The following is a 247726-nucleotide window of genomic DNA, read 5'->3' on the forward strand; positions in this document are numbered from 1 at the left end:
AAGTTATGCATTTTGGTAGAAATAATATAAACGCGAACTATCTACTGAATGGGAGTGTGTTGGGGGGATCCTTAATGGAGAAGGATCTAGGGGTTTTTGTAGATCACAAGTTGTCTAATTCCAGGCAGTGTCATTCTGTGGCTACTAAAGCAAATAAAGTGCTGTCTTGTATAAACAGGGCATTGACTCAAGGGATGAAAACATATTCTTGCCTCTTTATAGGGCCCTGGTAAGGCCTCACCCTGAGTATGCAGTGCAGTTTTGGGCTCCAGTCCGTAAGAAGGATATTAATGAGCTGGAGAGAGTGCAGAGACTGCAACTAAACTGGTTAAGGGGATGGAAGGGTTAAACTATGAGGTGAGACTGACAGGGTTGGGGTTGTTTTCTCTGGAAAAGAGGCGCTTGCGAGGGGACATGATTACTCTGTACAAGTACATTAGGGGGGATTATAGGCAGTTGGGGGATGTTCTTTTTTTCCATAAAAAACAATCAACGCACCAGAGGTCACCCCTTTAGATTAGAGGAACGGAGCTTCCATTTGAAGCAGCGTAGGTGGTTTTTCACGGTGAGGGCAGTGAGGGGGTTGGGGAATGCCCTGCCGGGGGATGTTGGGTAGGGGGTTCCTCACGGTGAGGGCAGTGAGGTTGGGGAATGCCCTGCCGGGGGATGTTGGGTAGGGGGTTCCTCACGGTGAGGGCAGTGAGGGGGTTGGGGAATGCCCTGCCGGGGGATGTTGGGTAGGGGGTTCCTCACGGTGAGGGCAGTGAGGGGGTTGGGGAATGCCCTGCCGGGGGATGTTGGGTAGGGGGTTCCTCACGGTGAGGGCAGTGAGGGGGTTGGGGAATGCCCTGCCGGGGGATGTTGGGTAGGGGGTTCCTCACGGTGAGGGCAGTGAGGGGGTTGGGGAATGCCCTGCCGGGGGATGTTGGGTAGGGGGTTCCTCACGGTGAGGGCAGTGAGGGGGTTGGGGAATGCCCTGCCGGGGGATGTTGGGTAGGGGGTTCCTCACGGTGAGGGCAGTGAGGGGGTTGGGGAATGCCCTGCCGGGGGATGTTGGGTAGGGGGTTCCTCACGGTGAGGGCAGTGAGGGGGTTGGGGAATGCCCTGCCGGGGGATGTTGGGTAGGGGGTTCCTCACGGTGAGGGCAGTGAGGGGGTTGGGGAATGCCCTGCCGGGGGATGTTGGGTAGGGGGTTCCTCATGGTGAGGGCAGTGAGGGGGTTGGGGAATTCCCTGCCGGGGGATGTTGGGTAGGGGTTTCCTCACGGTGAGGGCAGTGAGGGGGTTGGGGAATGCCCTGCCGGGGGATGTTGGGTAGGGGGTTCCTCACGGTGAGGGCAGTGAGGGGGTTGGGGAATTCCCTGCCGGGGGATGTTGGGTAGGGGTTTCCTCACGGTGAGGGCAGTGAGGGGGTTGGGGAATGCCCTGCCGGGGGATGTTGGGTAGGGGGTTCCTCACGGTGAGGGCAGTGAGGTTGGGGAATGCCCTTCCTAGTGATGGGGTAATGGCAGACTCTGTTAATGCCTTTAAGAGGGGCCTGGATGAGTTTTTGAACAAGCAGAATATCCAAGGCTATTGTGATACTAATACCTACAGTTAATATTACTGGTTGTATATATAGTTTATGTATGTGAGTGTATAGATTGGTAAGTATAGGTTGTGTGTGCTGGGTTTACTCGGATGGGTTGAACTTGTTGGACAATGGTCTTTTTTCAACTCTATGTAACTATGTAACTATATGTGTCGCTCCCCAAGTCTTTTTACATTTGGCTGTTGTTCACGAGTAAGAAATGTTGGGGGGCCCTGCCCTACAGCATATCACTGCAAAACAGCTCAGAATTTAAGATTCAAACACCATATCATCCTCACTTGATGCTGCCAACTCCTTAGTCCAAGTCTGATGCATGCAAACATTCTATAATCTATATCATGGTCCTTTGCACTTTTTACTCCTTGTTTTTCCAGTTGTGCCACAAATTGGATAGATTTTTTAGGATCACTATATACAGGAGTTCCATTAGGCAACCAAATCCTTCAGTTTAGCCGGATACATCAGTGAAAAGTTAATATTTATAGAAATTAATGACTCAATGTGTGTGACTGATATAATAAAAACTTGATTTTTTTTTCTTTTTTACTTCAGTCCTTTTTCCAAATTTTTATATATGCTTGAAAAATTAGATAATTTTTCCGTATTATTAAGAAATGTCACAGTGACAACTCTAGGCTTGGCTTTATGCATGTCTTTAATTGCAGCAGTCCTGTTCAGTCTTTTCAACAACAATCCATAGAGATACTATTAGGTTCAGGGAGAGACCCAGCCTGAGTCTGGCAGTGAGAGAAGCGCTAATATTGATGGGCCTGTAACTGGCAGAGCTGGCACTTTGGCTCCCTAGGGAGTGTGTGTGTGCTGTGCCTGCTGGGAAATACTCAGTTAACTCTGTAATCACTCCCCATTCATTTCCAGAGGGATTTCATTAATGGGGATTAAAGAATGGGAAGTTAAAGGAACAGTAACACTAAAAAATAAAAACGTTTTAAAATAATTAAAATATAATGTACTATTGCCCTGCACTGGTAAAAGTTGTGTGCTTGCTTCAGAAAGACTACTATAGTTAATAGAAATAGCTGCTGTGTAGCCATGGGGGCAGCCATTTAAATTGAAAAAAGTAGAAAAGGCACAGGTTACATAAGAAGATAACAGATAAACTGTGTAGAGTATAATGGGAATCTGCTACTTATCTGTTATCTGCTTAGTAACCTGTGCCTTTTCTCCTTTTTTCAATTTAAATGGCTGCCCCTGTGGCTACACAGCAGCTATTTCTATTAACTATAGTAGTCTTTCTGAAGCAAACACACAACTTTTACCAGTGCAGGGCAATAGTACATTATATATTAATTATTTTTATACACTTTAATTTTTTGGTGTTACTGTTCCTTTAAAGAGTTAACAGGAAGGTACTGTCTAAATAATGAGCTTGCCCTGTCCAGTCTGATACAGGGAGATAAAACAAGTTCCACTGGTTATAAAGTTTCATTCCTGATTTCAGCGATGGCGGCTGCTGATCTGAGAGACGAGCTGAGCTGCTCCATCTGCCTGAGCATTTATACTGATCCGGTATCCCTGCCCTGTGGCCATAACTTCTGCCGGGGCTGCATTGGGGGGGTGCTGGGTACCCAGGAGGGGTCTGGGCGTTATTCCTGCCCTGAATGCAGAGCTGAGTATCAGTAGTGCCCTGCTGCTAAATCCTGTCTATTACCTCAGTGCAGCAACATCACATCCCACTAACATATTTCTCTCTTATCAGTTATGGGGACCTATTGGTTACAGGAGCAAAATGATCATTATCAGTTATTATAGTGCCAGTGGCACAGCTCTTGCATTAGTTTGTAATAAACAGGGGTCCTACAACTGATATAAAGAGATCAAGGAATATAAATGACCCCCTGTACCCCCATCCTGATGATTTAAGATTGTTCCCCCATAATAAGTGGTAATGCTGATAGGTCATCTAAATGGGCAGAGCTGCCACTATTGCCATCTATAGAGTACATAGGAATTTACGAGTTAACAGGAAGTCAAAGTCCAAACAACAAACTTGCCCCACTCTGTCTGAGAGGAGATAAAACAAGTCCAACTGGTTATAGAGAGAGAGGAACGTTCAGTTTCATTTCTTGTTCCTGATTCCAGCGATGGCGGCTGCTGATCTGAGAGACGAGCTGAGCTGCTCCATCTGCCTGAGCATTTATACTGATCCGGTATCCCTGCCCTGTGGCCATAACTTCTGCCGGGGCTGCATTGGGGGGGTGCTGGGTACCCAGGAGGGGTCTGGGCGTTATTCCTGCCCTGAATGCAGAGCTGAGTATCAGGAGCGCCCTGCCCTGCCCAGGAACAGAGCTCTGGGGAACATAGCAGAGAGGTTCCGTCCGACTGAGACAGAGCCGGGGGAGACTGGGATCTTCTGCACTTACTGTCTCCTCTCTCCTGTACCTGCTGCTAAATCCTGTCTCCTGTGTGAGGCTTCTCTGTGTGATACCCACCTGAGGGGGCACTGCCAGTCAGCAGAACATGTACTCACTGAGCCCACCGCCTCCTTTATGGGGAGAAAATGTTCTGTACATCACAAGGTTCTGGAGTATCACTGCTGTGAGGACTCTGCCTGTATCTGTGTGTATTGCTGGGTGGACGAGAAGCACCGGGGCCACAGGGTGGAACCACTGAGTGAGGCCTCTGAGAAGAAGAAAGAGAAACTGAGGAAAGTTCTGGAGAAACTGAGCCCAGAGAGAGAGGAGACTGAGAGAGGAGCCCAGAGGCTGCAGGAGCGCAGGAGAGAAGGGGCAGAAGTGGCAGCCGGTGAGACAGAGAGAGTCACTGCCCTGTTTAGGGGCATCAGGAAAGAACTGAAAGCCCTAGAGAAGCGACTCCTGAGTGACATCTCCAGGCAGAAAGAGGAGCTCTCACTCACACTCACTGAGCTGATCCAACAGCTGGAAATAAAGAAGGACGAGCTGTCCAGGGAGATCCGGCACATTGAGGAGCTGTGCAACATGGCAGATCCACTCACTGTCCTACAGGAACTATGTGAATCCCATGGAGCTGCCTTTTGTGGGGCTGAGGGGGCAGATACTGAGGGCAGAGAGAGAGGGGGTATAAAGGTCCCGGCTGTAGGGGATCTGGATGTGGGTCGGATCTCAGAGACATTACTCACAGGCTTAGCTGGGATTGTGACTGGGGTAAAGGGAAGGATCTATGGGCAGGAGGCTACAGAGCTGGTACTGGATATAAACACGGCTGGGAATGATGTATCTGTATCAGGGGATGGGAAATCTGCTTCCTACTCACGCAAAGACCAGCGTCGCCCACAAACCCCAGAGAGATTTCAGGTTTCTCAGGCTTTAAGCACCAGGAGTTTCCCCTCAGGGCGACATTACTGGGAAGTGGAGGGCAGTGAATCAGGGCACTGGAGGGTAGGGGTGGCCTATCCCAGTATAGAGAGGGGAGGGTTTCAGGCCTACATTGGTTATAATAACAAGTCCTGGTGTTTGTGGAGATGGAATAATAACTATACAGTGGTACATGACAGGAAAGACACACGGTTACCCCACGCCCCTTCCTGCAGGAGAATCAGGATCTCATTGGACTATGAGGCCGGACGCCTGTCCTTTTATGAGCTGAGTGAGCCAATCAGGCACTTACACGCCTTCACTGCCTCCTTCACTGAGCCCCTTCATGCTGCATTCTGGGTATGGGGGGTTGGTGACTGGGTGAGAATCATTAGTTAGGGCCCTGCCCACTGCCCAGCAGGAACCCCATTCCCAGAGCTGCCCTTAGCCCTGTGATGCCAGGAAAGGAAGGACATTGGCCATTGTATTTATGGAACTTAAATTCCATCCAGCTAAATTTTTGGAAAATACATAAATGGACATACCCGACACTGCCTGCATATCCCACTCAGCACTATTCCTGAGACACTTACAGTATATGGAGCACATGTGGGTCACAGTTTGACCTAATGAAATAGGAAACACTATGGACACTTATTTTTTGGACTGATTCTGGGATTGGTATATGGACATTCCCAATTGACTTTGTGTTGTATATGTCACCATGTGGATACTTGTCTCACCATGAGAATATATGTTGTGATTACATCACGTAGAAAGGGGTGTGTCTTATGGCCCCTCCCCTCACTTATCCTTTTTATACCACTCTCTGTGTAACACTAGGCTTGATAAAGGGCCCAGGTAGGGCCGAAATGTTGCCCTTTGTACCTGTGTATGGGCTAAATAAACAGCCCTCTGTCACTTTGCTACTTGTTGGTTTGCTACTGGATTTTCTACTATATTACTGACCGCTCTGCAGGAGAGGGATCTACTGGATCAACACCCAACACTTCCACAGGCGCATTACACTGAGAGGGTTGCACTCTCCCCCATATGATAATAATCTTCAGAGATTTTCCAAAAACAATTACATTCAACCCCCATGGAAATGCAATTAATCTGTTTGTAATACAATTACTTTTTCTTGAAAAATTTTGAAACAATTTTAAAAAACTTTGAATGTTTGTTTGTATTTGACTAAATTGCCATTGTAATATTTGATTATTGCTGTTAAAATGTAACCAATGGACAGTAAATGGCTGAATTTCTATTTTTGTCATGTTTATTGATGTAGTATTCATCATACAGAACCCTGTTAATGTTGTTTCAAAAAGTCATGAAAAACCCTGTAAATGAATTTGTAAAAACTTTTTGATGTGTAGTGAGTGGTGTCTCTCTTTATGTGATAATGATTGTAATGATGGGTGGGGTTACTTTGTGCTTAAATATGTGCTTTAGAACCCATGGGATCATAACTGCCTATGATTAAGTACTGGTAGAGTTTATGAAACACGTAAGGGGTTTGTAGGCTTTTAATAATGATTTTTGAATAAAATGTGATTTTTGTTTTTTTGAATTTTTGTGTGATGTTTGGGATACTTTTGGACCTTGCTGTTTGGCTTGCCTTTTAAATCTGGGGGTTGTGTCCCATTCGCTTCGACTCATTTTGACTGGCCATTAAGGATCCCTCTTTTTGATGTAGTATAAACTCTGAGTATCACTCACGTATTATAAGGGATAATGTACCCCCAACTGTAAATGATAAGGATATTAGCAGTCACTGAGGGGTTCTGTGCCCCCCATATAAAGGCACAAGGCTGCAGGCTGAGTTATACAGGGAACTCTGAGTATCACTCATGTATTATAAGGGATAATGTACCCCCTACTGTAAATGATAAGGATATTAGCAGTCACTGAGGGGTTCTGTGCCCCCCATATAAAGGCACAAGGCTGCAGGCTGAGTTATACAGGGAACTCTGAGTATCACTCATGTATTATAAGGGATAATGTACCCCCTACTGTAAATGATAAGGATATTAGCAGTCACTGAGGGGTTCTGTGCCCATATAAAGGCACAAGGCTGCAGGCTGAGTTATACAGGGAACTCTGAGTATCACTCATGTATTATAAGGGATAATGTACCCCCTACTGTAAATGATAAGGATATTAGCAGTCACTGAGGGGTTCTGTGCCCATATAAAGGCACAAGGCTGCAGGCTGAGTTATACAGGGAACTCTGAGTATCACTCATGTTGTATTATAAGGGATAATGTACCCCCTACTGTAAATGATAAGGATATTAGAAATCCATATGTCCTTATTCTCTAATATAATTTGTGACTAAAATGACTAATTTTAAATTAATTTTGTGTTTGCATATTTTTATGTCTTTTAGAGAAATAGAATATATAAGCAGCTAGATGCTGATCTGGAAATAGAAACTACTCTTTAAACAGTAGAATGTTTGTAAAATCCAATTACTGAACCCAAAATGTTGCATGGGAAGTTAATGAATTACTATTAAGACAAACATGAGTGACCCTGAAATGACTGGACCCTGGGGCAGATACCCCCTCACCATGCAGTTCTGCCAGTTCCCTGCTCTGTAAGATCCTGTCTGTGGGGAGAAGTTCTGCTCCTGTTTTGCTGGAGACTTAAGGCTCATAAACAGCGGAATAACCACAATACAAGGGAACCCGGGTCAAGGAGCCCATAGAGCCAATATACTGTCCAGGAGTGCAACATATAAGTGTAGGGATCCATAGGGTTAACTAGTCCCTATGGCTTTAAACCCTGCAGCTTACTGGTTTGTGCTGTTACTGGGCAAAGACCCCTGTATCAGTTTTGAGTTCATATGTGTGATTATTGGTTAATAGGGAGACCCCTCCCCTGGGGCACAGATATAGTGTTTAGCAGGGGGGGTGGGTCTGTCTCTTTGGCTGCCTGTGTCCTGAGAGAGAGGAGCATTGAGCCTGGAGGCAGAAGACTAGGCCCCAGTAAAGCCATGTGCCCCAGAGTGTGTCAGCCACTCTGGTGAAGTCGGGGACGGGGACCCTGTGAATGAGGAGCAGTTAGATAGCAAGTTTTGAGGAGCACTTTGTAGGAAAGTGAGATAGTGAGGGAAGAGAGCGCGAGCAGTTTGGCTCAGAGGAAAGTAGCTGTGGGAGTCCCTTCCAGACAGGCACTGTGCCTTAGTGTAGGGCCACGGTTTAGACCTAGGAGGCAGGTAGTCTGAACCCTGATCCAAAGTTGCCGTGGGGCCTGAGGAGTGTGGTATCCAGCTAGCTGTTCCACAGAGTGAGCAACTGACCCGGTGGCACTGACCCTGCCCAGGCTCAAGGGGAGTTGGGGGGAGCGGGGGTGCCCCCTCTCTGTGCTGTCCCCAGAGACTGCTATGCTAACTGATGTGTGAGTATATTGCATAACCCTGCAAGTTGCTTGTTGCTGAAAATAAACCAGTTCTACTGTTAAACTGCAAGAACCTTCTGGCGCCCATTTGTTATTCTGCATTGCACACAGCTACAGTGGGTTGTAGTTGCACTACACCATAGCTCCGTTTGGTTACTTTCACATAGCGAAGGCCCATCCTGAAGGATTGAGTCGTGTGTACCCCATGCTCTAGGCCTATCTATCCGTGCTGTTGGCTTAGTTACAGCCAAGAAAGGGTTACATAAGTATATGTTTTACTGTTTATTAGCTTCTAATTAAGGTATAAATAGTTTCTGACAGACCAGCTAACTTCTGTGTAAGAATCACAGCCAAACACTGAGCAGAATCTTTGCCAGACTATAGTCCTTAATGGACTTTCCCAACCCCCCCTGTATGTTCTGCCATTTGGTCTGGCCCCCTCAGTGTATCAGCCCCACAGAAGAGCTAAGATGGCTGCCACTGCTCTAATCCCCTCACAAGTTTTATAGTTGATTATAAAGGTTATTTCTTTCCTGCAGCAGCCTGTTTGCCTTTAGCTATAGCAATGTCAGGCTTTTAGCAGTTCTTGCAGTGTGTGTAGCATATTCCCAAGCGTTTGTATTGAAGGCAGGCAGAGCCCTTGTATCCAAAATGGCTGCTGTGGGAAATCCTGTAGGATTTAATCCTCACACTGTCACCTGATTGCTGTGAGCTGCCTGTTGTACTGAGCTGGGATTGTTATATGGGAATGTGCCGTGTATTCCAGCTGTGCTGCATTCCCTCCCAGTTGTATAAACCCTGTAATATGTTACTGGGGATCTGCTGAATGAACTGCCTGTTGTAATGTCGCTGGGCCGGGGCCTTGTGATTTACCTGAAAGTGTCAGAGTTCTCCCTACTGTTCTACAGGCCCCAGACAGGGGCACATCAATACAATGGTATAAAGTTACAGTATCTCTGCCTGATGTGTTCAAGCCCCCCTGCCTGCTGCTGTGACTGCCCCTAGGCTGGGTGTGGGGACCAGATTATCACGTGGGTCGGTCTGACAGAAAGGTTCAGCATCAGAGTCAAATAGTGGAAATATGTACTCAGTACAATGGGCCATGTTAGAGACGCATAAATGCAGGTTACTCAGTTAGCAAGAATCATGAATGTGATGCAAGATGTGGATCCTCATCATCAGTAGTAAATTATTAACCCCCCACCCATACAAAGAAGGATTTGGTTTTAGAATTATTTAAAAAGAAATAAACCTGCCAGCTCTGCCCCACAATGCTGTCTCAACCCTAGTGCCCAGGATACTCACTGACTTGCTGTAGAGGGCGCCCTCTAATGTCAGCAGCTCTGCATAGCAACAAACATCTACAAAACATAAACATTTCCTAACAGGGCTACCAGCATTGATCTTAAATGTTAGCAGTTTGATTTTGAATTGTGGAGAGTGATTCAAATGGATCTTCAGATAAAACTGTGAAAAGATTTAAATCCCAGGGAAGGCACACATCCCAAATCATTGGTTTAAGGCTGCTTGCTGCTTTGATGAATTGCTTGACAAGGAGATTCTCCCCCTATCGTAACCCTTCCATTGCTCCCAGGGCTGCCGCCTGTAACCTGAGTGTAGCTTTTCTTAGACCTAAATGAAACCCATGAAGAAGAAACTGCAAAATCTGTAGAATAGAAACCCAAAAAGGGTCTATTGAGCAATATACACACCAGGCACAGAACCTTTTCCAGGTACTGGGTAGATTCTAGTAGTACCTTCTTACTCTCAACCATAACTGATATAACCTTAGCCAACAGACCATGCTGAATTAGTGACTGCCATTCAGGATCCATGCTGACAGGGCTAACCTGCTAGGATTCGGATAATACACAGGAAGCAGAGTCATACTTGAAACCAGGCCCTTCTGGCCAGTAAGGGACCAACACAATAACCCTGGCCATGTCTGACCTCATCTTCAGCAGCATTCTGGTCACTTTAGGAAGATGAGAAAAGGCATATCCCAGATTGCCACACCAACACTAAAGTATGGAGTCTATTGCTGATGACTTCTCCAGCTAGACTCCCTCTCCACAGGATAGGCCTTTGCTAAGTGGAAGAGTTTGTATATGGATGGTGTTGTTGAACTATACCTCCCACTGCCAAATGTAGCAAAGTAATGGAAAAGAAGGGTGGCTGGAGTTCTTTTGCAGCAAACTGGAACTAACAACTTTTATTGTCCACAACAATTGCAATACAATACAGGGTTAATGCTCACACATGCTGGTGCAATGGCAGGTATTGCAGATGGGCAAGAATGCAGCAAAAATCAGAATGGTGCACCACTGCGGGGAGTAATTGGTCAGTAAATCTTTATCCTTTGGGTTTTCACCTGAAATGGCCTGGATCTCAAACAGCAAACGTGGTTTCATGGGAAAGACTATACCTGATACCCCTGTCAGTACTGCAGTCCCATCACTAAGGCAGCAGAGCCTGTAAAGGAGAATACTCCCAGCTATCTCTCCTGGTTGGAGCCAGAAAGCTGCTCTTTTAAACTAAAGCTGTGACTGCCTCACTTTCCTAGAAAGTCCTATTATAGATACAATCTGCTCTTACTATTCCTTGTTCATGGGGTCCCTGTTCCCCAACTTCACTAGAGGTACAGGTCCCTGAATACTTCTTGGAGCACATTCACACAGATCAAATGCTGAAGGACAATAAGAAAGATCCACCACTTACCAAACCACCCCCTTTAAGCCATTGGGGCATATTAACCCTATAGGTCCCTACACATCTCATACATTTAGTCGCCTTTTATGAGGAGGTGAGCAGGAACCTCGATGCTGGAATGGCAGTTGATGTCATCCTCACCTCACAGAAGGTTACATAGTTACATAGTTACATAGGGTTGAAAAAAGACCAGTGTCCATCAAGTTCAACCCATCCAAGTAAACCCAGCACACCTAACCCACACCTACCAATCTATACACTCGCATACATAAACTATAAATACAACCACTAGTACTAACTGTAGGTATTAGTATCACAATAGCCTTGGATATTCTGATTGATCAAGAACTCATCCAGGCCCCTCTTAAAGGCATTAACAGAATCTGCCATTACCACATCACCAGGAAGGGCATTCCACAACCTCACTGCCCTCACCGTGAGGAACCCCCTACGCTGCTTCAAATGGAAACTCCTTTCCTCTAATCTAAAGGGGTGACCTCTGGTGCGTTGATTGTTTTTATGGGAAAAAAGAACATCCCACAACTGCCTATAATCCCCTCTAATGTACTTGTACAGAGTAATCATGTCCCCTCGCAAGCGCCTCTTTTCCAGAGAAAACAACCTCAACCTCGACAGTCTCACATCATAGTTTAAATCTTCCATCCCCTTAACCAGTTTAGTTGCAGTCTCTGCACTTTCTCCAGCTCATTAATATCCCTCTTAAGGACTGGAGCCCAAAACTGCACTGCATACTCAAGGTGAGGCCTTACCAGGGACCTATAAAGGGGCAAAATTATGTTCTCATCCCTAGAGTCAATGCCCTTTTTTATACAAGACAGCACTTTATTTGCTTTAGTAGCCACAGAATGACACTGCCTGGAATTAGACAACTTGTTATCAACAAAAAACCCCAGATCCTTCTCCATTAAGGATACCCCCAACACACTACCATTCAGTAGATAGTTTGTGTTTATATTATTCCTACCAAAGTGCATAACTTTGCACTTATCAACATTGAACCTCATTTTCCATTTTGCTGCCCAGTTATCTAATTTTGTCAAATCACTCTGCAAAGCGGCAGCATCCTCCATGGAACTTATAGTTTTGCACAATTTTGTATCATCAGCAAAAATAGAAACATTACTCTCTATGCCCCCCTCCAGGTCATTAATAAACAAGTTAAAAAGCAAAGGCCCAAGGACTGACCCCTGCGGTACTCTACTAACCACACTGGCCCAATTAGAAAATGTTCCATTTACAACCACTCTTTGTAATCTATCCCTCAGCCAGTTCTCTATCCAATTACAAATATTATGTTCTAGGCCAATATTCCTTAATTTGATCATTAACCTTCTGTGAGGTACTGTATCAAACGCTTTAGCAAAGTCCAAGTAGATGACATCAACTGCCATTCCCGCATCAAGGTTCCTACTCACCTCCTCATAAAAGGCGACTAAATTAGTCTGGCAAGATCTGTTACGCATAAAACCATGCTGGCACAAACTTATAGTATTGTGAACTGCAATGTATTCAAGTACCCTATCCCTTATTACCCCTTCCAAAAGTTTTCCTACTACTGATGTCAGACTAACAGGCCTATAGTTTTCAGGCTGAGAACGGGATCCCTTTTTAAATAACGGCACCACATTAGCAATCCGCCAGTCTCTTGGCACCATGCCAAACCTCAATGAATCCTGAAAAATTAAGTGAAGAGGTTTGGCAATCACAGCACTCAGCTCATTTAATACCCTGGGATGAATCCCATCCGGCCCTGGACCTTTGTTTACCTTTACATGTTCAAGTCTCTTTTCAATTTCTTCCTGAGTGACCCACGCGTCAGTAGCTAAATTACTAGAACTGGGCATATTACAAGGGAAGCCTTCATTATCTGGCTCCTCAGATGTATAGACAGATGAAAAATAAGAGTTCAAAATTTCAGCTTTTTCCCCGTTCTCATCAACCAACGTACCCCCCCGTGATAATAAGGTTCCCACCCCTTCTTGCTTCATTTTTTTACTATTCACATAATTAAAAAATAATTTAGGATTCTTTTTACTTCTAGCTGCAATATCCCTTTCCATTTCTATTTTAGCTTGCTTGATAGCTTTTTTGCTGCTTTATTTGCCCCCCTGTACCTGATGAAAGTCCCTGCTGTCCCAGCTAACTTGAATGCCCTAAAAGCACGTTTTTTCTTACCAACCTCAACAATAACACTTTTATTCAGCCATAAAGGTTTTGCTTTGCGATGCCTCTCCTTGCTTACAAGGGGGATATACTGTTGTGTATACCTACAAAGCAATGTTTTAAAGATGTTCCATTTTCCTTCTGTGCCTAACCCCATGAGAAGCCTTTCCCAGTTGACACATTGCAGAGATGCCCTTATGCTGGCAAAGTCTGCACGTCTAACATTGAGCGTTTTAGTTACTCCCTTATAGAGCTGTCTCTGCAGCATTATCTCAAAGGAGACCATGTTGGGATCACTGTTCCCCAAATGCCCCCCCCACACAAATGTTAGAAATTAGTTCATTATTATTAGAAATCACCAGGTCCAAAATAGAGTCATTCCTAGTGGGTTCTTGAACCGCCTGAAATAAAAAGTTGTCATTTAGCATATTTACAAACCTACTAGCTTTTTCTGACTTAGCCACCCCATGATCAAATTGAGGAATATTGGCCTAGAACATAATATTTGTAATTGGATAGAGAACTGGCTGAAGGATAGATTACACAGAGTGGTGGTAAATGGAACATTTTCTAATTGGACCAGTGTGGTTAGTGGGTACCACAGGGGTCAGTCCTTGGCCCTTTGCTTTTTAACTTGTTTATTAATGACCTGGAGGTGGGCATAGACAGTATTGTTTCTATTTTTGCTGATGACACAAAATTGTGCAAAACTATAAGTTCCATGCAGGATGCTGCCGCTTTGCAGAGCGATTTGACAAAATTGGAAAACTGGGCAGCAAACTGGGAAATGAGGTTCAATGTTGACAAGTGCAAAGTTATGCCCTTTGGTAAAAATAATATAAACGCGATCTATCTACTGAATGGGAGTGTGTTGGGGGATCCTTAATGGAGAAGGATCTGGGGGTTTTTTGTAGATCACAAGTTGTCTAATTCCAGGCAGTGTCATTCTGTGGCTAAAGCAAAAAAAGTGCTGTCTTGTATAAAAAAGGGCATTGACTCAAGGGATGAAACATATTTTTGCCGCTTTATAGGTCCCTGGTAAGGCCTCACCTTGAGTATGCGGTGCAGTTTTGGGCTCCAGTCCTTAAGAAGGATATTAATGAGCTGGAGAGAGTGCAGAGACTGCAACTAAACTGGTAAAGGGGATGGAAGGGTTAAACTATGAGGTGAGACTGTCAGGGTTGGGGTTGTTTTCTCTGGAAAAGAGGCGCTTGCGAGGGGACATGATTACTCTGTACAAGTACATTAGAGGGGATTATAGGCAGATGGGGGATGTTCTTTTTTCCCATAAAAACAATCAGCGCACCAGAGGCCCCCCCTATAGATTAGAGGAACGGAGCTTTTATTTGAAGCAGCGTAGGTGGTTTTTCATGGTGAGGGCAGTGAGGGGGTTGGGGAATGCCCCTAGAGATGGGGTAATGGCAGACTCTGTTAGTGCCTATAAGAGGGGCCTGGATGAGTTTTTGAACAAGCAGAATACCCAAGGCTATTGTGATACTAATATCTACAGTTAGTATTACTGGTTGTATATATAGTTTATGTATGTGAGTGTATAGATTGGTAAGTTTAGGTTGTGTGCTGGGTTTACTCGGATGGGTTGAACTTGATGGACAATGGTCTTTTTTCAACCCTATGTAACTATGTAACTATATGTGTTGCTCCCCAAGTCTTTTTACATTTGGCTGTTGTTCACGAGTAAGAAATGTTGGGGGGCCCTGCCCTACAGCATCACTGCAAAACAGCTCAGAATTTAAGATTCAAACACCATATCATCCTCACTTGATGCTGCCAACTCCTTAGTCCAAGTCTGATGCATGCAAACATTCTATAATCTATATCATGGTCCTTTGCACTTTTTACTCCTTGTTTTTCCAGTTGTGCCACAAATTGGATAGATTTTTTAGTATCACTATATACAGGAGTTCCATTAGGCAACCAAATCCTTTAGTTTAGCCGGATACATCAGTGAAAAGTTAATATTTATAGAAATTAATGACTCAATGTGTGTGACTGATATAATAAAGACTTGATTTTTTTTCTTTTTTACTTCAGTCCTTTTTCCAAATTTTTATATATGCTTGAAAAATTAGATAATTTTTCCGTATTATTAAGAAATGTCACAGTGACAACTCTAGGCTTGGCTTTATGCATGTCTTTAATTGCAGCAGTCCTGTTCAGTCTTTTCAACAACAATCCATAGAGATACTATTAGGTTCAGGGAGAGACCCAGCCTGAGTCTGGCAGTGAGAGAAGCGATAATATTGATGGGCCTGTAACTGGCAGAGCTGGCACTTTGGCTCCCTAGGGAGTGTGTGAGTGCTGTGCCTGCTGGGAAATACTCAGTTAACTCTGTAATCACCCCCCCCATTCATTTTCAGAGGGATTTCATTAATGGGGATTAAAGAATGGGAAGTTAAAGAGTTAACAGGAAGGTACTGTCTAAATAATGAGCTTGCCCTGTCCTGTCTGATAGGGGAAGATAAAACAAGTTCCACTGGTTATAAAGTTTTATTCCTGATTTCCTGATGACGAGCTGAGCTGCTCCATCTGCCTGAGCATTTATACTGATCCGGTATCCCTGCCCTATGGCCATAACTTCTGCCGGGGCTGCATTGGGGGGGTGCTGGGTACCCAGGAGGAGTCTGGGGCTTATTCCTGCCCTGAATGCAGAGCTGAGTATCAGTAGTGCCCTGCTGCTAAATCCTGTCTATTAACTCAGTGCAGCAACATCACATCCCACTAACATATTTCTCTCTTATCAGTTATAGGGACCTATTGGTTACAGGAGCAAAATGATCATTATCAGTTATTATAGTGCCAGTGGCACAGCTCTTGCATTAGTTTGTAATAAACAGGGGTCCTACAACTGATATAAAGAGATCAAGGAATATAAATGACCCCCTGTACCCCCATCCTGATGATTTAAGATTGTTCCCCCATAATAAGTGGTAATGCTGATAGGTCATCTAAATGGGCAGAGCTGCCACTATTGCCATCTATAGAGTACATAGGAATTTACGAGTTAACAGGAAGTCAAAGTCCAAACAATCTGGATGTGGGTCGGATCTCAGAGACATTACTCACAGGCTTAGCTGGGATTTTGACTGGGGTAGAGGGAAGGATCCCTGGGCAGGAGGCTACAGAGCTGGTACTGGATATAAACACGGCTGGGAATCATGTATCTGTATCAGGGGATGGGAAATCTGCTTCCTACTCACGTACAGACCAGCGTCGCCCACAAACCCCAGAGAGATTTCAGGTTTCTCAGGCTTTAAGCAGCAGGAGTTTCCCCTCAGGGCGACATTACTGGGAAGTGGAGGGCAGTGAATCAGGGGACTGGAGGGTAGGGGTGGCCTATCCCAGTATAGAGAGGGGAGGGGTTCAGTCCTGCATTGGGAATAATAACAAGTCCTGGTGTTTGTACAGAGGGAATAATAACTATACAGTGACACATGACTGGGAAGTCACACAGTTACCCCACGTCCCTTCCTGCAGGAGAATCAGGATCTCATTGGACTATGAAGCCGGACGTCTGTCCTTTTATGGGCTGAGTGAGCCAATCAGGCACTTACACACCTTCACTGCCTCCTTCACTGAGCCCCTTCATGCTGCATTCTGGGTAAGGAGGGATGGTGCCTGGGTGAGAATCATTAGTTAGGGCCCCACCCACTGCCCAGCAGGAACCCCATTCCCAGAGCTGCCCATAGCCCTGTGATGCCAGGAAAGGAAGTGCAGGAGCCATTTATGTTGAGCAGTGCCCCCTGGCATTGACTGGGCAGCCTTTTAAACTAAGAGACCACCAGAATTAAATGTATTTCTTATAACATTTTAAAATATTTTCCACATATACGTGTGTGTATATGTGATTACTGTAGAAATGGTAATGTTTAATCTACACCAGTCAGGAGCAGGGATCCCTCAATAAATAATGAAATAACTGGTTACCTTTCCAGCCATATATATCACTATGTGGCATCCAATCAAACTCTGCACACTTTTACCTGGATTAATTATCCGTTTGAACACATTTGTTTGGATCCCTTCTGCATTAACCCTAAAGGTTCTTTACTGAGCTGCTGACTGGACTGTTTGTAAGTTAATCATTTTGTTAGTCGGAGAGATGGAGGCAGAAAACGTTTTATATAAATATGGGATGTTTAGTCAGGGGCTATGAGCAAACTCACTGGAAATGTCAGCGCAACAGACTGGCCTAGGGGGAAATGACTGTTAGGTCTGGCTCTTATTGTCAGCTCACAGTACCTGGATATTTATTTCCCAGTAAGAGAAAAAAATCCAGTCCCAAAATCTCATCCGTGCTCTGTTCATTTCAGTCATGTTAGAGCCAGATGAACTTCCTATACGTAATCACTTCAAATTTCTGTCCCATTTCTGAAATAATCATGTTACTCTTCAGTATCCACCTCAGCAATCTGTTTGTCTACAGGCCACTTTCTGTCAGTTGCTGACAGTTAGCTCTAATACATGGGGGATACAGAGGAGCAACTTGACTGTTCCAAAAATGGGATAGAATTTTTAATTGATTATATATAGGAAATTAGGTCCAACATGGGGGTTGCTAAGTCAGGATAATACTGGGGATTTATCTGCACCTCACTGGCATCCAAATAGAGCAAAATATTTCAACAACAGCAGATTTCTTTAAATCCTTCACTTTCAGCCAATTCATACACTTCTCTCATAGATTAAATTGCTAGAAAATGTGGTAAAAATAAATCTTTTTAACTGCTGAAACAAGCAAATGTTGGTTTTGGGTGCAAAGAAAAAGAATCCTGGTGAAAGTTTATTCAAATGCCTCCAGATGGGGTCACTTCAGTTTGTGCAGCACCTTTGTTACTGCTGAAGAAGTCCCCCCCTCCCAACTCTGTGTAATCTGAGCTCCCAGCAGCCAGAGCTGCAGCAGGAAGCTACCTCGACCGAGCTAAAATGGCAGCTGCTATCTTAAACAAACAGAGGGAGCTTCTAGGGTTGTTACTCAGGCAGGTAAAGCTTTCTGCAGAATAAATATAGGGTTCTAGGTGGCACTAATGTGGCAAATCTATTGGCAGTAAAATGCCAAAATGCCTTTCCTTCTTTTTAGATTAGCACTTTCCAAAATCACTGTGTAACAATTGAAAATTTGAGAATAAATCTTAAACTAAATAAATGTAACAATTATATAGCAACAACTAGCTGTGTCTTTTACTTTTCTTATAATAGTACTGAACTGCATTCATACATACACATGTAGGGACCCCAAAGAATTGGGCCCCTTCAGGATTGGTTCCCCTTTAGACAGGCACCATGAGGGTGGCCTTATGTGATTTGGACACCTAAAGGTGGTCCTAGCTGTTTATGTGTGAAAAGGGAGTTTCCCTGTTATGCAGCAGCAACCACTAGGTGGCAGTGTGCTGCAATATAAAAAGGGCTGACACCCATTTTGTGAAGGTCTTAGTCCTGGGACTGCTTCTTGTAAAGAAGCGTATAACAGGCTTGTGTTCTAGTACAGGAGGTACTGTAACAGGTCACTCTATGAGTGACAGGCAGGCTAGAGAGAACGGGCAGTGATCGCCCCAACAGGAGAGAGAGGGGTTAAGACCCCCCAGCACTCATGGCTGGAGTTAAGGACCTGTAGTGTGCAGTAAGAGGAGCCAAGTCAGCACCTGGGAGTGTTCCCAGTGAAGGGGCCCTACGCGTGGACCGGGGTGAGTTCCTAGGTGGGATCATCCGACGGAAGTACCGGGGGGAGCCCAAAGAGAGAGCCGTCTGTGTGACATCCTCTGAAGTGTTCTGCCTGCATCAATAAACAAGTTCATCTGGTTCATCATCATAACCAGTGTCTGTTATAACTATCCTTTCTCTAATATATTTGTGTAAGTACTATGGTCAACAACCACTCACCAAGGTGATATTTTAAGTATATTTAATGTGTGGAAAAGAGTTACAGAAGTTACATACAAATTACCAATGGTTTAGCCAGTCACAAACAATATTGACAGCTTCCCAATACAATACAAAGTATGTATGTATTCATTTAAAGTGGTAAAAATGTATGAATGCATGTGTGTTAGAGTAAATGTGTGTAAGTGAGAGCGTGTGTGAGTGTGTAAGGGTGTGTGTCTGTATAACTGTGAGACCAGCCTTTTGTTGCTGATATATATCCCTGTTGGAAACCCCCCCATTGTATTACCCCTAAGACCATATGTTTCCGATCAATCACATTCTAGACTTAGGGAATGATGGTATATGTGAGGGATAGTGTGAATTGGAAAGTCAGTGTGCACATTAGAACCATGTTAACCCATTCAGGCCTGGGATACAACTTATTTTGCAATACCCAATATTTAACATTTCCCCCTTTGCACACTGACTTGACAAGAACATAATATTTGTATGCAAACTAGAAAATAAGAGAGAGAGTCCTTGAAAACCCAGTCTACAAATTTCCAGGAATTCTTTGCAATGTGCCAAATGTTCATTGTACAAATGACAACTGATGTAATATCATGTAATGAGATGGTAAACAGTGATAAATTAAAACATTTAAAATAATCTATTATCTATAGGCGGTTCCATCCACTGGTCATCCATTCACAGCCTCTTGGGTTGAGTTTAAAAATCTTTCATTACAGTCTTTGGTCATAGCCCTGTGTTTAACTGCAATTGAAACTGTAACTGCAACTGTACTTTCTTACCTCACCTTTCATGGTGTTGCATTAAAGTCTGTCAGCAAACATCAAAAGTGACAAATAAAAATATGGTACTCAATTATGGGAGTCAGTTTTACCAAGTTACAGTCTCTGGCATTCCTTGTTACATTCTGTTACTCCATATTCATCAAACATTTCCCCTGTGAATGAGTCCAGATGGGCTCCCTGTAGCTTGGGTAAATCCCCGGCACCCTGCACCCCTTTGTCCTGTAGGGCCCAACGGATTTAAGCTTTGACTCTTATAGTAGATCCGCCACTAAGCACCTGTATAGAATCAGGGAGTTGTACCCGTACCGGCATCACCAATGCCCCTCTGGGGTTCTTGGCATTTTTGCAGCCATAACGTAGGCCGTACCCAATGAGAGGAAGGTGTGACTTGAATATACAGTAATAACACAGATCATAGAAACAACAGTCTGTTAGAGACTGAACCCGACACAGACAGAATCAGGAGGGATGAGACAGTCACTTTGTGAACAGTTCATAATCAAATTATTTCTCAGGTAACCCATATGAATGTTATCTTTCAAGTATAATTTCCCCCTGAGTCACAGTCTGTGTTGCAAATCACTTTACACCATAAGCTGCACTTCCCTTCATAGGATGTTGTTCCTCTTCAGTTGTTTTGCAGAGTCTTGTCCAGCGCGGCCTATAGCTACTGCTAAACTGCACATTTATACTAATCTAATAAAATTCTATCACTGTATTACCATGCCATTCTCATTCATATGATGCTATGCATTTCATGATTAATAATGTCCTTCATATTGAAAATCATAAATATCTTATGTAAATGTATGAAAAAACATAAATAGGAAAATAATTATAAAGAAAAATGAAAACATGTAAAAATGATGCCTTCTTCCCAGTACTTAAAACATGTTTAAGGCATAGACATAAAAATAATTATTGTCCATTCATTTCTTTAACCTGTTAAAATGTTGTAAGTAATAACTATTTCCCTGGTCCCAACATAATTGCATATTAAGGAAACATTCTTAAACTGTATAATCTGTTATCTATCGCAGGATGTTTTTATCCATGTGATACTTTTCCACATGATCAACACATTTAATATTTCCTATAAAATATAAAAGTAATATTTCAGCAGTTGATGTTATTCAGATGTTTCTTCTCATCCAGATCAATGTCTAAGGTGTATTACCTGTACAATGAAATGTTAAATCCCCAAATAATGATACCACATATACATGTTGTTAAAACAAGAATGAGTCCTTTGTTCTTTGCTGGGAAATGTATTTGTCACTGGTGTCTTATGGTCTTTTGTTTTTCATTAGTGTTAATATAACTATTGAGAAACACATACACTTTATACCCTGTATTAACTATATCATATATATGTAGCCCACTTTAGAGAATTTGCTGCTACCTGCTGAGATCTTGTGGCGCTTACAGGGATCCTGAGCCCCGCTTACTATGGGGAACAGATGTTGCTGTACTATTTGGCGTGCCTCCACCCAGGATAGGGATAGAACTATAACTCCCCTCCTGAGAACTTGATATTGTACTTCTGCTTTGGGGACTCCCAGCACTCCTGGCACCTTGCCCCCTCCCTGGGGTAGTTGCTTACCCGGCAGTGTGGATCCTCCAGATAGTAAGACAATGCACTCTGGTATTATGCCGAACCAAGTGATTTCTTTATTTGCAGAATGAATGACAGATAGGCTTTGCAGGAGTTACAGAACACGTCAGGGAACACTCTTTTCCTTAGGGGACCCTCTCTCCTGGGATACCGTCAATACTCCAGCCAGATGACCCTCTTTTGGGATTCCCTCCGGTACTTCACGCCAGAAGCCCCTCTCTAGGGCACTTCCCGGTACTCCCGCCAAGCGGACACCCCCTTGAGACCTCACCCCGGAATATCACCCGGCTATCCCCCGGATTAGGCAAATCACCTATTACTACCACTTGGTTCCCTGACTCCAGCAATCAGTGCTGGGAGATCTTAATATCATTAAATCTCCTGTAGGGGCCAAGCTGCCCAGCTAAATGGCCTATCTACCACTCCTAGAGCGGTCTATAACCTTTAGCTTACTAACTACTCCTGGCCTGTAGCTGGCCTCTTGCCAGAGGGGTCCCAGGCAGGAAGACCTGGCTGCACAAGGCTGCACAGCCTTATATACTGTGTGCACCACCCTGTGGCCATAACCCTGAACTGCAGGGATACTCCCTTTCTTAACACAAAATCAACTAGGACCACCCTTAGGTGTCCAATTCCCTAAGGCCACCCTCTAGTGCCTGTCAAAGGAGAACCCATCCTAGGGGCCCAATTTTGGAGATCCCTACATATACATCAGTAGTATTTGTGTATAGTATGGAACCACATGTGTCCTTGTGTAATAGGATAGCAAAGCCCATCTGTTTGAAAGACCCTTAAAAATCAAGGTTCTCAACCAATTTAACCAGACTCCAGGTTAAAACAAATAACCTTACATAGTCAAAAGGGCCACTATTTCTGTTATTTAAGACCTTAAAAAACATAATCCTATCCATCCCAGCAGTTGCCTCATACCTTAATAATTCCTGCCTGCATTAAAGTTGGGCATCATTCCTGCATCATATCTTAATATGCAGTTCAAAAATAACACTTCTATAATGACATCTTTCTTAGATTTAGACACAGTATCTAGATAACATTTCATGTTTATATTAATGTTAGTTAACTTCTTGCAACAATGCACCTCTCTACTGGAAACCAGTTCAATATTTGGCTAATATCATACAGGTTAAACTAATTAAACCTGTGTAATTTAAATTTTGATGGACATTATATTTTACATTACACGTATAAAAAAAATTAACACTGAGTATGACTTTATACCTCCAAACAAAACTAAAACATATGTATATACAGTTGATGATCTTGCAAGAAAAAAAATATCGGATCCATAATCATAACTTCCATAGTTATTAAACATATACATCTTATAATCATCTTTGATAGATTTAAACATTTTATCACATAACTGGCCGGGTCATATGATAACCCAAACCATCAAAGGTCCATAAGATGTATATAGAGTACTCTTCATATTCATAATATCAATGGATTAAAACGTATGTTATCAAAAATAATTTATATAGAAAAAACAATTTATTAACCTGCACAGGGCGTCAGTATGGGCACCTTTAAATTTCAAATTTAAACACATAAAAATTACTTAGATCAAGTACAGTGTAGGTAACAGAGAGCAGATTAATCAATGTTAATTAGGATTTCCCTGTATTGTAACCATGCAATCATGCTCCTGTTACTCACTACAAACAAACATATAACAAACTTATGAGACAAAGGTTTGACAGACAATCCTTATAAAGTTTCTTAAACAATCATCACATAAATCTACACGGCATGCACTGTCTGTCCATGGGTTACAAGGAGACACCACATTTCCTTTATTATCCTTGGTCTGTTCATTAGAGGAAGAAACCCATCTGAAAAAGCACAAAAACTTGGCAAATTTCACAATTAGTAAACAATATATAACTTAGTATGCTTTCATTTTACTAATTTTACAAGGTCCCAACATTCTTTACACCTTCAGTAATTTCATCTGTTTAACTTTTACTCTCCTTAAGTTTCACTCAGGGCCTAAGCCTACTTTTTACTCAAAGCTTTATTCAAGCTTTCTAGCTCACACATCAAATTTCCCATCTTTCCCTGTTACCCTTTATCTAAATACAAACTAAAAATTGGGTGGTATTAATGCAATTATAGATTAGAATGCAATTTACTCTCTTGTTATTCGGTAAAGGTTAGTAAAATAATTCCCTTATTGGTAAATATTCCAAAATTTCCTATAATAATAATTTCCCTCAGCTTATTAAACAATTTACATGGAAATACAATGCAATCTTCAATTAATAAGCTTTGTTTAACTGTCCCAACTTTTATACAGTAGAAGTATGCCCATTATATGAACACAATACCTATGACTGAGCAATTCTACAACTGACTCTCTGGTGTAACCTGAATGTTACCAGTGTGCCCCTTGGAACCAAAGTCTGCTATAATAAGGCCCCTGTATGAATGGGAATGACCGTATGGCATTTTGGAGAACCAGATGAAACAACACAATGAAGACAGAGGATGTACACACAAAAGGGTTCCCAGGACCTGAGTTAGGGGTCCCAACAGCTGAAAAAACAAAGGGAAATTAGATTAAGTCTTAGCAATGTATGGGCCCCCACATCCGTCAAAGATCATGCTCCATTCCTACCTTCCACCTCTGAATCCACAATGTGCCTGCCATATACCTTGTATTATATGTTTGGGTATATGTTTCTTCGAATCACTTCATATTTTGCTTGAGACAATATCTTTCTAACATATTGGTCAGTGGAAACACAACATTCTCCTGGTTCTAGTAAAACAGACTAGAAACATGACACTGGGATGGCAAGATTTTTGTACAATGCTCCTGGGAGCCTTGTTTAAACAGGAAAACAGTGCTGATACCTTTTAACTACACTGAATCTTAAAAATCCTCCAAAATAATTTTCAACCCAGTCATTTACCCAGCCTTAGAAATCTGAACCAATCAACACCCAAACCTCCTTTATTTGATCATCCCAAGCAAACTTTGAATAATAGATTAATAAATTCTGCTCCACAACTTTTGGGTGAGGTCATTCTATTCCCTTTAATATTCCCTGTCTCCCTTATACCCATTATAATATCTGGGCTGCATAATCTCAAGAATAATTTCCTGACATTCAGGCTACAGACAGTATATGGCTTCAGAACCCATAATGCATACAGAGACAATTTATGCTATAAATAAAACAATACAATTCTGATGTTTATGATTCCACTGCCAAAATAGCTTTTCAACAAATCTAACTTGGCATTTGTCTAAATAGGGGTTATCATTTGCAGCAATTCTACAGTATAAAACTTTTAACACACATTAAAGTTTCCTGCTTCTGCAGGTTCAATAAAAAACATTACAATCACAATAACACTGCTACATGTAAAAGTTTTTCTCAATAGCCATACCCAATTATATTCATTTACACAATGTTTACAAACCTTTAAGTACTAACATTTCTTTAGCACTAACCCTATAATGTGATTATTCCTTTTCTCAGTAACAATGAGTAACTTCTTTTCTCTTCAGTCCTGGGTCTTTTATACCGACAGACTGGTCTGTTCATGGGACCCTGGGAGCGGCCATTCTGTGCATCAGGTTCCCTTGCCTGTGTAACAGCACAGACCTGAGCTCATGCACCATTTCAGAATCTTTATCAACTTTCATTTGCTTTTTGATTAAATTACATCTCTTAAAACATCTCTTAAAGAAGTGACCTGGCTTTCTGCAAAAATGGCAGATTGCATGGGTATATGCCTTTATCTTTGCTTTATTTGATTGGCATATTTCCCTTATCACGTGACTGTTTGAGGGGCATGAGTTCTGCAGTATAAGCTGTCTCCTGTACTTATCTATATGTGAGGCTGCTTTCTGAAGAGTATCCAGACTGCAAGCAGAAATATTAGCTACAGGATCTAGATATTTAAACTTGTTTACAAAAGCTTTTATCATTTGCTGTGTAACTTGATCTTCTCCAATGCCCATAACCAGTCTGTAAGCTGCTCAAACAAAACCAGAAATGTAAAGGGGTCATCATCTATAGAGGTCTCGAGATTTTTAAGCACCTCTATATCAAGCACATTCTCACCATTAATTATATAATTAAGCATTAATAGCCTGTCCCTTCTTGTGCCGTGTATTAGATTCCCATCTGTATCAGTGCCGGGAGCACTCACAGGGATTAATAACCTCTGAGAAATACGTGCCGGCACCCACAGTTTGAACACTTTATTCTTCTGTTCTTCACTTAACTCATATCTCTCTATATGAGACTCGAACAGATCACAATTCGTTAAAACACTCTTATTTGCATTAAAATGTGGAATATTTTTCACAATTTTTAAAAGTTGTTTATTAACTTTTAACTGCAGTTTTGCCCTATCATATTCTAATTCTGGATCACTGAGATCCGGAATAAATGTAGATCTCTGTCCTTTTGTAATAACCGAAACCTGGTTATTCCTTTGCAAAACTGATTCTACTTCTGCCAATCTCAGTTCATGCTGAGCAATCCCCTTAGCCAGACAGTCAGTACTAACTGTGTCACTTTCCACTTTTCCCTTATCAGAATGAGAATTAATCTTTCCTACATCATTTCCCTTCCTACCTGAGCACATCAACATATTAAATGTTTTTACCATTAACATAACATTGTTAATATTGTGCTTCATCTTAGAAAATGACATTCCTTCTTCTAACTTTACATTTGCCCCCACACACTGACTATACAGATCTGACCATATCTCTGCATCAGACATAATTCTCTGAGGGATTTTAAACTCGAATTTGCTTTTCCTAGCCAAATTATCAAGAAAATCCATACTCACCGGAAAGCAGAATATTCCTCCTGCGCCGCTATTAATACTTACACAAGTGACTTCTAGGTTCTTTAACTCATATAGACATGTGGGAGCTTCAGTTCAGCTACACCCTTCTGTCCCCCTTTAAAGCTGACAGTGTGTATATGTGTAGTGTCCAGGTCTATAGTTTGGTTGGACTCACCATCTGTTATAATTATCCTTTCTCTAATATATCTGTGTAAGTACTATGGTCAACAAACACCACACACCAAGGTGATATTTTATGTATATTTAATGTGTGGAAAAGAGTTACAGAAGTTACATACTGTGAAGGAGTGAATTAAGCGAAAAAATTTTTGTTTGTTTGTCTGTCTTTAAATGTTAATTTTACTGGCCAGTAATTCATTAATTCAGTAATTTATTATTTGTGTAAATAGCTATGTGTATAATCTGTATATATATGTGGTATATATGTGTGAAAAGTACAAACTGTGCAACAGCATTAGCTTTGGGTAACAAACTGAGGCCTACTTTGTTTGGAACATATGCCTCAGCTGTGCTGAAAGTATGTTTTAAATGGTGCTGAAACTACTGCTTATAGAAAGCTAGGTTTACCATAAGTTTATATAAAATGAGTGAATAAAACTACTTGTTTCTATACATAACATTGCAATTGCATGTATAAAGTAAAGTTGAATAAAGCACTTACCTGGAGCTCTCAGAGAAGCCACTTCCTAAAGGGGTGGGCAGCCTCTCTGAATGAATATTTATAGAGTAGATACTGACCACCGGGGGCAGCATAGAGCAGTTTGGAGGCTATAAAAGCTGCAGACTGGTTTCTTTTGGGAGTCTGTGTTAAGCCTTTGTAAGAGGTAGTTATAGAGCTCCAGGAGTGTGCTTGACCCCCCCCCCCCTGCTGGTACAAGTTGGTATTGCACCATTGAAAAAACTGGGTTTTTTTCTGCATGTGCTAAAAAATAAAGCACAATTTCCACTCAAGATCTGTCTGGCTACTGAACCTGCACGCGCCCAGTGACACATACAAATTACCAATAATTAAGCCAGTCACAAACAATATTGACAGCTTCCCAATACAATACAAAGTATGTATTCATTTAAAATAGTAACAATGTATGCATGTGTGTTAGAGTGAATGTGGGTAAGTGAGAGCGTGTGTGAGTGTGTAAGGGTGTGTGTGTCTGTATATCTGTGAGACCAGACTTTTGTTGCTGATATATATCCCTGTTGGAAACCCCTCCCCCACTGTATTACTCCTAAGACCATATGTTTCCGATCAATTACATTCCAGACTTAGGGAACGATGGTATATGTGAGGGATATTGTGAATTGTTGAGTCAGTGTGCACATTGGAACCATGTTAACCCATTCAGGCCTGGGATACAACTTATTTTGCAATACCCAATATTTAACACTGCCCCTGCTGGATGGATGTTACGCAAGTTTTCGCATCAGTTACATAAACTGCATTTTAGGGGCCCCAATGATCTTGCTGTGGGGCCCAATAACAAGTCTGTAGTAGTTCATAAGAATAGTAAAAATAATCAATGTGCTAATAAGTCAGTATTTTAAATGGGGGGTGAGTGCAGTTTGTACGCAAGTTACCTAACTTTCTAGGCAAGTTACGTCAGTTTCTAGGCAACTTTTGCAAAAATTATGTAAATTGCATACGTTTTAATGTAACCTTATTGGTAACTTACACAATGAGCCCGGGCCCCCTTCCAAAGAAGATTTTCACTTGGCCCTGCATAACAGTACCCCCTTTCCCCCCCTGATGGCGGCCCTGGGTATGACAGAAAGGCAGGTTACACAAAGCAATCAGATAATTTTTAAATCTTTATATCCATTTTATCCAACTGTGTCCAGCAGGTGCAAAAATGTAGGTTACTCGCTGTTAGCAAGAACCAGACAATGAATGTGATGCAAAATGTTGATCCTGATCACCAGTAGTGAATTATTACTCCCCCTACACAGAAGGATTTAGTTTTAGAATTATCTAAAAAGATAATCTCAACCCTAGTGCCCAGGATACTCACTGGCTTGCTGTAGAGCAGGGATCCCCAACCTTTCTTACTCGGGAGCTACAGTCAAATGTAAAAAGGACTTGAAGAGCAACACAAGTGTAGGGGTTTGCTAAAATGGGCCCCACAGGATGTATACCCCTAGGATAGGCCCCGGGAGGGTAATGGTTAAGGTACAATGGGTATAGCCTGGTATATCTATAGTTAATGGGGAGTATCCCCGCAGTTCGGGTTATGGCCACAGGGTGGTGCATAGGCCCATATAAGGGAAACAGCCATGTGCTGGGAGCCATCTTAGTTTGGGAGCCTCTAGAGAGAGGAGCTCCCCTGTGAGTAGTTAGTAGTTTCCATGTGTCAGATCACTCTAGGAGTGAGATGTAGTTAGGGCACAGGTAGAATGGGCAGAAATAGCCCCTCCAGGAGTGGTAGAGGGATTAGAATCCCCCAGCAGTACATCAGCTGGAGTGTAGGGACTCAAGAGTCTAGGTAGGTGGTTAGGCTGCCGCTAGAAGGGGTACTACTCTGAGGGTACTTAGTCGTGAGTACCGGGGATGAGTCCTGGAGGTGGTCTGTCTTGGCGTGAGTACCGGGAAGAGCCCTTAGAGAGGGTCTCTTGGCGTGTAGTACCGGGGAGGACATCTAAAAGGGATCATCCTGGCGGGAGTACCGATAAGATACCCAACAGGGGTAGGTACTCTAAAGGTTTAAAGAAGGAGAGTGTCCCCTGCACTGTGTTTGTATTGCCACTCCTGGAGAGGTCCTGCCTAATAAACAACCAACTGTTTCATCACAACTGTGTGTTCATCGTGTCTGCCTCAAGGAGCACCTACATACCAGTAAGTGAATGCCCCAGGGAGGGGATACCCTTTGGGGGCTTGTGTGAGGTCTCAGGCAGCACTACACCAAAGTATCAAGTCCCAGGGAGGGAGTTGTAGTTCTCCCATAACAGAGCCCTGGGTGGAGGCACGCCATTTAACAGAGAAGTCCCTGCTTCCCCCATAGTAAGCGGGGCTCAGGACTCCTGGAAGCGCCAAAACAGAGTAATTCAGCAGGTAGTGCCACAACCGTTAATAAGTGGGCTACACAAGTATCATAAAGATCATGGAGGAGCCAAATAAGGGCTGTGATTGGCTATTAGGGGCCTCTATGCACCCTATCAGCTTACAGGGGCTTTATTTGGTAGTAAATCTTGTTTTTATTGAACCAAAACTTGTCCCCAAGTCAGGAATTCAAAAATAACTCCCTGGTTTGGGGACACTGAGAGCAACATCCAAGGGGTTGGGGAGCAACATGTTGCTCACGAGCCACTGGTTGAGGATCACTATTGTAGAGGGCGCCCTCTAATGTCAGCAGCTCTGCATAGCAACAAACATCAACAAACCATAAAAATTTCCTAACAGGGCGCCCAGCATTGCTCCTGAATGTTAGCAGTTTGATATGAATTGTGGAGAGTGACTCAAATGGATCTTCAGATAAAACTGTGAGAAGATCAAATCCCAGGGAGGGCACGCATCCAGCATAATTAGTTTAAGGCTACTTGCTTAATCACTTTAGATTCTCCCCCAACAGTATCCCTTTCATTTCTCCCAGGGCTGCCACATGTTCTTAGACATAAATGAAACCCATTCAAAAGAAACTGCAAAATCTGTAGAATAGAAACTTAGAAATGGTCTATTGAGCAACCCACACACCAGACAGAAAACTTCTTCCAGATCCTAGAGTAGATTTTAGTTGACTGATATAACCTTAGTCAACAGACCATGTGACTTTCATTCTGGATCCATGCTGAAGTGTACTGGACTTGCAGAGAGGAAATCAGCTATGCATCTAGACTTATGTTCCAACCAGCAAAGTTAATAGTTCCTTCTGTTTTCAGACAACAGATGCTCAGCAAAGTCCACAAATCACACTTGGAAATAGTAAAATGCAAAGAAAGAGCTAGAGATACACTCTACTGGCCAGGAATGTCTGCTGATATGGGAAAAACAGTTTCTCAGTGTTCAAAATGCAATGAACACATGAACAGCAATCAAAATCTATATTTGCAAGACATGGTATCCCTGATATTGTTATATCTGACAGTGGTCCTTGGTATGTTATTTGCAGAGAGTTGGGAATTTAAGCATATGACTTCCAGCCCAGGTCATTCTCAATCAAATGGTGAGGCCGAAAGAACATTACAGATTTTTAAAAATATGCTTAAAAAGTCAAAAGAAAACTGCAGTGATCCTTACGTTGCCTAATGGAATATCGCACCACACGACTTGAAGGTATTAAGGGACTATTGCCTTCACTACTATTGATGGGCAGAAGGCTAAAGACCCAATTGCCAACACACACACCATTGCTCATGCCCAGAGGCACCACAAAGTTGCGTGGCAATATTAAAGAAGGGCAAAGAAAATAAAAAATGTTCTATAACAGACAATCCAGAGTTCTACCAGATTTACAAGTAGAAGATACTGTAAAGATTCAAAGAGGTCACGCATGGCAGGATCAACCCAGATATTTTGTTGTTTATACACCAGATGGAAGAGAATACAGGAGAAACAGAAAATACCTGGGAAAAACAGGTGACGTTACTGCCACCTTTTGATGATCTAGTGAATAACAGTGACCAAAACAATGACAGAACTGAGACAGTTCAAGGGGAACAATCAGCAGACACTATGCAACTTGAAAGCACCAAAGTCATTGATCATTCAGATGTTCTTGTACCCCAAGAAAGTTCTCAATCCTACAAAACCAGATGTGGGAGACTGATCAAACTTCCCATAAGATACAGAGAGTAATAAAGTATCTTCTGGGAGCCTGAAGACTAGGTAACCCGGAGTGAAACCATATACCACTGAATTGATGTCAGAGGCCATGATGATCAGTGAAAGGAACTTTAATAAACGTAGTGAAGTGAAAACAAGTAACAGTGCACACTATGGATATACAGACTTATACAAATGGCAGGCAGAGACAATCCAAAATCAGGCCGAAGGTCAGGGCTAGCAGCAATCAAATGGAGTCAAGGACAGGTCAAGGGTCAGAACCGGGGAATCAGAGAACAGGACAAGGAAGGGCACCGGAGAACTGGAACAGGGCAGGGAGCAGGAACAGGACACGGAATCTGGAGCTTGGAACCAGAGGGCCAGAACTGGGGAATCAGAGAACAGGACAAGGAAGGACACCGGAGAACTGGAACAGGGCAGGGAGCAGGAACAGGACACGGAATCTGGAGCTTGGAACCAGAGGGCCAGAACTGGGGAATCAGAGAACAGGACAAGGAAGGGCACCGGAGAATTGGAACAGGGCAGGGAGTAGGAACAGGACACAGAATCTGGAGCTTGGAACCAGATGGCCAGAACTGGGGAATCAGAGAACAGGACAAGGAAGGGAACTGGAGAACTGGAACAGGGCAGAGAGCAGGAACAGGACACGGAATCTGGAGCTTGGAACCAGAAGGGGGTCACAAGATAATACCACAGGAACAAGGGAATCAGCAGCATGGTCACAGAAACTGATTAATGACCAAGCAAGGTTCAATGGACAGGCTTATAAAGGGCCATGATTACTAGATGGGAAACACATGAGGATAATGAGGTGGGCTGAGGAAAGGGAGCAGGCAGAATACCAGAAATGTGACAATATAATTGATCAAAACCAGCCCAAAACACCGTCAGTGGCTCAGGAGATAAATACATGTTGCCAGAAACACATCAACCCATGTTTGAATCCCGAGTGATCCTGACAAAAGTGTACTCATGCATGGTATATTGATGCAGTAAAGTTACAGTATAAGCTCATGATCATAAAAAGCTAAAATGTGAAATAACATAAGTTTCAAAGTCATGTTGGTTGTATAAATAATTGAGCAGTAGTAATTACATGTGGTTAGCAATGTGTTTTTGGGATGTAGTATATTGGGCCATGTCAGCACCTGTAGTAGCAGCACAGGACTAGCTAGTGATGGAACTGGAAGTAAAAGGAGATTGATTTGTACATGCATAGAAAGTGGAGCACACGTTGGAGTAGCTCTGAAATAAAATAAAGTTCTGCTCAGTCTTGAGTCTGATAACTCAGCAACATCACATCCCACTAACATATTTCTCTCTTATCAGTTATAGGGACCTATTGGTTACAGGAGCAAAAAGATCATTATCAGTAGTGATGAGGAATTTTTTTGCCAGGCATGGTTTCACAGCGAATTTCCACATTTCGCCATTGGCGAATCTTATCGTGAAACTTCCGCGAAAATTCGTCATGCATCAAAAAAAGTTGTGGTTGTGTCAAATTGGGCGCGGTCGCAACAACAAAGATGTGTGCAATGAAATGCAGAAGATGCAGACAACAAAAAAACGGGCAACAAAAAAAGGACACAGGCGACAAACGCATTTCGCGGATTTTTCGCCGTTTCGCAAATTTTCCATTCGTTTCGTGAATTTTCCGGCAAAGCAAACTGGGAAAGATTCGCTCATCACTAATTATCAGTCATTTGTATAGCACCAGTGGCACAGCTCTTTGCAATAGTAATAAACAGGGGTCCTACAACTGATACAAAGAGATCAAGGAATATAAATGCCCCCCTGTACCCCCATCCTGATGACTTGGGATTGTTCTCCTATAATAAGTTGTAATGCTGATTATTAGAGTATTAGGCCCAAGCATGGAGCAACAGCCAGTCAATTTAAAAATACTATTTTTAATACTATCTTTACTATTTAGGGATGAATCATGAATGGGATGTGAGCTGTTTCTGATAAAGTTTTAGGAAAGCTTTCACTGAATTTAAGTATGTATATTCTAGTATCTGGAATAATATATTAATTAATATTTTTCAATTTCTTTTATTTCTTCTCCCCTCCTGATTTTGAATTTAGACAGTGACAATGACTTTATATGAGTATTTAAACATGTGAGGGGGAGGGTTACTCAGCTTCTGAGGAAGTGGTTAAGGGACACGAAATGCGTCAAGCCGAGCAGGGTATGTTGTGGGGTTGAGCCCACTATGTTTCTTTGATACTTTTACTTTAATAATAAAGACTTTCGTATTTTTAAATCGACTGGCTCTTGCTCCATGCTTGGGACTAGTACTCTAATCCATCCGGGGCAGTGCATGTGTAGCACGCCAGCGAGTTCACCTGTGAGTGCTCCTGTATATATTGTTTTTGTTGAACAGCTGTCACTATTGCCATCTATAAAGTATATATGAATTCAGTTAACAGGAACTCAAAGTCCAAGAGATAAACTTAACCCTCTCTGTGTGAGACGTGGGAGATAATCTATCCAGTTATAGAGAGAGAGGAACTTTCAGTTTCGTTTCTTGTTCCTGATTTCAACGATGGCTGCTGCTCTGAGAGACGAGCTGAGCTGCTCCATCTGCCTGAGCATTTATACTGATCCGGTATCCCTGCCCTGTGGCCATAACTTCTGCCGGGGCTGCATTGGGGGGGTGCTGGGTGCCCAGGAGGGGTCTGGGGCTTATTCCTGCCCTGAATGCAGAGCTGAGTATCAGGAGCGCCCTCCCCTGCCCAGGAACAGAGCTCTGGGGAACATAGCAGAGAGGTTCCGTCCGACTGAGACAGAGCCAGGGGAGACTGGGATCTTCTGCACTTACTGTCTCCTCTCTCCTGTACCTGCTGCTAAATCCTGTCTCCTGTGTGAGGCTTCTCTGTGTGATACCCACCTGAGGGGGCACTGCCAGTCAGCAGAACATGTACTCACTGAGCCCACCGCTTCCTTTATGGGGAGAAAATGTTCTGTACATCACAAGGTTCTGGAGTATCACTGCTGTGAGGACTCTGCCTGTATCTGTGTGGCCTGCTGCCTGGCCGGGGAGCACCGGGGCCACAGGGTGGAGCTGCTGAGTGAGGCCTCTGAGAAGAAGAAAGAGAAACTGAGGAAAGTTCTGGAGAAACTGAGCCCAGAGAGAGAGGAGACTGAGAGAGGAGCCCAGAGGCTGCAGGAGCGCAGGAGAGAAGTGGCAGAAGCGGCAGCCGGTGAGACAGAGAGAGTCACTGCCCTGTTTAGGGGCATCAGGGAAGAGCTGGAAGCCCTAGAGAAGCGACTCCTGAGTGACATCTCCAGGCAGAAAGAGGAGCTCACACTCACACTCACTGAGCTGATCCAACAGCTGGAAATAAAGAAGGACGAGCTGTCCAGGAAGATCCGTCACATTGAGGAGCTGTGCAACATGGCAGATCCACTCACTGTCCTACAGGAACAATGGGAATCCCATGGAGCTGCCTTTTGTGGGGCTGAGGGGGCAGATACAGAGGGCAGAGAGAGAGAGGGTACTGAGGGGGCAGATACTGAGGGCAGAGAGAGAGAGGGTATAAAGATCCCGGCTGTAGTGGAACTGGATGTGGGTCGGATCTCAGAGACATTACTCACAGGCTTAGCTGGGATTGTGACTGGGGTAAAGGGAAGGATCTATGGGCAGGAGGCTACAGAGCTGGTACTGGATATAAACACGGCTGGGAATCGTGTATCTGTATCAGGGGACGGGAAATCTGCTTCCTACTCACATACAGACCAGCGTCGCCCACAAACCCCAGAGAGATTTCAGGTTTCTCAGGCTTTAAGCACCAGGAGTTTCCCCTCAGGGCGACATTACTGGGAAGTGAAGGTCAGTGAATCAGGGTGCTGGAGGGTAGGGGCGGCCTATCCCAGTATAGAGAGGGGAGTGTATCGGTCCTACATTGGGAATAATAACAAGTCCTGGTGTTTGTACAGATGGAATAATAACTATACAGTGAGACATGACAGAAAAGACACACAGTTACCCCACGTCCCTTCCTGCAGGAGAATCAGGATCTCATTGGACTATGAGGCCGGACGCCTGTCCTTTTATGAGCTGAGTGAGCCAATCAGGCACTTACACACCTTCACTGCCTCCTTCACTGAGCCCCTTCATGCTGCATTCTGGGTAGGGGGCGGTGCCTGGGTGAGAATCATTAGTTAGGGCCCTGCCCACTGCCCAGCAGTCGCTCGCCCCCGTGTGCGCATGAGCGAACGTGCCCCCTAAACTTGTGCCGCCCTAGGCCTGGGCCTTTGTGGCCTCACCACAAATCCGGGCCTGCCTGTGATGCCAGGAAAGGAAGGACATTGGTCATTGTATTTATGGAACTTAAATTCCATCCAGCTAAATGCCATTTCTGCCCCACCAGATTGGAATTTATTGGATGAGTGTGAGTGATTTTTCAGATGTCTCCATAAATACTAAACACAAAGGTCCCAGTTATAACCATATAAACACAAGGTGGCACATTAACCAAAGGTTGAACAGACAGTTCCCAGTTAGCCAATCACTGCTCTGCACTCACTGATTTCTAAACCACCAATCAGAGGAACCTTCCCCTGAGTAACAACTACTAATAGAAGTGCCTGTATCTAGGGGTAAGATAATAATCTTCAGACTCGTAATATTTTATACAAAAATAAAGAATATTTATTGCTGTGTCCAATGCACAAAGTAGAGGAGACATGGTCAGTACAGTGTTAAATGCATAAAACAGTAGCACAGGGAGGCAGCACAGAATGATCTTGTCCTTAAAATCCTAATACCCCACTAAATTACTCAATACAAAGTCCAGAAGACTCTTTTATCCACAAACTGAGAAAACTACTCCTTTAGTGCCTGTACCCGGAAGCATTGAATCCAGCCAGGTGCAGACACATGCAGCCGTCACCCTCCAACTAACAGGGGACTTGGTGTGAGGAGACTAAGGGCTGAGGGTGCCTGCGTCTGGGCGGAGTCAGTGCTTCCGGGTGCAGGCGCAATTAGAACATTTTGTTAAGCGTGAGGGCGTATTGTCAATTTGCGCTTATCCTAAGGCTGATAATACGCCCCGTGTGCCCCTTCCAGGATAAGAACGGAGCTGTCACTTCCTTTGATATTTCATAGCTCCGACTGCTGTGCAGAGAGGGGCAGGGGGATTGCACTTTGTTCATTGCATTCGCTGATGTAAATGAGCCCCAATGTCTCCTTCCTGCTGCAAAATGTCATTATTAACCAGGAAACTGTTTTACATGTTATATACCTTTATATTCAGCTATAATAAAAAAAGAATGATTATTTTTTGTTTCTATATTGCATTTATCTGTATCTCTTGTTAATAAAAGTAGGACAGGTATTGAATACACACACTGTATATATGTTAGGTGCCTGACTGCTCATAAACCCTTGGTCCCTGCATCCAACTGGCACCGTGTGTATTCAGTAAGGGGCCTCCTTTAAAGGGGTGAGAGGGTAACTGTACGGTAATAACTCTAATGGCGACTAATCCCACAAACAGCCGCGTAGCAGAGTCTTCTGAGCTCCTCCCCTGATCCTCACTTCCCAGGGATACAGTGATGGAGATTTTCATAGAGTTCTTCCTCTCTCTCTGAGAATATTCTCTTATTTTCCCATTTATCATCCTGGAGAAAGTAACATAAATGGGTATTAGAAGCCACCGAGGAACTGTGAGTATCACTCATGCATGATAAGGGATAATATACCCCCTACTGTAAATGATAAGGATATTAGCAGTCACTGAGGGGTTCTGTGCCCCCCATATAAAGGCACAAGGCTGCAGGCTGAGTTATACAGGGAACTCTGAGTATCACTCATGTATTATAAGGGATAATGTACCCCCTACTGTAAATGATAAGGATATTAGCAGTCACTGAGGGGTTCTGTGCCCCCCATATAAAGGCACAAGGCTGCTGGCTGAGTTATACAGGGAACTCTGAGTATCACTCATGTATTATAAGGGATAATGTACCCCCTACTGTAAATGATAAGGATATTAGCAGTCACTGAGGGGTTCTGTGCCCATATAAAGGCACAAGGCTGCAGGCTGAGTTATACAGGGAACTCTGAGTATCACCCATGTATTATAAGGGATAATGTACCCCCTACTGTAAATGATAAGGATATTAGCAGTCACTGAGGGGTTCTGTGCCCATATAAAGGCACAAGGCTGCAGGCTGAGTTATACAGGGAACTCTGAGTATCACCCATGTATTATAAGGGATAATGTACCCCCTACTGTAAATGATAAGGATATTAGCAGTCACTGAGGGGTTCTGTGCCCATATAAAGGCACAAGGCTGCAGGCTACCTGTAACCCCTTGTGAAGTTTTGGGTGCAACACACTGGGTTCACACCTCAAATTCAGGCCACTACAGACATGAGGGATAACTGTCTGTTTATATCTAAACTCAAAAGGCTTTCCAGCAGCAGTAAATGGCTGACATACAGCAACTAAAGTGCTAAATATCAGACAATGCTTAGTTCAGCAATACAGAGTCCTGTGAGCAGGAAGGCCAAACAGACCGGTCTCTTAGGGGAATTCAGAACAATAAGTAACTACTACATGCAACTGCTACTGACACTAATACCCCCTGCTACAAAGTTCCTTATACACTCCTGGGCTACTGTACCAGCACCTCCTGATTGTTACCCCACAGTGGCTTTTAAAGATCTCAGGGGCAGTCAGCCAACAGCAGCGACTCAGGGTATGTACATGGCACAAAAACATCCAGATATATATGTGCACATTATAAAGGGCTCCCGTTCTGCCCCACAGAGCTGTCTCATTTTAGTCCATAGGATATGGGCTCTCTTATCCAGAAACCTGTTATCCAGAAAGCTCGAAACTAGAGTCAGACCTTTACCCACAGATTCTATTTTAAGCAAGTATTTCTAATTTATAAAAATTATTTCCTTTTTCTCTATGATAATAAATACCTTGTACTTGATGTAACAGAGCTGAATAAACCCATGTTGGGGCGAAAACTATCCTACTGGGTGTAACATTTAAATGATTTTTTGCAGACTTAAGTTGGTTATCCAAATTATAGAAGGTTCCCTTATACAGAAAACCCCAGGTCCTGAGCATTCCAGATAATAGATCCTATATCTGCACTTTTGGCCTGCTCTAGGGGGCGGCCCCAATGCCAGCAGTGCTGTAAAGCAATAACCATGAAACACATCAACAATATAATATACAGCAAAGAAACAGACAGTAGCAGTGTTAGCTCATTGCATCTCGGTGCTGATTTGAATTTTGTCAGGGTTTTTTGGTTTTGGTGCTGTTACTTTAGGGAAGACACAAGGAGTGGGCCCTTTAAAGGGGAAGGAAAGGTACAAACTCAGTAGCTTTATCAGAAAGGTCTATGCAAATACAGCCATAAGCACTCACAGAAACGCTGCACTGAGTTCTCTGTCAAAAGAAACACAGGATTACTTTTGATGTTCTTTGGGGGGGTCAGACTTCCTGCTACCAGAAAAATCCTTCAGGGCACGGGCACGAGACTGCTTAGTTGCTTCTCTCTCCCATTTCTACTCACTCCATCTTAACTTGCCCCCCCTCCAAACTTTGCTGTGTAATCTGAGCTCCCAGCAGCCAGAGCTGCAGCAGGAAGCTACTGAGACCGAGCTAAAATGGCAGCTGCTATCTTAAACAAACAGAGAGAGTTGCTAGGGCTGTTACTCAGGCAGGTAAAGCTTTCTGCAGAATAAATATAGGGTTCTAGGTGGCACTAATGTGGTGAATCTATTGGCAGTAAAATGCCAAATGCATTTCCTTCCCCTTTAAACATTCAATAATATCCTGCACGTCAAAGTTTCCTAGTGCTGTGCAAATGTTTTGCAGTAAATGGAAAGAAATCCTCCTGTGTGACTGTATTATCCGTTTCACAGCAGGGTTAATGTGAATTTGTACCTGAAACTCTTTTCATTTTACAATTCCCTCAAACAAATGAGCATCCTGCAATAGTAAGGTATCTGCAAATATAGGGTTGCCACATTTCCCTGCAACTTACATGGGCGGGGAGGCTGGTAGTGACATCACAGGAGGCAAAGAAAGGGCGGCAGGGGCGGTGACATCAGGGGCGGGGCTATGATGCAATCACCCAGGCATGATGAGGTTTCAAAGCTCAAAAGTGATCATTTCCCAATGGTCACCTAAAACCAAGTTTTTATGTTTCTATCTTTGAATCTTCATTTAGCAATACATGTACCAAGTACAGGCATTTCAACTTCTGACATGTAGATTCTCTAAGCAGAGTCTGTCATAGCAGCAGGGTCGGACTGGGCCACCGGGACACCGGGAAAAATCCCGGTGGGCCCCGACGGCCCAGACCCGACCCTTGCCTGCGCTCCCCCTGCCCGACCGCTCCTCCCCTAATGCTCAGGGGAGGACGTTGTGTGGGTGCCATGCAAGGGGGGTTATGGGGGGCCCTGTGGGAGGGGGGAGGGGGGCAGAGGAGCCCCAGGGCCCTGTATCATCTGTAGGGCAGGGGCAGACAGATGATGGCAGGGGCAGGTGATATCAGAGGGTGGGGCATTGACATTATTTCCAGATTTCTGACTGTGGGAAAACCAGGCAGGCATTTTGACCTGGACAGTCCCTGAGAAACGAGCTGTCTGGTTGAGAACAGGTGACAGCCCTATACAAGTAACTGATCAGTAGTGTGTTTGCATTCTATTCCTGCACCTTAATTACAGGGATCCCTATAGATCTGCAGGAGCACAGTAAGGATTTATAGACAGATTTGTATTATTTGGGCATTTATTTCCTCATAAGCTTTAGGGAAATCCCGATGTCTGGCCGACAAACGTAATCTAGTGTGTTATGTATTCACAGTTCCATCCGACTGCTGTGTCTGAATATACAGATTCCATACTGGGTATTCCTCTTACTGTTACTGTATGTAGTTAGTTTTACTTGTAGTTGTGTTTATGTCAGTGGGTTCAGCCAGTGTGTGTAGATATCATAACCCTTCTCTCCAGCTAAATGCAGCAGCAAAGCTTTCTTTCTATCAGCATTAGTGACTCCGTATGTAACACAGGTAACGTAAGTAAATGAATATTCGCCAAATATCTCTGATCTGCAAGAGGTTAAACTCCATCATTTGGATTGTACCAATATACTGACCAGGAGTGCAACATATAAGTGTATGTTTTACTGTTTATTAGCTTCTAATTAAGTTATAAATAGTTTCTGACAGACCAGCTAACTTCTGTGTAAGAATCACAGCCAAACACTGAGCAGAATCTTTGCCAGACTATAGTCCCTAATGGACTTTCCCAAACCCCCCTGTATGTTCTGCCATTTGGTCTGGCCCCCTCAGTGTATCAGCCCCACAGCAGAGCTAAGATGGCTGCCACTGCTCTAATCCCCTCACAAGTTTTATAGTTGATTATAAAGGTTATTTCTTTCCTGCAGCAGCCTGTTTGCCTTTAGCTATAGAAATGTCAGGCTTTTAGCAGTTCTTGCAGTGTGTGTAGCATATTCCCAAGCGTTTGTATTGAAGGCAGGCAGAGCCCTTGTATCCAAAATGGCTGCTGTGGGAAATCCTGTAGGATTTAATCCTCACACTGTCACCTGATTGCTGTGAGCTGCCTGTTGTACTGAGCTGGGATTGTTATGAAACATGGAGAGTGGTTTAAATGGATCTTTGGATAAAACTGAGAATATTAAAATCCCAGGGAGGGCACACATCCCAAATTATTGGTTTATGGCTGCTTTCTGCTTTGATGAATCACTTGACAAGGAGATTCTCCCCCATAGTAACCCTTTCATTGCTCCCAGGGCTGCCGCCTGTACCCTAAGGGGCCCATTCATTAAAGCACAATGACCACAAATTAGAAAAAATCATATTTTTAGAACATTTCATAATAACTATGATAATATTGTTAAATAATACGTGGTACGTTCGTTCTTTCCCGAAATAGCTGTACTTTTTGCAACGACTACGAAAATTTCATTATTCATTCAAGCTTTGGTATCATGACTATCTTTTGGCTGGGTTGGACCTGCAGAGTGCCATTGAGCCCTATGGGAGACTTTCCTTGGGCCGGGTTGGAGCTGCAGAGTGCCATTGAGCCCTATGGGAGACTTTCCTTGGGCCAGGTTGGAGCTGCAGAGTGCCATTGAGCCCTATGGGAGACTTTCCTTGGGCCAGGTTGGAGCTGCAGAGTGCCATTGAGCCCTATGGGAGACTTTCCTTGGGCCGGGTTGGAGCTGCAGAGTGCCATTGAGCCCTATGGGAGGCTTTCCTTGGGCCGGGTTGGAGCTGCAGAGTGCCATTGAGCCCTATGGGAAGCTTTCCTTGGGCCGGGTTGGAGCTGCAGAGTGCCATTGAGCCCTATGGGAGGCTTTCCTTGGGCCGGGTTGGAGCTGCAGAGTGCCATTGAGCCCTATGGGAGGCTTTCCTTGGGCCGGGTTGGAGCTGCAGAGTGCCATTGAGCCCTATGGGAGACTTTCCTTGGGCCGGGTTGGAGCTGCAGAGTGCCATTGAGCCCTATGGGAGACTTTCCTTGGGTCGGGTTGGAGCTGCAGAGTGCCATTGAGCCCTATGGGAGACTTTCCTTGGGCCGGGTTGGAGCTGCAGAGTGCCATTGAGCCCTATGGGAGACTTTCCTTGGGCCGGGTTGGAGCTGCAGAGTGCCATTGAGCCCTATGGGAGACTTTCCTTGGGCCGGGTTGGAGCAGCAGAGTGCCATTGAGCCCTATGGGAGACTTTCCTTGGGCCAGGTTGGAGCTGCAGAGTGCCATTGAGCCCTATGGGAGGCTTTCCTTGGGCCGGGTTGGAGCTGCAGAGTGCCATTGAGCCCTATGGGAGACTTTCCTTGGGCAGGGTTGGAGCTGCAGAGTGCCATTGAGCCCTATGGGAGGCTTTCCTTGGGCCGGGTTGGAGCTGCAGAGTGCCATTGAGCCCTATGGGAGACTTTCCTTGGGCCGGGTTGGAGCTGCAGAGTGCCATTGAGCCCTATGGGAGACTTTCCTTGGGCCGGGTTGGAGCTGAAGAGTGCCATTGAGCCCTATGGGAGACTTTCCTTGGGCCGGGTTGGAGCTGCAGAGTGCCATTGAGCCCTATGGGAGACTTTCCTTGGGCCGGGTTGGAGCTGCAGAGTGCCATTGAGCCCTATGGGAGACTTTCCTTGTGCCCAAGAACATCATATCCTGCTTGGATTGGACGTAATTCTCACCCTTAAGATCCATCGTAGTTCTGCACAGTATTTCGTCATCTCATGTATTTATTAATATATCTTAAATCTTTGGCACCTTCCCCTGGTCAGCAGAAGAAGTTCTTGCTTGAGGTTAAGAATGGGCAGAGGCTTCAAAATATATCAAAAGTTTGCTGCATATTTGTATTAAACCAGGACATGAATGAGGCAGGGACTCCAGAGTATGTTGCTGAAAATTCTATGTGAAACAGAACATAATTAGGATAATCTTGTGAGAAGACATGGTTAAAAGAGCAAGCTTAGCAACTGAAGAGCTAAAGCCATGAAGAGGTAAGGCCAAAACTTACCAGAACTGAGACGGAAACATACAGCAGCCATACAGCTAAGGAGGCCACAAGAAACAGAACGTCTTTTAAAACTACTGCTGAGGGGTCACGTGATTAATATACTGATCTACATGGAAGTGAAGGACCAAACAGTAAGGGGCTCACAATGCGTGTCCCCTATTAGTGCTGGCAGCTGTCACAGCACAACAGAACATCGCCAAACTCTGCACTAAGCTTCCTGCTGAAAGATGGAGAGGAGAACAGGGCAATCCACAGACCCACAGCTAAGAGTATGTGGGACACAAACGGGACAGAAGCTACCTGTCCCAAGCAGCCCAGCTAGGCAGAAAGAGAATCCCGCTGAACCCCAGACAGCATACTTACCAGTCCTTGGAGGTCAGGAAACTAAACACTGGGGCAATGGTGCGGGGGGGGGGGAAGACTTTTGTTTTGTTTCATGTCCTTGAAGGAGGCGCTCTCTCTTTGGGGTGCTGCCTGGGGACCTGCAGGAAATATACCTCTATCAAATGTCCTCAACTTGCCTTCTATCAGGAGCAGCACAAGCACCAAATGGATTGCTTGGCCCACTGTTCAGTGTGCCGTGCCTATGTCTGGAGAGAGACCACACTTCAGTACCCACATGCTATGCACATTTACTGATTTACAGCATTAGAATCTTGGTTTAAGACTGAGCAGGGCACTATAAAACTTGGCATTTGTATTAGGAATACACCAAATCCAACATTTTCAGATTTGGATAAATACTAAACCAAATCTAAATCCTATTGAATACACAATAAAACATTTATAAAAATGACAGAAGCAATTGGGAATATATATAGAGCAGGTATGTGGTTTTACTGATAGCAAACCTTTGCCAGCAGTCCATTTAATGATTATAAAACATGGGAAACACTTTTCATTATAAATTAAGAAAGGTTTTTCTGTCTGTGACATCATCCAGCCCGGTTACAGGCTGTAGAGCAATCCGGTTGGCTAGGAGCCCCAGTGCACCTCTGGGAAAAGAGGAGGACCCAAGGAGAGCCAAAACCATGGGGTGAGCCAGCAGAGGTTATAAGCCAAAGTCCAATCCAGGGAAAGAGAGAGCAGCAAAGAAAGTAAAAGAGCTGCCGGCAACACGGTAGGTTGTGCTGTGCTCAGCTTGGGACAAGCCTTGGGCTCCAGCCACATAGAAAGAGGCTGTTCTGCATCCTGCTCAGCTGTTGTGGATGCCTGTGGCCATACTTGTGGGTCCCCTGTATAAGGACAGGTGTTGATTGTGAGCTTGCTATGTAGGAGCAACTGCCTTATACAAATAGAGAGGTACTTTGGGGCAGGTAGTGCTACCTGTGTGTGTTAAAAGGGCTCTTGGGGAAGGGACATATTGCTAGGGACTGAACTAAGCAATTGCATTGTCCACCCGGAGTGGATATGGGAATAGTGATGAGTGGATCTGTCCTGTTTCGCTTCGCCGAAAAATTTGCTCAGTCTATTATAAATACTGTTGCTTTCTGTTTTATTCTATCTTTATATAAAGTTTATCTGTTGGGTGTGATTTATTTTTCCTAGTGGAATACTGCACTACCCACTAGGGGGAGGCACTGGGCTGTAAACCCCAGTTGCCCAGTATCTTTTATAAGCAAAGAGGCTTGGTCTACCTGATTGCCACAGAAACTGTGCCAGTTATTGAGTGTGACTGAAACCGAATTGGTTTTTCATTGCCATGCTATATTCTCTATAGCTAGAAGCAAGAAGTTTGGTTTGATACTCTTGGTTTTTATTGGTCATGAAGTAATTTTTATTTTAATGAGAACCAGACAACTCATCGAAGTGCAGACTTCCCAAACTGCACATCCCACATGAGATGATATAATATGTACCTAGACAGAGAAAATAATAGTAAATACTTTAGCACAATAAACTGCTTTCATTAAAGGCAACAAAATTCACTCATTGCATCTCCATATGGTAAATGGTGCCTATTAATTATAAAAAACCATGTCTTTGGGGTCAGACAACAGTAATGGTAAAGGAAAAGAAATAAAGGGCATTCAAGGTGGTAACTATTATAAACCAGAGGAGCAGTTCTACTCACAAAAATGATTTAGGAAGAACCAGACCAGAAACTAAAACCTTTTATTAAAAAAAAACCAAATAGCTGCAGGAACAACACTGATTCTGTCTTCTGAGCTCACTGACAGGGCCGGATTTCTCATTTGGGTGCCCCGAGGCCCCCCTTTTGCCACCCACCTCGGCACCCTGCTCTGCGCATGCGCAATGCACGCACCCCCCGCCCCCATCGCACGTGCGTGCCACTTAGTTCATTAGCTGTTCGGAGCCGTGGGGAGAGGACGCGCTAAAGTTTCTGCATGTTCTCTCCCCATTACTCCACATGGGGGCAAATTATTTTGGTGAGGCTGGGTGGCATGCCGCCCTAGGCCCGGGCCTTTGTGGCCTTGGCTCAAATCCGGGCCTGCTCACTGACACACTGATACACACATACATACACACTGATACACACACACACACTGATACACACACATACAGACTGATACAAGGGGTGGGGAGATCATGACTGGGTACAGACTGGCAGAAATAATCAGTTATAGGGATCTATTGGTTACAGGAGCAAAATGATCATTGCCAGTTATTTATATAGTGCCAGTGGCACAGCTTTTTGCATTAGTTTGTAATAAACAGGGGTCCTACAACTGATATAAAGAGATCAAGGAATATAAATGCCCCCCTGTACCCCCATCCTGATGATTTGGGTTTGTTCCCCCATAATAAGTGGTAATTCTGTAGTGCTGTAAACGAGCAGAGCTGCCACTATTACCATCTATAGAGTGAATATGAATTTAGGGTTAACAGAAGGTTAATTTCTAAGCAATTAACTTGCCCCACCCTGTGTGAGAGGGGGAGATAAAACTAATCCAACTGGTTACAGAGAGAGAGGAACTTTCAGTTTTGTTTCTTGTTCCTGATTTCAGCGATGGCGGCTGCTGATCTGAGAGACGAGCTGAGCTGCTCCATCTGTACCAGCATTTATACTGATCCGGTATCCCTGCCCTGTGGCCATAACTTCTGCCGGGGCTGCATTGGGGGGGTGCTGGGTACCCAGGAGGGGTCTGGGGCTTATTCCTGCCCTGAATGCAGAGCTGAGTATCAGGAGTGCCCTGCCCTGCCCAGGAACAGAGCTCTGGGGAACATAGCAGAGAGGTTCCGTCCGACTGAGACAGAGCCGGGGGAGACTGGGATCTTCTGCACTTACTGTCTCCTCTCTCCTGTACCTGCTGCTAAATCCTGTCTCCTGTGTGAGGCTTCTCTGTGTGATACCCACCTGAGGGGGCACTGCCAGTCAGCAGAACATGTACTCACTGAGCCCACCGCTTCCTTTATGGGGAGAAAATGTTCTGTACACAATGAGCTCCTAAAGTATTTCTGCTGTGAGGACTCTGCCTGTATCTGTGTGTCCTGCTGCCTGGCCGGGGAGCACCGGGGCCACAGGGTGGAGCTGCTGAGTGAGGCCTCTGAGAAGAAGAAAGAGAAACTGAGGAAAGTTCTGGAGAAACTGAGCCCAGAGAGAGAGGAGACTGAGAGAGGAGCCCAGAGGCTGCAGGAGCGCAGGAGAGAAGTGGCAGAAGTGGCAGCCGGTGAGACAGAGAGAGTCACTGCCCTGTTTAGGGGCATCAGGGAAGAGCTGGAAGCCCTAGAGAAGCGACTCCTGAGTGACATCTCCAGGCAGAAAGAGGAGCTCTCACTCACACTCACTGAGCTGATCCAACAGCTGGAAATAAAGAAGGACGAGCTGTCCAGGAAGATCCATCACATTGAGGAGCTGTGCAACATGGCAGATCCACTCACTGTCCTACAGGAACAATGGGAATCCCATGGGGCTGCATTTTGTGGGGCTGAGGGGGCAGATACTGAGGGCAGAGAGAGAGAGGATACTGAGGGGGGAGACAGGAAGCGCAGAAAAATAAATCACATAAAGGTCCCGGCTGTAGGGGATCTGGATGTGGGTCGGATCTCAGAGACATTACTCACAGGCTTAGCTGGGATTGTGACTGGGGTAGAGGGAAGGATCTATGGGCAGGGGGATACAGAGCTGGTACTGGATAGAAACACGGCTGGGAATCATGTATCTGTATCAGGGGACGGGAAATCTGCTTCCTACTCACATACAGACCAGCGTCGCCCACAAACCCCAGAGAGATTTCAGTATTATCCTCAGACTTTAAGCACCAGGAGTTTCCCCTCAGGGCGACATTACTGGGAAGTGGAGGTCAGTGAATCAGGGGGCTGGGGGGTAGGGGCGGCCTATCCCAGTATAGAGAGGGGAGGGGGTCAGTCTCTCATTGGGAATAATAACAAGTCCTGGTGTTTGTACAAATGGAATAATAACTATACAGTGACACATGACAGGAAAGTCACACGGTTACCCCACGTCCCTTCCTGCAGGAGAATCAGGATCTCATTGGACTATGAGGCCGGACGCCTGTCCTTTTATGAGCTGAGTGAGCCAATCAGGCACTTACACACCTTCACTGCCTCCTTCACTGAGCCCCTTCATGCTGCATTCTGTGTAGTGGGGGGAGGTGCCTGTGTGAGAATCATTAGTTAGGGCCCCGCCCACTGCCCAGCAGGAACCCCATTCCCAGAGCTGCCCTTAGCCCTGTGATGCCAGGAAAGGAAGGACATTGGCCATTGTATTTATGGAACGGAAATTCCATCCAGCTAAATTTTTGGAAAATACATAAATCGACATACCCGACACTGCCTGCATATCCCACTCAGCACTATTCCTGAGACACTTACAGTATATGGAGCACATGTGGGTCACAGTTTGACCTAATGAAATAGGAAACACTATGGACACTTATTTTTAGGACTGATTCTGGGGTTGGTATATGGACATTCCCAATTGACTTTGTGTTGTATATATCACCATGTGGATACTTGTCTCATCATGAGAATATATGTGGTTATTACATCACGTAGGAAGGGGTGTGTCTTATGGCCCCTCCCCTCATTTATCCTTTTTATACCACTCTCTGTGTAACACTAGGCTTGATAAAGGGCCCAGGTAGGGCCGAAACGTTGCCCTTTATACCTGTGTATGGGCTAAATAAACATCCCTTTGTCACTTTGCTACTTGTTGGTTTGCTACTGAATTTTCTACTATATTACTGACCGCTCTGCAGGAGAGGGATCTACTGGATCAACACCCAACACTTCCACAGGCGCATTACACTGAGAGGGTTACGCTCTCCCCCATATGATAATAATCCTCAGACACATAATATTTTATACAAAAATACAGAATATTTATTGCTGTGTCCAATGAACAAGGCGCAACCAAAAAACCAATTTACATTCTACATTAAACACAATTAATCTGTTTGCAATACAATTACTGTTTGTTCTCTTGTGTAGACTTTGTCATTTAACCAACATTTTCTATATTAAATGCCTGTAAGATTGCTAATAAACACAATACAGGTTTTGCCCCACACGCTCCCTACAACAATAACTGTAGATAAATACAGAACCAATGTGCCCCGTCCCCCTGCAATCACAATGCCGCTGGGATTCTTGGGAAAATGCTGCGCTGGGGGGGAAATGGCAATAGCACTCGGAATTGCACTTTGCTCATTGCATTCGCTGATGTAAATGAGCCCCAATGTCTCTTTCCTGCTGCAAAATTAAACTGCTCTTTGGCATCTGTTTTATTGTTCATATGGGGGGGGGCATTTATTTACATGTTATATACCTTTATATTCAACTATAATAAATAATAAAAGAATGATTTTTTGTTCTATATTGCATTTTTCTATATCTCTGGTTTTATAGAGTTACCGTCTCACCCCTATAATGTAGGGCACTTATTGAATACACACACTGTATATATGTTAGGTGCCTGACTGCTCATAAACCCTTGGTCCCTGCATCCAACTGGCACCGTGTGTATTCAGTAAGGGGCCTCCTTTAAAGGGGTGAGAGGGTAACTGTACGGTAATAACTCTAATGGCGACTAATCCCACAAACAGCCGCGTAGCAGAGTCTTCTGAGCTCCTCCCCTGATCCTCACTTCCCAGGGATACAGTGATGGAGATTTTCATAGAGCTCTTCCTCTCTCTCTGAGAATATTCTCTTATTTTCCCATTTATCATCCTGGAGAAAGTAACATAAATGGATATTAGAAGCCACCGAGGAACTGTGAGTATCACTCATGTATTATAAGGGATAATGTACCCCCTACTGTAAATGATAAGGATATTAGCAGTCACTGAGGGGTTCTGTGCCCATATAAAGGCCCAAGGCTGCAGGCTGAGTTATACAGGGAACTCTGAGTATCACTCATGTATTATAAGGGATAATGTACCCCCTACTGTAAATGATAAGGATATTAGCAGTCACTGAGGGGTTCTGTGCCCCCCATATAAAGGCACAAGGCTGCAGGCTGAGTTATACAGGGAACTCTGAGTATTACTCATGTATTATAAGGGATAATGTACCCCCTACTGTAAATGATAAGGATATTAGCAGTCACTGAGGGGTTCTGTGCCCATATAAAGGCCCAAGGCTGCAGGCTGAGTTATACAGGGAACTCTGAGTATCACTCATGTATTATAAGGGATAATGTACCCCCTACTGTAAATGATAAGGATATTAGCAGTCACTGAGGGGTTCTGTGCCCCCCATATAAAGGCACAAGGCTGCAGGCTGAGTTATACAGGGAACTCTGAGTATCACTCATGTATTATAAGGGATAATGTACCCCCTACTGTAAATGATAAGGATATTAGCAGTCACTGAGGGGTTCTGTGCCCCCCATATAAAGGCACAAGGCTGCAGGCTGAGTTATACAGGGAACTCTGAGTATCACTCATGTATTATAAGGGATAATGTACCCCCTACTGTAAATGATAAGGATATTAGCAGTCACTGAGGGGTTCTGTGCCCCCCATATAAAGGCACAAGGCTGCAGGCTGAGTTATACAGGGAACTCTGAGTATCACTCATGTATTATAAGGGATAATGTACTCCCTACTGTAAATGATAAGGATATTAGAAATCCATATGTCCTTATTTTCTAATATAATTTGTGACTAAAATTACTAATTTTAAATTCATTTTGTGTTTGCATATTTTCATGTCTTTTAGAGAAATAGAATATATAAGCAGCTAGATGCTGATCTGGAAATGGAAACTACTCTTTAAACAGTAGAATGTTTGTTAAATCCAATTACTGAACCCAAAATGTTGCATGGGAATGTAGGGACCCATAGGGTTAAGCTCCCTATGGCTTTACTTCCCTATTTTTCCTTATCTGTACTGTTATAGGGCAGACCCCTTTATACTCAGGTTACAGTTTCTTAAAGGAGACATATCCTATAAAAATGATGAATGTACCAGGGAATTATACTCCTCTAGATATAGAAGGATTGGGCTTAAAAAGTTGTCTTTCTGACTGATTTATTGAGAAATTCCCCCAAACCCCACTAGCCCCGCCCATCTGTTCCACTTCCTGCTGGCTGAATTCTCTGGATGAGCTGGGGAGCCGGCGGCCCTCCGTACCCTGCACTGTAGGATAGGAACCAATCAGCAGCTAGGCTGACCTGATAGGGAACTGAAGCCTGTCTGTGCTTGTGTGAGTGCAGGGCTATGATTGGCTCTCCCCCTCCTACTGTGCTTCTGGCAGGGACCGTTAGGACACGCCCACTCTCCATTTCACACTGGACCAAGAAGTGAGAGGATCTATAGGGAGCTCCAATAAAGGGGCCATTTTTACAGAGAGAATTCATTTTTAGCCCAAAGTGTAACCAGCACCGGATATTATTCATAATTGCCTACAAAATTAGCGTTGCTCCCCATTTATCCAATATGTCTCCTTTAAGCTATCCCTTACAGGTTTAGCTCATTTAACCACTCCCCTTGGCAGACTATATAGTGCCTTGCACAAGGAAGTGTTTTCCTCTTTGGCTGCTGATCTGCTACCTGAAGCAGGGCTGCATCGAGCCTGGGTACAGATCCGGCCCAGTAAGCCACTATCCATCCAAATTAAGTCGGGGACAGGGCCCCGTGAATGAGGAAAAGACAGTATAGCAGCATATTTCATAGCACCCTCTAGAAGTGGTGAGTTCAGACAGAATTTTACAGAAAGAGCAGCCATTTGCTCCATCCAGGATAATAGCAAAGGAGTAGTCTTCCTAACAGGCATTACTGGCCTTAGATTAGGGACACAGAAGTGCTAGGGAAATAGGTTAGCAAATATGCCTTGCCCTAACCTCCAAAAGAGCATGGGACTATGCCGGTGAGCTTTCCTACCTATCACTCTGTTGCTGTTCTATCTGCCCAACCTCTTGATGAGAAGGGATACACAGGGGAACATCATATTTCTGCTATTAATCCATTTTACATCAACTGTATAACTGCATACTGCATAACATCTATTAAGTGAGTATTGAAATACCCTGGTTACCATTGTCTTGGACAAATAAAGTACTATCCAGTTCATTCATAAGAATCCTCTGGCGTCCATTTACCTCTATTGCACCACACTATTTCAGCTAGTTGTAGTTCAACAACCCCTCAGCTCCATTATATACCTCCCACGTAGCGGAGGCCCACTCCTGTGCATTAAGGTTGCATGTAACACATGCTCTACAGCACGCTACTAGCCTGGGTTGGCCATATTATAGCCAAATAGGTGTTACATTTGGCGCCCAACGTGCTTTATATTCAATTTATTTATTCCGGGGCCATTGCCTTGAGGGGACTGAGTAGTTGTGTGTGTCACTTTAAATTTTACTGACAGGCTCTGCCGGACGCAATAGGCAAAAGGCGCCGCAGGCCTGATCGTATTTGCAGTGTACTGATTGGCCGTGGGTTCGGGCTTGTGGATTCTACCCGAGTATTCCCATTGGCCGGTGGACCTGTCCATCAAGTGCTGCTGACTTTGGCACTCTTTTCCCTGAAATCCCGCGTGAAGCAAGGCTGTTTACGAGATTTCACGGGGGAGGGAGGGGCCTTACGTCACCAGCGCCATTTTTGTGGAGAGTCTTAGTAGAGAGCGGACGTGCTTATACCAGCTCCTTCTGCAAAGTGGATACAGACCCCCAGCGGCTGCTGCGGGGACATCCTATACTGCTCCACAGCTTATACAAAGTGTCTGCGCGGCTGCGCATTCACTGTACAGTACCTCCGGCGTTTCATTACACCGCGGCTGCGGGTAAGATTTTCTCCAGAGAGTGGGACTGTAGATATTTCCGCACCGCCAAGCCACATAGTGGGGCGGCTTAAATAGTGCGGCTGGCCATACTAAAATTGTGCCAAATTTTGGGGTGCTGCACCTTGCCCTACGCGGACCCAACGGGCGCACCTCAGTTAAAGTTTCTGCGCATCACTCTACTTAGGCCTTGCGGCTGCAGGCCCATAAGTTCAAAAAGACTGCCAGTTACCACCGCGCCCAGCCAAGCCACATAGTGGGGCGGCTCTCATTGGAGCGGGTGGTTGTGCTAAATTCTCCAGTTATTGCCTGAGCGTGCGGCTGCGCCCAGGGTATATTGTGCTGGACTGCTTTCAAAATTAAAGTTGCAAATTTATAACATTAATCCTTGCCCTACCTGCGGCTAGGTAGGGACTGACTGGCAACTAATTATTGATCCCCGGGTGCGTCTCAGGGCTGCAATTGCGGTCTGGAACCAGCTGTTACGGGACTCTGATTATTACTGCTGCGGCTGCAGAGTAAATTATTCTTTGGACTCTAGTCCTCTGTATTCTAATATGGCTGATCGCGCCACACCACGCCAGCTTACCCCGGAAATCTTATTTTCCTCAGTGCCCCCACAACGCTATGTGTGGTTGGGTACCTTTGGGGAACGATATGAGGAGGACGGCTCCAGGTGGGTGGAGGCTTATTGCAGCTACTGTTGTCAGGAGATCTCCCAGGCTTGGAAAGACTTGGATGAAAGATGCCCCTACTGTAAAACCAGGTGTTGGACTGAGCCCATGGTCAGGGCCCAAGGTCCTTCCTCAATGATGGGGGCTGGCACCTCTCCTGAACCACCTAGGCCTGTTACACCTAGGCCAGATCCACCCAGGCCTACTACATTTCATATTAGGCCAAATTTGAAAGAAATCTCTGAAAAACCCCATGCCGGTGGTTTACCTCAGGATGAGGTTTTTCCCCGGGTGGGAGGTGGGTTGGTCTCTAACAGTAGACGGAAACACCCACCACAATTTGGGCACACCCCTAAATGACTGCCAGTTTGCTGATACTTAGGGTGTGACCCTCTGCTCCTTCTTTCCTTCAGTTATTGTCCATAGATATGGACTTGTTCTTCAGTTAAAGTTTGGAACTCTCATTTACCAAGGAGAGACTGTAAAGAATTGTAAATAGTTGGGTGTAACCAAAAAGACTGCTGCGCCCCACCTCACTACAACTTCTACTTAGACCTGCTAATGGGGCATGGACTTAATAAAGTTGATGGGTGGGATTGTGTCACAGTTTTGAATGTTAACCCAATGCAACATTTCTTTACAGCCAAGTATGGGCCTGGGAACCTGGAATCCACAGGAGTATTTTCCATGTGTGCACCGGAGTGATCCACCAGGACACTCAAGGTGTATGTAAGTCAGTAAAGTTGCTGTATGTGCCTAACTTTTTCTTCACAGTTATCCAATGTATCCAGGTATACCTCTGGCTAGGATACCAGAAGCGGATGTTGGTACTGTTTATATTTTTGCACTGAATTCTTGCACTATGTTTATTGCTTGAAAGTGTACTTATGGTTATTTACCATTGCCGGGTCGGAATGGATTCTTCCCCCGGGTGAATGTAGGGACCCATAGGGTTAAGCTCCCTATGGCTTTACTTCCCTACTTTTCCTTATCTGTACTGTTATAGGGCAGACCCCTCTATACTCAGGTTACAGTTTCTTAAGCTATCCCTTACAGGTTTAGCCCATTTAACCACTCCCCTTGGCAGACTATATAGTGCCTTGCACAAGGAAGTGTTTTCCTCTTTGGCTGCTGATCTGCTACCTGAAGCAGGGCTGCATCGAGCCTGGGTACAGATCCGGCCCAGTAAGCCACTATCCATCCAAATTAAGTCGGGGACAGGGCCCTGTGAATGAGGAAAAGACAGTATAGCAGCATATTTCATAGCACCCTCTAGAAGTGGTGAGTTCAGACAGAATTTTACAGAAAGAGCAGCCATTTGCTCCATCCAGGATAATAGCAAAGGAGTAGTCTTCCTAACAGGCATTACTGGCCTTAGATTAGGGACACAGAAGTGCTAGGGAAATAGGTTAGCAAATATGCCTTGCCCTAACCTCCAAAAGAGCATGGGACTATGCCGGTGAGCTTTCCTACCTATCACTCTGTTGTTGTTCTATCTGCCCAACCTCTTGATGAGAAGGGATACACAGGGGAACATCATATTTCTGCTATTAATCCATTTTACATCAACTGTGTAACTGCATACTGCATAATATCTATTAAGTGAATATTGAAATACCCTGGTTACCATTGTCTTGGACAAATAAAGTACTATCCAGTTCATTCATAAGAATCCTCTGGCGTCCATTTACCTCTATTGCACCACACTATTTCAGCTAGTTGTAGTTTAACAACCCCTCAGCTCCATTATATACCTCCCACGTAGCGGAGGCCCACTCCTGTGCATTAAGGTCGCATGTAACACATGCTCTACAGCACGCTACTAGCCTGGGTTGGCCATATTATAGCCAAATAGGTGTTACAGGAAGTTAATGAATTACTATTAAGACAAACATGAGTGACCCTGAAATGACTGGACCCTGGGGCAGATACCCCCTCACCATGCAGTTCTGCCAGTTCCCTGCTCTGTAAGATCCTGTCTGTGGGGAGAAGTTCTGCTCCTGTTTTGCTGGAGACTTAAGGCTCATAAACAGCGGAATAACCACAATACAAGGGAACCCGGGTCAAGGAGCCCATAGAGCCAATATACTGACCAGGAGTGTAACATATAAGTGTATGTTTTACTGTTTATTAGCTTCTAATTAAGTTATAAATAGTTTCTGACAGACCAGCTAACTTCTGTGTAAGAATCACAGCCAAACACTGAGCAGAATCTTTGCCAGACTATAGTCCTTAATGGACTTTCCCAAACCCCCCTGTATGTTCTGCCATTTGGTCTGGCCCCCTCAGTGTATCAGCCCCACAGCAGAGCTAAGATGGCTGCCACTGCTCTAATCCCCTCACAAGTTTTATAGTTGATTGTAAAGGTTATTTCTTTCCTGCAGCAGCCTGTTTGCCTTTAGCTATAGCAATGTCAGGCTTTTAGCAGTTCTTGCAGTGTGTGTAGCATATTCCCAAGCATTTGTATTGAAGGCAGGCAGAGCCCTTGTATCCAAAATGGCTGCTGTGGGAAATCCTGTAGGATTTAATCCTCACACTGTCACCTGATTGCTGTGACCTGCCTGTTGTACTGAGCTGGGATTGTTATGAAACATGGAGAGTGGTTTAAATGGATCTTTGGATAAAACTGAGAATATTAAAATCCCAGGGAGGGCAATGCGGGACGTTCATGGAACTATCTAGGACAGCGGGATGCACCATAAAAAGCGGGACTGTCCCGCGAAAAGCGGGACAGTTGGTGGGTATGCCCAAGCGTTTGTATTGAAGGCAGGCAGAGCACTTGTATCCAAAATGGCTGCTGTGGGAAATCCTGTAGGATTTAATCCTCACACTGTCACCTGATTGCTGTGAGCTGCCTGTTGTACTGAGCTGGGATTGTTATATGGGAATGTGCTGTGTATTCCAGCTGTGCTGCATTCCCTCCCAGTTGTATAAACCCTGTAATATGTTACTGGGGATCTGCTGAATGAACTGCCTGTTGTAATGTCGCTGGGCCGGGGCCTTGTGATTTACCTGAAAGTGTCAGAGTTCTCCCTACTGTTCTACAGGCCCCAGATAGGGGCACATCAATACAATGGTATAAAGTTACAGTATCTCTGCCTGATGTGTTCAAGCCCCCCTGCCTGCTGCTGTGACTGCCCCTAGGCTGAGTGTGGGGGCCAGATGATCATGTTGGTTGGTGAGACGAGGGCGGCCATCAGAAACTCTGGGGCCCTGTACAGGTTATTTATATGGGGCCCCCATGAACACAAGCGCACAGTACCCACATTTTGGCCACGCCCCTTGTGTGTGAAATATAAACAGCTGATGTTATACTATAATAAGCAGTTTATATAAAGAGTTCCCCTGATTTATGTGCTAATAAGTCATTCAGTTTATTGGGGTCAGTAGAGTTTGCCCTAAGTTTAACCCCTTCCCATCTACCTGCCCCTGCTGGATGGATGTTATGCAAGTTTTCACATCAGTTACATAAACTGCATAAGTTGAGGGGCCCCAATGATCTTGCTGTGGGGCCCAATAACAAGTCAGTAGTAGTTCATAAGAATAGTAAAAATAATTAATGTGCTAATAAGTCAGTATTTTAAATGGGGGGTGAGTGCAGTTTGTACGCATGTTACCTAACTTTCTAGGCAAGTTACGTCAGTTTCTAGGCAACTTTTGCAAAAGTTATGTAAATTGCATACGTTTTAATGTAACCTTATTGGTAACTTACACGATGAGCCCGGGCCCCCTTCCAAAGAAGATTTTCATGGGGCCCTGCATAACAGTACCCCCTTTCCCCCCTGATGGCGGCCCTGGGTATGACAGAAAGGCGGGTTACACAAAGCAATCAGATAATTTTTAAATCTTTATACCCATTTTATCCAACTGTGTCCAGCAGGCGCATAAACACAGGTTACTCGCTGTTAGCAAGAACCAGACAATGAATGTGATGCAAAATGTTACAAATGTTACAAAATGTTAAAAATTATTACTCCCCCTACACAGAAGGATTTGGTTTTAGAATTATTTAAAATGAAATAAAACTGCCAGCTCTGCCCCACAATGGTGTCTCAACCCTAGTGCCCAGGATACTCACTGGCTTGCTGTAGAGCAGGGATCCCCAACCTTTCTTACTTGTGAGCCACAGTCAAATGTAAAAAAGACTTGGGGAGCAACACAAGTATCATAGAAGTTCATGGAGGAGCCAAATAAGGGCTGTGATTGGCTATTAGGGGTCTCTATGCACCCTATCAGCTTACAGGGGGCTTTATTTGGTAGGAAATCTTGTTTTTATTCAACCAAAACTTGCCACCAAGTTAGGAATTCAAAAATAACTACCTGGTTTGGGGGCACTGAGAGCAACATCCAAGGGGTTGGGGAGCAACATGTTGCCCCTGAGACACTGGTTGGGGATCACTGGTGTAAAGGGCGCCCTCTAATGTCAGCAGCTCTGCATAGCAACAAACATTAACAAAACATAAAAATTTCCTAACAGGGCTACCAGCATTGCTCTTGAATGTTAGCAGTTTGATATGAATTGTGGAGAGTGATTCAAATGGATCTTCAGATAAAACTGTGAGAACATTCAAATCCCAGGCAGGGCACACATCCAACATAATTAGTTTAAGGCTACTTGCTTAATCACTTTAGATTCTCCCCCAACAGTATCCCTTTTCATTTCTTCCAGGGCTGCCACATGTTCTTAGACCTAAATGAAACCCATTCAAAAGAAACTGCAAAATCTATAGAATAGAAACTTAAAAATGGTCTATTGAGCAACCCACACACCAGGCAGAAAACTTCTTCCAGATCCTGGAGTAGATTTTAGTTGACTGATATAACCTTAGTCAACAGACCATGTTGAATTAGTGACTGTCAATCAGGATCCATGCTGAAGTGTACTGGACTTTCAGAGAGGAAATCAGTTATGTTTCAACCAGCAAAGATAATAGTTCCTTCTGTATTCAGACAAGATATGCTCAGCAAAGTCCACGAATCACACTTGGGAATAGTAACAAGCAAAGAAAGAGCTAGAGATACGCTCTACTGGCCAGGAATGTCTGCTGATATGGAAAAAACAGTTTCTTAGTGTTCAAAAGGCAATGAACACATGAACAGCAATCAAAATTTACATTTGCAAAACATGGTACCCCTCATATTGTTATATCTGACAATGGTCCTTGGTTATGTTAGTGCAGAATTTAAAACATTTGCAGAAAGTTGGGAATTTAAGCACAAAACTTCCAGCCCAGGTCATTCTCAATCAAATGGACAGGTCCAAAAAACAGTACAGATTGTTAACATTTTTGTTAAAAATTAATTGTTCTATAACAGACAATCCAGAGTTCTACCAGATTTATAAGCAGGAGATACTGTAAAGATGCAAAGAGGTCACACATGGCAAGCTGCAATAGTTGTGCAAAAGCATGATCAACCCAGATATTTTGTTGTTCATACACCAGATGGAAGAGAATACAGGAGAAACAGAAAATACCTGTGAAAAACAGAGGAGAAGTTACTGCCACCTTCTGATGATCTAGTTGTGACTAACAGTGACCAAAGCAATGACAGAACTGAGACAGTTCAAGGTGAACAATCATCAGACACTATGAAAGCACCAAAGTCATTGATCATTCAGATGTTCTTGTACCCCAAGAAAGTTCTCAATCCTACAAAACCAAATGCGGGAGACTGATCAAACTTCCCATAAGATACAGAGAGTAATAAAGTGTACTCATGCATGGTATATTGATGCAGTAAAGTTACAGTATAAGCTCATGATCATAAAAAGCTGAAATGTGAAGTAACATAAGGTTCAAAGTTATTATGTCATGTTGGTTGCATAACTAATTGAGCAGTAGTACTTACATATGGTTAAACAATGTGTATAACAATGTATATTAATGGATAAGGGGAATGTAGTATATTGGGCCATGTCAGTACCTGTAGTAGCAGCACAGGACTAGCTAGTGATGTAACAGGAAAGAAAAGGAGATTGATCTGTACATACATAGAAAGTGGAGCACACGTTGGAGTAGCTCTGAAATAAAATAAAGTTCTGCTCAGTCTTGAGTCTGATAACTCAGCAACATCACAGCCCAGTAACATACAGTATTTCTCTCTCAGATACAGGGACCTATTGGTTACAGGAGCAAAAAGATCATTATCAGTAGCGATAAGAATATTTTTTTGCCAGGCATGGATTCACAGCGAATTACCCCATTTTTATAGAATTGTTTCGCAAAACTTCCACGAAAATTCATCATGCATCAAAAAAGTTGTAGTTGTGTCAAATTGGGCGCAGTCGCAACAAAAAAGATGTATGCAATGAAATAAAGATGCAGACAAGAAAAAATGTGGGCAACAAAAAAAAGGATGCAGGCGACAAAAAAAGATGCGGGTAACAAACACATTTCACAAATTTTTCCATCTGTTTTGTGAATTTTACGGAAAAGCGAACCGGGACAGATTCGCTCATCACTAATTATCAGTTATTTATATAGTGCCAGTGGCACAGCTCTTTGCATTAGTTTGTAATAAACAGGGGTCCTACAACTGATATAAAGAGATCAAGGAATATAAATGCCCCCCTGTACCCCCATCCTGATGCTTTAGGATTGTTCCCCCATAATATGTGGTAATGCTGATAGGTTGTCTCAATGGGCAGAGCTGCCACTACTGACATTTATAGAGTACATAGGAATTGAGGGGTTAACAGGAAGTCAAAGTACAAGCAATTAACTTGACCCACTCTGTGTGAGAGGGGGAGATAAAACAAGTCCAACTGGTTATAGAGAGAGAGGAAAGTTCAGTTTCATTTCTTGTTCCTGATTTCAGCAATGGCGGCTGCTGATCTGAGAGACGAGCTGAGCTGCTCCATCTGCCTGAGCATTTATACTGATCCGGTATCCCTGCCCTGTGGCCATAACTTCTGCCGGGGCTGCATTGGGTTGGTGCTGGGTACCCAGGAGGGGTCTGGGGCTTATTCCTGCCCTGAATGCAGAGCTGAGTATCAGGAGTGCCCTGCCCTGCCCAGGAACAGAGCTCTGGGGAACATAGCAGAGAGGTTCCGTCCGACTGAGACAGAGCCGGGGGAGACTGGGATCTTCTGCACTTACTGTCTCCTCTCTCCTGTACCTGCTGCTAAATCCTGTCTCCTGTGTGAGGCTTCATTTTGTAATAAGCACCTGAGGGGGCACAGCCAGTCAGCAGAACATGTACTCACTGAGCCCACCGCTTCCTTTATGGGGAGAAAATGTTCTGTACATCACAAGGTTCTGGAGTATCACTGCTGTGTGGACTCTGCCTGTATCTGTGTGTCCTGCTGCCTGGCCGGGGGGCACCGGGGCCACAGGGTGGAGCTGCTGAGTGAGGCCTCTGAGAAGAAGAAAGAGAAACTGAGGAAAGTTCTGGAGAAACTGAGCTCAGAGAGAGAGGAGACTGAGAGAGGAGCCCAGAGGCTGCAGGAGCGCAGGAGAGAATCTGAAATAAAAGCAGCCGGTGAGAGAAAGAGAGTCACTGCCCTGTTTAGGAGCATCAGGGAAGAGCTGGAAGCCCTAGAGAAGCGACTCCTGAGTGACATTTCCAGGCAGAGAGAAGAGCTTTCCCTCCAACTCAAGGATCTGATCCAACAGCTGGAAATAAAGAAGGACGAGCTGTCCAGAAAGATCCGGCACATTGAGGAGCTGTGCAACATGGCAGATCCACTCACTTTCCTACAGGAACAATGGGAATCCCATGGAGCTGCCTTTTGTGGGGCTGAGAGGGGAGACAGAAAGCGCAGAAATCACATAAAGGTCCCGGCTGTAGGGGATCTGGATGCGTGTCGGATCTCAGAGACATTACTCACAGGCTTAGCTGGGATTGTGACTGGGGTAGAGGGATGGCATATCTATGGGCAGGAGGCTACAGAGCTGGCACTGGATATAAACATGGCTGGGAATCGTGTATCTGTATCAGGGTATGGGATATCTGCTTCCTACTCACATACAGCCCAGTGTCGCCCACAAACCCCAGAGAGATTTCAGTATTCTCAGGCTTTAAGCAGCAGGAGATTCCCCTCAGGGCGACATTACTGGGAAGTGGATGGCAGTAAATCAGGGCGCTGGGGGGTAGGGGTGGCCTATCCCAGTATAGAGAGGGGAGGGGGTCAGTCTCTCATTGGGAATAATAACAAGTCCTGGTGTTTGTACAGATGGAATAATAACTATACAGTGAGATATGACTGGAAAGACACACAGTTACCCCACGTCCCTTCCTGCAGGAGAATCAGGATCTCATTGGACTATGAGGCCGGACGCCTGTCCTTTTATGAGCTGAGTGAGCCAATCAGGCACTTACACACCTTCACTGCCTCCTTCACTGAGCCCCTTCATGCTGCATTCTGGGTAGGGGGAGGTGCCTGTGTGAGAATCATTAGTTATGGCCCTGCCCACTGCCCAGCAGGAACCCCATTCCCAGAGCTGCCCTTAGTCCTGTGATGCCAGGAAAGGAAGGACATTGGTCATTGTATTTAAAGAACTTCAATTCCAACCAGCTAAATGTCATTTCTGCCCCACCAGATTGAAATTTATTGGATGAAACACCCTTGTGTGAGTGATTATTGCAGACGTCTCAATAAATACTAAACACACCCCCCTCTGTGTGGCCCCCACCCGTCTGGCTGCTTTGATGGCTTTCCTTTGTGTAAGCTTTAAATGGTATCAGTATTGAGATTAACTGGCCCCCTGCATAGTTCTCACCTCATTTTGAACTGAAGAAGCTGCTCGGATGAGTAGTGAAACGTCTTCAATGATACTTAACAAGTCCAGTTGCTTTAAATTTATTTATACTAGATAAACCAATAGGAGCTAATCCATCTGTTGCTGAACTAGTGTAAAGTGTGAAAGTGTTTCTTCACTAAGTTTATAGGGTTATACTGCTAACCGGCAAATGAAAGGAACAGTGCTATTGGCCAATAAGCTAAACTCAATAAGGGCCCCAACGTGCACAAATCATCTGGGACTGTGACAGGGGAATTAAGTTACAACATTTAGCACATATATTTTCTGCATACTCTATAATAGCAATTTAAATTGTGTTATTGTTCTTTGATATATTGTTATATATATATATATATATCTTGCTTTAATATCCCTGCTGATTGTTTTGTTATGCTTAATAAAGAAAAGGGATCTTATTGTTTATCATTATTGTGGTCAGTCATTGGGGTGTCACTGAGCGTGCTGGAGTTACCCATATATATTAGTCTCACCCATGGGTGTGCTATATATGTACTGTATGGCACACACAGGCAGCATAGGGTAGTCAGAGTATGCCACAGAGGCAGCATAGGGCAGGGAGGGTATGGCTCACACAGGCAGCATAGGGCAGGCAGAGTATGGCACACACAGGCAGCATAGGGCAGGCAGAGTATGGCACACACAGGCAGCATAGCGTAGTCAGAATATGGCACACACAGGCAGCATAGGGCAGGCAGAGTATGGCACACACAGGCAGCATAGGGTAGTCAGAATATGGCACACACAGGCAGCATAGGGCAGGGAGGGTATGGCACACACAGGCAGGGTAGGGCAGGCAGAGTATGGCACACACAGGCAGCATAGGGCTGGGAGGGTATGGCACACACAGGCAGCATAGGGTAGTCAGAATATGGCACACACAGGCAGCATAGGGCAGGGAGGGTATGGCACACACAGGCAGGGTAGGGCAGGCAGAGTATGGCACACACAGGCAGCATAGGGATGGAAGGGTATGGCACACACAGGCAGGGTAGGGCAGACAGTGCATGGCACAGACAGTCAGCTAAGGGCAGGCAGAGTATGGCACACACAGGTAGGGTAGGACAGGCAGAGTATGGCACACATAGGCAGCTAAGGGTAGGCAGAGTATGGCACACACAGGCAGCATAGGGCAGGCAGAGTGCTGCCTGTGTGTGTCATACTCTGTCTACCCTATGCTGCCTGTGGGAGGTGAACCTGGCAGGGGTTTGTTTTGGGAGTTTGTTAGCTGTTGGAAATAGCCATGAAATGGTCCCTAAGGTGTGTAATTATGTGATGTGGGGTGCTGTGCTATCCACAGGGGAAGATGAGGCATATGGATTTAAGGCATATGTCTTAATATGACATAATATGATTCTTTCACATATCAATGATGGTTGATATCCCTGCAGTGAGGATGAAGCATTTGAGTTTTCGCTGCACTACCACCATTGTGATAAAATGGGTGTGGTTTGAAGTGGGTGTGGTTAAAAAGGGGGAGTGGTCAAAACTGGCTTCCATTAGCGGCCCTCCACCATGTATGCTAGAGAAATTCCGGAACTGCAGAAGTTGGACAGCACTGATGTAGGGGATCAGAGAACTCTTTCCCCTGTCTTTCTCTCTGTGACATCATCCCGCCCGGCTACAGACTGGGGAGGAACCCGATTGGCTGAATGGCCCAGTTAGAAGAGAGATCCAGAGTGAGTAGCCAGTGCAAATTTGTGTATGTTCAGATTGCAAAGAGAGAAGCCTGTTGGGCTGCTGATGATTACCGAGGCATCTGTGGAATCTCCGCATGTGTCCCCTGGTGAGGGCAGGTATTGCTCGCTTGCCTGCTACGCGGGAGCAGCCACCTTTCCACAGGGGAAGGTACTCTGGGGCAGGTAGCGCTACCTGGGGGGACTTAAGAGCTCTTGGGGAAGGGAAGGGACTGAACTGAATAAAAGGGTTGAGGTCTATCTGGATCCAAGTTGGGACTGGGCACCTAAAGAGACTGTGCAAGCAGTGGATAGACTTCATGGGTTCCTCAGGGCAGGATAATCAGTTATCCATAAAGTTGTGTTCATACTTTTCTACAGATATATAGAGTTATACTTGCTGCAAAGTGTGTGTAATTATTTTTCCTAGTGGAAACCCCCTTGAGGTGTGCTCCTCAGTGTCCACTAGGTGGAGGCACTACCTTTCACTATTGCAAAGGGAACAATTATTTCCAGTTAATAAAGTATACAGCCCAAAATAAGTGAGTGTGCCAAGAAAGGGTTACATATATCAAAACTCACTCAAGTTCTATTTATTACTATGAGATTTTTAGAAGCATATTTATCAAATGGTGAAGTGTAACTTTCACCCAATGATAAATACACTTCTAAAAATCCCACAGGAATGAATAGAATGTGGGTGAGTTTTTATGTTTTAAGCGCTAAACTTACATTTTGATAAATCTGCCCCTAAGGGGTGAGAGGGTAACTGTACGGTAATAACTCTAATGGCGACTAATCCCACAAACAGCCGCGTAGCAGAGTCTTCTGAGCTCCTCCCCTGATCCTCACTTCCCAGGGATACAGTGATGGAGATTTTCATAGAGCTCTTCCTCTCTCTCTGAGAATATTCTCTTATTTTCCCATTTATCATCCAGGAGAAAGTAACTCAAATGGATAATAGAAGCCACTGAGGAGCATCAAGTATCACTTATGCATTATAAGGGATAATGTACCCCCTACTGTAAATGATAAGGATATTAGCAGTCACTGAGGGGTTCTGTGCCCCCCATATAAAGGCACAAGGCTGCAGGCTGAGTTATACAGGGAACTCTGAGTATCACTCATGTATTATAAGGGATAATGTACCCCCTACTGTAAATGATAAGGATATTAGCAGTCACTGAGGGGTTCTGTGCCCCCCATATAAAGGCACAAGGCTGCAGGCTGAGTTATACAGGGAACTCTGAGTATCACTCATGTATTATAAGGGATAATGTACCCCCTACTGTAAATGATAAGGATATTAGCAGTCACTGAGGGGTTCTGTGCCCCCCATATAAAGGCACAAGGCTGCAGGCTGAGTTATACAGGGAACTCTGAGTATCACTCATGTATTATAAGGGATAATGTACCCCCTACTGTAAATGATAAGGATAATAGAAATCCATATATTCTTATTCTCTAATATAATATGTGACCTATTTCTAAAATTATTAATTTTAAATTAATTTTGTGTTTGCATTTTTGTATGTCTTTTAGAGAAATAGAATATATAAGCAGCTAGATGCTGATCTGGAAATGGAAACTACTCTTTAAACAGTAGAATGTTTGTAAAATCCAATTACTGAACCCAAAATGTTGCATGGGGAGTTAATGAATTACTATTAAGACAAACATGAGTGACCCTGAAATGACTGGACCCTGGGGCAGATACCCCCTCACCATGCAGTTCTGCCAGTTCCCTGCTCTGTAAGATCCTGTCTGTGGGGAGAAGTTCTGCTCCTGTTTTGCTGGAGACTTAAGGCTCATAAACAGTGGAAAAACCACAATACAAGAGAACCCGGGTCAAGGGGCCCATAGAGCCAATATACTGACCAGGAGTGTGTAGGGAACTGGTAAAATGTGCCTTTTCTAACTCTGGGTTCCCTAGTATTGGACAGCTATAAGGGTCCTGAATGTAATGGGAAGTAAGTCTCCTGTTCCTGGGTCATAGCATGAACCCTTGTGCAGTTCCACAGTTCGGCCATTAGGTGTCAGTGTGGTTATAAAAGGCTGAGCAGCCATGAGGCTGAAGGCCATTTTGTGAAGCTCTCTGAGGAAGCAGGCAGAGAAATCTAGGTAGGTTTAGAAAGAATAGCAAGCTCCTGTTATAGATCACACTAGGTGTGATTGACAGGCAGGGCTATTTAGTGAGCAGCATTGGGAGTTAACCCATTGTGCCCTGCAGCTAAAGCAGTGGTTCTCAACCTTCCTAATGCCGCAACCCTTTAATACAGTTCCTCATGTCGTGGTGACCCCCCAACCATAAAATTATTTGTAAGACCATTGGAAATATGTTTTCCTATGGTCTTAGGTGACCCCTGTGAAAGGGTCTTCGACCCCCAAAGGGGTCCCGACCCACAGGTTGAGAACCGCTGAGCTAAAGGGTCATTGTGACTATTCCTTGTAAGTACTGCCTATGCTGTGAAATGCTACTGCCTGCCTATTCTGCAATTACTCCTAAGTGGCTGTGTAAATAAACAGTTCATGGTTTCAAGGTTAAGAACCACTGGCGCCCATTTATTGAGAAATACAACACATATATGCCTGGCCTCCATACAAAGCGAGGGCTCACCCCTGAAGGATACAGTCTCATCCTGGGTAAAATATGGTGTAGCTTGTGGTAAATTAAAGGGCTAATTTACTATAAGCTTACATTTGGCGCGGCCAACTTGGGGCCTGTACCAGGTGTTGTGAGAAAGATGCTGGCAGGAAACTTCTGTGGTTCTTAGTTTCCGCACGCCACGTCTACTAATAATTAAGGTACAATGGAGGCAGAACAGAAAAGCCCTGAGATAGGAAGTGAAATGGATGACATGACCATGATAGAGCACCGTGAAGTGTATGAATGGGCAGTGTATGAAGAAATAAATCCACGGCAAGCATTTGCTGTGGACCGAGTACACAGGGACAAACCCTTGGACCTTGTCGATAAAAATGTGGAAAGTTACGACAAGTTGTCCAGATCTTATCGGCTTGCTGACAAGACAATCACGTAAAAAGGGGTGTTTAACATTATTATATAGGGCTCCGAGGGATGTGTATGATAACACAGGGCCCTATACTATTTTCCTGGAGGGTGCCTTTCCTGATGGCTGCCCAGTTGTATACTCCAAGCGATGCAGGTCTGAGACGGGTGAGAAGGGTGGTGTGAAAGTGGAAGCACCGACACCCATGGCAGTATCAGAGGGTGTGGAGCATATGAAAATAAGAGAGTCTGGCCCTCTCACAAACTATAGCCCTCAGACCGTTGTAGTAGCAAAGACTAAATACCCAAAGCTGAAGGTTTTCTCAGGGATGGCCCCTGCCCCCGAGGGAGAGCAGGAGTTTGAGGAATGGCAAGAAGCTGCTATCCAAATGATAGAAGAATGCCCCTGCTCAGAGAGGGAGAAAAAGATTAGGCTAACTGAAAATCTGCCCCCCCTGCTAGCCGAGTGGTAAAGATGTTTTGCAAGGCCCACCCTGATGCTTCAGTTAGAGGGTTTTGAGGGCGCTAGAGGATGTATATGGTACCTGTGACAATCCTCACACCTGGCTTCATATGTTCCAAAGTCTGAAGCAGAGAGAGGAGGAGGATATTTCAGCCTTTATTAAAAGATTGGAAGATGCCTTGTGGAAGTTGGTATCTAAGAATATAATTACTATTGCTGAGGTAAATGAAAAAAGGAGAAATCAGCTCATGTATGGGATGTTAGGAGGACATCCGGTGGCCACTGAACTGCGTATAATGTATCGCCATGGGTCACCCCCGGCCTTAAGTGAGCTAATGAGTAAGGTGAAGGAACAGGAGGCTGAACTCAGATACCTTGCCCATTCGGCCAAAGGCGAGGAAGCTTCTACCTCCTCTCCCAGGAAGTTACTAAAAGGGGAATCTAAGGGACAGCTGGGAAAGAAAGAGGGTTTCTCCCCCAAGTCTCCCAAGTATAAAGCACATAATTATGTTGGCCCCTCAGCACGATCAGAGTGTTACTGTTGTGAACAGACCGGGCATCGGGTTCATCAGTGCCCTCTGCCAGCTAATCAGCCAGATATTCATAGTAATGTGGGACAGCTCCCAAAGAAAAGGAGGAGACTTGTAAAGAATTCCTGGCCCGGGAGTTTACCTGGTATAGGGCGTAGGTGCATCTTTAGCCTCCTAGTAAATGGTGTTCCAGCCACTGCTTTATTTGACACTGGCTCTCAATTGACTATTATATACCGACCCTTCTATCAGCAGTACCTCAGCCATGTCCCTTTACAGCCTGTGGGTCTTGTGCCTGTTTATGGAGTGGGAGAAAATCCTGTCTACATGGATGGATGTTTGGAAGTGCAGTTGCATATCCCTGGCCTGGTGGGAGACAGTGAGCCCCCACTTAAAGTTATTGCTTATGTGAGCCCTCTCACCGCTGGCAAGAATTCAGCTCCTGTGACTGTTGGCTCCAATGTGAAAGCAGTGGAAGAAGCCTTCATTAAATTTCTCCAGCCAAGAGAAGGGACTCCTTTGACTGCATTGCCAATAACTCCGGAGTTGCAGGAAATATGTCAGACATTTGCCCCGAATCGCCTGGAGGCTGTGTAGGGAATCCTTGGCGCCCGGTGGAGATTCCACCAGGGGGAGAGCAAAGTCTTCAAGTTTATGTGGAAATTGTGCCAGCGACCAGTGGTAGCTTCTTGCTGCTAGAGACTGATCCCAAGGAAGCTATCCGACAAGGCTGGGAGGTAATTCCAGAACGAAAGGACTACCGTTATAAATGCCCCCGGACTGATATGGTAACGGTGAGGAATATCACCTCCCATTCAGTGGTAATTCCTGCATGGCACACTGTAGCCCACTGTTATCCTGTGGAGTGTCTAGACTCTTTCCCTGCTCAGTTGGGGAAACCTGATACTCAGTTAAAGTTTAACCTGAAGGACTCTGATGACTCCCCAGAACACCAGCAAATGTTGGAAAAGAAATTGGCTAAATACAGTGATGTATTTTCAGTTGACGACATGGATGTGGGGTGTGCCAAACATGCTGAGCACAATATTCGGTTGAAAGATCACACTCCATTTAGGGAGCGGTCTCGGCGCATACCCCCAAGAGACCTTGATGAAGTGCGGGACTACTTAAAGAAAATGAAGGAACAAAACATTATCGTGGAGTCCCTATGCCTCCCCCATAGTCATTGTCCGAAAGAAAAATGGCAGTGTTAGGCTATGTGTGGATTACAGAACCCTGAACAGACACACCATCCCTGACCAGTACACCTTGCCCCGTATCGATGAGGCTTTTGATGCCCTGCATGGTAGTGCTTGTTTTTTGGTAATGGACCTGCGGTCTGGGTACTATCAAATCCCTATGAGTGTGGAGGATCAAGAAAAGACTGCTTTTATCTGCCCTTTGGGGTTCTATCAGTTCACCCACATTCCCCAGGGCATAAGTGGGGCACCGGGAACATTTCAGCGCCTTACGGAAAAAGTGCTGGGTGATTTTACGCCAAGGCAATGTATAGTGTATCTAGATGATATTATCGTTTTTGGCTCTACTGTGGAAGAACATAATAGTCGCTTGTTCAATGTACCGTATATACTCGAGTATAAGCCGAGTTTTTCAGCACCAAAAATGTGCTAAAAAATTAACCCTCGGCTTATACTCGAGTCAGGAGGAATACACGCCGTTTTTTTTTTTTTTTTAAAGCCTGACCTGCACAAGCCCCTCCGGCGATTGCAGCCCCCTCCAGCTTCACCAGCACCGCCAGGCACCCAGGCTACCTAACAGTGCGCTCTTCTTCGTGCCTGGGCGGAAGTGGGCGGAAGTGACGTCACGCGGCCCTTCTTGTCCACTTCTCTTTTATGACCAGCCGGCCATCGATTCCCACCAACCCACCAGCCCCACTAAGAGTGCCTTCTTTTGTGCCCCAGGGAGAGAGGCACCCAGGCTACCTAACAGTGCGCTCTTCTTCGTGCCTGGGCGGAAGTGACGTCACGCGGCCCTTCTTGTCCACTTCTCTTTTATGACCAGCCGGCCATCGATTCCCACCAACCCACTAGCCCCACTAATAGTGCCTTCTTTTGTGCCCCAGGGAGAGAGGCACCCAGGCTACCTAACAGTGCGCTCTTCTTCGTGCCTGGGCGGAAGTGACGTCACGCGGCCCTTCTTGTCCACTTCTCTTTTATGACCAGCCGGCCATCGATTCCCACCAACCCACTAGCCCCACTAATAGTGCCTTCTTTTGTGCCCCAGGGAGAGAGTGATGCCCCTGCAGTGTCAAGGTACAGTTACAAGTATTTTTGGGAAACTGCAGCCACTCTGTCTGCCACCATCATCTTATCCATTACCTGCACATACAAAGTAAAGTAAACATAAAGGGACATATGGCTAGCATAAAAATGATAATTGTGATGATAATTGTGTGTGTGTGACAAATAGACAGCTGAATTGTTATTACTAGATAGGCTTAAAGTTATGGTGACATTTACTGAGTCTCAATTAATGTAATTTTATTGGTATTTATGATTTATATTTATTAGGTATATATTTATAGGTATTTATTTTGATTATTGAAACTTAGCGGTAGCTGCTGCATTTCCCGCCCTAGGCTTATACTCGAGTCAATAAGTTTTTCCAGTTTTCTTGGGTAGAATTAGGTACCTCGGCTTATATTCGGGTCGGCTTATACTCGAGTATATACGGTACTTGAGCGCCTTAGAGAGGAAGGGCTCAAACTTTCCCTTGACAAGTGCAAATTCACATGAAAATCTGTGCGCTTTGTAGGGCATGTTGTGTCTACGGAAGGGATTGCTACGGACCCAGAGAAAGTGGCTGCTGTACTGACTTGGCCTAACCCCACAAATTTAACAGAACTGAGATCATTCTTAGGGTTTTGTGGCTATTATCGGAGGTTTGTATTGGGCTACTCCAAGATCGTGTATCCCTTGAATGAGCTGTTAAAGGGGAGTGACCCTTAAGACTGTCATGCTATGACTACTCCTTTCCATGACAAGTGGACCCCAGCATGCGAAGACGCCTTTCAAACACTAAAGAAAAAGCTCACTGAGGCACCAGTGCTTGCTTATGCTGATCCAAAGCGGCCGTATGTCCTACATGTAGACGCCAGCTATGAAGGACTAGGAGGTATTCTCCATCAGGAGTATCCTGCCGGGTTGAAGCCGGTTGCTTATGTTAGTAGGAGTCTTAGTTCCAGTGAAAGGAACTATCCTGTACACAAGCAGGAATTTTTGGCCTTAAAGTGGGCTATTACTGAAAGGCTACATGACTACCTCTATGGGGTTCAGTTTGAGGTACGGACTGATAATAATCCATTGATTTATATTTTGACTACTGCCAAATTGGATGCGACTGGTCATCGCTGGTTGGCTGCATTGTCTAATTACCAGTTTTCTTTAAAATACAAACCTGGCCCAAGGAATGTAGGGGCCGATGCCGTTTCCAGGCGCCCAGGTCTCCCTCTTCAGCTGGAGGAGGAAGAATGGGAAGAGTTTCCTGGCCCCGCTGTATCTGCTCACTGTGCTACAGCTGCTCTACAAGGGGAATGTATAGCCTTCTCTGAGCTGCGAGCAGTAGATTCACTAGGTGGTGGAGCAGACTCTGTTCCTGCTATGTACTGTTACCCTACAGTTTTGGGAGTGCCGGAGAACTCTCAAGTGAGGGGCCGAGACATGATCCGGCTACAGAAAAGAGATCCGGTGATTCGTCATGTGCGGGAGGCTGTTTCCCGATTCTAAATATATGAGGGGTGCCATACCAAAAGAGAGTACATTCTTCCTAAAAGAGTGGAACAAATTGGAGATTTTAAATGGGATCCTTTATAGAGTTCATCTCTTTCATGATCACCCAGGAAGAAGGCAATTGGTACTTCCCCAGGCCTATCGGAGGGCCGTTTTGTGGAGTTTGCATGATCAACATGGACACTTGGGGGTGGAGAAAACCTATGGGCTTGTGCAGGACCGGTTCTTTTGGCCTAGGATGCGGGAGGAAGTTGCTGACTACTGCAGGAGGTGTGTGCCTTGCTTGCAGAGAAAGACTTTGCCTACCCGGGCCGCCCCCATGGAACACTTAAAGAGTACTGGGCCTTTGGATCTGGTATGTATGGATTTTTTGTGCATTGACAGTGACTCCAGTGGTGTAGGCAATGTCCTGGTAGTAACTGACCATTATACCCGTTATGCACAAGCCTATCCCACTAAAGACCAGAAGGCTGTGACAGTAGCTAAGGTACTTTGGGAGAAATTCTTTGTCCATTATGGGCTCCCCAATCGGATCCATTACGATCAGGGGCGTGACTTTGAGAGCAGATTAATAAAGGAGTTGTTAAGTCTGCTGAATATTGATAAGAGTTGTACCACGCCTTATCACCCAGAGGGGGATGCTCTACCCGAACGTTTTAATTGAACTCTGCTGGATATGTTGGGTACACTGTCTGTTACTGCCAAGCAGTCTTGGAGTCAACATTTGGGGGCAATGGTACATGCATATACCCGTCATGATTCTACTGGGTTTTCCCCATATTTCCTTATGTTCGGAAGGGAGGCCCGACTGCCAATTGACTTACAGCTGGGTGTATCCACTGATGGAGTAGGACAACAAGAGCATTATCAGTATGTGGCCCGTCTTAGAGAAAGTTTGAAAGAGGCCTATCATCTGGCTGAGGGGAACACAGCCAAAATAAATGCTGGGAAAAAGAGACGCTTTGATTCTAGAGTACGGTACAGAGAATTGCTACCGGGTGATAAAGTGCTCCTTCGCAACTTGGGTCAAACTGCCAAACACAAGCTAGCAGACCGTTGGAGGAAGGACTTATATGAAGTGGTAGGTAAATTACCTAATATTCCGGTGTATCAAGTTTGTGGTCCAGACGGCAAGGTTAAGGCATGGCATCGCAACCATTTGCTTCCGGTACCTCAGGTTTCCTCAGTGGATGAAGAGGGTGGTGCTGCATCTAGTGGAGAAGAGGTACCTACTAATGGGGGAGGAGAACAAGTGACTGATGAGGATTGGTTCACGGTCCAGGCATCTGGTGGAGGTTTACCACAGAGGGGTGGTTTAAATGTTAATTCCCCTTCATGTCAGCCCAGTGATATTGGAGACATAGCTTCTGCTTCTGAGGTGGCTAATAGCTCAAGCACACCCATTGATTCCGGCACAGGGCTGTGTCAGCCAGTGGCAGAAGAAGTGAGAAGGGGTGATTGTATCAGGCGACCTCCACCAGTGTTTACTTATGACACTTTACTTAGACCATGTTATGCTGTGCCCTGTCATCCAAATCCACCGTATGCTTTGGCGAGTTTAATTGATGCTCATGCCAGGCTTGTTAACATGATGCCTCTGTATTACTGATTCTTGTTTATTTTGTTCAAATTTGTTTTTCTATTTCAGAAACCATTGTACCCTGGTAGCCCTATGGAGGGGTTACTGAAGCGGATGTACTGTGTTTTTGATATGTGCTAATATGTGCTTGCCGGGACGTAAGAGTTTCACCAGGGGGAGAATGTAGGGAACTGGTAAAATGTGCCTTTTCTAACTCTGGGTCCCCTAGTATTGGACAGCTATAAAGAGTGCTCCCTTTTCCCTGGGAGCAGCTTGGCTGGGGGTAGCAGCTTGGCAGTATAGCAAGTTAAAGTATAGCAAATTTAAGTATACTTTAATGAGTTAGACAGAGTTAACTAGCATCTATTAATATCTGCCTTCATCTGCCTTTACCATCACCAACCCGCACCTCCAACCATACACCTCTAACCCAGGCTTTCTTTGTCTCACCAGGTATGTTTGCTGCCATCCACTCTCCTGATTTTTGTATTTTCTATATCTGCTTTTACTGCATGGCTTTAATCAGTGGCTTCCATTATCCTACCCCCAGTGTAATTGCATTTCCTGGCTCTGTATAAGGGTAAATCATTATCTGATAACAGGCAATAGGTGTGATTTTGGGTGTGTTAGCTGTCTAGCCAATTGGGTCCTCCTCTCAGAACCATGTGACTCTCTTGAACTATTTCATTGGAATCACTCTGGGAGCAGCTTGGCTGGGGGTAGCAGCTCGGCAGTATAGCAAGTTAAAGTATAGCAAATTTAAGTATACTGTAATGAGTTAGACAGAGTTGAACAACAGTGAACAATTCCATCTGGGACTTCGCCTGAAAATGAGTACACTCACTTCATTCCTGTTGATTGTATGCATGGTGCTCCCTAAGGTAGTCTCTTCCTTTAACCCTCCTTCTGCCTGTCCATACTCCATACACATATCCTCCTCCCTGCTCCCATCTACATACTCCGGCTCCTCCTCCCTGCTCCCATCTACATACTCCGGCTCCTCCTCCCTGCTCCCATCTACATACTCCGGCTCCTCCTCCCTGCTCCCATCTACATACTCCGGCTCCTCCTCCCTGCTCCCATCTACATACTCCGGCTCCTCCTCCCTGCTCCCATCTACATACTCCGGCTCCTCCTCCCTGCTCCCATCTACATACTCCGGCTCCTCCTCCCTGCTCCCATCTACATACTCTGGCTCCTCCTCCCTGCTTCCATCTACATACTCCGGCTCCTCCTCCCTGCTCCCATCTACATACTCCGGCTCCTCCTCCCTGCTCCCATCTACATACTCCGGCTCCTTTACCCTCTATAATTACTTACACCTCTGTTCCCCGGTCACTGTTCGTACGCGGAGGCGCAATCATTTCAAATCCTCTGCTCACATCTTCTCACTCCTCTTCCTACTATTGCTGGCTGCAGGGGATGTCTCTCCAAACCCCGGGCCCTGCTCCATACCTACTTATATCTGTCCCCATGCCTAAAGCCTGTCGTACCTCTGCTGTTTCTACCACTAACCCGTCTAACATTATTCCCATTCCCACTCTCTCCCCTTCCTATCTCCCCTTCCCTTGTTCCCTTCTCAATACCCCTCTGTAACTAACAAAGCCGCTTTTATTCAAGATCTGTTTTGCTCCAAGTCTTTTACCCTCTTTGCCATAACAGAGACCCGGCTCTCTCAGAATGATAATGCTATTGGGGCAACTCTCTCTTATGGCGGCCTTTCATTCTCTCACACTCCCCGCATTACTGGCCGTGGGGGAGGGGTAGGGGTTCTGCTCTCCCTTCATTGCCGGGTTAAACTAATCCCTATACCCCCTACTTTCAGGTTTCCTTCTTTCGAGGTGCATACGGTTCAGCTGTTCCTCTCTCTGTGCGGGGGGGCAGTTGGTTACAGACCTCCTTCTTCAAAATCCTTGGCTACTTTTCTCTCTGACTTTGAATCCTGGCTCTTTGTTTCTATGCTCTGACACCCCTGCAATCATTTTAGGCGACTTCAATTGCCATATAGATGCCCCCTCTCAGCCCTGGCCCTCTCGATTTCTCCATCTAACCTCCTCCTTTGATCTCCGGCAATGGACTAATACAGCTACCCATAAGGATGGTCATTTTCTAGATCTGGTCTTTTCTAAAAATCTAGATCTATCTACATGTAACAGTGAGCCTTTTCCTCTTTCAGATCATCATCTTATCTCCTTTTCTATCTCGCACGTGTCTCATTCTCCCTCTAACTCTCAGCCTAAAACCCTGATTCGCAACACGCGAATGGTTGATATAAATGCTCTCTCTAACTCTCTTAGTTCTAGCCTCTCCTCCTCCTGTGCTTCCTCTGATCCTGAGTTACTGGTAAATACCTACAACTCAATTTTATCATCTGCAATTAACACCCATGCCCCCCTGCAGCCCCAACGCAGTCGTGCCTGCAATCCCCGTCCCTGGCTTAACCCTCAGACGCAATTTCTGCGCTCCTGTGCACGACCCGCTGAGCGCATTTGGAGGAAATCACGCGTTAAAGCTGACTTCCTCCACTATAAATCCCTTATGGTGTGCCTCAATACTGCCCTATCCCAGGCCAAGCAAGCATACTATAACACACTTATAAATAATAATAAATCAAACCCGCGGCGCTTATTCTCCATATTTAACGCGCTACTTCATCCCTCACCTAATGAATCAATCATATCTGAACACACCCCCCAGGATTTTGCTGACTTCTTTAAAAGCAAAGTCGATTCTATCCGCAAGCAATTTTCCCAACCCTCAGATACCGGTAATCTCAACCTTCCTAAATCTCCTCTCTCCCTATTCAGCTCCTTCAGTCTCGTAACAGAGTCTGAAGTTTCTCAGCTTTTCCGATCCTCTCCGCCTACTCCCTGCTCACTGGGCCCTATGCCCTCATCCCTACTAACAGTGTGCCCCTGCCCTTACTCCAGCTCTTACCCACATATTCAATTCCTCTCTGGCTTCTGGTACTTTTCCCTCTCTCTTCAAACAAGCATGTGTCAAACCCATTCTTAAAAAGGCTACACTGGACCCATCCTGCCTTTCTAACTACCGTCCCGTCTCTCTCCTGCCCCTAGCCTCTAAACTCCTGGAACGTCTTGTCTTTTCTCGTGTAACTAACTCCCTCTGCACCCATAATCTGCTGGACCCTATGCAGTCTGGTTTTCAGCCTGCGCACTCCACTGAGACGGCCTTATGTAGAGGGGCAAATGATCCCCAGACTGCCAAGGCCAAAGGACGCTACTCGGTCCTCATTCTCCTAGACCTTTCCTCTGCTTTTGATACTGTCGCCCATTCTATTCTTATGCAAATTCTCCATTCTCTGGGTATCCGGGATCAGGCTGCACCCTGGTTCTCTTCCTATCTCTCTAACCACTCCTTCTCTGTCGCTCTTACTAACAAATCCGGTTCCGCTTAGTGTGGGGGTTCCGCTTAGTGTGGGGGTGCCGCTTAGTGTGGGGGTGCCGCTTAGTGTGGGGGTGCCGCTTAGTGTGGGGGTTCCGCTTAGTGTGGGGGTGCCTCAGGGCTCTGTGCTTGGTCCCCTGCTGTTCTCCCTGTACACTCTCTCTCTAGGAGACCTTATTTCTTCTTTTGGTCTTAAATACCACTTATATGCAGATGCACCCAGATATATTCAGACCCCCCTGCACTAACTGCTGATGTTCCAACCCAGATTGGTAACTGCCTCCTGGCTATCTCCTCCTGGATGAACCGACGCCAGCTCAAACTTAACCTAACTAAAACAGAGCTCATGGTCTTCCCGCCCAAACCTGGCCCTCCTCCTCCTTTCACCATTACTATTGATGGCATGACCATCAACCCTGTAAATTCTGCACGCTGCCTTGGGGTTATCTTTGACCAGTCTCTCTCCTTCTCTAACCATATTAATAACACTGCCAAAACCTGCCACTTTTTCCTCCGCAATATTGCCAAGATACGCCCCTTTCTTTCCCAAGTAACAGCTAAAACACTAATCTATGCCCTTATCCTTTCCCGCTTAGATTACTGCAATCTCCTACTAACCGGCCTCCCAGACTCCCACCTCTCTCCCCTGCAATAAATCTTAAACTCTGCTGCCAGGATCCTCCTGCTCTCTCCTAAGAGGGATCCTGCTCAGCCTCAATTAAGCTCACTAGCATGGCTGCCTGTCAAGCAAAGGATAGCTTACAAAATCCTTCTGCTGACATTCAAAGCCCTCCACTCCTCTGCTCCTCACTACATACCCTCACTGGTCTCCCTGCTCCTCACTACATTCCCTCACTGGTCTCCCTACATGTTCCTGGTCATCTCCTCCGCTCCTCTCAGAGCCTCCGTCTCTTTACACCATCCACACCCACTGCGCTCTCTCGTCTTAACCCTTTCTATCTCGCTGCTCCTTCCCTCTGGAACTCTATCCCTGAATCCCTCCGTAGGGAACACTCACTAACTCTCTTTAAGAAAAAAGTCAGCTGTTACCTTCTGGAGCACTAAAACATTATTTTGCCCAGTCCTGCGCTTAAGGGCAAATGCTCATACCTGAGGCACTCTTACCTTCCAGTTTGTGCCTGTATGTTACCCAACCACTCAGACTGTAAGCTCTACGGGGCAGGGACCTCCTTCCTACTGTGTCTCTTACCACATGGCACTTATATATATATATATATACATATATGTATTTATTGTATTTATTTATTTATTATATCACTCGTCCTCCCTGTGTGTAATTGTGTATTCTGTAAGACTGTACAGCGCTGCGTACCCTTGTGGCGCTTTATAAATAAAGTTATACATACATACATACATACATGTAATGGGAAGTAAGTTCCTTGTTCCTGGGTCATAGCATGAACCCTTGTGCAGTTCCACAGTTCGGCCATTAGGTGGCACTGTGGTTATAAAAGGCTGAGCAGCCATGAGGCAAAGAGCCATTTTGTGAAGCTCTCTCTGAGGAAGCAGGCAGAGAAATCTAGGTAGGTTTAGAAAGAATAGCAAGCTCCTGTTATAGATCACACTAGGGCTGATAGACAGGCAGGGCTATTTAGTGAGCAGCATTTGCTCCAACCAGGATTGTAGAGGCATTATAAGCCGGGTATAATACTACCCAGAGTAGGGGTAACAGTGTACAGACCTAGGGTTAGATAGTGATCCCCCAGGTTCCACTGGAAGCATATACCTGAAAGCTGGGAGTTAACCCATTGTGCCCTGCAGCTAAAGGGTTATTGTGACTATTCCTTGTAAGTACTGCCTATGCTGTGAGATGCTACTGCCTGCCTATTCTGTAATTACTCCTAAGTGGCTGTGTAAATAAACAGTTCATGGTTTCAAGGTTAAGAACCACTGGCGCCCATTTATTGAGAAATACAACACATATCCACCCGGCCTCCATACAAAGCGAGGGCTCACCCCTGAAGGATACAGTCTCATCCTGGGTAAAATATGGTGTAGCTTGTGGTAAATTAAAGGGCTAATTTACTATAAGCTTACAAGTGTAACATATAAGTATATGTTTTACTGTTTATTGGCTTCTAATTAAGGTATAAATAGTTTCTAACAGACCAGCTAACTTCTGTGTAAGAATCACAGCCAAACACTGAGCAGAATCTTTGCCAGACTATAGTCCCTAATGGACTTTCCCAAACCCCCCTGTATGTTCTGCCATTTGGTCTGGCCCCCTCAGTGTATCAGCCCCACAGAAGAGCTAAGATGGCTGCCACTGCTCTAATCCCCTCACAAGTTTTATAGTTGATTATAAAGGTTATTTCTTTCCTGCAGCAGCCTGTTTGCCTTTAGCTATAGCAATGTCCCCATACACAGTGCCCCCATACACAGTGCCCCCTATACACAGTAGCCCCCTATACACACTAGCCCCCAATACACAGTAGCCCCCATTACACAGTGCCCCTATACACAGTAGCCCTTAATACACAGTACCCCCCAATACACAGTGCCCCCCTATCACAGTAGCCCTTAATACACAGTACCCCCAATACACAGTAGCCCTCCATTCACAGTACCTCCCATAGGCCTTCGTCTGCGGCTTCATTATGCCTCTCCTTGTGCAGCGTGACAGGCCCTTTTATAAGGTTGCGCCCCATGCGTAATGACGTCACACCCACAGGCGCAACCTTATAAACGGGCCTGTCGCGCTGCACAAGGAGAGGCATAACGAAGCCGCAGAAGAAGCATGAACATCCGGCTACAGCAAGCGCATCCCGCTGTGCTGGATAGTTCCATGAATGTCCCGCAATGCGGGACGTTCATGGAACTATCTAGGACAGCGGGATGCACCATAAAAAGCGGGACTGTCCCGCGAAAAGCGGGACAGTTGGTGGGTATGCCCAAGCGTTTGTATTGAAGGCAGGCAGAGCACTTGTATCCAAAATGGCTGCTGTGGGAAATCCTGTAGGATTTAATCCTCACACTGTCACCTGATTGCTGTGAGCTGCCTGTTGTACTGAGCTGGGATTGTTATATGGGAATGTGCTGTGTATTCCAGCTGTGCTGCATTCCCTCCCAGTTGTATAAACCCTGTAATATGTTACTGGGGATCTGCTGAATGAACTGCCTGTTGTAATGTCGCTGGGCCGGGGCCTTGTGATTTATCTGAAAGTGTCAGAGTTCTCCCTACTGTTCTACAGGCCCCAGACAGGGGCACATCAATACAATGGTATAAAGTTACAGTATCTCTGCCTGATGTGTTCAAGCCCCCCTGCCTGCTGCTGTGACTGCCCCTGGGCTGAGTGTGGGGGCCAGATGGTCACGTTGGTTGGTGAGACGAGGGCGGCCATCAGAAACTCTGGGGCCCTGCACAGGTTATTTATATGGGGCCCCCCATGAACACAAGCGCACAGTACCCAAATTTTGGCCACGCCCCTTGTGTGTGAAATATAAACAGTTGATGTTATTCTATAATAAGCAGTTCATAAAAAGAGTTCCACTGATTTATGTGCTAATAAGTCATTCAGTTTATTGGGGGTCAATAGAGTTTGCCCTAAGTTTAACCCCTTCCCATCTACCTGCCCCTGCTGGATGGATGTTACGCAAGTTTTCACATCAGTTACATAAACTGCATAAGTTTAGGGGCCCAATGATCTTGCTGTGGGGCCCAATAATAAGTCAGTAGTAGTTCATAAGAATAGTAAAAATAATTAATGTGCTAATAAGTCAGTATTTTAAATTGGGGGTGAGTTTCTAGGCAACTTTTGCAAAAGTTATGTAAATTGCATAAGTTTTAATGTAACCTTATTGGTAACTTATAAGGTTATTGGTAACTTACATGATGAGCCCGGGCCCCCTTCCAAAGAAGATTTTCATGGGGCCCTGCATAACAGTACCCCCTTTCCCCCCTGATGGCGGCCCTGGGTATGACAGAAAGGCGGGTTACACAAAGCAATCAGATAATTTTTAAATCTTTATATCCATTTTATCCAACTGTGTTCAGCAGGTGCATAAATGCAGGTTACTCGCTGTTAGCAAGAACCAGACAATGAATGTGATGCAAATTGTTGATCCTCATCACCAGTAGTAAATTATTACTCCCCCCACACACAGAAGGATTTGGTTTTAGAATTATTTAAAAAGAAATAAAACTGCCAGCTCGCGCCCCACAATGCTGTCTATTGAGCAACCCACACACCAGGCAGAAAACTTCTTCCAGATCCTGGAGTAGATTTTAGTTGACTGATATAACCTTAGTCAACAGACCATGTGACTGTCATTCAGGATCCATGCTGAAGTGAGGAAATCAGTTATGCATCTAGACTTATGTTCCAACCAGCAAAGTTAATAGTTCCTTCTGTATTCAGACAAGAGATGCTCAGCAAAGTCCACGAATCACACTTGGGAATAGTAACAAGCAAAGAAAGAGCTAGAGATACACTCTACTGGCCAGGAATGTCTGCTGATATGGGAAAAACAGTTTCTCAGTGTTCAAAATGCAATGAACACATGAACAGCAATCAAAATCTATATTTGCAAGACTGCAGTGATCCTTATGTTGCCTTAATGGAATATTACAGCACACCACTTGAAGGTATTAAAGGACTATTGCCTTCACTACTATTGATGGGCAGAAGGCTAAAGACCCAATTGCCAACGCACACATCATTGCTCATGCCCAGAGGCACCACAAAGGTGCGTGGCAATAGTAAAGAAGGGCAAAGAAAACAAATATTGTTCTATAACAGACAATCCAGAGTAGGACTGTAAAGATGCAAAGAGGTCATGCATGGCAACCTGCAAAAGAAACAGAAAATACCTGGGAAAAACAGGAGATGTTACTGCCACCTTCTGATGATCTAGTGAATAACAGTGACCAAAACAATGACAGAACTGAGACAGTTCAAGGGGAACAATCATCAGACACTATGAAAGCACCAAAGTCATTGATCATTCAGATGTTCTTGTACCCCAAGAAAGTTCTCAATCCTACAAAACCAGGTGCGGGAGACTGATCAAACTTCCCATAAGATACAGAGAGTAATAAAGTGTACTCATGCATGGTATATTGATGCCGTAAAGTTACAGTATAAGCTCATGATCATAAAAAGCTGAAATGTGAAGTAATATAAGGTTCAAAGTTATTATGTCATGTTGGCTGCATAACTAATTGAGCAGTAGTACTTACATATGGTTAAACAATGTGTATAACTATGTATTTTTGTTAAGAAGAAGGATGTAGTATATTGGGCCATGTCAGCACCTGTAGTAGCAGCACAGGACTAGCTAGTGATGTAACTGGAAGTAAAAGCAGATTGATCTGTACATACATAGAAAGTGGAGCACACGTTGGAGTAGCTCTGAAATAAAATAAAGTTCTGCTCAGTCTTGAGTCTGATAACTCAGCAACATCACAGCCCAGTAACATATTTCTCTCTTATCAGTTATAGGGACCTATTGGTTGCAGGAGCAAAAAGATCATTATCAGTAGTGATGAGAATATTTTTTCACCAGGCATGGTTTCACAGCGAATTTCCACATTTTGCCCTTGGAGAATTGTTTCACGAAACTTCCACAAAAACTCGCCATGCATCAAAAAAAGTTGTGGTTGCATAAAATTGGGACGCTCATCACTAATTATCAGTTATATATACAAGCCCCCGGATGGGCGTCACCTTTAGAGGACTAGTCCCAAGCATGGAGCAACAGCCAGTCGATTTACTATTTAGGGATGAATCGTGAATGGGATGTGAGATCTGTTTCTATCAAAGTTTTAGGAAAGAACTTCATTGAATTTAAATATGTATATTCCTGTTTTGGTTATCTGGCTTGGAATAAGGCAATGACTGTTGGTGGCAAGGGTTAATTGTTTTTATGGGAGGACTTTTTATGATTATTTAAACATGTGAGGGGGGAAGGTTACTCAGCTTCTGAAGAAGTGGCTAAGGGCCACGAAATGCATCAAGCCGAGCAGGGTATGTTGAGGGGTTGAGCCCGCTATGTTTCTTTGATACTTTTACTTTAATAATAAAAACGTTTCTATTTTTAAATCGACTGGCTGTTGCTCCATGCTTGGGACTAGTACTCTAAAGGTGATGCCCATCTGGGGCAGTGCATGTGTAGCACGCCAGCGAGTTCACCTGTGAGTGCTCCTGTATATATTGTTCTTGTTGAACAGCTGTCACTATTGTCATCTATAAAGTATATATGAATTTAGTTAACAAGAATTCAAAGTCCAAGTGATAAACTCTATGAGAGGGAGATTAAACAAGTTCAACTGGTTATAGAGAAAAAGGATTTTTTATTTCCTGATTTCAGCGATGGCGGCTGCTGATCTGAGAGACGAGCTGAGCTGCTCCATCTGCCTGAGCATTTATACTGATCCGGTATCCCTGCCCTGTGGCCATAACTTCTGCTGGGGCTGCATTGGGGGGGTGCTGGGTACCCAGGAGGGGTCTGGGGCTTATTCCTGCCCTGAATGCAGAGCTGAGTATCAGGAGCGCCCTGCCCTGCCCAGGAACAGAGCTCTGGGGAACATAGCAGAGAGGTTCCGTCCGACTGAGACAGAGCCGGGGGAGACTAGGATCTTCTGCACTTACTGTCTCATCTCTCCTGTACCTGCTGCTAAATCCTGTCTGCACTGTGAGGCTTCTCTGTGTGATACCCACCTGAGGGGGCACTGCCAGTCAGCAGAACATGTACTCACTGAGCCCACCGCTTCCTTTATGGGGAGAAAATGTTCTGTACATCACAAGGTTCTGGAGTATCACTGCTGTGAGGACTCTGCCTGTATCTGTGTGTCCTGCTGCCTGGCCGGGGGGCACCGGGGCCACAGGGTGGAACTGCTGAGTGAGGCCTCTGAGAAGAAGAAAGAGAAACTGAGGAAAGTTCTGGAGAAACTGAGCCCAGAGAGAGAGGAGACTGAGAGAGGAGCCCAGAGGCTGCAGGAGCGCAGGAGAGAAGTGACAGAAGTGGCAGCCGGTGAGACAGAGAGAGTCACTGCCCTGTTTAGGGGCATCAGGAAAGAGCTGGAAACCCTAGAGAAGCGACTCCTGAGTGACATCTCCAGGCAGAAAAAGAAGCTCTCACTCACACTCACTGAGCTGATCCAACAGCTGGAAATAAAGAAGGAGGAGCTGTCCAGGAAGATCTGTCACATTGAGGAGCTGTGCAACATGGCAGATCCACTCACTGTCCTACAGGAACAATGGGAATCCCATGGAGCTGCCTTTTGTGGGGCTGAGGGGGCAGATACTGAGGGCAGAGAGAGAGGGGGTATAAAGGACCCGGCTGTAGGGGATCTGGATGTGGGTCGGATCTCAGAGACATTACTCACAGGCTTAGCTGGGATTGTGTACATACCGGCGTCGCCGACAAACCCCAGAGAGATTTCAGTATTCTCAGGCTTTAAGCAGCAAGAGTTTCCCCTCAGGGCGACATTACTGGGAAGTGGAGGGCAGTGAATCAGGGAGCTGGAGGGTAGGGGCGGCCTATCCCAGTATAGAGAGGAGAGGGGTTCAGTCCTCGATTGGGGAGAATAACAAGTCCTGGTGTTTGTACAGATGGAATAATATCTATACAGTGAGACATGGCAGTAAAGACACACAGTTACCCCACTCCCCTTCTTGCAGAAGAATCAGGATCTCATTGGACTATAAGGCCGGACGCCTGTCCTTTTATGAGCTGAGTGAGCCAATCAGGCACTTACACACCTTCACTGCCTCCTTCACTGAGCCCCTTCATGCTGCATTCTGGGTATGGGGAGGTGCCTGTGTGAGAATCATTAGTTAGGGCCCCACCCACTGCCCAGCAGGAACCCCATTCCCAGAGCTGCCCTTAGCCCTGTGATGCCAGGAAAGGAAGGACATTGGCCATTGTATTTATGGAACTTAAATTCCATCCAGCTAAATTTTTTGAGAAGACATAAATGGACATACCCGACACTGCCTGCATATCCCACTCAGCACTATTCCTGAGACACTTACAGTATATGGAGCACATGTGGGTCACACGCAGAGAGTTCAATGTCAATCAAAATCAATCAATAACCTGCTAAGGAATAGTGCTGAGTGGGATATGCAGGCAGTGTTGGGTATGTCGATTTATGTATTTTTCCAAAAACTGAAACAATAAGGTTGTTTTGTCTTCAAAAAGTTATTTTCAACATTTTGACCTAATTAAATAGGATACACTTGTTTTTTGGAGTTATTCTGGGATTGGTACAGGTATCAAACCCATTATCTAGAAATTTCCGAATTATGGAAAGCCCGTCTCCCATAGATTCCATTTTAATCAAATAATTTACATTTTTAAAAATGGTTTCCTTTTTCTCTGTAATAATAAAACAGTACCTGTACTTGATCCCAACTAAGATATAATTACCCCTTATTGGGGGCAGAACAGCCCTATTGGGTTTATTTAATGTTTAAATGATTCCCTTTTCTCTGTAATAATAAAACAGTACCTGTACTTGATCCCAACTAAGATATAATTACCCCTTATTGGGGCAGAACAGCCCTATTGGGTTTATTTAATGGTTAAATGATTCCCTTTTCTCTGTAATAATAAAACAGTACCTGTACTTGATCCCAACTAAGATATAATTACCCCTTATTGGGGCAGAACAGTCATATTGGGTTTATTTAATGGTTAAATGATTCCCTTTTCTCTGTAATAATAAAAAAGTACCTGTACTTGATCCCAACTAAGATATAATTACCCCTTATTGGGGGCAGAACAGCCCTATTGGGTTTATTTCATGGTTAAATGATTCCCTTTTCTCTGTAATAATAAAACAGTACCTGTACTTGATCCCAACTAAGATATAATTACCCCTTATTGGGGCAGAACAGCCCTATTGGGTTTATTTCATGGTTAAATGATTCCCTTTTCTCTGTAATAATAAAACAGTACCTGTACTTGATCCCAACTAAGATATAATTACCCCTTATTGGGGGCAGAACAGCCCTATTGGGTTTATTTAATGGTTAAATGATTCCCTTTTCTCTGTAATAATAAAACAGTACCTGTACTTGATCCCAACTAAGATATAATTACCCCTTATTGGGGCAGAACAGCCCTATTGGGTTTATTTCATGGTTAAATGATTCCCTTTTCTCTGTAATAATAAAACAGTACCTGTACTTGATCCCAACTAAGATATAATTACCCCTTATTGGGGCAGAACAGCCCTATTGGGTTTATTTAATGGTTAAATGATTCCCTTTTCTCTGTAATAATAAAACAGTACCTGTACTTGATCCCAACTAAGATATAATTACCCCTTATTGGAGGCAGTGATAGGGGTTAAATTGCTAAATGCTGAGCTTGCACAATTTTGTTTTGAATCATGAAGGTCTGTGCATGTATTACTTCAGTTGTTATGATTATCCTCACTATCCTGTCTCTGTTCAAGTTGCTCTGGCCTTGATAATCTCAGCTAATGTTCAAGGCTAAGAAATGATAATAAAGCTTCAGTAGCTACTTTAATAATTTCTGTATTTCTGCTAATAATTGCAAGGCATATGTACCCACCCATGATACGTAAGCATAATGGGATGTGTTTTTCTATCTACTATATAAGTAATAACAAAACAAAATAAAGTTGAACTTGTTTGCAATACACATACTGGTTGTATCGTTTGTACAAGTTCCCTGATCAGCGCCTGCAGAAATAAAATCAGATGTTTCGTCAACACACAATAAAAGCGAACAGGTTTGTGAAGCACAGACAGAGTTAAAGAGATTAACCCTTACAGTTTTGGTGTCAGAGAAGTGGGATCGGCAGGAAAATCCAGCGGTAAGTAGACTTTATGTCTTAATTGACGGTTTTCCTCTTACCTCTGGCTCTTCTCTACAAGCCGATCTAAAAAGGGTACAGTTAGCAGTCAGAGATTCAGAGATACAGAGATAAAAAGAGATACAGAGATAAAAAGAAATACAGAGATACAGAGATGCAGAGAAGATACAGAGATACAGAGATACAGAGAAGATACAGAGATACAGAGATTCAGAGATAAAAAGAAATACAGAGATACAGAGATACAGAGAAGATACAGAGATACAGAAATAATAGAGATACAGAGATAATAAGAGAATTAGGGATTCTCAGGATGTGTGTGGGAAATTTACTGACTGATTCGTCTCTGCATGTGTATTTCTATGTTGTTCTGTCTTTATTATATGTACCTGTAACTGTATTTTATGTATCTGCTCATATAAGCACACCTGGTATTAAGAGTGATCGCAAGTCATTGTGGATATTGTTGGGACCTTGATCTCAGTTCAGCCCCGATGACTTTGCTTTGCCAAACGTGCTTATATTTTCAATTTTGGAAACTTATGGTATTAAGATTTGATCGCGAGAGAAAATCAAAGGTAAACCTCTAAAGGAGGAGCATTAGGTAGGTACGGGTCTCTTGTTGCGATACTATTGGATGAATTACTGTTTGTCTGTGTTGTGTCTTTGTTATTGTCTTTAGAAGTAAATGTTATATTTTTAAACCGGTCATCTAAAATTTATTGCAACATTAAGGAATACCTCTGAATGAGCTAATAAGGTTTTGTAGGGACCTTGTTCCCAGTACAGCCTGTTTGCTTTTTCGAAATTGTTACAATTAATTTTCATTATAAAGAGTTGGAAATAAAAATTCTAAGAAATTACCATTACCCATTCCTGATGAAACTTGCAAGGAGTACTGAACCTGGTGTCAGTATGATTCTATCGGTGCGCACCCACACGCTTTGTTGAACTAATTCGGACAGGAATAAATACCGTGAGGACTGATTGTGTCTTTAACAATTTGAGCCCAATGTCAGACTGCAGGTCCTGTCTGCCTTTAAGCCAAATATAAGGGTTCCGGACAGTTGACACGGGACGGGACGGAGACTGATCACCTCCGGGACACGATAGGAACCTAGGTTTTAGTTTCTTTACCGTGTCATCCCCATATCCTATTGTGAATTAGTCCGTTGTCCCCAGTGGCTTCCTGGCAGCCAGCAAAGGTTCCTCTTGCCTGCAGCCCATTTACTGAACCTGCACATGGTATTTATTGCCTGATGTTTTCTGTTTTTCTATGTTTTCTTTTGCCTCCCTATAACTGATCTCTTTTAACAGTCTGAGGTTGTGTCTGTGAAGTTCAGTGGCAGGAGGACTCTTATGTACAGGCGTAAGAGGGGTTAATAGTTACATTCCAGCTGAGAGGTGTACATGCTGGACAGGGTATAATCACACACGGATTGCGATTGTGTGTGGGGTATCTTAACTTTGGTGGGTTAACCTAGTACAGTGCATGGGGGAGCTATGTTGTGACATAATTGTGTATGTGAACTTTTCTTTGGTATTACAGAAGGGATGTTAGAGTGTGAACAAGATGAGCAAAACCGAGTTAGAAATTAAGGAGCCTGGATATCTCTCTCTGCTGGGTTCCAGGGATCAAACCAATAGTAAGGTGGAGGAAGGGATCTCAGTATGTGAGCTGATGGCAGCCAGAGAGGGGAAGAAATATGTTTAAAAAAAAAAAGGAAGAAATATATATAAAAAAACATTCCAAGATGCAATTACCTGACAGATTGCCTGTAGCTCTGTTCAGTGTAAGATACTCACCAAGGGGGGACTGTAAACTGTCTCCTTTAAAATTTTGTTTGGGTCGACTCCCAGATTAAGGGGTTACTTTCCCAAACAGCTACAATTACACTCTGATGCTTTAACTAATTTTGTATCTTAATTGACTTGTGAACTAACTAAAGTGCATGTAACAGATCCAACCATCACTGAGGGAACTGCAGCTCGAGGACTAAATGATGCTAAAGAAATTTGTTTGGAACTACACCTCCCACTACAAAAAGACCCCAGCCCTGGAAGGATCACTTGCATCCGTCCAATGATAACTTATATCCTTTTTGTATTATTATTATTAACATTTATTTATAAAGCAATCAATAACCAATACAAGAGGTAAAGAGGGCTCTGCCTAAAAGAGCTTTTCTGTGTGTTTACAAATACCTCACTAGGCCAAGAGGTAGCCATTAGATAGAAAAATGGGATTACACAGTTCTGGTACAACTCCTCTAATAAACAGCCTAACAAAGCTATGCCCTTTCTCACTGTAGGAGATTAATTAATTATGAAACCCCTAACTCCTTCAGGTTTTAGGAACATTTTAATAAATGCTCCAGATCCTAGAGAAAATCAGGGTGCCTGCCTTATCTATCTTGTATGTATGTGTCAGGGTCAATGCATGTAGAAATGGAAAGATTATGGACTGATAGTCTATGATAGTTGCCTTAGCCAGTAAACAAAAGGTTTCAGAGAATGTTAGAGGACATATGGCACAATTAAAGTTATAAACTTGTTCATTTCTGAATGGCCTAGCCTTTTTTATAAGAAAGATAAGAAAGTGTTAGAGAAAGAAGCAGCATGTTGTTTGAGAGTATAAAGAAAGAGAAACGGGATACTGACAATGCCTATTGGTAACAGTCCAATATCCCATTCCAAAATAGAGGAATAGCTAGAGTGCAAGGAACATACAGAACATACAGATGGGGAATAGAGATTGAGGTTATTATGTTAACATAAGAGGTCTGAATATTGTTTAATCCAAGACCTAAGGGCCATTAACACTTTAATTACACCTGTTGTGTTCACTGCTCCTGATGTGACAGTTCTACTTACATCTATACCCTGTGATGTGTCTGTATTCACAGTTTTGATTTAAAGTAATGTTTTTTCTCCTCGGTCCCAGTTGACCTTGAGACACAGTTACTATTGGCTTTTATTTTTGATGGGACCAAATATACCTAGACCCGTCATCCCTAAGGTTATTGGATTTCATCAGTGGCCATTCCCTGATGCTCCAATATTCCTTGAAGTCATGGACTCCTAGCCATGGTTCCGTCCTGCTTCAGTACGGCAATGACCTACTGTTGTGTAGCCCTAATCAGGCCGCTAATGTTGCTCACATGGTTTGTTTTTTACAACACCTTGCACTTGAAGGTCACAAAATTGCTAAACACAAAACTCAGATGGGGGCTGAGTCTGTTGAATACTAATACAATATTCTTGGGCAGTGCACAAAGAAAGATCAATATGTGTTAATTATATGGTCTCCAGCTATGCAAAATGTGTTTTATCAGCTTAATAAATCTCTGTTTCAAGCCCCTGCTTTAGGACTACCAAATTATTGTAAACCTTTTCTTTTGTATGTTAAGGACACCTGTAAAACCATGACTGCAGTGTGTGCTCAGGAGTCTGGAGGCAATTTGCGTCCGGTAGCCTATTTTTTCCAAAGTAATGCTTGTTCCGGTACAGGGGATGCCGGCGTGTCTCAAAGCTTTAGCAGCTAGTGCTATGGCTGTAGAAATGTCATAGTCAGTCACGATTGGTCACAATACTATCTTGCATACTTCACACCAAGTCACACATTTGCTATAAAACATTACCACCCAACATAAGACTTCCCAATGCCTTAGTGGAGACATCTTACTTGGCACACAACATTTTAAGTATTGAATATGCTTCTACAACACTAGGTCCCGCAGCAGTTTTCAATGCATTATTACATTTTTCCAATCCTGATAGCAATCCATTGTTACAAGCTCTGATTGTGTTACTGAAATTCATAATAGTACTACACCAAGAGGGGATTTACAAGATACAACTTAGAGAATACTATTAACATTTTTGTTGAGGGTTCTTGTGCCAGGACCTCAGATCACGAGTACCAGGCAGACTACACAGTTGTGTTACTCCCTGATATAGTCATTTAGTCAGGTCCATTAACTATTAACTTCTTGGGTTAGAGGCTCACTTATTATTATGCCTGGTGATTTAGAACTAATCAAAGAAGAATATGTACGTAACCTTATCATTACTTTGAATGGCAACTATGGTGATGTCTCTTTGTCTTTTCCCTTACCCACACAGGAACCTACATATTCCTTCTGCCCTGGAGACTCTGTTGTTGTTCGACAGCTGCATCGCTATCGAAAAGGGGGATTTCCGTTTGGACCCAAAACCACAGTGATTGCCATCACACGAACCTCCATTCTCACGGATTCCAGTGACCAGTGGATTCACACGTCGAGAGTGAAACTTGCCCCAGTTGCTACCACCACCAGTACCTTCTAATGATTATAACACTACCAAAGATGACCTCTTCTTGCCCGATAACACCGCCCCAAGACGTCAGGACAGACAGAATGCCCAGGATGATGATCAGAGAAAAACTCAAGAACCGATAACTACCTGTAATGAACAGGAAATAGACAAAATATGCACTTTGGTGCAGCCTCTTATTTTCCTTTTGATGTTTATCCCATTGTGGATATTTCTTAACTGCATCTACTCTCCTTCATTGGCAGAAACTTTCCAGTCTCTGTTATAAACCTCCCATTAATGATATTTTTTCTATTTCTACAACCAATTTATCTACGGTTTCTAGGGTTGAATGTGAAGCTTAATCACCCCACCTTATTAGGTTCTTTGTTTCAAGGTTTTAACGGGATTAGGATAATGCAATGAGGTTGGTTCAATGCTATTACTATTCACACTTAAGATAATATTACTTGCTCTGCTAATAATCACTGTACAATATGGAATATGTCCGCAACTTTCTCTATCGATAAGGTTCCAGATTTGTTAAAAAGTTATTTTAAGTTTTCTAACACCACCTGTGACTGTTCCATATCTAATGTCACTGCATTCCAATCTATTATTCTTAACTTTTCTGTTGTTTATGATTTAGCCATTTTGAATAACGTTGTGTAGGGACCCATAGGGTTAAATGGTCCCTATGGCTTTAAATCCCTACTGGTTCAGTTCCCTTAGCTCCTGGGCAGAAGGGAATGTATCTAAGTGAGTTCATTAACATATGTGTGCTATTGGTTAGACGGTATGGTGACCACATCCTGCCTGACTTTGGTATAGTGTTGGGAGAGGAGTGGCACCTTCCTGTTTGTTTGCTTCCACCTTAGGGACAAGGTGTGTGTGTGCTGTGAGCCCAGGGCATGGGCCCAGGCCCAGTGAAGTCGGGGAACAGGGCCCCGTGAATGAGGCATTAGATAGTGGCAGGTGTAGCTCCCTTTATAGTACACTCTAGGGGTGTAAGGCAGTTAGGGTTGGGCCCCGTACCAGTACCACTCTAGGGGTGTAAGGCAGTTAGGGTTGGGCCCCCGTACCAGTACCACTCTAGGAGTGTAAGGCAGTTAGGGTTGAGATAGAATGAGCAGCATGAGCTCCTGCATAGGATTTGCAGTTTTTCTGGAGATATTTCTCCCAGGCCACATTGCCTGTAGTGTAGGGATCCAAGTGAATAGGGAATCAGGATAGAGAATTCCCTGAGGGATCCACTACAGGGTGTGTCGCAGAGGTGAAGTACGATTCCTGCCAGTCTACCCACAGGAGAGTGTTAGTCTGAATAAACACTCGGTATGTGTTGCCTGTACCAATGGCCTCTGAAGCTGTATTGTGAGTAAACCCTGTGGATGTTCAATAAACACTTATCATTTTGTTATTTGCAAGAACCTCTGGCGCCCTCTGTTTTCATTTTTCTGCATAGCAGCAAGAGAGGTGTAGTTGCACAACCCCCTCACCTTCCTCTTCCACTTAGCGAAGGCCCATTCTGGGTAAGAGAGTACAGTGTAACCCATGTTCAACTGGTACTAGTCTGGGAAGGCAGCTATTGAGCTGAAATAGAGGTTACATTTGGCGCCCAAAAGGCGTGGGGCTCGAAGGTTAAGCTGCTGGTGCATGTTTCTTTAAATTTTTGTGACAAGTGCAGGCACTGCTGGATGCAGTAGAGAAAGGTGCTTGGTCACTTTGTGAAAGGCGCAAAGTAATTGGCCGTGGGTTCGGGTTCTGAGGTTCTTGCCCGTTACTCCCATTGGCTGCAGTTACTGCCTGTCATTTAAGTCTCGCATGCATATGTTTTGGAGCGAGTGAATATTTTTGGCGCGAGTTGACCAGGGAGGATCCCTGATGTGAGGTCATCGCCGCCATTTTGTCAGAAGCAATCAAGGAAAACAGATGTCTGGTATTGCTCTGTACCTGGGTGAGCGCATTATCTCTAATCCATGCTGGGGGAGACTGCTGCATTCTGTTTCTGTACCCACATAAGCTGTGGGACTGTGAGAGTATCTTTCCAGTGACTCTGTGTACATCGGAAGGCCGTAAGCCCATACCTGCGCAGAATGGCGGATGCCCGCTGGGATGGCTGGGAGGAAAAGTACACTCCGGCTGGAGTTCTCGGTGGTGCCACAGGGGAAGTGCCAGTGACTGAAATGGGCCAGAGATACATCTGGCGCGGCACATTTGGAACAAAGCCTGATAGTGGCAAGCGGTATGTCTGGCGAGGCACATTTATACAGAAGTCTGACAGTGAAGGCAGGAGGGTCATGGTTCCTTGCTGTGGGAAGTGCAATGCGGAGGTCACCAGGGAGCTGCGTGATTTTGATGCTAAATGCCCTCGTTGCCAAATGCCCTGCTGGGCGAGACCCTTCCAAGCCATTGGGAAAAGCAAAGACTCTGAACTGAGGTCTGCCCTGATTTCTGCTCTGGAAGGACTGTCAGTGGTGATAAAGGAACTGGAATAGGGGGGAGGCCTGGTACCCCATTCTGCTCCAATGTTATTGATTGCACTGTTGATATGTTGCAATGTTTGAAATGCCTTGCTTGTTTTTCAGTGACCATTGTTACCCGGTAGTGCTCTGGAGAGACTACCAGAAGAGGCTGTCATATGGTACTATGGTATTCTGTGGGTAATGTGATGTGTTTGATATTGTACCCCATTGTCGGGACGAAATGGGTTTTTCCCAGGGGTAAATGTAGGGACCCATAGGGTTAAATGGTCCCTATGGCTTTAAATCCCTACAGGTTCAGTTCCCTTAGTTGCTGAGCAGAAGGGAATGTATCTAAGTGAGTTCATTAACATGTGTGCTATTGGTTAGAAGGTATAGTGACCACATCCTGCCTGACTTTGGTATAGTGTTGGGAGAGGAGTGGCACCTTCCTGTTTGTTTGCTTCCACCTTAGGGACAAGGTGTGTGTGTGCTGAGAGCCCAGGGCATGGGCCCAGGCCCAGTGAAGTCGGGGAACAGGGCCCCGTGAATGAGGCATTAGATAGTGGCAGGTGTAGCTCCCTTTATAGTACCACTCTAGGGGTGTAAGGCAGTTAGGGTTGGGCCCCCATACCAGTACCACTCTAGGGGTGTAAGGCAGTTAGGGCTGAGCCCCCGTACCAGTACCACTCTAGGGGTGTAAGGCAGTTAGGGTTGGGCCCCTGTACCAGTACCACTCTAGGGGTGTAAGGCAGTTAGGGTTGGGTCCCCGTACCAGTACCACTCTAGGGGTGTAAGGCAGTTAGGGTTGGGTCCCCGTACCAGTACCACTCTAGGGGTGTAAGGCAGTTAGGGCTGAGCCCCCGTACCAGTACCACTCTAGGGGTGTAAGGCAGTTAGGGTTGGGTCCCCGTACCAGTACCACTCTAGGGGTGTAAGGCAGTTAGGGTTGGGTCCCCGTACCAGTACCACTCTAGGGGTGTAAGGCAGTTAGGGTTGGGTCCCCGTACCAGTACCACTCTAGGGGTGTAAGGCAGTTAGGGTTGGGCCCCCGTACCAGTACCACTCTAGGGGTGTAAGGCAGTTAGGGCTGAGCCCCCATACCAGTACCACTCTAGGGGTGTAAGGCAGTTAGGGTTGGGCCCCCGTACCAGTACCACTCTAGGGGTGTAAGGCAGTTAGGGTTGGGCCCCCGTACCAGTACCACTCTAGGGGTGTAAGGCAGTTAGGGTTGGGCCCCCATACCAGTACCACTCTAGGGGTGTAAGGCAGTTAGGGCTGAGCCCCCGTACCAGTACCACTCTAGGGGTGTAAGGCAGTTAGGGCTGAGCCCCCGTACCAGTACCACTCTAGGGGTGTAAGGCAGTTAGGGTTCAGCCCCTGTATCAGTACCACTCTAGGGGTGTAAGGCAGTTAGGGTTGGGCCCCTGTACCAGTACCACTCTAGGGGTGTAAGGCAGTTAGGGTTGGGCCCCCGTACCAGTACCACTCTAGGGGTGTAAGGCAGTTAGGGTTGGGCCCCTGTACCAGTACCACTCTAGGGGTGTAAGGCAGTTAGGGTTGGGTCCCCGTACCAGTACCACTCTAGGGGTGTAAGGCAGTTAAGGTTGAGCTAGAATGAGCAGCATTGAGCTCCTGCATAGGATTTGCAGTTTTTCTGGAGATATTTCTCCCAGGCCACATTGCCTGTAGTGTAGGGATCAAAGTGAATAGGGAATCAGGATAGAGAATTCCCTGAGGGATCCACTACAGGGTGTGTCGCAGAGGTGAAGGGAGATTCCTGCCAGTCTGCCCGCAGGAGAGTGTGAGTCTGAATATACACTCGGTATGTGTTGCATGTACCAATGGCCTCTGAAGCTGTATTGTGAGTAAACCCTGTGGATGTTCAATAAACACTTATCATTTTGTTATTTGCAAGAACCTCTGGCGCCCTCTGTTTTCATTTTTCTGCATAGCAGCAAGAGAGGTGTAGTTGTACAACACCCTCACCTTCCTCTTCCACTTAGCGAAGGCCCATTCTGGGTAAGAGAGTACAGTGTAACCCATGTTCTACTGGTACCAGTCCGGGAAGGCAGCTATTGAGCTGAAATAGAGGTTACAGTTGTGTCGGCTACTTATACCTGGAAATATGTCATTAATTTTTCTCTTCCTGTAGACCTTGCATTAGTTTTTACTAATGGTACTCCTATCATTAACCGCACATAGTTTATTATTAACATCAAGTGTGTCCATCTTGATACACCTTAACACATAGTTATTCTATTATACCAACACCCGGTACCTATGTCAATGTCACTACTATAAAATCTCAAATACAGGACAATTTACAGCATTATTGGAATGATATATTCACAGGTTGGTCACACACTGGCTATTCTATTGTTCAAAGCTTCTTTTATCTGTTTATCATTGTTGTAGTTATATTTGTTTTGCTTATTTTGTTCAACTTGTATTTGTCATGTACCTTTTGCAAACACATACAAAAGATGATTTCCATTTCTCAACTAGAACAGCTCAAATATATTCCTGCTATAGATTCCTCACTACCTTTCAGTGGTTGCCTCACTAACGTCACCCTTTTACGTTGGTATAATTATACCTATTATTTTTCTCCTATCCCCACTGTCCATCGTTCCTTTGTGTATTTCCCGCCTACCTTACCTGTAGGTGAATATCAGATTCCCAATACTGTACATCAATCACTTATTATCCATAACACTAACATGATTGCTGCTTATCGTAAGCATGATACCCAATTGCATGACATTGCTATTAAGACTGTTGCTCCCAAGAACAAATTGCTCTCTCTGGGCTCTAAAATACAAGATGAACTGCAACCCCATTGGTATGATGCCTTCACTGGCTGGTCTCCTACAGGTTCTACTATTATGCAAAGTTTTTTTTATCCACTTCTTGCTGTTATTACTGTGTTTGTTTTACTTGTATTATTCAATTTATATCTCTCATGTACTTTTCGTAAACGTATTCAAAAAATGATTTCACATGATCAGTCTGAACAACTTAAGCTTATTTATGCTTCACATACTGTATGTAGTCACTCTGTGACTAAAAGGGGGATTGATAAGGGTTAAATTGCTAAATGCTGAGCTTGCACAATTTTGTTTTGAATCATGAAGGCCTGTGTATGTGTTACTTCAGTTGTTATGATTATCTTGACTATTCTGTCTCTGTCCAAGTTGCTCTGGCCTTGATAATCTCAGCTAATGTTCAAGGCTAAGAAATCATAATAAAGCTTCAGCAGCTACTTTAATAATTTCTGTATTTTTGCTAATAATTGCAAGGCATATGTACCCACCCATGATACGTAAGCATAATGGGATGTCTTTATCAATCTACTATATAAGTAATAACAAAACAAAATAAAGTTGAACTTGTTTGCAATACACATACTGGTTGTATCATTTGTACAAGTTCCCTGATCAGCGCCTGCAGAGACAAAATCAGATGTTTCGTCAACACACATTCAAGCGAACCGGTTCGTGAAGCACAAACAGAGTTAAAGAGATTAACCCTTACAGGCAGAACAGCCCTATTGGGTTTATTTAATGGTTAAATGATTCCCTTTTCTCTGTAATAATAAAACAGTACCTGTACTTGATCCCAACTAAGATATAATTACCCCTTATTGGGGGCAGAACAGCCCTATTGGGTTTATTTAATGGTTAAATGATTCCCTTTTCTCTGTAATAATAAAACAGTACCTGTACTTGATCCCAACTAAGATATAATTACCCCTTATTGGGGGCAGAACAGCCCTATTGGGTTTATTTCATGGTTAAATGATTCCCTTTTCTCTGTAATAATAAAACAGTACCTGTACTTGATCCCAACTAAGATATAATTACCCCTTATTGGGGCAGAACAGCCCTATTGGGTTTATTTCATGGTTAAATGATTCCCTTTTCTCTGTAATAATAAAACAGTACCTGTACTTGATCCCAACTAAGATATAATTACCCCTTATTGGGGGCAGAACAGCCCTATTGGGTTTATTTCATGGTTAAATGATTCCCTTTTCTCTGTAATAATAAAACAGTACCTGTACTTGATCCCAACTAAGATATAATTACCCCTTATTGGGGGCAGAACAGCCCTATTGGGTTTATTTCATGGTTAAATGATTCCCTTTTCTCTGTAATAATAAAACAGTACCTGTACTTGATCCCAACTAAGATATAATTACCCCTTATTGGGGCAGAACAGTCCTATTTGGTTTATTTAATGGTTAACCCTTTTACTGCCAGCTGTTTTGGTCAAAGCGGAACTTGTATTGCCAGACAGTTTTTGAACATTTTGCACTGTTTCACTTTAGGGGCCTTTCCTCGGGGGGACTTTTAGTTTACCCAGGAAAACAATATATCATTTTTTTCAGAACAACCTGAGCTTTCAAAATATGGTAGAATTTTTGTGTAATTCCAATTCTGTAACAAGATATAGGCTTCTAAATGTCTAAAAATGCAAAAAAAAAAACAAAATTTCCATAATATAATCACATACTAGAAACAAAAATTATTTTATGCACGAATATACAACTGATTTGGAAAGTCCCATGTCTCCTGAATGCTCCAATACCAAATATATATAGTTTTATGGAGATTTCTCACTTGTATAGGTCAAAAACTCCCAGCAGTACACTACCAAATTTCCAAAGCACTGCTCCAGAAAGCTGCATACTTTAGATTTCAAGGCCAAAAATTCCACTAACAGAAGGTTTATCCCAGAAAATTGTACATTTTTGGAAAGAACAGATTCTGGGGAATACAGAATAGGCACAACTGTCTGCCTGCTCCAAACTATCAAGTCACAATGCTTTCCTAAAGTTATTGGTTTTTATCAAAATTTGTGATTTTTTAAAAAAATCACTTCAAAGCTTCCAGTCTATAGTATCTTATCTCCTACAGGTCATAAAGTAACCAAATAAAACACCCTAAATATGAACGCCAGGGGTCCACTGAACAGTTTGATGCCCAATATGTATAGGTTTAGCTAAGTATGTGGCATGTAGGGGCCCCAATGTGAACATACCCCCATATGTACTGTCATTTCTGTCATTTCAGCTCCTGCAAAATCAACACATTTACATCATTATATGTGGGATAAAGCTACAAAAAAGTACGCTCACCCCAGAAAGTCATATATTTTTGGAAAGTACACATTCGCTCGAATCTAAAATGGGTACCCATGTCTTTCTACTCCAAAGTACCAAGCTGCACAGCTTTTCTAAAGTTAGAAATTTTGATGACATTGCCAAAAATCCCCTCAAAGCTTCCACTTTGCAGCATCTTATCTCCCACAGAGCATTAGGTACCAAGATAAAACACCCTAAATATGAATGCCAGGGGTCCACTGAACAGTTTGATGCCCAATATGTATAGGTTTAGCTAAATATGTGGCATGTAGGGGCCCCAATGGGAACATACCCCCTTATGATTTATCATTTCAGCTCCTGCAAAATCAACACATTTACATACTTTATGTGGGATAAAGCTACAAAAAAAGTAGACTCACCACAGAAAGCCATATATTTTTGGAAATTGCACATTCCCCTGAATCTATGATGGGTAAACATTTCTTCTTGCTTCAAAGTACCAAGCTGTAAAGCTTTCCTAAGTTTGCAGATTTATATGACATTTCGAAAATCGCATAAAAATGTTGCAATTTGCCACATTTATCTCTCACAATTTCTTGATAAAGATCAGATAAAGGCAAGTCACCCCAAATAGGAACACCAGAGGCCTACTGAACAGATTGATGCCCAATATGCAGAGATATACCAAAGTCTGCGGTATGTACTGACCCCAAAATGAAAATAGCGCATAAGGATATCTCGCCTGCCAACTCAGCCTTTGCACACAGAGCCCCCTGTCAGTGTATTATGTGCCGAAACTTCCCCTAACTATACAGAGCCCCCTGTCAGTGTATTATGTGCCAAAACTTCCCCTAACTATACAGAGCCCCCTGTCAGTGTATTATGTGCCAAAACTTCCCCTAACTATACAGAGCCCCCTGTCAGTGTATTATGTGCCAAAACTTCCCCTAACTATACAGTGACCCCCACCTAGATCTATCGGCTGCGTTTGATACGGTTGACCACTCCCTCCTGATGCAAATTCTGCATTCAATTGGTCTCCGCAGTCAGGCTGCATCCTGGATCTCCTCTTATCTCTCTAACCGTTCATTCACTGTCTCCTACGCTAATAAAACCTCATCTCCAGTTCCTCTTAATGTGGGGGTACCCCAAGGCTCTGTACTTAATGTGGGGGTACCTCAAGGCTCTGTACTTGGGCCATTGTTGTTCTCCCTTTACACGCTGTCTTTGGGAGATCTTATCCGTTCATTTGGCTTCAAATACCATCTGTATGCTGATGATATCCAAATTTATCTGTCGACCCCTTCATTAACAGTTGAAACTGAGACTCAAATCTCTAACTGCCCCCTGGCTATCTCCAATTGGATGAACCAACGCCACCTCAAACTCAACCTAACAAAAACTGAACTAATGATCTTTCCGCCTAAGCCTGGTCCTACCCCCCCTTTTCTATCTCTATTGATGGCACCCTCATCAACCCCGACGATTCGGCGTGTTGTTTGGGGGTGATCTTTGACTCCAGTCTCTCCTTTTCTAACCACATTAACACCACTGTCAAAACCTGTCACTTTTTCTTACGCAATATTGCCAAAATCCGTCCCTTTCTTTCTACTGTAACAGCTAAGCTGCTCATGCATGCTCTCATCCTGTCACGACTGGACTACTGCAACCTGCTATTAACCGGCCTCCCTAACTCCCATCTTTCCCCCCTACAGTCTATATTAAACACTGCTGCCAGAATTCTCCTCCTCTCACCCAGGAGAGTTCAGGCCCTTCCCCTGCTAAAGTCCTTATCGTGGCTTCCTGTTAAACACAGAATATCTTACAAACTCCTTCTCCTAACCTTTAAAGCCCTCCATTCCTCTGCTCCTCACTCCATCTCTTCCCATGTGTCTCCGTATGTTCCCGGCCGACTCCTTCGTTCCTCGCAGAGCAATCGTTTGGTTGCGCCCCCCACTACTACTGCCGTTTCCCGCCTTAAACCTTTCTGCCTTGCTGCCCCTTACATTTGGAATGCCCTCCCTGATTTCCTCCGGAGAGAATCCTCCCCCAGTCTTTTTAAAACTAAGGTTAAAGACTACCTTTTGGAGCACTCGCCCAGCACCTAACCTGGGAACTGGCACTTATATTGTAGTGTCACCCACTGTGACCTACAGCACTTATATTTGCCTATTTGTGTCTGTTAGTTACCCTCCCATATAGATTGTAAGCTCTACGGGGCAGGGACCTCCTTCCTCTTGTGTCCTCGACTCTTAACTTATTGCTGCTGTATTTATCTGTATTTATTATTATACTTTGTATTTATCTATTATCTTATTAACCCCCTGTTTGTATTAATGTATTCTACTGTACAGCGCTGCGTACATAAGTAGCGCTTTATAAATAAAGATATACATACATACATACATACATACACAAAACCATATATTTTTGGAAAGTACAGATTCTGACAAATCCAACAAGGGTAAAGAGTCCTTTCTACACCAAAGTACCAATCTGCAGAACTTTCCTAAAGTTATTGGTTTTTATGACATTTCAGAAAATCGCCTAAAAATGTTGCAATTTGCCGCATTTATCTCACACAATTTCTTGCATACAAAGGCAAGTCACCCCAAATAGGAACACCAGAGGTCTACTGAACAGTTTGATGCCCTATATGCATAGATATACCAAAGTCTGCGGTATGTACTGACCCCAAAATGAAAATAGCGCATAAGGATTTCTTGCCTGCCAGCTCAGCTTTTGCACACAGAGCCCCCTGTCAGTGTATTATGTACCAAAACTTCCCCTAACTATACAGAGACCCCCACAAAACCATATATTTTTGGAAAGTACACATTCTGACAAATCCAACAAGGGTAAAGAGTCCTTTCTACACCAAAGTACCAATCTGCAAAGCTTTCCTAAAGTTATTGGTTTTTATGATATTTCAGAAAATCGCCTAAAAATGTTGCAATTTGCCGCATTTATCTCACACAATTTCTTGCGTACAAAGTCAAGTCACCCCAAATAGGAACGCCAGAGGTCTACTGAACAGTTTGATACCCAATATGCATAGATATACCAAAGTCTGCGGTATGTACTGACCCCAAAACAAAAATAGCACATAAGGATTTCTCGCCTGCCAACTCAGCTTTTGCACACAGAGCCCCCTGTCAGCGTATTATGTGCAGTAACCCCCCTAACTATACAGAGACCCCCAGAAAACCATATATTTTTGGAAAGTACACATTCTAATGAATTCAAAATAGGTAAAGTTATTTTTGTACACCAAAGTTACACCTGGCAAAGCTACACTACAAACAGATTAGGAACACTTATACAGGGATAAAATGCGATAAAACCACAAAAATTGTATAAATCAGTGAAACAACAAAATAAGTCACACGACAGCATAATTAGTGGTCAGAATATCTGATCCAATAGTCACGCTGTCAAAATAAACAGTTCGCTCGCAGGACCCTCATGACAGCCCCCCTGGCACATTGCCCAGGGGGGCTGTCATGTATAGAAGCTCTCTGCAGCGGTGGCACATGCCGCTGCTGCAGAGAGCAGCGCTTAAATGCCAACGACGTATGGGACACGTCGTTGGCATTTAAGCCCTCTTACTGCCACGACGTATCCCATACGTCGTTGGCAGTAAAAGAGTTAAATGATTCCCTTTTCTCTGTAATAATAAAACAGTACCTATACTTGATCCCAACTAAGATATAATTACCCCTTATTGGGGCAGAACAGCCCTATTGGGTTTATTTAATGGTTAAATGATTCCCTTTTCTCTGTAATAATAAAACAGTACCTGTACTTGATCCCAACTAAGATATAATTACCCCTTATTGGGGGCAGAACGGCCCTATTGGGTTTATTTCATGGTTAAATGATTCCCTTTTCTCTGTAATAATAAAACAGTACCTGTACTTGATCCCAACTAAGATATAATTACCCCTTATTGGGGGCAGAACAGCCCTATTGGGTTTAATTACTGTTTAAATATTTTTTTTTAGATGACTTAAGGTCTCCAACCTTAAGTCATCTAAAAAAAATATTTAAACAGTTCTGAATTACGGAAAGACCTCTTATTCGGAAAACCCCAGGTCCCAAGCATTCTGCATAATAGGTCCCATAACTGTATAAGGACATTCCCAATTGACTTTGTGTTGTATATATCACCATGTGGATACTTGTCTCATCATGAGAATATATGTTGTGATTACATCACGTAGGAAGGGGTGTGTCTTATGGCCCCTCCCCTCACTTATCCTTTTTATACCACTCTCTGGGTAACACTAGGCTTGATAAAGGGCCCAGGTAGGGCTGAAACGTTGCCCTTTGTACCTGTGTATGGGCTAAATAAACACCCCTTTGTCACTTTGCTACTTGTTGGTTTGCTACTGGATTTTCTACTATATTACTGACCGCTCTGCAGGAGAGGGATCTACTGGATCAACACCCAACACTTCCACAGGCACATTACACTGAGAGGGTTGCGCTCCCCCCATATGATAATAATCCTCAGACGCATAATATTTTATACAGAAATACAGAATATTTATTGCTGTGTCCAATGAACAAGGTGCAACCAAAAAAAACAATTTACATTCAACATTAAATGCAATTAATCTGTTTGCAATACAATTACTATTTGTTCTCTTGTGTAGACTTTGTCATTTAACCAACATTTCCTATATTAAATGCCTGTAAGATTGCTAATAAACACAATACAGGTTTTGCCCCACACGCTCCCTACAACAATAACTGTAGATAAATACAGAACCAATGTGCCCCGTCCCCCTGCAATCACAATGCCAATGGGAATCTTGGGAAAATGCTGCGCTGGGGGGAAATGGCAATAGCACTCGGAATTGCACTTTGCTCGTTGCATTCGCTGATGTAAATGAGCCCCAATGTCTCTTTCCTGCTGCAAAATTAAACTGCTCTTTGGCATCTGTTTTATTGTTCATATGGGGGGGGCATTTATTTACATGTTATATACTTTTATATTCAACTATAATAAAAAAAAATAAGATTTTATTTTTTGTTGTGTATTACATTTTCCTTTTATCTCTGGGTAATATATACTTACCGTCTCACCCCTATAATGTAGGGCACTTATTGAATACACACACTGTATATATGTTAGGTGCCTGACTGCTCATAAATCCTTGGTCCCTGCATCCAACTGGCACCGTGTGTATTCAGTAAGGGGCCTCCTTTAAAGGGGTGAGAGGGTAACTGTACGGTAATAACTCTAATGGCGACTAATCCCACAAACAGCCGCGTAGCAGAGTCTTCTGAGCTCCTCCCCTGATCCTCACTTCCCAGGGATACAGTGATCGAGATTTTCATAGAGCTCTTCCTCTCTCTCTGAGAATATTCTCTTATTTTCCCATTTATCATCCTGGAGAAAGTAACATAAATGGATATTAGAAGCCACCGAGGAACTCTGAGTATCACTCATGTATTATAAGGGATAATGTACCCCCTACTGTAAGTGATAAGGATATTAGCAGTCACTGAGGGGTTCTGTGCCCCCCATATAAAGGCACAAAGCTGCAGGCTGAGTTATACAGGGAACTCTGAGTATCACTCATGTATTATAAGGGATAATGTACCCCCTACTGTAAGTGATAAGGATATTAGCAGTCACTGAGGGGCTCTGTGCCCATATAAAGGCACAAGGCTGCAGGCTGAGTTATACAGGGAACTCTGAGTATCACTCATGTATTATAAGGGATAATGTACCCCCTACTGTAAATGATAAGGATATTAGCAGTCACTGAGGGGTTCTGTGCCCCCCATATAAAGGCACAAGGCTGCAGGCTGAGTTATACAGGGAACTCTGAGTATCACTCATGTATTATAAGGGATAATGTACCCCCTACTGTAAATGATAAGGATATTAGCAGTCACTGAGGGGTTCTGTGCCCATATAAAGGCACAAGGCTGCAGGCTGAGTTATACAGGGAACTCTGAGTATCACTCATGTATTATAAGGGATAATGTACCCCCTACTGTAAATGATAAGGATATTAGCAGTCACTGAGGGGTTCTGTGCCCATATAAAGGCACAAGGCTGCAGGCTGAGTTATACAGGGAACTCTGAGTATCACTCATGTATTATAAGGGATAATGTACCCCCTACTGTAAATGATAAGGATATTAGCAGTCACTGAGGGGTTCTGTGCCCCCCATATAAAGGCACAAGGCTGCAGGCTGAGTTATACAGGGAACGCTGAGTATCATTCATGTATTATAAGGGATAATGTAAATGATAAGGTTATTAGAAATCCATATATCCTTATTCTCTAATATAATTTGTGACTAAAATTACTAATTTTAAATTAATTTTGTGTTTGCATATTTCATGTCTTTTAGAGAAATAGAATATATAAGCAGCTAGATGCTGATCTGGAAATGGAAACTACTCTTTAAACAGTAGAATGTTTGTAAAATCCAATTACTGAACCCAAAATGTTGCATGGGAAGTTAATGAATTACCATTAAGACAAACATGAGTGACCCTGAAATGACTGGACCCTGGGGCAGATACCCCCTCACCATGCAGTTCTGCCAGTTCCCTGCTCTGTAAGATCCTGTCTGTGGGGAGAAGTTCTGCTCCTGTTTTGCTGGAGACTTAAGGCTCATAAACAGCGGAATAACCACAATACAAGGGAACCCGGGTCAAGGGGCCCATAGAGCCAATATACTGACCAGGAGTGCAACATATAAGTGTATGTTTTACTGTTTATTAGCTTCTAATTAAGTTCTAAATAGTTTCTGACAGACCAGCTAACTTCTGTGTAAGAATCACAGCCAAACACTGAGCAGAATCTTTGCCAGACTATAGTCCCTAATGGACTTTCCCAAACCCCCCTGTATGTTCTGCCATTTGGTCTGGCCCCCTCAGTGTATCAGCCCCACAGCAGAGCTAAGATGGCTGCCACTGCTCTAATCCCCTCACAAGTTTTATAGTTGATTATAAAGGTTATTTCTTTCCTGCAGCAGCCTGTTTGCCTTTAGCTATAGCAATGTCAGGCTTTTAGCAGTTCTTGCAGTGTGTGTAGCATATTCCCGCGCGTTTGTATTGAAGGCAGGCAGAGCCCTTGTATCCAAAATGGCTGCTGTGGGAAATCCTGTAGGATTTAATCCTCACACTGTCACCTGATTGCTGTGACCTGCCTGTTGTACTGAGCTGGGATTGTTATATGGGAATGTGCCGTGTATTCCAGCTATGCTGCATTCCCTCCCAGTTGTATAAACCCTGTAATATGTTACTGGGGATCTGCTGAATGACCTGCCTGTTGTAATGTCGCTGGGCCGGGGCCTTGTGATTTATCTGAAAGTGTCAGAGTTCTCCCTACTGTTCTACAGGCCCCAGACAGGGGCACATCAATACAATGGTATAAAGTTACTGTATCTCTGCCTGATGTGTTCAAGCCCCCCTGCCTGCTGCTGTGACTGCCCCTGGGCTGAGTGTGGGGGCCAGATGGTCACGTGGGTCGGTCTAACAGAAAGGCAGGTTTCTGTGCCCAGCAGAGTTAGGTTCAGCATCAGAGTCAAATAGTGGAAATATGTACTCAGTACAATGGGCCATGTTAGAGGAGCATAAATGCAGGTTACTCAGCAAGAATCATGTGATGCAAGATGTGGATCCTCATCATCAGTAGTAAATTATTAACCCCCCCCACCCACACACAGAAGGATTTGGTTTTAGAATTATTTAAAAAGAAATAAAGCTGCCAGCTCTGCCCCACAATGCTGTCTCAACCCTAGTGCCCAGGATACCCACTGGCTTGAGGGCGCCCTCTAATGGCAGCAGCTCTGCATAGCAACAAACATCTACAAAACATAAACATTTCCTAACAGGGCTACCAGCATTGCTCTTGAATGTTAGCAGTTTGATAAGAATCTCAGAGTGGTTCAAATGGATCTTCGGATAAAACTATGAAAAGATTTAAATCCCAGGGAAGCCACACATCCCAAATTATTGGTTTAAGGGACCAACACAATAACCCTGACCTTGTCTAACTTTATCTTCGGCAGCATTCTGGTTACTTTAGAAAGATGAGAAAAGGCATATCCCAGATTGCCACATCAACACTAAAGTATAGCATCTATTGCCGCTGGCCTGTCCTGAGATAACAGAGAATAAAAATGTGTTCCACCTTGGCATTCTCTCTTGCAGCCAAGGCTTATCCGCACCCTTAAGATCCATCAACCTTAATAAGATGATCTATATTGTTTACAGGATGTAACCATCTGTTATCCCTTTTTGGCTGTAATACAGACAATGACTTATCCAGATCCAGACTCCCTCTCCACAGGATATGCCTTTACTAAGTGGAAGATTTTGTGTTTGCATGGTATTGTTGAACTATACCTCCTACTGCCAAATGTAGTAAAATAATGGAAAAGAAGGGTGGCAGGAGTTCTTTTGCAGCAAACTGGAACCAACAGCTTTTATTGTCTAAGACAATAGCAATACAATGCAGGGTTAATATTTACACATGCAGGTGGAATGGCAAGTATTGCGGATGGGCAAGAATGCAGCAAAAATCAGAATGGTGCACCACTGCGGGGATTAATTTGTCAGTAAATCTTTATCCTTTGGGTTTCCAACTTAAATGGCCTGGATCTCAAACAACAGGCGTGGTTTCATGGAAGACACTATACCTGATACTCCTGTCAGTACTGCGGTCCCATCACTAAGGCAACAGATCCTGTAAAGGAGAATACTCCCAGCTATCTCTCCTGGTTGGAGCCAGAAAGCTGCTCTTTTTAACTAAAGCTGTGACTGTCTCACTTTCCTAGAAAGTCCTATTATAAATACAATCTGCTCTTACTATTCCTTGTTCACGGGTCCCTGCTCCCCAACTTCACTAGAGGTACAGGTCCCTGAATGCTTCCTGGAGCACATCCACACGGGCTGCTGAAGGCCAATAAGAAAGATCCACCACTTACCAAACCGCCTCCTTAAAGCCATAGGGGCATATTAACCCTATAGGTCCCTACACATCTCATACATTTATTAATATGTCATAAATATTCAGCGCCTCCCCCTGGTCAGCAGAAGAAGTGCTCAATTGAGGTTGAGAATGGGGCTTTCAAAGGATCAAAAGTTTGCTGCATATTTGTTTTAAATCAGGAGAAGAAATGACTCCAAAATTCTCTGTGAAACAGAACAAATCCCTTAGGATAATCTTGTGGGAGCCTGGCCTTGCATAAAGCACATCTCCTGTATCTTTCTCTGTTATGATCTCTACCTTCTGAGCAGGAAGACATGGCTAAAAGAAACAGAGCAAGCTTAGCAACTGAAAAGTTAAAGCCAAGAAAAGGTAAGATTAACACTTACCAGAACTGAGACCCTTCCAAGTGACCCCCAGCACCCACATAAACCTGTACTGTCCTATCTATACACTCACTTACTGTACATAAACTATATATATATATATATATATATATATATATATATATATATATATATACCAACATCAATACTATGGGCCAGATTTACCAATATGTGATTTTAGTTCTTAATACATAAAAGCTCAACTATGTTCTATTCATTCCTATGAGATTTTTAGAAGGGTATTTATCAATAGGTGAAAGTAAGAACTCCCCATTTGATAAATACACTTCTAAAAATCCCATAGAGATAGATATAACATGGCTGAGCTTTTATGCATTAAGCTTTAAACTTATATTTTGGTAAATCTGGCCTTAAGTGTAGATTTTAGTATTACAATAGCCTTGGATATTCTACTTGTTCAATAAATCATCCAAGTAGTTATATTAGTAGACCTGGGTCTAATAAAATGGAAGCCTTCATTATTTAAATTCCCCTTTCCTACCTTTACAAACCAACTCAGAATTTACTGCTTCGTGTGATTCCCCTATTATATTTGCTTGGAAAGAAAGGCTTTCATTTTATGAAGCAAATACTGGAGTAAATGGCTTCAATCTAATTATTCCCTTAAGAGTAGGTATACCTGATCATATTATCAACTGAAATACTATATTAAGCCAATACCTAACCCTTTATGGCTGTGTATACAGCGCCGGATTTCAAATCCAGCCGCCCCTAGGCCGTCCCCCCATTCGCACCCCCGGCACATGCGCGAACAAGCCCCCCTCTCCCCGTGCCACGTCGACGCAAGCGCAGGCATTTAACTCCCAATACGGAGCAGTGGGGAGAAATCCCCACTGCTCTGTATGGGAGCAAAATTTCAAAATTTCGTTGTGGCGGGGCAGCATGCCGCCCCTAAATTTGTGCTGCCCTAGGCCCAGGCCTTTGTGGCCTCTCCACAAATCCGGGCTTGTGTGTATAGCACAATGTTCTATTTCAAACATTTTGGATACTTTTATCAATACCCCAACTACTATTAATGTAAGTAATCTTTTATGGTTAAAAAGTACTGACCCTAGTCAGTTATTGGAAAAGATTAGCTCAAAATGGTCCTCGTACCTTAAATATCTATTTTACCTGAACATTTGTCTTTTTTGAAAATTTATAATACTTTAATTAGTATAGTATTTACACTTTGTCCAAAATTGTTGGTCATAACGGGACCATTTGTCCTACATATGAAAGCCCAGATCTGGACATTTTTTATTTGATGTGGAAATAACTCATCAATGGTCAAATATTGAGAAAATGATCTCCACTACTCTCAATATCTCAGATAAGCCGAATCCATAAATATCTTTATTAAGCCTTCCAATGGATATTAGCAAATCTTTTAAATTCATGGTTGTCACGCACAGTATTCCAAACCCAGAACAAAAGCCAAGATCCTTGTCAGAGCTCACACTTCTGCCTATAACAGCCACCTTTCGCTTTGGGAGGAGCCCTCCACCACTCGGGTGCAATAGTTCTAATCAGGCTGGGGAAACTAAACGTAAAAACAGAGTCAGTGAGTGGAGACGAAGTTGAAACAGCCAAAACTGTGCTAGCAATGAGGTACAGAATCGAAATCCAGGTGACATAACCAAATATCAGGCAAAGGGTCAGTTCAGGTGGCAATCAGCAAAGTCAGAGGTCAAAAACACAAATGGACAGTCAGAATAACACAGGAACTAGGGAACAGAACTGAATTGGGCAACGAAAATATGCACAGACACCTTTAAAGAAAAGAGGAAAGAAGAAAACCTAAATCCAATTAAATTTCTCCATTTGTCCTTGCAGCAGTGAGAAAATCAATCTTTAAATATTGAATCTGCCCTTTATCCCCCATAGTTCACGATGTATTGACTTATTTATCCCATCTGTGTTATTTTGTACAGGTATCGGACCCCTTATCCGGAAACCCGTTATCTAGAAAGCTCCGAATTACGGAAAGCCCGTCTCCTATAGACTCCATTATAATCAAATAATTCAGAATTTTAAAACTGATTTCTTTTTTCTATGTAGAAATAAAACGGTACCTTGGAATTGATCCCAACTAAGATATAAATAATCCTTATTGGATGCAAAACAATGCTATTGGGTTTAATTAATGTTTTATTGATTTTTTAGTAGACTTAAGGTGTTGAGATCCAAATTACGGAAAGACCCCTTATCCGGAATACCCTTGGTCCCGAGCATTCTGGATAATGGGTCCTATACCTGTATTATATTTTGATAGAAAGATTATATGACAAAATATTCCCCATACTTAAATATCTTGGATACTACAGAAAAAAAACCATTTTTTGAATAAGATCTAATGTGTAATTCATGGTAAAGCAATGTTTTGATTTATCCATGTTTATTTGACTTTGTATCTACTATCAGTACAAAGAATATATTTTCTACAACTTCTCTGCAATTTATATGTACAAACAAATGTAATAAGACCAAGCATTCTTGTATTGTGCATTGATTTATTGTGGTTTAATGTAAATACCAATAAAAATTATTGAAAAAGAAAAAAATCAATACACTGTATGGCTAAAAATGTATATTTTAAATATACTGAACATACTGCACCAGCGTAAAGTTTTAGTATCTCAATAGCAACAATGATATTGGGCAGGGATCCCCAAGCAGTGGCTCAGGGCAACATGTTGCTCCCCAACCCCTTGGATGATGCTCCCCGTGGCCTCAAAGCAGGTTCTTATTTTTGCATTCATGGCTTGGAATTAAGCTTTAGCTGCATAAAAACCAGGTGTACTGACGAACAGAACCTCCTATAGGCTGCCAGTCCATATAGGGGCTACCAAATAGCCATTTACAGCTCTTATTTGGCACACCCAGAAACTTTTGTATGCTTGTGTTGGTCCCCAACTCTTTGAATGTTGCTCACAGGTAAAAAAGGTCTTTACAGTTGTCACAGGAGCTCCCCATCTTGGAAAGTGTCATTGACACTGTACATGCTCAGTGTGATCTGGGTGGCTGAGCTTAGGGGTAATGGCAAATCCTAACCTCAGTAAGTGACAGCAGCACAGAGCATGTGCAGTGAATTCACAGAAAAGAAGATGGGGGGCTACTGGGGGCATCTTTGGGGGCTCAGGTCTTCCCTGCTGTGGGTGCCTTGGGCGGGTACAGACATGTACAACACATAGGGGCAGATTTATCAAAGTACAATTTTTGGATTGTTATAAGTACGATTGAAAAAAATTCGGAGCAACTACGATAATTTCTGATGTGCAGTAATTGTGCAAAAATTCATATCATGGTCGTGCAAAAATTTTGTGGTTGCGATCCGAAAGTTATAAAATTTTTGTATCTGAACGATCGCTAACAGGGCAAAACCTTTCTGACTTTGAAACTTCAATGCATGGAAGCCTTTCATAGGGCTCAATGGCACTCTGCAGCTCCAACCCGGCCCAAGGAAAGTCTCCCATAGGGCTCAATGGCACTCTGCAGCTCCAACCCGGCCCAAGGAAAGTCTCCCATAGGGCTCAATGGCACTCTGCAGCTCCAACCCGGCCCAAGGAAAGTCTCCCATAGGGCTCAATGGCACTCTGCAGCTCCAACCTAGCCCAAGGGAAAACTCCCATAGGGCTCAATGGCACTCTGCAGTTTCAACCCAGCCCAAGGAAAGTCTCCCATAGGGCTCAATGGCACTCTGCAGCTCCAACCTGGCCCAAGGAAAGCCTCCCATAGGGCTCAATGGCACTCTGCAGCTCCAACCTAGCCCAAGGGAAGTCTCCCATAGGGCTCAATGGCACTCTGCAGCTCCAACCTGGCCCAAGGGAAGTCTCCCATAGGGCTCAATGGCACTCTGCAGCTCCAACCTGGCCCAAGGAAAGCCTCCCATAGGGCTCAATGGCACTCTGCAGCTCCAACCTGGCCCAAGGAAAGCCTCCCATAGGGCTCAATGGCACTCTGCAGCTCCAACCTGGCCCAAGGAAAGTCTCCCATAGGGCTCAATGGCACTCTGCAGCTCCAACCTGGCCCAAGGAAAGTCTCCCATAGGGCTCAATGGCACTCTGCAGCTCCAACCCGGCCCAAGGAAAGTCTCCCATAGGGCTCAATGGCACTCTGCAGCTCCAACCTGGCCCAAGGAAAGTCTCCCATAGGGCTCAATGGCACTCTGCAGCTCCAACCCGGCCCAAGGAAAGTCTCCCATAGGGCTCAATGGCACTCTGCAGCTCCAACCTAGCCCAAGGAAAGCCTCCCATAGGGCTCAATGGCACTCTGCAGCTCCAACCTGGCCCAAGGAAAGCCTCCCATAGGGCTCAATGGCACTCTGCAGCTCCAACCTGGCCCAAGGAAAGTCTCCCATAGGGCTCAATGACACTCTGCAGCTCCAACCTGGCCCAAGGAAAGTCTCCCATAGGGCTCAATGGCACTCTGCAGCTCCAACCCGGCCCAAGGAAAGTCTCCCATAGGGCTCAATGGCACTCTGCAGCTCCAACCTGGCCCAAGGAAAGTCTCCCATAGGGCTCAATGGCACTCTGCAGCTCCAACCCGGCCCAAGGAAAGTCTCCCATAGGGCTCAATGGCACTCTGCAGCTCCAACCTAGCCCAAGGAAAGCCTCCCATAGGGCTCAATGGCACTCTGCAGCTCCAACCTGGCCCAAGGAAAGTCTCCCATAGGGCTCAATGGCACTCTGCAGTTCCAACCCGGCCCAAGGAAAGTCTCCCATAGGGCTCAATGGCACTCTGCAGCTCCAACCCGGCCCAAGGAAAGCCTCCCATAGGGCTCAATGGCACTCTGCAGCTCCAACCTGGCCCAAGGAAAGTCTCCCATAGGGCTCAATGGCACTCTGCAGCTCCAACCCGGCCCAAGGAAAGTCTCCCATAGGGCTCAATGGCACTCTGCAGCTCCAACCCGGCCCAAGGAAAGTCTCCCATAGGGCTCAATGGCACTCTGCAGCTCCAACCCGGCCCAAGGAAAGCCTCCCATAGGGCTCAATGGCACTCTGCAGCTCCAACCTGGCCCAAGGAAAGTCTCCCATAGGGCTCAATGGCACTCTGCAGCTCCAACCCGGCCCAAGGAAAGCCTCCCATAGGGCTCAATGGCACTCTGCAGCTCCAACCCAGCCAAAAGATAGTCATGATACCAAAGCTAATGACTTCCGAAACACACACATACACACTGATACACACTCATACACTGATACACACACACACACTGATACACACACACACACACACTGATACACACACACTGATACACACACACACACACACACTGATACACACATACACACTGATACACACACACACACTGATACACACTGATACACTGATACAAACTAATACACACACACACTGATACACACACACACACACTGATACACACACATACACACTGATACACACACACTGATATACACTCATACACTGATACACGCACATAGACACTGATACACACACATACCCACTGATACACACACACTGATACACACACACACACTGATACACACACACACTTATACACACACTGATACACACACACACTGATACACACACACACACTGATACACACACACACTAATACACACACACACACTGATACACATACACAAACACACTGATACACATACACACACACACACACACTGATACACACTGATACACTGATACAAACTAATACACACACACACTGATACACACACACACTGATACACACACATACACACTGATACACACACACACTGATATACACTCATACACTGATACACGCACATAGACACTGATACACACACACACACTGATACACACACACTGATACACACACACACTGATACACACACACACTGATACACACACACACACTGATACACACACACACACACACACACTAATACACACACACACACACTGATACACACACACACACACACACACACTGATACACACACACACTGATACACACACACACTAATACATACACACACACACACACACTGATACACACACACACACACTGATACACACACACACACACACACACACACACACACTAATACACACACACACTGATACACACACATGTGAAAAGACACCTAATAGCTCTGGAAGCAGTTGGCTCAGGAGGGAGGGGCTGGGAGGTCCCAGGGACAGGAAGCAGTTGGCTCTGAGAGGTCAGAGGGGAGAGGAAGTGGCGGCTGAGAGAGAAGCTGCTGGAAAGGCTGCAGTGGGAACTGGTGGCTGCAAAGCAGAGTGGGATAAGCTGCAGCCTCCCCTCATTTCCCCAGCACTGTCCCCTGAGTTACACTCCAGCCCCTGAGTTACACTCCAGCAGTTAAGTTAATCTGCCAGTTATACCCCCCACCTACAGAAGTGCAACTGGGAGCCTCACTGTGAGGGGAGCTGTTACTGGGCTGCCTGGGAGCTGCAGGTTATAAGGGACTTTATGTGCAGAGACCATACAGCACTTACAGCAGGGGGAGCTACTCTCATTACTGGGCTGGGACTCAAACTGGACTGGGGGCCCAGATCTACTAAATAACTGTCACACACACGTGGGCCTGGGGCCTGGGGCCGGCACTGCCAGAGGGACTGGGCCACAAATACCCCCTACAGTTGTGCCCCTGTTGGGCAGTAACACCTTGTTTGAACCTAAGGGATTGCTTGCTTCTAGAAGGAAAGAAAAAGGCAGAGATTATTGCTTTACTGCTGCCCCTCCTACATTCAGAAGCTGAGACTGTTACATCAGATGTAGCTGTTGCTGGGGCCCCTGAAGTGGCTCGGGGGCCACCCGCCAACCCCACCCGAGAGAGAGAGGTGTTTAAACAAAGGCTGGAATTGTTCCGTGAGGAGCTGACTGTCACAGAGATGGAGTTGATGAGAATGGTGCAGGAGAAGGTGGCCAGTAAAGGACATGGCTTAGGGGAGCATGGTAGGCTATCAGTGTCCTCAGTGGAGAGTCAGGTACGAGACATTCTGAAGCTAGCCACTGCCTTCCCCACATTTCAAGAAGGACAGGACAGCATTGATGCCTTTCTAGAGACATTTGAAATGATGTGCAGGGCCCATAACATCTCAGAAGAGGATTGGCCCCGAATCCTTTCTGGCAAGCTAACTGGAAGGGCCAGTGCTATGTTTTGGGCCTTGTCTGATGAACAAAGACTGGACTATGAGGAGATTATACAAGCATTGCTGATCCACTATGCTACCACCCCAGAGTTCTACCGGCAAACATTCCAGTCACTGCTAAAGAACCCCCAGGATACTTACCTTGAGTTTGGTAATAAGAGAGTGGGTTGTGGACCGTGAGCCACAAACTGTAGAAGAAGCTGCCCAGTTGGCAGGCAAGTATATGGAAACCAGGATGCCCACCAAGAGAGGGCCCCAAGCACCAGGTACAACAGGTTCCAGGGCAAGAGAGCTACCAGGCTCTCACCCACGTTCTTCTGGCACTAATGCTGCACCCCACCCACCGCTACCAGGGGCTGGACCTAGAAGCTGTTCAATCCGGGACCCTGGGTCACTTTCAAGCTTTTTGCCCTCTAAACCAGTGAGCTTCTTCTGTGTCAGGGGCTCCAAAGGTGATGCCTGCTCAACCTGTTGCCACTGTTTAGAAGGAAAGTGCAGAGTGTGACCTGCCTGAAAACAACTTAAGTGAGACCCCAGAATTTGCAGTAATGCAGATACACTGGGCAGATCAGTCCAAGAGAAAATGCCATGTGATTCCAGTGCAAGTAGATGGAAACCCAGTGGAAGGGTTCCTGGACTCTGGTGCCTTTATAACTCTGGTGGAACCTAGTGTGGTCATGTTAAATCGCATCGTTCCAGGGAAAATGGCCCAAGAGATTCTGGCTGGAGGACAGCGCAGAGAGGTGCCAATTGCACAAGTGACTTTGGACTGGGGAGAAGGGCCCGTGCTGCATGAAGTGGGGGTTATGGATCAACTTCCTGCTGATGTCCTGCTTGGGAATGATGTGGGAGACATTTGCTGCAGCATCACGAGACAGCAGGCAGAGTCAGGTAGTTGTCCAGGAGGTAAATGGACAGACAGATGTGACTGATGACCCATTTGACATAGGTAATTGGGGGGATTTTAGGGCTGAACAAGCAGCAGACCCTAGTCTTCAGCCATTAAGAGACAGAGCTGGGCAAGGGGTGGTAGGTATCGAAGCAGGGGAACAAATAGTGCAGGAGGACGGGTTGTACTATAGAGTCCTCAAAAGCCCTAGGGGAAAAGAAAGGGAAGCATGCCGTCAGTTGTTGGTGCCTGCCAAATTTAGGACCCAGTTGCTGCACCTTGCACATGAGGTACCCCTCGCAGGGCACCAAGGGATTCTCTCGCACGCGCTATCACACACACTGATACACACACATGTGAAAAGACACCTAATAGCTCTGGAAGCTGCTGGCTCAGGAGGGAGGGGCCGGGAGGTCCCAGGGACAGGAAGCTGCTGGCTCAGGAGGGAGGGGCCAGGAGGTCCCAGGGACAGGAAGCAGTTGGCTCTGAGGGGTCAGAGGGGAGAGGAAGTGGCTGCTGAGAGAGAAGCTGCTGGAAAGGCTGCAGTGGGGACTGGTGGCAGCAAAGCAGAGTGGGATAAGCTGCAGCCTCCCCTCATTTCCCACAGCAGGGGGAGCTACCCTCATTACTGGGCTGGGACTCAAACCGGACTGGGGGCCCAGATCTACTAAATAACTGTCACACACATGTGAGCCTGGGGCCTGGGGCCGGCACTGCCAGAGGGACTGGGCCACAAATACCCCCTACAGTTGTGCCCCTGTTGGGCAGTTACACCTTGTTTGTACCTAAGGGATTGCTTGTTAATAAAGCTTTGTTGTACCGTTACCTGCCCCTGTGCTGCTTATGTGCCCATAGACTGGTCCCGTGCTCAGGGACGTCACACACACTGATACACATACACACTGATACACACACACACATTGATACACATACACACTAATACACACACACACATTGATACACATTCACACTGATACACACACACACTGATACACATACACACTGATACACACACACACATTGATACACACACACACTGATACACACACACACTGATACACACACACACACATTGATACACATTCACACTGATACACACACACACGCACTGATACACACACACACTGATACACACACACACATTGATACACATACACACTAATACACACACACGCACTGATACACACACACACTGATACACACACACATTGATACACATACACACTAATAAACACACACACACTGATACACATACACACTGATACACACACACATTGATACACACACACACTGATACACATACACACTAATAAACACACACACGCACTGATACACATACACACTAATAAACACACACACACTGATTCACATACACACTAATACACACGCACTGATACACATACACACTAATACACACACACACACATTGATACACATACACACTAATAAACACACACACACTGATACACATACACACTAATACACATGCATTGATACACCTACACATTAATACACACACACGCACTGATACACATACACACGCACTGATACACATACACACGCACTGATACACATACACACTAATACACATGCACTGATACACATACACACTAATACACACACACGTGCACTGATACACATACACACTAATACACACACGCACTGATACACACACATACACACACACTGATACATACACACACACACACACGCACTGATACACACACACACACATACACTGATACACACACACATACACTAATACACACACACACTGACACACACACACACTGATATACACACTGATACACACACACACTGATACACACACACACACACACACACACACACACACACTGATACACACAAATACACACTAATACACACACACGCAATGATACACACACATACACTGATACACACACACACATACACACACTGATACACACACATACACACTAATACACATACATACGCACTGATACACAGACACACTGATACACACACACATACATACACTGATACACAGACACACTGATATACACACACACACTGATACACACTGATACACATACACACTGATACACACAAACAATGATACACACATACTGATACACACAAACACACACTGATACACATACACACTGATACACACACACTTATACACACACACTGATACACACACATACACACTGATACACACTTACTAATATACTACACACACACACGCACTGATACACAGACACACTGATACACACACACACTGATATATACACACACACACACTGACACACACACACACACACTGATACACACACATACACACTGATACACACACATACACACTGATACACACACATACACACTGATACACACACACACACACACTGATACACACACACTGATACACACACACATACAGACTAATTCAAGGGGTGGGGAGATCATGACTGGGTACAGACTGGCAGAAATAATCAGTTATAGGGACCTATTGGTTGCAGGAGCAAAATGATCATTATCACTTATTTATATAGTGCCAGTGGCACAGCCCTTTGCATTAGTTTGTAAAAAACAGGGGTCCTACAACTGATATAAAGAGATCAAGGAATATAAATGGCCCCCTGTACCTCCATCCTGATGAGTTATTATTGTTTCCCCCATAATAAGTGGTAATGCTGATAGGTCGTCTCAATGGGCAGAGTTGCCACTATTGCCATCTATAGAGTACATAGGAATTTAGGAGTTAACAGAAGGTTAATGTCTAAGCAATAAACTTGCCCCTCCCTGTGTGAGAGGGGGAGATAAACAAGTCCAACTGGTTATAGAGAGAGAGAGGAACTTTCAGTTTCGTTTCTTGTTCCTGATTTTAGCGATGGCGGCTGCTGATCTGAGAGACGAGCTGAGCTGCTCCATCTGCCTGAGCATTTATACTGATCCGGTATCCCTGCCCTGTGGCCATAACTTCTGCCGGGGCTGCATTGGGAGAACATGGGACACCCAGGAAGGATCTGGGGGTTATTCCTGCCCTGAATGCAGAGCTGAGTATCAGGAGCGCCCTTCCCTGTACAGGAACAGAGCTCTGGGGAACATAGCAGAGAGGTTCCGTCCGACTGAGACAGAGCCGGGGGAGACTGGGATTCCCTGCTCCTACTGTGACTCCCCTGTACCTGCTGCCAAATCCTGTCTGCACTGTGAGGCTTCATTTTGTAATAAGCACCTGAGGGGGCACTGCCAGTCAGCAGAACATGTACTCACTGAGCCCACCGCTTCCTTTATGGGGAGAAAATGTTCTGTACATCACAAGGTTCTGGAGTATCACTGCTGTGAGGACTCTGTCTGTATCTGTGTGTATTGCTGCCTGGCCGGGGGGCACCGGGGCCACAGGGTGGAGCTGCTGAGTGAGGCCTCTGAGAAGAAGAAAGAGAAACTGAGGAAAGTTCTGGAGAAACTGAGCCCAGAGAGAGAGGAGACTGAGAGAGGAGCCCAGAGGCTGCAGGAGCGCAGGAGAGAAGTGGCAGAAGTGGCAGCTGGTGAGACAGAGAGAGTCACTGCCCTGTTTAGGGGCATCAAGGAACAGCTGGAAGCCCTAGAGAAGCGACTCCTGAGTGACATCTCCAGGCAGAAAGAGAAGCTTTCCCTCAAACTCACTGAGCTGATCCAACAGCTGGAAATAAAGAAGGACGAGCTGTCCAGGAAGATCCGTCACATTGAGGAGCTGTGCAACATGGCAGATCCACTCACTGTCCTACAGGAACAATGGGAATCCCATGGAGCTGTCTTTTGTGGGGCTGAGGGGGCAGATAATGAGGGCAGAGAGAGAGAGGGTACTGAAGGGGCAGATAATGAGGGCAGGGAGAGAGAGGGTATAAAGGTCCCGGCTGTAGGGGATCTGGATGTGGGTCGGATCTCAGAGACATTACTCACAGGCTTAGTTGGGATTCTGACTGGGGTAAATGGAAGGTTCCCTGGGCAGGAGGCTACAGAGCTGGTACTTGATATAAACACAGCTGGGAATGATGTATCTGTATCAGGGGACAGGAAATCTGCTTCCTACTCACATACAGACCAGCGTCGCCCAAAAACCCCAGAGAGATTTAAGTCTGATGCTCAGGCTTTAAGCACCAGGAGTTTCCCCTCAGGGCGACATTACTGGGAAGTGGAGGGCAGTGAATCAGCAGAGTGGATGATAGGGGTGGCCTATCCCAGTATAGAGAGGGGAGGGGGTCAGTCTTGCATTGGGAATAATAATAAGTCCTGGTGTTTGTACAGATGGAATAATAACTATACAGTGATACATGACAGGGAAGAAACAGAGTTACCCCACGTCCCTTCCTGCAGGAGAATCAGGATCTCATTGGACTATAAGGCTGGATGTCTGTCCTTTTATGAGCTGAGTGAGCCAATCAGGCACTTACACACCTTCACTGCCTCCTTCACTGAGCCCCTTCATGCTGCATTCTGGGTAGGGTGGGATGCATGGGTGAGAATCATTAGTTAGGGCCCTGCCCACTGCCCAGCAGGAACCCCATTCCCAGAGCTGCCCTTAGCCCTGTGATGCCATTAATTGAAGGAAGTGCAGGAGCCATTTATGTTGAGCAGTGCCCCCTGGCATTGACTGGGCAGCCTTTTAAACTAAGGGACCCCCAGAATTAAATGTATTGCTTATAACACTTTAAAATATTTTCCACATATATGTGTGTATATGTGTGTTTATTCTGAGCCGCTGACTGGACTGTTTGTAAGTTAATCATTTTGTTAGTCGGAGAGATGGAGGCAGAAAACGTTTTATATAAATATGGGACATTTAGTCAGGGGCTATGAGCAAACTCACTGGAAATGTCAGCGCAACAGACTGGCCTAGGGGGAAATGAATGTTAGGTCTGGCTCTTATTGCCAGCTCACAGTTCCTGGATATTTATTTCCCAGTTAGAGAAAAAAATCCAGTCCCAAAATCTCATCCGTGCTCTGTTCATTTCAGTCATGTTAGAGCCAGATGAACTTCCTATACGTAATCACTTCAAATTTCTTTCCCATTTCTGAAATAATCATGTTACTCTTCAGTATCCACCTCAGCAATCTGTTTGTCTATAGGCCGCTTTCTGTCAGTTGCTGACAGTGTAAGAAATAAGCCATCATGTGTAAGCCATCATAAAAATTACTTTTATATGTATTTAATAATCTAAGTTAAAATATAACATCACTGACCAAGAGACAGATGAATAAGACCTGTTTGGGCAGAGAGTTGTCAAAAACACTGATAACAACTGGAGATCAACTCTTAGATCAAAAGGGTTGTTTAGTATAAACAACAGATTCTGGGGAAATAGCCAGAAGCATCAGAGTAACCAGGTTAAACAGTTTGCCCTAAGGCAATGGAGATGTGACGTAACTATGATATCATCATAATGTGTAAACGAAGGCTGACTATATATTATGCAAAGAGCTGGTCATAAAATATGGTATGAGATCGAGCGATTATGGATCAAAAGCCTTCCTTTGCATATTGTGCGGGAAACATTTGTTACTAAAACAAGAAACTTGGATCCACTCGGGTTTCTGTTTCACCTGTTTAACCAGATGTTTTTGTGGGGGTTGAGGCTCTAAACAGTATAAAAAGTGAGACCAAAATGCAGTCTGGGGTTCTGTTTTGGGGAACCGGCCTCTGTGTGCCGGGGTCTCTCTCTAACCAGGAACTCTGCCACCGAGAGACTGACTTACTGTCCCAGGATTGGGAAATATTCTCCTGTCTTTTTGTCTCTGATGGTTTTAGTATTGTGTCTTTGGAATTGTATTTATGTATTAGGTTTTTGCTGTTTGTATTATTTTGATTATAGTCTTTGACAGATGTATTTGTTGGTTGAAGACTGTAAATGTCGTTAGTGATTATAATCTAGGTTTGTTTTGCTGGTTGTTTTGGGTATTTACGGTTTACAATCTGTGATTATTATTTTTGTATAGAATTGTTTTTACGCTTTTCCCTTTTGTAAGGGTGTGTAATTGTAGCCCACTTTATGATTAGAGGTGGCACTACCTGCTGATATGTTACTATACTTGGCGCTTTCAGGAGTCCTGAGCCCCGCTTACTTTGGGGAACAGCTATTCCTTTATATTTTGGCGTGCCTCCACCCAGGATAGGGATAGAATGAACTATAACTCCCCTCCTGAGACCTTGATACTGTACTGCAGTGTGGGGACTCCCAGCACTCCTGGCACCTTGCCCCCTCCCTGGGGTAGTTGCTTACCAGGCAGGTGGATCCTCCAGATATGCAGAGACAGGACACTGGATGGATGTTTAACCAGTGGAACTCATTTATTATCACAGAAGTATCAGACAGGCAGATTACACACAGGAGCAATGAGGCAGTCAGGGTATACTCCCTCTTCCTTCAGAGACCCTCTCTCCACGAGATATTAGCAGTACTACACACCAGATGATTCCCTTTAGGGGTTCCCTCCGATACTTCTCGCCAGAAGCCCCTCTCTAGGGCACTTCCCGGTACTACACGCCAAGCGGACACCCCCTCAGCAGACCTCACCCCGGTACTTCCACTTAGATACCCCTGGATTAGGCAAATCTCCTACACTTAGCACTTTATACCCTGACTCCAGCTATTAATGCTGGTGGATCTTAATCCAGTAATTCTCCTGTAGGGGCCACGCTGCCCAACTAGCTTGCCTGTCTCCCACTCCTAGAGTGGTCTATAACAAATCTCTAACTGTCTAATGCTGACCTGTGGTATACCTCTTATCCAAGAGGGGTCCCAGGCTGAAAGACCTGCAGGCACATGGCTGCGCAGCCTTATATGCTGTGTGCACCCTGTGGCCTAACTATTGAACTGCAGGGAAGCTAACTCCCTGTTAACCCTTATAGTGCCAACCACCCAAGGTGTCCCACTACTAAAGTACTACCCTCCCTTGGGGTCTATCCTGGGGCAACCATCCTAGGGGACCCAAATTTTGGGGAACCCTACATAATATTTTTCATTCTTTTCATTATTTGTATTAGTGTGTTTTTGATTTGTGCATAAATTATATTTTAATGAGTACAGTATACGATTGTCTTTCTTCGCCAAACCTCCCTTTTTAGAACCTATTGGTTATATTATTATAGGCTAATATTAATATTTTATATTAATGTTAATATTGTCACTAATAATTATAATCCTACATATTTGGCGAGCCAGGCAGGAGGGGCAAGGCGTTGGTAGAAAGATATTTCAATAACTGTACTACTGTGCATCAAATCACATACTTAACATTTGCTGAAAAGTTTTAAGTTGTAAGGTTTTAAGTTTAAGTTTTAAGGTTTTAAGTGTTGTAACTAGTTCAGTCACAATGGAAGGTTTGTTGAAAAAGATTGCTAAGGTAAAAAACACTGAAGCCATTGTTAAAGTAATGCAGGAATCTACAGATCCATGGCTGCAAGAAATTAAACAAATCTAAAGTAAATATGCCCTTATTTTTGCTGCCCGTTGGATAGCGGAACAGCACAAAAATATAATGGGGCAGAAACAAGTTTTAGAAGAAAAAGTAAACCATTTAAATACCCTTATAGAATCTTTTAGAATTTCAGCCCAAAGTGCTGCTGCTATTGGAGTTGGCAATCAGCAAACTTTGGCTGAAAGTAAAGAAAATGAATGGCTTATTGAAAGACTGAAGGATGCAGAGGGGGCAATTAGATCTCTTGCTGTATCTTCCAACAGGGCAAAGGCTGATCATTCTCAATGTGAGGCTCAGATAAACCAGCTAAAAGTACAGTTAGGCAAGCAGAGTGCTGTGGTTGCTGCATTTAATGTGCCACGGTGTGAGGTGCCTGACTTTGAAGCTGAACATGTGTATGTGAATGAATTAGATGTTGATAATGAACATGAGAGTTGTGAGAAAGAGGTTAAAATGGCTCCAATCTCTACTGAGAGGCAGGTATATGCCATGGGATTTACTGTGTCTGAGACAACTGTTTCTAAACCTTTATCCAGTACTGAGGTACAAGCATTTAGCAGGGAACTAGGGCACATAGAGCTTGGTGATGATCCTGTGGAGGTAAGGGCTCTGGTACACGGGGAGATTAGTCGCCCGCGGCAAAACTCCCTGCTCGCGGGCGACTAATCTCCCCGAGTTGCCTTCCCCCTGCCATCCCACCGGCGAACATGTAAGTCGCCGGCGGGATGGCAGACGCGGCGGGGCGATTTCGGGAAATCGCCGAAAAAGCCTCGCGAGTCTTTTTCGGCGATTTGTGCGAAAACGCGCCGCCGCGTCTGCCATCCCGCCGGCAACTTACATGTTCGCCGGTGGGATGGCAGGGGGAAGGCAACTCGGGGAGATTAGTCGCCCGCGAGCAGGGAGTTTTGCCGCGGGCGACTAATCTCCCCGTGTACCAGAGCCCTAAAGCTAAGGACTGAGCAGTTTGAAAAAGTGCATAGGAATTTAAATGCTAACACTGATGTGTTTGATATTATTGTTGTGTGTTTAAACAATGCCCTCAGGCACAGCTTGCCTTCTTTTGTGTTCTCAGAACCCAGAAGCAAGCAATCTTTAGTTGATGAATTGTTAAAAGCATTAGGGATTGAAGAATATGATCATCATGTTGCTTTTGGGAACTGTACTCAGAAAAGGGGAGAGTCAGTACAAGGGTTTTCGGATAGGCTGTTTCAGTTATATAAATTGACACTGCCAAATGGAGCCCAAAGCAGTCAAAGTGATGATATATATAAACGTGCGTTAATCAACAGGGCTGCCAGTGATATAAGGAGATTAGTTGGCTTATCAGAAGCAATAATTAAGGAGCAAAATAAGTCTAATAGAGGTAGAGTTGCAGTTGTAGAAGGTCCTGCCACAGTATTAAGGAGTGCCAGTGTTAAGCCCTCAAATATATCCAAAGGACCCTTTGTCAAGGGAGAACCCTTTAAATGTTTTTCATGTGGACAGATGGGTCATACCCGACCATATTGTACATATGTTAACGCAAAAGCACCTGAACCACCAGTTGCCCCTTCATACAGGGATTTAAGACTAGAAGTAGCAGAGATGAAGAGGGAGATGGAAAAAATGAGAGCAATACAAACTGCAAGTCGTATTGTTGGTCCCAGTTCTTCTCAAAGTTTGAATTGCTCCGCAGTTTTCAGTCACTCCTCTAATGTTTCTGCATAGGGAAGCGCTGCCTCCATTTCTACTGTAGTGGAGTTCAGGAGAGATGCAATCGCCCTATTATCAGTGCTGCTGTGGACGGAGGCCCACACCAGAAAATGCTGATTGATACTGATATCCATTTTAAATACCAACCAACCACATAATCATTCATTGTCAACAGGCAAAACATTAAGTCTAAAAGCATTTCAGGGGTCTAATGCTGTAGCCATAGAAGCATGGAGTGGTAATTGACTACGCAAATGAAAAGATCTGGTTTCATGGTAAAGGAAAGGAAAACATTGTATTATCTCTGACTTCCCTGCAGTATATGCAATAAAAAAGCCTGAATTCTTTTCACTTCCGGAGCACAGTGATCCAAGGGTGTCACAGATAATACAACAGTTTGAATATGTGTTTGCTAAACATAAGCACGACTGTGGTAAAATGCGATTATTCCTGGAAGGGCTCATGAACCTCAAAAGCAGTACCCTCTTCCAAAAGACAGTGAGCCTTATATACAGCAAACGATTGAGGCTTTGTTAGAGCAGGGTGTATTGAGAGAATGTGAATCAGTAACTAATTCTCCTATATATCCCATACAGAAACCAGATGGCTCATGGAGACTTTGCCTGGATTATCGTAAGTTGAATTCTGTTACACCTGCTTGTGCACCAGTTGTCAGAGAAACCCCTACCCTTCTTTCCCAAATCCCTCCAAATGCCAAGGTATTTAGTTCTTTAGATATCTGCAATGCATTTTGGTCAATTCCAGTCGCAGCAGAGTCTCAATATAAGTTTGCCTTTACTTGGAAAGATCGCCAGTACACGTGGAATCGGTTAGCCCAAGGCATGCACAATATCCCAACTATTTTCCACAAGCGAATGGCTGCCATTTTGTCACAATTTTCCAAGCCAAGCACCATTCTACAGTACTTATATGACCTTCTCCTCGCCACGGAAACAGAAGAGGAACATTTGACTCTTCTCCAGGAGCTACTGAATCTACTGGGAGAGGCTGGACTCAAGGTAAACCCAAAGAAATGCCAGTTATTGCAAACCTCGCTGACTTTCCTAGGGGTAAATATTACACCAGAGGGCAAACTTCCTGACAAGCACAAGGTCGATATAATACAGAGACTCAATTTACCTGTGTCACGTAAGATGTGTTACGGTCATTTTTGGGACTAGTTCAATATCAGAGAGACTTTATCCCATATTTTGCTGATGTTGCAAGGCCTCTATATGATCTTTTAAAGAAGGAGGTGGCAGATGATGATATTAGGGCACAGTGGACTGAAAGCCATACAGCGGCAGTAAATACTTTAAAGAAGGCTGTAATGGAAGCAACTGCTCTAATCACACCGGACTCATCCAAGGCTTTCCACTTGGAAGTCGCAGCTACGGATCAAGCTTTAGCAGCAGTGTTATGTCAAGAAAAACATGGGAAACTACGCCCGATTGCATATGGCTCTTGTGTACTCACTCCAGTTGAATCCAGATATACAGCATGTGAAAGACATTTGTTGGCTACATTTTGGGCATTACAACACTTCACATATATAACTGGACTGCAGGGAGTCACATTACACAGTCCACACACACCGCTAAATTTGCTACTGCGACCAGGAGAGACTCTTATTTCTTCTGCACGGCTGTCAAGGTGGTCTCTTATGTTAATGCAGCGAGATCTGGACATCACAGCCAAACAAACAACACTTCTTCCGACCTTCCTACTGTACCAAGGCAAACCCCATGAATGTCCTCTCCCTCCTAACCTTTCCCTTCCTCCTAATCCTATCTCTGATACCTCAGTGCCAGGTATTGATGTGTATTGCGATGGTTCTTCTTACCATGATCAAGGTAAGGCATACACAGGTTTTGCTGCAGTGTTTCCAGATGGGATAATAATGAATTCCTGTAAAGTGCATTCTGCTCAATATGCTGAGCTAGCCGTAATTGCTTGTATTTTGGAAAAGTGTCCTGAATCAGGGATCAATATCCACAGTGATAGTGCATATGTGGTAAATACATTGATGCCTTTGTATGTAACAAATGGGTTCAGATCCACAGATGGCAAACCTCTTGTGCATGCCAGTTTGTTAAGTTACATATGGAACTTGCTGCAGGAGAGGAATGCCCCTTGTGCTATTATTAAGGTCAGAGGTCATTCAAAAGGATCAATACATACAGAGAGAAACAGTCAGGCAGATCAGTGTGCAAAAAGGGCTGCCAAGCAATCCGACATATGGGAACCCCCTAGTCTTCCCGAGGTTTCTGCGCGTAAAGTGACCACCCCAAATTATTTGGTATCACTTCAAAGGTCTTATATAGCCTATGAGGTTGTGATAGAGTGGCATTTAGCAGGCAAACCAGCTCCTATGCCTACTGCATGGGCTGATTGTACTATTTTGGCCTCAGATCATTCTAATGAACCATTGCTAATGTATCAACAGGATGTGAGTTTTCCTATAGTGTGTATTCCCCCAGATTGTGCTGAGTAATTCTTTCAAATGTTTCATACACATCCAGTCGGAGGTCATTATTCAGCAGACAGAACTAATCAAAAGTTAATGAGTTCTGTATGATGGCCTTCAATTAAAGAGGATGTATATTTGAAATGTTCAAAATGTATTCCTTGTTTGCATGTGAATCCCCCATCCTCTACTAATAGAGCATTTTTGAGATCGGCACCTCCTCCTGAAGGGCCATGGTCTCAAATTCAAATTGATTTCATTGGACCCCTCCCGAAAACGCCGGGTGGATATTCTCATTGTTTAGTGGTTGTGGGTGTTTTTAGTAAATGGGTTGAATCGTTCCCAACTAAGAATCAGAATGCTCTGACTGCAGCTAAGATATTGTTGTTTGAATTATTTTCGAGATGGGAACTGCCTCACGTTGTAGCCAGCAATAGAGGCTCAGCATTCACAGGAAAAGTCTCTCAACAGTTACAAAAATTGTTGGATATTAAGCATGAGCTACACATTGCGCATAGGCCACAATCATCGGGAGCCGTTGAGAGGGGAAATAGCACTATAAAAACCATGTTAACGAAGTTTTGTGCAGGAAAACCCACAGCTTGGAAAGATATGTTACCCTTATGTTTAATGGCTATAAGGTCCACTCCTCACTCTACTACTGGAGTGAGCTCTTATCAGGCAATGACAGGGAGGTTAATGCATACACCAGGTCATTTGTTGTTGCCCCTTACAAATCCTGTTTTACAAGGTGCAGCCACAGAGTCATGGGTTGGAAATATGGCTGATTATATTCAGCAGGTAAATCTGTTTGTGGCACAGAATGCTGGTCGCTCTAAAATGCAGATAAAGAAATACTTTGATAAGAAGGTGAGACCCTTTGAATATAATGTTGGAGATTCAGTAATGATTCATGATTTCGGGAAAAAGGGAGCATTCCTTTACTCCATCTTGGAAAGGGCCTTTCAACATTATAGACAAAGCAAGTCTCTCCATTTATCTTATCAAAATGACTCAAACAAGAGGCAAAACAATTTTGAAGTGGTACCATATCAACCAATTAAAAAGCACATAATGCTTCATCTTTTACAGAAAAAAAAAATGTAAACTCCACAGTTCTGTGAAAAGATGTGAAAAGATGTCAAATACATAGTAATTGTAAACAACATTTTTAAAATGAATGGTCATATCGTGCACCCAGTTCCAATTCACCAGGATATTTCAAATATAGAGTAAGATGGAAGAGAAATTAAAACAGGCTGCAGGAGCGCAGGAGAGAAGTGGCAGAAGCGGCAGCCGGTGAGACACAGAGAGTCACTGCCCTGTTTAGGGGCATCAGGGAAGAGCTGGAAGCCCTAGAGAAGCGACTCCTGAGTGACATCTCCAGGCAGAAAGAGGAGCTCTCACTCACACTCACTGAGCTGATCCAACAGCTGGAAATAAAAAAGGACGAGCTGTCCAGGAAGATCCGTCACATTGAGGAGCTGTGCAACATGGCAGATCCACTCACTGTCCTACAGGAACAATGGGAATCCCATGGAGCTGCCTTTTGTGGGGCTGAGGGGGCAGATACTGAGGGCAGAGAGAGAGGGTACTGAGGGGGCAGATAATGAGGGCAGAGAGAGAGAGGGTATAAAGGTCCCGGCTTTAGGGGATCTGGATGTGGGTCGGATCTCAGAGACATTACTCACAGGCTTAGCTGGGATTGTGACTGGGGTAGAGGGAAGGATCCCTGGGCAGGAGGCTACAGAGCTGGTACTGGATATAAACACGGCTGGGAATGATGTATCTGTATCTGGGGATGGGAAATCTGCTTCCTACTCACGTACAGACCAGCGTCGCCCACAAACCCCAGAGAGATTTCAGGTTCCTGAAGTGGAGGTCAGTGAATCAGGGCGCTGGAGGGTAGGGGCGGCCTATCCCAGTATAGAGCCACGATAAGGTCTTTAGCAGGGGAAAGGCCTGAACTCTCCTGGATGAGAGGAGGAGAATTCTGGCAGCAGTATTTAATATAGACTGTAGGGGGGAAAGATGGGAGTTAGGGAGGCCGGTTAATAGCAGGTTGCAGTAGTCAAGTCGGGATAGGATGAGCGCGTGCATGAGCAGCCTAGCTGTTACAGTAGAGAGAAAGGGACGGATTTTGGCAATATTGCGTAAGAAAAAGTGACAGTGGAGTGACAGGTTTTGACAGTGGAGTTAATGTGGTTAGAAAAGGAGAGACTAGAGTCAAAGATCACCCCCAAACAACGCGCTGAATCGACAGGGTTGATGAGGGTGCCATCAATAGAGATAGAAAAGGGGGGTTAGGACCAGGCTTAGGCGGAAAGATCATTAGTTCAGTTTTTGTTAGGTTCAGTTTGAGGTGGCGTTGGTTCGTCCAATTGGAGATAGCCAGGAGGCAGTTAGAGATTTGAGTCTCAGTTTCAACTGTTAATGAAGGGGTCAACAAATAAATTTGGATATCATCAGCATACAGATGGTATTTGAAGCCAAATGAACGGATAAGATCTCCCAAGGACAGCGTGTAAAGGGAGAACAACAATGGCCCAAGTACAGAGCCTTGGGGTACCCCCACATTAAGAGGAACTGGAGATGATGTTTTGTTAGCATAGGAGACAGTGAATGAACAGTTAGAGAGGTAGGAAGAGACCCAGGATGCAGCCTGACTACGGAGACCAATCGAATGCAGAATTTGCATCAGGAGGGAGTGGTCAACCGTATCAAACGCAGCCGATAGATCTAGGAGGATTAGTATGGAAAAGTGACCTTTGGCTTTTGCACCTGAAGATCGTTTGTAACTCTGCACAATGCTGTCTCAGTAGAGTGCGCAGGCCAAAAACCAGATTGCAGTGGGTCTAATAAATTATGGGCGTGGAGAAAGTTAGTGATACGGGAGAAGACAATACGCTCTAAGATTTTGGAGGCAAGCAGTAGGAGCGAGACAGGACGGTAGTTAAAGAGACAGGACAGGTCCAGCGTGGCCTTTTTTAGGATAGGTTTGACACAGGCCTGTTTGAAGGAAGCGGGGACCCTTCCAGAGGTCAGAGAAGAGTTGAAGATGTGAGTAAGAGCCGGAGTGAGTTCAGCAGCACAGTGTTTGAGCAGAGAAGAAGGCATAGGGTCAAGAGAGCAAGTGGTGAGGGGAGCAGACAAAAGAAGCCGGGAGACTTCGGAGACAGTTACGGGACCAAAAGACTTAAGACAAGCAGAGGGGGGCTGAGGGGGCAGATGGGGGCTGAGGGAGGAGGAGCTGGTTCGTATTAGTAGAGGGGGGAATCTGATTGCAAATGGACTCCACTTTGTTCATGAAGAAATCAGCAAAGTCCTGGGGAGAGTGCATAAAGTGAGGTAATGGGGTCTGTGAGGGACGCAGAAGGGTATTAAATATGGAAAACAGGCGTCGCGGGTTGGATTTATTGTTATTTATAAGTGTGTTGTAGTATTCCTGTTTAGCCTTCAACAGGGCAGAATTGAGGGAGGCCAATAGGAATTTATAATGGATAAAGTCTGCTTGCGTACGGGATTTCCTCCACATATGTTCCGCAGACCTCGCACAGGAGCGTAGGAATTTGGTGTGCACATTCAGCCAGGGGCGTGGGATTTGAACCTGAGTACGCTTAGGCTGAAGGGGTGCAAATAAGTCAATTTTGGAGGCTAGAATGCTGTTGTACTCGCTAACCAGGGTATCAGGGTCACACATCTCATCAAAGAAGGAGAGACTGGACCTGAAAGAGCGAGCTAAGGCCGGGAGATCTACATCACGTGTATTTCTAATCAGTACAGCAGGGGAAGGAGCAGGTTGGGAGGGAGAGTGAGAGACAGAAAATGTAACCAGGTGATGGTCAGAGAAGGGGAAAGGGACACTGTTAAAATCAGAAAGGGACAGGTTTTTAGTGAAGACTAAGTCCAGAAAGTGGCCATCCTTATGAGTAGGAGCGTTTGTCCACTGCTGGAGTTCAAAGGAGGAGGTTAGGCGGAGAAAACGTGAGGGCCGGGGTTGCGAGGGATCATCAATGTGGGAGTTGAAATCCCCAAGGATGATTGCAGGGCCGTCAGTAGAGAGGGAAAAGGAGAGCCAGATTTCAAAATCAGAGAGGAAGGGAGCATAGGAGGAGGCTGACGGGGGCCTGTAAATGACAGCCACCCATATAGAGAGAGGATGGAAGATCTGAAGGCCATGCACCTCAAATGAGTTAAAAGAAAAAGCCGGGGGAATAGGAATAGGTGCGAACCGGCAACGGGAGGAGAGGAGAATTCCAACTCCCCCACCGCGTCCAGTGGTCCGGGGGGTGTGGGAGAAAGACAGACCACCATGAGAGAGCGCAGCTTCAGTGCCGGTGTCATTCTGTAACAGCCGGGTTTCTGTTAGTGCGAGGAGATGGAATGATTTAGAACAGAACAGATCAGGGATTAGTGTAGCTTTGTTAGTTACGGAACGGACATTAAGAAGGGCACAGGAAAACGGAAGGCAGGAGGAGGGAAGAGTGGGAACCTGAATAAGGTTAGAAACAGTGGAGGAGCGAAAGACTTTAAGCAGGGGGGCAGAAGGACAAGGACGAATATAAGAAAGTATGGAGCAGGGCCCGGGGTTTGGCGAGACATCCCCTGCAGCCAGCAATAGTAGGAGAGACATCCCTTGCAGCCAGCAATAGTAGGAGAGACATCCCCTGCAGCCAGCAATAGTAGGAGAGACATCCCCTGCAGCCAGCAATAGTAGGAAAAAAAGTGAAGAGATATGAGCAGAGGATTTAAAATGATTGCGCCTCCGTGTACAGACAGTGACCGGGGGACAGAGGTGCTGTATGTAGTTATAAAGGGTAAAGGAGCCGGAGTATGTAGATGGGAGCAGGGAGGAGGAGCCAGAGTATGTAGATGGGAGCAGGGAGGAGGAGCCAGAGTATGTAGATGGGAGCAGGGAGGAGGAGCCGTTGTATGTAGATGGGAGCAGGGAGGAGGAGCCAGAGTATGTAGATGGGAGCAGGGAGGAGGAGCCGGAGTATGTAGATGGGAGCAGGGAGGAGGAGCCAGAGTATGTAGATGGGAGCAGGGAGGAGGAGCCGGAGTATGTAGATGGGAGCAGGGAGGAGGAGCCAGAGTATGTAGATGGGAGCAGGGAGGAGGAGCCAGAGTATGTAGATGGGAGCAGGGAGGAGTAGCCGGAGTATGTAGATGGGAGCAGGGAGGAGGAGCCAGAGTATGTAGATGGGAGCAGGGAGGAGGAGCCGGAGTATGTAGATGGGAGCAGGGAGGAGGATATGTGGATGGAATATGGACAGACAACAGGTGAGTTAAAGGAAGAGACTACCTTAGGGAGCACCATGCATACAATTAGAAGGAGTGAAGTGCATTTTGCCATTATCAGGTGAGTTGTAGTCTTGTAGCTTGAGAGAATGGCAGTAGAGATGGATCCTCAGTGCATTAGTGAATTGATCTGCATTTTAAACAGTTCTTTCATTTCAAGTAGCAGTCTGTATTGGCTCTCCTTGTAGGTCTCCTTTGTTGAACTCCTTGTTAAACTCGTTCAGATCACTTGTAAACGAATCACTTTGGAACAAATCACCCTTGCAAATGCCCCCCCCCCAGCAAATGCCCCCCCCCCAGCAAATGCTCTCCCCTAAAAAAGTCTGAATAAATAGGGAGAGGCAAAAGCTGGGCAGCTCTATACACAGGTCTGGGGAATCACAAAATAGGATACACTTGTTTTTTGGAGTGATTCTGGGATTGGTACAGGTATCAAACCCCTTATCCAGAAACCCATTATCTAGAAATTTCCGAATTACGGAAAGCCCGTCTCCCATAGATTCCATTTTAATCAAATAATTTACATTTTTAAAAATGGATTCCTTTTTCTCTGTAATAATAAAACAGTACCTGTACTTGATCCCAACTAAGATATAATTACCCCTTATTGGGGCAGAACAGCCCTATTGGGTTTATTTCATGGTTAAATGATTCCCTTTTCTCTGTAATAATAAAACAGTACCTGTACTTGATCCCAACTAAGATATAATTACCCCTTATTGGGGCAGAACAGCCCTATTGGGTTTATTTAATGGTTAAATGATTCCCTTTTCTCTGTAATAATAAAACAGTACCTGTACTTGATCCCAACTAAGATATAATTACCCCTTATTGGGGGCAGAACAGCCCTATTGGGTTTATTTAATGGTTAAATGATTCCCTTTTCTCTGTAATAATAAAACAGTACCTGTACTTGATCCCAACTAAGATATAATTACCCCTTATTGGGGGCAGAACAGCCCTATTGGGTTTATTTAATGGTTAAATGATTCCCTTTTCTCTGTAATAATAAAACAGTACCTGTACTTGATCCCAACTAAGATATAATTACCCCTTATTGGGGCAGAACAGCCCTATTGGGTTTATTTAATGGTTAAATGATTCCCTTTTCTCTGTAATAATAAAACAGTACCTGTACTTGATCCCAACTAAGATATAATTACACCTTATTGGGGGCAGAACAGCCGTATTGGGTTTAATTACTGTTTAAATATTTTTTTTTAGATGACTTAAGGTAGGAGATCTGAATTACAGAAAGACCCCTTTTTTGGAAAACCCCAGGTCCCAAGCATTCTGGATAATGGGTCCCATACCTGTATAAGGACATTCCCAATTGACTTTGTGTTGTATATATCACCATGTGGATACTTGTCTCATCATGAGAATATATGTTGTGATTACATCACGTAGGAAGGGGTGTGTCTTATGGCCCCTCCCCTCACTTATCCTTTTTTATACCACTCTCTGTGTAACACTAGGCTTGATAAAGGGCCCAGGTAGGGCCGAAACGTTGCCCTTTGTACCTGTGTATGGGCTAAATAAACATCCCTTTGTCACTTTGCTGCTTGTTGGTTTGCTACTGGATTTTCTACTATATTACTGACCGCTCTGCAGGAGAGGGATCTACTGGATCAACACCCAACACTTCCACAGGCGCATTACACTGAGAGGGTTGCGCTCTCCCCCATATGATAATAATCTTCAGACACATAATATTTTATACAAAAATACAGAATATTTATTGCTGTGTCCAATGAACAAGGCGCAACCAAAAAAAACAATTTATATTCAACATTAAACGCAATTAATTAATTAATTGTATAGATTGGTAGGTGTGGGTTAGGTGTGCTGGGTTTACTTGGATGGGTTGAACTTGATGGACTCTGGTCTTTTTCCAATCCTATGTAACTATGTAACTATGTAATCTGCAATACAATTACTGTTTGTTCTCTTGTGTAGACTTTGTCATTTAACCAACATTTTCTATATTAAATGCCTGTAAGATTGCTAATAAACACAATACAGGTTTTGCCCCACACGCTCCCTACAACAATAACTGTAGATAAATACAGACCCAATGTGCCCCGTCTGTTTTATTGTTTATATGGGGGGGGGGCAGGATTTATTTATATGTTATATACCTTTATATTGAACTATAATAAATAATAAAAGAATGATTTTTTTTCTATATTGCATTTTCCTTTGGTTTTATAGAGTTACCGTCTCACCCCTATAATGTAGGGCACTTATTGAATACACACACTGTATATATGTTAGGTGCCTGACTGCTCATAAACCCTTGGTCCCTGCATCCAACTGGCACCGTGTGTATTCAGTAAGGGGCCTCCTTTAAAGGGGTGAGAGGGTAACTGTACGGTAATAACTCTAATGGCGACTAATCCCACAAACAGCCGCGTAGCAGAGTCTTCTGAGCTCCTCCCCTGATCCTCACTTCCCAGGGATACAGTGATGGAGATTTTCATAGAGCTCTTCCTCTCTCTCTGAGAATATTCTCTTATTTTCCCTTTTATCATCCTGGAGAAAGTAACATAAATGGATATTAGAAGCCACCGAGGAACTGTGAGTATCACTCATGTATAATAAGGATAATGTACCCCCTATTGTAACTGATAAGGATATTAGCAGTCACTGAGGGGTTCTGTGCCCCCCATATAAAGGCACAAGGCTGCAGGCTGAGTTATACAGGGAACTCTGAGTATCACTCATGTATTATAAGGGATAATGTACCCCCTACTGTAACTGATAAGGATATTAGCAGTCACTGAGGGGTTCTGTGCCCATATAAAGGCACAAGGCTGCAGGCTGAGTTATACAGGGAACTCTGAGTATCACTCATGTATTATAAGGGATAATGTACCCCCTACTGTAAATGATAAGGATATTAGCAGTCACTGAGGGGTTCTGTGCCCATATAAAGGCACAAGGCTGCAGGCTGAGTTATACAGGGAACTCTGAGTATCACTCATGTATTATAAGGGATAATGTACCCCCTACTGTAAATGATAAGGATATTAGCAGTCACTGAGGGGTTCTGTGCCCCCCATATAAAGGCACAAGGCTGCAGGCTGAGTTATACAGGGAACTCTGAGTATCACTCATGTATTATAAGGGATAATGTAAATGATTAGGATATTAGCAATCCATATATCTTTATTCTCTAATATAATTTGTGACTAAAATGACTAATTTTAAATTAATTTTGTGTTTGCATATTTTCATGTCTTTTAGAGAAATAGAATATATAAGCAGCTAGAGGCTGATCTGGAAATGGAAACTACTCTTTAAACAGTAGAATGTTTGTAAAATCCAATTACTGAACCCAAAATGTTGCATGGGAAGTTAATGAATTACTATTAAGACAAACATGAGTGACCCTGAAATGACTGGACCCTGGGGCAGATACCCCCTCACCATGCAGTTCTGCCAGTTCCCTGCTCTGTAAGATCCTGTCTGTGGGGAGAAGTTCTGCTCCTGTTTTGCTGGAGACTTAAGGCTCATAAACAGCGGAATAACCACAATACAAGGGAACCCGGGTCAAGGGGACGCAGGCGACATGGTGGAGTTTTATCATGGTCTTCCCTTCCAAGCCCTTCTAATCCCATAAAGTTTGCCAAAAACCTAGTGATAATGGGTAAGTAGGAAGCAGCCTTGGGGTGGAGGAGGGGCTGTTCACTTTGAGCCGATCTCATGAATTTTTTTGTGTGGGGGGGGGCCTGTGCTTTCAGGATTCGCCACTGCTCTCAGTCTAGGTTCATTGGCTGATGGGGCCTAGCATGTATGTGTGCCTTGGCTTGTTTGTGTGCACTGTGACTCCTATGATCCCAGGGGGCGGCCCTTAATTCTTAAAATGGCAGTTTTCTATTTAGGATTACCCAATGGCACATACTGCATTTTTTATGAAAATGGTTTATTTGTATGAAGCAGGGTTTTACATATAAACTGGTTTATGTGATATATTTGTATAAAGACCTACATTTAACTCCCTCGCTCCTGATGGAACTGAAGGGTTAATGTGGGAAGAGAGAAAGTCGTGACTGAACGGACAGTGGAAATGATTGTAAAACATCTCTACCTGGTGATACACGTTGCTTTCCTTACATCCTGATATCGCGTGGGGTTCCGTGTGGGGTTCCGTGGGGGCTGAAATACAACGTAGAACTCGTTAGGCCTCACACAGCCGTGTAGCTCAGCAAGTCAACATCTCCAATGTTCATGGATAAACGGATTAGTAGCACCAACATGGGCACGGGGGGATATTGGGTGCAGCTATAAGGGTTATACAGTCTCTCACTGCATTAGCGTAACTGCACCCCCCACATTAGCCCCGACACCCCCAAACTTCACCGCTCACTGCAATAAGAGATGCCGCAGTCTCACAAACCCACTCTGTTCTACAGCAAAGGATTCATTTCCACTACTTTACCAAGCACTCCAGCTGTAAAAGGGTTAATGTAATTTGGAGAGTAGTAGTCAGCACCAAGCCTTGTGATTAGTTAGAAGTAGTGCAGGTTCCCCAATGGCCACTTCCCATCGGCATATCCAGGTACAGAAGAACAGGAACAGCACTTCTTGTGTTTTAGATTAAAATGCCTTTATTGCAAAGTTTTCTGGGGCAAACAGCAACAGCAGCAACGTATCAGGCCATATCTGACCTCTTATCAAGCTAATTGGCAATTACACACAGCACCTTTTATCCCCTGTGCTCCCTCTAGTGGAGATGTTCCTATATTACAACAATGTATCAAACAGCAGTGGAGCTGAGTAGACACTCATGTGTTACAATTAAGTGATCAATGTGTATCTCCAAGTGTTAGTTGAACTGCACAATACCCTTATAAATTAAAAAAAAAACATAAAAATGAAGTTAAAAACAAAGGCCAGGACAAGAGGAGAATAAGGGAGAAAGAGAGAATTTTTTTTTAATCTAAAGATTGGTCTTAAAAGACAAGGAAAGGTTAATATAAATTAAAAGTAAGGCTAAAGGCATTCTGTGTAAGTACTTACTGCATATCTACATTCCCAGATCCCTGCTTGCTTCTCTGAGATATGGTGCTGGCAGCCTACAGCAGTGTGAAGCCTACAGTGACATCACTGAAATCTCTCTCCCCTTCCTGTAGGTGCCAGCGGCAGCCTTCCTATTCTCTGAGCATGTGTGTAACTTGATCCTGTCTCCTGTTCTGAGCTACACATGCCCACCAGCCAATCAGAAGCGGATCTGGCAGAGGGGGGGGGGGAATGAAACACAAGTGCAGTATGAAGCAAGGAGGGAAAATAAGGGAGAATACCTTTTTAGAGATGGCTGCCTGTTCTATAAAATGTGCAGTAAGTGTGAGTGAGTAAATATGTGATTGGCTGAGCCAAAAGTGGGGCGTTTTTACTAAACAATAGGAGGGCTATTGGGCAGTATACTTTTTACATTTTGACTTGCATTCTCCTTTAAGTCATATTCTTTATTCAGCCCTAAAGGACTTAACATTTCCAGTTTACGTATCCAGTAAGCCTCTCTATATAGTATGGCGGCAGACAAGGGTGGTGCCTTGGTGATAATGAACAAAGAGGATTATGTTTCAGAAGTGAAACGGCAACTAATGGATTCCACAACTTATTGTAGGGTTGATAAAAATCCAGTATTTGAAATAAGTAAGAAGATAAAAGCACTAATCCAGGAAGCTCTAAATCTGAAAGTGATTGATGGGAAATTGGCATCTTATCTGCAATGTGCACATCCCCTCACTCCTATCTTCTATGTCTTGCCAAAGATCCATAAAAGTTTAGAGCATCCTCCAGGGAGACCAATAATTTCCAGTGTAGACTCCATTTTGTCTCCAATTGCCATTTTTGTAGATAAAGTAATAAGGCCTTATGTGTTGTTACACCAGTCCTATATTAGAGACACTAGTGATTTCATAGTGAAACTGTCAGAAGATATTGGTAATGTTGAGGACCTCTGGTTGGTCCCACTGGATGTGGAGAGCCTCTACACCTCCATCCCACATGTCTCGGTGGAGCTAACAGAGGATGTCTCTATGGATGGTTCCCAGAAAAAGTTTGTGATTCAATGCTTGGCACTACTTCTTTATAATAATTACTTCCAATTTCAAGATGAATTCTATGTACAGGTACGAGGTACAGCGATGGGGTCCAATGTGGCCCCTCCCTACGCAAACATCTATATGAACCAATTTGAAAAATGATTTGTATATACAAACACATTATATGGTAAATATTGTAAGAAATGGATACGCTATATCGATGATGTCTTTGCGCTATGGGCGGGGTCACGTTGGACCCTAGAAGCTTTTGTACAAGATATAAATAGTGCACTTCCTTTTATTAAATTTTCCTTGAATGTTAGCTCCATTGAAATTCCTATTCTCGATACAAAAGTTTATAAAGGCAATGACAGGTTACTGACTGGTCTCTATGTTAAACCCACAGACCGGAACTTCTTACTACATTTCAATTCTTTTCATCCCCCTCAGTTAAAAAGAGCGTTGCCGAAATCTCAATTAAGTAGAGTTAAAAGGATAGTTTCCTCTGAGCAAAGGGGGGATGAAAGATTGAAAGAAATGTGTAACAAGTTGAAAGATAGGGGGTATCCAAGGGATCTGTTACAGAGACAGCTACGAGAGGTTCAGACTCAATATAACACCTTGAGTAAACATGTTGCTCAAATTCTAAGGAGACACTGGTCACTGGTTAGAGATAATTTGCCATATATAAAGGGGTTGGAGAGGCCCCCAGTCATTGCTTACAAGAAAGGGAGGAGTGTGGGTAACTATTTAGTAAGATCAGACTTGGGAACTAACAATGTACATAGAGATGATATGAGAAGGAAACAAGGCACTTTTCCATGTTACAATTGCAATTGCTGCTCAAATGTACAAGTAGGAGAGGGGATATATCCCCCTAGGAAAGGTCATGCAGTCAGGTTACGTGGGAGATTCTCGTGTTGCTCAACCTACGCAGTATATGTCATCAAATGCCCATGTGGGCTGGCATATGTTGGGCAAACACCCGTGTGGGCTGGCATATGTTGGGCAAACGCCCATGTGGGCTGGCATATGTTGGGCAAACGCCCATGTGGGCTGGCATATGTTGGGCAAACACCCGTGTGGGCTGGCATATGTTGGGCAAACGCCCATGTGGGCTGGCATATGTTGGGCAAATGCCCGTGTGGGCTGCCATATGTTGGGCAAATGCCCGTGTGGGCTGCCATATGTTGGGCAAATGCCCGTGTGGGCTGGCATATGTTGGGCAAATGCCCATGTGGGCTGCCATATGTTGGGCAAACGCCCGTGTGGGCTGGCATATGTTGGGCAAACGCCCGTGTGGGCTGGCATATGTTGGGCAAATGCCCGTGTGGGCTGGCATATGTTGGGCAAATGCCCGTGTGGGCTGGCATATGTTGGGCAAATGCCCGTGTGGGCTGGCATATGTTGGGCAAATGCCCGTGTGGGCTGGCATATGTTGGGCAAATGCCCGTGTGGGCTGGCATATGTTGGGCAAATGCCCGTGTGGGCTGCCATATGTTGGGCAAACGCCCGTGTGGGCTGGCATATGTTGGGCAAACGCCCGTGTGGGCTGGCATATGTTGGGCAAATGCCCGTGTGGGCTGGCATATGTTGGGCAAATGCCCGTGTGGGCTGGCATATGTTGGGCAAATGCCCGTGTGGGCTGGCATATGTTGGGCAAATGCCCGTGTGGGCTGGCATATGTTGGGCAAATGCCCGTGTGGGCTGGCATATGTTGGGCAAATGCCCGTGTGGGCTGGCATATGTTGGGCAAATGCCCGTGTGGGCTGGCATATGTTGGGCAAATGCCGTGTGGGCTGGCATATGTTGGGCAAACGACGAGAATGGTTCACGAACGGATAAGAGAACATAAGTCAGCAATTAATACAGGAAAAATAGATCAGCCTGTTGCAGGCCATTTTATTGAATGCGGTGAATCAGCTTAAATTTCAAGTTGTTGGAATAGTTGAGCCCAAGAGGAGAGGAGGAAATAGACTAAAGGAATTACTATATAGAGAGGCTTACTGGGTACGTAAACTGGAAACGTTAAGTCCTTTAGGGCTGAATAAAGAATATGACTTAAGCAAAGGTGGCGAATGGATCTATTTATATAATCCATGCAGTACTTGGGAGACAAGGTGCCCAGGTTAACCCTTTCAATATCAGACTCCTACATGACAGGCTACATCAACATTTTTTGATGCCAGTTGCACTGTGCCCCTGTCTATTATTGGATTTTATATGGAGTCTATCACAGCAAACAAAACTAGTTTAGCAAAGGCCTCTCTAATGTGCCCCCCCCAACTGAATCCATTCTGAGGGACTGGGACAAGTAGAAAAGCCCCCAATCTTCCTGACAGGAAAGTGTTAATAAGTGAATTTATTTGAACTGCTGTCGTTCCAACAGGATTTACCAATAGGAATTGCAATAAATCTCCCCCAATGGCCAATTCAATTCCATGCAAGCAGGGTCGGACTGGGGGGTGCAGGGCCCACCGAGGCTGCCACCCCGGGGGCCCCGACCCCCAAGATGCCTCCTCCCACCGCACCCCACGCAGGGGACCCCGCCGCTGTGCACCCCTAACCCCCCCACAGGGGCCCCTGTCCGCCCCTGAATGCGCATATGTGAAACGCGTCAGGGGAGGACAATGGAGGCCAGAGGAAGTGGCAATAGGGCCGGGTCTGGGCTGCTGGGGCCCATTGGGTATTTTCCCGGTGTCCCCCTCTGATGTGTTTCACTTATGTGCGTTGAGGGGAGGATGTTTGGCGGGTGGGGGGGCAGCAGGGGCGGCAGTGCTGGTGGGCCCTACACCCCCAATACGACCCTGCCCCAGAGTGCTTATTCACAACAGAATTCTGCCGTTTAGACCAATAACGTGGCTTCTTCTTTAGCAAAAGGGACCTGGGAATCCAATTACCTTTACTGGATTTGCAATATTTTCCGCTCAGAGTAGAAATCCCTTTCCAGCAGAGAAAACTCAGCAGTCCCAGGAGCTTCAGGGAAATGGGGATCACGAGTCCGAATGTGGGTCCCATATATAAACTGTAGAAAAAAAATCTATTAGCAATTGCTTAAAGGAAAACTATACCCCCAGAATGATACTTAACTAACACACAAACAAGCCAAGGCACATGTACATGCTTGGCCCCATCAACCAATGAAAAAGATCTGTCTTTTGCTTCCACACTACTTCCTGTTTCAGTTAGAGCTGCATCACTTCCTGTCAGCTGATCTCTGAGGGAGCACACAGCCCATCACTTCCTGTCAGCTGATCTCTGAGGGCGCACACAGCCCATCACTTCCTGTCAGCTGATCTCTGAGGGAGCACACAGCCCATCACTTCCTGTCAGCTGATCTCTGAGGGCGCACACAGCCCATCACTTCCTGTCAGCTGATCTCTGAGGGAGCACACAGCCCATCACTTCCTGTCAGCTGATCTCTGAGGGAGCACACAGCCCATCACTTCCTGTCAGCTGATCTCTGAGGGAGCACACAGCCCATCACTTCCTGTCAGCTGATCTCTGAGGGCGCACACAGCCCATCACTTCCTGTCAGCTGATCTCTGAGGGAGCACACAGCCCATCACTAAATGGCAGCTGATCTCTGAGGGAGCACACAGCCCATCACTTCCTGTCAGCTGATCTCTGAGGGAGCACACAGCCCATCACTAAATGGCGGCTCAAGGGAAAGGATATAAAAGGGCAATATTTACTGATATATATATTCCAGTTTGGGGAGATTATTTAATAGGTCACTTAGTTTGTATTATGTTATCTGTTGGTTATTTATTCTGGGGGGATAGTTTCCCTTTAAAGTGGGGGCATTTTATAGTAGCTTAATGTGCGAAATGTCTCACTGTCCTTAATATAGTGATAATGGGTGAGTGCAGAGGATCTCTTGTCTGTGCAGGAATATTATCATCAGATCTTTATTGCCCCCCTCCACCCCACCTAGCGGTTTATAATTGTTTAGTATTGGGCACAACTTTCCTTTTTTGCTATAACCTATGTGAGAAGCCTGAGCTGCTTCTGTGATACAAACAGAACGTTATCGGCTGGAATAGAAACAGCTCAGAACAGGCCTAAGGGGCCTTTAGAATTGGAGCTTAAATGGGTATCAGCCCTATAAATAAATAAAGGGCCTGCCCTGTTTGGGTTGTGCCGGGCAAGTCTGTAGAGCTCCTTATTGGCCACAGGAACAGGGATATTGACTGGATAATCTACAGAAATTAACCCTTTGCTTCCTGGTCTGCTGTAACTGGAGCAAATAAACAGGTTTTATATCTAGAGAATTAAAGCTGGGAGCAACATAACTAAGTAGCCCAATGGGGCGTCCGGTTTCCCCTATTCCTAGATACTCCGAGTTGGGTCAACTTAACCCACGTTCAGCACAGAGATCAAAAGCAATTCATTAATCGTATCATTAACACTTTCAGCGGCATCAGACTCACTTCTGTCCTCACTGATAAACAGGTTTCCCAGATTGGGCCCCGCTGGATCCGTCGCTTGGAAACATTAACCCCAAACAGTTTAAATACGGAATACGATGCCCAGGCCATTTTTTAAATGAAATTAGTATTTAATTGTGGTTTTATTATTATTATTATTTTTTTTTTACGGATAATTGTCATTGCGCATGTGGCTGCTAGTAGGAGAAATAATATGTATGCAGAATACGTTTCTCTGTATGTGGAAGTTATATTGGGTGCATTTGTATTTTGCTGCCAGCAGAGGGCGCTGTTACACAGTCTATAAAGTGGAAATGTAACCACTGTGTCAGGAAACTTGGGAAAAGGCTGCTTGAGGCCTGAAATGTCACTTGTATTATCCAGGATATAAGATATAACATGGAATAAAGGCTTTTTAATCCTATTGGTGCTGTTTACTATTTATATATTTACCACTGAGTCTCAGTCTCACAACCTATTCATGGTTTCAGGCACAAGAGAAGCCAAAGCTTGGCCAGAGAAGCCATTTAAGAGACACCAATGACTAGAGACACCCAGAGATTCCCCACCTCCTGCGCTACTGTATGTGCAGCGCCCCCACTGGAAGGGACATCTCTAGACTTGTAGTTACAAAGCTCTAGCCAGGGGGCGCTAGACTAAAACTGAAAGGAATGTTGCATTTATGTTGCACAAAGTCTTCTGGAAATGAACAACACCAGGAATATTTAGGAGAAACTGTAAGTAGAGGGAAGGAGCCATAGCAACAGAGGGACGGGGGCATTGGCTCAGGGAACAGAGAAGAGCAGCGGTTCTGGGAATGTCCGATACTCACTCCCACGGGTCCCACGGGTGGATCTCAGTCTGGTTGATGACATGTGAGGGGCCCAAGGTAAAACCTAAGTGGAAAACAGAGAGACCTTCTATATCTTCATTCTGAGCCAATGAAACATGAAAAGCTTTGAATTTTTACATCCTGCCCTTGGTTGGCCAATCACACACAGACAAATGCTGTTGGCCAAGGTGATCCAATCCCAATCACAGTCTAATCAGGATCAAATACATTCTGATTGGATTGAATCTGCAGAGCTAATGGCCTGTGTATGTGATAATCTCTCAGTCCGTTGTGGTTCAGACCATTAAGCAAAAGGGCTTTGTGTGCCAGTAGCCAATCATAACAGCACGCTGGGCTACTCTGAGGACTCATATTGAAATCACGGCACCTAAATGCCTCAAACTGCCTGCTGACAAAACTGATAAAAGGCAAAAACAAGTCAAAAGGCATTGGGGAGACCACCTCATATGTATGCAAATAAACAAAAGGAATTCTGGGAACAAATCCCAAAGAGCTCAGAGAAAATCCCATTTACATGGGTTTATCCTATAGGCTAAAGCTCACTCATTAGGATTTTGAAGCAAAAACAAGGATAATAGCTGATCAGATTCCCAACTACAGACCGGTTTTGGCCTCCTTGGGGCTCATCAGTGTAGTGCGGATCCACAAAGTAATTTCTTTTGTTTATCTGCATAAATATGAGGCGGTCTCCTCAACCCTTTTAAAGAATAAAACCTTTTAAATGGGATTTTCTTGGAGCTCTTTGGGATTGGTACACCTGTATAGTGAGTCCAATTATTGTCCCACTGAGTCCAACTACTGTCCCACAGAGTCCAACTATTGTCCCACTGAGTCCAACTATTGTCCCACTGAGTCCAACTATTGTCCCACTGAGTCCAACTATTGTCCCACTGAGTCCAACTATTGTCCCACTGAGTCCAACTATTGTCCCACTGAGTCCAACTATTGTCCCAAAGAGTCCAACTCTTGTCCCACTGAGTCCAACTCTTGTCCCACTGAGTCCAACTCTTGTCCCACTGAGTCCAACTATTGCCCCACAGAGTCCAACTATTGTCCCACTGAGTCCAACTCTTGTCCCACTGAGTCCAACTCTTGTCCCACTGAGTCCAACTCTTGTCCCACTGAGTCCAACTATTGTCCCACAGAGTCCAACTCTTGTCCTACTGAGTCCAACTATTGTCCCACAGAGTCCAACTATTGTCCCACAGAGTCCAACTCTTGTCCCACTGAGTCCAACTCTTGTCCCACTGAGTCCAACTATTGTCCCACTGAGTCCAACTCTTGTCCCACTGAGTCCAACTATTGTCCCATTGAGTCCAACTATTATCCCACTGAGTCCAACTATTGCCCCACAGAGTCCAACTCTTGTCCCACTGAGTCCAACTATTGTCCCACTGAGTCCAACCTCAAGCAGATAAGGTTGGTTGCAATAACTCTCACTAATAATAAGTAGGTGGGGATTTACACAATAAAAACACTGGGTGCTACACAAGGAATATCTCTTACTGGTTTGTGAGCAGAACACGCGTGTCGTGTTCCACCTGTTTCCCGTGGCCTCCGGCACACACTGTAGGACCCTGACGTTGGGCTCAGACCCTTCTGGGCACCTGACTGTGACCTCCTCTCCGGGGCCATAATATTCCTGGTCGGGGAACAGAGTTATATTTGGGGAAAGGATTCCCACCCTCCTGCATTTCTCTAGGAAAAGAAACTCAATGTTAGTGCCTGGAAAAATACAAACAAAAGTAAATAAACGTGGATTTATAGTAGCAGGGCTGCCCAGGATCCAAATCCATTAAGCTGTGAAGGTAAATTAAATTGGGTCTGTGGTTCTCTGGACCTATTTCTTATTAATATTCACTCATAAATGTGCAAATATAATTATGTACGATTGCAGCAGTGTGACATGATACATTCATGCAGGCTCAATATGAGCAATTTACTGAAAGAGGATTGGTTAGATGTGTCTGGTCTATAGAGATTAAGATAAATTATTGAGGGTTCATATATCTTGTCGTGTCCCGATTCAATGTCGTTGGTGAAATGATACAATATTTATTGATGGGACCTCTAATGTTATAGGTGACCGATTGTGCTTTTAAAAATTGTGATTCCCCATTAATAATCTTCATTAGAAACCTTCTTGGGTGGTTGGTTTTCTTTCCAGACATCTCTAGATAAAGAATGAACGCTATGAAAAATGACTGGTGGTCTCTTTTAATCACTATTTATTCACTTTCTAATCACTTTTTAATCTTTAATCACTTTTTAATGAAAATATGTATTTGCGATTAGAAATGAGCCCCTTTGTTCCCCTTTAAATGGGAGGGCATGTATTTGGATATATTATCATGTTTAATTGATTGTGTAAAATGATTGGTTGTGTATCATCCTGACGACGATCCCTTGTGAATCCCTTGTGTCTATATGAGTGTGGAGCAATAAAATTTGTTTTGATATTCTGAAGTATATTGAGCCGTGAGTTTTTTTCAACTGATCACATGTGGATAATTTTTTGGTGAGCACCCGGCGTGTGGCTTTGGAGTGGTGAGTGCCGTCAAGGGAACACACGCAGGCGCAATAGATATATTAGATATATAATATTAGAAATATAATAGATCCTGTTGGGGAATGACTTGTCCACTTTCTCTTCTTTGCATGGCCTGACTGCCCTGGGGCAATAGACTTTAGGGCAGACCCTTCTTAGCGTAAGGTTCCTGGTCAAAATGCCATTGTGCCTGTCACCCCAAGATGGACACGTGGGACCAACACTTGTATTTGTTCATCATCCTGATATGTCTATTAGTTTGCTTGCTGAATATGCGGTGATTCGTGTTGCATTAATAGATGTGATCACCGCAAGATGCAGAGAATTATGGGTGGTTTAGGCATATGGTGTAGCGTTACCTTTACAACTGGTCAGTAAATCCCGTGGGAAAAAATGTATGTTCCCAGCCTCCTCCTTGCACTGTAGCATCAATGTCTTCTTCTCATACTGTTCCCTGCAGGAAACACCAATGGATTCACCCACGCTCAGCTCCTGAAAGGTTTCTGGAAAGTCCAGTACATCTGTCCATGGAGCTTCCCTCCTGCAAACACCTAAGGAATAACCCGACTCCAGAACCATTTTATTATTTCCAAATTAATTTGTTAAAGAAAAGCACCCAGGTTTGGTGAAGGGTTAGCAGAGCAAGGGTGGCAGTTGTGGAGGGTGAGAATAGCAAAGGATCAGAGTAGAGAACAGCGAAAGTTACAGTGCAAAGGCTGAGGGTACCCCGGAGCAAGAGTAGACGGGTGAGGGAGGCAATGAGTAACAGTTGGGAAGGGTGAGAATAGCGGAGGATCAGAGAAAGTTACAATACAAAGGCTGAGGGTACCCCGGAGCAAGAGTAGACGGGTGAGGGAGGCAACGAGTAACAGTTGGGAAGGGTGATGGCAGCAGAGAGTAAAAGAACAGAAGTGTCAGAGTAACAGAGTGTAAAATGAAACTGAGTACCGCAGAGTTCGGAAAGGTGATGTTACCACAGTGTAGAGAAGGAAGGGGGGTAGGAGTAAGAGTAGAGAAAGTTTATGGTGACAGAGAATAGTAGAGGAAGGTGACAGGTACTAAAAATAAATGTAGAGATGTTGAGTACCAAAGAGTAAGAGGAGAGAACGGCGAGGGAACCACAGAGTAAGTGGAAAGAAGGGTGAGGGTACCAAAGAGTAGAGAAAGGCTAGAGTACCATAAAATAAAAGTAAGATTATACGATAATGGTGAGGATACTGAAGAGTAACAGTAGAGAGAGTGAGAGTTGAGAAAGGTGAGTGTAGAAGGCTAAGACGACCATAGATTAAGATTAGAAAAGGCACCGCAGAGCAAGAGCAGAGATGGTAGAGTGTAGCACAAAGTAAGAGTAGACAAGTGTGAGGGTACCATAGAGTAGACAAGGATGAGGGTACCATAGAGTAGACAAGGGTGAGGGTACCCTAGAGTAGACAAGGGTGAGGGTACCATAGAGTAGACAAGGGTGAGGGTACCATAGAGTAGACAAGGGTGAGGGTACCATAGAGTAGACAAGGGTGAGGGCACCTTAGACTAGAGAAGGGTGAGGGTACCATAGAGTAAGAGAAGGGTGAGGGTACCATAGAGTAAGAGAAGGGTGAGGGCACCTTAGACTAGAGAAGGGTGAGGGTACCATAGAGTAAGAGAAGGGTGAGGGCACCTTAGACTAGAGAAGGGTGAGGGTACCATAGAGTAGACAAGGGTGAGGGAACCTTAGACTAGAGAAGGGAGAGGGTACCATAGAGTAAGAGAAGGGTGAGGGTACCATAGAGTAAGAGAAGGGTGAGGGTACCATAGAGTAAGAGAAGGGTGAGGGCACCTTAGACTAGAGAAGGGTGAGGGTACCATAGAGTAAGAGAAGGGTGAGGGCACCTTAGACTAGAGAAGGGTGAGGGTACCATAGAGTAACAGAAGGGTGAGGGCACCTTAGACTTGAGAAGGGTGAGGGTACCATAGAGTAGACAAGGGTGAGGGAACCTTAGACTAGAGAAGGGTGAGGGTACCATAGAGTAAGAGAAGGGTGAGGGCACCTTAGACTAGAGAAGGGTGAGGGTACCATAGAGTAAGAGAAGGGTGAGGGCACCATAGAGTAAGAGAAGGGTGAGGGCACCTTAGACTAGAGAAGGGTGAGGGTACCATAGAGTAGACAAGGGTGAGGGAACCTTAGACTAGAGAAGGGTGAGGGTACCATAGAGTAAGAGAAGGGTGAGGGTACCATAGAGTAAGAGAAGGGTGAGGGTACCATAGAGTAAGAGAAGGGTGAGGGCACCTTAGACTAGAGAAGGGTGAGGGTACCATAGAGTAAGAGAAGGGTGAGGGCACCTTAGACTAGAGAAGGGTGAGGGTACCATAGAGTAACAGAAGGGTGAGGGCACCTTAGACTTGAGAAGGGTGAGGGTACCATAGAGTAGACAAGGGTGAGGGAACCTTAGACTAGAGAAGGGTGAGGGTACCATAGAGTAAGAGAAGGGTGAGGGTACCATAGAGTAAGAGAAGGGTGAGGGTACCATAGAGTAAGAGAAGGGTGAGGGTACAACATCACTGTGTATCTCTCCTATGTGAACATTACCTGGAAGGACTGTCACTTTAATTTCATACATATCATCTGCCGTCCAGAAACGTTCCACTCCACAGAAATACGTGTCCTCATCCTCTTGGGTCACCCCTGTCATGGTCACAGAGAAGGTCCGTTGGGTCTGTTCATCTCTGATGGTGAACCTTCCACTTGTGGTATCTCCCTCTGTTCCTGAAGTTGTAATCACAATATCACAGTTCTTCCAGAACCCCCCTTTGCACCAGTACTTTTTATGGCTCTCAAACCCGGTCTGATAACTACACCTGACTGTCAGGGACTCCCTGGAACGGACTGGAACAGGACTGGCTGGGCCGGTGAGGCATCGGATACCTGTGAATGAAACCAGAGTAAGTTACATTCCCACCTAGATTGTAAGCTCTATGGGGCAGGGACCTCCATCCTCTTGTGTCTTTGACTCAAGATTTATCTATTATTATCTTTAATCCCCATGTTTGTATTAATGTATTCTACTTTACAGCGCTGCGTACATAAGTAGCACTTTATAAATAAAGATATACATACATACATACGTACTAAGTTATACCAAGGCATTGGCAGTACAATGGCACTGTAGCCTTGTGCCTTTATATGGGGGGCACAGAACCCCTCAGTGACTGCTAATATCCTTATCATTTACAGTAGGGGGTACAGTATCCCTTATAATACATGAGTGATACTCAGAGTTCCCTGTATAACTCAGCCTGCAGCCTTGTGCCTTTATATGGGGGGCACAGAACCCCTCAGTGACTGCTAATATCCTTATCATTTACAGTAGGGGGTACATTATCCCTTATAATACATGAGTGATACTCAGAGTTCCCTGTATAACTCAGCCTGCAGCCTTGTGCCTTTATATGGGGGGCACAGAACCCCTCAGTGACTGCTAATATCCTTATCATTTACAGTAGGGGGTACATTATCCCTTATAATACATGAGTGATTCCCTGGCCTGTAGAATGCAGCCTATAACAACAAATAATATTGGTCTGTGGGAAAAAGTCCAAATAAAGGTGAATATATAAATGGTTTACACACGGTGCTGGTGCTGAATAATGTGTGATTCCTCTGTGCTGATTGGCTCATTTAGTACCCCAGGGGGATCTATTGCACCAGTACAGGCACCTTTTTCCTAACAAATCAGACATTTGCTTTTGTTATTTGCACTTTTTCCCATTGTATCAGTATGTGCAGAAATGTTTAGACAATTTGGGTTCCGGTCCCTTGGGCTCAGGCAGGTATTGGGGCAGGTATTGGGGCAGTTATTGGGGCAGGTATTGGGGCAGTTATTGGGGCAGGTATTGGGGCAGGTATTGGGGCAGGTATTGGGGCAGTTATTGGGGCAGGTATTGGGGCAGTTATTGGGGCAGGTATTGGGGCAGTTATTGGGGCAGGTATTGGGGCAGGTATTGGGGCAGGTATTGGGGCAGTTATTGGGGCAGGTATTGGGGCAGGTATTGGGGCAGTTATTGGGGCAGGTATTGGGGCAGTTATTGGGGCAGGTATTGGGGCAGGTATTGGGGCAGTTATTGGGGCAGTTTCTGGGGCAGTTATTGGGGCAGTTATTGGGGCAGCTCAGCAGTTGATCCCATTACACAGACTGGGTTCCCTTTGCCCAGTTGGGCAGTGAATGGTACCAGTAAGTACAGAACACAGTAGAGCTGCCCCCCAACCCACTAGCAATGGGAACCCCAGTTCTGGTGACACCGTTGGCCCAAACTTACCTCTGAGAGTGGACAGAACAGTAACAAGGGCCCATTGTGCAGTGTAAATGGCCGGAACCTTCATCTCATTCCCTGAGCGGCTCCGGCTCTGTCAGTTATTTCTCTTGTAAAAACATGAAGTCTCATTTCCTCTCTTCTGCGGCTTTTCTGCAATTGGCTTTGGTCTCTGCTTAACTGTGTGTGTGTGTCTCTGTGTGTGTGTGTGTGTGTGTCTCTGTGTGTGTGTGTGTCTCTGTGTGTGTGTGTATGTATGTATGTGTGTGTGTGTGTGTGTGTGTGTGTGTGTGTATGTGTGTGTGTGTGTCTCTGTGTGTGTGTGTATGTATGTATGTGTGTGTGTGTGTGTGTGTGTGTCTCTGTGTGTGTGTGTGTCTCTGTGTGTGTGTGTATGTATGTATGTGTGTGTGTGTGTGTGTGTGTGTCTCTGTGTGTGTGTGTGTCTCTCTGTGTGTCTGTGTGTGTGTGTATGTGTGTGTATGTGTGTGTGTCTCTGTGTGTGTGTGTATGTATGTATGTGTGTGTGTGTGTGTGTGTGTGTGTCTCTGTGTGTGTGTGTGTCTCTCTGTGTGTCTGTGTGTGTGTGTATGTGTGTGTGTGTGTGTGTGTCACTGTGTGTATGTGTGTGTGTCTCTGTGTGTATGTGTGTGTGTGTGTCTCTCTGTGTGTGTGTCTCTGTGTGTGTGTGTCTCTGTGTGTCTGTGTGTGTGTCTCTGTGTGTGTGTGTGTCTCTGTGTGTGTGTGTGTGTCTCTGTGTGAGTGTGTGTGTGTGTCTCTGTGTGAGTGTGTGTGTGTGTGTCTCTGTGTGAGTGTGTGTGTGTGTCTCTGTGTGTGTGTGTGTGTGTGTGTCTCTGTGTGAGTGTGTGTGTGTGTCTCTGTGTGTGTCTCTGTGTGTGTGTGTGTCTCTGTGTGAGTGTGTGTGTGTCTCTGTGTGTGTGTGTGTGTCTCTCTCTCTGTGTGTGTGTGTCTCTGTGTGTGTGTGTGTGTGTGTCTCTGTGTGTGTGTGTCTCTGTGTGTGTGTGTGTGTGTGTGTCTCTCTGTGTGTGTGTGTGTGTGTGTGTGTGTCTCTGTGTGTCTCTGTGTGTGTGTCTGTGTGTCTCTGTGTGTGTGTCTGTGTGTCTCTGTGTGTGTGTCTGTGTCTCTCTCTGTGTGTGTGTGTGTCTCTGTGTGTGTGTGTCTCTGTGTGTCTGTGTGTGTGTGTCTCTCTGTGTGTGTGTCTCTGTGTGTGTGTGTCTCTGTGTGTGTGTGTCTGTGTGTGTCTCTGTGTGTGTGTCTCTGTGTGTGTGTCTCTGTGTGTGTGTGTGTGTGTGTCTCTGTGTGTCTGTGTGTGTGTGTCTCTGTGTGTCTCTCTCTGTGTATGTGTCTCTTTGTGTGTCTGTCTCTGTCTCTGTGTGTGTGTGTGTCTCTGTGTGTGTGTGTCTGTGTGTGTGTCTGTGTGTGTGTCTCTGTGTGTGTGTGTCTCTGTGTGTGTGTGTGTCTGTGTGTGTCTGTGTGTGTGTGTCTCTCTGTGTGTGTGTCTGTGTGTGTGTGTCTCTCTGTGTGTGTCTGTGTGTGTGTGTGTGTGTCTCTGTGTGTGTGTGTGTCTGTGTCTCTCTGTGTGTGTCTCTCTCTGTGTATGTGTCTCTTTGTGTGTCTATCTCTGTCTCTGTGTGTGTGTGTGTGTCTGTCTCTCTCTGTGTATGTCTCTTTGCCTCTCTGTCTCTGTGAGTGTGTGAGAGTGCTATACCAACTTAGTACCTGGGGGCCACTGACAAACAAAGGGACACAAACCCATCAGACCCCCAAGTACAATATCCCTGTGTGTGTGTTTCTCTCTCTCTCTCTGTGTCTCTGTCTCTCTGTGTGTGTGTCTCTGTGTGTGTGTCTGTCTCTCTCTGTGTCTCCCCCCCCCCCCCCCCCCCCCAGTTAGCTTATGTTACCACTGTTAAGGTTATATGGATACATATATATATATATTAATTAAACTATATAGAGCAATTTTAATACTATGTTATTCTTTCATTGTGTAAGTCAATATTTCTGAACTAGGCTGAATCACAAAATGACATTCTAAATGACAATCCTTTGGCTTCATATTCAACATTTGACCTTAACAGTTTGGCACCCCAGATTTTGGGTCTGGATGTGATTGAAAAGCCCCCCATCATACGCGGCTGTGACGCTAGTAACGGAACGTCCCCAGGCCGGCGGGTGAGCCCATTGCTTGCTTACCCAGGGACTTTCCCTCACAAGTGTCACTAGTCACACGAGTCTAGAACATCACACGTTCCAGATCACGGACCTCAGCTGTGGGGTTCAGTATATCTGTTTAACAGCTATATCTGTTTGAATCTGTTATATCTAGAATTATCTGTCAAATATCTGTTTCACAGCTGTTGTGGCTTATTTGCAAATAACTGTCGTTTCTATTTGTTTAAGTATCTATCAATATATATATATTAAGTATAGGTAGGTAGTATAGGTAGGTATTCACACATAGAATATCAAGATAAATGGGTAATATGTATATCTGATTAAGAATATCTGGTCTCTGTGCAACTATTTCCTTCTAGTTCTAGTACTTCTAGTGTATAAACCGCAAACTAAGAATATACACACAAGCAGTGGATAATTCCAAGTATCTACCTAACACAACACTACCTTTTTGTAAAAAGTTGTTTATTTTCTATTTTCCTATTTCTTCTTTTATTGCAACTGATAAGACTTGGTGAATGTTTAAAGTTAAGTTATTTGAAAAAAATTGTTAAAGTGAGTGAGTAGAAAACGGTTGGATAGAGAAATTGCTGTTACCCAGGTAAAACACCTCCAAGCTGTGTGACCAAGGTAGGTCCAGTTGGTAGGTGGGGAATTTTTGGTAAATTGGTTGGCCAACCACGTAAAAGAGATGGGTAATTGGGTGCTCCGTCTGAAACAGGACCCTAAGGAGAGGGTTGCTGACCCCCCTGGTCAAACAGCAATACAATGGATGGAGCAAAATCATGGGAATTGGGTTACGGCACCCCTTGAAGGTACATCTTAAATCAATAGTTAATTCAAACATTACTATTTACTGAACTTTACAAAAATGTCATTTTGTGATTCAGCCTAGTTCAGAAATATTGACTTACACAATGAAAGAATAACATAGTATTAAAATTGCTCTATATAGTTTAATTAATATAAATGTATCCATTTAACCTTAACACCACAAATCATTAATTTGGACACAAAATGGAAAATGCGCCAACACACGTTCCTTAGGGCTGTGCATGGGGAGTGTATGCACCCACAGGAGCTTGCAATCTAAAGTGAGACACAAGCTGGTCAGGGCTGGGATTCAAAATAGTCCCTGGCATTTTAAGTACACAGAGGACCAAACTGCCCCCCCCAGGCCCACAGTCTTCCCCTTGCTGCTATAACTGCCCCTGCCCTTCTGGGAAGGTTCCCACTAGATGGTGGAACAGTGTTGCTGGGAGTTGCTCCCATTCAGCCACAAGAGCATTAGTGAGGTTGGGCAGTGATGTTGGGGGTCAGGCTCACAGTCGGGGTTCCATCCCACAGGGGTTCAGTTGGGTTGCCCCTCCCCTTGCTGCTATACCTGCCCCTGCCCTTCTGGGAAGGTTCCCACTAGATGGTGGAACAGTGTTGCTGGGAGTTGCTCCCATTCAGCCACAAGGGCATTAGTGAGGTTGGGCAGTGATGTTGGGGGTCAGGCTCACAGTCGGGGTTCCATCCCACAGGGGTTCAGTTGGGTTGCCCCTCCCCTTGCTGCTATAACTGCCCCTGCCCTTCTGGGAAGGTTCCCACTAGATGGTGGAACAGTGTTGCTGGGAGTTGCTCCCATTCAGCCACAAGAGCATTAGTGAGGTTGGGCAGTGATGTTGGGGGTCAGGCTCACAGTCGGGGTTCCATCCCACAGGGGTTCAGTTGGGTTGCCCCTCCCCTTGCTGCTATACCTGCCCCTGCCCTTCTGGGAAGGTTCCCACTAGATGGTGGAACAGTGTTGCTGGGAGTTGCTCCCATTCAGCCACAAGGGCATTAGTGAGGTTGGGCAGTGATGTTGGGGGTCAGGCTCACAGTCGGGGTTCCATCCCACAGGGGTTCAGTTGGGTTGCCCCTCCCCTTGCTGCTATAACTGCCCCTGCCCTTCTGGGAAGGTTCCCACTAGATGGTGGAACAATGTTGCTGGGAGTTGCTCCCATTCAGCCACAAGAGCATTAGTGAGGTTGGGCAGTGATGTTGGGGATCAGGCTCACAGTCGGGGTTCCATCCCACAGGGGTCAGTTGGGTTGCCCCTCCCCTTGCTGCTATAACTGCCCCTGCCCTTCTGGGAAGGTTCCCACTAGATGGTGGAACAGTGTTGCTGGGAGTTGCTCCCATTCAGCCACAAGGGCATTAGTGAGGTTGGGCAGTGATGTTGGGGGTCAGGCTCACAGTCAGGGTTCCATCCCACAGCGGTTCAGTTGGGTTGCCCCTCCCCTTGCTGCTATACCTGCCCCTGCCCTTCTGGGAAGGTTCCCACTAGATGTTGGAACAGTGTTGCTGGGAGTTGCTCCCATTCAGCCACAAGGGCATTAGTGAGGTTGGGCAGTGATGTTGGGGGTCAGGCTCACAGTCAGGGTTCCATCCCACAGGGGTTAAGTTGGGTTGCCCCTCCCCTTGCTGCTATAACTGCCCCTGCCCTTCTGGGAAGGTTCCCACTAGATGGTGGAACAGTGTTGCTGGGAGTTGCTCCCACTCAGCCACAAGAGCATTAGTGAGGTTGGGCAGTGATGTTGGGGGTCAGGCTCACAGTTGGGGTTCCATCCCACAGGGGGTCAGTTGGATTGCCCCTCCCCTTGCTGCTATAACTGCCCCTGCCCTTCTGGGAAGGTTCCCACTAGATGGTGGAACAGTGTTGCTGGGAGTTGCTCCCATTCAGCCACAAGAGCATTAGTGAGGTTGGGCAGTGATGTTGGGGGTTAGGCTCACAGTCGGGGTTCCATCCCACAGGGGTTCAGTTGGGTTGCCCCTCCCCTTGCTGCTATAACTGCCCCTACCCTTCTGGGAAGGTTCCCACTAGATGGTGGAACAGTGTTGCTGGGAGTTGCTCCCATTCAGCCACAAGAGCATTAGTGAGGTTGGGGATCAGGCTCACAGTCGGGGTTCCATCCCACAGGGGGTCAGTAGGGTGAAGGTCAGGGCTCTGTGCAGTCAGGTTTAATCCAAATAAAACAACATTAAAAAATAATCAGCCCCAAACACCCCCTGCCAAAAAGTATCAGCACAAACCCAACCCAACTGATAGACCAATAGTCAGATCCCTATGTGGACATGTGACCTACGCAGATATGGGTTATTCCATGCTGAATAGTTGAAGTTTGTGCAATTGTGTGAGTTTTATTGGCCAAAGGTGATACAGACAATGAGATTCCATTGGTGGGAAACAAAGTCACACTGAGATCTGTAATATAGAGTTTTATTGAAATGGTTTAAATAAGCTTTGTATATATTACTAGCAATCTGTCTGGTACCATTGTCCAAAAATAATAATAATACAAATGAAGGAAACGAATGGGCAGTGCATGGTTACAGGGAAAGAAACCACAGGAGGAGAAACATTATTTACACCACTTCAAAAAAAAAAAAAAAAATATGGGAAGTGACCTCTGGCCACACCCACAACAGGGCAAATATCATAAAGGGGGAAAACAAACCCAGGGGCTTCAAGCAGATACGAGGGATTGTCGCTGAGGCTCTACGTGGCTTTCTGATATCTTAAATATTTCAGCCAACCCAACCGGTGAGGTGCAGCGTTATATCAACTTGTATAAACGAGGCTCAAGCACAGCCCTTAAGAAATAAACCCACTAAATAGTCGGGCAGGTTGCCGAGGGGGGCGGGGTCAACATTCCTCTCGTCATGGGGAGCAGCCATCTTCCTATGAGGGATCAGTTTCAGAGTTACAGTCAATGAGAAGCCAGTCATGATAATGAACCCTACAACCAACGGCTGATGGTTTCTTTGGCGCTAGGGTGGGATGAGGCCACATTCACACTGCAAGGTGAAGTAGGAGGCCTAAGAGATGAGGAGATGCACAAGTACTGCCATTGGGGTGCAGAAGAACCAGGGAAAGGACGGGGGGATGGAGGGAGCACAGTCATGATGGTGTTAGGAAGGCATCGATGACCAATGGTTCCATGGGTTGGGATGGGGACAGTCAGCAGGCTCCATGCGGTGGTCATTGTTGGGTTTAGTGGTGGAAAATGTCTACTACAGTACATAGAGAAGCTTGGTTCCCAAGGGCGTCATTCATAATGCTCTGTATGTACCCATGGTGCCCACGTGATGTAGTGAGGGAGCTATGTGCTGGGAAATTTTTGCACTAAGGAGAAGTCCTCATTCATCCAGGTCATGATACACAGTATCTAGTAGAATAAAGTCTAAAACAACTGGACTTTTCAGAGTTTTTTCTTGAAAACGTGTGACTTCTCCAGTTGACTGAAGAAGCCAACTGAAGAAGCCACTCAGATGAGTTGTGAAACAATTTCAAGTTGTTTTGGACTTAATTCTACTAGATACTCAGTCATTTTAGTGCTGTTATGAGGTGAAACATTTGCTCAGGACCCACGTAACAGTGCTGTAGATATCAGAGAACATGGCCGTCTGGGCACAGAGTATCTAGGAAAGCAATTTAGTGTCCACCAAAAGTGTTCCTTAATGGGCTGGTCTTTCAGGAGTATCTAGGAGATCGTAGATCTCCACCAAATCTTACCCCTAATGGAACTACCCTCCCAGCCATTGTATAGGGACCCCATAGAACTACTGATAAGGGATGAGATAAGATGCAGTTGGGAGCAGAAACCAGGCACAATGAGCAGTTGTATTGATAATGATGATGAGAGGACGTACAGGATTGGATGGGAAGGGGCCAGGGAAATACAGGTGTATTGAGTTGTGTTAGTGTGAGACAGAGGTGGGTATTTATATGCCTGGGCTTGTGGGAGTGGCATTAAGTTTAAAGAACTCCTAAACCCCTTCAAATGGGACCCAAAACATTCCAAATGACCCCCCCATTAGAGCAGCTAGATCAGCACCCCCCCCCATTGCCACTAGTGCCTCCATTTGCCCTGTGCTCCGTGTTCCTGTAGTGCCCAGCCAATGATTGTGGGGCAATAAGTGATTTATTGGTGAAAAAAAGCAAAAAAATCTGTGCAGCGGAAGGTGATGCCCCTATGTGATTAAACTACTTGTGTTCTACATGATGCGGAAGGTGATGCCCCTATGTGATTAAACTACTTGTGTTCTACAAACCTGCAGGTAAGTACTCAATATCATGCATGTCTCTGGCTTGGCTGTGGGGGAGGAGGACGGGGGACATTCTTGTGTGAGTGAAACATACAAAATTTTTACTTTTTAGCAGCTATATACAAAGTCATAGGCATTTGCCCCCCCACTTGCTGCCCCAGAGCTGCCGTACACCCGGTGAAGCAGAAGAATGTTTCCCAGTAAGTGCTTATTGTTCACCCAAAGTGTCAGAAGAAGTGCGTAGGATACACCAGGCAGTGCATAAAGTGCTTTTATAGGGCCAATAGAGCAAGCAGCCAATGGCAGGCTCACACGCGTGGGGAAACACAGCCGGGCTTCCTTAGTGGCCAAGACTAGACGGACATAAAGTGCTTCATAAGAACGAGGAGGTTGCAGAATATGTAAGTTATTCATATTAAAGTGCTCATTTAGGTATAAAATACAAAAAGCCAAGAAAGAAGAGCGCCGTTGGGTTCAGTTTCTTGTTATAGGATAAAGATGATGTTATTAAAGAAGGATTGTCTCCCTAGGGTTGGGCCTTCTCATACGTGTTGGGTGGTGACTCCCTCTACTGATCCGAGAACCTCCCAAGAACAGTCCCCAAGCCCCAGACAATGGGAAATATTACCCAGGAGCCTCCTCACTCTATCTGTAAGGCCTGAGGAGCATCTGTCATTGCAGAGAGTCTACGGTGATTAAGGTGCATTTCCCTCCATGAACCTTTCTCTGTCTTTGGAACCACTGGTTTGAGCTTTCCCACAGTTTGGGGACAAGTGTCCTGCGATGGACACGGCTGCCCCCCCTACGATTGTGCTTCTGATTGAGGGCGGCGGGCAGGTTCCCCAGGCCTGGGCAACGCTTCTGATACAGCGAATCTCAGCAAAAACCAGACATGGACGAAGAACCGCGTACAACTACGTGTACAACTATGCGTCTGTGATACATCTGGATTAGTGGTGAGATGTCCACCTCCGGCCCCGAGGTCGGAGAACCATAGATGAAGGGATATTATTAGACTCCACTGAAAATACAGATTCAGCCTTTCCTTGAGCACCTCTGAGTTCTCTTACCAGCCATGATGTTCTTCCAAGATCCCCTTGGTCTACAACACAAGTCCCGTTTATGCTCCATCAGGGTAACATTGTGCCATATAAGAAAGTGGCCTTCTCTGTGGGAGCCCCACTGACCCCCCATCACCACTTGGGGTTGCTACAGGTTCCATTGAGGGCATCTTTCAGCAGAACGGCCCACAGTAGGACTATACAACTGTACTTGGCAACGTATACATTCCGACGCCTGCGAAATTTCGGATCAATCACCCAAACCGACGTTCATTTACTTAAATAATCAAGAGAACAAATAAATATAGAAAAATAGAATTTCCGAGATACTCTATACAGTAGTCATTTCTCATAGTAAAAACACAATATTTCGTAAAGACATCGTCACGGTATTGATCCTAACGGGCTTAAACGCCCCCCGTCGAAGCTGCTCGACCAAAGACAAAGTAAATGAATAATAAACAGGAGCCCTCCAGGTCTTTGTTCATCATATGGATGCATGTTCAGCCAATCAGTAGTTAGTATTGCAGTGAAACGCCGCTAGTTCTATGCTATAGGCGCGTGTCTTACGGGACTTGATGAGGTTCAAAGTGTGAGGAGTCAAAACAGAAAATGCTACTCATCAGGCAACATATCTATATGATTGGAACCCGTTCTAAATGGCTCCTCCTCCCTTGCCCACCGTGTAACAGTATTCACAGAAGACTACAGTATATTCCTTGGTGGGGTTCAATGTTGGCCCCTAGTAGCACAGAGGGATTTGTCCGTGACTCAAGGTGCCCATACACGTGAGGTTGCCAAGCGAGCTGATCTTCACCCAATATCTCCACCTACGGGTGCCCGATATTGGGGAACATGTAGGCTAATTCGATCGTTTGGCCCCATTATAATGACGGCAATGGGGCAGTCGGTTGGGGGACCGCATCAACGAGCCATTGCGATCCCCGATCCGACTAAATCTTTAAACCTGCCGGATCGGTATCTGGCCAATTTTAGGCCAGATATCGGTCAGGTATGGCCGTCGTTTCTGCCCCTCGGGCCAATAAGCTGCCGAATCATTGGTCCAAGGGACCGATATCGGCAGCTACAATCGGCCCATGTATAGCCACCTTTAAGGCCCCCATACATCTCGCCAAGCGAGCGGATATTCACCCGATATCCCCACCTACGGGGCCCTGGGGCCAAACGATCGATTTACATTGGCGTCAATGGGGCAGTCGGTTCGGGGACCGCATCAATGAGCCGACTGAATCTTTTAACCTGCCCGATTGATATCTGGCCAATTACAGGCCAGATATCGGTCGGGTATGGCCATCGTTTTTGCCCCTTGGGGGCGCCCCAAGGGACCGATATCGGCAGCTACAATCGACCCATGTATGGCCACCTTTAGACTTGTTTTAGTACTGGGAAAATGGTTTCTGCCACATGAAGAGCCATGGAAGGACCCCTTTGTGATGTTCACATGGGGGAAGGACCCTAACAGGCCCCCTCTGTCATTGGCCGAAAGACTGTCTACTCTCCGCCTGTGTGGCCAAGGTGGTCACAGATATGGCCGCTATGGCATAAGGCCATGTGTCACAAGCATAACCCTTCCAGGTGGCAGATCTTGGGTTCCGATTTGAACCCCCACAATGATCGTTTTAAGGTGTCAGTGACTGCGCAATGAAGACCCAAGATGGCTGCAAAGGGGGGGGGGGGCATGTTAATAAGATTAGCGATCACAGCAGCATATTTGTAAACAACCCTTATCTACATGGTCATGCTTTTTGCTGAGATAGTCACAAGCCCCAAAAGCCCCCGCCCCCTAGGTTTGTGCTTCGGGTATCTTCCTGCTGGGCCCTGGCCTCGGAGCACTGATCCTCGGCGCTGTGTTTATCAGCCCACGACTCGCCTCACAGTTCAAATTCTGATAGCGAGAAGAGTCGGGGGGAGTCCGACGGCAGACCGATATGAAGCTGAAGCCCCCGAGGCAGCAAGCCGGGCAGGTAACCGTTTCTTCATGGTCCAAAACAGAATTGGAGGAAGCATGGAGGGGGGCGGTACTGCCGCTTTCTCCCCCCTCACAACCCAAACCAGGCAAACTGTCCTCCCACAAGTTCCCTTCTAACGATCCCAGAGAACGAGGGTGGAGAGACCCAACCCACCCCAGCGGTTTGCTGCACACCACATTGTTGTTGTCCGAAAGCTTAAGTCTGTTATGGGCGACTGGCGGCTCCTGCTGCCACGTGCTGATGGGCGGAGACGGAGAGCGGGAAGACGAGGGAGTAGAAGATAAGGAAGATTGTGGAGGCGGCGAGGGTGCTATGATTGGCCCGTTGGACCTTAACCGTGATGGTCTCTGGCAGAAGGTGTTCTCTTCTGTGCTATCCGGGCTGCTGGAGCAGTCCATTGGTTCCCCCGTCTCAGGTAGGTCTACACAGGGGTCTTGTTGGGAGTGCCTGTTCAACTCCCCGGTTCTGTCCTGATGAGGTGGAGATCCATATTCAGGAGATGAAGTGCCACCAACCCACTTATGGTCTATCTCTGGTTTGACTAAGTTCTCACCTCCCCATACCTGGCCCATCCTCAAGGGGATCGGATCAACTGTAAACTGACCCCCATTACACGTCTCCTCCACGCACTCCACAGTTTTCCCATGAGCGCTCTCTAATGGAAGCTGCTCGTTTTGCCTTTCATGATCCCCAGACGTTACGCTTGCCCTTGAAAGCGACTGATCCTCCCCACACAAAAGGTCCATATCTCCATTTGAGTTCAGACTGCAGGAAGGGGTCGCTCCTACAGAATGCTGGGGGTCCTCTAACCTCCTATGTGGCTCCTGTGGGACACCATTGGCTTTTGGTCTGTTTGTATCGGTTTCCACTGAATTTGCAGAAATGAGTTTCCGGCCCTTTATGTTCCGTTTTTCGGATGCCCACTGGACCGGCCGCTGTAGAGGGGTCCCGGTAGTGCAAGGGCTCCCCTTACGGCCTATCTCAGGGGATGAAGGGAGGGACCTACAGCGCCGAGGTCTCGCTGTTGGCTCAGAGAAGTCACATTGAGCTTCCATGATTGGCTCGGGGGTAACCGGCGTGTTCATCTGGTAGGTTATCGGTGGGGGAAGTTCGAAGGTCAGAGAAATGACCGACTTGCTTGGGGTGTCAAACAGCTTTATGCGCCCGCCCTTCAGATCCTCTCGTTGGGAGAAGGGGTTGACCCGGGCCGGAGTGTCGCGCAGGAGGTCATCGTAAGGGTCCTGAGGCTGCGGTGAGAACATGTCTGATTGGCTGCGGGACAGGCGCTGATCCGATGGGGAGGGAGTATCCCAGGCTTGCTGCTGATTGGTTGAGTGCAACGTGCTTTGGCTTCCTCCTGAAACAAACAAAAACACTCTGAGCAATCAATGGCTCCATCTTTGCTAATGAACCAATCAGAACCAATAGAAATATACAAAGCAGAGACTACACAGAAAGAACTGCTCATTTGTATTAACTGCCCAATAAGCTGCTTATTCCAGAGGCTACTGGATCCTGCAAATGGCTCGTTATGGTCTCTCGATTTCTTCCAAAGTTCTTTGGATTTCCACTCCCTCTTTACTCGCAGCCCTAAGCCATCAATTCTATCTTCCTCGGTCAGTTGGAACCTTTCCCCACTAAATAAAACACTCACTGGTCGCCTCTATTCTGGGAGCCTCTATCCTTTCTCTCTAAAGCAATGGACCTCTTACCAACGAAAAGACTAGAACCCTACTGCTACTCCTACTGTAGATCTCTCAGCTGCTTGTGGCACTACTGATCCCCTCTCCTCCTCCAGTCCCTCCATCCTCTTGGCCTTTGTGTCACTGCCCCCTGCTGGTTCTCCTCTCAAATCTCTCATTCAGGGCACCATCTTCTCCCTCACTTCTATCTGTTGGGGTTCCTCAAGGCTCTGTCCTTATTATTCTCTCTCTATACTGCCCCCTGCTGATTCTCCTCTCAAATCTCTCATTCACGGCACCATCTTCTCCCTCACTTCTATCTGTTGGGGTTCCTCAAGGCTCCGTCCTTATTATTCTCTCTCTATACTGCCCCCTGCTGGTTCTCCTCTCAAATCTCTCATTCAGGGCACCATCTTCTCCCTCACTTCTATCTGTTGGGGTTCCTCAAGGTTCTGTCCTTATTATTCTTTCTATACTTCCCAACTGTGGCCAATTACACAGCACATGGATCCCAATTCCCCCCTATAATGACGATACTCAAATTTAATCACCAGCACAGGCACCCCAATAAAATATTCACTTGGTGCCCAGTATGAAGGGTCTGCGCCCCCCTACAAGCCCAATATTGAAACACTACTGGCACGACAGAGCCAGGGAGCGGGGAGACCCCATACATGTGCAGGGATACATATTTTGAATGGGAAATGGTTTAGGTCACTGAAACTGAATTGTTTTTGGATTGGTCCTTCTGCCCCTACTGGGAGGCCATTCCATGTATCTACCCCTTTCTCCAGACTGCAGCTTCTGTATAATCTCATTTTCCTCTCCACCTTTCAGCTTCACACTGTGCTCTCTTGCCCCTCATTAACTGAAACGTACCCCCCAAACTCGACCCATGTACAGTAGTTAATGGTCTCCGCCTCCCATCTCTCACCTGTACTGAGCGCGCCCGAGCCTCATACACTTATTCATACCCCTCAAAACCCCATCTCAAATTTGCCTCAAAGGGGTAAAATTCATTTGTGACTCAAAAAAGGCGAAAGAAACCGGCGCTCGTGACTGCCGGGCAGGTTGCACTAGGACATGTACCTGGAACAGATAATTATTTTGGCCAATGACACTCACCGTTCCTGGGGCTTATTGTCTCATCCTCCAGGCTATTAGCTGATCGGAGTGGCGGAATCACTTTCTTCCTGTCCATGTTGTCTAACAAGGCCTCCAGCCATTGGCTCACCTCGCTGAAGGAAGGCCGGGCCTCCGGGGACATCTGACGGGGACAGGGACATAATACTATAAGGTGGGGCTACAGAGGCACTTTATCAGGGGCAGCTGAACACTAACGATGTTGACAGCTTGGGAGAGTGAGAGTGCAAACTATCCCGACGGCCTGGGAGTGAAGGAGTTAATCATGTTTCGTAATAATGAAACACGGGAACCGCTGCAGAACATGTGACAGTTGCGTAGCCATGAGGTGTAACTTCCCCTTTGTGGTTGTCGGGGAGAGTTGTGCAGTTGTGCGGTTGCGCTGCACAGTGAGGGGGGAAACTCATCTGCACCAATATTTCCTCTGCGCAAACATAATAGGGACCCCCCTTACTTCCTGCAACTCCTCAGCACTGGGGGGAACACTGAGCAACTCCCCTGATTCCTCACTGACTCCCCCTGCTATAAACCCCACCTACCAGGCCCCGACTGGCAATCTGTGGGTACTGGGAATGCCGGGGGGGGGGGGGGCAGTTTGTGCCTGTTGGTACTGGGAATCCCAGGGCCTATTTTGAATCCCAGTCCAGACCTGCCACCTACCCAGCTACAGACCCCACCTACCCAGCTACAGACCCCACCTACCCAGCTAAAGACCCCACCTACCCAGCTACAGACCTGCCACCTACCCAGCTACAGACCCCACCTACCCAGCTACAGACCCCACCTACCCTGCTACAGACCCCATCTACCCAGCTAAAGACCCCTCCTACCCAGCTACAGACCTGCCACCTACCCTGCTACAGACCTGCCACCTACCCTGCTACAGACCCCACCTACCCAGCTACAGACCCCACCTACCCTGCTACAGACCCCACCTACCCTGCTACAGACCCCACCCACCCTGCTACAGACCCCACCTACCCTGCTACAGACCCCACCTACCCAGCTACAGACCCCACCTACCCTGCTACAGACCCCACCTACCCAGCTACAGACCTGCCACCTACCCAGCTACAGACCTGCCACCTACCCTGCTACAGACCCCACCCACCCTGCTACAGACCCCACCTACCCTGCTACAGACCCCACCTACCCAGCTACAGACCCCACCTACCCTGCTACAGACCCCACCTACCCAGCTACAGACCCCACCTACCCTGCTACAGACCCCACCTACCCAGCTACAGACCTGCCACCTACCCAGCTACAGACCTGCCACCTACCCTGCTACAGACCCCACCCACCCTTCTACAGACCCCACCCACCCTGCTACAGACCCCACCCACCCTGCTGCAGACCCCACCTACCCTGCTACAGACCCCACCTACCCTGCTACAGACCCCACCTACCCTGCTACAGACCCCACCCACCCTTCTACAGACCCCACCCACCCTGCTACAGATCCCACCCACCCTGCTGCAGACCCCACCCACCCTGCTACAGACCCCACCCACCCTGCTACAGACCCCACCCACCCTGCTACAGACCCCACCTACCCAGCTGCAGACTCCACCTACCCTGCAACAATGAAACGCTAACTGCAGGAAGGCCGAAGGGCAGTCCACCGGCACCAGCTCCCGAAAAGCCTTAATGTCCAACCCGAAATTCTGTGGTTGGGGGAAATAAAGAACATAGAACACGACAGTAGCCAATGGGTGAGAAGGGGTTAAACATAGGGAGATTCAGAAGAGCAAAACATATTAATGTCACGTGTACCCTGAGTACCACAATAGCACATACGTGTGTGTATACAGTGGTGTGAAAAACTATTTGCCCCCTTCCTGATTTCTTATTCTTTTGCATGTTTGTCACACAAAATGTTTCTGATCATCAAACACATGTAACTATTAGTCAAAGATAACACAAGTAAACACAAAATGCAGTTTTTAAATGAGGGTTTTTATTATTTAGGGAGAAAAAAAATCCAAACCTACATGGCCCTGTGTGAAAAAGTAATTGCCCCCTGAACCTAATAACTGGTTGGGCCACCCTTAGCAGCAATAACTGCAATCAAGCGTTTGCGATAACTTGCAACGAGTCTTTTACAGCGCTCTGGAGGAATTTTGGCCCACTCATCTTTGCAGAATTGTTGTAATTCAGCTTTATTTGAGGGTTTTCTAGCATGAACCGCCTTTTTAAGGTCATGCCACAACATCTCAATAGGATTCAGGTCAGGACTCTGACTAGGCCACTCCAAAGTCTTCATTTTGTTTTTCTTCAGCCATTCAGAGGTGGATTTGCTGGTGTGATTTGGGTCATTGTCCTGCTGCAGCACCCAAGATCGCTTCAGCTTGAGTTGCCGAACAGATGGCCGGACATTCTCCTTCAGGATTTTTTGGTAGACAGTAGAATTCATGGTTCCATCTATCACAGCAAGCCTTCCAGGTCCTGAAGCAGCAAAACAACCCCAGACCATCACACTACCACCACCATATTTTACTGTTGGTATGATGTTCTTTTTCTGAAATGCTGTGTTACTTTTACGCCAGATGTAACGGGACACGCACCTTCCAAAAAGTTCAACTTTTGTCTCGTCGGTCCACAAGGTATTTTCCCAAAAGTCTTGGCAATCATTGAGATGTTTTTTAGCAAAATTGAGACTAGCCATAATGTTCTTTTTGCTTAAAAGTGGTTTGCACCTTGGAAATCTGCCATGCAGGCCGTTTTTGCCCAGTCTCTTTCTTATGGTGGAGTCGGGAACACTGACCTTAATTGAGGCAAGTGAGGCCTGCAGTTCTTTAGATGTTGTCCTGGGGTCTTTTGTGGCCTCTCGGATGAGTTGTCTCTGCGCTCTTGGGGTCATTTTGGTCGGCCGGCCACTCCTGGGAAGGTTCACCACTGTTCCATGTTTTTGCCATTTGTGGATAATGGCTCTCACTGTGGTTCGCTGGAGTCCCAAAGCTTTAGAAATGGCTTTATAACCTTTACCAGACTGATAGATCTCAATTACTTTTGTTCTCATTTGTTCCTGAATTTCTTTGGATCTTGGCATGATGTGTAGCTTTTGAGGTGCTTTTGGGCTACTTCTCTGTGTCAGGTAGCTCCTATTTAAGTGATTTCTTGATTGAAACAGGTGTGGCAGTAATCAGGCCTGGGGGGGACTACAGAAATTGAAAATTGAAATTGATAAACCACAGTTAAGTTATTTTTTAACAAGGGGGGCAATCACTTTTTCACACAGGGCCATGTAGATTTGGAGTTTTTTTCTCCCTTAATAACGTAAACCTTCATTTAAAAACTGCATTTTGTGTTCAATTATGTTATCTTTGACTAATAGTTAATGGTTTTTGATGAGCAGAAACATTTAAGTGTGACAAACATGCAAAAGAATAAGAAATCAGGAAGGGGGCAAATAGTTTTTCACACCACTGTATATATGTATATGTGCCTCATACAAGCAGCACTCAGTGCCCGGGGGGGGGGGGGGGGGGACAAGGATTTATTTCCCTAAAAATCTCCATTCTTAGAATATTCCCGTAAGGGACAGGGGTACAGATTATACCCAATCAGAAGCTGAGCAGTGAGATATGAAGGTGCCATGCAGGGGGGGGGGGGGGTCTCGGCCCTAAGGTACAGTAACCTTGTCCCTCAGGGGGGCCCCCCACCCAGAGACAACTGAAGGGAAGGGCCCCACTTACCTCAGTGCGGGGCAGATAATCCGGGTCGGCTGGAATCCGCGCGATCAGCTCACACAGAATGATCCCAAATGCAAAGACGTCTGCCTGGGGGGGGGGGGCGAAAGGGGGGTCAGACTCCCAATGTCACACAGTGGGACACACAACTATATATAGTTACACAATATGGGGGGGTATGTACACCAGGCACACAGGGCACAGTATGGGGGGTATATACACCAGGCACACAGGGCACAGTATGGGGGGTATATACACCAGGCACACAGGGCACAGTATGGGGGGTATATACACCAGGCACACAGGGCACAGTATGGGGGGGTATATACACCCGGCACACAAGGCACAGTATGGGGGGTATATACACCAGGCACACAAGGCACAGTATGGGGGGTATATACACCAGGCACACAGGGCACAGTATGGGGGGGTATATACACCAGGCACACAGGGCACAGTATGGGGGGGTATATACACCAGGCACACAGGGCACAGTATGGGGGGGTATATACACCAGGCACACAAGGCACAGTATGGGGGGTATATACACCAGGCACACAGGGCACAGTATGGGGGGGTATATACACCAGGCACACAGGGCACAGTATGGGGGGTATATACACCAGGCACACAGGGCACAGTATGGGGGGGTATATACACCAGGCACACAAGGCACAGTATGGGGGGTATATACACCAGGCACACAGGGCACAGTATGGGGGGGTATATACACCAGGCACACAGGGCACAGTATGGGGGGGTATATACACCAGGCACACAGGGCACAGTATGGGGGGGTATATACACCAGGCACACAGGGCACAGTATGGGGGGGTATATACAGTGGAGGAAATAATGATTTGACCCCTCACTGATTTTGTAAGTTTGTCCAATGACAAAGAAATGAAAAGTCTCAGAACAGTATCATTTCAATGGTAGGTGTAACAGTGGCAGATAGCACATCAAAAGGAAAATGGAAAAAATAACTTTAAATAAAAGATAGCAACTGATTTGCATTTCATTGAGTGAAATAAGTTTTTGAACCCTCTAACAAAAAAAGACTTAATACTTAGTGGAAAAGCCCTTGTTTGCAAGCACAGAGGCCAAACGTTTCTTGTAATTGATGAGCAAGTTTGCGCACATTTTAGTAGGAATGTTGGTCCCACTCCTCTTTGCAGATCATCTCTAAATCCCTAAGGTTTCTGTCTCTGTGCAACTCTGAGCTTGAGCTCCCTCCATAGGTTTTCTATTGGATTAAGGTCCGGAGACTGACTAGGCCACTCCATGACCTTAATGTGCTTCTTCTTGAGCCACTCCTTTGTTGCCTTTGCTGTATGTTTTGGGTCATTGTCGTGCTGGAACACCCATCCACGACCCATTTTCAGTTTCCTGGCAGAGGGAAGGAGGTTGTCGTTCAGGATTTCACGATACATGGCTCCGTCCATTTTCCCGTTAATGCGAATAAGTTGTCCTGTGCCCTTAGCAGAAAAACACCCCCAAAGCAAAATGTTTCCACCCCCATGCTTGACGGTGGGGACGGTGTTTTGGGGGTCATAGGCAGCATTTTTCTTCCTCCAAACACAGCGAGTTGAGTTAATGCCAAAGAGCTCTATTTTGGTCTCATCAGACCACAGCACCTTCTCCCAGTCACTCACAGAATCATTCAGGTGTTCATTGGCAAACTTCAGGCCTGCACATGTGCCTTCTTGAGCAGGGGGACCTTGCGAGCCCTGCAGGATTTTAATCCATTGCGGTGTAATGTGTTTCCAATGGTTTTCTTGGTGACTGTGGTCCCTGCTAATTTGAGGTCAGTAACTAACTCCTCCCGTGTAGTTCTAGGATGCTTTTTCACCTTTCTCTGAATCATTGACACCCCACGAGGTGAGATCTTGCGTGGAGCCCCAGAGCGAGGTCGATTGATGGTCATTTTGTGCTCCTTCCATTTTCCAACAATCGCACCAACAGTTGTCACCTTCTCTCTCAGCTTCTTGCTAATGGTTTTGTAGCCCATTCCAGCCTTGTGCAGGTCTACAATTTTGTCTCTGACATCCTTGGGCAGCTCTTTGGTCTTTCCCATGTTGGAGAGTTTGGAGTCTGCTTGATTGATTGATTCTGTGGACAGGTGTCTTTTATACAGGTGACTAGTTAAGACAGGTGCCTTAATGAGGTTGACTAATTGAGTAGAAGTGTCTAACCACTCTGTGGGAGCCAGAACTCTTAATGGTTGGTAGGGGTTCAAAAACTTATTTCACTCAATGAAATGCAAATCAGTTGCTATCTTTTATTTAAAGTTATTTTTTCCATTTTCCTTTTGATGTGCTATCTGCCACTGTTACACCTACCATTGAAATGATACTGTTCTGAGACTTTTCATTTCTTTGTCATTGGACAAACTTACAAAATCAGTGAGGGGTCAAATAATTATTTCCTCCACTGTATATACACCAGGCACACAGTATGGGGGGGGGTATATACACCAGGCACACAGGGCACAGTATGGGGGGGGGTATATACACCAGGCACACAGGGCACAGTATGGGGGGGGGTATATACACCAGGCACACAGGGCACAGTATGGGGGGGTATATACACTAGGCACACAGGGCACAGTATGGGGGGTATATACACCAGGCACACAGGGCACAGTATGGGGGGGGTATATACACCAGGCACACAGGGCACAGTATGGGGGTATATACACCAGGCACACAGGGCACAGTATGGGGGTATATACACCAGGCACACAGGGCACAGTATGGGAGGGTATATATACTAGGCACACAGGGCACAGTATGGGGGGGTATATACACTAGGCACACAGGGCACAGTATGGGAGGGTATATACACCAGGCACACAGGGCACAGTATGGGAGGGTATATATACTAGGCACACAGGGCACAGTATGGGGGGGTATATACACTAGGCACACAGGGCACAGTATGGGGGGGTATATACACCAGGCACACAGGGCACAGTATGGGAGGGTATATACACTAGGCACACAGGGCACAGTATGGGAGGGTATATACACCAGGCACACAGGGCACAGTATGGGAGGGTATATACACCAGGCACACAGGGCACAGTATGGGAGGGTATATACACTAGGCACACAGGGCACAGTATGGGAGGGTATATACACCAGGCACACAGTATGGGGGGGTATATACACCAGGCACACAGGGCACAGTATGGGGGGGGTATATACACCAGGCACACAGGGCACAGTATGGGGGGTATATACACCAGGCACACAGGGCACAGTATGGGGGGGTATATACACCAGGCACACAGGGCACAGTATGGGGGGGTATATACACCAGGCACACAGGGCACAGTATGGGGGGTATATACACCAGGCACACAGGGCACAGTATGGGGGGGTATATACACCAGGCACACAGGGCACAGTATGGGGGGGTATATACACCAGGCACACAGGGCACAGTATGGGGGTATATACACCAGGCACACAGGGCACAGTATGGGGGGGGTATATACACCAGGCACACAGGGCACAGTATGGGGGTATATACACCAGGCACACAGGGCACAGTATGGGGGTATATACACCAGGCACACAGGGCACAGTATGGGGGGGTATATACACCAGGCACACAGGGCACAGTATGGGGGTATATACACCAGGCACACAGGGCACAGTATGGGGGGGTATATACACCAGGCACACAGGGCACAGTATGGGGGTATATACACCAGGCACACAGGGCACAGTATGGGGGGTATATACACCAGGCACACAGGGCACAGTATGGGGGGTATATACACCAGACACACAGGGCACAGTATGGGGGGTATATACACCAGGCACACAGGGCACAGTATGGGAGGGTATATATACTAGGCACACAGGGCACAGTATGGGGGGGTATATACACTAGGCACACAGGGCACAGTATGGGAGGGTATATACACCAGGCACACAGGGCACAGTATGGGAGGGTATATATACTAGGCACACAGGGCACAGTATGGGGGGGTATATACACTAGGCACACAGGGCACAGTATGGGGGTATATACACCAGGCACACAGGGCACAGTATGGGGGGGGTATATACACCAGGCACACAGGGCACAGTATGGGGGGTATATACACCAGGCACACAGGGCACAGTATGGGGGGGTATATACACCAGGCACACAGGGCACAGTATGGGGGGGTATATACACCAGGCACACAGGGCACAGTATGGGGGGTATATACACCAGGCACACAGGGCACAGTATGGGGGGGTATATACACCAGGCCACAGGGCACAGTATGGGGGGTATATACACCAGGCACACAGGGCACAGTATGGGGGGGTATATACACCAGGCACACAGGGCACAGTATGGGGGGGTATATACACCAGGCACACAGGGCACAGTATGGGGGGTATATACACCAGGCACACAGGGCACAGTATGGGAGGGTATATACACCAGGCACACAGGGCACAGTATGGAGGGGTATATACACCAGGCACACAGGGCACAGTATGGGGGGGGTATATACACCAGGCACACAGGGCACAGTATGGGGGGTATATACACCAGGCACACAGGGCACAGTAATGGGGGGGTATATACACTAGGCACACAGGGCACAGTATGGGGGGTATATACACCAGGCACACAGGGCACAGTATGGGGGGTATATACACCAGGCACACAGGGCACAGTATGGGGGGTATATACACTAGGCACACAGGGCACAGTATGGGGGGGTATATACACCAGGCACACAGGGCACAGTATGGGGGGTATATACACCAGGCACACAGGGCACAGTATGGGGGGTATATACACCAGGCACACAGGGCACAGTATGGGGGGTATATACACCAGGCACACAGGGCACAGTATGGGGGGTATATACACCAGGCACACAGGGCACAGTATGGGGGGTATATACACCAGGCACACAGGGCACAGTATGGGGGGGGTATATACACCAGGCACACAGGGCACAGTATGGGGGGGTATATACACTAGGCACACAGGGCACAGTATGGGGGGGTATATACACCAGGCACACAGGGCACAGTATGGGGGGTATATACACTAGGCACACAGGGCACAGTATGGGGGGTATATACACTAGGCACACAGGGCACAGTATGGGGGTATATACACTAGGCACACAGGGCACAGTATGGGGGGTATATACACTAGGCACACAGGGCACAGTATGGGGGGTATATACACTAGGCACACAGGGCACAGTATGGGGGGGTATATACACCAGGCACACAGGGCACAGTATGGAGGGGTATATACACCAGGCACACAGGGCACAGTATGGGGGGTATATACACTAGGCACACAGGGCACAGTATGGGGGGTATATACACCAGGCACACAGGGCACAGTATGGGGGGTATATACACCAGGCACACAGGGCACAGTATGGGGGGTATATACACTAGGCACACAGGGCACAGTATGGGGGGGTATATACACTAGGCACACAGGGCACAGTATGGGGGGTATATACACCAGGCACACAGGGCACAGTATGGGGGTATATACACCAGGCACACAGGGCACAGTATGGGGGGTATATACACCAGGCACACAGGGCACAGTATGGGGGGTATATACACCAGGCACACAGGGCACAGTATGGGGGGTATATACACCAGGCACACAGGGCACAGTATGGGGGGTATATACACCAGGCACACAGGGCACAGTATGGGGGGGGTATATACACCAGGCACACAGGGCACAGTATGGGGGGGTATATACACTAGGCACACAGGGCACAGTATGGGGGGGTATATACACCAGGCACACAGGGCACAGTATGGGGGGTATATACACTAGGCACACAGGGCACAGTATGGGGGGGTATATACACTAGGCACACAGGGCACAGTATGGGGGGTATATACACTAGGCACACAGGGCACAGTATGGGGGGTATATACACTAGGCACACAGGGCACAGTATGGGGGGTATATACACTAGGCACACAGGGCACAGTATGGGGGGGTATATACACTAGGCACACAGGGCACAGTATGGGGGGTATATACACTAGGCACACAGGGCACAGTATGGGGGGGGTATATACACTAGGCACACAGGGCACAGTATGGGGGGGTATATACACTAGGCACACAGGGCACAGTATGGGAGGGTATATACACCAGGCACACAGGGCACAGTATGGGGGGTATATACACCAGGCACACAGGGCACAGTATGGGGGGGTATATACACCAGGCACACAGGGCACAGTATGGGAGGGTATATACACTAGGCACACAGGGCACAGTATGGGGGGGTATATACACCAGGCACACAGGGCACAGTATGGGGGGTATATACACCAGGCACACAGGGCACAGTATGGGGGGGTATATACACCAGGCACACAGGGCACAGTATGGGGGGTATATACACCAGGCACACAGGGCACAGTATGGGGGGGTATATACACCAGGCACACAGGGCACAGTATGGGGGGTATATACACCAGGCACACAGGGCACAGTATGGGGGGTATATACACTAGGCACACAGGGCACAGTATGGGGGGGTATATACACCAGGCACACAGGGCACAGTATGGGGGGTATATACACTAGGCACACAGGGCACAGTATGGGGGGGTATATACACCAGGCACACAGGGCACAGTATGGGGGGTATATACACCAGGCACAGGCACAGTATGGGGGGGGTATATACACCAGGCACACAGGGCACAGTATGGGGGGGTATATACACCAGGCACACAGGGCACAGTATGGGGGGTATATACACCAGGCACACAGGGCACAGTATGGGGGGGGTATATACACCAGGCACACAGTATGGGGGGTATATACACCAGGCACACAGGGCACAGTATGGGGGGGTATATACACCAGGCACACAGGGCACAGTATGGGGGGGTATATACACCAGGCACACAGGGCACAGTATGGGGGGTATATACACCAGGCACACAGGGCACAGTATGGCGGGTATATACACCAGGCACACAGGGCACAGTATGGGGGGGTATATACACTAGGCACACAGGGCACAGTATGGGGGGTATATACACCAGGCACACAGGGCACAGTATGGGGGGTATATACACCAGCACACAGGGCACAGTATGGGGGGTATATACACCAGGCACACAGGGCACAGTATGGGGGGGGTATATACACCAGGCACACAGGGCACAGTATGGGGGGGTATATACACCAGGCACACAGGGCACAGTATGGGGGGGTATATACACCAGGCACACAGGGCACAGTATGGGGGGTATATACACCAGGCACACAGGGCACAGTATGGGGGGTATATACACCAGGCACACAGGGCACAGTATGGGGGGGGTATATACACCAGGCACACAGGGCACAGTATGGGGGGGTATATACACCAGGCACACAGGGCACAGTATGGGGGGGTATATACACCAGGCACACAGGGCACAGTATGGGGGGTATATACACCAGGCACACAGGGCACAGTATGGGGGTATATACACTAGGCACACAGGGCACAGTATGGGGGGGTATATACACCAGGCACACAGGGCACAGTATGGGGGGTATATACACCAGACACACAGGGCACAGTATGGGGGGGGTATATACACCAGGCACACAGGGCACAGTATGGGGGGGGTATATACACCAGGCACACAGGGCACAGTATGGGGGTATATACACCAGGCACACAGGGCACAGTATGGGGGGGTATATACACCAGGCACACAGGGCACAGTATGGGGGGTATATACACCAGACACACAGGGCACAGTATGGGGGGGGTATATACACCAGGCACACAGGGCACAGTATGGGGGGTATATACACCAGGCACACAGGGCACAGTATGGGGGGGTATATACACCAGGCACACAGGGCACAGTATGGGGGGTATATACACCAGGCACACAGGGCACAGTATGGGGGGGTATATACACCAGGCACACAGGGCACAGTATGGGGGGTATATACACCAGGCACACAGGGCACAGTATGGGGGGTATATACACCAGGCACACAGGGCACAGTATGGGGGGGTATATACACCAGGCACACAGGGCACAGTATGGGGGGTATATACACCAGGCACACAGGGCACAGTATGGGGGGTATATACACTAGGCACACAGGGCACAGTATGGGGGGTATATACACCAGGCACACAGGGCACATTGGGGGTATATACACCAGGCACACAGGGCACAGTATGGGGGGGGGGGTATATACACCAGGCACACAGGGCACATTGGGGGTATATACACCAGGCACACAGGGCACAGTATGGGGGGGGTATATACACCAGGCACACAGGGCACATTGGGGGTATATACACCAGGCACACAGGGCACAGTATGGGGGGGGGGGTATATACACCAGGCACACAGGGCACAGTATGGGGGGGGGTATATACAGCAGGCACACAGGGCACAGTATGGGGGGGGTATATACACCAGGCACACAGGGCACAGTATGGGGGGGGGTATATACACTAGGCACACAGGGCACAGTATGGGGGGGGTATATACACTAGGCACACAGGGCACAGTATGGGGGGGTATATACACTAGGCACACAGGGCACAGTATGGGGGGGGGTATATACACCAGGCACACAGGGCACAGTATGGGGGGGGGTATATACACCAGGCACACAGGGCACAGTATGGGGGGGGGGTATATACACCAGGCACACAGGGCACAGTATGGGGGGGGGTATATACACCAGGCACACAGTATGGGGGGGGGTATATACACCAGGCACACAGTATGGGGGGGTATATACACCAGGCACACAGGGCACAGTATGGGGGGGGGTATATACACCAGGCACACAGGGCACAGTATGGGGGGGGGTATATACACCAGGCACACAGTATGGGGGGGTATATACACTAGGCACACAGGGCACAGTATGGGGGGGTATATACACCAGGCACACAGGGCACAGTATGGGGGGGGGGGGTATATACACCAGGCACACAGTATGGGGGGTATATACACCAGGCACACAGGGCACAGTATGGGGGGTATATACACCAGGCACACAGGGCACAGTATGGGGGGGTATATACACCAGGCACACAGGGCACAGTATGGGGGGGGTATATACACCAGGCACACAGGGCACAGTATGGGGGGGTATATACACTAGGCACACAGGGCACAGTATGGGGGGGGGTATATACACCAGGCACACAGGGCACAGTATGGGGGGTATATACACCAGGCACACAGTATGGGGGGTATATACACTAGGCACACAGGGCACAGTATGGGGGGGGGGGGTATATACACCAGGCACACAGTATGGGGGGGTATATACACTAGGCACACAGGGCACAGTATGGGGGGGGTATATACACCAGGCACACAGGGCACAGTATAGGGGGTATATACACCAGGCACACAGGGCACAGTATGGGGGGGGGGGTATATACACCAGGCACACAGGGCACAGTATGGGGGGGTATATACACCAGGCACACAGGGCACAGTATGGGGGGGGGTATATACACCAGGCACACAGGGCACAGTATGGGGGGGGGGGGGGGGGTATATACACCAGGCACACAGGGCACAGTATGGGGGGGGTATATACACCAGGCACACAGGGCACAGTATGGGGGGGGGGTATATACACCAGGCACACAGGGCACAGTATGGGGGGGGTATATACACCAGGCACACAGGGCACATTGGGGGTATATACACCAGGCACACAGGGCACATTGGGGGTATATACACCAGGCACACAGGGCACATTGGGGGTATATACACCAGGCACACAGGGCACAGTATGGGGGGGGTATATACACCAGGCACACAGGGCACAGTATGGGGGTATATACACCAGGCATACAGGGCACAGTATGGGGGGTATATACACCAGGCACACAGGGCACAGTATGGGGGGGTATATACACCAGGCACACAGGGCACAGTATGGGGGGTATATACACCAGGCACACAGGGCACAGTATGGGGGGTATATACACCAGGCACACAGGGCACAGTATGGGGGGTATATACACTAGGCACACAGGGCACAGTATGGGGGGTATATACACTAGGCACACAGGGCACAGTATGGGGGGTATATACACCAGGCACACAGGGCACAGTATGGGGGGTATATACACTAGGCACACAGGGCACAGTATGGGGGGTATATACACCAGGCACACAGGGCACAGTATGGGGGGGTATATACACCAGGCACACAGGGCACAGTATGGGGGGGTATATACACCAGGCACACAGGGCACAGTATGGGGGGGTATATACACCAGGCACACAGGGCACAGTATGGGGGGGTATATACACCAGGCACACAGGGCACAGTATGGGGGGGTATATACACCAGGCACACAGGGCACAGTATGGGGGGGTATATACACCAGGCACACAGGGCACAGTATGGGGGGGGGTATATACACCAGGCACACAGGGCACAGTATGGGGGGTATATACACCAGGCACACAGGGCACAGTATGGGGGGTATATACACCAGGCACACAGGGCACAGTATGGGGGGTATATACACCAGGCACACAGGGCACAGTATGGGGGGTATATACACCAGGCACACAGGGCACATTGGGGGTATATACACCAGGCACACAGGGCACAGTATGGGGGGGTATATACACCAGGCACACAGGGCACAGTATGGGAGGGTATATACACCAGGCACACAGGGCACAGTATGGGGGGGTATATACACCAGGCACACAGGGCACAGTATGGGGGGGTATATACACCAGGCACACAGGGCACATTGGGGGTATATACACCAGGCACACAGGGCACAGTATGGGGGGGTATATACACCAGGCACACAGGGCACAGTATGGGGGGGGTATATACACCAGGCACACAGGGCACAGTATGGGGGGGTATATACACCAGGCACACAGGGCACAGTATGGGGGGGTATATACACCAGGCACACAGGGCACAGTATGGGGGGGGTATATACACCAGGCACACAGGGCACAGTATGGGGGGGGTATATACACCAGGCACACAGGGCACAGTATGGGGGGGTATATACACCAGGCACACAGGGCACATTGGGGGTATATAATATACACCAGGCACACAGGGCAGATTGGGGGGTATACACCAGGCACACAGGGCACAGTATGGGGGGTATACACCAGGCACACAGGGCACAGTATGGGGGGTATAAACACCAGGCACACAGGGCACAGTATGGGGGGGTATATACACCAGGCACACAGGGCACAGTATGGGGGGGTATATACACCAGGCACACAGGGCACAGTATGGGGGGTATATACACCAGGCACACAGGGCACAGTATGGGGGGTATATACACAGGCACACAGGGCACAGTATGGGGGGTATATACACCAGGCACACAGGGCACATTGGGGGTATATACACCAGGCACACAGGGCACATTGGGGGTATATACACCAGGCACACAGGGCACAGTATGGGGGGGTATATACACCAGGCACACAGGGCACAGTATGGGGGGTATATACACCAGGCACACAGGGCACATTGGGGGTATATAATATACACCAGGCACACAGGGCACATTGGGGGTATATAATATACACCAGGCACACAGGGCACAGTATGGGGGGGGTATATACACCAGGCACACAGGGCACAGTATGGGGGGTATATACACCAGGCACACAGGGCACAGTATGGGGGGTATATACACCAGGCACACAGGGCACAGTATGGGGGGGTATATACACCAGGCAAACAGGGCACAGTATGGGGGGTATATACACCAGGCACACAGGGCACCTTGGGGGGTATATACACCAGGCACACAGGGCACAGTATGGGGGGTATATACACCAGGCACACAGGGCACAGTATGGGGGGTATATACACCAGGCACACAGGGCACAATATGGGGGGTATATACACCAGGCACACAGGGCACAGTATGGGGGGTATATACACCAGGCACACAGGGCACAGTATGGGGGGGTATATACACCAGGCACACAGGGCACAGTATGGGGGGTATATACACCAGGCACACAGGGCACAGTATGGGGGGTATATACACCAGGCACACAGGGCACAGTATGGGGGGTATATACACCAGGCACACAGGGCACCTTGGGGGGTATATACACCAGGCACACAGGGCACAGTATGGGGGTATATACACCAGGCACACAGGGCACAGTATGGGGGGTATATACACTAGGCACACAGGGCACAGTATGGGGGGTATATACACCAGGCACACAGGGCACAGTATGGGGGGGTATATACACCAGGCACACAGGGCACAGTATGGGGGGTATATACACCAGGCACACAGGGCACAGTATGGGGGGTATATACACCAGGCACACAGGGCACAGTATGGGGGGTATATACACTAGGCACACAGGGCACAGTATGGGGGTATATACACCAGGCACACAGGGCACAGTATGGGGGGTATATACACCAGGCACACAGGGCACAGTATGGGGGGTATATACACCAGGCACACAGGGCACAGTATGGGGGGGTATATACACCAGGCACACAGGGCACAGTATGGGGGGTATATACACCAGGCACACAGGGCACAGTATGGGGGGTATATACACCAGGCACACCAGGGCACAGTAATGGGGGGTATATACACCAGGCACACAGGGCACAGTATGGGGGGTATATACACCAGGCACACAGGGCAACAGTATGGGGGGGGGGTATATACACCAGGCACACAGGGCACAGTATGGGGGGGTATATACACCAGGCACACAGGGCACAGTATGGGGGGTATATACACCAGGCACACATTGGGGGTATATGGGCACAGCCACCTTTTCGTTGTACACCTCCCCACGAAGAACCTCCGGCGCCATCCAATAAGGGGAACCGACCACTGACAGGGGCTCAGTTTGGCTGGAAGGAGAGAGAAGCAGAGAAAGGTGAGTGGGGGGCACAGAGAATACAATGGGGGGTACGTGGGGGACACTAAGGGCAGGGGTAGAACCATGGGAGCTGCCATAGGGGGAATTTATTTGCAGTTCCCTTGCACCACAGGATCCTATTGGCTGTTACTCCTGGCACTGACCTGTACCCGCCCCTAACACTGGGTTACTATGGCACGCAGGCTGCGGGGAGTTACGGGGAGTGATCGCTGCTCTGTCCCCCCCCGCCCTTAGATAACAAGCTGATAATGAGGGGGTCAGTTTGTGCCGCCATAACTGCCACCGGAACCAGCACCGGTACCTGCCTGGGCTCACACACCCGTCACTAAGGTCCCAGTGCAGGAAGGGGCATATAATGGGCATCTATAGGGTCCAATTGGGAAATAAGGGCACGAGACTTCACCTGTGATCCGGAATCTTCTCTGCCAAACCGAAATCTCCGACAACAACCGTGTATCCGCTCTCCTCACAGCGCACCAGGCAGTTCTATGGGCAGAGAGGGGGCACGGGTACATTAGGGCAGTGAGTGGCACAGGGATGTATGGGCAGAGGGGGGGCACGGGTACATTAGGGCAGTGAATGGCACAGGGATGTATGGGCAGAGAGGGGGCACGGGTACATTAGGGCAGTGAGTGGCACAGGGATGTATGGGCAGAGAGGGGGCACGGGTACATTAGGGCAGTGAGTGGCACAGGGATGTATGGACAGAGAGGGGGCACGGGTACATTAGGGCAGTGAGTGGCACAGGGATGTATGGGCAGAGGGAGGGCACGGGTACATTAGGGCAGTGAGTGGCACAGGGATGTATGGGCAGAGAGGGGGCACGGGTACATTAGGGCAGTGAGTGGCACAGGGATGTATGGGCAGAGAGGGGGCACGGGTACATTAGGGCAGTGGGTGGCACAGGGATGTATGGGCAGAGAGGGGGCACGGGTACATTAGGGCAGTGAGTGGCACAGGGATGTATGGGCAGAGGGGGGGCACGGGTACATTAGGGCAGTGGGTGGCACAGGGATGTATGGGCAGAGGGAGGGCACGGGTGCATTAGGGCAGTGAGTGGCACAGGGATGTATGGGCAGAGAGGGGGCACAGGTACATTAGGGCAGTGAGTGGCACAGGGATGTATGGGCAGAGGGGGGGCACGGGTACATTAGGGCAGTGGGTGGCACAGGGATGTATGGGCAGAGGGGGGGCACGGGTACATTAGGGCAGTGGGTGGCACAGGGATGTATGGGCAGAGAGGGGGCACGGGTGCATTAGGGCAGTGAGTGGCACAGGGATGTATGGGCAGAGGGGGGGGCACAGGTACATTAGGGCAGTGGGTGGCACAGGGATGTATGGGCAGAGGGGGGGCACGGGTACATTAGGGCAGTGAGTGGCACAGGGATGTATGGGTAGAGGGAGGGCACGGGTACATTAGGGGCAGTGAGTGGCACAGGGATGTATGGGCAGAGAGGGGGCACGGGTGCATTAGGGCAGTGAGTGGCACAGGGATGTATGGGCAGAGGGAGGGCACGGGTACATTAGGGCAGTGAGAGGCACAGGGATGTATGGGCAGAGGGAGGGCATGGGTACATTAGGGCAGTGAGAGGCACAGGGATGTATGGGCAGAGGGAGGGCACGGGTACATTAGGGCAGTGAGTGGCACAGGGATGTATGGGCAGAGGGAGGGCACGGGTACATTAGGGCAGTGAGAGGCACAGGGATGTATGGGCAGAGGGAGGGCACGGGTACATTAGGGCAGTGAGTGGCACAGGGATGTATGGGCAGAGGGGGGGCACGGGTACATTAGGGCAGTGAGTGGCACAGGGATGTATGGGCAGAGGGGGGGCACGGGTACATTAGGGCAGTGAGTGGCACAGGGATGTATGGGCAGAGGGGGGCACGGGTACATTAGGGCAGTGAGTGGCACAGGGATGTATGGGCAGAGAGGGGGCACGGGTACATTAGGGCAGTGAGTGGCACAGGGATGTATGGGCAGAGGGGGGGCACGGGTACATTAGGGCAGTGGGTGGCACAGGGATGTATGGGCAGAGAGGGGGCACGGGTACATTAGGGCAGTGGGTGGCACAGGGATGTATGGGCAGAGAGGGGGCACGGGTACATTAGGGCAGTGGGTGGCACAGGGATGTATGGGCAGAGAGGGGCACGGGTAAATTAGAGTAGTGAGTGGCACAGGGATGTATGGGCAGAGGGGGGCACATTAGGGCAGTGAGCGGCACAGGGATGTATGGGCAGAGGGGGGCACATTAGGGCAGTGGGTGGCACAGGGATGTATGGGCAGAGAGGGGCACGGGTAAATTAGAGCAGTGAGTGGCACAGGGATGTATGGGCAGAGGGGGGGCACGGGCACATTAGGGCAGTGGGTGGCACAGGGATGTATGGGCAGAGGGGGGCACATTAGGGCAGTGGGTGGCACAGGGATGTATGGGCAGAGGGGGGGCACATTAGGGCAGTGAGTGGCACAGGGATGTATGGGCAGAGGGGGGGCACATTAGGGCAGTGGGTGGCACAGGGATGTATGGGCAGAGGGGGGGCACATTAGGGCAGTGGGTGGCACAGGGATGTATGGGCAGAGGGGGGCACATTAGGGCAGTGAGAGGCACAGGGATGTATGGGCAGAGGGGGGCACATTAGGGCAGTGAGAGGCACAGGGATGTATGGGCAGAGGGGGGGCACATTAGGGCAGTGGGTGGCACAGGGATGTATGGGCAGAGGGGGGCACATTAGGGCAGTGAGAGGCACAGGGATGTATGGGCAGAGGGGGGGCACATTAGGGCAGTGGGTGGCACAGGGATGTATGGGCAGAGGGGGGCACATTAGGGCAGTGAGTGGCACAGGGATGTATGGGCAGAGAGGGGCACGGGTACATTAGGGCAGTGAGTGGCACAGGGATGTATGGGCAGAGGGGGGCACATTAGGGCAGTGGGTGGCACAGGGATGTATGGGCAGAGGGGGGGCACATTAGGGCAGTGGGTGGCACAGGGCAGCGGGTACGGGATACGTCTCTGTACCTTGGAGGTGAGGTCTCGGTGGAAGACGCCCTTGGAGTGGAGGTAGCGGAGGCCGCGGGCAATATCCAGACTCAGCTTCACCCTCTCCCCCCAGCCCAGCGGCTCGGGGCTCTGTAGGAGCTGCTCCAGGTTCCCCCCATTAATGTACTGAAAGGCAAAGACACCGACTGAGATGAACCAATCAAATACCTCCCATTCCCTCTCTGGGCTCTGATTGGCCCTTCATGTTCTATAAAAAGGGCCAATAACATATTGTGATGTGGGGTCTATTTCCTGCTATTGTCCCGGAACATTAAGCTGACACTCTAATTGAACAGCCTGTGCCCAACTCACTGTTATAGGGAACCAGAGACCCCCCCCCCCCCATTACACACAAAGCTGATTCCTGGGGTCACATTCATGGGGTATCTACTGTTTATACTGCCCCAAATCATTAACTCTCTGTAGGAAGTATCAGGTCAGTGTGATATAAACAATATCCGTACATACAGTGCCCCCCCCGACACTGCCAGTCATGCCCACTTACCTCTGTGAGAGCGTGGAGCTGCCCCTGCTGCACACAGACCCCCATAAACCTTGGGAGAGAAGGAACATCATTAGCGCAGAGAATCCAGGGGGAGACACTAGGGGGGGCACAGGAGACAGTACCAGTGAGTGACACTAGGGGGGCACAGGAGACAGTACCAGTGAGTGACACTAGGGGGGCACAGGAGACAGTACCAGTGAGTGACACTAGGGGGGGCACAGGAGACAGTACCAGTGAGTGACACTAGGGGGGGCACAGGAGACAGTACCAGTGAGTGACACTAGGGGGGGCACAGGAGACAGTACCAGTGAGTGACACTAGGGGGGGGGGCACAGGAGACAGTACCAGTGAGTGACACTAGGGGGGGGGGCACAGGAGACAGTACCAGTGAGTGACACTAGGGGGGGCACAGGAGACAGTACCAGTGAGTGACACTAGGGGGAGCACAGGAGACAGTACCAGTGAGTGACACTAGGGGGGGCACAGGAGACAGTACCAGTGAGTGACACTAGGGGGGGCACAAGAGGCAGTACCAGTGAGTGACACTAGGGGGGGCACAGGAGACAGTACCAGTGAGTGACACTAGCGGGGGCACAGGAGACAGTACCAGTGAGTGACACTAGGGGGGGCACAGGAGACAGTACCAGTGAGTGACACTAGGGGGGGCACAGGAGACAGTACCAGTGAGTGACACTAGGGGGGGCACAAGAGGCAGTACCAGTGAGTGACACTAGGGGGGGCACAGGAGACAGTACCAGTGAGTGACACTAGGGGGGGCACAGGAGACAGTACCAGTGAGTGACACTAGGGGGGGCACAGGAGACAGTACCAGTGAGTGACACTAGGAGGGCACAGGAGACAGTACCAGTGAGTGACACTAGGGGGGCACAGGAGACAGTACCAGTGAGTGACACTGGGGGGGGGGGGGGCACAGGAGACAGTACCAGTGAGTGACACTAGGGGGGGCACAGGAGACAGTACCAGTGAGTGACACTAGGGGGGGCACAGGAGACAGTACCAGTGAGTGACACTAGGGGGGGCACAGGAGACAGTACCAGTGAGTGACACTAGGGGGGGCACAGGAGACAGTACCAGTGAGTGACACTAGGGGGGGCACAGGAGACAGTTACCAGTGAGTGACACTAGGGGGGGCACAGGAGACAGTTACCAGTGAGTGACACTAGGGGGGGGGGCACAGGAGACAGTACCAGTGAGTGACACTAGGGGGGGCACAGGAGACAGTACCAGTGAGTGACACTAGGGGGGGCACAGGAGACAGTTACCAGTGAGTGACACTAGGGGGGGGGCACAGGAGACAGTACCAGTGAGTGGCACTAGGGGGGGGGGCACAGGAGACAGTACCAGTGAGTGACATTAGGGGGGGGCACAGGAGACAGTACCAGTGAGTGACACTAGGGGGGGGGCACAGGAGACAGTACCAGTGAGTGACACTAGGGGGGGGCACAGGAGACAGTACCAGTGAGTGACACTAGGGGGGGCACAGGAGACAGTACCAGTGAGTGACACTAGGGGGGGCACAGGAGACAGTACCAGTGAGTGACACTAGGGGGGGCACAGGAGACAGTACCAGTGAGTGACACTAGGGGGGGGCACAGGAGACAGTACCAGTGAGTGACACTAGGGGGGGCACAGGAGACAGTACCAGTGAGTGACATTAGGGGGGGGCACAGGAGACAGTACCAGTGAGTGACACTAGGGGGGGCACAGGAGACAGTACCAGTGAGTGACACTAGGGGGGGCACAGGAGACAGTACCAGTGAGTGACACTAGGGGGGGCACAGGAGACAGTACCAGTGAGTGACACTAGGGGGGGCACAGGAGACAGTACCAGTGAGTGACACTAGGGGGGGGCACAGGAGACAGTACCAGTGAGTGACACTAGGGGGGGCACAGGAGACAGTACCAGTGAGTGACACTAGGGGGGCACAGGAGACAGTACCAGTGAGTGACACTAGGGGGGGCACAGGAGACAGTACCAGTGAGTGACACTAGGGGGGGCACAGGAGACAGTACCAGTGAGTGACACTAGGGGGGCACAGGAGACAGTACCAGTGAGTGACACTAGGGGGCACAGGAGACAGTACCAGTGAGTGACACTAGGGGGGGCACAGGAGACAGTACCAGTGAGTGACATTAGGGGGGGGCACAGGAGACAGTACCAGTGAGTGACACTAGGGGGGGCACAGGAGACAGTACCAGTGAGTGACACTAGGGGGGCACAGGAGACAGTACCAGTGAGTGACACTAGGGGGCACAGGAGACAGTACCAGTGAGTGACACTAGGGGGCACAGGAGACAGTACCAGTGAGTGACACTAGGGGGGGCACAGGAGACAGTACCAGTGAGTGACATTAGGGGGGGGGCACAGGAGACAGTACCAGTGAGTGACACTAGGGGGGGCACAGGAGACAGTACCAGTGAGTGACACTAGGGGGGGCACAGGAGACAGTACCAGTGAGTGACACTAGGGGGGGCACAGGAGACAGTACCAGTGAGTGACACTAGGGGGAGGCAGAGGGACAGAAGTACAATATTACTATAATATTATTCCAATATTTTGCCATATATATATATATATATATAAGGGGGTGTCACATGACCTACCGCAGGATGTTGGGGTGACAGAGTCGGTTCATGAGTTGCACCTCCCTCAGCATATTTGCCCGATTGCTCATCATCTTGTTCATTTTCAGTACCATGATCTGCCCGGATTGGCGGTGGCGCACCTACGGGCACAAGGTCAGGCATTTTATTACAGCAACTTCTACTTACCCTGGGAGAGACTGCGCCCCCTAGGGCTTGGGTAGGGCAAACAGCTAGGGGTAAATAGGGAGGGGTTACAGGTACAGAGGGAGGGAGCAGAACTAACACAACTGAATCCCGGCCAATCAAAAAGCACACACAGTCCAACCCCAGGAGAGAGGGTGGGGGGGCGTTATGCACCAGGGTGGGACAGCTATGAGCTCATACTGGGAATATACTGGGAATATACTGGGAATATACTGGGAATAACGGCCCCCACCCCATCATCTCATTGCCTCTCTCAGTGCCAACGGTCACTGGCTGACACTGCGATGTGGAACAGAGACAGACAGACACACAGACAGAAATACAGACACACAGAGACACAGACAGAAATACAGACACACAGACAGAGACACAGACAGACAGAGACAGACACACAGACAGAAATACAGACACACAGAGAGAGACACACAGAGACAGACACACAGACAGAAATACAGACACACAGACAGAGACACAGACAGAAATACAGACACACAGAGAGAGACACACAGACAGAAATACAGACACACAGACAGAGACAGACACACAGACAGAAAGACAGACAGAGACACAGACACACAGACAGAGATACAGACAGACAGAGACAGACAGACACATAGACAGAGACACAGACAGACAGACAGAGACAGACACACAGACAGAGACACAGACAGACAGACACAGACACACAGACAGAGACAGACACACAGACAGAGACAGACACACAGACAGACAGAGACAGACACACAGACAGACAGACACACAGACAGAGACAGACACACAGACAGACAGAGACACAGACAGAGACAGACACACAGACAGACAGAGACACGGACACACAGACAGAGACACAGACAGACAGAGACAGACACACAGACAGAGACAGACACACAGACAGACAGAGACAGACACACAGACAGACAGACACACAGACAGAGACAGACACACAGACAGACAGAGACACAGACAGAGACAGACACACAGACAGACAGAGACACGGACACACAGACAGAGACACAGACAGACAGAGACAGACACACAGACAGAGACACAGACAGAAATACAGAATCACAGACAGAGACAGACACACAGACAGACACACTGACAGAGACAGACACACAGACAGAGACACAGACAGAAATACAGAATCACAGACAGAGACAGACACACAGACAGACACACTGACAGAGACAGACACACAGACAGAGACACAGACAGAAAGACAGACAGAGACACAGACACACAGACAGAGATACAGACAGACAGACAGACACATAGACAGAGACACAGACAGACAGAGACAGACACACAGACAGAGACACAGACAGACAGACAGACACAGACACACAGACAGACAGAGACAGACACACAGACAGAGACACAGACAGACAGAGACAGACACACAGACAGAGACACAGACACACAGACAGAGACAGACACACAGACAGACAGAGACACACAGACAGAGACACAGAGACAGACAGAGACACAGACAGACAGAGACAGACACACAGACACAGAGACAGACATACAGACAGAGACACAGAAAGAAAGACAGAGACAGACACACAGACAGAGACACAGACAGACAGACAGAGACAGACACACAGACAGACAGACAGAGACTGACACACAGACAGAGACACAGACAGACAGAGACAGACACACAGACAGACAGACAGACAGAGACACAGACAGACAGACAGACAGAGATTGACACACAGACAGACACAGACAGACAGAGACAGACACACAGACAGACAGAGACTGACACACAGACAGAGACACAGACACACAGACAGAGACACAGACAGACAGACAGAGACAGACACACAGACAGAGACACAGACAGACAGACAGAGACTGACACACAGACAGAGACACAGACAGACAGACAGAGACAGACACACAGACAGACAGAGACACAGACAGTCAGTCAGCTCAGGGCCAATGACGCTCACAGTGCCCCGCTGGGAGTTGCACCCCCTGCACCCTTCTCTATGGAACATTCCCAGTGTCGGTGCTTCCTGCAGTGCAACAACTCCCTGTATCTATTCTTATTGGTGCTGTTTCTCTTATCCAATCAGGGCTTGATTTTTCATTGCACCAATAAGGGCCAATGAGAGCTTGATTTCCTTACTCCCAACTGCCCCAATCAGGGCTTTCCTTACCTCACCAATCAGGGGTCATGTCAATATATATAGTGTTTGTCAGGTTTCAAACTTAACGGTTATCTGGTTGCTAAAGCTCATTACCCTAGCAACCAGGTAGCAGAACTAAAGCTGAACCGAAGCACACAGCGTAACCCCCCTATAACGCTGGGGGTTACAGTACGGGGGGGGGGCGTTCCCTCTCCCTATATCTCTATATATAACGCTGGGGGTTACAGTACGGGGGGGGGCGTTCCCTCTCCCTATATCTCTATATATAACACTGGGGGTTACAGTACGGGGGGGGCGTTCCCTCTCCCTATATCTCTATATATAACGCTGGGGTTACAGTACGGGGGGGGGGCGTTCCCTCTCCCTATATCTCTATATATAACGCTGGGGGTTACAGTACGGGGGGGGCGTTCCCTCTCCCTATATCTCTATATATAACGCTGGGGGTTACAGTACGGGGGGGGGGCGTTCCCTCTCCCTATATCTCTATATATAACGCTGGGGGTTACAGTACGGGGGGGGCCGTTCCCTCTCCCTATATCTCTATATATAACGCTGGGGGTTACAGTACGGGGGGGGGTGTTCCCTCTCCCTATATCTCTATATATAACGCTGGGGGTTACAGTACGGGGGGGGCGTTCCCTCTCCCTATATCTCTATATATAACACTGGGGGTTACAGTACGGGGGGGCGTTCCCTCTCCCTATATCTCTATATATAACGCTGGGGGTTACAGTACGGGGGGGGGGTGTTCCCTCTCCCTATATCTCTATATATAACGCTGGGGGTTACAGTACGGGGGGGGGTGTTCCCTCTCCCTATATCTCTATATATAACGCTGGGGGTTACAGTACGGGGGGGGGTGTTCCCTCTCCCTATATCTCTATATATAACGCTGGGGGTTACAGTACGGGGGGGGGGTGTTCCCTCTCCCTATATCTCTATATATAACGCTGGGGTTACAGTACGGGGGGGGGGTGTTCCCTCTCCCTATATCTCTATATATAACGCTGGGGGTTACAGTACGGGGGGGGCGTTCCCTCTCCCTATATCTCTATATATAACGCTGGGGTTACAGTACGGGGGGGGGCGTTCCCTCTCCCTATATCTCTATATATAACACTGGGGGTTACAGTACGGGGGGCGTTCCCTCTCCCTATATCTCTATATATAACACTGGGGGTTACAGTACGGGGGGCGTTCCCTCTCCCTATATCTCTATATATAACACTGGGGGTTACAGTACGGGGGGGGTGTTCCCTCTCCCTATATCTCTATATATAACACTGGGGGTTCCAGTACGGGGGGGCCGTTCCCTCTCCCTATATCTCTATATATAACACTGGGGGTTACAGTACGGGGGGGGCGTTCCCTCTCCCTATATCTCTATATATAACGCTGGGGGTTACAGTACGGGGGGGGCGTTCCCTCTCCCTATATCTCTATATATAACGCTGGGGGTTACAGTACGGGGGGGTGTTCCCTCTCCCTATATCTCTATATATAACGCTGGGGTTACAGTACAGGGGGGGTGTTCCCTCTCCCTATATCTCTATATATAACGCTGGGGGTTACAGTACGGGGGGGGGCGTTCCCTCTCCCTATATCTCTATATATAACGCTGGGGGTTACAGTACGGGGGGGGGGCGTTCCCTCTCCCTATATCTCTATATATAACGCTGGGGGTTACGGTACGGGGGGGCCGTTCCCTCTCCCTATATCTCTATATATAACGCTGGGAGTTACAGTACGGGGGGGGGGGGGCGTTCCCTCTCCCTATATCTCTATATATAACGCTGGGGGTTACAGTACGGGGGGGGGGCGTTCCCTCTCCCTATATCTCTATATATAACGCTGGGGGTTACAGTACGGGGGGGGCGTTCCCTCTCCCTATATCTCTATATATAACGCTGGGGGTTACAGTACGGGGGGGGTGTTCCCTCTCCCTATATCTCTATATATAACGCTGGGGGTTACAGTACGGGGGGGCCGTTCCCTCTCCCTATATCTCTATATATAACGCTGGGAGTTACAGTACGGGGGGGCCGTTCCCTCTCCCTATATCTCTATATATAACGCTGGGAGTTACAGTACGGGGGGGGCGTTCCCTCTCCCTATATCTCTATATATAACGCTGGGAGTTACAGTACGGGGGGGCCGTTCCCTCTCCCTATATCTCTATATATAACGCTGGGAGTTACAGTACGGGGGGGGCGTTCCCTCTCCCTATATCTCTATATATAACGCTGGGGTTACAGTACGGGGGGGCGTTCCCTCTCCCTATATCTCTATATATAACGCTGGGGGTTACAGTACGGGGGGGCCGTTCCCTCTCCCTATATCTCTATATATAACGCTGGGAGTTACAGTACGGGGGGGGGGCGTTCCCTCTCCCTATATCTCTATATATAACGCTGGGGGTTACAGTACGGGGGGGGGGGCGTTCCCTCTCCCTATATCTCTATATATAACGCTGGGGGTTACAGTACGGGGGGGGGCGTTCCCTCTCCCTATATCTCTATATATAACGCTGGGGGTTACAGTACGGGGGGGGGGCGTTCCCTCTCCCTATATCTCTATATATAACGCTGGGGGTTACAGTACGGGGGGGGCATTCCCTCTCCCTATATCTCTATATATAACGCTGGGGGTTACAGTACGGGGGGGGGGCGTTCCCTCTCCCTATATCTCTATATATAACGCTGGGGGTTACAGTACGGGGGGTGAAGCTCCGCCCACAGGGTATTTAGTGGTTTTTGCCCCTGGTTAGTTGCAGTTTCCCACAGTTGGTTCTACGCACAATAACCCTTTATTCGCCTCCCGGGATCCAAGAGAAAGAGAAACAAGTAAACGCCCAAATGAGGCCCCGCCCTGTTCCGCGCTCATTCCTAGCAGCGAGGAGCGTAGTTTGCCTTTAATTGCTCCCATTGTAACCATGACAACAGATCCCACCCCGGGGCCCTCGGCCTCCAACAAACACAACTCACTCGTAATATTATTATCTTTTCATTATGTGCGATGGGTGTGGCGCTACACGCGTGTGTATGTGGGGGGGGGGGGCGGGTGTGACCTGCGGGGCCATTACTCATTCACTTTCTGCTTTTTAACCCCCAAATATTCTCCACTAACCGAATAATAGGGGGACAATGTAATGGGGGTCAGTATCTGCCCCTTCAACTAACCCATAGCAACCAACCAGCAGTGACTCTATTGGTCTAATGCACATGGAACTGTCAACCAAACACATGATCAGTTGCAGTCACTTACTGGGCTGGATCCGGCCAATCAGAACCAGAGGCAGTTCATTGTGACCTTGAGCAACTACCCCACACCCAGACTGATAAGGGTAATAGAGGGGGTAAGTTATGGGGAAAGGCTGGCCCAGTTGGGATTGGTTACACTGGGGAAGGGGCAGTTAAGGGGGGGTCACTATATATAAATATATAAGGGGGGCAGTAATGAAATAGAGAAAGTACAGGAAGAGCGACTAAGCTGATAAAGGGAATGGGCTCAGTTATGGGGAAAGGCTGGCCCAGTTGGGATTGGTTACACTGGGGGGGGGGGGGGCAGTTAAGGGGGGGGGTCACTATATATAAATATATAAGGGGGGGCAGTAATGAAATAGAGAAAGTACAGGGAAGAGTGACTAAGCTGATAAAGGGAATGGGCTCAGTTATGGGGAAAGGCTGGCCCAGTTGGGATTGGTTACACTGGGGGGGGGCAGTTAAGGGGGGTCACTATATATAAATATATAAGGGGGGGGCAGTAATGAAATAGAGAAAGTACAGGGAAGAGCGACTAAGCTGATAAAGGGAATGGGCTCAGTTATGGGGAAAGGCTGGCCCAGTTGGGATTGGTTACACTGGGGAAGGGGCAGTTAAGGGGGGGTCACTATATATAAATATATAAGGGGGGGCAGTAATGAAATAGAGAAAGTACAGGGAAGAGCGACTAAGCTGATAAAGGGAATGGGCTCAGTTATGGGAAAGGCTGGCCCAGTTGGGATTGGTTACACTGGGGGGGGGGGGGGCAGTTAAGGGGGGGGTCACTATATATAAATATATAAGGGGGGGCAGTAATGAAATAGAGAAAGTACAGGGAAGAGCGACTAAGCTGATAAAGGGAATGGGCTCAGTTATGGGGAAAGGCTGGCCCAGTTGGGATTGGTTACACTGGGGGGGGGGGCAGTTAAGGGGGGGGGGGGTCACTATATATAAATATATAAGGGGGGGGTCACTATATATAAATATATAAGGGGGGGCAGTAATGAAATAGAGAAAGTACAGGGAAGAGCGACTAAGCTGATAAAGGGAATGGGCTCAGTTATGGGGAAAGGCTGGCCCAGTTGGGATTGGTTACACTGGGGGGGGGGGGGGCAGTTAAGGGGGGGGTCACTATATATAAATATATAAGGGGGGGCAGTAATGAAATAGAGAAAGTACAGGGAAGAGCGACTAAGCTGATAAAGGGAATGGGCTCAGTTATGGGGAAAGGCTGGCCCAGTTGGGATTGGTTACACTGGGGAAGGGGGGGCAGTTAAGGGGGGGGGCACTATATATAAATATATAAGGGGGGGCAGTAATGAAATAGAGTATATGTTTAACTGTATAGTTGCCAGTAGATCCTTTCTAGAAGGGGGCACCCCCATTAGCTCACATTTGATTGGTTTGCTGCTCTTGAGTTGGAATCCCCCCCCCTTCCCATAATTCTTAGATTTGTGGGAGGTCCTTATGTGGGGGGGGGGGGGGTATATAGGAATAAGCTCCGGGGCAGAACAAACAAGCGGATCTGCTTTACGGAACACAAACAGGACAGGCAGTCGGGCGCTGAGCATGCTGGGATATGCACCCAAGCACTTACCCCTTTGTGGGTGGATGAAGTTTGGGAGTCACATTGGGGAATTCCCACCCCCGGGGCCCCCAGTCAGTATCAGGTTCATTCCAACCCACAAGCAATGGGACCCGGGGCCCCCAACCCAGAACTGACAGGCATCAATAATGGGGTGCGCTTATGGGGTGACCCTGGGGGTTACATCGGTCAGTAGGGCGCAACTGCCCCAGAGTCATAGGCGCCCGGTTCCGTGTTGCCCCTGTGCCAATCTCCTGCAGGGCCCGAAGGCATCGGAACTGGCAAACAACTAACTGTGCCAACAGATAAGCTCCTCCCCCTCAGCAAATCTACCCAGCAGCCCCAGTGCCCCCGTGGGAGGGGTAAGTGCCCCCATGGGAGGGGTAAGTGCCCCCGTGGGAGGGGTTAGTGCCCCCGTGGGAGGGGTAAGTGCCCCCGTGGGAGGGGTAGGTGCCCCCGTGGGAGGGGTAGGTGCCCCCGTGGGAGGGGTAAGTGCCCCCGTGGGAGGGGTTAGTGCAACACAATAGCTACAAACACACATTTCCAGGAGTCTCCTCTTATTAACCCATTCAATCCCAGCACACTCCCAATACAGCCAGTGGCGCCTTTCAGTTTACATTGTGCAAAGAGAAATTCCATAGGGATTAACCCTAAATATACAGATTCAAAAGAAAGTGTAATATCCGGGCCATGTGCTATATACAGTTTGGGGGCCCCGTGCTATATACAGTATGGGGGGGCCTGTGCTATATACAGTATGGGGGCCCCGGGCTATATACAGTATGGGGGCCCTGGGCTATATACAGTATGGGGGCCCTGTGCTATATACAGTATGGGGGCCCCGGGCTATATACAGTATGGGGGCCCCAGGCTATATACAGTATGGGGGCCCTGGGCTATATACAGTATGGGGGCCCTGTGCTATATACAGTATGGGGGCCCTGGGCTATATACAGTATGGGGGCCCCGGGCTATATACAGTATGGGGGCCCCGGGCTATATACAGTATGGGGGCCCCGGGCTATATACAGTATGGGGGCCCCGTGCTATATACAGTATGGGGGCCCCGGGCTATATACAGTATAGGGGCCCCGGGCTATATACAGTATGGGTGCCCTGGGCTATATACAGTATGGGGGCCCTGGGCTATATACAGTATGGGGGCCCTGGGCTATATACAGTATGGGGGCCCTGTGCTATATACAGTATGGGGGCCCTGTGCTATATACAGCATGGGGCCCTGTGCTATATACAGTATGGGGGCCCTGTGCTATATACAGTATGGGGGGGCCTGGGCTATATACAGTATGGGGGCCCTGTGCTATATACAGTATGGGGGGGCCTGTGCTATATACAGTATGGGGGCCCTGGGCTATATACAGTATGGGGGCCCTGGGCTATATACAGTATGGGGGGGTCCTCGGGCCCTGTGCTATATACAGTATGGGGGGGTCCTCGGGCCCTGTGCTATATACAGTATGGGGGGGTACTCGGGCCCTGTGCTATATACAGTATGGGGGGGTACTCGGGCCCTGGGCTATATACAGTTTGGGGGTGTAACGATACAGAACAAACAGCACATGGGGGCCCCAGTATCGGAGGCAGGGCGGCGGCGCCACACACGGGCAACTGATAAGCAGTGAATAGTAGGGGTGTCGCAGTAGAAGAGTGATTGCTGGGAGGACAATGCTACTGGGTTATTTATTAATTCCCAGGGGGGGGGCCGAGCCCAGGGACTCGCTGTTCTCTGACCAACCTGTGCCAACTCCTTCCCTGGGAACCGCCTGATACTCACATTGTTATTTACCCACCCCGGTGCCCGTCAGGCAGGGAAATGTGGCAGACTAAACATCACATGCTCAGCGAGTCAGTCAGCTGAAAAAAAATAGGGTACATATGGGGTTCCCTGCCTATTAGCTCCCTGTCAGTAACGTGTTACAGAATATAGGGTACATGTCTCACTGACACCTGATTCCCTGCCTATTAGCTCCCTGTCAGTAACGTGTTACAGAATATAGGGTACATGTCTCACTGACACCTGATTCCCTGCCTATTAGCTCCCTCTCAGTAACGTGTTACAGAATATAGGGTACATGTCTCACTTACACCTGATTCCCTGCCTATTAGCTCCCTGTCAGTAACGTGTTACAAATATAGGGTACATGTCTCACTTACACCTGATTCCCTGCCTATTAGCTCCCTGTCAGTAACGTGTTACAGAATATAGGGTACATGTCTCACTTACACCTGATTCCCTGCCTATTAGCTCCCTCTCAGTAACGTGTTACAGAATATAGGGTACATGTCTCACTGACACCTGATTCCCTACTTATTAGCTCCCTGTCAGTAACGTGTTACAGAATATAGGGTACATGTCTCACTTACACCTGATTCCCTACCTATTAGCTCCCTGTCAGTAACGTGTTACAGAATATAGGGTACATGTCTCACTTACACCTGATTCCCTACCTATTAGCTCCCTCTCAGTAACGTGTTACAGAATATAGGGTACATGTCTCACTGACACCTGATTCCCTGCCTATTAGCTCCCTGTCAGTAACGTGTTACAGAATATAGGGTACATGTCTCACTGACACCTGATTCCCTGCCTATTAGCTCCCTGTCAGTAACGTGTTACAAATATAGGGTACATGTCTCACTGACACCTGATTCCCTGCCTATTAGCTCCCTGTCAGTAACGTGTTACAGAATATAGGGTACATGTCTCACTTACACCTGATTCCCTGCCTATTAGCTCCCTCTCAGTAACGTGTTACAGAATATAGGGTACATGTCTCACTGACACCTGATTCCCTACTTATTAGCTCCCTGTCAGTAACGTGTTACAGAATATAGGGTACATGTCTCACTTACACCTGATTCCCTACCTATTAGCTCCCTGTCAGTAACGTGTTACAGAATATAGGGTACATGTCTCACTTACACCTGATTCCCTACCTATTAGCTCCCTCTCAGTAACGTGTTACAGAATATAGGGTACATGTCTCACTGACACCTGATTCCCTACTTATTAGCTCCCTGTCAGTAACGTGTTACAGAATATAGGGTACATGTCTCACTTACACCTGATTCCCTGCCTATTAGCTCCCTGTCAGTAACGTGTTACAGAATATAGGGTACATGTCTCACTGACACCTGATTCCCTGCCTATTAGCTCCCTCTCAGTAACGTGTTACAGAATATAGGGTACATGTCTCACTGACACCTGATTCCCTACTTATTAGCTCCCTGTCAGTAACGTGTTACAGAATATAGGGTACATGTCTCACTTACACCTGATTCCCTACCTATTAGCTCCCTGTCAGTAACGTGTTACAGAATATAGGGTACATGTCTCACTTACACCTGATTCCCTACCTATTAGCTCCCTGTCAGTAACGTGTTACAGAATATAGGGTACATGTCTCACTTACACCTGATTCCCTGCCTATTAGCTCCCTGTCAGTAACATGTTACAGAATATAGGGTACATGTCTCACTTACACCTGATTCCCTGCCTATTAGCTCCCTGTCAGTAACATGTTACAGAATATAGGGTACATGGCTGTACGGCACAAAATGCTTTCAGGAAGCTGTTGTGGATCCAGTTGCCCCAGTGCTGGTTCTGTGCAGCAATGCTTTATTCATACTATATAGCACAGGGGGAAACTGGCTGATCCCTTTCTCAGTATAGGAGAGTGTAAGAGCCCCAAGCCGCCTGTCACACTGGGCCGGAGAGCCCCAAGCCGCCTGTCACACTGGGCCGGAGAGCCCCAAGCCGCCTGTCACACTGGGCCGGAGAGCCCCAAGCCGCCTGTCACACTGGGCCGGAGAGCCCCAAGCCGCCTGTCACACTGGGCCGGAGAGCCCCAAGCCGCCTGTCACACTGGGCCGGAGAGCCCCAAGCTGCTCAGTCCGGTAATTACAGTCGGTTCCACTCTCACTGGTCCAACCGGCTCCTCATTCCGCACATTTCATCTCCTCGGCACCATGTGTAACGTCCCAGCTGAGCCCAACTAATTATCTCTGCCTGCATCTCAGTGGCACGCAACCTGATGCCCCACATAGGCCTGACTGCCAGCCTCCTCCTTCCCCTCCTGCCTGACTGCCAGTCTCCTCCTTCCCCTCCTGCCTGACTGCCAGTCTCCTCCTTCCCCTCCTGCCTGACTGCCAGTCTCCTCCTTCCCCTCCTGCCTGACTGCCAGTCTCCTCCTTCCCCTCCTGCCTGACTGCCAGTCTCCTTCTTTCCCTCCTGCCTGACTGCCAGTCTCCTTCTTTCCCTCCTGCCTGACTGCCAGTCTCCTTCATCCCCTCCTGCCTGACTGCCAGTCTCCTTCATCCCCTCCTGCCTGACTGCCAGTCTCCTTCATCCCCTCCTGCCTGACTGCCAGTCTCCTTCTTCCCCTCCTGCCTGACTGCCAGTCTCCTTCTTCCCCTCCTGCCTGACTGCCAGTCTCCTTCTTCCCCTCCTGCCTGACTGCCAGTCTCCTCCCTCTCCTCCTGCCTGACTGCCAGTCTCCTCCTTCCCCTCCTGCCTGACTGCCAGTCTCCTCCTTCCCCTCCTGCCTGACTGCCAGTCTCCTCCCTCTCCTCCTGCCTGACTGCCAGTCTCCTCCCTCCTACCTGGCTGTCAGTTCTTTCATAATTAAATCTCGTTACCAGCAGTGATGCAAGTCAGGGCGGCCATCAGAAACTTTGGGGCCCCACACAAGTCATTTATATGGGCCCCCCATGAACACAAGCCACAGTACCAAAATAGTGGCCATACCAATTGTGTGCCAATATAAACAGTTGATGTTTTACTATAATAAGCAGTTCATATAAATAGTTTAAATGAACAATAAAGTGCTAATAAGTCAGTCAGTTCATTGGGGCAGTGGGATTTACCTTAAGTTCTTTAATTCATTGTTGGTCACTGGAGTTTGTCTCTGAAAAGCCTCTCTGCCTCTCTTTTGCTTCATACGCAAGTTACTTAAGTCCAAGGCATGTTACGTAGCTTTCAAAGCAGTTTTTGCGTAAGTTACGTCAATTGCGTACATTTTGGCGTAACTTCATGCGTAGCTTACGCAAATTGCGTAACCATCGCGACGAGACCGGGCCCCATAAGAGAGAAGATTTTTTATGGGGCCCGGTACAGTTGTACCCTCTGTACCCCCCTGATGGCGGCCCTGATGCAAGTAATTAGGCCCAGAACCTCTATAACAGTGATCCCCAACCAGTGGCTCGAGGGGAACATGTTGCTCCCCAACCCCTTGGATGTTGCTCTCAGTGCCCCCAAACCAGGGAGTTATTTTTGAATTCCTGACTTGGGGGCAAGTTTTGGTTGAATAAAAACAAGATTTCCTACCAAATAAAGCCCCTGTAAGCTGATAGGGTGCATAGAGGCCCCTAATAGCCAATCACAGCCCTTATTTGGCTCCTCCATGAACTTCTATGGTGCTTGTGTTGCTCCCCAAGTCTTTTTACCTTTGACTGTGGCTCCCGAGTAAGAAAGGTTGGGGATCCCTACTCTATAAGTACCCTCCAGGGAGAATCTGCCACCCAGGGGGTAGTAATCTCAATATGCCCCTGCCTTATACTTCTTTCTGTAAATTAGATCTCTGTACCTTTAGTCTTACAAAAAATCATTTAACCATGAAATAAACCCAATAGGGCTGTTCTGCCCCAATAAGGGGTAATTATATCTTAGTTGGGATCAAGTACAGGTACTGTTTTATTATTACAGAGAAAAGGGAATCATTTAACCATTAAATAAACCCAATAGGGCTGTTCTGCCCCAATAAGGGGTAATTATATCTTAGTTGGGATCAAGTACAGGTACTGTTTTATTATTACAGAGAAAAGGGAATCATTTAACCATGAAATAAACCCAATAGGGCTGTTCTGCCCCCAATAAGGGGTAATTATATCTTAGTTGGGATCAAGTACAGGTACTGTTTTATTATTACAGAGAAAAGGGAATCATTTAACCATTAAATACACCCAATAGGGCTATTCTGCCCCAATAAGGGGTAATTATATCTTAGTTGGGATCAAGTACAGGTACTGTTTTATTATTACAGAGAAAAGGGAATCATTTAACCATTAAATACACCCAATAGGGCTGTTCTGCCCCAATAAGGGGTAATTATATCTTAGTTGGGATCAAGTACAGGTACTGTTTTATTATTACAGAGAAAAGGGAATCATTTAACCATGAAATAAACCCAATAGGGCTGTTCTGCCCCAATAAGGGGTAATTATATCTTAGTTGGGATCAAGTACAGGTACTGTTTTATTATTACAGAGAAAAGGGAATCATTTAACCATTAAATAAACCCAATAGGGCTGTTCTGCCCCAATAAGGGGTAATTATATCTTAGTTGGGATCAAGTACAGGTACTGTTTTATTATTACAGAGAAAAGGGAAATCAGTTTTAAAATTTAGAATTATTATCTTAAAATGGAGTCTATGGGAGATAATTTTGAACTTTCTGGATAATGGGTTTTCAGATAACAGATCCCATACCTGTGTATATATTGGGTGGCATTATGTGGGACTCAGAGTGACTCTATGTAATGCCATGATCCTCATCCTTGGGGGGGGGGGGGCAATTCTATTTGCAATTCCCAATGGCACCGCTGTTTAAAGGGGAACTTGACCCAAAAACAGAAATACAATTTCTAAGTCACTTTCCAAAGTGGTTTCTACGTCACTCGAGTTATAAAAATGGACATTTCTGAAAGCTCCTCCCCCTAATACTAAGTGTCAGTTACAGGTACAAGGACCTACACAGACTGGGAAACCCCCTGCTAGTGGCACGGCCCGTACATAATGAAGTTAATGACACAATTAGCGCATATCAGTGACAGTCTGGCTGAGAGCGAGACGTTCATTTGTGGGCGAGACCCTGGAGCTTGCACTCTAGGGCCCGAGGGGCTGATTTATGGGCACAGGAGCTGACAGTCCAGGCTATATCTATATATAATATACATTATGCATGGGACACTCCTGATTACAATACACTGAGCGTTAATCTCACAGTTACTGGGCCACAGAGCTTACAATCTTTGGGTGCACAACACATGCCCAAGGTCACCTTATAATGAATTACCCACAAAGCCTCAGCCTCTCAGCGCTTCTATTCCAGTAAATGTTAATATGCTTTCCTGGTTTAGCGCAGCTTAGCAGAAACGCTCCCTTCCCTGCGCTCCAGCCAGCAGCACTCAGCCCAATGGAATGATAATTAATCCCATCGCCCCCCCCTGCGCCCCCACCTTCCCTTTAATTACATAAGATTACGAGTATTTAGCGAGGGACACTAACCCTCCTTTCATCTCTCCCCTCGGGGGTGTCAGTCTATTGGCAACATTAATTAACTGTATTCGTTATTCCCCTCTCGCTCTGTCTCCTCCGGCTTCTACTGAGATGTCACCGTCGTTCCTCTCCTGCAGGGGGGGCTTTATAGCAAAGGGGGTGCAATCTGGTATTGTAGGGGGTTTGGCAGGAACAGACCCCTAAGTTTGCTCATAGCCTGTACAGAGAGATACCATAAAACTATGGCACATAGGGATTCCCCTGTACTAAGCACAATTCAGCAGGAACAGCCCCCTAAGTTTGCTCATAGCCTGTACAGAGAGATACCATAAAACTATGGCACATAGGGATTCCCCTGTACTAAGCACAATTCAGCAGGAACAGCCCCCTAAGTTTGCTCATAGCCTGTACAGAGAGATACCATAAAACTATGGCACATAGGGATTCCCCTGTACTAAGCACAATTCAGCAGGAACAGCCCCCTAAGTTTGCTCATAGCCTGTACAGAGAGATACCATAAAACTATGGCACATAGGTATCTAGTATAAATAAATTTGAAGCAACTGGACTTGTTTAGTAATCATTGAAGACGTTTCACTACTCATCCGAGCAGCTTCTTCATAGACTGAATGAAAATCTTCATAGACATATGGCACATAGGGATTCCCCTGTACTAAGCACAATTCAGCAGGAACAGCCCCATAAGTTTGCTCATAGCCTGTACAGAGAGATACCAATAAAACTATGGCACATAGGGATTCCCCTGTACTAAGCACAATCAGCAGGAACAGCCCCCTAAGTTTGCTCATAGGCCTGTACAGAGAGATACCATAAAACTATGGCACATAGGGATTCCCCTGTACTAAGCACAATTCAGCAGGAACAGCCCCCTAAGTTTGCTCATAGCCTGTACAGAGAGATACCATAAAACTATGGCACATAGGGATTCCACTGTACTAAGGCACAATTCAAGCAGGAACAGCCCCTAAGTTTGCTCATAGCCTGTACAGAGAGATACCATAAAAACTATGGCACCATAGGGATTCCCCTGTACTAAGCACAATTCAGCAGGAACAGCCCCTAAGTTTGCCCATAGCCTGTACAGAGAGATACCATAAAACTATGGCACATAGGGATTCCCCTGTACTAAGCACAATTCAGCAGGAACAGCCCCCTAAGTTTGCTCATAGCCCATAGGTGAGAGGGATCTGGCTGTTTGGGGATGGGGGGGAGAGGGGCCAATGAGGAAGCAGATGTGTGAGTGCTGGGGACGGGGTGGCACATTCGGGGCCCATATAGGGAGTGGGGGCCGCACATTGTGTGACAGTTTGGGGAAGAGGCTGGTGAGACAGTAACACATACCCGGGGGCACGGGGGGGGGGGGCAGTTGGTGCCGTTCCATAGACTTGTGGCAAAGAGATATCACCCAGCTCTTCCTCTTCTTCTTCCTCTCTGAGCTGATAAGGAACTCAACTCCTCTCTCTCTCTCTTGGTAACTGTCTCTCTCCCTCCTCTCTCCCTTCTCTCTCTTGGTAACTGTCTCTCTCCCTCCTCTCTCCCTTCTCTCTCTCTCTCGCCCACATCCCCAATTTCTCGTTCTGCCCCTCCTGTTCCTGCGCATCTCCCTGCTGCCCCCCCTATTAGCCCCGCGGCGCTGCTGGCTGGGATTCACGCGGCGGTTACTACAGGTCACAATCGAGATCCCCTGACGCTGCGCAGCTCTCGGCCTGTATATGGCGCTGGAATGTCTCTAGTAATGAGCTGTCTCTGCCAAGCTGGGCCGGGGAACTGGATCCGGATACAGGGAAGCGGCTGCCAGTGGGACACGGACCCCTATAGCTCACCCACCCCCGGGGATGCCCAAGGGCACAGTTCCAGGGGAGGGGGCTCAGCTGAGAGGGCAATTCTAAGGGCAGAGGTCCAACGGGAACCACAAGGGATTTCACCATATGAAACAGGAGAGGGTGTGGGAGCAAACCTAGGGGGCTGTTCCTGCTGAATTGTGCTTAGTACAGGGGAATCCCTATGTGCCATAGTTTTATGGTTTCTCTCTGTACAGGCTATGAGCAAACTTAGGGGGCTGTTCCTGCTGAATTGTGCTTAGTACAGGGGATTCCCTATGTGCCATAGTTTTATGTATCTCTCTGTACAGGCTATGAGCAAACTTAGGGGGCTGTTCCTGCTGAATTTGTGCTTAGTACAGGGAATTCCCTATGTGCCATAGTTTTATGGTATTCTCTCTGTACAGGCTATGGGCAAACTTAGGGGCTGTTCCTGCTGAATTATGCTTAGTACAGGGGAATCCCTATGTGCCATAGTTTTATGGTATCTCTCTTGTACAGGCTATGTGCAAACTTAGGGGGCTGTTTCCTGCTGAATTGTGCCTTAGTACAGGGGATCCCTATGTGCATAGTTTTTATGGGTTATCTCTCTGTACAGGCTATGGGCAAAAATAGAGGGTTGTTCCTGCTGAATTGTGCTTTCAGACAGGGGAATCCCTATGTGCCATAGTTTATATGGTATCTCTCTGTTACAGGCTATGGGCAAACTTAGGGACTGTTCCTGCTGAATTGTTGCTTAGTACAGGGGAATCCCTATGTGCCATAGTTTATGGTAATCTCCTCTTACAGCTATTGCTGCAAACTTAGGGGTGCTGTTCCTGCGAATTTGATAGTACAAGAGGAATCCCTATGTGCCAGTAGTTTTGTATGGTATCTCTCTGTACGGGCTATGATCAACTGGTAGGGGGCTTGTTCCTGGCATTGAATTTTGTGCTAGTACGGGAATCCCTATGTGCCATAGTTTTATGGTATCTCTCTGTACAGGCTATGGGCAAACTTAGGGGGCTGTTCCTGCTGAATTGTGCTTAGTACAGGGGAATCCCTATGTGCCATAGTTTTATGAGGGTTTGTGGGCAGCACCCACTGAGGCTGAAACCAAAAACACGTGCCCATCCCAAGGGCAGAGAATATACCATCTGCCCATGGGGGGCGCCACTCTCTCAACTTGGGGATATTTCCCCCCATTAAATCTGCCTGTGATCCCCTGGTCTGAATGTGCCCCCTATATTGCCCCACTAATTGCCCTCTCTCCCTGTACAGAAAGACTGTGACGGGGGCGTGTGAGTGTATATATGCCCCCCCCCCGGGCTCCCTGCCCGGAACCCCCCCATATTATTTACAGCTGAAATCAAGTCTATGGGGGGGGGGAATGCTGCTCGGAGCTCTAGTAACGCTGGGGGGGGGGCAGAATTCAGCCATTGGCACCCGTCCTGGTGTATAGAGTTCAGCTGGAGGGGGGGGGGCAAGTCACAGGGGCCCCATCACTTCCAGTGTGAGAGCCAATCACAGCAGCATTAGGGCAAGACAGTGGCACAGTCCAGAATTTCATTTTCTTGTTGTTGCTGAACTACAACTCACATCACCTCCCACAGCCCAGCAATGAGCAGACACAGAGGCAGATGGCATCATGCCCATAGACAGTAGGCAGCCCAGCAGTGGGCACAGGGAAGAAGCTGGCACCGTGCCCACACAAAGATATCAGAACCCCATCACCCAGTACGGACACAGTAAGGATTTATTGCCCCGATCCAATCTGGCACCTGTCAGTGTGAATCAGGGATTAGAGGGCACAGAGGCTCCTGGCTACCGTTTCCTACACGGAGGCTACGGGTCACTGTGCTAGCGAGTCAGACAGCTGCTCGGAGCTTTATCCCCCTAATTCTGCAGAGAAAGCCAAACTGATGGGATTATAGTATTAGTGACGCACTCCGGACTGACAGTTGCACCAGTGCCACCCGTGCCAGGCCAGACAACCAACAGGCCTAAATGGCTCCATCTGGTTGGCAAGTCGGGGGCACAGAGTTTGCCGTAAACAGGAGTGGAGCAATGGTACATTCCCTTACCCCCCTGCAATGGTATATTCCTTCCTTTCCTGAGTACATATGTACAGGCAATAGGCAAAGAGACTTAAGGGGGTATCATCACTGAATCATTTGGCCCCTGGGCCAACGACTGGATCCCAACTGGGGTCTGTGGAGCCCCGTCGTAGTGGGACCGCATCCAACAGAAGTTTAGACCTGCCTGATCTGATATATGGCTAATATTGGTCAGGCCGCTGGCACTGGTTGGCACTGGTTGGGCCATCCCTTTTATTAAGGACCTAGTTTGAGCCCTGTTGGCGCCCATTTGCAATGACTTGGTTAAACTGCAGGAACCGGTCCAACGCCTCTACGGGCACCAACCCAAAGCCACTGCCGATTGGTTGGGATGGGACAAAATGTCTTCTCTAAACCTGTTACTGTGAGGTGGGAATTCATCAGCTATGCCTATTTATATAGATACATTTCCTTCTACAAGAGAAAATAGTCATAGTTGGATCTTAAGCAATTGTTGGGACATGAAGCTGATCCTACAACTTAAAGGGGAACTAAACCCTGCGGCAATGGTCTCATTCACCAAAAGTCATGGTCCGCAAAGAACTTTCAGAACGGGGGTACAAAAAAGTCTCTAAATCATGAAACATTCCATGGAGCATAGAGAAGACAGTCATCAACAAGTGAAGAAAATATGGTTCAATGGTGACTGTACCAAGATCAGGAGCTGGTCCCTCCAAGACTGATGAGAAGGAGACAACTGGTCAAGGAGGCCACCAAGAGGCTGACAGAAACAGTAGAGGGGCTGCAGGATTTCTAGGCAAGTACTGGTTGTTCCCCACATGTGACCCTAATCAGTAGGATTTGTATTCCAATGTCTGGGCGGTGGGGAAGGGGAGCAAGATGGAAGCCTTTACTTATGAATAGCTAAGCTAAGTGTCAGTTTATTTTGTCACAAAACCTTCAAACATCTGGTGGAAAGCTGAGGATAAAGAGGAAGGTCACCTTTCGGTACGACCCAAAACATACATCTAAATCAACAAAGCAATGGCTATATTAAAGGAGGATCAATGTTCTGGAACGGCCCAGCCAGAGCCCAGACCGTAATCCAACTGAAACCCTGTGGGGTGACCCAAAGAGAGCTGTGCCCAGGGGATGCCCTTACAATCTGGCAGATCTGGGAATTTTTTGCAAGTAAGAGTGGGCAAAACTTGCCAAGTCCAGATGTGCCAAACTGGTAGACTCTTGCACAAAAAGACTGTGTGCTGTAATAAGGGCTGCCATCAGAAATCCCAGGGCCCCATACAACATAATTATCAGGGCCACCCTGCCCCTGTGCTGGTAGGTCGGCCACATAAGGAAGTTCCGGTATGCGCATAATGAACGAGTTGTGTCACTTATTCCTCATGTGCATGTGCGTGTCATTATCTTAAAAAACAAACAAACAAAAGGGTATACAGAGTAACAATGGGATCAGAAGGCCCTGCTCGCAAGATCTTACAATCTACAGGGGTTAGGGGTACATTTAAACTAAAGGAGTATGGATACTGATTGATGAGTAGAGTAGAGTTAAGTGCCATCAGCATAAAGGTGGTCCTGTCCAAATGACTGAATAAGTTTCCCTAGAGAGGTTGTATAGATTGGGAACAGCAGGGGGCCTAAGGCAGAGCCTTGAGGAACCTCAACAGAAAGAGGGAGTGAGGTGGAGCTAGAGTTTGAGAAGGCAACTTCTTCCAACATGGTCGCCCACTCATGGAGGTCCCTCCCGGTACAGGTTTGTTTTCAACTTCTTTGTACAGACTGCAAGTTTGCAATAACGGTGGCATAGGTTCTTACAAGTATAAACTTTTTATATCCACTGTATAGGGAGCTAATAAGTAGAGCTAGGAATATATTTGAAGTTGAGTAGAAGATCTAAGAATATACTGGAAATTGGGTTGTTGATCTAGAAATATATTGGGTGTTGAGATAGAAGATCTAGGAATATACTGGAAATTGGGTTTGTAGGTCTAAGAATATATTGGATGTTGAGAAGCAGATCTAGGATTATATTGGGACTTGGGGACTAGATCTAGGAATATATTTGGAGTTGGGTAGTAGATCTAGGAATATATTGAGAACTGGTAATTATAAATAAGGTGTAAATCCAAATCCGTATTTGTCTTCCTTTCCCTTCAATCACAGAAGGTTCCACCCCAGCAATAAATTTTACAAACCATTATTAAGGTTCTAATTATTTACAAAGCCCGTAAAGCCCTGCTCGGTTCTACATATATGACTTGCCACCTAGAGAATAAACTACAAATTCCTATAATTATCCTATAATTATACTTCTTCCTAAAGTTACTCCCGGGATTGGGAATCACAAATCAGTTTTTGAAGTTTTTAGAACTTTTCAGTTTTTAGAAGGAATCTGGGGCAATATTCAGTTGACGCATCAAACGGAACCTTTACAACCACCAAAGGGATGGTCCTGTCTCATTCTAGAGCTGAAACCTGGTCAGAAATTTATTCTAGCCCTTTTTTTTGGCCAATTCAACCATCTGTCCAGGTATCCCATGGTACAGTGGGATGTTTTGACAACCAATTATGTGATTACAAGGGATCTATCAGATCTGTAATTGTAATCTCCCAATGTACATGTTGCCAAGTGTATTGTACGCTGGCAGATGAAGCAGATCCAACTGTCCGGCAGTTACCTAAATAAGAAGAACAAAGGGAAGGGGGGCAAACACTTGTATGGACACGCGTATGGTGTCTGTCTATTCAGTATGAGGAATGGCAGGTCGGTTCCCATAGAGCAATGGGTTCCCAGCTCAGCATGAAGGCCACTTATTGTGAGATTTAGGGAGAACATGAGACTGATCTCCTAGATCAGTGACCCTCAACCAATGGCTCGCGAGCAACATGTTCCTCACCAACCCCTTTGATGTTGCTCCCAATGGCCTCAATGTAGGTGCCCATTTTTAAATTTCTGGCTTGGAGGCAAGTTTTAGAAGCATAGAAACACAGTTTTACTTCAATCAGAGCCCCCAACAGGCTATCAGACCACATGGGGCTACCAATTAGCCAACCTCAGTCCTTATTTGGCACCCCTAAAGAACTTTTTTCATGCTTGTGATATTTAACTCATCAACACTTTTTACATCTGAGTCGGGATCACCAATAACAAAGGTTGGGGATGCCTGTCCTAGATAGACCCAGAAGCTCAGTTTAAAGGCCAGTTAGGGTCAAATCTGGGTAAAATGTATTTGACATCTTACATGTTCTTGGAAGTATTGGGACCTCTATTGGGGGCTTGAAATAAAAAAAGTCTATAAACCACTGCAGGATCGCCAAGTGTATAACTATAAGTTAGGCAGGTTATATATAGTCATTATGGTTGAATGTGATGGACGTACGTCTTTTTTCAACCCAACTTACTTACTATGTTACTATAACCACCCTTACAGTTAAAAAGTCCATAGAGCGTCATACACATTCGCTCCCAATTTGCTGCTTCTCTGTGTCTGGGGTGAGATACTTCCCCTGATATATATCTAAACGGCCAAGGGTTCCGTGGGAATAGCAGGCATCTAGACAAGACAAGTCTTTGCTCAAGTCTCAAGGAACCCAGGGTCCATTATTGCTCGGAGATTTTCAGTTGGCCGGGAAATAACCAAATCGTGTTTTCTGGCCAAAATCCAGGTTGTTTCTAATAAAACTAATGGCAGGCTCCTTGGGTGAATACGCCCCGTGCCAAGAGCCTAAAGCCAGTGCTTGTGGGCTAAAGACGGTGCCTGTGGGCTAAAGACGGTGCCTGTGGGCTAAAGCCGGTGCTCGTGGGCTAAAGCCGGTGCTCGTGGGCTAAAGCCGGTGCTCGTGGGCTAAAGACGATGCTCCTGGGCTAAAGCCGGTGCTCGTGGGCTAAAGCCGGTGCTCGTGGGCTAAAGCCGGTGCTCGTGGGCTAAAGCCGGTGCTCGTGGGCTAAAGCCGGTGCTCGTGGGCTAAAGCCGGTGCTCGTGGGCTAAAGCCGATGCTCGTGGGCTAAAGCCGGTGCTCGTGGGCTAAAGCCGGTGCTCGTGGGCTAAAGCCGGTGCTCGTGGGCTAAAGCCGGTGCTCGTGGGCTAAAGCCGGTGCTCGTGGGCTAAAGCCGGTGCTCGTGGGCTACAGGAGTCTGCGGATACCTTTTCTGGAATTCATGAGATGGTTACAAAGGACCCAAGGGATATTATTGAGCTGGAAGCGATAACGTTGGGATGTTTATGGTTTGGGGTCGATGAGTGAAGTTCAGGGTGAAGGCCCGGAGAGAATAGAGGAATGCTGCGGATAAGGCCCAGCCCTGCCCAAGTTCACCTGTTATACAATCCTGCCAGCAGCAAAGTCCAGATCTTATCTGCCACATTCCTCCCTCCCGACTGCCATTGTATCCCCTGACAACATCCCATAATAGGGACCCGGGCAGGAGAATCCTGGTGCTTTCTGATAGGGTCACTCTGTCAGTGGGGCAGCCGTGCAGCCTCGAGACACCTACACAGAGGCTGTAAGACTAGACCCTACTAGGATACTCGCGAGCTTATTTTACATCCTTTTTAAACATGGCAGCTTCATGTTCTTGGCCATATTATGTTACTTCTGTCCAGTTCTATTTTTAGTTTCAAACGATTATGGTTGGGTTTTCTTTCCCTTTGTTTTGCTTTTCTTATCTTAGCATGTAAGGGCTGTCAGTGAATGCCCTATTTTAATTAGCTGCCTTTTAATTGCCACCACTAATTAGCAGAGAATAAATACCCTCCATTCCCCAACACCTAATGTAACAGTGGTACCCCAGCAACGAGGATAGGATCTGTGCCACTGTGACAGAATGCTCTGTTATACAGATAGCTAGAATCTCAGCCATAAAGCAGGGCAGGACTGCTGCTTACAATGGGGGGGGATCAGATAGGATCTGTGCCACTGTGACAGAATGCTCTGTTATACAGATAGCTAGAATCTCAGCCATAAAGCAGGGCAGGACTGCTGCTTACAATGGGGGGATCAGATAGGATCTGTGCCACTGTGACAGAATGCTCTGTTATACAGATAGCTAGAATCTCAGCCATAAAGCAGGGCAGGACTGCTGCTTACAATGGGGGGGGATCAGATAGGATCTGTGCCACTGTGACAGAATGCTCTGTTATACAGATAGCTAGAATCTCAGCCATAAAGCAGGGCAGGACTGCTGCTTACAATGGGGGGTCAGATAGGATCTGTGCCACTGTGACAGAATGCTCTGTTATACAGATAGCTAGAATCTCAGCCATAAAGCAGGGCAGGACTGCTGCTTACAATGGGGGGATCAGATAGGATCTGTGCCACTGTGACAGAATGCTCTGTTATACAGATAGCTAGAATCTCAGCCATAAAGCAGGGCAGGACTGCTGCTTACAATGGGGGGGGATCAGATAGGATCTGTGCCACTGTGACAGAATGCTCTGTTATACAGATAGCTAGAATCTCAGCCATAAAGCAGGGCAGGACTGCTGCTTACAATGGGGGGATCAGATAGGATCTGTGCCACTGTGACAGAATGCTCTGTTATACAGATAGCTAGAATCTCAGCCATAAAGCAGGGCAGGACTGCTGCTTACAATGGGGGGATCAGATAGGATCTGTGCCACTGTGACAGAATGCTCTGTTATACAGATAGCTAGAATCTCAGCCATAAAGCAGGGCAGGACTGCTGCTTACAATGGGGGGGATCAGATAGGATCTGTGCCACTGTGACAGAATGCTCTGTTATACAGATAGCTAGAATCTCAGCCATAAAGCAGGGCAGGACTGCTGCTTACAATGGGGGGGGATCAGATAGGATCTGTGCCACTGTGACAGAATGCTCTGTTATACAGATAGCTAGAATCTCAGCCATAAAGCAGGGCAGGACTGCTGCTTACAATGGGGGGATCAGATAGGATCTGTGCCACTGTATTTGATACATTACTCTCTGACTGTTTCAGGCACGGGATCCCTATTAGGGTGACTGCACCCCGTTAAATCTGAACCCCCCAGCACACACACACACACACACACATATAAACTCCGTGAGTCACAAACACATATAAAAGCGGCTGCACAAGACACAAACCTGCTCATTTTAATTACATATTTAACGAGTTGATCCAGGGATTCGCCTAATGGATCTGAGCCGTTAACCCTTCTGTTACCGCCTGGGGTTTCTGTCGCTGACACTTCCCCTTTAACCTTCACCCATTGGGCGGAATTCCTGCCCCCGAGTTCGCACAAATTACCCCCCGGAGCTGACGATCCCATTTTGCATTTGTGCGAGTGTCGCACCATCACAAACACGTGGGTGTGCGGAGACTGCAGAGCGACCCCCCCCCCGCGCTGTACATAGAGACATATCCCATACAGACAGAGGAAGGCTACAGAGCTGCCATGTCGATTTATAGGTGCCAGAGGAGATTATCTGATGGGCCGCGTCCCCTCCCTGCCGTTAACCCATTAGCAGCTGTCACGCAGGCGAATGCGGAATTATCGACCCGTCGCCTGGCGCTGCTGATTCAGGTAATCTCCCTCCGACATCGAGATAATGGCGGTCTCTGCGCGAGTGGGGGGGCTCCCTGCATACACCTGTATATATAGGGATGGAGCCGACCTCGCTGGCACCAGGGGCCACAAATGGAAAAAGACTTGGGGAGCAACACCTGTATATATAGGGATGGAGCCGACCTCGCTGGCACCAGGAGCCACAAATGGAAAAAGACTTGGGGAGCAACACAAGCACCATAAAAGTTCATAGAGGAGCCAAATAAGGGCTGTGATTGGCTATTAGGGGCCTCTATGCACCCTATCAGCTTTATTTGGTACTAAATCCTTTTTTTATTCACCAAAACTTGCCCCCAAGTCAGGAATTCAAAAATAACTCCCTGGTTTGGGGGCACTGAGAGCAACATCCAAGGGGTTGGGGAGCAACATGTTCCCCCCGAGGCACTGGTTGGGGATCACTGGGCTAAACCATAGGGTCCACCAGTTGCACCTGAACGGTTCCACCACAAGCAAACATTTACTCTCATTGGCTTCAAACAAGTCCAAACCCACCAATCAGACTTCTGAAAACATACTTTAGTCACCCCCAATAGCCCCCCCTACTAGCACAATGAACACAACGTGTAGGGTTCCCAGAAGAAGACCATAAACCCCTATAGGCCCAGAAGCTTCTTACCTTGAAGACCTCAGAGAAGAAGCCGGATCCGATCTTCTCGCAGTAGAAGTCATCAATGCGGGCCAAGTTGGACACGGCGCTGCGCAAGGCCCGGTAGGACGAGGGGCGCAAGCGGCCAGTCCCTTGGGGGTTCGGCGTGAGTCCATGAATGTCCAAGGCACTGTGGGTCCCCAACTCTGAGTCTCCATCAGGTTCCATATCAGAGAACTGATCACATACCCGACAGATCACAGAACCAGAACGGGGTCCCTGGGGCAGGGGACAGGGGTCTCATAGGTCCGTATGGAACAAGTTACGGGGGGCTGAGGGTGGTCCAGTCTCCTCCATTCAGAGTAACAGGAGCAGGGAGTCTGGGAGTGGGACATTCCCTGTGGGATCTAATGGGCTTCAGGGAAATACTCTGCCCCCCTATAGGCCTGGGGGGTCCCAGTAACTCAATATACCCCCAGTAATTATGGCTGCAGCCCATACACACCAAGCTAAAGCCCCCCTGTAGGAAAGTGCCCCTGGTGATGCCACCAACCTACCCACCTCTTCTACCTCTACCCACCTAGAGTCACCAACCTACCCACCTCTCCTACCTCTACCCACCTAGTGCCACCTACTAACCCACCTCTTCTACCTCTACCCACCTAGAGTCACCAACCTACCCACCTCTCCTACCTCTACCCACCTAGTGCCACCTACCTACCCACCTCTCCTACCTCAACCCACCTAGTGCCACCAACCTACCCACCTCTCCTACCTCAACCCACCTAGTGCCACCAACCTACCCACCTCTCCTACCTCTACCCATCTAGTGCCACCTACCTACCCACCTCTCCAACCTCTACCCACCTAGTGCCACCTATCTACCCACCTCTCCTACCTCAACCCACCTAGTGCCACCAACCTACCCACCTCTCCTACCTCTACCCATCTAGTGCCACCTACCTACCCACCTCTCCAACCTCTACCCACCTAGTGCCACCTACCTACCCACCTCTCCTACCTCAACCCACCTAGTGCCACCTATCTACCCACCTCTCCTACCTCTACCCACCTAGTGCCACCTACCTACCCACCTCTCCAACCTCTACCCACCTAGTGCCACCTATCTACCCACCTCTCCTACCTCTACCCACCTAGTGCCACCTACCTACCCACCTCTCCTACCTCTACCCACTTGGTGCCACCAACCTACCCACCTCTTCTAAATCTACCCACCAATCTACCCACCTCTTCTACCTCTACCCACCAACCTACCCACCTCTTCTACCTCTACCCACCTAGTGCCACCTACCTACCTACCTCTTCTACCTCTACCCACCAACCTACCCACCTCTCCTACCTCTACCCACCTAGTGCCACCAACCTACCTACCTCTTCTACCTCTACCCACCTAGTGCCCTTCCCAACCCAGTGGATCCAGAACCCAGTGATAGCCCAGAACCAGAACCTACACCCTCCTCACAGCCAGCCCGGGGCCCTTACAATATATAACTGCCCCCCTACTCACAGCTGTAATGGGTCCCGCAGAACCAGCACCTAACAAAGCCCAAAGCAGCGAGGAGCCCGCCCCACTCCCCCCAGACTAGAGACCTTCTTCTTTCCAGGCTCCGACCCGGTGTCCCCACGGCTGGTTCCGAATTACAATCCCAGTGAGAATACGGTTCTCTCCGGCCGGACCTGGATCTCGGTGTCGGTGCCTCCGCCGCCTGTTCTGTTGATCCCGGGGCTGCGGGCCGCGGCCAGACCTGACTGGAGGCCTAGAGTGGGCGGGGAACTATGGGCGGGGAGGGGCGTGACCGGCTGTCAGAGGAAAGGGCAGAAAGGCGTGGCTGGGATAGGGTGGGCGGGGCTGGAATTTGACAGGGAATATCAGGGGGCGGGACTAAGACTTCGTGACAGAAGGGAGGGGCTGAGAGAGACCGGAGGGGCGGGGCGGGTTGGGCTGCAGAGAAGAGGCGAAGTGCCTTATTCGAAGCCCCAATTGCCCCAATTGCCCCTTGTGCAACTGCCCTGAATGCCCCCAGGGGTGTGGCATCTTGCCATTATTTACTGTAAGGTGTGTGGCTTGTGGGGGGGGGTCCCTAATGTGCTTTTTGGGGCCCCCTTTTCTATATAGTACTTTGGCATTCTGTTAGGGTCTCATAGACTGAAGCTGCTTTTCATTTTATTCTATTTTAGCCTTTACCAGCCTGGTTACCGGGGTCACCGACCCTAACAACTTGTTGTACAGCGCTGCGGGGTATGTTGGCGATTTATAAATAAATGTTAATAATAATAATAACAAAGTGGCCCTGCAAGTGTATAATGTATTATTTGTCTTTTCAGGGTAACTATAGCCCCCCGGCCCCCACACTCCCACCCACATAGGAGGCTGACAATGCTGCGGTGCCCGGGGGGGGGGCAGGCCCAGGTGATGTTGCCCCCCGGCCCCCACACTCCCACCCACATAGGAGGCTGATAATGCTGCGGTGCCTGGGGGGGGGCAGGCCCAGGTGATGTTGCCCCCCGGCCCCCACACTCCCACCCACATAGGAGGCTGACAATGCTGCGGTGCCCGGGGGGGGGGCAGGCCCAGGTGATGTTGCCCCCCGGCCCCCACACTCCCACCCACATAGGAGGCTGATAATGCTGCGGTGCCCGGGGGGGGGGCAGGCCCAGGTGATGTTGCCCCCCGGCCCCCACACTCCCACCCACATAGGAGGCTGATAATGCTGCGGTGCCTGGGGGGGGGCAGGCCCAGGTGATGTAGCCCCCCGGCCCCCACACTCCCACCCACATAGGAGGCTGATAATGCTGCGGTGCCCGAGGGGGGGGGGCAGGCCCAGGTGATGTTGCCCCCCAGCCCCCTGGGTAGTTACACCACTGCTCAATAGGACTCTGTGGAGGGGAAGGCAAAACCCACACTCAGACCCCCCAGTGATTAAAATGTGGCCCCCACACGAGGATCCCCCCCTACTCCAGGGCAGGAGCTGCCCCAGTAACACATTTACATTGCCCCCTCGTGGGACGTTCTGCCATTGGTGAACCCACCAGGCCCAGTCGGACTGGGGAAGGGTCTCTGTTTTTTCCATTGGGATTTGGCCGCCAGTGCCCATGTTGTTGGCCAGTACCAGCCATTATATGGGCAGTGCCAGTAGGTAGAGCAGCGAGGGCACTTTGCTGTAATGCGCAGGGACGGGAGGCGCACAGTTCTGCCCATAAATACGAGCGCATACAGTTCTTCCAAGGGTTAATGGTGATGTCATCCCAACATTGCACCAACAGCCTATAAGCTGCCTCCTCCACGGTCCCTCACTGGGCTGCAGGGAGTTGTAATTCAACCACAGCTGGATGGCAGGCAATGGCCTATAAATGATAGTACTCTGTACATTTATCTGCACCCCCCCCCCTTAGGGGCACCACATACCAGGGCACATCCCTAACCCACATAATACAAACCCACAGGGCTGCCGTATGCGCCCCCAGATACACCATCCCATTCACTGCAGTCTGACTGCAACTACATATACTGTAGCACATAATCATTCTATTGGCCTTGTGGGGCCGGAGTGTGGGCACAATCTGACTGACAGTTTGCATTACAAGAGAGATCCCCCCCCCCGAATCAGTGGTACTGGCAGATACATTAGATAGGTACAAGGAAGGGGAGTTACAGGGGGGCTGGGAAGTTGTGGGATCCCCCCCCCGAATCAGTGGTACTGGCAGATACATTAGATAGGTACAAGGAAGGGGAGTTACAGGGGGGGCTGGGAAGTTGTGGGATCCCCCCCCCTGAATCAGTGGTACTGGCAGATACATTAGATAGGTACAAGGAAGGGGAGTTACAGGGGGGGGGCTGGGAAGTTGTGGGATCCCCCCCTGAATCAGTGGTACTGGCAGATACATTAGATAGGTACAAGGAAGGGGAGTTACAGGGGGGCTGGGAAGTTGTGGGACCCCCCCCCTGAATCAGTGGTACTGGCAGATACATTAGATAGGTACAAGGAAGGGGAGTTACAGGGGGGCTGGGAAGTTGTGGGATCCCCCCCCCTGAATCAGTGGTACTGGCAGATACATTAGATAGGTACAAGGAAGGGGAGTTACAGGGGGGGCTGGGAAGTTGTGGGATCCCCCCCCCTGAATCAGTGGTACTGGCAGATACATTAGATAGGTACAAGGAAGGGGAGTTACAGGGGGGGCTGGGAAGTTGTGGGATCCCCCCCTGAATCAGTGGTACTGGCAGATACATTAGATAGGTACAAGGAAGGGGAGTTACAGGGGGGCTGGGAAGTTGTGGGATCCCCCCCCCCCCTGAATCAGTGGTACTGGCAGATACATTAGATAGGTACAAGGAAGGGGAGTTACAGGGGGGCTGGGAAGTTGTGGGACCCCCCCTGAATCAGTGGTACTGGCAGATACATTAGATAGGTACAAGGAAGGGGAGTTACAGGGGGGGCTGGGAAGTTGTTGGACCCCCCCCTGAATCAGTGGTACTGGCAGATACATTAGATAGGTACAAGGAATGGGAGTTACAGGGGGGCTGGGAAGTTGTGGGACCCCCCCTGAATCAGTGGTACTGGCAGATACATTAGATAGGTACAAGGAAGGGGAGTTACAGGGGGGCTGGGAAGTTGTGGGACCCCCCCCCTGAATCAGTGGTACTGGCAGATACATTAGATAGGTACAAGGAAGGGGAGTTACAGGGGGGGCTGGGAAGTTGTGGGATCCCCCCCCTGAATCAGTGGTACTGGCAGATACATTAGATAGGTACAAGGAAGGGGAGTTACAGGGGGGGCTGGGAAGTTGTGGGACCCCCCCTGAATCAGTGGTACTGGCAGATACATTAGATAGGTACAAGGAAGGGGAGTTACAGGGGGGCTGGGAAGTTGTGGGATCCCCCCCCCCCGAATCAGTGGTACTGGCAGATACATTAGATAGGTACAAGGAAGGGGAGTTACAGGGGGGCTGGGAAGTTGTGGGATCCCCCCCCCTGAATCAGTGGTACTGGCAGATACATTAGATAGGTACAAGGAAGGGGGGTTACAGGGGGGCTGGGAAGTTGTGGGATCCCCCCCCCCCCTGAATCAGTGGTACTGGCAGATACATTAGATAGGTACAAGGAAGGGGAGTTACAGGGGGGCTGGGAAGTTGTGGGATCCCCCCCCCTGAATCAGTGGTACTGGCAGATACATTAGATAGGTACAAGGAAGGGGAGTTACAGGGGGGGCTGGGAAGTTGTGGGATCCCCCCCCCTGAATCAGTGGTACTGGCAGATACATTAGATAGGTACAAGGAAGGGGAGTTACAGGGGAGCTGGGAAGTTGTGGGACCCCCCCCCCCTGAATCAGTGGTACTGGCAGATACATTAGATAGGTACAAGGAAGGGGGGTTACAGGGGGGGCTGGGAAGTTGTGGGACCCCCCCCCTGAATCAGTGGTACTGGCAGATACATTAGATAGGTACAAGGAAGGGGAGTTACAGGGGGGGGGGCTGGGAAATTGTGGGATCCCCCCCCCCCCCCGAATCAGTGGTACTGGGTACAAGGTATAATAATAATATATGATGACAATCAACTGAATAATTAAAAATTGTTGCAAATGTTTTTTTTTTACCCACAATTCAGTGTCTTTGCCTAGAATTCCAGGACGCAGGTTGCAAACAATTGAATCTCCCCAATTTTGCTTAGTGCATTGGGGGCCAAATTGGCCAAACTAATGTGTTTATAGTCAGTGCCCACCTTATAGCCACCTATTGTTTCATACAATATTCAGTACAGGTATCGGATCCATTATCCAGAATGCTTGGGACCTGGGGTTTTCCGGATAGGGGGTCTTTCTGTAATTTGGATCTCCTACCTTAAGTCTATTTAAAAATAATTTAACCATTAAATAAACCCAATAGGGCTGTTCTGCCCCCAATAAGGGGTAATTATATCTTAGTTGGGATCAAGTACAGGTACTGTTTTATTATTACAGAGAAAAGGGAATCATTTAACCATGAAATAAACCCAATAGGGCTGTTCTGCCCCAATAAGGGGTAATTATATCTTAGTTGGGATCAAGTACAGGTACTGTTTTATTATTACAGAGAAAAGGGGATCATTTAACCATTAAATAAACCCAATAGGGCTGTTCTGCCCCAATAAGGGGTAATTATATCTTAGTTGGGATCAAGTACAGGTACTGTTTTATTATTACAGAGAAAAGGGAATCATTTAACCATTAAATAAACCCAATAGGGCTGTTCTGCCCCAATAAGGGGTAATTATATCTTAGTTGGGATCAAGTACAGGTACTGTTTTATTATTACAGAGAAAAGGGAATCATTTAACCATGAAATAAACCCAATAGGGCTGTTCTGCCCCCAATAAGGGGTAATTATATCTTAGTTGGGATCAAGTACAGGTACTGTTTTATTTTTACAGAGAAAAGGGAATCATTTTCAAAAATGTGAATTCTTTGATTAAAATGGAGTCTATGGGATGGCCTTTCCTTAATTTGGAACTTTCTGGATAACAGATTTCCATATAAGGGGTCCGATACCTGTACATATATGGGGACCTGCCAGTCACAAGTAACTATGGTTATTGGTTGGATTGGGGATCCGGCTGCTGGATCTGACAGTATGAGGCTGATTGGCTGATGGAGAAGTGAGGAGGAGTCACAGTCCTTCCAGTACAGTTGCTGGGGGGCCGCAGGTTAGGGGCCCCTGTGTCTGTGTGAGTGAGGGGCCCATACTGAGTGCTCTATCCCTTACCCCGGCACATCTCAGTTTATTGTCAGTTTGGGGGGCGCTGAGGGCTCTTGGGGCTGATTATCTCCCCCCGGGGGCCAATCAATTATTGATCGGCCATGTTCATTGTTCTGCCCGGGACTCTCTGCATATTTAATGCCCCGTGTTCTCCTCTCAGCCCGGATCACTTTACTCTCTGATGTCTCATTGGGAAAGGTGTCTGTCTCTTGTCTGATTGTGCAGGAGAGACAGGGGCAATAGAATGGGAGGGGGGCAATTGAAAGGTAGGGGGGCAATTGAAAGGGACAGAGGCAATAGAAAGGAACGGGGGCAATAGAAAGGAACAGGGGCAATAGAAAGGAACAGGGGCAATAGAAAGGGATGGGGCAATTGAAAGGGACAGAGGCAATAGAAAGGAATGGGGCAATAGAAAGGGATGGGGGCAATTGAAAGGGACAGAGGCAATAGAAAGGAAGGGGGGCAATAGAAAGGGATGGGGGCAATTGAAAGGGACAGAGGCAATAGAAAGGGATGGGGGCAATAGAAAGGGATGTGGGCAATTGAAAGGGATGGGGGCAATTGAAAGGGTTGGGGGCTTGCCCATGGTCAACACAATACAATATCTACCCCAAGCCCTGTCAGATCACTCCCCACTTAGCCTTTCTCGCTGCTGGAACCCATCCCCGGTAGACAGGTTATGGCGATTGAGCCCTCTATGGCTTAAAAATGAAATAGTTGCAATTCAGAATCAAAAAGCAAACACAGAATTCTGGGAATTAAACAATAACTCTGCCTCGCCATTAACGCTTTGGGACGCCTCTAAGGCAGTCATGAGGGGCAAACTAACAGCAGTAATACCCCAAGCGAGAAATGAGAAAAAAGAGCAATTAAATGAGGCAGAGAAAAGTTTTATAGCAGCAGAAACTACACACGCCCAGAACCCTACAGAACCCTGCAGAACCCTACAGAACCCTGCAGAACCCTGCAGAACCCTACAGAACCCTGCAGACCCCTACAGAACCCTACAGAACCCTACAGAACCCTGCAGAACCCTACAGAACCCTACAGAACCCTACAGAACCCTGCAGAACCCTACAGAACCCTGCAGAACCCTACAGAACCCTACAGAACCCTACAGAACCCTGCAGAACCCTACAGAACCCTACAGAACCCTACAGAACCCTGCAGAACCCTACAGAACCCTACAGAACCCTACAGAACCCTACAGAACCCTGCAGAACCCTACAGAACCCTACAGAACCCTACAGAACCCTGCAGAACCCTACAGAACCCTACAGAACCCTGCAGAACCCTACAGAACCCTACAGAACCCTGCAGAACCCTACAGAACCCTACAGAACCCTACAGAACCCTGCAGAACCCTACAGAACCCTACAGAACCCTACAGAACCCTACAGAACCGTGCAGAACCCTACGGAACCCTACAGAACCCTACAGAACACACATACAAACAGCTTCTATCTGCAAGGAACTCCCTTAGTCGGGCGACTATCTCATTAACAAGAAAAGCAGCATTATACCAAAATCAGCGCATTTTTGAGCAGGGGGACAAGACTAGCAAACTCCTAGCCCACCTCTCCAAACCCCAAAATAACTCCACAGCGATACCCCACATTCCCCAAGATGACGGCATGCTTACCACAGAACCACAGAAGATCATTGCACAACAGTTTGCCTCCTACTACAAAAACATATACACAACTACAACCACCTACTCTAAGACACAACTAGCACAGTACCTAGCAAGCATACCCATCCCACAAATAGCCCCAGCAGATAAGGCATATTTAGATGCCCCAATCACAAAACAAGAAGTTGCTGATGCAATTGCCACCCTCCCCTCTAATAAGACACCAGGCCCAGATGGACTACCTTCCAACTGGTATAAGGCACTAGCTGAATACATTCCCACTAAATTATTAGAAACTCTACAATATGCCTATGACAACCAAGCGCTACCTGCATCCTTTGCTGAGGCGCTAATAGTGGTCATTCTGAAGCCGGGTAAAGATCCATCCCTCTGCTCCTCATACCACCCCATTTCTCTAATTAACACAGATGCTAAAATTTTGGCCAAAATTCTGGTGGCGAGGCTCCAAAGGGCGGTTCCCGACCTTGTACACCCTGACCAATCAGGCTTTATGCCCGGGAGATCCACTGACATTAATTTAAGAAGACTCTTCACCAATCTACAAATCCCTCATTTGGAGACCGATACCAGAGTTGTTGCCTCCCTAGACTCAGCCAAAGCCTTTGATTCAATTGAATGGGGATACCTATGGGAGGTCTTGTCCGGCTTCGGCCAAACATTTTTAAAGTGGATCAAGCTACTATACCAACGTCCCACAGCAAGAGTCAGAGTAAATGGGATTACATCCCCCTTATTTTCCCTGGAAAGAGGGACCGGTCAAGGCTGTCCACTCTCACCAATATTATTTGCCCTAGCAATAGAGTCTCTAGCCATACTGATCAGGAACTCCCCAGATATTAGAGGGCTTACATATGGTAATATTAAAGAAAAATGATCACTGTATGCAGACGACTTATTAATATACCTTGCAGATCCCAAGGATTCGCTGACCTCTCTGCTGCAGCAAGTGGACAACTTTGGTCACTATTCCGGTCTGCGAATCAACTGGGATAAACCAATCCTCTGCCCTATAGACCCTCTTCAACCACAACCAATAATACCCAATATACCCTTAAAGTGGGCCAACCAATTTAAATATTTTGGAGTCTGGATAACTGTAATTACATAGCACTTAGACCCCTTACTGTCAGATCTCAAAATCCAACTGACCCAATGGTCCAAGTTACCACTTTCACTCTGGGGCCACATAAATATGATAAAAATGATATATGTTCCACAATGCCCCAATCTTTATCACTAAAACCTTTTTTAAGAAACTTAACCAGAGTATCCTTCCATTTATTTGGAATAATCGACCCCCCAGAATGGCCTGGACAAAACTATGCGCTCCCCTTGCCAAAGGAGGCCTAGCCCTCCCCCACTTTTATCATTACTTCTTAGCCTCACAGATACACTACCTACACTGGTGCTTCATTCATGACCCCTACATGGCTACATGGCTCCAGGCAACAATACTCGGCTCCCTGGAAGGATTAAGTAGTTTTCCAAACCGACACCTTAAGGATACAGCCCCACTGCCAACAACTCTAACTATCCTGCATAAAGCCTGGACCATAGTACTCACACTACTCAAACACCCGCCACCTTTACTCACGTCTAGACTTCCACTCTGGGGCAACCAATATTTACCACAATTTAGGTCACTACACAACTTCATGTATTGGCCTCACCACAATATTAAATATCTGGGAGATCTTACGGAACACTCAACCTTCCCAACATATCTGCAGATCCGAGAGAAAGCTCAACAACCTACTCTCCCCTTTTATAAATATTTACAGTTGCGATCAGTGTTCAGAGACCAATTTGCCACTCTTACCCCCCAACTCATTTCTTTACCAGCGGAGGCTACTCTACAATCTAGCAACCCAGTAAAGCTTACCTCAAATCTATATCAAAATCTACTTTCAACAGCCCCAAACCCTTTCACTCAGCACAAATATGGTGGACTCCCCAAATACCAGCACTCACCCAAGACAGACACAATGTACAACTGTCTTATATCTACTAGAGACCGATTGATACAGTATAAAACCTTCCATCACCTGTATATCACACCACTAAGGTTGCCCCGGATGGGCCGTACCCCAACAGAGATGTGCAGCAAGCTCAGGTAACTTTTTTCACATGATCTGGTCATGTCCCCTTATCGCTAAATTCTGGTCAGCAGTGACCCAATATCTATCAAATAACTTAGCCTTTCCCACTGTGACTGCTCCTGAAACCTGCTTGCTAGGAGTCCTAGACACCATAATTGCCCCAAATAACTCCCGGATATGCTACAGAAGTTGCAATGCACTGGATGGGCGCTACCCCCCCACCATCACAGCCTGGAAGAATCTAGCGAATGCCGTTGTCCCTCTCTACAAAGTCACATATGAGAATAGGGGCGCGCCCGACAAATTTGACAAAGTTTGGGGCCCTTGGTGTGACCTGGAGGGAAACTGAAGGACTCCACTCCCATTTACATGGTAAAACCCCCGGCATCTCCCCACTTTTCTCTACCACATCCTGAGCACTTAGTTCAGTAGGTTGATGAACCCAATATCTTGTAACTGCCGCCACATTCATCTCACACCCAGTGTTACACCTTCCCCTTTAATGTCTGGAACAAACCTTAAACATAGACCTGAAAAGAAAGACCAGCATATTCTCTTTATTGTTATGTTAAATGTGTTATTTTATGTTTTTGTTTGTATGAAAATTAATAAAATACACCTTTCAAAAAAGAAAGGGATGTGGGCAATAGAAAGGGACAGAGGCAATATAATGGGACGGGGGCAATAGAATGGGACGGGGGCAATAGAAAGGGATGGGGAAATAGAAAGGGATGGGGGCAATAGAAAGGGACAGAGGCAATAGAAAGGGATGGGGCAATGGAAATGGATGGGGTAAATAGAAAGGGACAGGGGCAATAGAATGGGAAGGGGGCAATAGAAAGGGATGGGGACAATGGAAAGGAACGGGGGCAATAGAAAGGGACAGAGGCAATAGAAAGAGACAGGGGCAATAGAATGGGACGGGGGCAATGGAAAGGAATAAGGGCCATTGAAAAGGACAGAGGCAATAGAAAGGGACAGGGGCAATAGAAAGGGATGGGGCAATGGAAAGGGATGGGGTAAATAGAAAGGGACAGGGGCAATAGAATGGGACAAGGGCAATAGAAAGAGATGGGGCAATAATAAGGGAAGGGGGCAATAGAAAGGGACAGATGCAATAAAATGGGGTGGGGGCAATAAAATGGGACAGGGCAGTAGAAAAGAACGATAAGCTGGATATGAAACCCAATTCAGAGGAAGACTGCAATGTAAGACAGGGGCGTCACACACATGATTACCTGCAGGGGGCGCTTTACCCATCAGGGCACTTTAAATGATACAAAAAATGTGCAAACACAGAACTTAAAGGCACGGTATGTCCTTTATTACCCCAAGTGCCCAAAACTTGCACCATTGGTTGAACTGCACAGGAACCGTGTGAAGCAAATACATGTAAGTACAATATGTGTCTCCTAATCCCATAGGTGTAAAGTCCGTGGCCCCAGGGCCCCTGGGTACCAACCATAACTGCCCATAACCTACAGGCCAGGGCAAATAAGCAACACGGTCTGCGTTCCAGCAACTCGTCACTATACTGTGTTATTGAGATACATTACTGGGGCATTAACAATGATCCGGGCAAATGGGAAAAATTACTAAGGGGCACAAGGGGCACTTCTGCCCAACTTATGCCAGTGTTGGGCCATCACTGTCCTTTTACCTGCCCCACACCCCAAGATAGGGGGGCTGGAAGGGGTTTTACAAAGTACCCCTTGCCTCCCACACAGCCAATCACAGGCAGCATTGTATTTATGGCCGCAGGTTCTGCCCCTTTAATGGCAGCAGTTAAGATGGGAAAAGAAGCCTTGTTTATTTATAAATTAATTGCCCTTGGCCGCTCAGAGAGATCTGCCCCCCACATGTGTTTCCCGTTTTTTTATATTAGAACAAGGTTTTCTCAATAATGAATTTACCAGAAGTTTTGTCATTTTATGGGATAGACCAATATTTGTAAATCACTGGGGGGGGGGGGGGGGACATTGAATTTCTACTCATAAAATCTCTTTTTAATTGAGGAACCTTTTTTATTTGCCTTTTATTGGAATCTTTTATTATAACACATTGGTTTTCATTCAGTTCATCAGATAAAGAAATTGCCCTGGTGAGTGTAAATGGGAATTTGGAATCTCTATGGCGCCCCCTTGTGGAGAGAAACTCAATAACAACTGTATTTATTTTGCTCTAATGCCGTCATTTAGCCCTAGTGCCACCCTATTTCCATACTGTCACCTTCTTGCCCAACTTTCAATTACCCAACAGGTGTCAGATTTCTCTAATATTGTGCCCACCTGTTGCCATGTTACCCAGCTTTCCAGGAAATGTTACGTCTGCCTCTAATGTTTTCTTTTCTTTCCATACCTTTGCCTTTTCCCCCAACTTTCCATCTTACCCCTTGTCCTTTTGTTTCGTTTTGTCTATTGTCATCTTGCCTTTATGGTCATCATCTTACCCTACCTTCTCCATCATGTTTTACTGTCTCCTACTGTCTCCATCTTGCCCTACTGTCTCCATCTTGCCCTACTGTCTCCATCTTGCCCTACTGTCTCCATCTTGCCCTACTGTCTCCATCTTGCCCTACTGTCTCCATCTTGCTCTACTGTCTCCATCTTGTCCTACTGTCTCCATCTTGCCCTACTGTCTCCATCTTGTCCTACTGTCTTTACTTTGCCCTACTGTCTCCATCTTGCCCTACTCTCTCCATCTTGCCCTACTGTCTCCATCTTGCCCTACTCTCTCCATCTTGCCCTACTGTCTCCATCTTGCCCTACTGTCTCCATCTTGCCCTACTGTCTCCATCTTCCTCTACTGTCCCCATCTTGCCCTACTGTCTTCATCTTGCTCTACTGTCTCCATCTTGCTCTACTGTCTCCATCTTACCTTACTGTCTCCATCTTGCTGTACTGTCCCCATCTTACCCTACTTTCTTCATCTTACCTTACTGTCTCCATCTTGCTCTACTGTCCCCATCTTGCCCTACTGTCTCCATCTTGCTCTACTGTCTACATCTTGCTCTACTGTCTCCATCTTACCTTACTGTCTCCATCTTGCTCTACTGTCCCCATCTTGCCCTACTTTCTCCATCTTACCTTACTGTCTCCATCTTGCTCTACTGTCCCTATCTTGCCCTACTGTCTCCATCTTGCCCTACTTTCTCCATCTTACCTTACTGTCTCCATCTTGCTCTACTGTCTCCATCTTGTTCTACTGTCTCCATCTTGCCCTACTTTCTCCATCTTACCTTACTGTCTCCATCTTGCCCTACTGTCTCCATCTTGCCTTACTGTCTCCATCTCGCCTTGCTGTCTCCATCTCGTCCTAGTGTCTCCATTTTGTCCTACTGTCTCCATCTTGTCCTACTGTCTCCATCTTGCCCTACTGTCTCCATCATGCCCTGTTTTCTCTATCTTGCCCTACTGTCTCCATCATGCCCTGTTTTCTCTATCTTGCCCTACTGTCTCCATCATGCCCTACTGTCTCCATCTTGCCCTGTTATCTCCATCTTGCCCTACTGTCTCCATCTTGCCCTACTGTCTCCATCTTGCCTACTGTCTCCATCTTGCCCTACTGTCTCCATCTTGCCCTACTGTCTCCATCTTGCCTTACTGTCTCCAGCTCGTCCTAGTGTCTCCATTTTGTCCTACTGTCTCAACCTTGGCTTACTGTCTTCATCTTGCCATACAGTCTCCATCTTGCCCTACTGTCTCCATCTTGCCCTACTGTCTCCATTTTGTCCTACTATCTCCATCATGCCCTACTGTCTCCATCTTGCCCTACTGTCTCCATCTTGCCCTACTGTCTCCATCTTGCCCTACTGTTTCCATCTTGCCCTACTGTCCCCATCTTGCCCTACTGTCTCCATCTTGCCTACTGTCTCCATCTTGCCCTACTGTCTCCATCTTGCCTACTGTCTCCATCTTGCCCTACTGTCTCCATCTTGCCTACTGTCTCCATCTTGCCCTACTGTCTCCATCTTGCCCTACTGTCCCCATCTTGTCCTACTGTCTCCATCTTGCCCTACAGTCCCCATCTTGCCCTACTGTCTCCATCTTGCCTACTGTCTCCATCTTGCCCTACTGTCTCATCTTGCCCTACTATTTCCATCTTGCCTACTGTCTCCATCTTGCCCTACTGTCTCCATCTTGCCCTACTGTCTCCATTTTGTCCTACTGTCTCCATCATGCCCTACTGTCTCCATCTTGCCCTACTGTCTCCATCTTGCCCTACTGTTTCCATCTTGCCTACTGTCTCCATCTTGCCCTACTGTCTCCATCTTGTCCTAATGTCTCCATCTTGCCCTGTCTCTATCTTGCCCTACTGTTTCTATCTTTCCCTACTGTCTCCATCTTGCCCTACTGTCTCCATCTTGCCCTACTGTCTCCATCTTGCCCTACTGTCCCCATCTTGTCCTACTGTCTCCATCTTGCCCTACAGTCCCCATCTTGCCCTACTGTCTCCATCTTACCTACTGTCTCCATCTTGCCCTACTGTCTCTATCTTGCCCTACTGTTTCCATCTTTCCCTACTTTCTCCATCTTGCCCTACTGTCCACATCTTGCCCTACTGTCTCCATCTTGCCCTACTGTCTCCATCTTGCCCTACTGTCCCCATCTTGTCCTACTGTCTCCATCTTGCCCTACAGTCCCCATTATGCCCTACTGTCTCCATCTTGCCTACTGTCTCCATCTTGCCCTACTGTCTCCACCTTGCCCTACTGTCTCCATCTTGCCCTACTATCTCCATCTTGTCCTACTGTCTCCATCTTGCCCTACTGTTTCCATCTTTCCCTACTGTCTCCATCTTGCCCTACTGTCCCCATCTTGCCCTACTGTCTCCATCTTGCCCTACTGTCTCCATCTTGCCCTACTGTCCACATCTTGTCCTACTGTCTCCATTTTGTCCTACTGTCTCCATCTTGCCCTACTGTCTCCATCTTGCCTACTGTCTCCATCTTGCCCTACTGTCTCCATCTTGCCCTACTGTCCCCATCTTGTCCTACTGTCTCCATTTTGTCCTACTGTCTCCATCTTGCCCTACTGTCTCCATCTTGCCTTACTGTCTCCATCTCGCCTTGCTGTCTCCATCTCGTCCTAGTGTCTCCATTTTGTCCTACTGTCTCCATCTTGTCCTACTGTCTCCATCTTGCCCTACTGTCCCCATCTTGTCCTACTGTCTCCATTTTGTCCTACTGTCTCCATCTTGCCCTACTGTCTCCATCTTGCCCTACTGTCTCCATCTTGCCCTACTATTTCCATCTTGCCTACTGTCTCCATCTTGCCCTACTGTCTCCATCTTGCCCTACTGTCTCCATTTTGTCCTACTGTCTCCATCATGCCCTACTGTCTCCATCTTGCCCTACTGTCCCCATCTTGTCCTACTGTCTCCATCTTGCCCTACAGTCCCCATTATGCCCTACTGTCTCCATCTTGCCTACTGTCTCCATCTTGCCCTACTGTCTCCACCTTGCCCTACTGTCTCCATCTTGCCCTACTATCTCCATCTTGTCCTACTGTCTCCATCTTGCCCTACTGTTTCCATCTTTCCCTACTGTCTCCATCTTGCCCTACTGTCCCCATCTTGCCCTACTGTCTCCATCTTGCCCTACTGTCTCCATCTTGCCCTACTGTCCCCATCTTGTCCTACTGTCTCCATTTTGTCCTACTGTCTCCATCTTGCCCTACTGTCTCCATCTTGCCTACTGTCTCCATCTTGCCCTACTGTCTCCATCTTGCCCTACTGTCCCCATCTTGTCCTACTGTCTCCATTTTGTCCTACTGTCTCCATCTTGCCCTACTGTCTCCATCTTGCCTTACTGTCTCCATCTTGCCCTACTATTTCCATCTTGCCTACTGTCTCCATCTTGCCTACTGTCTCCATCTTGCCCTACTGTCTCCATCTTGCCCTACTGTCCCCATCTTGTCCTACTGTCTCCATTTTGTCCTACTGTCTCCATCTTGCCCAACTGTCTCCATCTTGCCTACTGTCTCCATCTTGCCCTACTGTCTCCATCTTGCCCTACTGTCCCCATCTTGTCCTACTGTCTCCATTTTGTCCTACTGTCTCCATCTTGCCCTACTGTCTCCATCTTGCCCTACTGTCTCCATCTTGCCCTACTGTCCCCATCTTGTCCTACTGTCTCCATTTTGTCCTACTGTCTCCATCTTGCCCTACTGTCTCCATCTTGCCCTACTGTCTCCATCTTGCCCTACTGTCTCCATTTTGTCCTACTGTCTCCATCATGCCCTACTGTCTCCATCTTGCCCTACTGTCTCCATCTTGCCCTACTGTTTCCATCTTGCCTACTGTCTCCATCTTGCCCTACTGTCTCCATCTTGTCCTACTGTCTCCATCTTGCCTTACGGTCTCCATCTTGCCCTACTGTTTCCATCTTTCCCTACTGTCTCCATCTTGCCCTACTGTCCCCATCTTGCCCTACTGTCTCCATCTTGCCCTACTGTCTCCACCTTGCCCTACTGTCCCCATCTTGTCCTACTGTCTCCATCTTGCCCTACAGTCCCCATCTTGCCCTACTGTCTCCATCTTGCCTACTGTCTCCATCTTGCCCTACTGTCTCCATCTTGCTCTACTGTTTCCATCTTGCCTACTGTCTCCATCTTGCCTTACTGTCTCCATCTTGCCCTACTGTCTCCATTTTGTCCTACTGTCTCCATCATGCCCTACTGTCTCCATCTTGCCCTACTGTCTCCATTTTGTCCTACTGTCTCCATCTTGCCCTACGGTCTCCATCGTGCCCTACTGTTTCCATCTTGCCTACTGTCTCCATCTTGCCCTACTGTCTCCATCTTTCCTTACTGTCTCCATCTTGTCCTACTGTCTCCATCTTGCCCTACTGTCTCCATCTTGTCCTACTGTCTCCATCTTGCCCTACTGTCTCCATCTTGTCCTACTGTCTCCATCTTGCCCTACTGTCTCCATCTTGCCCTACTGTCTCCATCTTGTCCTACTGTCTCCATCTTACCCTACTGTCTCCATCTTTCCCTACTGTCTCCATCTTGCCCTACTGTCTCCATCTTTCCCTACTGTCTCCATCTTGCCTTCTATCTCCCAGGGATGCTTATTGCCCCTAATGACAGTTCTGTATGGGGCTCTGGGAGAGACCCTGCATTGGCAATGGAAGAATGTGGCCCCAAATCCATGCCAGGTTTAGTGCCCCTGTCTCTCATCCCGGCCCCCGGCTCCCCCATCACCAGCATTTTGGGCGCTTCCTTATTTTTAAGTATTTATTTTTAGGACACGTTTTTAACATGTTATTACAATGAGAAAGTCATTTTTGCTGATGCAATGAACCTCCTGTTCTGACTTCCGCTCTTCAGCATAAAATTAGCTGTGAAATGAGGATGTTACAAGTCGAACTGCTGACAAAAGACAAATTAAGGAAAATATTTGTTCAAAACAGAAACCTTTGCATCTTGCCCTACTGTCTCCATCTTGTCCTACAGTCTCCATCTTGCCCTACTGTCTCCATCTTGCCCTACTGTCCCCATCTTGCCCTACAGTCTCCATCATACCCTACAGTCTCCATCATACCCTACTGTCCCCATCTTGCCCTACTGTCCCCATCTTGCCCTACTGTCTCCATCTTGCCCTACTGTCCCCATCTTGCCCTACTGTCTCCATCTTGCCCTACTGTCTCCATCTTGCCCTACTGTCCCCATCTTGCCCTACAGTCTCCATCATACCCTACTGTCTCCATATTGCCCTACTCTCCCCATCTTGCCCTACTGTCTCCATCTTGCCCTACTGTCTCCATCTTGTCCTACTGTCTCCATCTTGTCCTACTGTCTCCATCTTGCCCTACTGTCCCCATCTTGTCCTAATGTCTCCATCTTGCCCTACTGTCTCCATCTTGCCCTACTGTCTCCATCTTGTCCTACTGTCTCCATCTTGCCCTACTGTCCCCATCTTGTCCTACTGTCCCCATCTTGCCCTACTGTCTCCATCTTGCCCTACTGTCTCCATCTTGCCCTACTGTCCCCATCTTGCCCTACAGTCTCCATCATACCCTACAGTCTCCATCATACCCTACTGTCTCCATATTGCCCTACTCTCCCCATCTTGCCCTACTGTCTCCATCTTGCCCTACTGTCTCCATCTTGTCCTACTGTCTCCATCTTGTCCTACTGTCTCCATCTTGCCCTACTGTCCCCATCTTGTCCTAATGTCTCCATCTTGCCCTACTGTCTCCATCTTGCCCTACTGTCCCCATCTTGTCCTACTGTCCCCATCTTGCCCTACTGTCTCCATCTTGCCCTACTGTCTCCATCTTGCCCTACTGTCTCCATCTTGTCCTACTGTCTCCATCTTGCCCTACTGTCCCCATCTTGTCCTACTATCTCCATCTTGCCCTACCGTCTCCATCTTGCCCTACTGTCCCCATCTTGCCCTACTGTCTCCATCTTGCCCCACTGTTTAACTTTCTTACCCTTCTCCACAGGGATGTGCCCGACCCTAATGGGAGCAGCTCTGTTGCAGGGTCTAATGGGGTCACTGCCCATTGGGCCCCAGTTAGACACACTGTGCATGTGTCGGGGGTGGATAACTTGGGATAATGCCAAAATGGGTCATTGGGTTCAGGTGTGATCCCTGTTTGGCAGGCCGAGGTCATGAGCAGGTTTGCTGAACTACACCAAGTGGGAGTGGGGGGTCTCTCTTTTTTGCTGTGCGGCAGAATAAATACATACTTGGCCTATTGCGTATTTTCCTGCATTTAGACCCATAGGCTTTGCTTTGGAGCTTTGGTGGCTGCTTTCTGCCATCTAGTGGAGATGAAGGGAAATTGCAGTCACATTACTGACTAATCAAAACCCTAATCACATCAGAGAGAAATCGTAATTTTTCCCCAGAATATTTCCTGTAATTCAGTGTAGTTCCTACTGTTTGTATCCAGGGTAAGAAGTAGAAAAAATCTGGATCCATCTGATTTTAATCTAAAAGCTAATTTGCCGATTCACATTCATCCCAGAAACCCCATATCTCTTCCCTGTTCCACCGACTGCTGCTTGGCTTTTGTTTCTATTAGAAATCTCAATGTCAGTAGTTACATATGGATCCATACTGTCTTCTTCTTGTCCTACTGTCTTCATCTTGTCCTATTTTTTCCATCTTGCCCTACTGTCTCAATGGCAATCTTGTCCTACTGTCTCCATCTTGCCCTACTGTCTCCATCTTGCCCTACTGTCCCCATCTTGCCCTACTGTCTCCATCTTGTTCTACTGTCTCCATCTTGCCCTACTGTCCCCATCTTGCCCTACTGTCTCCATCTTGCCCTACTGTCCCCATCTTGTCCTACTGTCTCCATCTTGCCCTACTGTCTCCATCTTGTCCTACTGTCTCCATCTTGCCCTACTGTCTCCATCTGGTCCTATTGTCTCCATTTTCCCTACTGTCTCCATCTTTCCCTACTGTCTCCATCCTTCCCTACTGTCCCCATCTTGCCCTACTGTCCCCATCTTGCCCTACTGTCCCCATCTTGTCCTACTGTCTCCATCTTGTCCTACTGTCCCCATCTTGCCCTACTGTCTCCATCTTGTCCTACTGTCCCCATCTTGCCCTACTGTCCCCATCTTGCCCTACTGTCCCCATCTTGCCCTACTGTCTCCATCTTGCCCTACTGTCTCCATCTTGTCCTACTGTCTCCATCTTGTCCTACTGTCTCCATCTTGTCCTACTGTCTCCATCTTGCCCTACTGTCTCCATCGTGGCCTACTGTCTCCATCTTGTCCTACAGTCTCCATCTTGCCCTACTGTCCCCATCTTGCCCTACTGTCTCCATCTTGCCCTACTGTCTCCATCTTGCCCTACTGTCTACATCTTGCCCTATTTTCTCCATCTTGTCCTACTGTCTCCATCTTGCCCTACCGTCTCCATCTTGCCCTACTGTCTCCATCTTGCCCTGCTGTCTCCATCTTGCCCTACTGTCTCCATCTTATTCTACTGTCTCTTACTGTCCCTACTGTTCTACTGTCCTTTGACATCTCAGTATCCCAACTCTCTTATCCCGACCAGTTTTTCACATTAGGGAAGGTTCAACATTAATGAGACCAGATAACAGTATCCAAAGTCTCATTGGGTGTTTTCATTTAAACAGTGACCTACAACACTGATACTATAGCAGGGCATGCTGGGAGTTTCTCTGGTACTTTGATCCGCCAGCCCATCAGAACTGGTTGGTGATGCTTGGATACGGTTCTGTGATTGGCCACTGTTACAGAGGGAATACAGTAAGTACAGAATATGTATTGGGAGGGTCCCATCTGTCAGTACAGTAAGTGCACGGATCAAATCTCAGTGAAATCACAATTGGCCTCCAGTTTTTTGTCGTTTTTGCTTTGTATTTGGTTTCACAGAAGGGGAAATGATTTTACCGTTTGCCCAAATGCACAATATCAGTTCCCAAAAATGAATCTTCTTTTAGAACAAAGAACTGACCCCAGGACCTAAGTACTGTGTGAGCTACTTGGCTCCGCCCCTGGGGCAAATAATAGAGAATGTCTGTGTTGTAAAATAGGAGCTTATGTGTGTGTGTGAAGCATTAAAGCCAGTAGGTACCACTTGTTTAGTGGAATAGCTGGACACCAGTTCTGTGGAGCAGAATGAGACATATGTGTCTGTACGTGTTGTTACTCTGTGCCGGTAAGTCTGACAGATTATTATTCACTTGTCTGCAAGGGGTCAGTATCCCAGGGCTGTTACTCAGCTTAGTGTGTGGGGCAGGTTATTCTTCTTCCCCTTCACAAAGCGATGGTAATACCCTGTCTATACTGGGAGGTTTGGGGCTCCAGGGCTTAAAAGGGATATTATTGATATGGAGAAAGTACAGAGAAGAGCGACTAAGCTGATAAAGGGAATGGGCTCAGTTATGGGGAAAGGCTGGCCCAGTTGGGATTGGTTACACTGGGGAAGGGGCAGTTAAGGGGGGGTCACTATATATAAATATATAAGGGGGGGCAGTAATGAAATAGAGAAAGTACAGGGAAGAGCGACTAAGCTGATAAAGGGAATGGGCTCAGTTATGGGGAAAGGCTGGCCCAGTTGGGATTGGTTACACTGGGGGGGGGGGGCAGTTAAGGGGGGGGTCACTATATATAAATATATAAGGGGGGGCAGTAATGAAATAGAGAAAGTACAGGGAAGAGCGACTAAGCTGATAAAGGGAATGGGCTCAGTTATGGGGAAAGGCTGGCCCAGTTGGGATTGGTTACACTGGGGAAGGGGCAGTTAAGGGGGGGTCACTATATATAAATATATAAGGGGGGGTTGTTGTTAAAGTATGAAAAGGGTTTTCGGTTGAAATAGAAAGGAAACCCCTTTAATTCTAGGAGGGGGGGCAGAAGAAGTGGGAAATTATTCCAAAATCAAAGCAAGAAATAAATGGAGTGAGGGCAATTGTGCTTTCAGCAACAAAGTGAGACTTAAGGGGGAAGGTATTTGTGTTGCACACGCTATGCCAGTGATCCCCCATTCAGTGGCTCAGGGGGGACATGTTGCTCCCAGTGGCCCCAAAGCAGGGGCTCATTTTTGAATTTCTGGTAAAGGGACAAGTTTTAGTTGCATAAAAATCAGATGTACTGCCAAACAGAACCTCCTATAGTTAGTCGATATAGGGGCTACCAATTAGCCAATCACAGCCCTTATTTGGCACCCCAGGAACATCTTTCACGCTTGTGTTGCTCCCAAACTCCGTTTACATGTGAGTGTAGCTCGTGGGTACGAAGCTTGGGGAGCCCTGGTCTAATACAGCACTGCCAGAAAGCAACTCCTACACACACTATTCCTATTAATTACTTATTCTACCTTAAGGAACCTTAACAGTCTGTCATCCAAACCACTGCCTGGTTACAAGGGTAAGTCAGACTGTATCACACAAAGGCTGCATTGCCCTTAGTAACATGGCTGTAACTTGGCACCGGGCCCCTTTGTGCCTGTAGAGCCCCGGCCCCTTTGTGCCTGTAGCGCCCCGGCCCCTTTGTGCCTGTAGCGCCCCGGCCCCTTTGTGCCTGTAGCGCCCCGGCCCCTTTGTGCCTGTAGCGCCCCGGCCCCTTTGTGCCTGTAGAACCCCGGCCCCTTTGTGCCTGTAGAGCCCCGGGCCCCTTTGTGCCTGTAGCGCCCCGGCCCCTTTGTGCCTGTAGAGCCCCGGCCCCTTTGTGCCTGTAGCGCCCCGGCCCCTTTGTGCCTGTAGCGCCCCGGCCCCTTTGTGCCTGTAGAGCCCCGGGCCCTTTTGTGCCTGTAGAGCCCCGGCCCCTTTGTGCCTGTAGAGCACCGGCCCCTTTGTGCCTGTAGAGCCCCGGCCCCTTTGTGCCTGTAGCGCCCCGGCCCCTTTGTACCTGTAGAGCCCCGGGCCCCTTTGTGCCTGTAGAGCCCCGGGCCCCTTTGTGCCTGTAGCGCCCCGGGCCCCTTTGTGCCTGTAGAGCCCCGGGTCCCTTTGTGCAGGTAGAGCCCCGGGCCCCTTTTTGCCTTTAGAGCCCCGGGCCCCTTTGTGCAGGAAGAGCCCCGGGCCCCTTTGTGCCTGTAGCGCCCCGGCCCCTTTGTGCCTGTAGTGCCCCGGGCCCCTTTGTGCCTTTAGAGCCCCGGGCCCCTTTGTGCAGGAAGAGCCCCGGGCCCCTTTGTGCCTGTAGAGCCTGGGCCCCTTTGTGCCTGTAGCGCCCTGGGCCCCTTTGTGCCTGTAGAGCCCCGGGCCCCTTTGTGCCTGTAGAGCCCCGGGCCCCTTTGTGCCTGTAGAGCCCCGGGCCCCTTTGTGCCTGTAGAGCCCCTGCTTCCCCCTTGTGCGCTTATTTCTGCTTCCCCCTTGTGTCCTTATTTCTGCCTCCCCCTTGTGTGCTTATTTCTGCCTCCCCTTGTGTGCTTATTTCTGTTTCCCCCTTGTGCGCTTATTTCTGCCTCCCCTTGTGTGCTTATTTCTGTTTCCCCCTTGTGCGCTTATTTCTGCCTCCCCCTTGTGCGCTTATTTCTGTTTCACCCTTGTGCGCTTATTTCTGCCTCCCCCTTGTGTGCTTATTTCTGCCTCCCCATTTGCGCTTATTTCTGCCTCCCCATTTGCGCTTATTTCTGTTTCACCCTTGTGCGCTTATTTCTGCCTCCCCCTTGTGTGCTTATTTCTGCTTCCCCCTTGTGCGCTTATTTCTGCCTCCCCCTTGTGCGCTTATTTCTGCCTCCCCCTTGTGCGCTTCTTTCTGCCTCCCCATGTGCGCTTATTTCTGCCTCCCCTTGTACGCTTTTTTCTGCCTCCCCCTTGTGCGCTTATTTCTGCCTCCCCATGTACGCTTTTTTCTGCCTCCCCCTTGTGCGCTTTTTTCTGCCTCCCCTTGTGCGCTTTTTTCTGCCTCCCCTTGTGCGCTTATTTCTGCCGCCCCTTGTGCACTTATTTCTGCCTCCCCTTGTGCACTTATTTCTGCCTCCCCCATGTGCACTTATTTCTGCCTCCCCCTTGTGCGCTTATTTCTGCCTCCCCCTTGTGCACTTATTTCTGCCTCCCCCTTGTGCACTTATTTCTGCCTCCCCCTTGTGCACTTATTTCTGCCTCCCCCTTGTGCGCTTATTTCTGCCTCCCCCTTGTGCGCTTATTTCTGCCTCCCCCTTGTGCACTTATTTCTGCCTCCCCCTTGTGCACTTATTTCTGCCTCCCCCTTGTGCACTTATTTCTGCCTCCCCCTTGTGCACTTATTTCTGCCTCCCCCTTGTGTGCTTAATTCTGCCTCCCCATTTGCGCTTATTTCTGTTTCACCCTTGTGTGCTTATTTCTGCCTCCCCATTGTGCGCTTATTTCTGCCTCCCCATTTGCGCTTATTTCTGTTTCACCCTTGTGCGCTTATTTCTGCCTCCCCCTTGTGTGCTTATTTCTGCTTCCCCCTTGTGCGCTTATTTCTGCCTCCCCCTTGTGCGCTTATTTCTGCCTCCCCCTTGTGCGCTTATTTCTGCTTCCCCCTTGTGCGCTTATTTCTGCCTCCCCATGTGCGCTTATTTCTGCCTCCCCATTTGCGCTTATTTCTGTTTCACCCTTGTGCGCTTATTTCTGCCTCCCCCTTGTGCGCTTATTTCTGCTTCCCCCTTGTGCACTTATTTCTGCTTCCCCCTTGTGCGCTTATTTCTGCCTCCCCTTGTGCGCTTATTTCTGCCTCCCCCTTGTGCACTTATTTCTGCCTTCCCCTTGTGCGCTTATTTCTGCTTCCCCCTTGTGCACGTATTTCTGCCTCCCCCTTGTGCACTTATTTCTGCCTCCCCCTTGTGCGCTTATTTCTGCCTCCCCTTGTGTGCTTATTTCTGCCTCCCCATTTGCGCTTATTTCTGCCTCCCCATTTGCGCTTATTTCTGTTTCACCCTTGTGCGCTTATTTCTGCCTCCCCCTTGTGCGCTTATTTCTGCCTCCCCATTTGCACTTATTTCTGTTTCACCCTTGTGCGCTTATTTCTGCCTCCCCCTTGTGTGCTTATTTCTGCTTCCCCCTTGTGCATTTATTTCTGCCTCCCCCTTGTGCGCTTATTTCTGCCTCCCCCTTGTGCGCTTATTTCTGCTTCCCCCTTGTGCGCTTATTTCTGCTTCCCCCTTGTGCGCTTATTTCTGCCTCCTCCTTGTGCGCTTATTTCTGCCTCCCCCTTGTGCGCTTATTTCTGCCTCCCCTTGTGCGCTTTTTTCTGCCTCCCTCTTGCGCTTATTTCTGCCTCCCCCTTGTGTGCTTTTCTCTGCCTCCCCTTGTGCGCTTATTTCTGCCTCCACTTGTGCACTTATTTCTGCCTCCCCCTTGTGCACTTATTTCTGCCTCCCCCATGTGCGCTTATTTCTGCTTCCCCCTTGTGCGCTTATTTCTGCCTCCCCCTTGTGCGCTTATTTCTGCTTCCCCCTTGTGCACTTATTTCTGCCTCCCCCTTGTGCCCTTATTTCTGCCTCCCCCTTGTGCGCTTATTTCTGCCTCCCCTTGTGTGCTTATTTCTGCCTCCCCATTTGCGCTTATTTCTGCCTCCCCATTTACGCTTATTTCTGTTTCACCCTTGTGCGCTTATTTCTGCCTCCCCCTTGTGTGCTTATTTCTGCCTCCCCCTTGTGTGCTTATTTCTGCCTCCCCCTTGTGTGCTTATTTCTGCTTCCCCCTTGTGCGCTTATTTCTGCCTCCCCTTGTGCGCTTATTTCTGCCTCCCCCTTGTGCGCTTATTTCTGCTTCCCCCTTGTGCACTTATTTCTGCCTCCCCCTTGTGCACTTATTTCTGCCTCCCCCTTGTGCGCTTATTTCTGTCTCCCCTTGTGTGCTTATTTCTGCCTCCCCATTTGCGCTTATTTCTGCCTCCCCATTTGCGCTTATTTCTGTTTCACCCTTGTGCGCTTATTTCTGCCTCCCCCTTGTGCGCTTATTTCTGCCTCCCCATTTGCGCTTATTTCTGTTTCACCCTTGTGCGCTTATTTCTGCCTCCCCCTTGTGTGCTTATTTCTGCTTCCCCCATGTGCACTTATTTCCAGGGTCGGACTGGGGGGTGCAGGGCCCACCAGGGCTCCCGCCCCAGGGGCCCTGCAGGTGCCCCAGCCGCGTCCCCTAACCCCCCCAAGGGCCCCCCTAACCCCCCCGAAGGGCCCCCGCCTGACGTCCTCCCCGAGCGCGTATAAATTGAACGCGTCGGGGAGGAACAGTCAGTAGCGGGGAGCGCCGGCAAAGGTCGGACTGGGCCGCTGGGGCCCACTAGGGCCGGGGCCCACCGGGATTTTTCCCGGTGTCCCGGCGGCCCAGTCCGACCCTGCTTATTTCAACCTCCCCCTTGTGCGCTTATTTCTGCCTCCTCCTTGTGCGCTTATTTCTGCTTCCCCCTTGTGCACTTATTTCTGCTTCCCCCTTGTGCGCTTATTTCTGCCTCCTCCTTGTGCGCTTATTTCTGCCTCCCCATTTGCGCTTATTTCTGTTTCACCCTTGTGCGCTTATTTCTGCCTCCCCCTTGTGTGCTTATTTCTGCTTCCCCCTTGTGCGCTTATTTCTGCCTCCCCCTTGTGCGCTTATTTCTGCCTCCTCCTTGTGCGCTTATTTCTGCTTCCCCCTTGTGCACTTATTTCTGCTTCCCCCTTGTGCGCTTATTTCTGCCTCCCCCTTGTGCGCTTATTTCTGCCTCCCCATTTGCGCTTATTTCTGTTTCACCCTTGTGCGCTTATTTCTGCCTCCCCCTTGTGTGCTTATTTCTGCTTCCCCCTTGTGCGCTTATTTCTGCCTCCCCTTGTGCGCTTATTTCTGCCTCCCCCTTGTGCGCTTTTTTCTGCCTCCCCCTTGTGCACTTTTTCTGCCTCCTCTTGTGCGCTTTTTTCTGCCTCCCCCTTGTGCGCTTATTTCTGCCTCCCCCTTGTGCGCTTTTTTCTGCCTCCCCTTGTGCGCTTATTTCTGCCTCCCCTTGTGCACTTATTTCTGCCTCCCCCTTGTGCACTTAATTCTGCCTCCCCCTTGTGCGCTTATTTCTGCTTCCCCCTTGTGCGCTTATTTCTGCCTCCCCCTTGTGCGCTTATTTCTGCTTCCCCCTTGTGCACTTATTTCTGCCTCCCCCTTGTGCGCCTATTTCTGCCTCCCCATTTGCGCTTATTTCTGTTTCACCCTTGTGCGCTTATTTCTGCCTCCCCCTTGTGTGCTTATTTCTGCTTCCCCCTTGTGCGCTTATTTCTGCCTCCCCCTTGTGCGCTTATTTCTGCCTCCCCCTTGTGCGCTTATTTCTGCTTCCCCCTTGTGCGCTTATTTCTGCCTCCCCATGTGCGCTTATTTCTGCCTCCCCATTTGCGCTTATTTCTTTTTCACCCTTGTGCGCTTATTTCTGCCTCCCCCTTGTGCGCTTATTTCTGCTTCCCCCTTGTGCACTTATTTCTGCTTCCCCCTTGTGCGCTTATTTCTGCCTCCCCTTGTGCGCTTATTTCTGCCTCCCCCATGTGCACTTATTTCTGCCTTCCCCTTGTGCGCTTATTTCTGCTTCCCCCTTGTGCACTTATTTCTGCCTCCCCCTTGTGCACTTATTTCTGCCTCCCCCTTGTGCGCTTATTTCTGCCTCCCCTTGTGTGCTTATTTCTGCCTCCCCATTTGCGCTTATTTCTGCCTCCCCATTTGCGCTTATTTCTGTTTCACCCTTGTGCGCTTATTTCTGCCTCCCCCTTGTGCGCTTATTTCTGCCTCCCCATTTGCGCTTATTTCTGTTTCACCCTTGTGTGCTTATTTCTGCTTCCCCCTTGTGCACTTATTTCTGCCTCCCCCTTGTGCGCTTATTTCTGCCTCCCCCTTGTGCACTTTTTCTGCCTCCCCTTGTGTGCTTTTTTCTGCCTCCCCCTTGTGCGCTTATTTCTGCCTCCCCCTTGTGCGCTTTTTTCTGCCTCCCCTTGTGCGCTTATTTCTGCCTCCCCTTGTGCGCTTATTTCTGCCTCCCCATGTGCACTTATTTCTGCCTCCCCCTTGTGCGCTTATTTCTGCCTCCCCTTGTGCGCTTATTTCTGCCTCCCCCTTGTGCGCTTATTTCTGCCTCCCCTTGTGCACTTATTTCTGCCTCCCCCTTGTGCACTTATTTCTGCCTCCCCCTTGTGCACTTATTTCTGCCTCCCCCTTGTGCGCTTATTTCTGCCTCCCCCTTGTGCGCTATTTTCTGCCTCCCCTTGTGCGCTTTTTTCTGCCTCCCCCTTGTGCGCTTTTTTCTGCCTCCCCTTGTGCGCTTTTTTCTGCCTCCCCTTGTGCGCTTATTTCTGCCTCCCCTTGTGCACTTATTTCTGCCTCCCCCTTGTGCACTTATTTCTGCCTCCCCCTTGTGCGCTTATTTCTGCCTCCCCCTTGTGCACTTTTTTCTGCCTCCCCCTTGTGCACTTATTGCTGCCTCCCCCTTGTGCGCTTATTTCTGCCTCCCCCTTGTGTGCTTAATTCTGCCTCCCCATTTGCGCTTATTTCTGTTTCACCCTTGTGCGCTTATTTCTGCCTCCCCCTTGTGCACCTATTTCTGCCTCCCCATTTGCGCTTATTTCTGTTTCACCCTTGTGCGCTTCTTTCTGCTTCCCCCCTGTGTGCTTATTTCTGCTTCCCCCTTGTGCGCTTATTTCTGCCTCCCCCTTGTGCGCTTATTTCTGCCTCCCCCTTGTGCGCTTATTTCTGCTTCCCCCTTGTGCGCTTATTTCTGCCTCCCCATGTGCGCTTATTTCTGCCTCCCCATTTGCGCTTATTTCTTTTTCACCCTTGTGCGCTTATTTCTGCCTCCCCCTTGTTCGCTTATTTCTGCCTCCCCCTTGTGCACTTATTTCTGCCTTCCCCTTGTGCGCTTATTTCTGCTTCCCCCTTGTGCACTTATTTCTGCCTCCCCCTTGTGCACTTATTTCTGCCTCCCCCTTGTGCGCTTATTTCTGCCTCCCCTTGTGTGCTTATTTCTGCCTCCCCATTTGCGCTTATTTCTGCCTCCCCATTTGCGCTTATTTCTGTTTCACCCTTGTGCGCTTATTTCTGCCTCCCCCTTGTGCACTTATTTCTGCCTCCCCCTTGTGCGCTTATTTCTGCCTCCCCTTGTGTGCTTATTTCTGCCTCCCCATTTGCGCTTATTTCTGCCTCCCCATTTGCGCTTATTTCTGTTTCACCCTTGTGCGCTTATTTCTGCCTCCCCATTTGCGCTTATTTCTGTTTCACCCTTGTGCGCTTATTTCTGCTTCCCCCTTGTGCGCTTATTTCTGCCTCCCCCTTGTGCGCTTATTTCTGCCTCCCCTTGTGCACTTTTTCTGCCTCCCCTTGTGCGCTTTTTTCTGCCTCCCCCTTGTGCGCTTATTTCTGCCTCCCCCTTGTGTGCTTTTTTCTGCCTCCCCTTGTGCGCTTATTTCTGCCTCCCCTTGTGCATTTATTTCTGCCTCCCCCTTGTGCACTTATTTCTGCCTCCCCCTTGTGCGCTTATTTCTGCTTCCCCCTTGTGCGCTTATTTCTGCCTCCCCCTTGTGTGCTTATTTCTGCTTCCCCCTTGTGCGCTTATTTCTGCCTCCCCCTTGTGCGCTTATTTCTGCCTCCCCCTTGTGCACTTTTTCTGCCTCCCCTTGTGCGCTTATTTCTGCCTCCCCCTTGTGTGCTTTTTTCTGCCTCCCCTTGTGCGCTTATTTCTGCCTCCCCTTGTGCATTTATTTCTGCCTCCCCCTTGTGCACTTATTTCTGCCTCCCCCTTGTGCGCTTATTTCTGCTTCCCCCTTGTGCGCTTATTTCTGCCTCCCCCTTGTGTGCTTATTTCTGCTTCCCCCTTGTGCGCTTATTTCTGCCTCCCCCTTGTGCGCTTATTTCTGCCTCCCCCTTGTGCACTTATTTCTGCCTCCCCCTTGTGCGCTTATTTCTGCCTCCCCCTTGTGCGCTATTTTCTGCCTCCCCTTGTGCGCTTTTTTCTGCCTCCCCCTTGTGCGCTTTTTTCTGCCTCCCCTTGTGCGCTTTTTTCTGCCTCCCCTTGTGCGCTTATTTCTGCCTCCCCTTGTGCACTTATTTCTGCCTCCCCCTTGTGCACTTATTTCTGCTTCCCCCTTGTGCGCTTATTTCTGCCTCCCCCTTGTGTGCTTATTTCTGCTTCCCCCTTGTGCGCTTATTTCTGCCTCCCCCTTGTGCGCTTATTTCTGCCTCCCCCTTGTGCGCTTATTTCTGCCTCCCCCTTGTGTGCTTATTTCTGCTTCCCCCTTGTGCGCTTATTTCTGCCTCCCCCTTGTGCGCTTATTTCTGCCTCCCCCTTGTGCACTTTTTCTGCCTCCCCTTGTGCGCTTTTTTCTGCCTCCCCCTTGTGCGCTTATTTCTGCCTCCCCCTTGTGTGCTTTTTTCTGCCTCCCCTTGTGCGCTTATTTCTGCCTCCCCTTGTGCATTTATTTCTGCCTCCCCCTTGTGCACTTATTTCTGCCTCCCCCTTGTGCGCTTATTTCTGCTTCCCCCTTGTGCGCTTATTTCTGCCTCCCCCTTGTGTGCTTATTTCTGCTTCCCCCTTGTGCGCTTATTTCTGCCTCCCCCTTGTGCGCTTATTTCTGCCTCCCCCTTGTGCGCTTATTTCTGCCTCCCCTTGTGCACTTATTTCTGCCTCCCCCTTGTGCAGTTATTTCTGCCTCCCCCTTGTGCACTTATTTCTGCCTCCCCCTTGTGCGCTTATTTCTGCCTCCCCCTTGTGCGCTTATTTCTGCCTCCCCCTTGTGCGCTTATTTCTGCCTCCCCTTGTGCGCTTATTTCTGCCTCCCCTTGTGCACTTATTTCTGCCTCCCCCTTGTGCACTTATTTCTGCCTCCCCCTTGTGCGCTTATTTCTGCCTCCCCCTTGTGCACTTATTTCTGCCTCCCCCTTGTGCACTTATTTCCGCCTCCCCCTTGTGCACCTATTTCTGCCATTTTCTTCTCCTCTTTATTCTTTTTCCCTTATACATTTCTCCTTCAACCTATTGCCCTCAGTCTCTACCTCCCTCTATGCGCCTTTTTCTCACAATATCCCACCAACCTATTTCCTGATATCCTGCCCATTCTCTGCCCCCTTTACTGACTGGGAGGTTTCATATTTTATAGCTTCCCGCCCCACCTGATCCCAATAACTGGCATCATCGCTCCCCAATCTGCCCACAATGGTTCCCCTATGGTAGGGAGAGAGTGGCCAAGGTGTTACGTCCCTACAGTGTCACAACTGGGCAATAGGGCAATTAACTACCCAGGGTTAAGAGGGGCAGTTATGACGAGAAGAGAATGGGAGGTCAGACAGGGGGCAGCACATATATGGATAGTACTGCTGTGCCCCTAAACTGCCTCCAGCTTTGTGCCGTGCCTCTTTCCATTACTGTTAGTGCTGCCCCCATCAGGTGGGTAATGTAGTGCAGTTTCTCCTGCCCACTAGATAAGCAGATAGTAAGGGCATCTCCCACCTGTGCCCACTGTCAGGCTAAAAGCCCTATAGGCCTAGTGCCCCCCTGAACTGCTGCCCCAATATCTACTACTTACAGCACTGGAACAGGGATGGGGTCACTTACCCTTATAGTGTGACACTAACGCTGCACCCCAAAAGTGACGCAACCCCAAGTTATAATTTAGCTACGACTTCCACTCGGCACAACTCCATGTCCGTCCGCAATGACCCTGGGGGAAAAACACAGCGATTTCATCTAAAATTGCACTTGTTTGTAAATTGCCCTTCAAGTATCAGTCGCTGTATTGGCAGAATGGTGGATGGGGGGCCATGTTAGTGGGTACGTTCCTGTGTCACGGTCCGGCCGACCCCCAGTTTCCCAAAGGAATTCATTGAGACTCCTGTGACCCCCACTGCCCCCCCCCCATCCCCAGCTCCTGTATATTATTCATTATTCTCCTCTCTTTGTAGCCTGGGGCTCAGAATCACATACTGACATGGCTGAATATGACTTTGACTACAATTACAGATATATACACAGTTTAGAAGTTTACGAATTTGTCACTGATGCAACAACACGGGACCCTGGGAACGATGGCTCCGGGGGCAGCACAGTCTGGTGAGATTTATACTGGGGCAATTATGTACGGGGGGGTGGATACTAGTGGGGCAATAAGAGGCATTAAATAATAAATTTATATTAATACATTAGTGCTTTGCTGACAGGTAGAACAGAAAGTTCAATGGGAACAAATGCATTTTCAGTATAAAAATCAATGTTACATTATAAAACTTTCTTTCCTCCTCAGCTTTTATTACATTCCCCCATAAATAGGTTCTTATGTTTGTACTTTTCCTCTTGGGGCAGAAGCCAATGAAATTTCTATAAGGGAAACAAAGTAACCAATGAGAAGGCATATTGTGTATGCTGTGCCTCGTACCTGGGTACCTCCATATATAGGTGTCTGAACTGAACCACGCCCACAATTTAGCCACACCTGCTTTTAATGTACCACCCCCTACTACATCTCACTAGCGCCCAGCAGCATTCACCCCCCTCCAAAGAGACAGAACTATTGCATACCCCCCAACTGTCCCGCTTTTCGCGGGACAGTCCCGGTTTTTACAGCGCGTCCCGCTGGCCTGGATTGTTCAATGAATGTCCCGCATTACGGAAATGCAGAACATTCATTAAACTATCCAGGCCAGCGGGACGCTCCGGCTCCATCTCTTCTTGCGGCTCCTGCTTCTTATTCGGCTCCTCGTACGGCGGCGACAGGACCTTTTATAAGGTTGCGCCTGTGCGTAATGACGTCACACGTACCCCCGGGCGCAAGCTTATAAGAGGTCCTGTCGCCTCCGTACGAGGAGCCGAATAAGAAGCAGGAGCCGCAAGAAGTCTATGGGGGCCGCTATGTATGGGGGAATTTTCTATTGGAGGTACTCTCTATGGGGGGCACTGTGTATGGGGACACTGTGTATGGGGGGCTCTGTGTATGGGGGGCACTGTATGGGGGGGCACTGTGTATGGGGGCTACTGTGTATGGGGGGGCACTGTGTAAGGAGGGCTACTATGTATGGGGGGGCACTGTGTAAGGAGGGCTACTGTGTATGGGGGGTAAGGATGTAGCGAACCTCAAAAAAAAAGTTTGCGAACGTGTTCGGGAACTTACGCCAAAAAACTCGAATATTCGCGAACTTTGCGAACCCCATAGACTTCAATGGGAAGGTGAACTTTAAAACCTAGAAAAGCCATTTCTGCCCAGAAAACTGATTTTAAAGTTGTTTAAAGGGTGCCACGACCTGGGTAGGGGCATGCAGGAGGGGCATCAAGCAAAAATTTCTCTGAAAAATACTTTGTTGAAAAAGCGTTGCATAAAAACGGGCAGACCTAGCGGAAATACGCAGCGTTTTTTGCTATTTCGCACTATTAGCACCATGGAAATGGGATTTGCTTACACCAGTACTAGGCTGAAAAACACCATGTGTGGTTGTGCGGCGTTTTTAGGCTGAGAAAAAACACAGAGAATAAACGCAGCGGAAAAAAAATGCAGCGAACCCAAATTGCGAACATACGCGGAAAGTTCGCGAACTTCCGAACTTGCGAACACCCGATGTTCGCGCGAATTAGTTCACCGGCGAACAGTTCGCTACATCTCTAATGGGGGGCACTGTGTATGGGGGGCTCTGTGTATGGGGGGCTCTGTGTATGGGGGGAACTGTGTATGGGGGGGCACTGTGTAAGGAGGGCTACTGTGTATGGGGGGAACTGTGTATTGGGCCACTGTGTATTGGGCCACTGTGTATGGGGGGCACTGTGTATGGGGGCACTGTGTATGGGGGGTACTGTGTATGGGGGCACTTTCTATGGGGGCATTGTGTATGGGGGGAACTGTGTATTGGGCCACTGTGTATGGGGGGCACTGTGTATGGGGGCACTGTGTATGGGGGTACTGTGTATGGGGGAACTTTCTATGGGGGCATTGTGTATGGGGGGAACTGTGTATTGGGCCACTGTGTATGGGGGCACTGTGTATGGGGGCACTGTGTATGGGGGGTACTGTGTATGGGGGAACTTTCTATGGGGGCACTGTGTATGGGGGGCACTGTGTATGGGGGGAACTGTGTATTGGGCCACTGTGTATGGGGGGCACTGTGTATGGGGGCACTGTGTATGGGGGGCACTGTGTATGGGGGCACTTTCTATGGGGGCATTGTGTATGGAGGGTACTTTCTATGGGGGCACTGTGTATGGGGGCTACTGTCTGTGGGGCAATTGAGGGCATGGTCTATGGGGTCAATTGGGGGCACTGTTTATGGGGGCAAATGGGGCACTGTGTATGGGGGGCACTGTCTATGGGGGTGCTGTCTATTGGGCCATCGTGGGCACTATTTTAACTATTTTAAAAATTCATTTTAAAAATGGGGTGTGGCAATCGGGGCGTGGTCACAAAGTGGGCGTGGTCAAAAAATTTGCCGAACTGTCCCTCTTTTCATTTTTCAAATGTTGGGAGGTATGCTATTGGATATCCCTGGGCCAACAGAATCCCACAGAGCATACATTTAAATTCTAGAGGACAGTAGGGCAGATAACTCTTTACTTGACTTTGACATTTATAAATTACAGTGGATGGGGCTACGGTCAGTAATCATGAGGCCCCATTTACAGTAGGGGGTACATTATCCCTTATAATACATGAGTGATACTCAGAGTTCCCTGTATAACTCAGCCTGCAGCCTTGTGCCTTTATATGGGGGGCACAGAACCCCTCAGTGACTGCTAATATCCTTATCATTTACAGTAGGGGGTACATTATCCCTTATAATACATGAGTGATACTCAGAGTTCCCTGTATAACTCAGCCTGCAGCCTTGTGCCTTTATATGGGGGGCACAGAACCCCTCAGTGACTGCTAATATCCTTATCATTTACAGTAGGGGGTACAGTATCCCTTATAATACATGAGTGATACTCAGAGTTCCCTGTATAACTCAGCCTGCAGCCTTGTGCCTTTATATGGGGGGCACAGAACCCCTCAGTGACTGCTAATATCCTTATCATTTACAGTAGGGGGTACATTATCCCTTATAATACATGAGTGATACTCAGAGTTCCCTGTATAACTCAGCCTGCAGCCTTGTGCCTTTATATGGGGGGCACAGAACCCCTCAGTGACTGCTAATATCCTTATCATTTACAGTAGGGGGTACATTATCCCTTATAATACACGAGTGATACTCAGAGTTCCCTGTATAACTCAGCCTGCAGCCTTGTGCCTTTATATGGGCACAGAACCCCTCAGTGACTGCTAATATCCTTATCATTTACAGTAGGGGGTACATTATCCCTTATAATACATGAGTGATACTCAGAGTTCCCTGTATAACTCAGCCTGCAGCCTTGTGCCTTTATATGGGGGGCACAGAACCCCTCAGTGACTGCTAATATCCTTATCATTTACAGTAGGGGGTACATTATCCCTTATAATACATGAGTGATACTCAGAGTTCCCTGTATAACTCAGCCTGCAGCCTTGTGCCTTTATATGGGGGGCACAGAACCCCTCAGTGACTGCTAATATCCTTATCATTTACAGTAGGGGGTACAGTATCCCTTATAATACATGAGTGATACTCAGAGTTCCCTGTATAACTCAGCCTGCAGCCTTGTGCCTTTATATGGGGGGCACAGAACCCCTCAGTGACTGCTAATATCCTTATCATTTACAGTAGGGGGTACATTATCCCTTATAATACATGAGTGATATTCGGAGTTCCCTGTAGCCTTGGGTCTCAGAACTCTGAGTATTGTATAAAACACAATAATAATGAAACCTGGGGTTGTGGCCCCTTTATATATATGAACCCCAGTTTTGTGTGTTTGTGTATTACAGCCCCTCGGATGAGACCAAATACTCAGTGTTGATCGCCCTTCGATGCGTCTCGCTTCTCGCCCTGTTGCTAGTGCTGGTGGGGGTTATCTGCTACTTACGGAGGGACAAACACAAAGGCCAAGGTGAGATACGGGCAGGAAAGTACTAAAGGGGGTCATATTAGGGGGAATATTATAGGCACCTCTATAAGCTTCATCAAATACTGAAGATATAAATTCCTTGGAACTGTCCTGCCCTCCGTATGTCTCGTAGGTACAAACTAGTTGGAGCCCTGCAGGTTATTTCTTCAGCCTGTGTCCAGCGGGGCCCACATTTGGCCGTGTAACTATTTCCTCTCCAACCACAAACCCAAAATATGAGCATGATATGAAGGTTATTCTGATTGATAGCTCAGGTGTAGAGTGCGGCCCTACTGAGTGTGGCCCTATGATTCCTCTCTCTGTGGATCATGCCTTTCTGTTATAAAGTGAATTAAGTTCCCCCCTATTGTAAAATATAAGGATATTATAAGTCACTGAGGAGTCCCATGACCATATAAAGGGATGAGGCCGAGGGCTTTTATACAGGTCAAGGAACTCCGAGGTGACTTCTAATATCCTCATATTTTACAACAAGGGGCACTTTATTTATAATAATATACAAGTTTTAGTGAGTCATGTGACAGAAATGACATCACTAAGCTCCGATTATAACTGATGACATCACTAAGCACCGTTTATACGG

The 247726-nt window shown here is 47.0% G+C and overlaps 8 protein-coding genes across 9 annotated transcripts; 6 read left to right on the top strand and 2 right to left on the bottom strand.

Annotated features, from left to right (window-relative positions):
• The first annotated feature begins 3660 nt into the window (after positions 1 to 3660).
• On the top strand, positions 3661 to 6459 carry LOC116408236 (E3 ubiquitin/ISG15 ligase TRIM25-like). Its single transcript, XM_031894991.1, has one exon. The coding sequence runs from the start codon at positions 3693 to 3695 to the stop codon at positions 5280 to 5282; it is 1590 nt and encodes a 529-aa protein (XP_031750851.1). The 5' UTR covers positions 3661 to 3692; the 3' UTR covers positions 5283 to 6459.
• Positions 6460 to 33668: 27209 nt separating this feature from the next.
• On the top strand, positions 33669 to 36407 carry LOC116408237 (E3 ubiquitin/ISG15 ligase TRIM25-like). The gene has a single exon (XM_031894992.1). The coding sequence runs from the start codon at positions 33672 to 33674 to the stop codon at positions 35292 to 35294; it is 1623 nt and encodes a 540-aa protein (XP_031750852.1). The 5' UTR covers positions 33669 to 33671; the 3' UTR covers positions 35295 to 36407.
• A 9192-nt stretch (positions 36408 to 45599) lies between these two features.
• LOC733855 (novel C3HC4 type (RING finger) and B-box zinc finger protein with SPRY domain) lies at positions 45600 to 48440 on the top strand. The gene has a single exon (NM_001045601.1). It carries the CDS (start codon positions 45612 to 45614, stop codon positions 47241 to 47243), a length of 1632 nt encoding a protein of 543 aa, NP_001039066.1. The 5' UTR covers positions 45600 to 45611; the 3' UTR covers positions 47244 to 48440.
• A 10858-nt stretch (positions 48441 to 59298) lies between these two features.
• LOC100489697 (E3 ubiquitin/ISG15 ligase TRIM25) lies at positions 59299 to 61203 on the top strand. Its single transcript, XM_002940186.5, has one exon. It carries the CDS (start codon positions 59347 to 59349, stop codon positions 60985 to 60987), a length of 1641 nt encoding a protein of 546 aa, XP_002940232.3. The 5' UTR covers positions 59299 to 59346; the 3' UTR covers positions 60988 to 61203.
• A 20828-nt stretch (positions 61204 to 82031) lies between these two features.
• Positions 82032 to 83981, top strand: LOC108644876 (E3 ubiquitin/ISG15 ligase TRIM25). The gene is made up of 2 exons (XM_031906818.1): positions 82032 to 83065; positions 83100 to 83981. Exons 1-2 carry the CDS (start codon positions 82032 to 82034, stop codon positions 83500 to 83502), a joined length of 1437 nt encoding a protein of 478 aa, XP_031762678.1. The 3' UTR covers positions 83503 to 83981.
• An 18505-nt stretch (positions 83982 to 102486) lies between these two features.
• Positions 102487 to 150034, bottom strand: LOC100490037 (CMRF35-like molecule 5). 2 transcript variants are annotated; one of them, XM_031894994.1, is made up of 8 exons: positions 149813 to 150034; positions 148086 to 148421; positions 145879 to 146070; positions 144478 to 144669; positions 142951 to 143014; positions 140589 to 140713; positions 135729 to 135796; positions 102487 to 102773 (listed from the first exon to the last, which is right to left on the bottom strand). In XM_031894994.1, the coding sequence occupies exons 1-8, from the start codon at positions 149874 to 149876 to the stop codon at positions 102687 to 102689; spliced, it is 1128 nt and encodes a 375-aa protein (XP_031750854.1). In that variant the 5' UTR covers positions 149877 to 150034; the 3' UTR covers positions 102487 to 102686. The 2 variants fall into 2 exon arrangements, with proteins under 2 accessions (XP_031750854.1, XP_002940234.3); XM_002940188.5 differs by lacking the exon at positions 102487 to 102773 and adding an exon at positions 133351 to 134170.
• Positions 117571 to 120796, top strand: LOC116408238 (E3 ubiquitin/ISG15 ligase TRIM25-like). Its single transcript, XM_031894993.1, has one exon. The coding sequence runs from the start codon at positions 117608 to 117610 to the stop codon at positions 119231 to 119233; it is 1626 nt and encodes a 541-aa protein (XP_031750853.1). The 5' UTR covers positions 117571 to 117607; the 3' UTR covers positions 119234 to 120796.
• A 9340-nt stretch (positions 150035 to 159374) lies between the features above and the next one.
• LOC101730247 (dual specificity testis-specific protein kinase 1) lies at positions 159375 to 212273 on the bottom strand. Its single transcript, XM_031894995.1, has 10 exons — positions 211316 to 212273; positions 185751 to 185872; positions 183126 to 183174; positions 182600 to 182746; positions 179989 to 180071; positions 179475 to 179556; positions 166651 to 166734; positions 164530 to 164619; positions 162935 to 163076; positions 159375 to 161484 (listed from the first exon to the last, which is right to left on the bottom strand). The coding sequence occupies exons 1-10, from the start codon at positions 211511 to 211513 to the stop codon at positions 159941 to 159943; spliced, it is 2541 nt and encodes an 846-aa protein (XP_031750855.1). The 5' UTR covers positions 211514 to 212273; the 3' UTR covers positions 159375 to 159940.
• Between the last annotated feature and the right edge of the window lie 35453 nt (positions 212274 to 247726).

The sequence above is a fragment of the Xenopus tropicalis genome, chromosome 1 (assembly GCF_000004195.4).
Source record: "Xenopus tropicalis strain Nigerian chromosome 1, UCB_Xtro_10.0, whole genome shotgun sequence".
NCBI lineage: Eukaryota > Metazoa > Chordata > Amphibia > Anura > Pipidae > Xenopus > Xenopus tropicalis.

Coding starts and splice junctions, on each gene's coding strand:
- LOC101730247 (XM_031894995.1), bottom strand. CDS start 211,513: ATGGAACCTGATGGAGACTCAGAGTTGGGGACCCACAGTGCCTTGGAC. Junction 179,557..179,988: donor GAGAAGATTCCGGATCACAG/GTGAAGTCTCGT, acceptor CTCTCCTTCCAG/CCAAACTGAGCCCCTGTCAG. Junction 164,620..166,650: donor ATTATCTGCCCCGCACTGAG/GTAAGTGGGGCC, acceptor CCCCAACCACAG/AATTTCGGGTTGGACATTAA.
- LOC116408237 (XM_031894992.1), top strand. CDS start 33,672: ATGGCTGCTGCTCTGAGAGACGAGCTGAGCTGCTCCATCTGCCTGAGC.
- LOC108644876 (XM_031906818.1), top strand. CDS start 82,032: ATGGCGGCTGCTGATCTGAGAGACGAGCTGAGCTGCTCCATCTGCCTG. Junction 83,066..83,099: donor ACAGGCTTAGCTGGGATTGT/GTACATACCGGC, acceptor AACCCCAGAGAG/ATTTCAGTATTCTCAGGCTT.
- LOC116408238 (XM_031894993.1), top strand. CDS start 117,608: ATGGCGGCTGCTGATCTGAGAGACGAGCTGAGCTGCTCCATCTGCCTG.
- LOC733855 (NM_001045601.1), top strand. CDS start 45,612: ATGGCGGCTGCTGATCTGAGAGACGAGCTGAGCTGCTCCATCTGTACC.
- LOC100489697 (XM_002940186.5), top strand. CDS start 59,347: ATGGCGGCTGCTGATCTGAGAGACGAGCTGAGCTGCTCCATCTGCCTG.
- LOC116408236 (XM_031894991.1), top strand. CDS start 3,693: ATGGCGGCTGCTGATCTGAGAGACGAGCTGAGCTGCTCCATCTGCCTG.
- LOC100490037 (XM_031894994.1), bottom strand. CDS start 149,876: ATGAAGGTTCCGGCCATTTACACTGCACAATGGGCCCTTGTTACTGTT. Junction 140,714..142,950: donor CACCCGTGGGACCCGTGGGA/GTGAGTATCGGA, acceptor TTTTTTCTACAG/TTTATATATGGGACCCACAT. Junction 102,774..135,728: donor AAAGCAACGTGTATCACCAG/GTAGAGATGTTT, acceptor TACTTTCTCCAG/GATGATAAATGGGAAAATAA.